A 226,488-nucleotide genomic window follows, 5' to 3' on the forward strand; every position below is an offset into this window, starting at 1 on the left:
GTGAATTGCCAAAGGCAGAGATTTGTGTCAAAATTTGTTTTATTTAAAGAGTTGCTCAGAAAACATCCAAAACAAAGTATTAAAATCAGGGGGCTTTTTTTTTTTATTTAAAAGTTGCCTCTCCATCCTGTTTTCTCTGTGGGACTGTGACTACTTCTAAACCCAGTCCAATGGGCTCTGAGCCCTGGCTACCATCCCAGAGAGGCCTTTAAAAATAGAAAGATGTGGATGGCACTGTACAGAGCAGGGGAGGCTGAGGCAGGGAATGAGAAAAACCAGGCTGCAAAGGAGGCTTGAGCAGCACCAAGTCCCAAGCTCCTTCTCCCAAATGCCCTGGGACAACATGGCAAGAGCTTCAGCCTTCCCAATGTATCAGCAAGTGAGGGATTGAAGGTGGCAAACCTCTGGGGGAAGAGGCAGCAAATGGGTACACAAAGCAGGAGTCAAACTGAGAGGCAAGGAGAGAGCAAGAAAGGAAACAAATTCACAGAAAAAGGAGAAAGAAGTGGGGGCAGAACTAGCAAGGGAAAGAGCGGCCCCAAAGGGGGTGAGGAGCAGAAGAGGGTGAAGTCCCAGAAAGTCCTGTGGAAACAGCCCTCTGGAAAGAGGGGGCAGGGTAGATGTCCCTTCCTGGAAGATGCCCGCAGAAGGATGGACCTTCTACCCTTGCACATCTTGTGGGGCTCCACTTGAGAAGACAGGAAAGCCTGTTGTGGATGGGCAGTGGGAATGGAGAGCTGGAAGTGGGGTGGGACTGCCAAGGCAGTTCCCAGATGCTTATTTAGCATCCCAAGCCCCATTGTAAAATAGCTTCTGAATCACCCACATCCAAGCGCCACCTTCCTGTGAGGAGGGCTGAGCAGCCCCAGGTCCACAACCTCTCTAAAGGAGTCTCCATGGCAACATTTTTACACCGCAGTGGTTGTAACCCCCAGACACAAGCATTCTACTCCTGTGAAGGAACCTCAGTTGGCAGTGTACGAGCTGAGAGGAAAGCAGAGGGGAAACCGAGGACCTGGAGAGCAACAGGGTCCTCAGAAGTATCCAACCCCATCAGCTTTTCCAGGCCACATACATGCCACGGGGAAGGAAATCAGTTGGATATACATTTTAGCCCGGCAGCATCTGTGAAGCAGCATCCAAAGTCTCTCCCTCAGGGGAGGATTTTGCTCTGTGGTTCAGTGAGTCATTTGCACTTGTATGCCTCCTACATGTTTCAGCAACTTGTCAAATCTTGCCAGGGGAGCCATATGTTTCCCCAAGTGGATCAGTGAAGCATGAGGTTACCCATGCTCTTCACCCTGGCACTCAGCTGTGGCAGCTCCTGGGAGGGAAGGGACACCGTGGGGAGAGTGGTGGCTGCTGCTGCCACAGCTACAGTTACAGCTGGTGCGTCTCCTCCCGGCAACACTGAGCGCACGGAGCGCCTGAACTCCTCGTTCTTCCAGGTATAAAGCAGTGGGTTGAATGCTGACAGTGAGCAGAGCAGCAGCCAGCTGGTCGCTTGCAGTGCCCGGGGCATGGGCTGCAGGAAGAAGTCCAGCAGGCTCACCCACACCAGGGGCTGGGTGTCCAGGAGGAAGACACAGCAGAGGAGCAGCACAGAGATGCTGCTGAGGCGTCGCTGTGCCCGGCGTGGCGGCTGTGGGGCAGCAGGGAAGGGCAGCTGGTGCAGAAGGTGGAAGTTGAGAACACTGACCCGTTTGACACTGCCCCGTACACGCCTCACAATGCCAAGGTAGCAGTGGAGCAGCAGTGCCGTCTGGCTGAGCATGGCCAGAGGTACCAGCAGAGCAGTATAGTGCACACTGCTGCTAGTGTCCCCCTGGGGTGACTGCTGTGAAGGCCACTGTGTCCAAAGCCTGGGCAGCAGCAAGACCAAGAGCAAGGCAAGGCCCCAGGACAGTCCAATCATCCACCCTACATGTCTCCGCTGGTAGATTGCTTGGTAAGTACTAGGTGCTTTAGTGATGAGTACATACCTGTTGAGAGCTACCAGAAGGTGGGAGACCAGGGAGACAGTGAGGCCAAGGCCCAGGAGCGCCCCCCGGAGCAGCCTGTATCCTGTTGAGTGGGCAGAAGGGGAGTTTGGTGGTAGCAGCCACAGCACCGCCTCCTGTGGCATCCAGAGGGCACAGACGCTCAGGTCAGCGGCACAGCCATTCACAATGAAAGCATTGCTGGTGGTCTGTAGCTTCTTGAAGGAGAAGACTAAATAAATGACCATCACATTGGATAAGGTCCCTGATATGGCTAACAAGGAGTACAGAAGAGACAAAGAGATCCTGGTCCCTGAGGACTCTTCACACAGCAGCAGCAGAGAGGAGCTGGCACTCCAGGAAGAGTTGGGCATCTTCTTGAATGCAACTCAGTCTTGGCACCTCCATGCAAATCTCATGCTTACCTGGGAAAGGAGGCTTTGAAGCAGAGACACAGACAGAGAGGAGCCAGAATAAGGCTCTAAGGCAGGTTACAGGTATAGTGCAGAGCATGCAAAGTCCAGTAGTATCCAACACAGGCAATCAATAGGACAGTCCAGAGAATAAAGCTAGCAGGAGCGGGGTTGCATAGTGAAGCTAGTAGCATCCAGAGCAGGGAGCTGTCAGGGACAATCCAGGTCAGGCAGCTAACAGCATCCAGGGAGGCAGCAGCAAGGATGTTCCAGCTGTGAAAATGCCAAGAAAAGCAGCACCTGCAATCAGCAACAAGAGCAGCAGCAGCTGATATGAAGTCTTGCGGTTTCCTTCTGTGCTACCGTACATACCACATACATCATCCCAGGAAAATTCAGCCTTTCTCCTCCTCATGAATTATTCAGCAGATTTCCAACTTGTAAAAGCAGGAGGAAAATCCCAGCTGGCTCTGAAAATACTGCAGCTACACAGTGTGATTTTTCTCCCTCCCTCACCAACTCCATGGTTTGAATGCTGCCTCGCATGTACACAGCCCCTTTTATCTTCAGCAAGCTTTTGACTAATAAAGGACTTTGTTCACCTGTCTCTGAAAGGCAGAGTATCTGGGGCAGAAACTCCCCTAGCAGCTATTCATTTGAACTGATTTCTTCCGATTCTCCTTATTAGGTAGCACCACTCAGTGCTTCTGTAAAACCTATTTTTTAAACCTAATTTTAGATCCAGTCTCTAATAGCAATGTGCTTTCTGAATTAAAAAAAACACATTGTCTCTTACATATAGCTCCTTGGCAACAGAGCACTTTTCATGTAAGGGTGCTAACCCCTGTGTATGTATATTTTGGGTTATTCAGGGGATAGGCGGAAATGGAGACAACACAGGTGACTGAAATCTATTATACACTCCTCTACATTGAATTGGTCACTGCTTTTCCTTGATGAATAGATTACTTTATAGTCTCACTCTGCAGCCCTAACTGCCATGAGTAACGATAATAATAATAATACTGAACGCACAGGGTGAGGTTTTCTGGAACGTGATATAAAAATGTGCCAGTTCCACACTCAGGATCCCAAGCTGCTGTGGGTCCCACAAGACCCTTTTGAAGTTATATCTGAGGGTTATTGGAAACACTGTGGCTGCAAGAAAATGAAACCAAAGTTCTTCTGTCTGTCTGGCCAATATTACAGGAGAAAGTGTGTCAGCTTGCAACTAATTGGATTGTGCTGAATAGAGCCTGCTACTAGGACTAATGGTATTGCAACCCTCTTATTAGAGCATAAAGGCTTTGAAAGTCCTTTGGGGCACACAGTCCTTTAAAGTAAGTGATTCTAATGGAGAAGCACAGGAGTTGTCACTGCAAACACGCTCCCTTTCCCTTTGATGCTGAGACACTTCTGCCGCCCCCATGCTGCAGTGAAGCCATGAGCCCAGTTTAAAATGACGTGTCTGTATGGCACAGCTTCTCTTGTCACCCTGAGCTCCTTGTGTCTTGCGTACTGCTCAAGCAAAGTTATAGTTATTGTTGGTTATTATCTTACAAAGTACATAGAATAAAATCCCAAATACTATAGGGCCAAACAAAACAGCCTGTCTTCTCTTCTTTGTATTTTTTTCTCCAAATTAGCTGCTTCACCTTTGGTTGTGAAACAGGATCCCCCACCTTGTAAATGAAAAGATTATATTTACCTCTGTCTATCTGGAGTCCCAGTGTAAGATTGTTTCAGCTCTAAGCTACAAATTCAAAACAGCTATTAAAAGTAAGGTTTGTACTAGTGGTAGACATGTCTTGCCCAGCCAGATCTTTCTTTGATCAGGGACTTAAGAAGTCTGATCCAAAGCTCACAGGTGGTGGGTAGGTGTAAGTGGGTTGTGAGTTAGGCACTTCGAGTAAAGCTTGCATTGTGTCGTGTGTCTTTCCATGCACAAAAAGCAAAACATCAGTGTTCAGCCTACATGGACTTTTATTTTAAAGAATTGACTAATGGAAAACTCTGGTATCTTAATGGCAGAAAAATCAGACCCTTCTTTCCTTGCAAAACTCCCATCACAGTCAACCACTTACATTTAGAAGTCTTGTGTGGAGGACATAAAATCCTTGCTACCAAGTCCCTTGTGAGTTCTGTACAAGAACCCTAATATTGACTCCTGCATGTACAGCAGGGATATCAAATTCACTCGGCCCTGGGCCGGGTTTGGAGGTGAAGATTCTTGTGGCCAGATCTGGTCTGTAGGGAACCTCATGGGCCGGATACAGATGTGGCAGCAGCGTACATGATTACAGCAACCATGAGGGTTAACACGGCTACCACTTACCACCTGCTGCCAACACATCTCCCATGAAGCTCCCCCACTCACCTAGGCCCCAAATTCCCAGCCCTTGTAGGAGCCCTGCCAGCTGAACAATGAAGTCCCACAGGCCATCTCCAGCCTGCAGGCCATGTGTGACACCCTTGATGTGCAAAGTTAGGCAGATTCTCTTCACCACAATGGGGTTTCAGAGGAGTGAAGACTGACTATGTTCTATACCTGGGAGTTTCCTTGGTATGGGTGTTACCTAGCATATGCAGTCAACACAATGCTTTATATTGTGCCTGGATAGGGGCTAGAGGGAGCTGAGGTAAAGGTTCCTAGCAACCAACTGGTATGACAATATGGATTCACATGCTTGCAATATGCGGATAGCACATCTACTTCTCCATCACCGCATGTGACCATAGGCTGCCACTGACATGGCCCAGTGCATGGATGCCATTAACTCACAAATGAAGAGCAGGTGGTTAAAGCTGAACTAAACAAGACAGTAGCCAAAGTCATGGTAGGTTCCTTTGGTTGAATGTACACTCCCTCAAGCGGTCAGTTCAGACCATACTTTAGGCTGCTCTTGGATCCCTCACTCAGCTAAGCTCTCTCAGCAATATTTTTTTTAATCATATCTGATTGGATGAGAGATTTCATTAAATTCTGTCAGATAACAACTTGCCCCCATTATACCTTAATCATGTTGTGTCTTGACTACAGCTGTGTAATAAATCTGAGCATGAAATCTTCATCACTTAGGAAACTCCACCTGTAGAACACTACAGTGAATCTCTTCAAGATGGCACAGAGACCTTTTCTCTGTTGTCTACAATGGATTGCTACAGAATTTCAAATCAAGTTTGGGGTCTTGGTCTTTATTTTCAAGGCACTCATGGTCTGGGCTCACCATTACCAGAAAATAGACCTAAAGTTCTAGTATAAAGACTGTGGTCAATTAAATTTGCCCTCTGACACAGTAGAACTCTTCAATAATGGTAAGGCTCACCTTTGTAGGAAACAAAACTTACAGGCAAGTCCAACTCAGTAGAACAAACTCTCAGAGGATCTAAGGATCATCATAGACCTTACTGCCTTTGTTTTGAAGAGCAGGTTGCCTTCCTCAAATTTGCCTTCTTTAACATAAGTACACAACAGCACATATATAAAAAACTCCTGCCCTTCCTCTGACAAAACCCTACAAAAAGAATGAGTAGTAAAAAGTGGTAAGCTAATGTAGATTAGCTTCCATTTTCCACAGATAAGGGTGTGCACATAAGCAATTAACAGAGTTGCTGACAACCTTGTAAGTCTCTGTCCTCATTTACATCATGGTAACTTGCTCAAGTGACTATGTCCTGAATTGAATCAAGGTATTACACAAGCTTGACTACAGAGAATGCTATATACCAAAAATGGAATCACTGGAAAATGATGACACTGCAATTCAAGTTTTCCTATTTCACAAGTAGAAGTCTGACAGTAGATAGTACTGGTTTAACTACCACAACACACATTATCTGGAACTATAGTTATAGCCTGAGATATTCCTGAAAAATGCAAGTTATTTTATGAAAAAAAAGAGAAATTACCTACCTGTTGCTTAACTGGAGTTTTTCAGGATGCATCTTTGAAATATGTATTTGCTCAGGGGAAGCCACCAGCAGGAAAAGATATAAATCATAGGAAAATAGCCTGAAGGGACCTCAAGAAATCAATCAAGTCCATCTTCCTATTCTGAGGCAGGATAAATCCATCTATGGATCACTAAGGCTAGGTACAGGCATTACACTTAATGTGCGTTAAGCACACAGAAAGTTCTTTAAAGCCATAACAAAAAAGATGGACATGGTGCTTAAAGAACTTTAAAAATGGTGGATCCTGTTCTAAGTTAACCCTCGATGGATGTGGTAATAGACTAAAGCGCTTTACGTCAGAACACTTTATTGAATGCCTGTACTACATCCACCTTGAGTAGAGTAGGTTACATTCCCTCAACATCCCAGGGGCCTCTCCCTTGGGGGCTTGCTAGCCTCCACTGAGCAGAGGAGCACCGCCCCAAGCCTGCCCCCCAGCTGTCACAGAGAGGAGACAGAAAAGGCTCTGTCTACTCCCGGTGTGGCCAATGGAGCACCCATGCCATGAAGACTCCCCAACAGCTTGCTGGCTCAGGTGGGGCCAGGCCAGGTACATGTGACAGGGAGGAGCTCCATTCTCTCCCCCAGCTGCAGGTCCTGGCATAGCTAAAAACTGCTCCCAGGGTTCTGTTCAGCACCATGCCAGCCTCCTGGCAACTGCAGCCAGAAGCTGGAGCACAGGGTAGGCAAGCTGCAGCTGCACCTGGGGTGGGGGGTGCCCCCCTACCACAGAGACCCAGCTTGGCCCCCCCCGGCCTCCAAGCCAGCAACTTGTTGGGGGTGGCAGGGTCATTTCTAGCCACAGTTCCCAGCGCAGCTAAAAGCCGGACAGGCAGCCCCATGCTGCAGATTCTGGCTGCAGTTGCCAGGAGGCTGGGGTGAAGTGGGTGAATGAATCCCCGTTGTGTGGACCTGGCTCGGCCCCCATCACTAAACCCCAAGCCAGCAAACTTTGGGGAGTGGCCTTGCCTCAGGGTGGGTTCTGTTCCCCTCCTGCCCCAACCTCCTGAGAGCTGCAGTCAGAAGCTGCAGCACAGGGCAGCCTATCTGGCTTTTAACTGCACCAGGAATTGCAGCCAGGGGGAAAAGGGAGGCACCTTTGCCATGTGGACCTGGATCCCCACTCTTGCCCTGAGCCAGCAAGCTGTGGGGGGGCCCTTGCAGCAAGGGGTGTTTCATTCACCCACCCACCACCCCAGCCACTGCTGAAAGCTGCCCGCTGATCAGGGGGCAAGGCTGGGGAGAGGGGCTGCTCCAGCAGCCTCCTGGGAGGTGTACTGAAGTGCCACATACCTGCTAACCTTAGCTAGTGCAGGCCACTTCTATGCCCCCCATGGGCTAATGTCTATTATGTTTAATCCTGCACTTATCTAGAGCGCTTTGAGTAAAGCATGATACTTAGAGTGCTTTCACCTCAGCCTTTTTGAACACCTGTATTTAGCCTAAGTTCTTGAGGCCCCACTTCTGATCTGCTGAGAAGTGTCTGTTTGGATTGTTTGCTCAGGCATTCAGAAGACTCAGTAAACTCAGTTCCATGATCCAACTGCCTTTTGACATGGTTGTCCATTACGACAGTCCTTGACTTAAGACATTTCGAGTTACAACGAACGGCACTTACAACATTTATAAATTGGCAGTTTCAACTTTCTGATGTCAGTTTCAACTTTACCATGCTTGATCCGATGCCATGACATGCCAGCAAGCAAGTTCACCGAGTCACCCATCTCCCTGGAGAACATCTGTCCAAACTTCCTTGGACACTTTCTTTAAGAAAGCAGACAAGACTCCTGAAAAGACTCCAGCCAAGAACCCTTCAAAAAGTCCAGCAAACCCACTTCAAAGAAGTCCTTCCAAATCAATATGATTGCTATTTACAACATAAATACATCAATGTAGCTATATTACTCATCTATAATTGATTGAGTACAAAACTCTGGGTCATTTTTGGTGAAAATAGGGTATTGGGCCTTGGTTCAGGAACCAATCCCCCACTTATAACATTGTTCCTATGGGAAAATCAGTTCTGAGTTAGATCCGTCGACTTAAGACCAGGGTTTCAGGAACCAATTGTGTCGTAAGTCTGAGGACTGCCTGTATAATGTATTGATGTGTTCTGAAGAAATGGAAGAGCAAAGCACAGACCTGCTATACTATTTGGAGTTCCAGTATAAGCACTGGAAACGTTATGTATGAGCCCTGGCTCAGATTTCTGAAATGAGTCAGTATGACATCTACCTTGTTTCCTTTTAAATCGCAGAGTATCTAGTCCAGAAGAGAAAACAGTAGGCCAGGAATTAAGACAGCAAATGAAAACCTTCATTAGCCTTGAAACTAAACAATTCTGGACCTTCACAGATAGCTCTTTGATTCTCCTGAAAAATGGAAGTACTATAGACCTAGGACATTCTCTTTGTTAAAACTGAACTGGCCACAGAACAGGATGCTGGATCAAGCTGTTTAAAATTGCATCTTTGCCATTAACAGTCCTTCAAACTTTAAATTCCTCCCTATGTCCCTATGCTCTGGAGGTAGTTATCACTGAAATTTTAGTAGTGTAATTGTAATAATCAAAATGAGCCAACAGTGTTTGCTAATTAGATGTTCTGAAGTCACAGTAGAGTTCCTTTTTATGACCGAGTCAATCAAGTTGCTTCGGTTCCTCTTTAGGCTGTTCTTACCTGTAGCTGCTACCAACGACAGGCGTCTACTTTAAAACCCTGGCAGGGTCCATTCACTGAAAAGAATGCCTGTATTTCCTCACATGCCAACCACCGCCTAAACCCAAAAAGACATACACCTTGTTTTTGGAAGGCAGAATTTAGAAAAAAAAAAAATTCCTGGGGCATGGCCAACAGCACATAGCGGCTCACTTACTGTCACCCAACTTAATGGCCACTTTTACACAAGCTAGAGTGTTAACTCTCTCACAGCCACTAAGGAATTGGTAGAAGCTTTTCAGCAGCTTTTCAGTCAAAAGCTACTGCCAAATCGTTAGTGTCCCCAAGTTTCAAAGGGTTGATTTTAAGGGAAAAGGTGTGTGTGGAATGTGAGTAAATACAGTATCATACAGCCTGGAATAGCAGTAGGAAGAGCATCTACCAATTTATGAGAGTGCTGTTGGATTTCTGCCAATGGAATTTGAGGGAAGTCCACAATGCCTAAGACGCTCGTATTCCTTAATGCAGGCAGAATGAGATGTGGCAGGTGGAACAACAATCTTATCCAATGATGAGGATGACAATACTGCCATTGAAACAGTAAAATCATCGAGTCATTGAGACACAAGTGGTCCACATTTTACTTATTCCAATTTCTGAAAAGGAGCAGGCACTTGACCAGATTAAACTGAGTAAAGTAGAAGTGAGGCAGCTCATTTATATAGATATTTTTATTGTTGATTAGCTGTGTATATCTAAACTTCAAAATAGAACAAAATACATATTTTATGAAGATAAACTATTCATAACAAAATACATATCAAACAAAATTCTTTATAGGAGGTAGAATTACCTTACCATTAACCTATAATTCATATACAGTATATTATATTATATACGCACACACATATGCTACTTAGGGTGTGTATGTCACATATACACAAAGTTATGAACATTTACAGTATTGCATGTAAATTTTACTCTGATTTATATAGCTGCACTCAACTTTGTTTTTGTAATTATTATGATTTTCAATGTGAATTCCCATTCCAAATGGTATCTATGATTTTTTTCATAAAAATACACCAGATGATCATGATGTAATTTGAGACACACTTATAGAACTTTCCTGGACTTTGTTTTGTACAAAAACCTTTCACAAATGAGGACTGAAGGGTTAGTCAAATATTTTTCTTCAGCTGTCTAAAAGTACAGTACTTTTAACTGACAATTCCATTTATTTAATTTTTGCCTCCTGGATTACACTAACCATTTGTTTCAAAATCAAACTAGTGCTTTTTAAAGTAGAGTCAGGTTTGTGTTGTAGCCAGGAAATGTATGAGGGGCAAGGCTTTTGTGTGTTATCTTCTATTGGACCAACTACAAATAGCTGGCCCAATAAAAAGATGAGTCACAAAACCCTTCCATTTTTTAAAGTACTTTTAGGGGAATTCAGCCACATAACTTGTTCTGATAAATACAGGAGAAATAGTTCTGAAGGGTTATAGTAAAATATGATGCAACTTCCCCACTAACACCGTATGAAATACTTTCAGTAAATTTGGTCCCCAATTAATTTTGAGTAGAACTACAAGCCTAAGGTCATATTTGCCAATGGCAGAACTTGTGTTATAATAATTTATAGCATGATTGGACATCGGTTAAGGCAACTACAAGCTAAAATTGAGAATAAATGTCTGGGAAGGTATTGTTTTCCTGCCACATTTAATTAGAATAACTTATTGCTTCTACATCTGAATCTAGGATGTTTTTGCCATGAAAATCATTTACACCAGTTGCCAAATTCAGTGGACTTCCACCTGCTTATGAAATTGGCCTTCCTTTTTATGTACGGAGTACATTGCATAAAAGAGTTTTTAAATTTACAAGCTGCTTCAGAACAAACTGAATTACCAAATGGTACAAACATTTAACAAAACTGAAAGAAAAACTAGGAGTAAAATAAAACACATTTTTGTAAACAAATTCTTAAAAGGGAAAAAACTAAAATAAAACAGAATTGTCAGCTAGATTGCTTTCTCTTCCTAAAGGAGGTTATATATCAGAAGTAGAAATGTCATATTACATTTGAATCAAAAATATACATTCTCTGCTTCTTTAAACTGACCATATGAAAGATTAGCAGCTGAAAGGGAGAAGCCAATTATAAACCAAGTTGTACCAGTTGATAGTATATTTACAAATTTCTCATTAGTTGACTCCAACTACTTTACTTAAGGAAAATTAAACACCAAAAATAACTGAATTCAGTTTTAAACAAAAACAGTGGCCCCATAAAAATAAAACCCAAAGGGTTTTGTTCATAAAAACTTTTCACACCCTGTAGATAAAGACATAAAACATTTAAAATACATATTTTTCGTAGCAAAGAAGTGAAGAAACCTAAATCAAAATATAGTCTAATCTTTACATAATTATATATATTTTTATCTTATCAAAATAGTCTCTTAATACATACATATTGTAACACTGTATACACAAATGTAATTATAAATGTGTTATTGAAATCTATTAAAAATACCCCAAGTCAGTCACAACATTAAAATCTTCAACCTGTATATAACATCACTGTAAATTTTCATAAATTTAACTTCTCAGTGCATCTGCAGTAGTCATTAAAAACCAGAGATTCCTGGTTAAGTCTTTCCTTGGTGTCTTAGTTAAATGTTTTAAGTTATCTAGGAATGAAGAGCTCTCCTCTTAGTGAGCCGTTTCTTTCCCTCAACATCCTCCTCCATGAAGGGTTGGGAATTTAAGAGCTGACCAGGTTTCACCGAAGCAGCAAGGCTTTAGTACTGAACATATTCAGACTGAAGGGACTGTGCAGAGGAGAAACAGAAACTGGTATTAAAATTCATATTAAGAGGGACCCTTTTAAATACCACATTCAATTTATATCCTCAAATAAAGACATTTTTATGGGGAAAAAAAAGATCATAACTAGAAAACAGAAAAATTCCAGGGTAGACTAAACATAAATGCATTCTGGACTATCACACAGGAAATGCATCAAAAATGGCAAATGCTTTATCAAAGTCACATTAAATATAAATAGACACAGTTAATTTAATAGTTCAGTTTACACTATAATGTTAAGGAGCACATAGCTTCTTGTTGTTATGTTATCAACTGGTAATTATTGTTTGTGAATCAGATATAAAAAAGTATTTAAAGACAAAAATATAAGTTACAATTATTATATGAGCCATTATATTTGGATTCAATTACTTCTAATCCAGAGAATTCTAGGGGTTTATTCTTTTTAATGAAAACTTTAAGAAATCCTTTAAGACAATGTAATACTCTGTTAAACTAACCAACAGAGAAAACGTGATTGCAGTTATTGTGATTTAAATTGATTTAATTAAGTCCCAAACGAGGATAAGAATACTAAAATATACAATGCACTCTGCAGATTTTGATTCAGATAACAACAGAAGAAACACATAAGGTGTGGAGTAATTACTGAAAAAACAAGGAAGCAGCCCACAATTAGGTACAGAAGAACATTCTAGAGCTATTTAGCAAGAGAAAGAACAAAAAGAAAAGACATTTGAGTGAACAAGTAGTCTGAAGCAGCATATAGAAAATAAGCAGTTAAGAAGAAGGCCTGAAGACCCTCTTTTGCCCGAGTTACAAGCATTTTTGGTTACGCAAGACATTTAACAAGCATTCTGGCTTGCTATTGGTCTTGTATCAATTAAAAGCTCATCTGAGTTTTAAGTGTAAAAAAGGTTTGTAAGAAAATTGAGACTAATAAGATCTGTCTGTACAATTTCTTCCCAGATGTGTGTTAAGTCACCATCCTATGAGAGCAGCAATATGAACCTGAGGGAAGCTGGATGTTTTGGGAGCTCTATCAAAGCCTGACAAAACGATTAAAACCCACTCACATGCATCACTAATTCATCCTGAGAGTAGCTAACTGTCTACAATAGAGTCAAGTACTGTTTCTTTTAAAAAATATATTTTAAAATGATTTAAAACTTTAAAAAAATTGGTAAACTCTGTCACTGGCCAGAAACATGTTTTAATTAATGAGATCCATAAAACAAATATAATTCTGAGTAAGTTAAGAAAAATATCTGGCACATTTTTAATGTGTGACAGTGCCATTTTTTCTTATGTCTAAATGATTCTCTCTAAAGACACTATTTCAGTTAAAAACTGGTCAGGTGCTGTTTAATAATGAATATATTCAGACGTAAGGGATGGCAAGTTTAAAAATTAAAGGACACTTGTACAATTTATTACAAAAGGAAGAAAGGCCAAAAGCTAGTATTTAAAACTGCAAACAACTCTCCTGCCAGCTTCAGGACCACAGTAGAACTGATGACCGGCTGTACGTTATTTAATTGTGCCAGATTAGCACAGCTGACAGTTTTCAAGCAGTTCATTTTACTGAATAGAAAGGATGTAGAAAGGATATGTATTTCTATCCACTACTGAACATTTAATATTTCTGCTAGTCCTAAGTACAGCCAAAGCTCTCTGAGTCTAACCTAATTTAAGACCGTTTTATAAACCGAACCAAACCAAGCCCAACCCTTTTGTTGACGGAAATGTAGTTCCTGTTGGAGTGGTAAAAATTTTGCAATGAACTTTTAAAAATGAAATTTAAAAAGTAAAGGTGACTAACAAGTACTGTCCAAAAGCAGGAGAACTTCAAGAATTCCATTATTCCAAATTCTTTAAATTCCATACGGACACGTTTGTAACAAAAGAGGGTATTTTAGCCTTGGACAGGTACACAATGAGCAGATAGAGCATTAAACACCTGTGGCTTTACTTTCAGGTTCTTGAGATTAGGAATGACTCAAAAAGACCTGAGACTGTCATATTATTCCCTAAGTCAGCTGAAAGTCATGATTCTGGATCACAGACTAAGCAGTGTTCTAAAACCGGAATTCAAGCTGCAGTTTCCTGGGGTTTTTTTGTTGTTTTTTCTTTAGAAGCTCCTCCTTTCACAAAGCATGGAACATGTGGATATGAAAGATAAGAATACACAGTAACATATGGAAGAGAAGATCAAATATGAATGTAGCACAAATGCAGAATGATTCAAACCATCAAATGCTTGCAGATATTTTTTGGTTTAGTCTACACAAGACATTTACTGCATAATAAACTAATTAGCTGCACAGTAAATGTCTCAGTTGTCTATACACCTGCCCCTTTTAGGCTGAAGTAAACGAATTTACTCTGCAACAGCGCATGTGTAGATGCTGTTCCAGCTGGCTGGGGCACAAGGGTGCCCACCAGCTAGCTTTCTGCTGACACATCCTTGTGCCCCAGCCAGTCCTTCTGCAGCACATTGACATGGGGAAGACAACCCTGGGTTGGCAGGCTGACCCCCTAGGTCCCCTGCCAGCTGGGGGTGCTCCAGCCTGGCTCAACATGTGCTCCCAGAAGCAAGTGCAAACAGCAGTAAACAGTTTATTGCTCCAGAGTTTACTGCTCCCAGGCGCATGTTCAAATGGCACACCCAGGAGCAATAAACTCCAGAGCAATAAATTCCAGTTTATTGCTTCGCATTAATTGCACATGTAGACCCACCCACAGAGAGGTAGTTACTCTGTTTTTTCGGATGCTAGGTGCTGTTTTCCACACCTGCCACATGTTTACTCCAGAGCAATAAATAAGCATCTTCTTCCAACTGTTCTAAATCCCTTTCAGAGTAGAGTGAAAAACTAAACTGAATTTAAGAAAAGGGGGTCATTTCCTTTCACATACCATATCATATGGCCATTATACTGAGGTGATACCTTTTATTGAACCAAAATGCATGGTTGGGATAGACATAGGCAAGCTTTTGAGTATCACAGTACTAGCCCTCAGGCCTCTGATAGAAGTTATCACACACAAGAACTCTTGCACTATATTTGACACACACTTTAGGTTTTTTGAGTATTAAACCTCACTGTCCTGATTCTGAAGGAGTTTCCTAACCAATAGCTTTGGACCAATGGTGTAATGGTTTTTAGGGGTACACCGATAAAGATTCTTTGGGCTAAAACTGGTGGCTGATTATTGACCAGCCATATTGGCAGATACCAATCTAATTGCCGATATGCAGTCTGGCAACTTGGAGAACAGCGTCCGGCTGGTGAGTCTATTGTGCGGAAGGGGCGTAGTGCGGGGAAGGGGCATGGGGAGTGGGGGTAGATTAAGGCCCCTGTGGTGAGGGAGGGAGTGGGGCTGAGCCTGAGGCTGGGCCAAGTGCTGCACAGCTGGGGTGGGGCGATGTGCAGGATGGAGCCACAGGTAGCTGATCCGGGGAGTGCTGGGAAGTGGGGGTTGGCTCCCACCACTACACGCACCCCTAGGAGAGGTGTGGGGGGCATGTGTCCCCCAGATCTGTGCACAGGGCAGGATGCCACTGAGGGCTCAGTGCCAGTGGCAGCGCCAGCCTCCGCATTGCAAGGGGCTGGGCCAGGGCTGCACTCACACCAGGCAGGGCGGGCAGCAGCAGTGCTGGGAGGGGAGATTCGGGGGGAAGCTACAACCATCCCAAAATTCATCAGCCAAAAAAAGCTGCCTGCCAATAATATCAATTTTCCTTTTATCAGTGCCAACACAATATGGACCAATGTATCAGTGCACCTCTAATGGTTTTGTTTACTTCAATTTATTTATATTTTTATTTCTATTTATGTGAACATCTATTTTGTGACTGTGGTTATAGATGCAGCATTTGGTTTGCATTTCCTTTTCCTACTTCAAGGGTAGGAAAAAAGGCTTTCAAGGAGGCATGGGTCAGGTTACTTGACCCCTTCCCACTGCCAGCCTCCCCACCACTGCTCTCCCCACTGTAGCAGTAGGGAGGAAAAGGTGGAGGGGAACAAATTTCAAATGACCACCCAATATTTAGATTCTGTACATGGAAAATTTATAAATTTGTTGTAATTTTCCATGTACAGAATTTAATTGGGGGGGGGGGTGTCATTTTAAATTCAGGTTTGTCTTGGATTTGGGTAAATAAGGTATATGCAGGAAATGTAAAGGAAATCCATCTTCACGGATTTGAGTGCAGGAATGAGGTCCTCTTAGAAAATTTAAAAGCTGACCACCTTACATTACTTAGTACCCTGTAATGAGAGTGTTGGTTTCAATACAGAATTAAAAAAAAAAAAAAAAAAAAAAAAATCAAGATGTGCTTTCTCTGGCTTGTGTATGATATTGCAACATATAACAAATGGAAAAACAAGAAATAGCAATAACAAAATTATGAAATGCAGACAATCGATAGAGCAATTTAAGACATAAGGAAAAGATTCATGACTAAGGAAAAAAGGAGGCTTTTAAGCACTTTAGGAACAAAAGAAATTCTAGTAATGACATACATCCATACCTAGATGAAAAATTTAAAGGTGTTAATTATGATACAGAAAAGACAAAAGTGATACATGTAGTGTACAGACAAAGGAGTGAAGAGTTTGAGTAGGGAGGCGATTTACCTAAACATGTAACATTTTTGAGCAATACGAGAATACTGTACTGAGTTCTAAAGTCCACATTTAAAAAAAGGATGTTGAAAAAAAATTGAGGAGGTCCAGAAAGAACCACAAAAATAAACGGAAGGCCAGAAGAAATACCATACACTGAGAGATGGAGCTCAGTTTGACTTATCAAAAGAAGATGGAGAGAAAACCTATAAGTACCTTCATGGGGACAAAATACCAGGTATTAAAAGATTAATCAAATGAAGAAAGGTAAAACAATACAAAACCTATGATTGGAAAGTGAAGCTGGACAAATTCAAATTAGGAATAACGTACAAACAGTTAACAGTGAGGACAATTAATTACTGGGACAAACTATCAAAGCAAATGAAGGATTCTCAATCTCTTGAATCTCTTTAACCAAATGCAAATTATGCTTCAGTCAAACAAGTTCCTGGGCTCAATACATAGGTAACAGGTACATGCAGGTAATCAAATTATATGGTCCCTTTGGTTTTGAACTCTATGAATTACAACAGTATAGATTCTGCAACTGGAACTCAGGTAATTCAGGTGATTATGCATAAACTAGGAGAAAATTCAGTACACTCTGTGATGTCTGCGAGGCAGAAACCCATGCACTAAGAAAATTATTCTAATCTGTAAATCAACCACATGTGACTATGAGAAAGCATAAGAACAGATCTTTTGTGTAGGTAGGTGACATTTTATCAAATCACCTTTTTTAACACTATAACCACACTAAGCTATCAGACCATCATACTCGAATCAAACAGATTTAAAATTCATAGTTATTGATGTTTTGTTAAAATCCAGAAGCCGTATGAGTCTTCCTAATTTGCTTTCCTTCATTGCTTCCCAATTTGCAAGTAGAGTTTTTCATATTGTAAGTAGCTAAACCTTACGTGGAAGATCAAGCACACACCATATTTGGTTGTTTACAGCTTTTGTTCCTAACCAATGAATGAGATTCAGAAAATGAATTACAGGAAGAATACACCATTGTAGATGCAAGGAAACTACTCAGTAATTTCAGTCAGAGCTGTCCAACTGGCAGCCCATGGGGTTATATGGCAGCTAGGCTCCAGCCATGCCACCATCCCTTCCCCCACCCCCGCCCCCAATCACTTGGCTGCAGCAGCAACTCAGGGCTCCCCTACTTCCTATCACTTCCAATGCATGCCCCTGCTCCAGGGGCAGGGCAGGGTGGCACAGCTTGCAGTACTGGGGGAACTGGTATCCTGGAGTGCCCATTCAGCACAGTGCAGAAGGGGAATCAGGGTGGCTGCCAATGTTCGGTGCTCTGGGAGCGGTGCCTGCCCACCTGCATGCAAGCACAGTGCAGCTGGGGGGGAGGAGGGAAGGGAGAGGAGCTACCAGCAGACGTGGCATGCTCCTTGGGAGGCTGTGGCCTCCACTGGAGCAGCCCCCATGGTGGGCAGCCCTTGCTGGTGCAGACTGAGAGGCAAGCACATAGAAAATGGCCAGCTCTGACTTAAGGTTTCCGATGCAAAAAAAACATGTAAGTGGCATTTAAAGATTGGAAAACTAAGGCCACGTCTTTCCTACCTTTCGGCTGAGCCTAGGACTACTAATAAAAAACAAGCCCTGCCTGCTTTCTCCACCTCCATGTGCACCCAAACCCAGCAATTAGATGTAAGAGGACTTGACAGGTCCTGAGCATACACCCTTCTCTCTCACAACCGATGTTAACTGATTGGCTAATCCCACCCCTAGCATGCCTAAACCCTCTAAACACTTCTCCTTTCTCAGTTTTAGTGATCCGTATCTGTGTTTTCCTTCTGAGGGAACCATGTCCTCCTGTTAAACCCATTCTTTGGCAGTAACACTTCTAAACTTGCACTAACAACAGTACTATGATTAATCAGAGCGAGCCAAGAAATTGAATTATGGCTGACACTCCCGTATGGTGTTTCCACATGGTAAACAGAATTTCAGGGGAACAGTATTTAGGATACAGCATATTTGTCCTTAACCTATGATAAAATCTAAAATTTAATAAATGATGTATGTATTAAGGTATTTATTGATGGAACAAGCCAACCAGCCTTCCAATTGTGTTTGTGGCAGAGTTGCTATGTAATGCTACATTGTGTAATGCTACAGAGAAGTTGTACCTTTCTAAAGGAATTGTTAATTGTAGCTTTTATAAATGTCACATTTTTACTATAGTTTTAAGATCTAGATCTTTTGAGGATTCCTGGTGGGAGTTCCTTTCAACAGATTCATTGTTTTTCTAGTGGTTTATTTGGCTGTATTTGGCTTTACAGTTCTTGAAGTTTTATTCATTGTATTGTGAACATCCTCACAAGAGAATTTCAAAATTGAAAATAAAGTAACAAAAAAGCCACTGAATCATACATTTTGGAGTTTTATAAAACCTAATATCCACAGGACTCTGTGTGCATGTCTATGTGTATATCTGTGTACACATATGCCCAAAGTAAATATTATAAAGAAAAAATACAGTAAATGTAGCCAAATAATAGGCTCAATAACCCACCTTGTATACAAAACCACTGTTACCTTCTTATCAAACACAAGTGGAAAGGAAACAACACTAAGCCTCACTGAAGAAGAAACATCAGAAGACTACTCTAGCTAACATCCAGGAAAGAATAGCTCAGAGCAGCATACTAATGATAGAAAAGGCCTTTATAATGTTTCTTTTCAGGACTACGTTGTGGGATAGTCAGCCACTCCAACCCCAACTGCAGGCTGTCTTTTGGATGGACCCATATTTGAAATTTAAACACCAGCACATTTATTAACTGGTGAATGTGTTTGTCACAGAACTAAGAACCATCATCTTTTACAACCAGAGTTCCTGCAATGGTCAGTGTGGTCATGCTCTGTGGAAATTCAATCTGTGCACAGTTTTCACAGGAAACCCCAAACTAAGTGCATTTTACTAGCTAGCATAGCTTAGAAGTTTCAAAGACATGGACCACTGCAGTGCAGTATGTCCAAAAAAACGGCTGCAATTGCAAAATGGTTTGGCAATTAAAAAAAAGAGCAAAATTAAAAAAGAAATGTTGACCACTAGTGAAAACTAACTTTCTATATTCAAAACCCCCCAAAATGACACCAAATTTGCTAATCATATCAACCTGCCTAGCAGCATGCTTTGTAAATTGACCAGGTTATCACCAAAATAAACAAAACCCTTCTAATATTTTCCCATTCCACCTGCAATAATTCAGTCTTATCTGTGTTGAGTTTTAAACAGTGATTTTGCATCTTTGATACAATGGGATTTCATTAATATGTTGAAGACCCTTGGGAATGTTAAGTAATGCTCCAAAGAAGCAAGTGAAAACTAACAGTAATCACTACTTTCATTTTTTTCCCCAAATGGGAACATGTATTCATTATATTTGCTTGTATAATTTACTTAAAAGTTAATAATGGACAAAACTTAATGGACTGCAGCCCATAGTTAAACTGTTAAAAAAAATTCACAAGTACTTCAGGCAAAAGTCTGGGTAGCAGTACTTTACACTTTACCTTAAGCTCTTAGAAGTCAACATGAAAACAAGAGTGTTGTGGGCTCTCTATTGAACACGCCAGCATTCCAGTTGTAAGACTTCTAAATCTTACAACTGTTGATGAGAATGCCAAAGTTGACCTTAACAACAACTGCGTATACAGAGAGATGCTGGTTAGAACCTAAGCTGTATAAGGCTATGAAATTCAATATTAACACTTTGAAAAAAAGCAAGAAATAAATAGAGAGTATTCATATATACCCATTTGTCTTCCCAGAAAAAGAAGTTTAAGAGTGGGCAATAACTAGATAGTTTTGTTAGGAAAAGATTTCATTTTGAAAAATTTGAAAATAATTTCACCCTTTTCATTGATGAGAAAGCACTGATAATTTAACTTTTCAAACCGCATGTTCTTTCACTGGTGGGTTTTCAGAAATGCACAAAAATGAACCTTCAGGAAATGGGTTTGAGCTTCTAAAGAACTACCTACAATTCTTGGTCATAGCATACAATGTTAATCTAAAATAAATGATGCATTGATGCCTCAAGGTTTTCTGCAGTTGAAAGTGTGTGTCAAAGAAAAAACAAATATTCATGGCAGCCAAATGACAGAAACTGTCACTGTTAACTGTTCTGGTAAAACAATGAATGGAGTCAATGAAATTTTCTGTCCTTCAAGCTCTGATTCTCAACCTGCCCTCCTATCTTCTCTTACCTTCCAATGTCATGCTAGATTTATTTTTTAATATATTCTAGTTGAAATATACTGCTATTACTTTTCTTAAGGCCTTGCTTCTTTAAGGAAGCTCACATGATAATTGAAAAGCAGCAAGAATGATTATAGAATCACTAAAAATAATAAACATTTTTGATTTAGAAAGATGTTAACAAGTTATGAAGAGATGCAACCTTAAGACAAGCAGTAATTTCTACAGAAGTTGACACTTAAACATGAGATTAATGTATAATTGAAAACTACTGAAACCATGCTTTTTGTATTTTGAACATCACATACTGGCAAGATTCTGGGAAATTTTCATACTTATTTTTACCTCTTGGTGCAAACAATATTTAATATAACTAAAAAATGAGAAAAAGTCTCTATTTTCAGTTTCTTTACTTTGTACTTGTACCAAGAATTTCTGTATAGCCAGTTTCACTATTATATAATTTTGTCAGTGTACCTTTATTCCGGTGGCTCTCAACCTTTTTAGACTCAATACATGCCGCCAACTCTTAGTTTTGACTCTTTTTTGATTACAGAAAAATAAAAGAGTGATTCTTCTGTTGCAAAGAACTCAGACCACAACAGAGCAGAATATTTTTAACACGATGAATTTCTATTTGAAAACTCTGGGTTTTATCTTGTGAATCATGTTGGTATACCTAACAGTGCTAACATTACATGGCACCCCCAGGCACCCTTGAAATAATTGCAAGGTACTGCTTGGTGTTGAATCACCTTGGTTAAGAATCACTGTTCTATGTAGATTTTTCACACAGCAAATAAAAATAGATTTAAAAATACAAAAAAAACAGGATTGTAAAATCATGGAAATTAAAACAGTGACTTTGAGGCACACTGTCCAAATTCTCCTTAACTCCTTTTTCTGAAAATGACTGTATTGTCTGTTATTGGTGCTCCTCTAAAAATGGTGTTAGCTCATTAAGAATGATACTTATTTTCAACTTAGTGAACACAAAGATTCTCTAAAAAAAGAATGCATACAGACACCTATTAGCACTTGTCACAGCAGGGTCCTGCAGGAGGGCCGTGATCTCCTTGAGGCCCCCTCTCCGTGTCAAGTCGGCCCAAGGGCAACCTCCACTCTCGCCCGCCACGTCTTTGCTCTTAAGTTAAGTTGGGAGGCTGCCTTATACCCTCTTGGACACGTAGACTCCTGGCCCCCCACCCCTCGTGGATCTTGTCCAGACTCCTGGACCCCTCGTGGATCTTGTCCAGCACAAATGGGTGCTTCGGGGCACCCTAGCCTTATGGGCTATGCGTGGCTCCAACCTCCCCTGATACCACGCCCCAAGCCTCGCAGATGGGATAGACGTTGGTTTGTCTTTCTCTGTACACTGATGCCCCCTCCTGGGGCTCTCCTTGCCCACTCCAGGCTTTCGCTGCGCCGTCACCCTCTCTCGGGGCCTTCTCTGCACTGTTGCCCCCTGTCTGGGCCTTTTCAATAGTGCCCCCTTCTGGGGCCTGCTATGACCTTACTGGGGCTTCTCGATAATGCCCCCCCTTTCTGGGGCTCTCTCTGCACCCCCACTCGGGCTTCTAAAATGCCGCTCCCTTCCTTGGGGCTTTCCACGCCCACACCTGGGCTTCTAAAGTATTGCCCCCTTTCTGGGGCTCGTCACGCCCACACTGGGCTTCTCCATGCTGTCACCCTCTCTCGGGGTCTTCTCAATAGTGCCCCCTCTCTGGGGTTCGTCGTACCCACACTTGGGCTTCTAAAATATTGCCCCCTTCCTGGGGCCGTCACGCCCGCATTGGGACCTCTCAATTGTTGCCCTGCTCTGGGGGCTTGCTACGCCTACACGGGGCTTCTTAAAAAAGGCTGCCCCTTCCTGGGGCTCGTTATGCCCAACTTGGGCTTCTCAAAGTTGCCCCTCTCTAGGGCTTGCTACGCCCGCACTGGGGCTTCTCCAAAGTGCCCCTCTCTAGGGCTCTTCAACGCCCGCACTCGGGCTTCTTAAAAAGGCTGCCCCTTCCTGGGGCTTGTTGTGCCCAACTTGGGCTTCTCGAACACCCCCTCCTGGGGCTGGGGTCTAAGCACCCCGTAAGCTATGCCCTCACTGGTGCCAGGGTCCACCCGCCGCTGTGGGTTCCCCCTGAGTACGCTGCGCCCACTCTGGCACTAGGGCCTCCACACCACTGTGGATCCCTACGAGTATGCTGCGCCCACTCGGGCGCTGGGGTCCTCACCCTCTGTTGTGAGTCCCCAATGAGGCCTCCAACCCCTATAGCCTCACCCAAACCACCAGTCTAATAAATAACAACGCCAAAGCAAAACCACAAGCCCCTAGGCTGTAACACAAATTGAAGCCGCCTGGCTATAACTTAACTCCACGGCTCAAGCCTCCCGAGCTGCCTTCTGTAACTCTGCTCAAGCAGTACTCGCGGCTCTCACTGCTTTGTGTCATGGCTGAGAGAGCTCCTGCCTCTCTAGCCGCTGGCAGGGAACTGCCAGCCTAGCTTCAGCCCTGGGCTTTATAAGGGCCAGGCCCTGCCAACCACTAGGCTCCTATGCCTGCCAGAGCTTTTCCTCTGGCAGTTTTCCTCTCAAGGACAGCAATCCTAGTCTAATCAGTCTAAAATATTATATTGTAAGTTTTATTATATGATTATAATTTGAATTGGAAGAAAGGTTGTAAAGGTCTGTAAGCTGTATGAAAGGTATTAAAATTAAGTTTTTTTTCCCTACATGATCTTCTTTCACGAGACCTTTCTATAAACCAAATTCTCTGAAGAGGCAGAAAATAAACAGGTGAAACAATATTTACTAAAAAGGAAGGAGTAAAGAGACAAAGGTGCTATAGGCTTGAAGAACTATTCAAAGATAAGAAGGGATCAGATTGTTGCTCTGGATTGTTAAAAGTTTTGCTGTGATAGCTTTGAATGAAGAAGGAAGATAGAAAAGCTTCTGTCAGGTCGCTGAGAGGGCAAGCTTGACTGTGAACTTACAGGAATTGAACGACTCAGGTATCGTGCTGGAGAAGCTGTAAGCCCCGTAAAGGAGGGTTGGTAGATGTTGTACTCATCTGTCACGGTGCTGGGAGAAGTGGGATGGCTGTTGAGGTTGGTGCCACTATTGCTGCTTCTGTTGTACAGGTTGTTGTTCAGCTCATGGTAATTTCTGGCAGGCAGCTGCAAGCTGCCAGTCAAATGATTGGAGATATGGTTTACAGGAAAACCTGTCCTAGAAGATGATGAAGTCATTTTGATCTCTTTATCATCTGAAGCAGCACACAGGTTCCCTAGAGAACTGGCTAGTCTGGAGTTTATGGAAACGCTGAATGGAAAACACATGTGGGAAGAAAATACACAGAATGTATATATATGTGAAGATTTCACACACAAGACATTTAAAGACATTAGGGGAAAATGACAAAGGACTGTTATGATGTATGTAAGCAATGACGGCACACAGATTCATTTTCTCTCCCTAACAACATAAATCAATTCTATGCACCAAAAAGACAAGATATATTACCTAAAAAGTTGTGTAATAAACATCCTGTGTAAGAAAGTATAGTGTCTTTAGTACCCTAGAGCACTTTGACTAACATAAAAATGTGTCTTGTTTTATCCAAAATTATCCCAAGTTCCATTTAACAGTGTCATAGGAATAGCTAAATTTCCCCTTAATGGCAACAAATCAAGGGGTCAGAAGGGCATACTGTTTACAACTTAACATTTTTGAGCTGAACAGAACCTAATAAAATATGAAAGCATAGGGACTGTTCCTACAATTGTATACATAAGCTCAGACATAAGTGACAGCTGAATGAAATGCATATTAGGTTTCAAAATGTATCAGGTGACTTTAAGAGAAGGCAACGGCCCTCCCTTACATGTCATGTCAGGACAAGGAAACTTACCTTTTTAAATTAGAACCTGAGGATGTTGGGCTTCTATTTATTCTCTTTGCAGAGGGTGAAATTGCTGCTGTCACTCTGGAGGACTTCAAAGGAGACATGGATCCTTCTGTACCACCTGAAGTATTCAATCTAAAAAAGTAAAAAATTTTAATGAAAAGTAAGGACATAACACCCAGGTCTAAACTTCAGAAACAGTAAGCTGGTTTTAAACACCTGATCCAGAACTTTCAGAACTGGGTGCTAAATATTCAGGCATCCTTCCAAGGGGAAAAAAATCATACAGATTTACGGTAGTAGCCCATCCATTTTGAATTGAACACCTATAGCTGATCAAGCATTTTTGTTCTTAAATTCTGCTATGTATTCAGGACACAGATCGTAGTTGTTGCTGCATGTACTCATCTCTGAATGACAAGATATTAATCTAACAGCAGGGGTAAAGTCTTTTCTAGGAGTGGAGCATTAGGGACACATCCAAAAAAGAATGTAGGCAGAATGTAAGCACCTAATACCAAGAAAGCATTCCACAAAAATTCCATTTAACTGCTTAAGCAGATAAAAGTCCAGACAACTATGCATTCATTAATAAGTCACTAAGATGCCTAGAGTTCTGCTACTGTACATTACGCTGCTATTGATACCATTATGTCCAAGTTGAGCATTTATGTCCTTCTCTTGTGCTAAGTGTTTTTGTGATTCACAAATTAAATTAAATCTCCCCATTCCTAAGCCCCTTCAAGAACCTGATATCAACAGGCATGATCTGGCCATGCCTGCTACTGACTAACCACCTTCAGTTCAGCACTTACAGCATTTTCACTCAAAAACACAGATGGATGTGATACACGTGGTGGACACCCTTCACCTACATTTTCTACTTCCCAGGAGATGGGGCTAACACCACCAGCTTTCTTGGGGAATTAAAGTAGTCTCTGTTCTCAAAAATCTCCAACTAAAAACATGGCAGTTTTGGTGATGGGTAGGAGCTGCTTTAAAATCAGGCCAAGGGATCTCCAAGAGAAATAAATAAAAGAAAGAGGAAATGGAAATCCCAGAGGTTAGTCCTCTCCCTATGACTCTCAAAATCACAAATGCAATAATTGTAAACAATACTTCAGTTTTCTTAGATAGTATTAAAAGTAATACTTAATATCACCAGAATATCTAGAATAGGCACTCTGGAAATAACTACAGGCTGGAGATAATGATTAGAATTTATCATTTTTAAGTACTATTATTGCCATTGTGGTCTTCATATTAAATGCCATTTTCCTTGCTAAATGTATTATTTGAAGGGACAATACAAAGGATTTACAAATGATCCAAAACATAACTGAAATATATTTCATAGCTTTCTTCTAGTCTTTAGCAAATCCTTATCAATTTCATAAAGTTACTATACTTTTTACCACAACTGGCAGTCTTTGGCCAGGTACAGAGACATTCCATTTGTGCCAGGAGAAAAGCCTTTCTCCAGCACAGACTGAGCTGTACAGATATTCAAGAGATGTCTTGTAGAAGAGAAGCTGCTCTTCCACAAGAAGTTAGATTGGGTATCTATGAGGAAGATTTTTCTCCTCTGAATCTAAATTGAAAGCCTGTACACTTCTCTTGGATGAGGAGGACACCCAATATTCCACAGTCCTCTTCTTTCCCTCCCTCTTTCCCTCCAAGGGAGAGGGAGGAAGAGCACTGACTCAGCTGCCCAGGAGCTAGCCATCAGGGAGCCCTGTGGGGACCCTGCCCTGAAAATGTACCCTCCCACACACACCAATCAGCTAATTGGCAGGTGAGGTGGGAAATTCTCCTGCAGAGGAACCCTCCCAGATCAGGTCTCTACCCTTCTCCAGCCCTGGACTGGGTTCCTGTTGCGGCAAAATGTCTCTGCCTTGTTCCACACTACTCTGGGCTAGGCTGGCCTGGAGCAGTGCAGGGCAAGGCAGGCTGCCTTGCTGCTATGGCAAAATGCCTCCACCTCCCCAGGGTTAGCTCAGAGCAGTGTGGGGAGGGCAGGCTGCCATGCCCCAGTAGAGCCTTGTTATGGTGTTGGTGCACTACTCCCTCTCCCCACACACCTCCGGGTCAACCTGGAGCAGTGCAATGAGTGGAAATTGTGGCCGAGCTCCTGGAACTCTCGCCCGGCCTGACCGCCTTCTCCGGCCCTTTTCCGGTTTTCCTACCAGGAGGGTTCCCACCGCAGGAGAATAGTTCCCTTCCCCTTCCCCCAATTCTGCAGCTAGTAAAGTGAGCAAAACGCTAGCTTGCATTCATAGATGCCTCTCAGGCAAATCCCAGGATGTCATCCTCCTGTTGTACTCGGCCTTGGTGAGGCCATAGCTGGAATACTGCATCCAGTTTTGGACTCCACAATTCAAAAAGTATGTGGAGAAGCTTGAGAGAGTCCAGAGGAGAGCTATGCACATGATAAGAGGTCAGGAAAACAGACCTTATGATGAGAGGCTGAGAGCCATGGGACTCTTTAGCCTGGAAAAGCGCAGGCTCAGGGGTGATCTGGTGGCCACCTATAAGTTTATCAGGGGTGCTCACCAGGATCTGAGGGAAGATCTGTTCTCCAGAGCACCCCAAGGGATGACAAGGTCGAACAGTCACAAACTCCTCCATGACTGTTTCAGACTAGACATAAGGAAGAACTTCTTTACTGTCCGAGCCCCCAAGGTTTACAATAGACTGCCGCTGGAGGTGGTTCAAACACCTACTTTGAACACCTTCAAGAGACATTTGGATGTTTATCTTGCTGGGATCCTATGATCCCTGCTGACTTCCTGCCCCTAGGGCAGGGGGCTGGACTCGATGATCTTCTGAGGTCCCTTCCAGCCCTGATGTCTACAAATCTATGAATCTACGAATCCTGCCAATTAGATGATTGGCAGAAATTGGGTGGGGGAACATTCTCCCAGGGCTGAAATTCTCTCAAGGCTGTCTGTGGCAGTTGATCTTTGCAGCACCACCTGACAGGATGTTAATTAATGGGCTCCCCTAAAGGGCAGAAGTAATCTAGGGTGCAGCTCTCTAGCACCCCTGGCTAGAGAGCCCACCTATGTATGTTCCAGCTCCCAGGCTATTTTTTACTGCTAAGAACTTCTTACTGGAAGAAATGAACATCTGTAAATGGCCTTTTTTGAGAAGGACTCCCAAGCAGACTGCACGAGGTAACTTAAATTCACTGGCACAACTGTTGGAAAGTTTACCACATACATACTAGGGCTGTGCGAAATGGCTATGTTTCGTTTCAGTTTTGGCCATTTCAGAGGACAGTGATTTGTTTCACTGTTTTGGATCACTGTTCCGTTTCTATTCGGCCAAATCTGTTTCAGAGTTTCAACACTGCTTTGGAGATTTGGATCAGCCGGGGAGAGGCAGGCACAGCTGGGTGGCTGCAGGTTCTCCCGCGGCTCCTCCAGCTGTGCCTGCCTCTGCCCTGGTTGGGGGAGCCACAGAAGAAACCCGCGTGACTGCCCTGCCCATCCCCATCCCCCGCCTGGCCCCAACCTCCTGGCACTTTAAAAGGAGGGCTGCAGAGCTGTGCTAGACTCTTCCTGGGGGATGTGGGCCCCCGGATTTGCGCAAAGGATGACAGCAGGCTGCCATCCCTTCCCCAGAGCATTGAGATCGGAAGGGACCTCAGGGACAGATTGCAGACATTGGCCAACTATGGATGTCAATATCAGAGCAGTCGTTTCCCCCCTCCGTCTTCTTAGTTTCTGATTCCCCGCAAGCCCACCTCCAAAACATCTGAAATGGTTCCAAAACGTTTCAGATCGTTTTGTTTAGTTTCAGAGATGTTTTGGAGCCTTCCGCTTCGCTTCGGATTCAGTGTTTTGGGTGCCAAAACGGGCCAAAACACCTCCGAAATGAAATGGCTGGCGAAATTTCGCATAGCCCTAATGCATACCTACATTACCCTTCATGATAGCTAGTATGCACAGTATATACAGAACAAAGTTTACAAAGTTCAACAAAACCCAACTGATGTAATTTTTTTCTGTTTCTACAAAAGGCAAACAATAGTTATGAATTAATTGTACATAACAGCACTGTTATAATTAGAAAATATGACTGGAAAAAAATCACACTAACTTATAATCATGACTTAGGAGTCTCCAAAATACAGCTGTAATTTCTCTGTTAATTAATCAATTCTATATGTATCTTTCTTGAATGGCTGTTGAAAACAGGCTCCCCTAGTTATTAGCTCAAAGTCTGACAAAATGTTATGACAACATTTGATATGATGAGTAAAAACAAACCACTACAAGACTAGAATAGCAGACATTTTAAAAATCTAATAAAAACACGAGTTTAGCTAACTAAATACCTGAAAGGCTGTGATATTGATCTGGTGTGTAACTTCATATCTTCCAACCTAGAGAAATCAAAACAGTTGTTCACACAGAAATCAAATCATGAGAAAATGACTGCATTTTTTTGTATAAGTATTTAAACAAATTACAGTGACACAGTGTTACTATGCAAGAGCCATTTACGTCTCCACTAGTAGAGGGAGCTTGAAAGCTAGCATGTGAGTGTTGGTGGGATGTTCTTTTCTGTGGAAAATTAACTGGGGAGAAGATAAGTTAAATATGAGTATTATGTTTGATTCTGGGCACATATACATGTCGCCCTATGGCAACATAGCAACCTGCTATATCACCATACAGTACGCTACAGCGACATAGTGGTTGGGTGGGTCTACACATGATCACCAGCTATGTCACCATAGCACTGCACTCCCCTGGTATATTGAGCTGCTACGGCAAGGTAGCGGTAAAATCTACCTGTGTCCCGTGCGCATGGCGCAGTAACTGCCCATACTACACCATGCTTTAGTACTTCCAAAAGGAAGTACTAAAGCACAGAGTTGTAGCAATGTCACTGTACAGTGATGTGTAGACACGCCCTCTGAGTGCTGTAAGTGCTATTCATGTCTTCAGTTTGTCAATAGCATTTTAACTGGAACTATATATCATGGTTATATGAGTTATACCTCACAAGATTTTGCTTTGGAAGGTATTTATGGTTATCTAGCAATATTAACTTATTTTGTATTTTTTGTATCTTTTGTATTCCAAAAGAAATGCAAAGCATGGACAAGGACTCGAACATGAAGCAAACATTCTAGTTACGTGCAGTTACCACACAATATAAATCATGCAGTGTTGCATTGCTTTTTAATACAAATGTTACATTTCAACTTCCATTTTCTTGAGCCATTTTCCTTGAAAGATATCACTTATTTTTACTTTCAAGATAGATGAAGCTTATTCTGGGAAACTGATAAAGAATTTCAAATGGGAATCAAATACATATCTTGTTGAAATATGACCTTTTAAAAGCTGAATAAATGCATTTTTTAAATACAAAGCTAAACTTTTAGGTATGAGATCCATTATTCAAATTCCCCTTTAGCCCCTGGTGCCACAGGATTATTTTTGTGACAAATAGGAAAGAAGTCATAAAAAACCCAACTGAATATAATGTGGACAGCTATATTCCTTCTGTGTTAGCACAACTAACAATGTTCCATATGTAGTAAAAACCTTTTTATTGCTGCAACTGCAGAAAGAGTGATTAATTTACAAAGCAACTTTTAATTATTCTTATTTAATAATACTACCCTCTCAAGAGGCTCCCCAGCTGCGTATCCCTCATAGCCTTCAGGACTCTCATTCCATTAACTATTCACAGATCAGGTAGGGGTTATTTGTAGAGATGGAATTTAGGTTTACAAATTACCTAAGAGCCCCAGTTGTGGCAGAACGTGGCTGTCTCCGACTTTTTAAGGCACGGAGTTTGTCTCCCTGTGTCATACCATTCTTGGACTCCAAATCTGCTTTGTCTTCAAATTCATTCTAGGAAACATGAGGAAAGATGCAGTCTTACAAAATCCTTAAAACAGTAAACTTGATTCAGGGCATGAGGGACAAGATATTGCTATACAAACTAACCACAACTTAAGAGTCTGACAGTTATTTCTGTAATAGCCTTTTTAATTGCTATGGATCTCAGAGACCTTTATTCAGGCCTCTACCAAGATAATAAAAGAGTCTCATTACTATACACATCTGCTTAAAATCAGGCAGTAGAGCCTTTAGATAAAAATCACATAAAAGAAAAGGGCAAGTTTGCTGGTAAATTATTGTATCCTACATTAGGAAACAAAAAAATATTAACTCCTCTTGTGCAATGTGTGGGAGAAGTAAACAAAAGCTTTTAAAAGAGTTCTTAAGAACAACAGGGCAGAAATATGAAAGAATAATATTTTAAATTTAAGGAATATATTCAAATGTTTATCAATATTAGAAAACCTTCAAAACTCCACATTCTTTAGAAAAGAATATTAAGTGTATTTGTCCCAGGGACAACGGGACTAGAGGCAGTCCCCGGCCCAGGGCCGGGGGGAACACTTACATATGCTCCGCAGGAGAGGGGAGCAGCGGCGGCGTGCAGGCTGGGGAACCACCCGCGCGGCTTGTTAGCCGCGCTTTCATACGGCTGAGGCGGAGCGACGTCAGCGAGAGGCGCTGCTCCGCAGAAATAAAAGGCGGCCCCGAGGAGAGAAGGGGCACGCGGTGGGAGGACGCGGAGCCCGGGAGGAAGCCCGGGAGTGGAACCGGGCCCCCGCAAGGGGCTTTGACCGTGGGCCGAACAGGCTGCAGCCGTGCCGGGAGCAATGGAGGCGGGGAGAGCCGCGCCGCCGGAGAAGAGCGGCGAAACTGACGCGGGAGCCGGCAGAAGCCCCGAGGAGGAGCCTAGAGAGAGGGCCAGCTGGATTCACCGGTGAGGTAACGAGGGATGAGCTGGCAGAGGCTCCGGGGAGCCGGCGGGAGACTCCGGTGAAGGAACCGGATTGGAGCCAGCGGGAGCTCCGGTGAAGGAACCGGGTTGGAGCTGGCGGGAGCTCCGGTGAAGGAACCGGGATAGAGCCGGAGGGAACCCGGCGAGGGAACCAGGGAAGACCAGGCAGAGGTCCCGGCGGGGTGTCGGGGAAGAGAGCCGCAAAGGGTGGAGAGGGCCCTCGACGCTCAGTCTTCGCTCGGGGACGAGGGACGGAAGGTCCACGACCCAAGGTGGCGTTGGCCGGGGTGTAGGGGAGGTCAGAGCCCCGTGTGAGCCCGCCCAGGGGTGCTGCGGCGGAGGCCGCAGCAAGGGGTCACCCGTGCAGCAGGCCCAGCCGCGACCGCGGTCGGCGAGTTCCAGGGACTCCCCAGCGAGAGCAGGGCAGGCCCGGTCAGCCGCCCATGCAAGAGTTGCCCAGGAGCACCTCCTGGAACAGAGGCGGGCACAACGTGGTGGCAGCGGTGGGATCATGGAGAACCCCGACCTGGAGACTTACGCCGACATGCAGGCCCCGGCTATAGGCCCCGTTGATATGCTCGGGCAGAACTTGCAACTGCTGACCCAGATTCTAGGCTCACAGCAACAGATGTTGGACCAGCAACAAGAATGGCGCCAGCACAGCTTGGCATCCTTTAAGATGCCCAAGATGACCAAAGAGGATGACCCGGAGGCGTATACTGAGGCCTTTGAACGGCATGCCCTCGTGATAGGGTTGGATAAAAGATACTGGGCCAGCCAGCTGGGGGCCTTAGTAGTGGGCAAGGCCCAAGCCGCGTATCGGGCCCTGTCAAGGGAGGATGCCCTGGACTACGAGTCTGTGAAGGAGGCCATCTTGTATCGCTTAGAGATCAACCCCAAGCACTACCAGCGACGATTCCGAGCTAAGAAGGGCCACAAAATAAGACAGCCAAGAGTGTTATTACAACAGTTGCACGACTTGCTGGATAAGTGGGTGAGCCCAGCGGGACAGGACCGGGAGGCCCTCGCCGACCAGATCATCCTGGAACAGTTCTAGAATGACTTAGAGAAGCGGACGCAACGATGGGTCCGGCAGCACACCCCACGGAATTGTGAGGAAGCTCTGAGGTTGGCCGAAGCTTTCTCTGCCTCGGAGGCATATTACCTCAGGGAGAGAAGGAGCCAGGGACCCTCGGTGGCGGCCCCACGAGAACCGGAACGCAGACGTCCACCCGACCGAGGGATTCCCAGGGATATGGTGTGCTTCCGGTGTGGGCAGAAGGGCCATTTTTCCAGAGAGTGCCCGCGGCAGGCCACGGAACGATGGGCCCCGGATAACCGAACAAAAGCCCCAGCGGAGTGGTGGCGAGGCCAAAACCTCGGCGAGCCTATGGACTGCAGTTATGTGGTCGGCGGAGGGAACGCGGCTTGGAAGCGCCCTGTTGTCACGGCGTGGGTGGAAGGCCGCCCCGTGCAAGCTACCTTGGATTCGGGATGTGCCCAATCCCTCATCAGGGAGGATTTGATGCCACCGCACAGTCGGAGGACAGCGGCCCCCGTGAGAATTGCCTGCCTCCATGGGGATGAGAAGCAGACCGAGCGCCAATGGGTCTGCCTACAGGTAATGGAACATCAGGGAGAACTCCTGGTGGGCGCGGTGCCCCGGTTAGCCTGTGAAATGCTCCTGAGGCGCGACTGGGTACCGATATATGACGTCCTGGACAGGGTAAGGGACGCAGAAGCGGCCCGGAAAAGGATCCAGAGCCAAGAGGGCTGGTTGGGCGAGCTGGAAGAAGACGAGGGGCCAACTGATGAGGCGAATATGTTGGACCTCGACAACCTCACAAGTAGTCTCCTGTTCCGCGACGCCCAGGAAAAGGATCCAGAGATTGGGGCGCTCCGAGAGCAGGCCCAGGGTACCCAAAGGGCCCCTACGTCAGCACTGGAAGGACAGGCCCACTTTGAGGTAAGGGATCGACTTCTGTACCGCCTACAGGGGGACAGGGGGGAGGAGGTCGAGGGCCCGCAGCTAGTGGTGCCCGCCCAATTCCGCCAGGCTATTTGGCAGTTGGCGCATGCGAGCCCAGTAGGGGGACATCTGGGCCGAGACAAAACCCTCGCGAAGGTGAGCAGATGGTTCTTTTGGCCCGGGATGAGGGAGGAAGTAGCCCGCCAGTGTGCGGCCTGCCCCATTTGTCAAAAGACAAGAACCGAACGCCCTCCTCGGGCCCCCCTCCAGTCCATGCCTATTATTACCACCCCGTTCATGAGAATCGTGTTAGACGTCATGGGCCCTGTGCCCCGCAGTAGCTCGGGACACCGATATATTCTAGTTATCGTGGATTATGCCACCCGATACCCGGAGGCGATTCCCCTGCGAACAGTGACGGTACCGTGTATCGCGGAGGAGCTAATAAATTGGATAACCCGAGTGGGGATCCCACAAGAAATCCTGACAGACCAGGGAAAGAATTTCATGTCGGGGGTTTTAACATCGGTATGCCGGACCCTTCAGATAAAGCAGCTCCGCACCTCGGTCTACCATCCCCAGACCAACAGGCTGGTGGAACGCCTTAACGGAACCATAAAGCGGGCATTGCGCCGGTGCATACAGGGGGATCCCCGGAAATGGAACCTCCTCCTCCCCCTAATACTATTCACTCTCAGGGACACCCCCCAAGAATCCACTAAGTTTTCACCGTTCGAGCTGGTATTGGGGCATCGCCCGCGGAGCCTATTACAGGTCCTAAGAGAAGGATGGGAGCGAGGAGAAGGACACTCCCAGGAGCCAAGGACCTACCAGCAGACGTTCCAACAGAGGATTAGATTGGCCCAGGACCTGGCCCACGAGAACCTTAGGGAAGCCCAAGCCCGCCAAAAGGGTCAGTACGATCGCCGGGCCAAGGAGCGAGAATTCGAACCGGGGCAGAGGGTCCTGGTATTGCTCCCTACATCCACCAGTAAGCTCCTAACACAGTGGCAAGGGCCGTTCGAGATCCTCCGCCGGGTGGGGCCCGTAGATTATGAGGTTCACCGACCCGGACACCTCCAGGAGAAACAGATCTACCATGTGAACCTCCTGCGGGAATGGCGGGATCCCGAGGGATGGGCAGCCTTTTCCGAGGCTGAGGACAAAGAACTAGGCCCCCCAAGGGCCACAGAGAGGGATGGAGCCTGCTCCAGAAGATACCCCAGTCAGGCTGGGGGAGGAATTAACTCTGGCACAACAGCGAGAGGCCCGAACCCTGATAGACGAATTCAGAGGGGTCTTTCGTGAAGAGCCCGGCTGGGTTCGGGATGCGTGCCACACCATAAAAACACCCCCCGGGGCAATAGTGAGGGAGAGATGGCGACCCATTCCCCACCATCTCCTGGAAACGATCCGCAAAGAGGTTGAGTCCATGTTGCAGCTAGGAGTTATCCGGCCTTCCAGAAGTCCCTGGAGAAGCCCCTTGGTACCTGTGCGTAAGCCGGACGGATCATTAAGACTGTGCGTGGACTACCGGCGCTTGAACGCCATGGCGGTCTTTGATGCATTCCCCATGCCCCACGTGGCAGAGCTGGTGGAAAAGATAGGAGACGCACAGTATATATTGACCCTTGACATGGCCAAGGGATATTGGCAGATTCCAGTAGCCAAGAGAGACCGGCAGAAAACGGCGTTCGGCACCCCGTGGGGGCTGTACGAATTTGTTAGGATGCCTTTTGGATTGCACAGCGCCGCCGCAACGTTCCAACGGTTGATGGATCAAATCCTGGCGCCCCACACCGAATATGCGGCCGCGTATATAGATGACATCATCATATACACCCGGACGTGGGAACAACACATGGAAGCCCTTCGGGCCGTCCTCACAGAGTTGAGACGCGAATCCTCGGAAGTGCGCTTTTGCGCAGAAACAAAATATTTAGGGTTCTTGGTCGGCAGGGGCACAATTAAACCGTTGGCCGACAAAGTAGAAATTATCCGAAACTTCACAGCCCCACAAGATTGTCGCCAGTTATGGTCCTTCCTGGGACTAACCAATTATTATAGGCGGTTCGTACCCCATTTCGCAGAGTTAGCAGCACCCCTGTCGGGGGCCCTCAAAGGGCAGAAAACGGGAGTAGTCAGGTGGTCGGAGGAGATGAGACAAAGTTTTGAAAAGTTGAAGAGGGCATTATGAGAAGACGTCATAATCCATACCCGACGTTCAAAAACCCTTTATCTTGCAGACAGACGCCTCGGAGACAGCGGTGGGCGCAGTCCTCACCCAAGAAGAGGGAGGGGGCGAAAGACCTGTGGCATATGCGAGCCGCAAGCTACTGCCGGCAGAAAAAAGGTATGCTACTATTGAGCGCGAGTGCCTGGCAATTCGGTGGGCGGTAAATTACTTCAGGTACTACCTGATGGGCCGAGAATTCACACTAGTGACGGACCACGCTCCAGTGAAGTGGCTAAGTACGGCCAAGTCCGATAATGTGCGGATCACCCAGTGGGCGTTAGCGCTCCAACCGTATAAGTTCCGCGTCACATACCGACCCGGGAAAACCAACACCGTGGCGGACTTCTTATCTAGGTGTGGAAATGAAGACCAGGCCGGGGACCGAGGGGATCCAGGGAAAGGGTGGACCGACCCTACAGGTATGACCCGCAGGGGAAACAAAGCAGCGCCCCAAGGCATCTTAAGGGTGGGGTTATGTCCCAGGGACAACGGGACTAGAGGGAGTCCCCGGCCCAGGGCCGGGGGGAACACTTACGTATGCTCCGCAGGAGAGGGGAGCAGCGGCAGCGTGCAGGCTGGGGAACCACCCGCGCGGCTCGTTAGCCGCGCTTTCATATGGCTGAGGCGGAGCGACGTCAGCGAGAGGCGCCGCTCCATGGAAATAGAAGGTGGCCCCGAGGAGAGAAGGGGTGCACGGTGGGAGGACACGGAGCCCGGGAGGAAGCCCGGGAGTGGAACCGGGCCCCCGCAAGGGGCTTTGACCGTGGGCTGAACAGGCTGCAGCCGCGCCGGGAGCAACGGAGGCGGGGAGAGCCGCACCGCCGGAGAAGAGCGGCGAAACTGACGCGGGAGCCGGCAGAAGCCCCGAGGAGCCTAGAGAGAGGGCCAGCTGGATTCACCGGTGAGGTAATGGGGGACGAGCTAGCAGAGGCTCCGGGGAGCCGGCAGGAGACTCTGGTGAAGGAACCGGATTGGAGCCGGCAGAAGCTCCGGTGAAGGAACCGGGTTGGAGCCAGTGGGAGCTCTGGTGAGGGAACCGGGATAGAGCCGGAGGGAACCCGGCGAGGGAACCAGGGAAGACCGGGCAGAGGTCCCGGCGGGGTGTCGGGGAAGAGAGCCGCAAAGGGCGGAGAGGGCCCTCGACGCTCAGTCTTCGCTCGGGGACGAGGGACGGAAGGTCCACGACCCAAGGTGGCGTTGGCCAGGGTGTAGGGGAGGTTGGACCCCCGTGTGAGCCCGCCCAGGGGCGCTGCGGCGCTGGAGGCCGCAGCGAGGGGGACACCCCTGCGGCAGGCCCAGCCGCGACCGCGGTCAGCGAGTTCCAGGGACTCCCCAGCGAGAGCAGGGCAGGCCCGGTCAGCTGCCTGCACAAGAGTTGCCCGGGAGCACCTCCTGGAACAGAGGCGGGCACAGTATTTTATAGAAATGCCTATTTATCATTTTTGACCAGTCTGTTTTTTTTAAAACTTCATTATGAAACTGAACATTTTTAATGCCTCAGTAAGGGATAACTCACTAAAGAAAGATTATGATTGTACTTTGAGCAATATGATTCTCCCTACTGAAGTCAACATAAGCTTTGCCACTGACTTCAGTAGAAAAGGATCAGAACCATACTGATGAATCTTAAGAGCTACATTCTAAAGACTTTTCAAATAAAAAGGTATATGTTAGCACATTTCAGACCCAAGATCCTCTAAACTGTTCCAATTATGCATTTTCCAAAAAAGAGAGCACAACTCAAAAAAAGTTTTGATAAACAGCACATTCAAGAATCAATGTGGAAAATGACTGAAATACCACCAGTTACAATTTCGGCAGTAGAGAAATATGGAAGTAGTACTTCATGGTTGTGAGAAGGCAAACTAGACAAACTTGGGATGGTTACCAAGATACTAAAGGTTGTTATTTGCCAAAATTGTGGCAGCTACAAAGAGTAATTGTTCTTTTTTAAGAGCCTGGAAAAAGCAATCCACCAAATAGCTTGTCTTTAGCCCCACTACAGTAATGCTCCTTCTTACTCTGTTGTCCTGTGCAAGCACCAAATATAGCCATAGATCAGTACAGTAATACTACTAACAGCTCCCCTGGGATATTCCGTTCAAACTGGAGTGACTACATTAGGCTGAAGGGCTCTTTAGACACAGTTTCTATTTTTGGTAGCCAGTCTTTGGCCACATAAATTAAAATCACTTCAAAAGCCACATACTTAATGTAGTAAAAATTCTTAGAAATATTTATATAAAATGTATCTATATTACCCAATTTTAAAACTTCACAAGCTAGTTTCTTAAAATACAGTAAAAAAAGGATTTCATTATACACCGCCAAGACCATGTTTTTATAAATTCTAAACCAAGTTACATTGTATAAATAAAACAACTGTCTGTTCCCAAAATAACTTTTATCTTTATTATTTTAAGCGAGCCTTACAATTTGAAAATATCCAAACAGGTTCTTTTTTCCAAATATAATTCAAAAGTTAAAAAAATAAGTCCTTCCTTCCCCTATGACCAAACTAAGGCTACAGTGTTGCCATGCTTCAATTCAGATTTGTTTTTATACTAATGAAATTACGAAATCTCTAAAAAGGGCTGTTAAGACTAGATCACTGTAAAAAAAGAGTCCTGCTACATGCAAAGAAATCTGTACAATACTTCATATATACTTACTCCAATAAATAAATGTTTTAAAGATAGAAAGGAATAAAGAACTAGTCTACAACTCTCCTGCCTTTTCCTTTTGCCACTGACCAACTGCAGGGGATGTGAGATTTATTTCTGCCCATTGATATTAGATAGCCATTCCTACTCCATTTGCAGTCCCACTATGTCTCACTCTTATTTGATATGCAGATTTCCTATGATGCAGGTGCTATGTTGATTGCCAAGTTAATTCTTAGTGCACATTCTTCCTCATGACAAAAATAGCAAGTGGCTGCATGGATTTTTTCCACCTTCCCTCTGCCATCCTAAACATACAGTTTGATAGTCTGCAGTATACCTGTTGCAACTTTGAAAGCGTGGTTTGTGGGAGATCAAAGGGTTGGAGGTGAGGTCCCTGTAACTAAGTGGGCTGCTTGATCACAGACCCCAAGTAAGACACTGGATAATGAGAATATTTCCATGTCTAACACTGTACGGGATTTATATGACCTCTCCTACCTCCAATGTGGGTGGCAAGAATGGGTTCATATGTTTTTTCTGGCAGGGTCAGTGGGCAGGCCTGACTAGAGAGTATTGCCTTCATGCCCATCTTTAGGTTTGGGCAACTGGGGCCACTACTGTCCATACAAGTTCTGCACAGGAATAGCCCTGCCTAGGGGTGGTTCCCAGTTAATTCAGTAGATGAAATTGCACCTCCATATTTAACCACATCTGATATCTCTTAAAGCTTCCAGTCTGCATTGATAACTGAGATCTAGGGGTGGAAACCCAAAGAAAAGGAGACAACAGTCAGAAGAAACTGCTGAATTGATTTGGTGCTTCTGAAATATGTCAACTTGAAAGCCCTGGAGTATATTAATCTTTTAGGCAACAAAACAGCTGCTGTGAAAATTACTGGACATCACCTGTAGATATCTAAATCCTGCCACAACAGCTATCAGGAAATTCTGAGTTAAGGATGCCACAGTGTTCTTAATTCTGATCATTTGTTTGTGACTGTAGGATATTTTAGATATGGCTTCCACCATAGACTACTATACCAATAAGCAAAGGTACAGGTATGTAACGCTGGAGCAGGGTTACAAATTTAGAAGATTCACAGTGGTCACCAACTGGTCGATCACGATCAATCCACTCCAAGTGGATCCCAGAGTCTCTTGAAGTTGATCCTGGGCTGAGGGGGAGCTGAGCGTGCGCATACATGCATGCATACCCACCCCGCACAACCCAGCAGGTCAGCTGGTGGGGGAGGGAAGGGATGGAAGGCCGGGGAGCATTTGCAGTAGGGCTCGGGGTGCAAAGCCCAGCCCACAGCAGCAGCCACCTCTGCCATGCACAGAATAGAGGGGGGGGGCGGGGGCGGGCACATGCCCCCCATGAACACAGGGCAGTGCTGGAGGCTGCAGGTAGGGAGTGGGAGCAGGCCCCGCACAATCGGGGTGGGGCAGGGATGGAGCCACAAGCAGCTTGTTCAGGGGTGCAGGGAGGGGGAGGTTGCACCCCAGGAGGGCACGGGGGGGGGGTATGCCCCCGGATCTGCACGCGGGGCAGGCTGGGGTAGTGCTAGGCTCTTACTGGTTGGGATGTGCTCAGGCTTGGCGGCTGCAGTGGTGGCGCTGGGAGCGGGGCCATGGGGGGGGGTGCATAGCCCCCCCAACCCTCGCTCCCAGTGCTGCCGCCGAGCACAATGCAGGCCAGGCCCAGTGGGAACAGCCTGGTGCATCCTTCCCCTCCCCCTCCCCCTGAGGATATAAGGGCCGGGGGCTGGCAGGCACAGGGGAGGGCGGGCTGCAGCTGTGGGCTGAAAGGCCATGCTGGGCTGTTCCTGCCAGGCCGGGCCCGCACTGTGCTTGGTGCGGATGGCGGTGGCGCTGGGAGTGGAGACACCCTGCCCCCATGGTCCTGTTCCCAGCGCTGCTGCTGCAGCTGCCCAGCCTAAGCACAGCCTGGCCAGGAAGAGCTCAGCACAGCCCCAGCCACAGCCTGCCCCACATACAGATCCAGGGGCATGCACCCCCTCCATGCCCTTCCAGGCTGCACAACCCCACCCTTTCCATGCCCCCTTTATGAGCTGCTCACAGCTGTCCCCCACCCTGCCCCAGCTGTACAGGGTTTGCCCCTCCCTCACTGCCATTTGGGGGGGGGGGGTGATCAAGGCCCCAGTGGTAAGGGAAGGAGTGGGGATAGGGCTGGGGCCTCAATCTTCCCCACTCTCGCCACGGCCTTTTCCCCTCCCCACAGACTTACCTGCTGGGCAGGGAGTACATCTTCGGTTTATCTTAAATTGCAAAAGTGATCTCCAACCTGAAAAGGTTGGAGACCACTATTCTACATTTTGCATATGCCTGTGGCAACTAGACTACAAATTCATACAATGTACTTTTCACAGCATTACTGACAGTAACAATGGAAAACTGAAATCAGGCATTAAAGTTCCTGAAAAGTATTAGCTGCATAGCAAGATATATATTGAAGATTATATACCTGAAGATTAAATATATTTATTTCTTTGCATTATGGTAATTCCTAGGTATCCCAGATGACATCAGAGACTCATTGCTCTAGACATCACAAAGAATCAAAGAGTTTCTGCTTTTAGGAGCTAAAACAAAACTAAAGGTTGACAGGAAGGAGGTAAAGCATAGAAACAGAGAGAATAATAACAATACACTGTAATGACATGATCTCTAATTTTTGGATAGGTTTTGTTGGGAGAATATTAAAAATATAGTTGGCTGCTGGTACACCAATATCATGCTAGCCAAATGTCTCATTGTTTCCTGGAACTCCCCCATCAATCTGTCTGTGCCCATCTGTTCATTCTCTTATGTTAAGACTGATTTCTGGGAAAGGGAACACTTTTTTATTCTGGGTCTACAGAGCATTAACACAATGAGTCTTTGGGTCCATGACTAATGTCCCTAGGTGCTTTTGTCACTAATATCTGCAAATAGTACGTTAAATAGTAATAAGAATTTTCTATTTCTAGGCCTGTTTCCTTTAACAAGATGAGGTCACAACTAAGGAAGCATAAGGGTCTGGAGGTCAGCAAAGAGGAAAACTTGTGGTGGGAAAACAGCTTATAAATTCCCTCATTCTAATGTTAGATCTATTTCTTAGGCATCTGAGCACTGTAACTAGAATAAAAACTAAAACAAAGCCCCCATACATAAACAGTTTAAGCCTGAGACAGTTTAATTTAAAATGTAAACTTGCTAAAATGGCTGATCAAAGTCTGCCGCACATAAAGAGTACCCTGAAATTATGTCTTAAAGTACAAAAAAATTAGCTCTAATGAACTGATAAAAAGGATGAATTCCACAGGGAGGTCCTTCTGCCTCCAATGTGTTCCATGTAACAGAACAGCACTTTCTATGGATAGGTCTACATTGCAGACTGCAATGCAATGCACAGATACTCAGCTAGCTGTGAATGAATTAGCTTGAGTACTGGAAGCTCTCTGGCCCTGGTAAAAGAGTTTTGTGGGGGATAGTTTATCTTGCCAAAAAACAAAATCAGATACCTCTCTATACTTGCACTTACAATCTGCAGATGCACTCTCAGTAAACTAGACAATTCAATCTTTTAGGGCCTTTGTACATGCCATAAAATTGGCCTTTAAAGAGGCTTAAATACCCTTTTACACCGCTTTAATGGCATTGCTGTTTGCACGTTCAAGGGCATATTCTGCTTTAATGGTGTTCCTGTTTGCACGCTTGGTGGCGTATTCCGCTTTAAATGACTTTGGTACATAGCAAGATAAAACACCGCCGAGGTGTTTTAGTTTGCTACCTAACAGAGTGCAATAGTGCACAGGACATTGGAAGCTGATGTGCTCGGGGCTTGGCGAGCCCTGCACAGCTCAGGGGCTGAGAGACCCAGGGGCAGCCCATGCAGGCAGGTTCCACTGAAGGAAAAAAAAAAAAAGTGGCAAGGCTGATTTTTTTTCCCTCCCTGGAGCCTGCCTGCCTGCCTGCCTGAGCTGTGGAGGGGTCTGGTGCTTCCCTCCATGGCTGTGGGGACCCCCAGGTCAGATCCCAGTGGGCAGGTGCCACCTGAAGGGCCCCCACGCAGCTCAGGGACCACTCAGCCCGCTGGCAGTTTGCCCCCTTTCTTCCCCACCTCCTCCCCTGCCGAAGAGGCAGGTAAGGATCGGACCAAATTGAAGCAGTGTTTTTAAAAACCCACCGTTTCAATTTAGGGAGAATTAAACCTAATTAAACCCTCATGGAGTGTACAAGCAGCCTTAGAACCCAAGCAACAAACCGACCAGTAACAGGAGACAAGCATTTACTAGTATAAAAAGAATATAACATTGTGATTCATCTTGATTTGGAAGACATTTTTAAATAAAGTGTATTTCTCTAAGGTGACACGTAGAATGCTGACTTGCAGTTTGTTGACCTATCATCTACTGCAAGAGGCACTACAAGCTGAGTGCCCTATTGAATCAGATGGATTCTGTCAGCAGAGCTCTTCAGTTAATAAAAAGCTAAGAATGGATTAATTTGAATGCATTCTGAATAGTTCAGCCGAACTAGTCTTTATGGATACTGTAAAAAAGATTTAGTACTTTGCCTTCACTACAACATAAGAATTAAAAAAACCCCATTAAGACTCTACCCTGCAATTCACCCAGTTCAAATTAAACTTATGCCACTATTTCTAACACACACTGATTCTTCAATCATCTGCCTTCTGTAATTCATGATAACTCACAAAGAACAGATGAAAGGATGATGTATCTATGCACCAGTCTCTTGATGGGCTGACAGTTTGGTATAATGAGTTGTGGTCAGAAAACAGATTTTTTTTTTTCAACCTGAATTGGGCCAAAGCCCAAACGAGAAAGTCATTTTGTTTGCATAAATGTGAAGTACTGCATTTTTATTTCAAACCTTTTTTAAAGAAAAGATAAAGAATTGAAACAAAAAGCAGGTTAGAAACAACCAAAAAAACCCAACACTTTCAAAAATTGCTTTTAGAATTAAATGAAGGTTTCTCAATTTTTTTAAAGCTTACCTTGGTCCTACTTCACATGCTTGAACGTAGAGACATAATTCTACACAAAAGCTGTGATTACATCCGACTGTACTCTTCTCCTTGCACTCCTTTAGTGCAGGATGTTTTATTAGAGATTGTTTTGCATCATCTTGACACATAAATGACTTGGTGGATTTGATGGTCTGGGCTATCCCAGAAGCCAAACTATTTGATCATAATGGTCTTTCTGACCCCCAAAAATCTACAGATTCAAGATATGAGACACTGATTTCAGGAAATAATTCATATTTTGACATCATTTCTCCATGTGTCAAAGCATTTTCCATCAAAATTTTGTTGACATTTTCTGACCACCCTTATTATATTTCATTCAGCACATCAGTGCTGATGAAATCCAGTGGGTATACAGTATCTGAACCAGACCTATCAGATTCCAAAGTATGTTCATTAAAATAGTTCCATCCCAACTGGAACAAAGATAAGTCTTAAATTCTATTTGAAACAGGTAATGATCAACTATGATGTAAGGTCAAGATCAGATCAAAAAGGCTGATTTCATCAGCAGAATCTGAAATTTCCTGAAATAGGTCAGCATTATCATTCAGGATAGTGGCAACAATACATTCATGCTTGAAGGATGGTGATGACTGGGCAATGGGTCTTCTATTTTTCTATCCATTCCACCTTACTAGGAGACAGTTGATCAGTAATCTTCTCAGACCATGCTATTTTATCTCAGTCTTGTATCAGGGACAGCAGTAAAATACTCCACAGAATTTTTTCTACTCTGTTTTTTCACTCCATTCCATCCTCTTTATCAGAATCAGAGATCTGTTTGAGGGATTTGGTTCACTAGAGGCAGCTGCCCAAAAAAGGACAGAGGAAACAGTACTACACATTATCTTTGCATACAATGCCTTTTAATAATTGCTATCACAGAACAGATTCACCTATGCTTCTGGTGAAATAACCTAAAAAACTGTCCAGTAAGAGATGGACTGTAGCCCCCCTAGGAATCAATGGAAACAATGAAGTGATACTTTGTAGCAAAAAGCATTATGGCTGCTTACAGACATAAAAGGGTCATTTTAAACTTAGCGTGCTCCAACACAAAGTCCAGATCATGCCCAGAAGAGGTATTGTTAGTTAGACCCAGCTCACCTAACATCTGTATACATCAAGTGCTTTAGTGGGGCTTTTTTGGTGATTCTCTCTAACAGCTGATTGAATCAGCTATTAGATAAAAGTGCCAAAAAGCCCCACTGAAGCAACCAACCTATACAGACGCTGCAGAACTAGGTCAAACTAATGCACTGCTTTTTCCAGTAAAGTGCATTTTTGGTTTGTTTGTTTTTTTAACATCTGTAAGCAGCCTATGAAACCAAACTAGGTCAGGGGTTAGCAATCTATAACCTGTGAAGAGGTCCAATCTAGCCTGAGGGATCAACAGCATTGAGCTCTGCCATTCTGTCCACCCCTTTGCCATGCTTCTCTCTGCTTGGAACCTGCTGCTCTGCTGCATCCACACTTCCCTTGCTGCAGAGGGGTCAGGTTAGTGCAGGCAGCAGTGTTAGTGCAATGGGGTGAAGGGGAGGGGAGTGAAGACTTCTAGGTCACAGCCAGTTAGGCTGCAAGCTCCAGTCTTTACTGAAAAAGGTGATTGGACAGACGTTGCCTCTTTTATTTCAGTCTTCAGTATGTTCTTATCTTTCTAAATGAAATTACCTATTCTTGCATTTATAATAGATTATTTTAACATGCCTCAGAAATCATGGAAAAATATGTAAACATTTCATATAGTTAGTTATTAAACATGAGCTCTCTCTCTGCCAATGTGCAATACTTCCAATGAATCCGTACCTCTCCATATCTGTCCAGATTTTGTAGTTTATTAAAACTCCCACTGATTGAAACATCATCCAAGCCACAGAGAACTCTATTCATGCTTCCATCCTCAAACGATCGTTGTTTCTGTTTGGATCGGAAGACGTCTCCCTGTAACCACAGCATTGCTTGTTTCCTGTTAAATATTAAACCAGAAGTATAATTAGTTTCAACAATTTTTTTTGCAGACCAAACTAATGAGAAAACATGCAAGCAATCTTTAACTGAGAGTATTTTGGTCTTTTAAATATCTTCATAATCAAAACAGAAAATTATGTTATGTAACAAAAGAATACAACTTCCCTCCTATGGTAAATAAAGCTAGATTAGATAAAAATCTCTGTATGAGATTATGTGTATCATAAACCTAGAATCTGTCATTCTTCCAGCTATCCCTCACTCTTCAGAATTTTGTTTAAGTGTATCCTAATCATGGCGAAACAAAAAAAAAATCAGCAATACGCTATAGAAGACAATATGATTTTTTAAAGTATTTTAAAGCTATTTGTAATGTTTTTCGTTTAAAGGCACAAACCAAAAACATGGTATTATTCATCTTTTATATATATACACAATTAATGTATGGTGATGTGGTGTTGTGTTGTGTATGGTATTATTAGCATGAGTGGTTTAATAAGAAGCAGTCATGCAATAACTGAGATATGCAGAGAAGGGGTGCAAAATCAAATTAAGGTAAACAGAACAGTGATATCAACTGTATAAGAGAATGATTTTTTGACGTGTTGGAGAAAAAAATGACAGCATTTAGCCACTGTCAGCATGTGTGGGCAGGGCAGGGGAGGTTTGTGGGCTGGAACAAGTTAAACTGCCTTAAATTCTTTAGGAAGGGGGCTGTTTTTCTCTTGTGTGAGCTCACAATGCTTAGCAAAATGGAGCCCCCATGGAAACTACAGAAGCGACCAAAAGACAATTATTAATAATACTGGGAAGCAGAAAGCAGACCATTATCAGCTAAGATATATCTGTTAACAGCTTCTCTCTTCATTTATAACCAATGAGTAATGCCTTCTAATGGAATTTGGAAAAGGTCCAATATTGTAGTTAGATGACTAAGCATCACTCTTCAACCAAAGTTACCAGAAGAGTTCTTTCAAACCTGCTGAAACCCTCGATCAGCTGACTGTTAGCATTATAATGATGATTTTAAATTACATAAACACAAAGTTTAAGGAAATCATATTAGACGCTTCCTTAAGAGAAAACTTTCCATTGGTTACAAACAGGGTTCCAGTAATTTCCCAAACTACAAAGTTGGGTTGAGTGGGGAGAGAGCTGCTGAAAGAATGAGAATGATCAGATATGAAAATTGTCACATTTCTGCATAGTTTTTCTCCTTATTTATAATAAATAGGAAGTGGCATGTGACGATTCATAGACGAGCATGTGTAAAAGTTCAGCAGAGCTTTAATTATTATTACAGCAGAATAGAGGGGAAAAATCCTCTCACAATCCAGCTGCATTTTCCTAGCAGAGGATGATGTTGCAGAAGAATGGAACCTCCTTTGAGAGTTTTCCCTGGATAAGGCTCACATATTTTTTTCCCCACAACACCACAGGGGACCTGATAGATGGAGCCAAGATTCATTCTATAAATAGTATCTGAGAGGTCCATTATGGCAAATACTGCAAAGTTTTACAGTTTTGCTTACAGGAACTTCTTGGACAGACCTGTGGCCAAAGACTTTTAGACAGAATGAAACGAAGTAGACACAGTTATTTTTTTCTGCTCACACCAGATATGAAGTCCAATGGGATAAATGCCATTGCCTTGGAAGGCTCATTTTGGATACCAAAGTGAGATTAACAGAGAATACAGGAACTACACTTCTCTTTGGATAGCCGTCTAGACACGGTCCAGTCTGGGTGGTGAAGGGTCTCTCCACTTCAAGAAGTCTGATCCTTTCTGCAACTCAGCAACAATGCTTTGGCTGTCTATCAAGTTCTGGTCTTGCTGTATCATTGACCAGAGGATACTACTCTTCTCTTCATCCACTATATCTTGCATGTAAAGGTGAGGTTCCTATCATTTAGTATTGCCCATTAACTTTAATATTTGAAAGTCAACTTGAATTCCCAAGTAAGATGATGGAACAGGTCCTCCATGAGTCCACTCCTTCACCCAATATATTATGTATGCTGCACAGTTATCGTAATTAGTTTTCACAAAATTATTATCAAGTTGATTTTCTTGACAGTTTGCTGTTCAGAAAAGCAACTGTGAAATTAAGTAATGTTTTTCCTTCTATCCGCATCATTTTTTACTAAGAAACTAAATAGCTTTTTACTTTAAACAGGGAACCATCATCAAATCCCCAAAGGTCAATAATCATCATGAAAGCATGTACAGAATTGAGCTGAAAACACCTTTCCTTTCTTATCAGACAAATCTGCTTCAGTTAATCATAAAGATCAATAACGTTCAATAGTAAGTCTGGTGGTAAAGGAAGGTCTAACAATGCAATTTAAAATAATTTCAATCTATGGAATAATAATCTGGTTTCACATGATTTTGGAAGAACAGCAAGAAAGTTTGGCTGACATGTTTTGTATGAGTAATTTGTACCTCTTGACAGAAGCATGGAATACTTGTCAAATATTTGCCAGTTTGTCAGCATGTGTGAAAAATAATAATCTGGAGTGATATCTGGCCTGAGTCTTGTGGTTTCAAATAAATACTCATAAGTAGGAACACAATCTAAGAAATTTAATTCTTTACTTTTCTCAATTAGCCTCCCTTACTCACAGAGGAGCAAGGTATAGGAGAAAGAGTGACACTTTTGGCAATAACCCAAAAGTGTCTGGGTTATCTGCATATATTCTGAGAGAGAACAGCTCTTATTGGGTGGTTGGCTAATACGTAAACACACCTGAAAGAATGTGTTCCTGAATAAAGTGAGGGAAGAAAATATCTAGTATAACTAAAGAATGACCTGAAATTGCATTGTTGTTGATATCAGCCAAGTTAACTCTGGGGAGAAACTTATGAGATTTTTTTTAAAAGGCACCGATTCATTCTGTGAATAGTACGCAAAAGATGGAGATGTCATGCACTCAACAAGAAGATGGAGCTGTAGTGCACTCTATACTCAGGGAGTAAAACCACTGCTTTGCCTTGACAATGTCTACAATGACATTTCCTGCTGCCAAGACAAAAAAATATCTTACACCATAAAACCCCTAAAAATGAATGGAAGGAGCACAATTTAACTTAATACAATGAATACTGTACTAATTGAATTACTTATGCTTACAGGTATATTAACACCTACCATTTCAAAATTTCCCTATATTTACTCTACTTTCAATGTACCACAATGAAATATTGCAGGAACAAGGCCCCATGTCACAGAACTGAGGACTAACTTGAGTTCACATGTGAATAAAAACATGCCAGGCCATCATTTCCTTTGGGATGGAAAGAGAGAGGAATACCCATCCCCTGCCAGCTAAATTTGGGTACAGATGTGATGCACTGAGGGGAGAGAAGAGGAAGTGTTGATTCTCAGCAAACCAGGAGGGAGTGAAATCTTTCACTGAGCTCCTGAGGCAGACCTCTGATCTGTTACAGTATAAGTCATTTAAAAGATACCCATAGGTAAGGTGGATAGCCACTGAAATTGTGCAACCTGTACTTACCATTGGTCAGTTCCCGCTGATTTCAATATTAAAGACAATGCTTAAGCTGCTTGAAGTATGACAGTTAGGCCGCCCCTTCTATATGTTACAGGTATCACATAATTAACTGGTTAATTGCACAATTAACTTGAGACCAGCCACACGTGCAAAGTAGCTATCACTCAATAAAAAACTCCAAACAGCTATAAAGTCACACCTCCTTCTCCCCCACACCCCATGCTAGATAAGGCCAGTGGAGGATCTGAGAACTGCCCATCCAGCCCAATGGGGGAAAAGGTTGGGCACCACTGAGCTAGAAGGATCAAGTACTCACTTCACAGATTGGGCAATTTTAAGCCTGTCAAATGGTCCCACTGTGTGTAGCTTAAATTGTGCTAGGAGGTCACAGGTCCCTGGGAATCAGGAAGACACCAACATATTTTGGCACCTCCACTGGGCTTATCCTAGACTCATTTTATGTACAATAATTCAACCTTTATTTACATAAAATGTCTTCTGTTAAAATCACACAAAAATCAACACATGCACCACAAATGCAGATGCTATTGTAAAAATGGAGGCAAATAATTACAAACAACATGTTTCTCTGACAAAAACCTCAGCTTTCCCCAGCTCTTGGAGGCTGTAGCTGAATAGATCAGAGATGCCTCAGGTGTTGCTAAGCAATGTCACACGCAAGACTTAAAATAAATGAAACAAAGACACTAGACAATAATTATATTCTTGATGACAAAATAAAAAGATATACACTCTGGCCATCACTGGTTTGTTATCTTCAAAAGCCTCCTTAAATATGTTGAAGTAAACTAAGTACACAATTTAAAAGTTTCATATTCAGATTCTGAATCAGCCTTAATAAAGCTAATTTTCTCTCAAACAATATATTGTAGAAGTTGTTTTATTTATTTATTTATAAATCTTTTCAGAAAAACCTCCTTTGTTTCTTCCTGCATTGTGTTGAACTCACTGGACACGAGACAAAATAAACTGTACCAGTTAAATCCTTTTCCTTACGTACTAGAACTCACGAGAGAGAGTGAAGGGGGGTTGGAAACCCATGAAGATAATTTATGTTTTCTGCTGCAGTTGAAGAATTTTTATCCTGTATGTTACCTGTACCAAAACACTTTATAGACGAGTACAATAGTCACAGTAAGTACAGAAGTTATTGCTAATAATATATAATAGTTTTTAAGCAGGTCTGTACTGTATACAATATTTACTCAAATAGAAAATGATCTTGATTATAAATCAACCCCCCAATAATAAGATTCCATATATGGAAAATTTATAAATTTATTATAATTTTCCAAGTACAGATTCTAATCATTGGAGGTTTGTCTTGAATTTGTCCCCCTACCACTGTTACAGCAGGGAAAATAAGTCTGGGGTGTCAGGTGGCCCTTTGCTTTCTGGTTCCCCATAACTTTTTCCTGGGGCAGCCCCTTCCCCCTCTCCTTACTGTCAGACCCTGCTCTCCCTGAGCATATGGAAGTGTGGAGCAAATTTAAAAACAATAAGCCTGACATTAAACAAGGCTGTAGCAATGTGCATATTACCACCAAGGAGGAGTTCTCAGCACTTATCCATACCTGCAGGGAGCGGATCAGTAAAGCCAAGGGTGCAACCGAGCTCCATCTGGCTTCACATATCAAAGATAACAAAAAGTCCTTTTTCAGACATATAGGGAGTCAGAAAAAAGCAGGGGTAATGCTGGACCCCTGCTGAACCAAGTGGGACAGCTCATAACCGACACCCAGGAAAAGGCCAACCTGCTTAATAGGTACTTCGGGTCGGTCTTTCATCAGTCCAATGGGACTGCCTTGCCTAGCAAGACACGGGACGGCCAGGGTGTGGGTATATTTATACCCAACATCAGTGTTAATCTAGTAAAGGATCACCTTGAGAGGCTGGGCACCTTCAAGTCAGCTGGTCTTGACAGATTACACCTAGGGTACTCAAGGAGCTGGCAGGTGTCATAGCCCAACCACTGGCAAAAATATTCAAAAACTTGTGGCGCTCATGTGAAGTACCTGAAGACTGGAAGAAGGCCAATGTGGTACCCATCTTCAAGAAAGGGCAGAAAATAGATCCCAGGAATTACAGGCCAATCATCTTGACCTCAATCCCCGGTATGATTCTGGAGAAAATTATCAAGGAGACCCTTCTGCATAAACTGGCTGAGGGCAGCATCCTGAGGGATAGCCAGCACAGGTTTGTCGCAGGTAGGTCTTGCCTGACCAATCTCATCTCCTTCTATGACCAGGTGACGTTTCACCTGGACAAGGGAGAAGAGATTGACATCATATATCTGGACTTTAAAAAAGCCTTTGATCTGGCATCCCACGACCTCCTCATGGAAAAATTGGCCAACTGTGGCCTCGGCTACACCACAGTCCGATGGCTGGGAAACTGGCTCTGAGGTTGGACCCAGAGAGTAGTGGTTGATGGTAGTGAATCATTATGGCGCGCCGTGACCAGTGGCGTCTCCCAAGGCTCTGTCCATGGACCAGTTTTCTTTAATGCCTTTATCAACTATGTGGACATTGGTGTCAGAAGGGCACTGGCTATGTTTGCTGATGACACTAAACTTTGAGGCATAGCATCCACACCTGCACACAGGTTAGTGATGCAGGCTGACTTGGATAAACTTAGTAAGTGGGCGGATACTAATCTGATGATGTTCAATACTGATAAATGTAAGGTATTACACCTTGGGGAAAAAACCCTGCAGCATGCGTATGGGCTTAGGGCAAGTACTACGCTTGCTAGCACCACTGCTGAAAAAGACTTGGAGGTCATGATTGACCACAAGATGAACAGGAGCCACCAATGCAATGTTGCAGCTGGCAAAGCAAACCAAACTCTGGCTTGCATCCATAGATGCTTCTCAAATAAATCTCAGGATGTCATCCTCCTGCTGTACTCAGCCTTGGGGAGGCCGCAGCTGGAGTACTGCATCCAATTGTGGGCTCCGCAATTCAAGAAGGATGTCGAGAAGCTTGAGAGAGTCCAGAGGAGAGCCACGCGCATGATCAGAGGGCAAGAGAACAGGCCTTATGAAGACAGGCTGAGAGCTATGGGACTCTTCAGTCGGGAAAAATGCAGGCTCAGGGGGGACCTGGTGGCTGCTTGTAAGTACATAAGGGGTGTACATCACAATCTGGGAAAACATCTGTTCACCAGAGCGCCCCAAGGAAAAACAAGGACCAACGGTCATAAATTCACACAAGACAGTTTTAGGCTGGACATAAAAAAAAAATTATTTACAGTTCGAGCTCCCAAGACCTGGAATAGACTCTCTCCAGAAGTGATGCAGACACCTACTCTGGACTTATTCAAGAAACGCTTGGATGCTTATCTTGCTGGAGTCCTTTGACCCTAGCTGACTTCCTGCCCCTGGGGCAGGAGGCCAGACCTGATGATCTTCAAGGTCCCTTCCAGCCCTAACGTCTATGAATATACTACCTATGCACCTAGTTTATCCAGAATTGATGCATGGTACCATTTTTTTTTTTAAATGATGCAAGTTTTAGCACACTTTTAAGTAGCACTTTAGCACCTACTTAGAGATAATACAAACTATGCATGATATTATTCCAAAGCCAAAAGCCTTATGATTAACTGTATAATTCATTAGGCTGGGCCCCACCGTAGTCAACAGCATTTCAAGCCATGGTGACTGCCCAGCTGAGCACTACTCAGTATGTGTGTGTACTCCAGATACCCCCAACAAAGGATCCATGTGCTAATTAGCGCCCCCCCCCATAACTGGAATTGGGTGTTCTTGTCACAAGTCCTGGGATGCTCCAAAAATGTATATGCAGATTTGGTGCAGGGCAACCTGGTCTAACCTTAATGGACTCTCGACATTGACTTTAGTGAACAAGCTATAAAGCTATCTGCCAGGGGACCTAGACATATGCTATTTTCACTGCACAACAGGTACTGAAGAATGCTGCTGCCCAATTAAAATATTCCTGGCTTGATTCATAGATTCATAGATGTTAGGGTCGGAAGGGACCTCAATAGATCATCGAGTCCGACCCCCTGCATAAGCAGGAAAGAGTGACCCCAGCTAGATACTCATCTAACCTCCTCTTGAAGACCCCCGGGGTAGGGGAGAGCACCACCTCCAAGGGGTTCAAGGGGCAACTGTCCACAGGGGATAAAAGCAGTGCAGGAGTTTGCCATGCCAGTACTTGCCAGTTAGGGGAGCTTGAGAGCTATTGCTGGGAGTGGATCCTCTTCTGCTGTGCAATAAATACCCTGTCCCACCAACTGATGTATTGATGGACCAAGCAAGGTGGGGAGGGAAGGCATTCCCCCGCTTTTGTTTGACCCACCCTGTTCCCTATGCCTCTGTATTCCTCACAGAAGATGCAACTTTGTATTTTTATATGGTCTATTTTTTTATATGTTGTTTAAAATTGATCCTTCATGCAAAATATATTTGTTGCTACATCAATAAAATACTATTTGACATTCATCCTGTTTTGATAACCACAGGCTTACGTTCCCCAAAAATGATGTGCCTTTTGATCCCAAAAGTAAGAAGCGCCAGAGACTCCATAAAGTCCTTTAAAGACTCCACAATTGGTACTGATTTTACATGTAAGATGCTCTGATATTATAGTGATGGGGCAGCATGATAACATCCTAAAAGATTAGATCAAAAGTGCTCAACCCTTAGGCTGCAGGCCAGATCCAGCCTGTGGAGCTGCTTCTTCTGACCCACTGATGTCCCCAAAGGAAATCTGAATGCAGGGGAGCAGTTGCAGCATTAACTGCCACTCCCCTGTTGCCATATTTCCAGACCTGTTGGGAGCCCTGCAAACTAAAAATATGGCCCTGCACAATAGATTAGGTTGGCATGTGGGCAGATCTAGGTGCACACGGTTAGGCTAACACGTTGGATTGTGCCCACAGACTGACCCCACATGGGATCAGGCCCACGGATTGACCCCATACTACTCATCTGGCCCCTGAGCCCAGAAGATTGGCTGCCACTGGATTAGATAGAATAGATAGATCAGGAAAGAAATGGACAAAAATGGTTAGGAGCAGTAGGTCCTCTTCAATAACAAAAGATGCTGTACTTACTCTTCCAGAAAGTGTTGTTGGGGTCCTATAATAGAGCCTGGCCGACATATTCTTATCCAAGCAATGGCTTCAGCATGTGTGAACCTATAGTGTTTCATTATGTAACAGGCTATTAACGTTCCTGTTCTCCCCAAACCAGCTGCAAGAGGCAAAAGCATTGAAATAAATATTGATATACAAGCATACACATGCAATTCAACATTCTGAAATAGAAAATGCTTTCCCCCCTGGCATCACATCTCTGTAATTATATCACTTTATTAAAATTGTGATAAACTGTTAAACTAAAGTGCAGGAGAAAGTGGATAAAAGCGAATACTATTTTAATTTCCATCATTCCAGTTCAAATGTTTTAAAAAGAAAATAATTATAAACAAGATTTATAAAACATGAAAAGTTTAGCTAACACCCTATAATAAACTAGTAACTACAAGCAAAAAAATGTTTCTAAAAATGTTTTTAGAATCATAGAATCATAGGGCTGGAAGGGACCCCAAAGGATCATTGGGTCCAGCCCCCTGCATGAGCAGGAAAACATCTGGGGTCAGGTGACCCCAGCCAGGTGACCATCCAGTCTTCTCTTGAAGACCTGTACGGTAGATGATTGCACCACCTCTGGGGGGGGCTTGTTCCGCCGTCTGGACACCCCAGTTGCAAAGTTTTTCCTAATAGTCATCCTGAAACAATCTTCCAGGAGTCTGTGGCCGTTGTTTCTAGTTTTCCCCCAGGGCACCCTGGTGAATAGTTGTTCACCGAGCCCCTGATGCACGTCTGTGATATAGCGGGAAGCCGCAATCAGGTCCCCTCTCAGCCTTCTTTTCTCTAGGCTGAAAAGTCCGAAATCCCTCAGCCTCTCCTCATATGGCTTGCCATGCAAGTCTCTGATCATGTGGATGGACCTTCTCTGGACCCTCTCGAGCTTTAGCATGTCCTTGTTGAAGTGCGGCCCCCAGAACTGGACGCAATACTTCAGCTGCGGCCGCACCAATGTTGAGTAAAGCAGGAGAATCACTTCTTTGGTTTTACTGGAAATGCATCGATTGATGCATGCCAGAGTTTTATTGGCCCTAGCGGCTACTGCGTCACACTGACGGCTCATATTCATGCTGGGGTCTATTGTTACCCCCAGATCCCTTTCATTTGTAGTGCTGGTCAGGTTAGCGTTGCCCAGCCTGTAGGTCTGTTGGGGGTTCTTCATTCCCAGATGCAGCACTTTGCATTTCTCTGCGTTGAACCTCATCTGGTTCTGTTCTGCCCAACATGCCAGCCTGTCTAGGTCTGCTTGTATCTGCAGTCTATCTGCAGGTGTGTCCATGCAACCCCATATCTTGGTACTGTCCGCGAACTTTGCCAGTGGGCTTTCCACCCCCTCATCCAGGTCATTGATGAAGATGTTGAACAGCACTGGGCCAAGTACTGACCGCTGGGGTCTGCCGCTGCCCAGATCTCACCAGGACGATACTGATCCATTCATTTGGACTCTTTGCATCCTACCCCACAACCAGTTTCGCACCCACTTGACAGTTTAGATGAGGGTCAGTGTGCCTCCATTGCAAATTACCACCTATGTTCAGCAAACATTTAAACCTGGAAGTAACCATTCATGTGCTTAAATACTTGTAGGATTGGGTCCTGCATAAACTTTTCAGAATCATCATATATTAATATCCATGCAGTTTCTTATTAATATAATGTTAGCTAATGTGTATGGCTAGTAACAAATACAAGCTGACATATCTCTTCCCATCTCTGTAACTTAAAGCACTTTACAAACCTGTATAAACATAACATTCAGCCTGATTTTACAGAGGGGGAATATGGAGGCACAGAGAAGTTAAGTGTCTTGACCATGATAAAAGCAGGTTAGCAGTAGAGTAGGGATTTGCCCTATTCCTAACCTTGCACTCTATCCTAGCGTGTAATGTCTCACTTACAAAAAAGTCTGCTTCTCCAACAAAATACTTACAATAGTTTACAATGCAGAGCCATCCAGTAGCTATTGTTCCTGCATCAACCATAGTATTGTCAAAATTCATGAACTTTCACTTAACTAACAACTTTCAAATTTAATACAGAACAACAACCCATTTACATTAATCAAGGAACAGCATTCTTGCCATCCAACTTCTTGGAAAGTTAAGTAACCCCAAGCAAAGGGATAAAGGTTGGATCTCAAGAACAAAATAATGTAATTTTTGTTTTATTATTTTCCTTGATTTGTGGAATTATTTAAACTGAAAGACAGAGTAGTGAAACCACTTATTTTACATGTGACCAGGGGAAAAGTCCAGTGATCTAATTTTATTAGACCAACTTTCCACCTCCCTTGCCTAAAAGTTTCCGTTTGTGGATACATAAACTATATTAGATGATCAAAAATAAATAGTTCAGTAAGTCATCAATGCAAGCTAAAAGAACAATGCTAGATAGCTGATGAAGACTGAACATGGTGTGGTCAAGATTAGGTACTCAATATATACCATTTTTCCCAGGCTAAAGTGGTACGTGAAAAATTGTATTTAACATTTTAGAAAGTCATATTCCACTGTCAAAATTCAAAAGTAGTACCCAGTCCTCGCCAGCTACTAGCCAACTGACATAAACATCAATGAGAATTTTTCACCAAACATAAGTAATAACAGTACTACAGTATAACCTCATAAATCTGGACATCAAAAATCCAGAATTCTTGAAAATCTGGCACATCAGAGACTAGTGGTGGCCGGTCCCAGAGCAGTGGAGGAGGAAGCTTGCACACGGCAGCTGCCACCGCCACTTTGCATGTGGCTGCTGCTCCAGTACTGGTCACCACTACCCTCCCTCCCACGCCCCGGTCCATGACCAGCCGCCACTCTAGCTTCAAAAATCCAGAATTTTCAAATTTCTGGCAGGTGCTCAGTTCCGAGCATGCTAGATTTACGAAGTTATACTATACTAAGCAATATTTAAAAAATGCATAGCACAGACTGGCAAATAATGAAAAACGTAGTACAGTGTAGAAAAATTTAATGTGGATTTTCAACTGATAAAAATAACCTGTACAGTGTCAAAAACTCAAGGAAAATAATTTTCTAATTTGCAGTCCTCATTATTAGTGAAATGTATTCTTATTTTGTACTGCAAGCTTAGAAATATCTTGCTATATAATATGTTCACACACCTTTACAGTGCACAGCTAGAGCTCCTTCAGCATTCTCACAGATGTTCAAGAAACGCTGCACTATGCTGTCACTTGGTGTGCTTCCATCTATGAAGAACAGATCATAGTGCTCAAAACCAGCATCTGTAAAACGCTTTGCCTCATATATTTTTTTGTTTAACCTTATGATGGATGTGACATTGTGCTTCCTGAAATAGGGAAAGTAGGCTTCAGGTGCATGAAGAGGATAACCTAGAAAAAGCAAAACAAGAATATTTAAATGTTAATAAAAATCACTGAAAACTACCTTAATGACACCAAACTGAAACAAAAAAACCTGCTAAACTCACTCATTTTTAGAATGAAAAGTTGATTATGCTTAACCTCTTTTACTGAACATAACAAAATAAATACTTCTAGATGCCAAAATATGTTGCACTATATAGAAATTGTTCAGACACCACTTTATTATGGTATTTATAAGCTTTCATGTGTCTATAAAAAACAGAATACACTGAAGCACATCACATCTTAGGTGTTGTTCGATGTTCTATGTTAAGTCATTTTAGCTTTACATCAATAGCCAACATCTCTACAGAATTGCTATAAAGAAAGATTATAAGTATTAAAGCAAAGCTTTTGTATGAACAAAGAATGCATCTAAGGAAGCAGATGTTTATCTGTAGCCAAGCCACAGGTCAAGAGTCAAAGAACAATTAAGCAAGCAAAAAGCGAGTTATAACTGAAAGAACATCATACCTAAGAACCTACCTTAATTGCGGTGGAAGTCCACAGCAAAGTGGCACCTTCAAGCTTGCTCTTTCATGCTGGCCACTGAGGGCCTCCCCTCCACTGGCCGCTGAGTGGAGGAGAGACATTTAATGGTGCATTTTTTGAATCTCAGCCACTCAGTGTCAGGTGGGCACAGCAAAAAGAGTGAGCTTAAAGGTGCTGCTGTTTCATGAACTTCCACCACAATTTAGGTAGGCCCCTAATCATACTGTCTAGACCGTCTTGCTTTTATTCCAAAATATCTTTGAACAAGTTTTCTTTGTTTGAATAAGCAAACCATTTTAAAATAAAACTAAAGCTGTAGCACTGCTGAATTCCTTTACATCAGTGCTTCTCAAATATTTTAGATTCATGACACCCATTGGAAAATGCCACCTCTTAGCTTTAATTCTTTTTTTTTTTCATTCAGTTTTACACTGCAGAAAAGACAGTGTATTTACTCATATCCAAGACAAAATTTTTCCCCCCCATTCAATGTGAGGAGAAAAGTCCCTCATCTTGGATTTGAGTACATAATTTGAGCTGCATAATTAGTGCCACAGTAAACATCTCAGTGTCTACATGTATGGCTCTATTAGGCCACAGTAAACTAATAAACTCTGCAGCAGGTTGGTATTTGTAAATACAAGTACTATCCTGCTGAAGAGTTCTTTTAGTGTGAAGCAACATACATATAGATGCTGACTTGGCTGGCTGAGGCACCAGGGTGTTTCAGTATGGGGGCTACCTGCTTACTAGCCTTGAACTGAAATGCCCTCATGCCTCAGCCAACCCCTCTGCAGCATGTTGAACCAGGCAAGAGCAGCCTCAGGCTGGCAGGTCAACCCCTGGGACACCCTGCCAGCCAGGGCTGTTCCACCTTCTCTCAACATGGCGCAGTCTCAGGTGCACATTCAAACAGCATTCCTGGGAGCAATAAACTCCAGTATGATATGCACTGGAGTTTATTCCTTTATATTAATTGCACATGTAGATGCACCCACCATGAAGAGAAGGACACGTGGGCTTTAGCGTATCTTCACATCTAATGGACATGCCCAGGATCCCCAGGAGAATTTATTCTCCATTTGCTAGGATGTGTTAAAACCCCTGCTACTGTATAGGGGTGCACCAATAAAGATTTTCTTGGGCAATACCGAAGGCCAATTATTAAGCAGCCATATCAGCCAATACTGATCTGGTAGCCAATTGATAGGAATGCAGCCCAGCAGGTTGGCGCAATGTTTGTCCAGTAAGTCTGTGGGGGAGAAGAGGTGTGGGGACAGAAAGAGGCGTGGTCAGGGCAGATCAAGGTCCCCATGGTGAGAGAGGAAGTAAGGCAGGGGTAGGGGCAGGCACTGCCCAACCAGGGCGGTGAATATGACCCCAGGAGAGGAACAGAGCTGCGGGGTGCTCATCCGAGAGGTACGGTAGGTGGGAGCTGGCTCCCTGTTGTTGTGCACATCCCCAGGGGAGGCATGCATGGAGGCATGTGCCCCCCCCCCGAAATTGTGTGTGAGGCAAAAGCAGGCTGCTCACTGCAGACTTGAAGCCAGGGACTGAGTCAGGGCTGTGCTTGGGGCAGGTTGGGGTGGAGCATGCAGAGGCAACACTGGGAGGGGTGGCTACAGGGAATTTTGGGATGGCTATAGCCCACCCCGTAGCCACCCCTCCCAGAACTGCCAATGCCTGCCCTACCCCCACTCACCCCAAGCACAGCCCTGGCCCAGCCACCCCGTTGGGAAGAGGCTGGCACAGCCCCTGGCCCCAAGGCCACAGCCCGTCCTCGCCACACACACAAAACTGGGGAGGCATATGCCCCGCATGCCTCCCCTACAGATGCATGCAGTGGCAGGGAGCCATTGATCCCACTCCACCGTCTCAGGATCCCCGGACAAGCTGCCCACAGCTCCATCTCACACCCAGGATCAAATTCACTGCCCTGGCTGGGCAGCACCTGCCCCTGCCCGGGCAGCACCTGCCCCTGCCCACCTCCCTCATCATGGGGGCCTCTATCTGCTCCCTCATCATGGGGGCCTCTATCTGCCTCCCCATGCCCCTCCCCCCCACAGAGTTACTGGCTGGACACTGCTCTCCAAGCTGCTGGGCTGCATTCCTGGCCACGTGCATGCTGTAGCCATGCACATGTACACAGCATTTATCAGTGACATTATCAGCTACACCAGTCAAAAAAAACGGATTGCCAATAATGTTAATTTTCCTTTTATCGGTGCCAATCCGACATGCCACTGATATATTGGTACACCGAGCACTACCAGGAATGACCAAAAATAACGGTCACAAGCTGGAAGAGGGTAGATTCAGACTAGACATCAGCAGGCACTACTTCACAGTCAGGACGGCTAGGATCTGTAACCAGCTTCCAAGAGAAGTGGTGCTGGCTCCTACCCTGGGGGTCTTTAAGAGGAGGCTAGATGAACACCTTGCTGGGGTCAGTTGACCCCAGTGCTCTTTCCTGCCATGGCAGGGGGTCAGACTTGATGATCTGTCAAGGTCCCTTCCGACCCTACAAACTATGAAACTACTACAGTATCTTCAATACTATTCTGACCCATGCTAGGTAGATTAAACTAGGACAGGGTATCCTCAGATCTTTACTTTGCTACGTAGACACACCCTTATATGAACTGTAAGTCACAGGAGGCTTTTTCTTTTAACAAGAAGAAATTCATCCTGAGATGAATCTTCCACCAAAAGACATTAAGGATGGTCATATCTGGAATCTAAAGACATTTATACACACGCTCTGGGAGTGGGGGAGGGCACTTTAATTAGATCGGCTTCCAGAGCTGCTCTAATTAAAGCGCCCGGAGTGTCTCGTGTATCAGTGATTCTGCGCTTCAAAATGGCAGCGGGGTCACTTTATCTAAAGCTTGTCAAACAAGTTTTAGATAAAGCACCCATGCCACCAGTTTGAAGTGCAGGGATGCTGTTACACAAGGCATGGGAGGCTGCTGGAACACAGTAATTGCCACACATCAGCAGACTTGATTAATCAAGTTTGCTCCCACAAACTGGAATTACAACACGTCAGAGCAGCCTCCCTGCTTGCGTACAGCCACACTAAGAGTTAAACTTTTTTTATTATTATTCTTTCCAAGAGGAAACTGGAGTGGAAACCATGATTAGACAGAACCATAATTATTATCGCTCTAAGAGAAAGACTTTTAACACAGACTGTAAACTTGCTCACATCACAGAAGCTTTTCACATGGCCTTCAAGGACACTTTTACAAGACTATAAGACAGCCTTTATTGAGAAGTCAGAAATGGTACTGCCCACATACAGAGATTTTTGAGCCTTTCTGCAAGGGAAAGGTGTGGTCCTGATGGGCCTGAAGTACAAATGCATACTTATGGAATGTACCAGCCTGTACAGTTCAGTGGACACTCCTCAGACCACTTCTTAGTGGTTCTCTGCATATTTGCACTCACGAAACGGTTTGCCAAGCAGTTCCTCATGAACAGATGTCATGATTTCATCATACTTCACTGGGGATTGACATACATGCTGTCCTAACAAACTGTGTGCCTGAACCAGACCTTGTATCTGAGGAATATTTTGCAAAGGCATTTACAATTCTTCATGCCACAGCCTTACAGATTTCAAGAAACTGGAACACTTCTTGGAAGTGTTAGAGAAATAGCTTTTACTCAAAGTATAGTTTAACTGCAATAAGATAAGGAATATGTATCTCTCCTCTATACACAATCTAATTCATCTAGATAGTGGCTGTGACAAGGCATCAGGACCCTTTATAGTTGTCTGCATGTAAAAGAGAGGGAGTTGCAAATTCCTTAGTCCTATTAAGGTAAGATAAAGTACTTTCAGTATCCAAACAAGGATCTTTGACTTCCCTATGTCAGTTTGAGGTCTACAAAAGGAAAATGACTAAATTTTGATCAATGTAGAATTGAAAATCTTGAATATGAACAAAGCACAATCCATCTTTGTGCAAGTCAGTGAATGGTTGGTCTTCCATGAGAGAAAAATGTTCTATTTGTTATGAAAACCACTAAAACAGTTGGGTAGAACAGAATAAATTTGCTGTAGGCTCAAGCAGAGGCTTCATAAGTCACTATATCAAAACCTGTTACACTTCTAATAGCCTATACAGTTAGATGCAGTGATAGAGGAGCTAAACTGGGGTTGACTGGGGTCAACCTCCAGCTCACGGGCCAAAAGGAGCCAAATGGCCAAAAGGCTTGTAGACCAATAGCATCTGGCCTGTGAGACTCCCCATTGGCTGCCTTCCCCTTGCCAAATTCCCAAGCCCCATGCAGCCAGTCAGTTGGGTCATACCCCACCCAGAACCACAGGACCAAGTTATACTCCCTCCCCCACATGCGGCCAGGCCATGCCATGCCCCCTTTTTCTGCTGGCCTGTGCTGGGGCCAGGCTGCCCCCTGCCCCCTTCTGCATGGCTGGATGGTGCTCACTGCATCTGCCTGGGGTGCTGAATCAGGATGACTAGCTAGATCCAGCCTGCAGATGGACTGCACACTATCCATCCAGCCTGCCGGGGAAAAGGTTGAGGACTACTGCTTTAGATGATAATTTTTTCTATCCTGTCAATAAATCTGGCAACAAAAAAATAATCTGTATATTCCCTGGGAGAGATGGAAGTGATTTAAGTACTACCATGTCTTGACCAGACTGGGGCAACTAAAATAATCCTGGCTCTAGCCACTCTTCTGTTTTTCTCACTCTCCAGGAGAGATAAGTACAGAGCAGATCTGTACACAAATTCAAAAGAAAAACATCCAACATAAAACTTTCTCTCTCTGGCTTTTAAGAGAATAGTTCACATTCTTTCCAATAGAAAAAAGATCCAAGTCCAAATGCCCTTCTTATAATTTGGAAATGATGATTTTTAATGAATTCTTTAGAAAACGTTTGTTTAAGCTCTCTGCTGACACGATGCTGATATGAAATTGTTATCCTTGCCTGGTAGGTGCACTATAACTAGGAAGATGTTATACTGGAAACATCAAACCTATAACTCAGTTGCATCCCTGCACAACTGAAAGAATGAGTTCTTTCTTGTTTGCCCAGGTAATAATATGCATTGTTGTGTTGTCTGTGTTGACCTATACTACCATGTTCTAGATATAGGCTAGAAAGGTTGCTTTCAATTACAGCATTTACTCAAGAGAATCCCAGTGATTTTGGTTTGTTTGTCTTTTTGGATGGGGTCCCCCTACCCACTGTTGGGGCCACTAGAGGCAATTGTCAATAACGGTTTCAATGATGTCCCTTTCAAAGCATTTACCTGCTGCATCAACCACAAAGAGCAGAATTTCTTTCGTTAACATTTTGGGTATACTGTCTATAATTCAGCATCAGCCAAAACTGTGGCATCTGCCTTCTGAGTCTAATACAGGGCTTGAGGTGTGTACCTGAAATCATGTAATGCATTAAACATAGAGAAAGTATTTGAGAAAAAAATAATTAAAATTACTTTTTGGAGAACTGACAATTCAGAAGTCTGTCTTCTAGCAAAGATGCTTGGCCCTCATATAAAGTAAAAGCTGCAGATACATAGAAAGTTCTCTGTGCAGGCAGTACATGGGATTTGTTCATGTTTAAGAAAAGTTCTAATCTTTTAAAAAGAGAACACATACAATATATGTTCTTGACAAGAACCTCTTTTATTGAGGCTTTGATAAGCTTAGTTGCCCAAACAGGTTAAACGAATATGCTGTCACAGTAAATAAACTGCTACTGCAGACAGAGACTTAATAGCAGGAAAAGTAAAGGTCAAAGCATAGTACTTTGTTCTGGAAATATTCTTGTCCCAATATGATGCAGACACGGTCATGGTGATTTGTACCAACTGAGATACAAAAGTAAGCATCTCTGGATTGAAAGCTGCCAATAAATCTAGTTTGGAAAAGGACCGATTAATGAAGTGCTAAAGTCAACCTGCAAAAACTCAATTTTCCTAGAGGTACTTGAGCTTCCTCAGGGTCAAAGTCACGTGAAGCCAACTTTCCTCAGTATCAGAATATGTTTTGAAATAAAGCATAAATTCCCAAATTCTTTTGGACTCCCTCTAGTACTCCTACTTTCAAACTTATCTGGCCTTGTGCTACCAAGTAAGCACTTTTTAGGAGTCTTATGCTTGAAGTTACCAAGTAAATTCAGTATGTCCAACATTTTTTGTTGGACATGCTGGATTTAATGTTCAACAATTTTACATGCTGTAAACTGAAAGCTAATAAGGTGCTGCAATTGCTCTACTCTCCTTGTTATTTTTATTCTTTGTCAAAATCCTTTCCCGTTTCTACACTTTATTTTTTTTATTTTATTATTTAAATCTATGCCAGCAACCAAAAGATCCTGCACTGTCATTCCTTTCTTATTTTACTTTAATTAAACAGATTAAAAACTAATCCCACAGGTTACCTGCATATACTGTATCTTGTGTGAAATATGCACCACCATGATCAGTAACGTATTGACTTACAAAACTTCTAGAGCTCCTGGTTCTCTTTTTTCATTTGTTATGGAATTCTTTTTTTTTTTTTTTTAAGTTTAATTACAACCAGTCCTTAACAAGGTTTTTCACAAAAAAAGTGAATTGATTACTCATTTATTGCCAAAATAGCACCCTTTACATTTCTGTAAACTGGCCCTGCCATCAACTGTGTTGAACACCCCCTGTACTTAATATCATCTGTAACCATCAGATTCCAACCTCTATATGATTACCATCTGTAAATGATTAATAGATGGATGGTAAGCAGCTTGATTAAAACCGGTGACTCGACTCTTAACTGGTTCCAATTATTGACTGTAGCTAGTAGCCTGTATTCATATAGGAGCACATAGATGGGAGTTGCATTGTAACAATAGATGTGCTGTTCAGATCTGTGAACCATCACTTTTTCCCCTTTTAAAGTGGAGGAAAATTGTATCTGTTCATACCTAAAGGTACTATTCAATAGTCCAGCTATTTTTAACACACAGATCAGAAATTTCTGGCCCTCTGAACAAGAACCCAGTGTGCCAAAGTCTAGATGACAAGTTTCCAAAGGGACTGCTGAAGAATGACCATGACCACAAATCTGTTTACAAGACCAGTGAACTTCGAAGTATCTTTTGAAGAAGCAGCTGCAGCAACTCCAAGGTTTCGATCCTGGAGGATTCAACCTCCAATTCTGGTCTTAAATTGCAGCTATTCTATTTATGCCACAAGCTTCCCTTCTTCAGCTCATAAGATATTGGGCACAATGGCGGGAAAATGCTCACTGAAGGGAGATGGGGTATAGATTGATATAACAATTATAGGAATATCAAAAAACTTGCCAATATAAGTTATGATGTAACTTACATCTGAGTGTTTCTGTAGTGATACAAGCATAACAAAACACCATTTTATTCAAGGTTACATTAACAGTGATTAAGCTAATTTGTAACACTACAGAAACCTGCAGATGTAACAGTTCTATTGTGAGAGCTGACGTGTATGCTCAAGCAGCAGCTTCCCATCCCCTTAAAAGGGTTAAAAGAGACATTTGTCCATAGCCTGTGACCAGAAGCCTGAATCCAAAGTACAAGTTTTTTTCCTGAGAAATATTATGACTGTATGGTATCTAAATAGTGCAGTGATTCTCAACCAGCGTGCTGCAACTCCCTGGCATGCCACCAGATTCTTTGAAGGGTGCCACAATATGCCAGGGGATAACCAAGGAGGAGATAAGCAGAGCAAATAAGCATAAAGTCAGGCTTGTCCCCACCTGGCCCATTCCCTGACGCCCAATGCCTGGACCTTCTGTAAGGAAGTAAGAACTATGACACATAAATTAGTTTTTGAAATAGTGTGCCACTCAATTCACAGAAGTTAAGGAGGGATGCCTCGAGTCCAATGAGGTTGAGAATCACAGATCTAGAGCCTAGGCAGTAGCTAAAAGAGATGATCCAGACAAAGCTAGAAGAACCTTGTAGTCATGTCAGTACCCAAGATCAGGTGGGTGGGCCGTACCTAGCTGTTATTCTCTCAAGAGTGAAATACTAAAGGGGTATCTGATCCCTCCTCAAATTGCAAACTAGGTAAAAAACTACTTGTGAAACTGGCACAGAAAGAATGGGAAACAGATCAAACAAATGTATTATGAAGCCAGATGTCATCTTAAGAAAGAGAAGGAAAATGTTTGGGAAAAACTGAAACGTCCAGTTCTTTAGGTGGAGAGGTCTGAAAAAAATGATTTCTCTTTTTCTAGGCATTTCTCAAGTTCAATTTTCCAAAACTAGGAAACAATCTAGCTGCAGATCTATGTTGTATATGTGAATCATGACTATGCTAGAAAAAGCTGAGTTAACTGGTCATGAAGTTAACTAAGTTTTGGAGCCTTCTGCTGAAGAAAGTTCTATAAATCCTCTTATAAAAGCCCTCAATAATATAAAGAGATCTGGACATATATGCATGTGAGTGCTTTGACAATGCTGTGAGAAGGTTCTGTTCTCTGAGCTACACCAGATGGTACATCCCATGAGTGAGGGGACATTTAAAAAACAGTATATTTAAACAAGACAGTGAAGAATGCTAACACTGAGAGATTTTCTATATATTAGCATGATTTATTATGCTAAAAATAAAAAATGTATTTAAAGTAATTGAACTGCATTATTATATATGCACATACACCACTGCATAATTGTAGTATTTTCAGTTTATCATTTTTGTATGTTAATTCCCATAAACATTGAAGGTCTTTTTAATTCATCCTTAAGAGTGGTATGTCAAAACATCTTAAATTGAACTTCTGGCATTAGTTTGGCTTAGTTTAAGCTACTGATTAATGAAAGCTTGTGTTGAAAATGATTTATAGTCTGTTATAGTATTTTTCTCTTTATACAAAAATTAATGGATTGCAGTGCCATTGAAAGTTGCCACATTAACAACACTAAAAAGTGCAGTCATTGATTTACTGGCTAGACAACATGAGCTGTTATCAAACTACCCCACTACTGCTCCTTGGCTCTGATCTTTAAGGGCTGACACTAAATATCAAGAGTATAGTTATTTTTCCAGGACTGTTTACTTTTTTCACACTCAACAGAGAGGGCAGCAACGCTGCCAAGTAGTGCTAGCTATGAGGCTGCTGTTATTCAAACAGATTATAGGAACTACACCAAAACCACCGGTTCATTTCACAGAAGTCACCTTACAGCTCTCAAATTAGTTAGTTGGTACCTTTTTATCCCTATATTGATTTTAGGTCAGATCTGAATCTGAAATTTGGCACCAAGAAATTTCCACATAGGCACTACCATCATATTCTTATAGAAAGTAACAACGTTTTGTCTCTACCATTTCTGTATCTATCAGCTTCTCTTTTAAATAATTTTTTATGGGTCCCTCCTTCTCAAAATGAAACTTCTCTAACTTGCAGCATATGTATAAATTACATGCAACAGTATATTGTGCTTGTATCAACTGCCTCTTCCAAACAGCAGAACTCAGGCAAAAAAATCAGTCCAGAAAAGCAGAAACTAGATCTTTGTGTATCTATTTTAAGCAGAAAAACTAGAAACCCCCACGGAAACCAAAACTCTTGTTCTCTACTCATCACTGAACAGCCTCAAAGAAGAGACTGGAAAATTAGATGCTGAAACATCGGTATCTATGCAATCCACAACCTTTTCCAAGTAAAGCAATGCAGAAAGCCCTAAGAGAGAGTAAATTAAAGACTCCTCCCCCTCAATATGTTTGTATTTACAAACCTCAACCACTAATGTAATATTTCTTCTCTATAGAATCTCTTTTGATCTTTTTCTTTTTCATTTCTTTGTAAGATTGGATTTGCAACAGACACCTATTGCTTCTTATTGTTGCTAATACAGAATTAGAATATGGCAAAATGCTTTACATAAAAAACAAACACCCACCTACTTTCCCAAAACTATATTTAAAATTGTAAAATGAATGTAAACACTGACTTCAGAAAAGTAATTATGCTCTATGGCCTATTTACTACAGTATTTATGTTTTGTGAACTACATTGGACAGTCACTCCCTTGCAGTTCACAACCATATCCCAGAAATCTTTTTTGTGTAAGGAATGTTAAATCTCATCTTCCCCTTTTCATTAGAGAAATTACTGTATAATACAAATATGGACTGGAAACTTTATCAGCCTTTAACTGAGGAATCAGGGTGCAGAGTACTTAAGGGCATGCCTTTACTACCAAATTCAGTTTTTACTTGCACGTTGCCCCCATATCCTACCAAGACCCTCTCATCTGAGTCTCATGGTGCTTTCTATAGATATATCTATATCTATCTACCTATATGTATAGCTAGATATATACAGACAGATAGATAGATATAGCTATATAACCACAGCTAGCTAACCAAGCTGGCAAACCTAGGGCACATTTAAACTGCTCTTTCAGTGCTCTCTAGATTGTTAATGAAAACACCCCACACAGCTGCTCCCATTTCACATACTCCAAACCTGGAACAGAAAATGGTGAGGATGCTCCAGGTAGGCTCACTGCCATCATTCTTGCAATCTGTCTCTGGTGTGATTGAGAACATTGGCAGAGGGCTTTCCCAGAATGTCCTCATCACCTCAAGGATAGGTCTGGAGTGGGTAATCAGGGCTTAGTTTGGAGCAGCAGCCTAAAAAAAATCACTGGAGGCAGCACTGACATGCCCTTGAGTTTCATTTTCCTCTCCAGGTTATGTCGTCTGGTGCCTTCCATAATTCTGGTTTGCCCAGGACAGACAGACAAGTTCTCCTACAACTTATACGAAAAACCTACAAAAACCTTGGGTTATTTCAGCACAAGGAGTCATAGAATATGCTCCTAGAGGGCACAACGGTACAGCCTGGTGAGTGCAACACTAGCAACTACTCAGTTACAACAATATGATTGCTCATTGCATTCAGATCAGATGCTGATCAATCAAGTTAATTGTGTAACTAAGACATACCCTACACGCTATCTTGTCAAAGTGTTTTGTTAAATGATCTGGGTCCTATTTACCTAAGGGATTGTCTTCTCCCTTGAGACCCAACGTGATCCCCAAAGTCAACTGAGAGCAACTTCCTGCAAGTACCATCAATATGCCAAGTCAATGTGGCAAAAATGTATGGAAGATCATTCCTCACAGTTGCTCCACAGCTCTGGAATTCCCTCCCTCAAGGCTTATCTGAGCCTGGACATCTTTCAGAAGTACTGGAAGACCCTCCTCATTTAGCAAACAAAGCTAGGCTGAGATATTGCTGTGGTGTGGGGAGATCTCTGTTTTATGTGGATATTCTAATTCTCTTAAGTTATTTTGTTTCCTTGTCAGACTCCTATTTTATACAGGTATTCTTCTCTCTTATTGTAAGCTATCCTGAGCCTTTGTTGGGAAGGGTGTCATATAAATTGAATACATAAAGACAGTGAATTAGAACCTAAAGATTAGAATTTTTTTTTCAGTTTCTATATTTCATGTTTGATGGGGCTTTACAATTATGGTTTCTTTGGCTATCTAAGCAAAGTTCCATGCATAAGCATATGGGGGTGGTGGGAAGGGAATCTGTAAAGAATTAAAGAATGTGGCAGAGCCACACTTAAGGTCACAGAAATGCAGGGCAGGAACAGTGCCTCAAAATGGTTGAGAAGTACTTTTAAACTAACTAGTTTTTCTAGATGATTTTTCCCTTTGTGTCATCTGAATCTCTTCCACTTGCATTCAGATTTCATGTTCTTGCACTCTGTTTAAAAAATACATACTGCTTCTCTCATTAGTTATGAAATATCCTATAAATGATATCTGTTTTAAAAAAGTTGTTTAAACCCTTTAAAAGGGGCCTTCATTAAAGATATAGAAGTCAGCTTTCACCCTTTTTTAATTTTCTCCTTTGTAAAACACCTTTAATTCTATGCAGAAATAGTATCAGTTGCCAGGTTCAGGAAAACAATTAGAAAGGCACCTCAAGTTTCTCGGGGACTTACTGAGTTACTTTTCTAAATGTCATTGAGTGAGAGATCTGTGGCACTAAACCCAATAATAGGCACTGAAAACCCTCCGACAAATTCTTTCTGCAGTGGCAAATCTACCTTTATATAAACTTTTCTAATTCTACTGCAGAAATTAGCTATTGTCTTCACAAATATGCGAAAACTCATTAAGGAGTAGAAGTGGTGGAAGAAACTAGAAAAGAACAAATTTATAAAATATTTCAACAGTAAAACATAAAAAAAACCATACCATTTTCAATTTTGCTTTTTGGATGTGGTCCACTAAATGCTAAAAATTTTCCTGGAACAATCCAGTTGAAGTCACCATTTTCTACCCGCTAGTGAGAATATCAGGAGAGAAGAAAGGGAAAGCATTTTAAATATTTGCACACAAGTTTTAAAAATCCATAGTTGTTTTTGGTTTTTTTTTACTCTGCCCCCCACTATAGCAAGATAAGCAAAGCATCTCAACTCTAACTAATCAACTCAAATATATAGAAGAAACTCAATGTGTGTATAGCTGTTCTTCAGAAATGTATGCAGCAGTGAAGAGAAGCTGTGCAAACTTTTCAGGTAAGGTCAGATGAATCGTTTTGAACCCAAAACATTTCTGCTTAAAAATGTCTAACATCTCTACTTATGAACTATATATAGTACTATATTGTTAAATGCAACTTCAAATATCAAAAGCTGGCTAAAAAAGAAATCCTTAAGAACAAATTAAGACTAATTTATATTTTCTTTGTAAAAGCTGCAATCCACCTACTGCAATAGCTCTGATAAATTAGTGAATACAGAAGCCAATTGTAAAAGTTATTCACTTTAAAAGAAACTGCACAGTTGCAAATTCTTTTTGTGTTGGTTCTGTTAACCCAAACTTCCAAACTATTCTGCAAAAATGGAAATCTTTCTTCATCCATTCAATTTGCCAAATCTAAAAACATCTCTTGGAACACAAGACAAGATCAAAATCTTAAAACTTGTGTCGTCCCGTGTTCCCCCCTCCCCCCCCCGACCCAAACAAAGAAAAAACCAAAAACATACACATTGGTTATGAACCTACTTTGATAAAGAATGATGTATTTGTTCTAGCTGGCCTCTATGCCATGCCATGCTTGCATTATGAAGTTGTGCGCTGTTCATGAGAAGAACCTATATTGAACAGCCACCAAATCCTACTGAGTTCAAGGTTCTAATTACGCCAACCATTTGCCTGGCTATACCCACCATTAGGCCTGATACCATGGTACTCACAGAGACATAACCCCTACTTGTAGTGTTATCTGAATAAAGACTGATGAATAGACTCCTTTGTTGGCATGTGGGAGAAATAACACAGTTTATGCCAATAACTGTACTTGGTGGATTGAACAGAATTTTGTGTACCAATTGGCTTTCCACTTGATAATTTAGAAATATTTGTATATTTTTAATTTAATTGTATTGTGGAGTTAAAATTCTTTATCTTAAAATGACATCATTAGTTACTTGGTTTTTAACCTCCCTGAACATGTATACCTGATCGTATCTAAGGCATTTCTACTTAAAGGCTCAAGTCCTCCAACAAATTTCTCAGTAGAAAATATGGTAGGGGTTGGCCAAACTTCAACTTTCGTTTATGTATTATCAAATAGTGTGGAAAGCTGCCATCCCTAGTGAAACAAAGGTGCAATAGATGTTTGCAGCACTGTACATAAGCAGCTATAAAACTGCTATAAATTCAACATTTTATATCCTGACCAATAAGTGAAGAAATCTGTAAGACTAGATCAGCTTAAAACAATGAAAGCAAATTAATTTGTATTAATTATTTTAGCATATCTGTCCATTTAAAAATAATTTCCATGCACATTATAAGCCATCACATTTGTTATCGTGCCAAAAAATTACTGAAGTTTTAACATTTTAAATCAACGTCTTGGGAGTATCTGAACTGAATTAATACACAAAAAGAGGTCAACTGGTATTGGAATTTGGGTTAACTGGAGAAAGAATAGATAAAAAAACTGAAGAGGATTCCAGGTAAAAATTAATCCAAGACAACAGACAATGTTCCCTTAAATCCCATTTTCTTGATTCTTATATTCCGTGAATGAGTTATCACAAATGTAAAATGTTTAATAAATAATGAATTTGCTTTGTACATAGTTTTACCTAACTGCTTACACAACTTTCTAAGAGAACTTGACTGGACATGCACTAAATACATATTCCCAATCAGTTATCTTTTGTTTTTTGAATAAACATTTTACCATAGTTCACAGGAAAAATGGAATGAATCAAGTCCATCTAGATTAGTTGCTCAATATAAAATATGGGCATTAAAGCAAATCCTAAAGTAATGCAACAAAGGCTGCTGTTGTAAAGAATATTGATTTCTAAACAGTGTGGAACACTATCACATCTAGAAATATGTCTTCCCAACATTGTTTTTACTTTTTTTCCCCTTTGAAACAGGCAGACTACAGTAGAACACCACAATCATTTGTCTGTCCTCTCCACACTTAACCACAGCTAACTTCTTCAGAGCCATACCTCCTAGATAGGTGTGCTGGAGAAGCATTTCCTACAGTTTCATGCATTTCAAAGGGAATTTTGTCTAGGCATTTTTAAGATCTGATCAAAACCAAATAAAATAGCTCTTTATTAATGTTACAGAGGCATGTTTACAAGGGTCTGAAAGTCTCTGGACATTTTATTTTTATTACGTTCAACTGCAGCAGTACACTTAAAAAGGACACCTCTGAAGCACCAGTCTGTGCTAGCCAACTGCACAATTTTCCAAGCTTTTACATTTTCTACACCTACAGTAGAAAACTACAGTACTAGGTAAATTCAAGTAGCACTGCCTTTAAAAAAAAAGGTCCAGGAAAGATTTTGGTATTATTAAAATTTAACGTATATAAAATCTGGTCTATTTATACTTACTCTATGTTTATTATTATTATTACTATTATTATTTGTAACTTTATCATAAATGTAACACAGAACTGATAAGGCAAGAATCCATCTTACAATAACTATGGTTCTTTGACATGTGCAAGTCAGTCTGAGCCCTATCATGCCTCAAACAAGTAGAAAACAGTGACAATACCATGGTGAAGTGGCCCCTCTGGAGAAAAGAGCCAATTTTCCACCACACAACTAATAGCTAGTGGAAATACCCATATATAGCCCACTTCCAATATTCTTGAGAACAAGGAGATTTTTTCACAGCTGTCTGCTCATTATGTCTCTAACCCCTGAAATGTGACAGTGCTCCAAAGATCTCTCAAAGGCTTTTGTGTTGGGCCATATGGGAGTCTTGGTGTCTGAAGCAGTTTCTTTTCATCTTGACTTTCACGCTGGAACAGACATTGGTTTCATTCTTGTGGTGATGCTCATACATGCACTGGCACCAGACTTTCCTTTGGTACCAGCTTCTCCATAGTGAGAAGCTGACTCCACTCTTATTTTCTAGCATACAATACAGCCCCAAATAAAATAGGCACCTTGTTTTTGAAAGGTAGAATGAAAAAAAAATCTTTCCTTGAAAACACTGGTAAGTAGCAGTAAGTCACTGAGTAGCAGCTTCTATAATAGAAGCCTCTGCCAGGAGGAAAGAGAAAGTGTCCCCAGATAGCATCTTACGAGCTCCATGTACAGCATTATTTTTTGCTTCCCTCCCCACCACCTTCCACTCCCGGCACAGCAGAGGCAAAAACTGGTATTACTATATTTCCTTGCTTATAACTTATTTCCCAATTTCCAGCAGCTGAATTTTGGAAAAAAAGGCATATATTGTACGTGGGAAAATATGGTAAGTGATCCTGACAAACAATGCTATCCAAGAAAAATCTTGTTTCATGTGCAGTGCACATCTGTACAATGGAATCCACAGAAATATATTTGAAAAAGTTATACATCTATGCAAACATTTCAGTTCTTGCTGTGTGCCACTGTATATACCACCCAGCTTTCTTTAAGCCAAGCTTAAGAGTTAGATGTTGAGATATACAAACCTCATAGTGTTCATATTCCTCCACATCAAATGTCTTAAAATCAAAAAATCCATGCTGCAAAGCCTAAAAAGGAACACAACTTTTCAGTTTATAAATAAAAGATTTATCATAATACTACATTGTCAAATCCTGAAGCAGAACCCCAATTTGTTGAACTGGAATCAAAATAAAAGTCACTGACATGTTAACGTTTAAAATTAAATTTTAACTAAGAGAATACAACGTACATAGTTACAAGTCCTAATGGTTATGTACAAATACTATATAAAGAGTTACAGTAGCATATGTTAACTTGCATTCTAATGTTTCCTAACTTTGAGTGCTTAACTACATACATTCATTTAGCATTTTTCCAAAATGCTTTTTGGCAGATTTTATAGTATGTAAAGCGTTTGAAGATCCTTCCAACAATTTTTCAATTAAATTTTACATGAATTCTATAAGGCCTTTTGAATGAAGGAAGCCATATGAATGTTTGTCTCTAGGGAGTAAATGGAGTAGATTTCTGAGCGTGCTATCGTAAGCATTTGTCCCAATGTATCAGATGTGTCACACTGTTCTGAAAAAATGACTATGTAAAATGTGTTTTGGAATTCTAAGGAAAAAAAAAATCTTACAAGAGCAACAGATCTAGGTGAAAAAAAAATCTATTCTGTTATTCTGCTATGTATACCCTGGATTCTTTTAAAGGCAAAGCAAAACTGCTTCGTTGCTTCTTCCAAACAAATAAAGCAGGACAAGTAATCAGCTCAAAATGCTTTTAGCTTTGCAGGTCAGTCAAATATTACAGGCTGACCCTTGTAATGGAGCAAAGAAAAAAAACGTGATCCTTATAATCCTTGTTGACAAAATACACATTCATTTCAGACGTACTGCTGTGACTTCATGCAACATCTGTTTTTAGTCAGCATTTGGAGCTCTTACTAAAATTCCTCAAGAATTAGTGCCCAGTTAACTGGCAGGACTTTTCAAATCAATGTAAAGAACTAGAAGAGTCATCATTTAAGTTGCAAATGTACATGCATGTGTGTATATAATGAATTGTTTTAAATGCAGTTTTTTATTGAGATATACATTACAGATTGCTTTCTATATCCCTATTATCTATCTATTTTTCTCTATATAAATTACAAAAAAACAACCTTATGGTTTGGGTGGAAAGGATAACTTTAAAAAAAAACTTGGAGTCAGTGATACTGTTGTGTTTTCTAGAACTTATCTATTGCTTCAGATCCCCTATAATGAAGTACAACTTATTATATCAACTGCTGTTTGAAACAATGTTAAACAAACAAAAGGAAATCTTAGAAAGCAATTCCATTTTTTTGGCAAAATGGCAGTGGAGATAGGGATAACATTAAAACATTACTTTCTAAAGCAGAATTTACTTTGTCCTCAGGAAAAACTACTTAACTAAATATAAAATTCAACTTTTTAAAGCTAGTTTATAATTATGTCTAACATTGTAAAATTAGAATGAAGAAAGAGATGACTAGTTACATTGTTAAAAGTGATGCCATTGAAAAAGTCAACTGGAACTTAAAATCACTGTTTTTTCTTAAGAGCTTTGGGAAGACTGTGGTATCCAAAAAAAAAGCCCATTGTTACAAGAATGTAATGAAGTAATTTAATGCTAGCACTTACAATAAAACTGGATTAAAATCTAGAACAGAAAACACGGCTTGTTTTCTCATTGTCATAGATACTTGGTTAAGCAACATTTTTTAAATCATATTTAGACTAGTATCATTTAATTAAATGTTAGCCTCTTTTCTTAAGGTGAGAGATTAACAATTTAAAATTGTTTACTTATTCATAGAACCAATAAATTGCTGCTACTGGAAATGTTTCGGGAATTAATTTAGCAAATTCACCTGAATAAATCTCGTTCACATAAAAGTTCCTATAAAAAAACCAGCCTTCAGAAGGTATAGAGAGTGACTGACTAGTATGGGAGAAGTTTAGCAGCTTCTCCTATCCTCAGACTTCAAAGTAATCTATTGCCCTGAGTTAGTGGTAGGGTATAACTTGTCTTCCAAGAACACGGTGAAATTTGATAGGTTGGAATCTTTTTCAGTACCTTTTAAAAGAAGAATTATTGCATTTAGTTCACCATAAGGAGGTGTGATATTACCTTTTTTATTCCCTGTAAACAATCCAGGATTGTAAGATTGTACGTACAGTTCCCAAATGAGGCATCCCTACAAAATTAATACAAATAAATGTTAAAATATACCCAAAGAAGACAAGAACAAGCAGAACACAGAAGCATTATATGTTTATTTCAATGATTAAATGCTCCATTTAAAAGCTCAGAATGTAAGTCAACAGAACACAACGCTTTACAAATGTACTTTACCTTTTTCTCTCCCTGAACTACTGAATTTGCTCATGTATAAGATGCATCATCCTCTGCCACCCCTCTTCCCCCCAGCAAAAAAGAGCTCTTAAAAGTAAGAAGAGTGTTATACACCCAGGCTGCAGAAGGAAAAATTCCTTTTAACTGAAATTAACAGGTAACATGAAGACTAACTCAGAGATGTCAGTGAGAGTCTCCAGGCCTAGGTAGGGAAAAAGGAAGAAGGGGCATGCATGGCAGAACCCTCCTCACTAAGGGGGGGGGGTCCCTTATCGTACATTAGAAAATATGGTAACTCAGTTTCCAGTAACAAAACATGTTTGAATTATCTTTAAAAAATCTGTTCTTCCATCACAGCAGTTCAAAGCATTGGCAACGCGTAGAGGGTGCATGTGTACCCCCTGAGATTGGCTGTGCACCCTCTGGAAGCACCATCCCCAAAACTGATTTCGCTGCTGACTCAGCAATTGACTGCTGGGCCAGCCCCCCATCAGCAATCAGCCACTGGGGGACCCCTCCCCACTGGTCAGCATTTTGCCGCTGGGGGACAACCTCACCGCGCCCCCCCCCGGTTGGCAATCTGGTGCCCTCCCAGACTCCGGAGGCACCAGTCGCCCATGGTTCAAAGTAATCCATTTTCAGACAGCAGACCACCACTTTAAAAACAGAGTATTTCTGTTCTTTTTACTTACAGAACTGTTTATCATTTGAAAAAAAATATCATTAATAAAATGTGTGCAGAAACTGTGACATGGCAAACCACAAAACAATAAGTTACTAAATAACCAACTGAGGAAAGTCTTAATCATTTGTATTATTAAAAGACCCAGATTGCCGAGGCATGGTTAAAGAAAGTTAAAACTAAGGTTGATGGGCAGAACAAAATATGCTGTTGCCAGCAGGGTGCAATTTGCTTGGTACTATTGCCCATGTACCAGTGAATTAACTTATCAAGTTCTGTAAGTTGGAGCTTCCACAGTATTCAGCATGGAGAAAAAATACACACTCACATGTACCTATGCAAGACCTGGTTTTCTCACTGATGAGCATACAAATTCACACTTAACATGTATATGCAAATACTACAACTACTGGCAAAAATGGTCACTCGAATGTTACAATGTTAAACGGTAAAACTATTTGCTTCATATTAACCCCACTGAATCAACATAAATAAAGACATAAGTATGGTCAATAAGACAATGAACTACATAGTCAAACCCTGACAGCATCACCTGTGTGGGACTGACAAAAGCCTGTGATATTAACCAACTGACCACAACCACAGGGGTTGAACACCAAGTGATGGCACTTGATGAAGAAGCTGTTCAAAAGCTGATGGAAAATTATAATAAGCATTTTCAATTTGAATGCATACTTTGTTCAGGGTTTCCACAAAACTTACTCATGTTCTGATTGCTTTACAAAGGGTGGCACCATGGCTCCAAATTTGGTGGTTAAGTACTTATATTCTACATAAGCTCACAAAAATAAACAAGTAATGTCTGTCTCTAACACAAGACATGAAATAAACATAAAATTAATGTATAATGATAAAAATATACATTAATTGAAGGGAGGGGAGACTATTTTACCATACAAAAAGGATCTGAGTGCAAAAGTGCACAGCACTTACTTTTACTCCCAGTTGTCTCACTGCAACTAGTATATAAATACTAGCTTTATTAATATGTATGCAATACATATTCTTTCACCACATAACACATCTGATACTGCTTCAGAGATACTGAACCAATGTGTTACATCTAAAATTTAACACTGTATCTCTGATATATAAATAAGAAGTGCTATACTGACACCAGTTTCACCTAACTCAAGAAATGTATTTTGCCTAAATTCCATTTTTGTCTGACTGCCAAATACTTATGCAAATAATTGTATCCCCCAATTAATTATTTTGGTTCAAATAAGTAAGTACATTCAAATCTACTTATCCATGTGAAAATGAAATGTAAGGAGTAAAGAAATGTGATATCCCTGGGTAATTTAAAAAATTTTACCAGTTTTCAAGAAAAGTTATTTTTCATCTTCATTTCATAAAACCTACTATTGTGTAAAAAACACAAGGTAAAACAAATTTTCTAAGACCAGCTGGCAGTTTGGTTTTAGATATAAATAAAGCTGCATATATAATAATGAAATGTTTATCTACTCAGCATTTTCTTCAGCCAAACAATAAAGTGGAGAATAAGAAATTGAGGGGAAATAAAAAGCGGGGGAGAGGAGAGAGGGAGACTCGGGGGGGAAAACAATCTTCAAAGCCACAAATGAAAGATCTAACCTGGTGATAGTCACTATCACTTTTAGTATCAATTCCAAGAGAGGACACCAAGCAATCCAGTTAGAATATAAAATTGAACATTTCCTGTCTTTCAGCCTGAAATTAATTCATTAAGAATTAATGTGGGAAAGTCTGGATTTGAAGTGTAGTTCTACTGTAAAAAGCAGCTAGAAATGTAATGATGAGATTCAAAATATGGCCCCTCCACAAGTTCTGGCCCAAATGTGTGTGTTACAAGCAAACACTTTTTTAAATAGATGTCAGCCCTGAAAATTCTTAGTTTTGAAAGTCAAGCTGTTTTCTCATTTGTGCATGTAACTAATATTAATGAACATGATGTTAGAACATATTTAACAATTCATCTCAAAGTATATGTGCCAGAAGAGAATCAAAGTACAAGTTTCTCAGATATCTCTTTGTTCTTTTACTGCTTGCAAACCAATCAATACACAAAAGGTAAAATCTGTTTGACTATTTTCTTAAGCAGAATTATAAAACAGTGTTCTGGATTCCTGATAACTGCTCCCTTCTAAAGACTTGGCACAAAATTTACTGCATCCACCCAGCTGAACTCTTCACATCCCTCCTGGTAGCATACAAACACCCATGCCATTGTTATTAGTAGGTTCCCAGTTCAAATATAAGGATATCTCCTCATGTCATTTTCAAAACCAGCTATTGTTGATAATATAATATTAATCATATCACTGTTCAATTTTTCATTTGGTAGATAAGAAAAATGCACCTGTTTAATATGTGGCATTTCTTACTTTTTGTAAAGTTAATATTAACCCAAAAGCTCATTTTACAGCAGCAACAGTAAATAAAAAGAAATAAATATGTAAATAAATCAATCAGGCCTAGCTATCCCAGGCTGACTACGTAAAGGATCTTTAAAAAGCCCTTTTCCCTGTATGCAAATGGCTTTGTAGGGTTTGGCAAATAAACCATTTTTTTGTTTCAAACTTGATTTTTTTTTGTTATTGCACAAAAGGGAGCAATATTTCAGGCTTCTTTAGAAAAAATATGCTTTGCTTCTAAAACTGTGAACTGTAAAAGTTAGCTTTACAAACTCAAACGACAATTATTATTCAAGGCACCCTTTAGTCAACTATTGTAAATAGATGGTTTACTATTAGAGTTATGTTCACAATCATTCATCTGATTATACAAGAAGGAATGTATTATAGATTTCAAGTGTCCTAGTAAACCAAAATTCTTATGGCTTTCAAATTTACTATTAACTAAAATATAACACTACCATGTATTCTTTTCATAGCAACAAAGGGCCATAAAAATCACTCCTGAGACTCACTAAAAGGCCTAGTGTTCACTATAAAGTTTTACTAGTAAAATCTGTCCTGTGAACACAGCCCTGTGTGCGGAATTTCCCAGGCGTCTATTCTGAATGTGGCGCAGTTCAATATTTTGACTACTGACTCGGAGGGTGGAAATGAGTGCATAATTAGCAAATCTGCACTGGATACCAAATTAAAGGGAGTTGCAGAAACATTTGGAGATCTAGAAAAACATGTTTGAAATTAATTGAATAAAATTCAATAAGGATATGTCTTGCACTTAAGACAGAACAATCAAATGCAAGAATACAAAGTGGAGAATGACTGGCTAGACTGAGATACTACACAAAAAGACCTGGAGCTGTACTGGATGCAAGATGAATAAGTCAACAGTGTGCTCTTTTTAAAAAAAAAGCCAAGGTGAATCTGAGCTGTATTAGCAGGAGTGCTGCCTGCAAGTCAAAAGAAGCATTTTTTTCACTTTATTCAGCACTGGTGAGGCCTCACCTAGAGTACTGTGTCCAGTTTAGGGTACCACCATTCAAGACAGTGAAACTGGAAAGAGAAATTCTTCTCTTGCGGAAATTCTGATTCATTTTGGCTTATACATCTCTGTTTGCCTGTCTGCCTTACTGCCATTTTACTGACATTTTGAGTTCAATACTATAATCACCATTACCCACACATTTTAGAAAGAATTGCCTCATTTCTCCCACCACAGTATGCCAACTTTAGTTGAACAACTCTGCAAAGAGCTTGTGAAACCATTGCTACAAAAGATGCCAGCAGAGTTAGACTCCTCAAGATTTCTGTTTCTCTGTACCCTCATGAGTAATATATATACCAGCTTAATCATCCCACCACCTAACACTTTTCACAGGACTCTATCTGACACCATTTGGGCAGCTTGTGATAAATATCCATCACCTGTATCATCCACTCCTCCGCCATTTTCTGATTATCACTGATGTACACCCAACCCCTGTGACAGTTATGCCAAGAGCAAAGAATCTGTCACCCATTTCTAAATCAAATGTAAGCTCTCTGTTGATCTGTTTAGCAGCCATGATTCTGACAGCAAGACAGCAGAAAGACTGAAAACTAACACGAGAAATGGAGATTATGAAATGAATAGAAGGGGTTGTGGGAGTTTGGGATTGGATTCCCATAAATCTAAACATAATGATGATGTTCCAAACTACAACAAAATATCTCCAAGATGGCTTGCACAAGACCATGTATAGTGCTGCACTCCTTTTGCCAATATGATTTGTTACTGTGCAGCCACACAAGAATACACTTTCATGACACAATAACACTGGCAGCTGTATCCTGACAATGTTTCCAGTATTTTTTTCTTAACAAACTTAGCCCAACCGTGATCAGATGGTCCAACAAAAGGTATGAGCCTTTTTAAAGGTTTGCTATGATGTCAAAGTACAGAGTGGCATGTGTTCTAATAGCAGCATGAATAGCCTCTGTGCGTGGCACAGGGCAGAGAGGACAGGGAGCATAAAGTAGAGCAATAGATCAGGTAGGGAGTAAAAAGCAAGCAGCAGAAAGCAGAGAAGCAGATTGAGCAAGAGAAAAAGACTGGAGTGGAACTCATGAAATGTGCAGCTTACTTTGTGGAATGCCTGCCAAAATGTTTAGTCCCTGCTGTTATAGCAGATCTTTCCACTTCTTTAAATCAGTATTTGTGTAACAAAAAAAGAAAAAAAATGTAACAAAATGATCGTTCCAGTGCGATTATTAGAAAAAAATCTCACTCCTAGATGTATTTCCCCCATTTTCTTTTACTTGGTCAATAAACCCAACATGGTCATTTTATTTAAAGACTCCCCTTCTAACTTTATTAATTTCTTTTGCACTTCATTAATCAAGTGCCTGTTTAGCTAAAACAAGCATATTCTAGTAACACTCAATGAAAAACAAATTTCAACATATAGGTAATTTAAAGTACAGAATAAATAATGTCTGAAGTTAACTACATTTATGCTTTCAGCTAAAAAAATTCAGAGGTCCTTTTCTAAGCGTTTACCATCTCCAACCTCAGAATTTTAAAGCTAAAAATTAGTATGTGGAAACAGTAGTTAACAGTGAAAATATATGAATATATATTGGTATGCATTTTGTATTTATAAATTATCATCTGCATCCTGAGAGCTCTTCAAAGATTATCTCAAGTACTGCACATTGCAATCATTTAAAACTTTACTGTCAATATGTAATCTGGTAGTGTAATCTCAAAATCTGAATTCTGTTAAAATCAAATCATTCACTACTGGTATCTTTAGAGTGTTGTATGAATGGGAATAGTGAGACAATAGCTCACTGAGCTCAAGTTACCTGTTTTGAGAGTACCTAAGATCTCCAAAGAAATATTACCAACATATCTTTTGGCTTTTTAAAGTAAAATCACCTCTCACAGTGAACACATAAGATACCATACACAAACACTACCCAATGTTGCCGCAACAAAGTGACCACTGAGGGGGTGTCTTATCTATGACTACAAAAGCTTCTCATAGGCTATAGACAACATGTATTCATCCATAACAGAATGCCAACTAAAATGCTACTTTCCTACTTCTGATTTTTGGTGCTGGCATACAACAGTTCAGTCTCTTCTAAACACTCTTCCTATCAAACCACGAACGAGACAGAATCACAGAAAATCCCACAGTTCCTACACCATCCCAATATAATTGCAAAGGAAACCATTAGTGTTCTTCAAATTAGACAAACAGCATTTGCTCAGAGAGAAGGCCTCTTGCTCTACACCAGTCTGGCTGCCAATTACTTTTAGGAAGGTCTTAAATCCTTCCATAAACAGAGGCCTAAAGTTCATCTCTCTTGAATTTCATGAAACTTAAATATAAAACAAAGGTCACCAAGGTGAGTTGCAACCAAATCAGTATTTCCATTAAGAAAAAAAAACCCTGAAATACTTAAAAGTAAAATTCAAGTCAAATAGCTGTTCTTCATTTTAACCTTTATACACACAGACACACCCACATGTTCAGATTTCCCCGCAGTTCCACATCCAATCTGTTCCCTTGAGCTAACTGGCTCCAAGTTCTTCCATCCCTTCCACCAATTCCTAGTCCCACTTTTTTCATCTACCCAATTCCACTCCCTCCCCACCCCCCAAATCAAATCCTAGTCCTCTGGCTAGACAATCTCACTCTCTATTCCTCTCTGCCAATATGTTTCACTGCATCTTTCTCCCTCAGTCTGACTTGTCTCCTTTACTTTTATTTGAGACCGCTTCCTCTTCCAGTGCTGTTTTGGGTGCTGGCAAAGGGATCCCTGGGTAAAAGGGAGAAACTGGCACTCTGCTCTCAGTTCCAATGACCAGCTCAGAACAGGGAGCAGCAATTACATGGGAAGTCCAGCTTTGCCCCTGTAGCCTGGAGCAAGAGCTGCTCTGTGGGGACAGTATGCATGTAATTCATAGCTGTGAGATGTTCAAGCATGCTCAAAATCTTCAGACATCAGCGCTAAAAATCAAAATAAGACAGTTGCCCACATGCAAACTAAGATTTTTCAAGGGTATATCACTTACCAATGCCAAAACATGGTCATGCTGGAGCTTTTCAAATGTTTCTGAAAAGCTTGCCAAAGTTTTACACTGACAAAAATTCTCACCTAACCTTATTCTCAACTGTTTTGGTTGAAACAATTCAGGAGGCAGCAGGTACGTGGCATGAACAAAGTTCAGCTCCAAAGGGTGAATTTGGTAAAGTTATATGCAACTGAAAAGGGGATTTTAAAAAGAAGAGTGTCAGGCAGTCACAGTGATAGAGAACACTTCTGGTCCTGGCCAAAATTTGGACCAGAGGATCCTAGGAAAGCAGGGTGGGAAGGGACCTCATGAGCTCACATCTAGCCCAGCCCCCTGCTCAAGGCAGGATCATGCTTGACTAAACCATCCCAGCCAAATGTCTGCCTCGCCTACTTTTGAATTTACCTGTGTAGCTTGTTCCAATGCTTGATAGGGTGGCCATCATAGAGGGCAGTCCGGCAGTCCTCTGTCCTCTATTGATATGAAACTGGACCTTTATGACAGAGACCTCTCTCAAAGAGAAAAATGGAGGACCACAAAGGCGTCGGGTTTTGTATCAATAGAGGACAAAGGACAGAGTAGCAGAAAACTGGAATGTCCTCTACGATGGCCACCCTAATGCTCGAGTACCCTCATAGTCAGAAAGTTCCTCCTAAATCTCCAACCTAAATTTCCACTGCAGAAGCTTGAGGCCACTGACTCCTATTTCTGTCCCCTACATTTACAGAGAAAAATCTCATCTCCTTCCTCTCTGTAATTGCCCTTCAGGTATTTGAACTGCTAAATTGCTATTTGACACAGATTTATATTTGGTTTCAAAACATGAAAAATGTAAATCTCTACACATATGAGGTATTAAATATGGCATGAACTATAGTTGCTGGAATCTATGTGAGATATGCAAGCATGATCATACAAACATTAAGCCTCAAAAGGTATTTCTTTCTCTTATGTCTTTATTTTCTTGGAACACTCAGTTCAATGAATGTCATAGGCCACAGACCCCCTATATAGGGTCTTCCCATTTAACCACTTCTAGGGAAAAAATTCCATTTCAGTTTTCCTCAATGTTTGACAAAGAAAAAAATATGAATATGAATAAAATTCCACCTCTAAATTTAATCTCAGATTTTCAGATGCAAATTTATAAGTATTAAAATCTATATTTTTTAGTATAAAGACAATGTGTCCATGTTTCCATATTAGGTAACTTTGCAAAAACCTTTTCCTTGATGCTGAAATAAAAAAAAAAAAAAAAGTAAAACGTCAAAGTTACAATAGGAAGCAGGATGTTTATGAAGGATATGATGCTGTTTTTTTCAAAAGGAAGAGCCTACATACTGCAGCAGAAAACCAGAGTTTGGCTACAATGAAAATGAGTCAGCCAAAAATAAGACAAGTCTCAACATATAACAGTAATTTCTAGTAGTTTTTACTAGTTTACGTAATTTTAAATTTCTCTAAGCTCCTTCCTTGTCTCAAAGTTTGCAGCTATTAAAATGCTTTCATAACTCATCAGAAAGATATATTCTGATATCTTTTCCACAATATGTTGCTGCAGCAGTGTTTAAATGACCTGACAGCTGAAGTTCTAATCTGATTAACACTGTTTGAGCTCACCAAGCTAAATGAAACTGGATCAGTTGAGTAAAACACTAAATGAAAAACACATTTAGGTGTCCTCAATAGAAATCTGTCAATTCTGCAATCTTCTAGTATTTAATTAAAAGAAGAATCTGTTTCATACAAGAGAGATGCTCTAAAATATCTGTCATATGAAAACTCTTCCCTAACAAACTATCTATTATTATTGAACAGTGATGCCTTGGATTATTACACTGAGAAATTATGACCTCCAAAAATCAGATAATCTCTATCATGAAACTATCGTTATGCCTAAATCTACTTTAATAGTGTAGGATTTGAGCCAGGAAGTTCTGAATATCAATGATAATTCATACAAAATTCATTTCCTTCCCTGGTCTGATTCCTCCTGTCCAAAACAGCTCTCTTCATTCACATATTATTATCGACAGTTCAGATTTGTCCATGCAACTAAGCAGCTTAGTTTGGGAGGAGAGAAAACAAAACAAAATATCCACACATTTGAAGTGGAAGACATGAAACCTATTATTTCCTTTCTGGAAGTGATTCCTAATACCACTACCAGGCAAGCTTTCTGGCTCTGTAATAAGTCTACCCAGCCACTTCAGAATCTGCATTTTTAAATTCATAATATAGCAAAAAAACCCACCCCAGAACCCTGTGTTAAAAGAAGATTCTAGATCCTCAATGCTCCCACACCACTCTACAAGCTTATTGTCCAGTCTCAGCGTCCCCTCTTCCTGTTCAGCTTCTTGTCAAGTCTTTTTGTCTAGATACTCCTCTTTCTCCACTATATCCTTTTCACATGCCTCCCCACCAGCCCTCCAGTTATTTCCAGTTTCCCTGGACAATAATTCAAAGGCTCAATACAGTAGCTCTCTGTCCTTCTTCAACAGCTTCTAGACAGATTCCCTCAATAAAACTCCCTATTAGTCTACTCCTGGCCCCCATGTAACTTCACAGGTCAGACTTTTGTCTTTGCATTTGCTTTAGACAGCTTTCTTCTCCAACACTGCAATGGAAAAGGGGCAAGCTCTCTGTTCTTGGTTCTAGTGCCAGACCTCAACATAATCCATGCCAGAAATTTAAAAAATCCCATTCTGTTCTTGGCTGCAGTACGCTCAGAGAACAGAAATCTCCAGAATATTAAGTTGCAAAGCTCTGATGTGCCTTCATCAAACTTGTGCAAGCAGTGTATTTTTCCCCCAAAAGGTTCGTATAGCTTTTGCTAAACCTGGTAGATTTTCCTAGAAAGGCATGCTCACACAAAGGTTGAATTCCTCTTGCAAAACATGGGTTAGCACAGGGGTGGGCAAATATGGTGCACGGGCTGTCTCTGACCAGCTAATTGATTCTATCCAGCCTGTGGGCAGGCAGCAACTCCGGCTCCAGCCTCTGCTGGTGCCACAGGAGACACTGGGCAGAAATAGCTCTGCCTAACGGCCCACTCGGCAGGCCCTGGGCAAGCAGGCCCTAACACCCCCTCTAGGGCTGGGTCAGTGGCATCCCTCATGCCTGTAGCTCAGAGGTGGTAGGAGCCACCCTGGGTGCTAGGACCGCACAGTGGGTGCCCAGAGGCAGTGAAGTTTCCCCAGGGCCTCCCAGCAGATGAAGCCCCAGTCCCAATCCCAGCCCTGCTTCCTGCCTTGCCCCAAGCAGTGTCACAAGCTAGCCCAGCCACCTGCCATCTCCCAGCCGCAGCCAGTGCAGCTCCTGTCCCATCCCATCTGCCCACGTGAGACTGTCTCCTGAGGCTGGGATGCCTCCTGGAGGAAAGGTGAACCCCAGGTTGCAGGTGAGTGCAGACTGCATGGCCCTGGCATGGAACTAGGGCAGGCTGGAGGGGGCTGCTGGGTTTCCCCAGATTTTGTGGGGGTATGTGTGCATGGGAAGGGGTGAGAAGCAGGTGGGTATGGGGGGCAGGCTCTTGAAGGGTGGGTCAGGATGCAGGCTGAGGCAGCAGTTCCCTTGTGATCTGGGAAGTGGCTGGGTGGTAGCAGGGCTCTGCTGGGGGAGGGAACATCCTCCCTTGGCTATGTCCTCCTGGTTGGTGTTGATCCCTTAAGAGAAAGATTTTGAGCTATTATACAATTGCCTGTATATACATTACTCAAAACAATATAAATTAGGACAAAAATTAAATTTTATTTTGATATTTGATTTTTAGCATATGATTTGTTTTTTATCTACAATTTGTTAAAATGATATCTTCACAATTAATTTTATGTTTGTTGCCCTCAACAGCTCACCAAAACTTGTTAAGTGGCCCTACAGCCAAAATTATTGCTCACCGCAACCCTAGGTTAGTAGACAAGGTTCCTTGGGTGAATTTGATATCTTTTATTAGATCAACCCAAATGGTTGGAGAATTGTTATTAAGCAAGCTTTCGAGTTCAAAAACCCTTCGTCAGGCTAAGGAAGTTTCAGCAGTTGGTGTGTGCTCTTCCTGGATGGAATGAAAAGTAAAGAAGCCAGGGGCTGGGCAGTCAGTTGCCAGGCAGATTATAATGTATCAAAAATCCAATGTCTATGTTTAGTCTGTGATCTCTAGTATCCAGGAGGTTGATGAAATGGAGTTCATAGGCTCGTCTCTGGGAAGTGTTGTGTAAGTTTCCCTTGAGGATCAGGACTGAGAGATTGGAGAGAGAGTGGTTTTCTTGTGAGAAATGTGCCCCCACCGGTAATTGGGTATTTCTGTCTTTGATAGATTTCTGGTGTGCATTCATTCTGGTGCGCAGTTGTTGTCTGGTCTCTCCTACATATCTTCCATCAGGGCATTTGGTGCATTGGATGAGGTATATTACATTTCTGGAGGTGCAGCTGTAAGATCCTAGGATGCTGATGGCTCTGTTGTGGGGTGTAGTAATAGTGGGGGTGGTGGAGATGTGTTGGCAGGTTTTGCATTTCTTGTCATGGCACAGTCTGGATCCTTTTGGTGTGTTCTGGGCTTGAGGAAGTTTGCTTCTGGTGATGAGGTTGGCGACGTTTGGTGCTTGTTTGAAGGCTAGAATGGGTGGCTCTGGGAAGATCTTCTTAAGAATAGGGTCTCTTTTTAGTATGGGTTGCAGTTGTTTGAGGATTTTTCATACGGGTTCGAGGGAGGGGTGATATGTCATAACCAGCGGTGTGCAATTTGTGGGGGGTTTTTTTCTGTACTGCAGCAGTTCTTCACGTGGTATCCGGGTGGCTCTTTCAAACGTGCAATCTACCTCTCTGGAGGAGTGTCCTTGCTGGGTGAAAGCCTTTTTAAGATTGGTGAGGTGGCAATCCCGGGTGTTCTCTTCAGTACAAATGCGGTGGTATCTGAGGGCTTGGCTGTATATCACAGCTTTTTTGGTGTGTTTAGGGTGATTGCTGGTTCTGTGCAGATATATATGTTGGTCTGTGGGTTTCTTGTATAACGTGGTCTGTATTTTATCATTTTGGATACTAATTATAGGTAGTAGAAGCTTTTTGCTTCTTTTTTTTTTTTTTTTTTTTTTTTTTTTTTAAAAGGTGGGCCCCCATCCTGTCTTATTCTCAGAAATGTTTGAATCATTCTGACTGGAGCTTAATAAAAAAGAAATACACTCAATTCAGGCTGAGGCTGACACTCACCTGAAACATTTCAGCCTGCATGGTTGAAGTCTGTCAGAACTACGGTCAACACTTGCCCACACATACACATACCTTAGTCAGAGAATCATAGAATTATAGAAAATTAGGGTTGGAAGGGACCTCAGGAGGGACTTCCAGAGCAAGACAGTGTGCGGCTGTGACTGCTTCCCCAACACAACTGGGGAACAGATATGAAGCCCTGGTAGCACTGAAGGATGATGCAGCAGAGGAAATTGCAGGGGAAGACACATCTGCATTAACCACGCAGGCTGAGCGACAACTGAGCAGCCTGAAGATGAGACGCCGGGTCATCACGGTGGGTGACTCCCTCCTGAAACACATGGAGGGGCCTATTTGTCGACTGGATCCCATGGCGCGGGAGGTTTGCTGCCTGCCCAGTGCCAGGATCCAAGACATCACTGCGAGGATTCCCGACCTCATCCAGTCTTCCACTTACTATCCCATGGTCCTTGTCCACGTGGGCACGAATGATGCAGCCAGGAGTAGTCCGGAATGCATCATGAGTGACTACAAAGCTCTGGGGCCAGGCTTAGGAAGTTGGGGGCACACGTGGTCTTCTCATCGATCCTCCTGTTCAGCAGTTGCCCTCAACACCAAGACGCCTGCATTAGAGAAGTCAACCTGCGGCTCTGAAGTTGGTGCCATTGTGCAGGTTTTGGCTTCTACAACCAAGATCCACACTTCCATGAGAGAGGTATCCTGGGATGAAATGGTCTTCATCTTTCTTCTAAAGGTAAGAGTCTGTTCTCTTACAGGTTGGCTGATCTCCTCCAAATGGCTTTAAACTAGGTTCATCAGGGGATGGGGATGCAGTGGACAACAAGAACCTATGTTCAGAGAACCATGAGCCATGCGATGAATCAGCCCAGTTAAGCACTAAGGGGCCTGACAAACATCAGGACAAGGGGGTACCAAGGGCACCTGTTGGGGGGCTTAAATGTCTCTACACTATTGCTGGAGCATGGAGAACAAGCAGGAGGAACTTGCACTCCTGCTTGCAAACAGCAACTTCGACCTGGTTCGGGTAACTGAAACCTGGTGGGACCCTACTCATGATTGGGCAGTAGGCATTGAAGGTTATAGATTGCACAGATGGGATAGAGTGGGGAAAAAAGGGGAGGGGCATGTTCCTCAGTATGTTAAGGAGCAATATACATCTTCTATAATCAAGATGGGACCAGAGGAGGGCCAAACTGAGGTACTGTGGGTTAGGATACAAGGGGGGCAAGGGGAAAGGGACTTGGTGGTGGGGGTCTACTATAGACCGCCACACCAGAAGGATGAGCTAGACCTAGAACTCTCTGGGCAGCTCTCAGAGGCTGTACAGTCAAGAGATATGGTTGTCATGAGTGACCTAAACTACCCTGACATCTGCTGGGAGGATCAGTCAGCCAGAACTAATCGCTCATGTAGGTTCTTAACCTGCATACAGGACCCCCACCTAACGCAGGAGGTATATGATCCCACTAGGGAGAACACCTTGCTAGACTTGGTGCTGGCTATGGGGGACGATCTGGCTGGGGATCTGGAGGTACAAGGCAACCTAGGGGATACTGACCATCAATTGATTTAATTCACTATTCGGCGAAGAGTAGGAAAAGTAACCAGCAGGGCAGAAGTGCTAGACTTCAGAAAGACTGCCTTCAGGGTGCTTAGGAATTTAGTTAGTGGGGCATTAAAGTTCAAGAGCATTGACAAAATGGGGGTCCAGGAAGGGTGGTCGTTCCTCAGGGAAGCAATCCTTTGGGCACAGAAGGAGGCAATCTCACTGCATAATAAAGGGGGCAAAGGGGCTAAGAAACCCTCCTGGCTAAGCAGGGAAATCCAGGAAAGCCTAACGGCAAAAAAAGGGGCATACAGGCTTTGGAGGCAGGGGGTAGCTACCAAGGAGTAGTATACCTCCTTGGCTCGCACTTGCAGGGTATCAGTGAGGAAGGCCAAAGCAGCATTAGAACTCAGGCTAGCGACAAAAATTAAAGGACAACAAAAAGTCCTTCTTCAGGTATATAGGGAGCAAAAAGAAGGAGCATGGCAGCACAGGACCCCTACAGGATAAACAAGGTAATTGGTGACAGATAGGAGGGACAAAGCATAGCTCTTCAATGAGTTTTTTGCCTCTGTATTCTTGAACTCGGATCTAGATACATCTCCCAAATGCATTACTGACAGAAGCAGGGAAAACACCAGCCCAACAACTGTCAGTGCCAACCTAGTAAAGAGTCACTTGGAGGGGCTGGATGTTTTTAAATCAGCAGGACCAGATGAGCTCTACCCAAGGGTGCTGAAAGAATTAGCCAGTATCATAGCAGAGCCACTGGCATGACTGTTTGAGCACTCATGGTGCTCAGGTGAGACCCCTGAGGACTGGAAAAGGGGCAATGGGGTTTCTATTTTCAAGAAGGGGAGGAAAGAAGATCCAAGTAACTATAGACCATTTAGTTTCACCTCTATCCTTGGGAAAACCCTTGAAAAAATTATCAAGGATCACATTTGTAGGAGTCCAGTGAGTAATTTAATACTGATGGGCAACCAGCATGGGTTCATAGCAGGTAGATTCTGCCAAACTAACCTTGTTTCTTTCTATGACCAGGTCACTAAAAGCTTAGATGCAAGTGTCGAGGTAGATGTTGTCTGCTTGAACTTTAAGAAGGCCTTTGACACAGTATCCCATCCTAGTCTCATAAACAAATTGAACGGCTGTGCCATAGACAATTACACAATCAGGTGGGTGGCAAATCTGCTTAAGAGTCATACCCAGAGAGTGGTGATGGACAGGTCAATATTCACCTTGAAAGATGTGGGCAGTGAGGTCCCCCAAGGCTCAGTCCTTGGGCCGGTGATGTTCAATATCTTCATCAGCGACCTGGATGAGGGTGTGGAAAGTACTCTGTTCAAGTTCGCAGATGATACCAAACTATGGGGCGAAGCAAACACACTGATGGGAAGAAACCAAATCCAGGCAGACCTGGACAGGTTAGAGAAGTGGGCAGAGAACAATAGGATGCAGTTCAACAAGGACAAGTGCAAGGTGCTGCACCTAGGGAGAGGGAATCACCAGTACACCTATAGGCTGGGGGATGACCTTCTCAGCAGCACAGCAGCACAAAGAGATCTCAGAGTTGTTGTCAACTCCAAGATTAATATGAGTCGTTAATGTGACCAAGTACCTGTAAGTACATAAGGGGTGTTCATCAGGATCTGGGAGAGAGTCTGTTCACCAGAGCGCCCCAAGGAAAAACAAGGACCAATGGTCATAAACTCCTACAAGACCATTTTAGGCTGGACATAAGAAAAAACTTCTTTACTGTCCGAGCCCCAAGACCTGGAATAGACTCTCTCCAGATGTGGTGCAGGCACCTACTCTGGACTTATTCAAGAAACGCTTGGATGCTTATTTTGCTGGGGTCCTTTGACCCTAGCTGACTTCCTGCCCCTGGGCAGGGGGCTGGACTTGATAATCTTCAAAGTCCCTTCCAGCCCTAACGTCTATGAAATCTATGAAGCAATTAGCAGAGCTAACCGCACTTTGTCATGCATTTGTAGATGCATCACAAACAGGTCCAGAAAGGTGATGCTCCCCCTCAATGAGGCACTGGCCAGGCTGCAGCTAGAGTACTGCGTCCAATTCTGGGCACCACAATTCAGGAAGAATGTAGACAACCTTGAGAGGGTCCAGAGAAGGGCCACTCATATGATTAGAGCAGGGAAGGCCTTATGAGGAAAGGCTGAGGGATCTGAGAAGGCTGAGGGGGGTTCTTGTGGCAGTATATAAATTCACCAGGAGGGGCAGAAGGGAATAGGAGATGCTCTGTTTACCACAGCACTCCTTGGAATAACCAGAAACAACAGCCACAAGCTGATGGAGAGTAGGTTTAGGTTGGACATCAGAAAGAACTTCTTCACGGTTAGGGTTGCCAGAATCTGGAATGGGCTTCCAAGGGAGGTGGTGCTCTCCACTACCTTGGGGATCTTTAAGAGGACACTGGACGAGCACCTGGCTGGGGTCACACAACCCCAGCACTTTTTCCTGCCACTGGCAGGGACTCGATTATCCTTTGAGGACCCTTCCAACCCTAGCATCTATGAATCTATGACGTCATCTAGTCCACCCCCCTGCTCAAAGCAGGACCATCCTCAACTATACCATACGAGCCAAGGCTTTGTCTACCTAGGTCTTAAAAACCTCCAAAGATAGAGATTCCACAGCCTCTCCAGATAGCCTGTGCCAGTGCCACTGGATTTGCTGCCTTGGTTATTATTGTCAGCCTCAACAAATCCATGGGTCCATTGGCTCTAAATACATGTTAAGGACTTAAATTTTATTTTTAATTATTAGATTAGAGTGGCCCTAGGGCTATGGGTCAACAGAATCTTTGGTGCAAATGTATGGATTCAATGAGTTTGTGCTGACAGACTGCCATGTTCCCAGCAAGACTATCACTACATTAACCTTGAACTGTGACATGATCCAGACTCTGGAACACTCCAGACCACAGTTCCTGACAAGTCAGGTCCTGGTTAGGAATGTCCTCCTACTCAGTAATAACCTCACAGAAGTACAAAAAGGGATGTCAATTTTTTTTTAGCTTTGGATAAAAGATATTTTTACTTGAATTCAACCTTCTTATCCTCTTTCTCTAGCTGAAGCTCAGTAGTAGCTACCACCTTGCATGTTTGCTGCTGAAGTCAAAGCAGTGAAATGGTGCATGCTATAGTCCAGAAAGTATGCGAGAGGCTTCTTCACATAATTTTCAGAGTAGCTTTTGCTATTTTGTACATGCATTTTTCAAGCAGTCTTACCTAGGAGTCATTGTAATGCCACCATAATCTAGTTTATCCATAAAATAGAACTGAAAACAAGTTAAACTCTCTGAGCTTTAGTTCTCTCTTTCTAATATGCATTTGGAAATACGTATCTTGATGAAAGTAAGTTACCTCCAACCTAATTAGCAGCTTCTTCTGCTTGCAAACTAAGTACATCACATGGAAAATTAATTCACACGTTGCACTTTGACAACAACATTATCATTAAAAAGACAGTAGCTGATTACCAATGATTTTCTGAGACTGAAACATGCATTAAGCAAACCTCCCAAACTAGACAGAATTCTCATGCTATCCTGAAGCAAAACTTTCATCAAAAGTCATTTTTTAAGAATCATTCTGGAACCAAAATATTTTTGCATCACTGCGTTATCACTCCTTTTTTTAATTTAGCAAGTTCCAAAGTAATAAAAAATAAGTAAGACTTCACATACCTAAACGGGAGATATGGTGGATTAGACCCAGATAAAAGTGATCTGTAGGTTTCTTCTGGTGTCTTCTTTAAATAAATTACCTAGAAAAAAAACACAATTAGTCTCTAGAAGAAAAATGAGCCATAAAACCCCAAACCTCAAAATAAAGTTGTTATTTATTTTTAATGCCACACACATCTGCATTTTCACAATATATTCCTTCTGACAAGATGATATAATAATCTGTCATCCAAATCAGCTACAATTTAGTAGTATCCAGTGTGGTGCATTTATGTAAGCAATAGACTCAAAGTCAAATAGACAGATAATATAGGATGGTTTTCAATAGGGATTATCCTGCCTCAGGCAGAGAGTTAAACTAGATGACCTCTGGAGATCTCTTCCAGCTCTGCTTCTCTATGATTTTATAATTGTTTAGACTGCTGCAATCTATAGATGCACAAAGGAAGATTTGTAATGGAATGCAAGGATAAATTGGAGTGAATAATTTACTTTGTGAATTTAATCTCTTACTAAGAACATACTCATGAGCACATCCCATTCCATAATAAACCTACTTCTTTCCCACGTGTTCACCAGCAAGAAGGACACAGTTCCCAAGTACAGATCACAGAACAGATTACTCCCAAAACCAATAGTACCTCAGCAGGCCACACAGGCCAAAACTCAAGAGAAAAGACTTCGCCCTTTGTTCCCTTAAAGTAATTTCCTGTTCCTATATAAGCGGCCTAGAAACTGACTTGGAATTATTTTAAAATGAGTGAAATAAGTAATTTCCTCATTAACATGCACTTAAACCACTGAATAATGATAACTCCCGTTTGGCTCTCCATTCCTTGTAACAAGAATTTTTTTGCCACCTGCACAGCGACATACGACTTTAAAAGAGAGAAAAAAATCTTTGATGATGTAGCCTAAGACTTCCTCCACCACTATCTTTTCTCTGTCTGCTTTGGCTGTCACAAGCCATCCCTAAATGAAGGTGATGTGTGAAATCAAATCTTGAAAAAAGAATCTTGTAAGGTCTGTGATAAAGACTAGTCTTTCTTGAAGCAAAGTGGAAGTGTTCAGGTTCAATTACTTTCAAAGGGGATACCCACAAAAAAACCCCAAAGGTTGGCAAAGGACATGGATCCTGAGGTTCAAATCAAAGCAGCAAAAGGCTGTTCCACGGCACAGGTATAACATTGCAATCCACCACCTTCAATACCAAATCAGATGATATACCATTAATATGTCCAACTAAACTGAATCACCCACTCTCTAAAACTATAGATCAGGGTGGGCAAAATACAACCCCCAGGCTGCATCTGGCCCACCAGGCCATTAAATCCAGGCAGCGGTGCCCCTAAAAAATTTAGAAAATATTTATCTGCTCCTGGTTGCCTGTCAAAGATGAGAAGAGCCAGGGGCAGCAGGACCCAAGGAGAGCTGGCAGGATGCAACAGACGAGTCCCGCCCTACCCCCAGCCATTCCTCTGCCTTCCTGTCCCTGCAGTGCTCTGGCACCACATGGCTCCTGGCTGCATTGCCAGATTGCGGGGCCAGCATCGATAACTGGGGGGGGGGGGCATAGAGAGGGACTGAGTGTGCGTTTGCAGGGTGAGTCCCACACACACCCCCCATCATACACATGCACCCACACCCCCCTCGCACTGCCATACATGCAGACCCTCACACACCCCAGCCACCATCCCCCCTATACATGGCCCCCACAAACCTCATACCCACCCACATGCCACATATCCACACACCCACATGCTCCCTCCCCCTACACCCTCACACCTATCCACCCCCACAGGCACACCCTCCCCCACACCCCACATACCCACACACTCACAGCCCCCCATAAACGTATACGCCCCACAATATATAAAAATAAGATTTCATTTTAAGCTATTATATACAATCACCTCTGCGTACACTACACAAGCACATGTAAACTAGGACAAAAATATTTTTGAAATCATATTAATGAATGGTATAGGTGTTCACTTTTTAGAATATAATTTGGTATTTTTCTGGTTCTGAGATGGCAAAACCCCTTGCTGAAAGGAGTACTTCCAGGGGCAATGGGGGGGGGGGGACTTCTGGTGGCAAAGGTCAGGGGGTGGGACTTCCAGTCACAAGATAGGGGTTAGGGGGCGGGGCACCTGTCAAGGGGCGGGGCTACCCATGCAGCTGTCAACAGCTTGCCAAAACTCAGTAAGCAGCCCTCCACTCAAAATAATTCCCCACCCCTGCTATAGATATTATAAAATCCTGAGTTATATCACAAGACATGTTATACACATGATCCAATTCTGAAGTGGAAAAAATTCTGCATTATAGGCTGAATGTAAACAGCATGACTTCATAGTTTCCTGTTGATTTATCTACAGTTCATGATGTACCCAATACACTGTCAGAAACAACTTTTCCAAAAAAACCCCAAAACAACCCCCCCCCCAGTATTTTTTTATACCAAGTCTTTGTGATATATTTGCAGGCCTTATATTTTACCAACTCTAATTGTTTTAAGCACATGGCCCTACTGACTTGCTCTAATATTAACTAAAGGCTGTTGGAAGAATGACAAATGAAAAAAAATGCAACCAGAAAATAATTTAGTGGTATATTCTAGGGGTGCACCAATAAAGATTTTCTTGGCCAATACCGATAGTAGATGCTGATCTGATAACCGATATTTAGTAACAGCACAAGGCATTTTAAACTACTGACATAAGTAAACCTTTTTTTGTTTGTTTTGCATTTATAACGCACACGCCTCCTACCTACTCTGGCCCTCGATAAGGAAGGCTGTAACCACCTTATTGCCACAAGTCGCCTCTCACCCACAGCTCCTAATCTGCACCCCACTCCCTGAGCAGCCCATGCTACTGTCCTGGCCAGGCAGGGCGAACCCTTCCATGGACAGTGGCACCAGGTGCGTTTGAAGCCTCAGAGCATGCTGCTGCCTTAGCACCAGCAGGCCCCACGCAGCTGAGCTGAGCTCACATGCCCACTGGGGAGAAGCAACTTTTGCAAAGGCACCTGGCGCCCAGTGGAGCAGAATATCCCTCATGCAGCACCATACCCTGCTTGTGTACAGCCCAACATCTCTGTAGCATTCTGGGTGCTCAGGCCCCTGCTGCATGTGCAACATTGTGATGGCAGCAGCAGCAGCAGTAGCACCCCCTCCCCCTCTTGCTGCTCACTGGGACCTGTAGAATGTCTGGCCAGCGGCGGGGTGTGGGATTGGCACAGGGTGATCTGGGCACATGGTCATTACTACTGGCTACAACAACCAAAAAAAGCTGATAGCTGATAATGTAATTTCTTCTTTTAACAGTGCCAATCTGATAGCCAACTGATATATTGATGCACCCCTAGTATATTCCAGAGTCTGCAGTTTTCATTTAGATATCTTTACAACCAGATCTCTTGTATGAAATGACAAAATTGCATAATAGAATTCCTTATTTATCACTACTTAAAAGAACAAGAGAATAGAAAGTTTGGCCACAATGATGTAAAGACCCTGGCTCCTTAACTGAAGGAGACTTTTGAGGCAAAGGTAAGAGGGATGAAGCATCACCTTAGTTTTCTACCTCCACTGAATTCAGTGCTCTGGAGAAAAGTCAGTTTAAAATTATAACCTCACAGCTATGAAATCACAGCATATATATAAAATCACTCCTTGATGCAGAATTATTTGAGAATCTAAACTTTCTTATTTTTGGTATCTCTATGCCTTACAGTTAGAGATTAAATATGAACTGTGCTATAACTGAACAGCAGGAGAGAAAGATACAAACCACCTAGGTATGTGAACTCTGAATCTTGAAGATGACAATATTAACACTGCTAATTTTTTCACTATTGAGAATTTTAGCAGAAATATACAAGTGACAAATGCTGCATTCCAAATCTCCTACACATCCCTATATGACATGCCCTAAAATCCTAAATTTCCTCTATTATGTTTCCAAAACCTGCTCATTCTCCCCAACTAGTGAGACAGCCAATAAATGTTACCATCTTACCTCACAAAGCTTCCTCCTGGCATATGCTGTAGACCATCATGGCTATACCACCACCATGATTCCGCTCAGCCACACCAAAGCCCCTGGGAACACCTAATTCCATCCTGGAAGTTATCAACAATCTACTATCATACAGGTATGCAGACTGGGTAACATAAATAGAAAATTACTAAGCGACTGAAATGCTATTTTTAGTTTAATAAAATTCCTTAAGGTATCTGAAACTGCTTAAGAATTTTCCCAAGAATTCCAAAGAACAGGGGTACTCAAACCTTTGCTCATGGGATCAATTTGAGCCCAAGTATTATGTCACCTGACCCATGGGGTTTCTCTGTAGCCCTGAGAACTAGATCAGGCTCATGGATGCAATGCAGGTCTCGAACCTGGCATACAGGAGCCAGCTGAGGCCATGCAGGGCCTGGATTGATCCAGTCATGAGGACCTGACCTTGGTGCACAGGGTCCAATCCAGCCTGTGGACCAGCTTCACATCACTCATTTGACCCTGTGGGGCCAAAAAATTGAGCACCACTGCCATAGAATCTAGGACTTTGCATCTTAATTGGGATTCATACTGCTGCAGGATATATAATAACTTATTTGTGAACGTGTACATATCTGCAATCCAAGAAATGGAAAACCACTACTCTTCTTAAATGAAAAGCACCACCTATTAGCACCTCTGCCAAGTTGTTACAACTTCCCTCTTCCTCTGCAGCAATGAAAAGTTACTTTGTGCCTTTTACCTTTCTACTGCTGCCCCCAGCTGATCTGGGCTTGAGGGTGGAGGGGCTTGGAGCTGCTGTAACTGTGGGCTACAACTGCAGTGTGCACATTCTTCCCTCCAGCACCTGTTCCCTGCTCACCTCCTTCCCCTGCCACCTACAAGTATCTATCCCCCCCACTGATCAGGAACAGGAGTGGAAGCAGGGACCTGAACCCCGCCAACTGTCCCTAGATGATGCAGACATGAAGTGGCTCCAGAGCCACTCCACAGCTGAAGGCTGCAGGGAGTGGGCTACAGGGGGAGTCAGGTTCTGCCAGGGATGGCAGCGGTAGTGCATAGATTCCTCCTTCTAGTGCCTGTTCCCAGTCACGCGGGGGGGGAGGGGGGGGGAGGAAAGGGTGTAGGAAGCAGAGACCAGGGGCTGGGAGGAGAAAACTGAGTATCACTGCTGCTGTTCCCAGGTGAGCCCAGCACTCCATACAGCTGCTCCTCATAGCTCCTGGCCAAGTCAGCTGGGGCCAGTAGCAGCAGGGGGCAGGTCCTCCCTCCATGTCCCTCACCAGCAAGAGACTCCAACCACACCTCACCCCATGCCCCCACAGTCTGAGGGGCAGTGTACCACACCCCCATTTAGGGAATCCTGGATCTGCCCATAGTAAAAAGTGTTTCTTTATTACCCACCTCTGAGAATTATGCATTCAGAAAAAAGGGGGCTGCCTAGGACAGACTCTTACCACTAAATGTTTTCTTCTGTGCAGAAGTTATAGCTATATCTTGCTATTTCACAGGAGTACAATAGCAACATTTGAAGATAGTTTAAGCTTCTGCTTTCTCACAATCAGCACACATATTAACAGGGCAGTTTTTGGACCAACACTGTCAAAATATTTTCTACGAACAACTAGAACTCAGTGGAGCAAGAACTGATAAAAAAAAGTACTGAGGTTTTTGAAAAGGAAGAAGACAAAATGTGTGTGTGTGGGGGGGGGAGATGACATTAAAAACAAAAAAAAAATGTTCAGAAAGTGAAAAGGATGAGCAGTAGAGGAAGTCATGCACCATGATCTGCAACAGGAAAGAGGAAAAGTGAAACAAAATGACCAAAGATAGAAGTTTTGATTTAAAAAAAAGTATAATAAGAGGAGACACAAGTAACAGCAACTCAAAAAAACAAAGTTTGCTTTTAATATTCCAAAAGTATAGCAAACAAAACCAGTCTGTTTGGTTCCTTTAAAATCTAGGCAATGTAACACCAAGGGAACTGAGGCTTTTAGGAACAGTTATTTTCCCAGAAGATAATAGTTTGTTTTGGATATATTTTTCTAATAGTTAGTTCCTAAGAATCAACCAAGAGAGTAAAGCTGTAGATGCACTGTACTTAACCTGGACTCTAACTGAAGTTGGGTTCTTTCATGGCTAATAAAGATTTAGCAAGTAGAAGTTAACTTCATCATCCAGAAAAATAAAAATTGAAGCGCTAATTCCATAATGTAAGGGTAACTAGCAGCAACCCCCCCGCCCCCCAAAAAAACAACAACAGAGCCTGAACCCTGCATTCAGAACAGCAGAATTACTGAGTAAGAGTGCTGTTTATAAAGAGCACCACATAATATTTTAAAGAAGACATGTTTTTTCTTCCTTGGCCACACCAGAAAAATATAGTGCATGACACTGCTGCTTTACAGAGGTTTGAATTCACTCAGCTGCATCTGCCACTTTAAGATTGCGAAACAATTGTAGGGTGACATTTGGTTTCACTACCTTGACTTCCTGAGAAGTTATTTGATTGAGAAAGAAAGCTTTCTGTGCTTGACATGTTATAGTATGTCTATATATTATCCAATATTATATAATATCCAATTATCCACACTGGCCACATATCAACAAAAGAAATTTGCAGCTGCACATTACAGCAAGTTTTCAGACAAGAAAGGGAAGTCAGTGTTGCAAGCCTGTCCTACTATCTCTTCAAATTACAACCAGACAGACAGTCTCACTCCTCTGCTTCCCTTTTCCTTCTATTATTTAACAACCACTGAACACATCTTTGTGCTTGCTGGTGAATAGCTTGAGAATAGCTCAAAGCAGCTTGAGAAGAGGCTTGGCTTGAAGCAGAACGTGCCCAAGGCTACAGGTTCAAGTGCTTGTTGTCCCTCCTGGGAAGCGAATAGCATGAAAGGATGTTGCTCTGTTTGCTAAAACTCCTAGAGAGCATAATCCGTCAAGGTGACAAGTAGGGCTAAAAAACCTAGGTGTGCTTATGATTTTGCATTAGGGATGGGATTGGGCAGATGCCCAAACATACTCAATACTTAATCATTACCAAATCACTTCATAATTAGGAAGATGGAGGATTCCCCCTCCCCCCCCCCGATTTAATTAAAGGATAATTTGAGGCACAATTTTAAAATGCAGCATAAAAAAGAAGTGTTCAGAATAATGTCACTTTATATGTCTGAAGTACTTTGACATTCTTTAACATGCCTAGAAGATAGGCATTTTACAGGTAGGGAAACTGAGGCAGGAACAGAAGTGACTTGCCCCAAGGACATGAAGTATCTTTCGTCAGATTAAGAGTTAGATTAATAGATTAAGAGTTAGATTAATAGGCATTCTTGTAGACTGCATCTCAAAGTTTTGAACTTAAGTTTCTCATGTTAAATTTGAATTTCCCCTAATAAAGTATTACTAGTAATTCTTAGGCTATTTTCGGACAACAAATGCAAAATGTTGAGGGGTTTTTTTTTGTTTCTGTTTTTTAAACAAGTCAGGGTGCACGATTACCAGTGGAATCCTATTCCTAGAACTTGATCCAATGTTTGTCAGGTTTCATTTTACACTTAATATTTTAGCATCAGAACAAAGAGGGGAAAAAACCTTGAGCTTCTCAACTAACACCGTTCAGAACATTGATAAACTTGTGTGATTTAACATGTGACCAAAAGCAATGAAACTATTTTGTAATCTGATTTGAAAACATGCAGCTGTTTCCTCTGTAGGATGATGAGCCCAAACAGGACAGAAATTAATCTTAGGCACTCTAGATTCCTACAAGCAATGCTGATACTAGTAACTATACTCCATTCTCTTACTGCAACAAATAATTAGTTTCCTGCAAACCAGGAATCTAAACAATAAGTAAACTACACGGATAAACAAACAGCAATTGTTCTAAACAAAAGGATAGAAGCTGAATTGTAAATGAGGGAGTAGTTAACTGGTTTCTTTGAGGCTGACTACTACCAAACCCAAATAAAAAAATAAAATAAAAATGTTTTTGTTTGTCATTGCAGACAATCCTGTTAGTTAAAAATAAGATACCAAAAGTTTTGGTATTCCACTGCTTTGTGGAAATTTCCAGTTTTGGCATTCCAGTTTTGTGGAATTCCACCGCTTCAATTTAGGGCCCCCGTTTTGTCTATACATCTCCATAGATATCATCTATGCAAATAAAAAATGACACAAAAATATTGCTTCCCCCCCACCAAAAAAAATGTCACGTTGTGGGTTCAGTTCACTAAGGCAGGAGTTACTTTTACAAAAAGGTTTCTTTTACTTCTGCTAACAGCCCACAGACAGCCATCAGAGTCTCTGTCCAGGTCTGTCTACCTCCACTTTTCTTAAAGATATACTATCCTCACATCTCCCCTTTCCAAGCAGAAAACACAACCCATTTCACCCAATAACCACATACATAAATTCAATTTTTAAAATAAACTATTAATTTTCCATATGTCTTTGCAGTGTCCTTCACAGTCTTGTAGATCTGCAAGGCATCACTGTCTCTGGATTGTCTTGCTTGGTCCACGTTGTAGCTTTCTCCATGTCTTTCTCCGGTTCGGACACTGTTTGCTCCATCTCCTGTCCTTCTTGGATACAGGTGCTTTCTATTCATCGTGTAGATGTTTCCTTCATTTGTCTCCACTTCATAAGATCTAGGACAGGCTTGTTCAACATACGGTCCGTGGGCCGCCATGCGGCCCGCCAAGCCATTTTATCTGGCCTGAGGCGGTGGCGGTGCTGGCGTAGAGCCTCTGCAGCAGCAGAGCATGGAGCCGTGGTGGCGGCAGGGTCATGGCGAGGCAGGCAGGACCAGCCCGTGGGCCCCAGCCAGCAGCAAGGGGAGGGGAGCTGCTTACCCCCGTGGGAGTGGCCCCACGCCGGAGGCCAAGCAGTGGCCACTGGCACTGCCGGCCCGTGCCTGCCTCCTTACCCGCCCGCTTCAAGCCAGCCCCGCTGCCCTGCCCTGCCCCACAGCAAGGTGGCGCCTGCTCCCCCAGCCAGTCTCCCCCTGGGCACTGCGGCTCTCTGGGCTGGCCACCCATGCGCGAGGCCCCAAGGGTGCCGCTTTTCATGTGCTGCTGGGGACAGGAGGAGCCTGGCCAGGTCTGCACCAGCCAGCAGAAGCAGCAGCGGAGCTGTGTGCCACTCAGGACGGGACAAGCTGAGGAGTTCACACTGCATATTTGAAGTGTGGGGAACATTTTTTCATTTGTGGTGTGCCTCCTGTGGCATCTCAAACTGCTTTGAGATGCCAAAACAGGCATGTGATCGCTCATGGACAGGGCCCAAGTATTCTTTTTTTTTTTTTTTTTTTTTTTTGCACTAATACTAAAGAATGAACCCAGTATGTCTGTTCCTCTACTTTCTCAATAACATCCTGAGCAACCAGTTTTTCTAGTTCTGCTTTCAGGCTTTGTCTTGAAGCTACAGAATTTTTTTCTGGGAGCATGTATTATACGCCTACAGAGCATAGACAGCTCAATCTTATATTCTTTATTCAGCTTCCCAAGCCCTTCAAATACATCCTGAAACTTATCTTCAACTTTACTGTGTCCTTCTATGGTATATATCCTCTGAATAAGACCTAGTGCCTGACAGGTCTTTAGCCCTAAAATAAGTATATGTTTCCCCTGAACAACCACAAACTGAATATTTTCATTACCAGTTGTTACCTTTATCTCCAGCTCCCAGGGGGCAACAGTAGGAATCAACTCTCCACTGTCACCTCAGAGCCTTATCTGCCTGGTGTGACTACTTGCTTTCCTTTTCAAAACCTTTACAACATAGTCTGATATGACACTGGCTTGTGCACCAGTGTCCAGTTTAAAAGACACAGGAGTTCCATTTGTGTCTAGCCCGATACACAATATTAGAAGACTGGTGTATTTTGTACTATTTCTACATACAGCTCCTTGTCATTGCTGCTTACAATGTTGCAATTTGCAGTGTTCCCACAGACTGCCCCTTTCTGTGCCTGCAGTCCTCTCCTCTGCATACTCTAGGAAAATGGTTGTCCTTTGCATTTGTTCCAGCACTGTCCAAAAAGCAGGACGCTGCTGTAGCCCGTTTGTTAACACAGTGTATACAGGCAGTCCTTGACTTACAATTTTGATTTACAACGAACAGCACTTATGACCTTTATAAATTGACACGATGTTTCGAGGTTCCCACACGGGTTTCAACTTTACTATGCTTGATGCAGCTGCATCTAGCTGGTAAGTTTGGAAGGGGAGGAGGGATGAAGTGGGGAGGGGGAGCACAGATTAACACCCCTGCAGTGGAGGAATTGGGGCTAGGATAGGGGTTGGGGCAAGCACTGCCCAACTGGGGCAGAGGAGGCATAGGATGAAGGCACAGTGTGTCTGAGGGGCTCCGGGCGGGGGGGCAGCTCCTGCCATTGCGCACCACTGGTCCAGGAGCTGCTCATCTGGCGACTCCTGCTGCTGCTCCTCCCACTTGTCTGGGAGGGCATGGGGCGGGTGGCAGGGGGCACTGCAGGTGCCCCTAGATCTTCACGGAGCAAGTGGGGCCAGGGCTGCACCATGCTATGCTCTGGGTGGGCACGGCAGAGCACAGAGTGACTTGCCCAGTCTGGGTGGGGTGGGTGCAGGACAGAGCTGCTGCGTTGCCTCCGGACAAGTGGTGCATGGCAGCGGGAACTGCACCTCCTCCCTGCGCCCCCTGGACAACCTGCGCCTTCGTCCCGTGGCCCCCCCCCCCCGTCTGGGCAGCAGTTCCTCCAGCCCCAGCCCCAATCCCTTCTTCGCTGCAGGGGCATTGATCTGCCCACCCCTCAAATGCCCCTTCCCTCTCCATGCCCTTCCATACTTACCAGCTGGACGCAGCTGTATTGAGCATCATAAAGGAACCAATCACCCATTGGTAACATTATTCCTATGGGAAAATTTGTTCCGAGTTACGATGTTTCAACTTAAAACATGGTGGTCAGGAACCAATTGTGTTGTAAGTCTGAGGACTGCCTGTATAGCTCTTTATCTTTTTCTTAAGTTCTTCCTGTTGCATTTTTCAGCCCCTCTCTTTGCAAGCTCTGTTTTCTTTCAGTTCTTTTCTGGGAGGGTTTATTATTCTGTTAACAAATTTCAGCATCTAGCTTTCCTTCCAAAGACTTAAATCTAATCTGGGTGATCTCTGCTGCACTGCACATGCCGACTGCTTTTTCTAGCTTAAGAATCCTCAAGATCCTCCAGCAGTCTCTTCCTAACCTGCATGTCTCTGATCCATATTATTATCTGATCCCTAATCACGATGGTGTCCAAGTTCTCCAAAACTGCAAGACTGACTCCGCATTTCTGAGATCCTTTTCCAATTCCCCAAAGAGGTCTCCTCCTTTTTGCAACCTCATGTGAAACTGATATCTTTCAAAAGACTTCCAAATGTAGTACTCCTCAAACTTTTGAGCACCCTCATAAATCAGACTGTTCTGCTTGGCTCAGTTACAGACTGTTAAATACATTCAGAGCCTCAGCACCTGCTATATTAATAAAAGTAGCTACCTTTGGTCACTTGGCTTCGTAGTAGCTCTACCCACCCTGAAGTACAGGTTGTACTGTTGCACAAGCCTCTTCCAGTTCTCCGCCCAGAGCCCATGGTTGCTCTGTTTTTTACTCTCTCAAAGATCATTCCACGCAATACAGTCACTTGTTCCTGACCACTTCTTGTACCATGTGGTGCTGTGGGCTGAGTTCACTAAAACAAGAGTCATTTTTTTACAAAAAGGTTTCTTTTATTTCTGCTAACAGCAGACAGCGAGCCAAACTCCCTTTCTAGCTCTTCCCCAACTCCAATTCTCTCAACGATATACAATTTTTATACTGAGTGCTTCAAGGATTAAAGCGCTGTTACAGAAACTCATTTCCCAAGAAGCATCACATTTAAATTATTTTTTTCAGCTCAAAAGCAGATGTCAGTTTCAAATCAGTTCAACTAACAACCATAAACATTAATTCTGGAATGAAATAATGAAAAAACTGGGTAAATATAATACTTCCAACATTCCTTAATATTAAGTTTGTTTTTCAAAGTGAAAGTTGTTAGATCAATGTATAAGCACAACCAAAATGTTTGGAAGCTATAAATGTTATTCTTAAATTAGTAGACTGATTGATGGGCATGCAAAGAAAGATATATTAAAAAAGTTAACTTAATTTTTTGGTCTATAATCACTTGCAGTGGACAAGCTGTCAGAGTACTCTGTACATTAACAGAGACCTAGAGACTCTATCTTGGAAAATGGGTTAACACTTATTTGACTGGTATAGTTCCAACACTTGCATACTAGTAATTAGAAAATGCTGGCTAGATCTGCTAAGCTGGATAGTTTAAGACAGGTTCTCATTTGAGCAGAAACTGACATGTGTACCAAACTGCAAGGAAAAATTACCAGGGTTGGAACTTGGTCATCCCTCCTCCATCCTCCTTAATGAAAGTACTTGTGGCACAAGCCCTATGTTTAACTCTGCATCATCCCTGATTGACTCCTTTGGCAACAAAGGCATTTTGTACTGGGTTTACACACTGTTTGGGCCTTTTGGGCCTCACCAGTACTAAATAATTCTTTCTAAAAAAGTCCACCCCCAGAGGCAAGCTGCTCAGTGGAGGCCAGCTAGGTAGATTCAAGACCTCCTCCCCCAGAAAATGATAGCTTTTATTCACTTTTTCTCTATGGAAAATATATTTGAGCAATCATTATGTTGCAAAGAACCCATCAGGTCAGACTGTTCTTAACACTACATACTCCAATTTGAAACCTCTGGGTATATCTGAAGAATTTTATGTAGGTGTTTGCATACTTAAACAGAGCTAATATTGCTCCTGGATTTACAGCAGGGCAGAGCAAGAAAGTTTACAGAAAGTTGTTGCTTGCAAGAGCACATGCATGTGTTTGATTGGCTCCTGAGGCAGAAGAGGGGAGGGAACTCAGCCAGGCTCAGAAAAGGGAAGGGACCAGAGACCACAGAGCTTGGGGAGAAACCGCGCTGTAGCCTGCCTGTGAGGTGAACCTGCCTGTAGTGACACAGGGAAGATAACCTGATATCCTTTTTTCCCCTCTGTGGGGCAGAGGGTCCTGTGTGAAGGAAAAAGGGTGATAAAGTAGACTTGCCTAGGAGGGCAGGGTGTTGATCTGGGAAGGCTCTGGGGAGAGTTAATTGAGAACCAGCCTGGGGCCAAGTGGGTGATAAACCCAGGGTTGTTTCAGTTATCAGCACAAGGGGTGGGGTCTGGGAATTGGAGAAAGGTGCTTTTGGGGAGGGGGGGAAAAAAGAGTGTGCGTTTCTTTGCAGACAGCTGGAACACAGAACTTCTCTTTCCCATGCAGGCTCTAGCAGAGCAGGACTTTGAAGCACAGCACTAGCTGTGTGGATGTTGTGCTGCCAATGTGAAGGAGAGCTGATGTGTGTTAACCCTGTGTGCTCCTGCTCACTGGAGTCTCAAGGTTTTAGCTGGGGAGTTGTACTGGCTGTCTTTGATTCAGTTTGTACAGAGTGTTATAGTTCATCAATACCTGCCTTTTGACAATTCAGTGATTGATATCTTGTTCTGCTGTTAACCTCATTCATATGTTGACCGTTTTGTAAATAATAAACTGTAAATAGTTAAATTTTACGAACTCCATTGTGTGGGGAAATCACAAGAAAGCACTCCACAGAGGTGGCCCCAGCCGTAGGGGCTGGGAGGTTGACTGAGGCTATTTGACACCCCAGGACACTGAATCCAGCCATGGCTGCAGGTAGCACCGTGGTTACACATATAATTTGTAGCATCCAGTATGTGATGAGTCTGAAAGTGTCAAAATTCTTCCCTATGGACCACACTGTCAAACACTTCGTTCCTTAAATGGGAAGCCATTTAAAAAGATCCACAAAAACAAAAGGTCATAGGCTTGGAAGGACCACTGAGGCCAAGTCCAAACCAATGTCAAGAGTATTGAGCCCCATATGAAGAATAATAAAATTCCTTGCTCTCACTACTCTGAAGCTGCCAGGGACTCTCTTACCAGCCCCAGCCTTGGATTTCATAGATGTTAGGGTCGGAAGGAACCTCAATAGATCATCGAGTCCGACACCCTACATAGGCAGGAAAGAGTGCTGGGTTTAGATGACCCCAGCCAGATGCCCATCTAAACTCCTCTTGAAGACCCCCAGGGTAAGGGAGAGCACCACCTCCCTTGGGAGCCCATTCCAGACCTTGGCCACTTGAACTGTGAAGAAGTTCTTCCTAATGTCCAGTCTAATCTAACTGGACATTTATAATGCTAATTTATATTTATAATGCTAATTTATATGCTCCTAGGCCCTACCTACCTCAGGTCAGCCTGCAGGGGCCTGCTAATTGCTCCATTAACCTGTTGTCCTGGTGACCTGCAGCTGCTGCACCCTGCCTAGCCTGCAGTGCTCTCTGGATGAAAAGGTCTCACATCCTCTCTCAGCCTTAATTGTGCTACGCTCATTTAACAAAGATACATTGGTCAAAAAAACCCCAAAACCCCACAAAGTTCCAACAGAAAAAATGCCAATAATATTCCTTTTAATTTATCAGACGCTTTGAATTAGAAGATTCTTCTTGTACACAAAGGCTTAGTGGGGGGGGGGGGGGGGGGGGGGAGGGGAGTGTTAAAAGGAAAGAGAGAAACCAGACACAAGCATTTGCCACTCCCACCTGGTCCCAAACAATATCATGGAAGCAGAAATGCAGAAGGTGCATTTATTACTCTTATTTTCCAAAGCAGAGTGAAATATTTGCACGTACAGTTTCTGTAAATATCATGGACTAAGGTAGGGGCGGGCAATTATTTTCGGCAGAGGGCCACTTACCTAGTTCTGGCAAGCTGTTGAGGGCCGCATGGGTAGCCCCACCCCTTGACATGCCCTGCCCCCTGGTCACCATCTTGGGACCAATGTCCCAGGGCCAGCACCAGTGGGACTCAAAGCAGAGCACAGGCTGGCAGGGGTCTGTGGAGCAGGGCTGGGCTGCACTAGCAGCTCTAGGGAGCTGCTCCTGCTGCAGCACAGCCCCGACAGGTGTGCCTGGAGCTGGCACGGGGCTCAGGCTGGCAGGAGGGGCAGATTACAAGCTGGTGCTGAGCACAGGGAAAAGCGGCCCCTTGCCTGCCCTGTAGCCGGCACCCTGTGCTACAGCCGCTCACAGCCCCCATATGGCTGCCTGTACCTGCTCAGGACAGCCCTGTGCGGGCTGCAAGTGGCTGCAGCAGGGAGCACCAGCCACAGGGTGGGGGAAGGGCCACTTTTCCCCAGGCTCCTTCCCTGCTTCTGGCTGGGGGGCAGAGCCAGATGGGCCCTGCTGTTGAAGGAACCTGCCAGGGCTTCCCCTGGGTCCTGCTGTCCCTGGCTCCTGTCGTTTTTGACAGGAACCAAGGGCAGATAGATATTAATTTTCTAAAATTTTAGGAGCCCGGCGGGCTGGATAGAATGGCCTTGCTTCAGCCCACAGCCCATATTTTGTCCACCCCTGTTCTAGAGAGCTTGAACTCTCAACCTTGAGAAAGTCATGACCTACTTGTAAGGTCTGGGCATGCGCAGTGTTTAATAGTAACGCAACTGTTTATCAATGTTCATGTTAATTATGATAATGTTGCTTCCCTTGAGTTGAAACAGTTTGAATTGATTGGTCCTTTTAAGTATTGCCCAGGTTTGAATTTGATTGGGTACTGTAAAAATGGTGATGATTGGACCATTGGGTGAGTGACAGGCAGCATGATTAGAAGGCTTTAACTCCTGTCCAGAGCAGCCAGCAGGAGCTCTGGGGCTCAGGCTTGGGCTCAGCCTTGGTCTCACTCTGGCTGGACAGTTCTGACTCCAGGCTCTTGGGGTGCGGGAGTTCGAGTGCAGGTTCCTTGCTGTGACTTGGTCACTGGGAAGCTACAGTTGGGTAAAGTATCACCCTTTCCCTATCCGAGGTGCTGAGTACCTAAGGAGGGAAAAGCTAGAAATCCTCAGGGACTGTCAGAAGGTTTCTCCTGCTGACTAGCCCCAAGGTATTCTTGCTGTCATCTGTGGTTTCTGGGTTGTCTGTAAAGTTGCATAGCAGTTAACTGTGTAGCAAGCTCAAGGTAACATATAGTTGATTGGCTGTGTGACCGGGGACATTGGGTTTGGGATGTTTGTTGAGTTACTGTCCCGTCCAATGCATTTTGTTGTGTTGTCGCTGGGCTGTTACGGGAATATTGCATCGGCTTCTTGTTGCACGGGTCTTGTTGTGTAATACAGCTTACGTTGCTCAACTTACCTCTGTTATAGTGTGTAGCTACTCTTCCTAACTCTGAATGGGGTCAGGCAGTAGATCAATGCTCAGGGAAATTAACTTACTTTAATGCCCCAAACCCGACTACCTGTGGGTCATAGAGGATTAGTGACCCTCTGAATTAATTAGTTAATTGACATCCCCACAGGGAGTCCTTCATGGCTTTGTCCCTGACCCACCCTCCCCGACTGGGCAGCACTTGCCCCAGCCCCTGCTTCCCTTCCTTATGGCAGGGCCTTGATCTGCCCGACACATGCCTTCCCTTACCCCTACCCCTTCGCCTACCACACCAGACTTATCTGCTGCAGGCAGTGTATCGGATCGATATCAGCTGATAGGCCTCCTTAAATATCAGCTATTGGTATCGGTCTTAAAAACCCCTATCAGTGCATCCCTACTGCAAAGTATTCCGATTTACAGCAGGGAGCTGCACTTCTGTCTATATCTTTTGAAGGGCTGGGGGGAGGGGAGGGGGGAGAGCGCGTGGCAGCAGGAAGAGTGGAAAACCTCTAGCTGGGTGGCCTTCGTCTAAATAAACACCTTTATTGAAGCAGAGTCTGTCTGTCTGTCTGTCTCTTTGCTGCTTGGAACCTCAGAACCTTGCATCTCTTTCCAAGAAGAGGTGCAGTCCCTCTCTCAGGTGCACAACTGGAACATAGTTCCTTCAGGTGGCCATGGAAAGCCAGGAAGGGTCAGAGTTAGGAGCCAGGCTCCCCCTCCTCAACTCTAGAAGCCAAGTTTGGTCTGGCTTCAGGGAATACCAAGAGTAACCAAACAGAGCCAGAGAAGTCCTGTGCAACCACTCCGTGACACTAACCATACAGAACATTTGTTTATAGCAGTAATAGGCTCTTTGACAAAAAAGGACCAAGCAGTTTATCTTGAGAACAGAACCCAATAGCCAGTATTTACCACCAAGCTTGAGGCAGTAATTGTGATCAGAGTGTAACGTGTTCAGTTAAGGCAGACAACAGGCATCACAGCTTGTAACATAAAAGTCATCTCAGTCTATCTGACAATTAATGTGGTTCTAGACTGGCCTCTTCAGCTAGTACTGCTCTTGGCAGACCAGTCTTCTCTTTCTCTCTTCCTCCATACCAGTACCACACCCCTCCTCCCCAGCAGATGCTACAATCCTAGGCCCTGTGAACAGCCTGAAATATGGTTTTGATGCATGTTGCATTGAAGGAAATGGAACTGGGGAGAGTTAAGAGATCTTATATATGGAGTGTGCACATATTTTCAAGGTGCCTTTCCCTGTAATGCCATAGAAGACTCGTCTGTACAACACATCATGATTAGTCTCTTCATACCCTTGCTAAATCCAATCTTACTTCCCAATCTCAGTGAGGATGCAATGATATACAAGGTGTACTCTCCTGTAAGTGTAAGGATGAGGGAGATTCAAAGGAGTTTAATCACCCAAGACTCCTGTGGGATTACTGTGAAAAACTGGACTCCCCTTACACCTGGGCCAGATTTAAATTTTCAAAGCTAGGTTACATAGAGCCTGAATGACAAACTAGCTAATTCACTAAACACTATATACTTAGCCTCAATTTTACATGGTAGTAAAGGCAGGAAAGAATAGAGATATACATACAAAAAGGTGATACTTACAGCATATGAACCTATTAAAAATGCTGCATTTGCTCTTTTTCGTTGGTCAAAACTGGTGTAGTGAACTATTTTCTTTCTTGAAAGACTGAAAGACTGTTTAAAAAGAAACAAAAAAAGACATATCAGCTAGTTTAGTTGCAATAAGACACAGTACTTATGAGAAGCCAGTATTTAGAGAAATTAGTTTGCCCTCACTAAATAGAAACCTGAAAAAAATTAAAATGTTCTTTAAACATCAAAAGAAAAAACCGGTTAGAAGTATCAACCTGCATAGTATATATTTACACCTTTTTACGTTAAACAGCTTGATTACTTTAACATAAAGTTATCATATGAAACACAACTATTTAGCATAAAAACGTTTCTAGTGATTAACCACTTAATTCTACAATTAAACATTTTTATAAAAGCTAAAAACTTAATTTTTTAAAAAATGAATAGTAGAAGTATTAGGAACCATACTTAATTTTTTTTAACGAAATCTTAGATAAATCCACAAATAAGAGAGTTAGGGGCTGGGGCAGGGAGTGGGTAGAGTTTTGAAAGTGTAAAGGAGTAATGCATATGCTCAGTCATAGTTTCATAGCAGCTGAATAGGAGGGGCCTGAACAGATCATCTAGCCTGAACCCTGCCACAGGCAGGAATGAATGCTGGGTTCACAAGACCCCAGTCTCCTCAGAAGATCAATTAATTCCTGTACATTTAATTTTAAAGTGAAGCTCTCTTCCTTCTAACCTCAAAGCACAGGGGTCACAGTCATGACTCATAGGTAATAAGACAATTTATAAGGATTCTCTCTCTAAAATGACAGCTAATATAAGCATGACCAATTTTCATCAAGTCTCAGCAGAAATGGAAAGGAATGGAAGTTCAGAACTTCAGCATTAGCATAAATGATACAATGACCTACATTGTCTAATTTACTCAGTGAATTAGTACTCAAATTCACTGTGCTCAAATTCAGGGAGGAAAGGCAGCAAAAGAGCACAGCAGCCCCTTGGGCCCTGCAGGGAACTACTGGACCTTCTGCATCTGAAAAGAAAGACCCACAAAGGATGAAGGACTGGATCCACCTCCAAGGAAGAATATTCTGCACTGGTCCAGACCCGCAGAGAGCGAACCAGGAAAGCCAAGGCTGTGACTGAACTCCAACTAGCTACAAGTATCAAGAACAATAAAAAGTCCTTTTTTTAGATATGTGGGGAACTGCAGGAAAAGCAAGGGCAGCATCAGACCCCTGCTAAACCAGATGGGACCACTGACAACCGATATCCAGGAAAAAGCCAACTTGCTAAATGGGTATTTGCATTGGTTTTTCACCAGTCCCAAGGGGCACCCCTGCCCATTACAGGACAGGAACGCTGGGGTGAAGGCAATTCCTTACCCTCCATCAATGCTGACCTTGTGAAGGAACACCTTGAGAGGGTGAAGGAACACCTTGAGAGGCTGAACACCTTCAAGTCAGCCAGCCCTGACAGTTTACACCCCAGGGTACTCAAGGAGCTGGCAAGCATCATAGCTCAGCCCCTGACATGGATCTTTGAGAGCTCCTGGCACTCCGATGAAATGCCCAAAGATTATCAAAGAGGCCATCTTAACAGATGACAACATCCTGAGGGATAGCCAGCATGGGTTTGTTGTGGGTAGGTCTTTCTTGACCAATCTTATTTCCTTTTACGACCAGGTGACCTATCACCTGGACAAGGGAGAAGAGATTGATGTTGTATATCTTGACTTTAAAAAAAGCCTTCGATCTGGTATCCCACGATCACCTCTTGGCAAAACTGGCTAAACTGCAGCCTCGGCTTCACCATGATCCGCTGGCTGAAAAATTGGCTCTGTGGTCGGACCCAGAAGGTGGTGATTGACAGAATTCAATCGCCGTGGTGCCCTGTGACCAGTGGGGTCCCTCAAGGCTCTGTCCTTGGACCCATATTATTCAACATCTTCATTAACGATGTGGACATTGGAGTCAGAAGCAGATTGGCCAAGTTTGCCAACAAGACCAAACTTTGGGGTAAAGCATCCACACCTGAGGGCAGGAGGGTGATCCAGACTGACCTTGACAGGCTCAGGAAATGGGTGGACAAGAACCTGATGGTGTTTAACACTGAAAAATGCAAGGTTCTCTACCCTGAGAAGAAAAACCCGCAGCATGCTTATAGGATTGGCAGTGGTATGCTGGCTAGCACTATGGACAAAAAGGATTTGGGGGTCATGACTGACCACAAGATGAACATAAGCCTACAATGCAATGCTGCGGCTAGTAAAGCGAGCAAAATGCTGGCTTGCATCCATAGACGCTTCTCAAACAAATTGCAGGGTGTCATTCTCCCATTGCATTTGGCCTTGGTGAGGCCACAGCTGGAGTACTGCATCCAGTTTTGGGCTCCACAATTCAAAAAAGGATGTGGAGAAGCTTGAGAGAGTGCAGAGGAGAGCCACGCGCATGATCAGAGGTCAGGAAAACAGACCTTATGATGAGAGGCTAAGAGCTATGGGACTCTTCAGCCTGGAAAAGTGCAGGCTCGGGGGTGATCTGGTGTCCACCTTTAAGTTTATTAGGGGTTCTCAACAGGATCTGGGGGAATGCCTGTTCACCAGAGCGCCCCAAGGGATGACAAGGTCAAATGGTCACAAACTCCTTCAGGACCATTGCAGGCTGGACATAAGGAAGAACTTCTTTACAGTCCGAGCCCCCAGGGTCTAGAATAGACTGCCGCCGGAGGTGGTTCAAGCACCTACTTTGAACACCTTCAAGAGAAATGTGGATGTTTATCTTGCTGGGATCCTATGACCCCTGCTGACTTCCTGCCCCTGGGGCAGGGGAAAGGACTCGATGATCTTCCAAGGTCCCTTCCAGCCCTAATGTCTATGAAATCAATTGATGAGTATTGCCACATTGATACTTATGAATGACAATTTAATTAATTTGTGGTATGCCTTCTCCAAACATGTAAATTTCTACAGTATTTCTGCAACTGTTTCAAGTGATGTTTATGAACAAACATTGTGTTCAGAGGAAGCAAATTTCATTACAATTCAATAGGTTTCTAAAGATTTAAGACTAAAATGAAAGTTGGACAGCCCTGTTCTAATCTAAGTGGCTGAGAGTTGCATGTTTTGAACTGCTGCAGCGAGGGCCATATGCCCCACAGGCCACAACAACACAAGCCATGGGACCCCCAAGCTGCATGCCACATGGGCACCCCCCACACTCAGCCCTCCCCTCCTCTACTGTGAAAGTGCTTAGGCCCCAACCCTCAACTTCCTGGCTGTAGCCCCCACCCTCCCTCCAACCCCCAGCCACGAGCTAACCCTGGCAGCACAGGCTGCACCATGCTGCCTTGCCCCCTGGAGCAGGGGCAGGAAGTGGAAGCCCAACAGGGGAGAGGGAGCCTGGAGACCGTGGCAATAGCAGCTGGGTGAAATCTCAGGGGCTGCAAATTAACCCAAGGGTCACATGTAGCCCCTGGAATACAATTAGATATTTTACTCCTTCAAGTAACCATCACACCACTGATCCAATTTATTCAAATTCCAGACAGGATGACAAGAATTGCCTTCCTCAGTCTCAGCATCAAAGACTCCTGCAAAATAGTGGTAACTACCCCAGATGCTTTTGCATTACTGCACATTATCAAATTAACTAATGCTAGCCATATTTGTATATGTAGTGAAAACAAAAAAAAAAACACTGTTAAAAGCTACCTTGAAATATAAGGCTTTCATATAAATTTGATAATTTCTGTAGTTTAAGAATTTATTAAAAAAAAATCTGACAAATTTAAGAAAAATTATGTTTGCATTACAAAAAGCCTCTTATGTCTATCCCTATAGGAATAGCTCCTAAGAGTGGATCTGTCTGTACATTATGATAAGCTGGCCTTATTCTCCCCTGCTTCCACAGGTGGATAAACTGTGATTTAAATTAATGCGACTGCAGCACATCTAAATGGGACTATAATCCTCAGAGTGGGGGAGGCATATTTTGATTAGAGGACTCCCTTTAAAGATGAACTGCAACTTCCTTTATATTTAGTCACATGTATGAAAACTCTTTCTACAGTATGCAAACATCTGACAAGTCATACAAGAAGCTCAAGAGTAGATAAGCTTAGTTTTTCCTTTAAAAGTGACATTCAGTGTTATGTAATTGTGACTAAGCCTATTACATCTAAACCAGACAAAGTTATAGTTGTACTGTTAGACAAACTACTGCAATTATATTTTAAAGATCAAGTGTTAGCAACAGTTTGTATTTAATCTGAATTACAGCTTTTTCTGTATTCATTCTATTTTAAAATTATTTTAAGAGAATTCCAACTATTAGTCACATAAGAGCTTCTACTACTTAGAGGCATGCCACTCAAATTTTTCAGCCTTTTGGAGTAGGGATGATGATGAACTCAGCAGTTTGATACTGAGAACAGTACTGTTGTACCAAAGGGTGTCACAGGGAGACAAATGACCCCCACAATTCTAATAAAGATTTGACACTTAAACTTCTATGTTGCTGTAGTTTTAACTGCTCTTATGCTGTTTAAAAAATTAACCAATAAAACCCACAAGAGCTACATTTTAATCTCCATGACCCCAGACCAGTATAATGTATATTTAAATAATTTTTTTTTTTTTTTTTTTTTTTTTTTTTTTTTTTAACATCCAGGCTTAAAGCTTTAAGATCAGAGACTGAAAATTTGGTATGAAGCCAGAATAAACATCTTATAACTTGCAACAAAGCTAAAGATGAGGGAATTTAGGCATTTGAAATTATACAATCCAGTAGATTCAAAAGTCTAAAATTTAAACAAACCATTATGACCATGTCTGCCTTTGTACCAATACACTTAAAATTTATTAATTTAGGAACAACTTGACAATTAGTATTAGCCGAAGAGATACTGTTATAAGACAGTATTACCCTAGGCATCTGGATGTAACAGTACTTTAATTAAAACTTCTAAATTCAGTTAGATTCCAGTTTGACCACTACTGTGACAGACATGCAGATTAGCATTAAAAATGCAACAGATCACATCTTTCTATTCTATTAATAAATTAAGCCACTTAGGGCATGTCTATACCACTTCTTTGCTGTGCCCAGGAGTGCAACTTTGAAGTATTCCCACCCATTTGCTCCCACTGTGAGCAAACGAAATCCAGGTAATGAGTCTATGTGGCTGCCTTAGAGAATCCCTGAGCACACACCAACAAGCAGGTCTGTAAGAGATCAGTGCTCAGCATGTGGTTTAAAACTGCTCTAAGGCAGTTTCATTGCCTCATCTGCAAAAGCTAGAGAATGCTGAGAGGGACCAAGTGGCTAGGACACGCTTCACGGCAGTGTCCAAAGTGTGGTGTAGGTCTACACTGTAGTCTGCCTTTGATCTGAATCCTGGGGGCTGGTTCATGGAACAAAAATTTAAATTAAGCAAAGCCCTCACATCTATATAGCTCTATAAAGAGAGGCAGAGTTTCACCTGCAGGGATCATCTTCTACTACTATGGTTTTAGTTATCCTAAATTAAAACAGGTTGATGATTTGGAAAGAAGAGCTGCAGTTAAACTTTCAGATTTTTTTTTTTTTTTTTTACTTACAGAAGTAAAGAACTGAACACTAATTAGTGTCATGCACCAGTTCTTTTTAAAAATGTTAAAAAAAATTGTACAGAGTAAGAATGCTTTCTCTTGGTGGCCTGGCTGAAACTTAATGAAGCTTACATGTAGCAAAAACAAAAACTTAAAGCCAGGGATAGTAAAAATAAATATACTAAGAAACACTTGGTTAAGCTTTCCATATCAAGCTCTTCAACTGAACACACGTATGTTTATTTGACAAAAAGAAAAAGATCTTAAGTATGTCAGGTTCACTCAGCACAAAATGACTAAGGTGCCATACATTCTCAGAGAAACCTGTGCTCAGATTACTTTGAAGTTAGACAAGTATTGAATAGAATAGTACATCAAGAGAAAGGGAAGCATGCCAATTCTTGTTCTACAAGATTAAACTGAACCCTTACTTTACACAAGAGAATCCCAGATTTCAAGACAAGTTAGTCCTTATTTTAAGACTATGCAAGTATTTCTTATTTATAATATTTTGAGGGGGGGGAAAAATTTCAACACAAAGTTTTGGGAAGTTTCAGCGTAGCGGTCAAAGTGAATCAGTGTTGTTAATAGAATACACAAAAATATTATTCAATACACTAGCAATGCTCATCACAAAGACACAGTAAAGCTTTTAAACAAAAAGGAATAAAACTGTACACAGAACATGCTTATAAAATATGCAAAGGTTACTAATAGCACTTCATGTATGAATAAATTAAAGCTGAAATCTAGTTTAAACAGTCTCTTCCTAAAGCTCTGAGCCACGCTTAGAGTTTACAAGTAACTTATTAAAAACATTTTTCTGAAGCTAGAAGTATTTAGCAGAATAAAAAGTGCCATGTTATTCCACTTGATCTATACTTGTTAGAAGGATATTGGTTCCTGTGCACTTCCCTGAAAAGTCAAGCTCAAAGATAGCACAAAGCTAATGTGCATTAAGCATTTCACCCAAATTGTATGAAAAAAAAGCAACTAATAGGATATTGTGATCAAACATTCTTGTCTTGCTGTTGACTACCTAATCAAGATAGTAGCAGATCATCTCCACAGGAAATCACTAATCAAACATTATAGCAAGGTTCATAGGCTTTTCTGTCATCAAGTAAAACCCCACAGTGATTTACCTCCAACTCTCTCTGCAAAGGAATCTTTGAATACGTTGAATGAAATAAATATATTAAAACAAAACAAAAAAATTACTGATGATCTGGCAACTGGTTAAAACAAAATCACTCCTGCCCCTCACTTCCAATGACTTACGTAGCCAATTCTCTCTCAAAAGACCATAGCCAAGCATAACTTCTCATAAGTCATTTTAAAAGTGAAAGTCATAGCTTATTGCCAATACATGCTTTAAACAAAACAGACATGATCTCAGCTGCTTTCCATTACCGTGTAACAAGGAATTAAAAGCCTCTAAGAAAGAGGGACATGAATGAAATGTTAAAGGAAAAAATGCTAAGAAATAATCCTATCACAATTTATATTTCAACTGGGAGAAATAGTAGTTTGTTAAAACAGGCAGAAAGGCACCACTACTTCTCAACCTACCAATACTTCTCGATATATTAAACACTGTTCCAAAATTCAACTGGAAGCAATTTTAAAAAAGGTGATGCTTCTCTAATCTGCCTGCACTCCTGGCTGGATATGGAGACACAGGCATTATTTCAATTTTCTAACAGGGCACTGAACATACTTGATAAAGGTCCCAGTCTAAAGACTGGAAATAAGATCGTCATAGACCTGTTCCTCAAGGCACCTACCTTAGGGAAAATGAGAGCCCAATTCAGGACTTCTCCTATACTCCACAGATGGAGAAAAAGATAGGGGTAACTTTGTGGGGAGAGATAAACAATCAAGGCTTCAGGCTGCCCATAGGTAGTTACTACAGAACTACCCAGAAAGCAGTCAAGGCTTTTCCTGAGTGGTTCCTAACCAGCTACTAGAAACTGCCTTTGGCACTAACAGTTCTCTGTCCAACTTGTTCCCTCTGCACATAGCAGCTACTCATCAGTGACCTGGGGAGCTGAATCAGTTACTCCCTCTTTTGCAACAGTAAACCATAAAAACAAGATGCATTATATTTATTGTTCCATGCAGGAGGTACAAACCAGCGGTCACATTTCTGCCTCCTATTCAACCTTTGCTCATCTCTGGAGCTCAAAGCTAATATCTTGCTGAAAATGGTTGGTTGAGGCTACCTCCCTTCTCCTTACACTATGACAACACATGTATGAGGGAAAAAAAGACACAAGAAAAAAACCTGGGCAGCATGAATTGCAGCAGAATGTTGTGCAAGCAGAGTGGCTCGTACTGAAGCTGTGTACACATTACAGTTAAATAGATGAAGAAAACCTTCCAGCATCCTTGTAGGGAACTACCACCAGGCTGTCATTAAAAATCAGGTTTAAAACAGACTACTAAAGGCATTTTGTTATATAAAACATTAATGCCATTTAAATTATGTCATATTATAAGACCCCACAAGCTGTTAATCTTTTTGGTCAGAACTTCTTTCCCCCTACTGACTAGCTCTCCAGACTCTTATGTAAAAGGGAAAAAAAAGTCAGTGCTGCAGGCAATCTTCTCTGCGAGAAAGATCCTGCCTAAGAAAGGATTTATATATACCCCATATAAAATGGATTTTGATTTAATATACTGCTCTTTAATCAACTATTATAACCTCATGCTACATGCAAAACATCCTATACTATATATACACTCACATACCACATGCACCTTTTTTTTTTTCTGGGAAGACTCCCAATAATTAGTTGCATTTCTTAAGTGGGGAAGCTGATTTTATGCCCCCTCCCCGCAAAAAAAATCCCCATTTTGATTCCTGCTCGCAGCAGTAGTGGCATGCTTATTCAAGTAGCTGAGGGAGTCAATTGACTTGAATGTTCACTGTTCTTCACTCCATAGGTGTTACCAATTGTCTCTCCTTTTTAGTCTTGATGTTCCATTAATCAAGCTAAATCTTTAATTTGGCAACTTTGCAGTCTTTTACCTATTCCTGGTCTTTCTCCTCCTGTTCAGAGCCTTTTCACATATTTTAGCACTTTTCAGTATTGGAGATCCGCTCATGGAGAAAGTCTTCAGCAGCAGATGGGATTTCAGCTTTTGATTAAATAGGAACAGGATGGTAAAATGAAGATTAGGCTCTCTCCATTCTTTATGCAGCCGTAACTGGATTTTTTTTTCTTTTTGGTCATTCTGCCTTCCCAAAAACAAGGTTCATTTTTCATTTTGGGGGGGGGGGGGGGGGGGGGGGGAAGAAGAACGGGACAACAGGAACTTGAGGTATATGAGCAAATATAGTAACACCGACAAATGAAGCTATCTTTCATCCAACAACTAGCATACTGCTTTGTTCAAGTCAAAACAAAAACATCCATTACAACCGTGAAGCTAAGCAGGATTGGTTTGTTATTATTTAAAATTTTTTTTCCCATTTTAGTCCTATGAGTACCACTGCCACCACTAGGTATGTCATCTGATATTTCTTAATCAGAAACCTAAGCCACAAACTGTATGAAATTTTCCCACTTTTTGAAGTGCTACTCCTGCCCACATAATAGTTGCAGCATTACATGCACTCAAGTTTATTGCTTACTGATTTTACACAGCTTGTAACTAAAATTAAAAAGTTAAGGATGCAAACATGTACTTGGATGCAACATTTAAAAATAAAAAGATTCACAGAAAATATCACTGTATTAGATTCCTCTTATCACTCACATAAGAAAGACCTTATTATTTCAAAGCCTTCTGCCAAGATCTATTTTACAAAATAATGTAAAACATGAGATCTAGGCAATGCAAATCAAAATTTAAGTCACAGTAGGAAGCTTTGCATTTGTCTTTTAGGCCTCATCTTGATAGGAAATAAGGGTGCATTTTCCAGTTGCTTTGCTAACTTAAGTTAACTGGAAGCAAATGAAAACCCTGATCAAGATGCCGATTAACACAGGCTAAGACATAGCTTAAGCAGCTGCAAGTGTATTAACCTGGATCTTAATGAAACTTTTCATGCCCTATGTTCATTCACCTGAGCTACCGTGCTGCATTAAAAAAAAAAGCATGTCTTTTAAAAAAGAAGATAGGACCATGCAGGTAATATATTACGTAAACAAGAAATCTTCTTTGTTCTTCCATTAAAGTGTAGTAATATAGTTTCAGGGTTGTTTCCTCCCTCTCTGAACTACCATCATGTAAAGTCAGACAAAGTAAAACAAATTTGTTAAGACTTGAGTAACATGATATAGGCATCATTACAATTTTTAAATTAATCTTTTGTAACAAATGTATAGTTTTTCTATGTATAGAATCTAATTATTGGAGGTATCATCTGAAATTCAAGTTTATCGTGGATTCAGGTAAATACAGTAACTTCCATCAAGTAATTTTGACAATTAATTGAGCTAAGATGCTCACACTTAGCAGTCGAGTTTCAGAGTGCATGAGTTGCCTCCCCTGCCACCTCCCTCCCCAAAATAGAATTAGAGAGAGATAAAAGCCACCTTAAAAAATTATTAGAAGTGGTTTGGGTAGACCATAGGGTCAGTACCCCAAAGTTCTGCTCCATATAATAAAATGGATTCAGCCTCAGATCTATAGAGCTTTAGTGCTGCCAGAACCGTTCTTCTGCTTGTCTTGCTGTAAAAGGATAAGACTCCACTCAAGGCTCACTTTACTCTAGTGTTCAGATTTTCAATGAGCTTATTACAGCTCAGATTTTTGCTAAAATAGACTCTAAGCTATTTACAAGACATGGCCTCTAGTTTCTTTTCCTGTAAAAACCAACTCATTTCCTCCTTCCATCCCTGAAAACCAACACTTTGGATTTGGCTTGGAAATCAGCCTCGCTGTTTGAGGAACAATGCTACCAGAAAGTAGCAAATAACCTTTGGAGGCCTATTTGGGTTTGCAACACTGTTATCTGCATAAAGCAAGACAGGGATAGGGTCATTCAATACCATGGTAATTACTCTCTAGTTAGCACTTGTTTTAGATCACTCTAAAATTAATTTAAAAAAAGAATGAAGCAAGCAAACATCCTTGTTGTACCACAGTCTGAGGGTGGGTAACTATTGTATGGGGCACTACCAGTCCCATAGTGCACCCTAAATGTGTTATTAGCTGGGTACCATATGGGTGATCACAAGAGAAGAAATCAAAGAGGTAATCAATACTCCTGAGCAGGATACAAATCGTGTAGTAAGTAAAACATTAGGTTATAGGCTGAGCAATAAGAATAAAAAAAATTGAATATATTCTTAGTGAGTGACACCCTTTTACCCTGTGACTAAGTGACATGTGGAGTAAGAAAAAATTGGTGTTATCAAATACAGATTATATAATGCCACTGTATAAAAAGACAAAAATTAAAAGGTAGATTCTCTGGCCATTTTGAGTTCTCAATTTCAAAACAACATTAAGGCTCCAGGTTTTGCAGCTGTTATAACACAGAAAGCAATAATTTTTACTAGACTTTATTTTTGCAAAAGGTGTAAAAATGCAGCTGTTTTCTTTTCAGAGCTTCCTTTCAGGGATTTGAGTATGTTTAACTTCACAGCTTGTTATTTACAACTTTATGCCTGGCATTGAAAAGACATACTTTTTACTTTACATGTCCAAGTTCCTGCAAGTTGTCTGTTCTAGAGTTCTGCAGCAGATCAATTTCTAAAGACTGTATGAGAGAAGCTCCCCTTCTGGCATTGCTGAAAAGCGCCACTGTGGAAGCTACCTTATCTGCAAAAAGTCCCAGATCATTGGGATCATAGATCCTGCTTTTCCAAAGCTGTGACTTCCAATGACTGAACATCTTTTTTCACTAGAAAGCCTGCAGTTCATAATCACAAATGTTATTTACCATTTAATTGTTCATTAAATGCAGGCAACATTTCTGTGTCACTTTATACTGCAGGAATAGAAAATTTTGAACAGTATTGTTAAAAACAACATTAGAAATCTTGTCTATACCTGAGTGAATAAAATTAAAGGACCTTTTGATAAGGCCCCTTTATAAAAAAAATTGAAAGATTACTACTGGACAGGAGGTGTCAAAACTTAACACTTCCAAAAAAAATTAACTCTTTTAATTTAGGAAAGAATACACTCTCAGGTTCAAAGGAGTGAGTGGTTTAGATTTCCTTTTACTGAAAACCTGTCTCAGTTCTTAATGAGGGGACATAGATCTCATCAGCTAGGAGAGGGGGGAAAAAGGGAACAAAAAAATACTGTTGCAGGATGCCTTTGAAAAGAAACATCCTTGGGTATTTATACACATGCTGAACATCGTATGCATCAGCAACACCATGCTGGAAAATGGTGGCGTGGCACTAACTAAAGCCCGTTTGAACACATGACGCTGGAGTCTACTGGAGTACAGAAATTACCACGCTCCAGCAGATTTGATTGAGTCTTCTCCAATGCGTTGTAGTTACAGCATATTGGAGAAGCCTCAATGTACATGTATAGGCACCCCTTGAAACTAAGCAGCTTCCGGAGGACTTTGGTGGCTGATTAAACACTTTAAGAAACTTCCATTGCACACCTTTCACTTTAAGGAAAGTAAGTGCAAGAATTAACCTCTCTATTAGATACTGAGGGTGCCACAGACTATTATTCCTTCTACCACTCAACAACAGAGCAGTCAGGCATCCTCTAAATTTGGCTTCCATCTCCAACACTAACACTTTCTAATTGGGCTGCATCTTCTTAATAGTTCAGTTGTGTTGAAGAATGTTAGGACATCAATAGCTGCATCTTGTCTACATTAAAAGTTGGTTTGTTACCAGGAATGTTGAAAAGGTGTCTAGTTCATTTTGCAGAGAACTGCTTTTGTTACTTAGAAAATGTTTTTCTCCATCCTGAAGTGAAGAAACTAAAATGGAACTAGAATTATATCATCTTGTTCTGAAAATGAACATGGAGGTAAAAATTCTGTCTGAAACATTAAAAAACACTCCATTTAATTAGTTGGAAATAATTTATTTCCTGTTATGCTAATACTTTCTATTACTCAACTGGTTATTAATCACATTTACATTGTATTTGGAATTTAAAGAATCGAGGGAATAACAAAGCTCAGTAAAGTGAAAAAAATCTCGTTGATTAAAAATAGAAAAACACCCTTAAAACATTTTCAATCAGAATCCGTTTGCTTTGTTTCTTATAAAGTCAGTTCATCTCAATAGTTTTCTGTATTTATCGTAAATCCTAGATATCTTTTTTCCTTGACATTTGGAGGTAAAAGCCGAATTGAGACCTACACGGATCATGGGATTACTGGTGCTTACAATATGCCAGCATTGCTATATATGAAGATGTTTCCAAAACTAACAGCAAAATGGCTGCCTATCCTGTATGTTTATGACAAAGTGGGAAACTACACAGCAGCAGGGAGCACCAATGGCAGCACAGTCATAAACAATGGGTACATTCAACAATATGGAGAAGTGATGTGGTCCAGTAAATGATCATTGCACAGAAGATGGTTTTATTTAGAAATTGCCATTAGTCTTCAAAACATCCTAGTATAAAAAGGGCATTTGATGGCTTAACTCTGCATCATATTTTAAATGCCCTGTTTAGGATTAAGAACACATAAAGGTCATCACAGAAGTTCAGGCTTTTCTATTCACAAAAATTCAATTCATTATGCATTTTGTTTCTGCTTGTAAGAACCAATTCACGCTGTTTTTGATCCCTTGACTTTTTTAGTAGTGGATACATTAACATGACTGTAGTAGTTTGCAGGCAGTTCTACTAGCAATAAAAAAAAAAAACCCTCAAGAGACATCAACACAACTGATAAGAATTCTGGCTCATGTCTTTGCTCACTACCCCTAACTTCCTATTCCAGGCCAGATAAAGAATAGGTGCATCCTCTGTGGTTGCCTTACTCAACAGAAAGGCTCAATTTTCAGTTCCTCACTGGAGTCTATTCATGGTAAGAAAAACAAATCCAGTGTCTAAAGCTCAAGGTTAACTATCTAAATGATGCTTGCATAATAACTGCTTTAACAAACAGAGCTGTATAGCACTGTGTTTATATTCCTGTACCAAAATATTTGAAAAGAGAAAATTACTTACCTTTAATTTCTTATTTAGTTTGCAGCAGTATCTGTATAACATCGCCAAGTTTAAAGGTCCAAAATCTCCATAGAAACTTGGGGAAAGGAGGAGAGGAAAAATCACATTACTTAGGGGAAGAGCTAAGCAAATGTAAATTAACATTTATTTACAATTGTAGTTGCAAGTCAATGAATTCACAATGTTCTGGCTGGACTCCAGTGTAACCAGGGCAAGAGTTTTCAATGTATACTTACTAAAACATCTGTTAATTCATTTAACAGAGAGGTGGTACTAGATTTCTATTACCTAGCCCTGTTATAAAACAGTCTTGGAATTTTGAGAAACACCAACACCTAACATGCAATACAAGCTCTCAAGAGAGAAAACAGACTTTCCGGCTGGGCCCACACATTTTGGGGGGAGGCGGGGTGGCATGCCCACAAATAGTAGCAGCACAAATTCATGCCTTTACTTTGTGACACAATGTACGCTCCTGTCCATGTGCTTTGCAGCAGGACACAATGTCCTGCTGTTCCACATGCTACGGGTAGGGGCTGGCAGGGTCACAGTATGCTCAAGCAGGGGCTAGCCATCTTCTGGGCTAAGGCACCCTGTGCTGGGGCAGCCAGGGAGCAGCACATGGAGACGAGGGAGCAGGCAGCCCAAGGCTACGTGCTCCCCCACCTCTGTAGGCAGCCCAAGCCTAGTGCATGTCCAGAAAAAGCATCACTTTTCTTAGACCCGATTCACCCAATATCTGTATAGATCAGGTGCTTTAGCAGGACTTTTATCTAACAGCTGATTCAATAACCTCTGCTGAAGCGCTCAATCTATACAAATGCTGCAGAGCCAGGTCAAACTACCGTGCTGCTTCTTCTGATAAAGTGAGGCTTTTTAATTATTTATTTATTTTTAACACCTATAAGCAGTGTATCAGAGTTGTGACACTGAAGTCACATTAACATTACTGAGGTTGCAAATTACAGTACGTTAAAGTTAGGAAATCCAAAACTAAGAATTACATAACCTTCACTTGGGTCCCTTGTGCTTAAGCAATGTAGATAGTCTTTATTTACCTAAGTTAGCAAAAGTTGAGAATGACTAGTACTTCCCCATAATCTTTATGGATTGTTTACTTTTGTAAAATACAGACAACTTTCTATTCACTAAGATTTTATCCTGAATTAAAAGGACTCTCTCTTCTTTCCCTACAGAAGAGAAGGCCAAAAAAGAGTGAATTTTCTGTGGGGTTTGGGGGTGGGGGGGGGGGGTGGTTGTGTTTTTTTAAAGTAAAATCTGACATCTATTTTTGGACAAAGGTTAAAAAATATACCCCCAAAGGCAACATTTGAGACACTAAACAAGAAGTTACAAAAGACCCATTAAGCAACACTTGAAGGGTTTATGCTGCTCCCAGAAAGTCATCTATTGTAGTTTCTCCACCACTTATTCACAGGATAATGCCATTCTCCCACATCCACCATCTCAGCTTAGTCTTCTGCTGCCATACGTGGTGAGGGGAGAAAAGAGTGAATAGCTTGTCCATTGGAGGGGATGGGGATGAAGAAGAGAAGAAAGGACTAATACAGAGACTGGCAACCTACAACCTGTGGCCAAGATTCAGCCTACAAAAGGAACTGGAGGTGGCCCACAAAGGTCTGGTCCAGACTGCACTTTATTAAGGGTGTGCCAGTTCCCCAGCCATTTGATCCAGTTTGCATATTGCTCATGGGGCGACAATCCCCTAGGAGGGACGAGGGGGGTGAGGGAAGACTACAGCCAACTGCTAGAATATCCCTCTGCATGGGCTCTTCCTTGCTGCACCCTCTGCCCACTCTCACTGGAGCTGCCAGAGAGGAATGATCAGGGGTGGATCCAAGGGTGGAGTGGCAGCGATGCAGTCACATGCCTCTTTGATTTCTGGTCCACCCAAAGTTTAAAACCAACTGCCTGGCAGTGGCAGCAGCATTTCTATTCAGGCAGAGGTGAGGGAATCAATTGACTTCATAGTTCGTTATAATCTATATGATTCTTTCTAAACTATTTTTCATGAGCGTTTATGACTTTCTCCTTTTTAATGGTATTGCTATTCTGTTAATCAAGTCATCCTTCCTTCTACAGTTCTGCTGTCTGTTGGCTGCTGGCAATGCAGCTCTTATTTTTACAGCCCTGCGTACTTTTTAACTCTAGCTAAAAATATTAACTCCAGTATAGAAATATTAACTCAGATGAACATTAACTCAGGTGAAGAAGTGTTCAGTAAACCACGGGCTACACCGTCAAGATTTTTAAGGAGGGTAGATTTCGTTTTACAAATCTCAAAAATGTACTTCTAATTCTACAGAACTCACAAAACAACATTTTAATTTTTTTTGGCTAGAGTGTTCCATTTTATGCATATGATATAGCAAGTTAAATGCTCAATAGTTATATTTGTTTTTATTTTGATCTTAATCTCTAGGCTCCCAGCATACTACTGAAGGTTATAGTTGTTTTTTTATTGGAGAGAAGAGTGCTGAGTCATATGTAATGATGCACCACACTATCTGCACCCCCTTTGCAAAATTCTAGATCTGCCCATGGGAATCGCAGCCCATGGTGCTGACCAGATTGTAATCTGCCAGCCCACATTTACAACAGATACTAGATCAGGGTTTGGCAACTTATGTGCCCTATTGAAAAAAAAAAGACATGGGAAAGGGTACAGAAACGTCAATCCATGAGTGGGATTTCCTCTCCAACCCACACACCTAGTTTGGTCATCACTGAAAAAAGCTTTTCTTCTAGAACACTAATAATTCAATAAGTCATTATGTTAATAACAATGAAATACATCTATTTTAGTTTATGCATTACTTAAATTATACTTTTTTTTTTTTAATTGGAGACTTAAATACGTTATCAGAAGTATTACTACTATTAAATCTGTCCTTGTAGTGTTATCATCACCATAATGATCCAAGAAGGAGGACCTATTTGGTAATAACTTTTATCAGGCCAACTACATAGTTGGCAAAAATGTTGCTACACAAGTTTTGGGGCAAAAAATGCCCTTTTTCAGGACATAACTCTGTCCTGGACAGTTCATAATATTATTATATTTTGTATTCAATAGGGGTGCACCGATAAAGATTTTCTTGGCTCATACCAATAGCCGATTATTAACCAGCAATATCAGCCAATACCATTTCAATAGCCATTCCACAGGAACGTAGCCCGGCAGCTTATAGAGCAGCGTTCTGCTGGTAAATCTGTTGGGGGTGGGGAGAGGGGGAAAGGGGTGTGCAGGAGGGAAGGGGGGGGAGGTGTGGGGGGGTGGAAATCAAGGCCCCCATGGTGGGGGGAGGTGAGGGGGTGGAAAAAAGGACAGGGGCTGCCCAGTCAGGACAGGGAATACAACTCCAGGGGTTCAGGACAGAGCTGTAGGCGGCTCATCCAGGGCGTGCAGAAAGGGGAGGGCGGCTCCCCACCACTGCATGCACCCCCAGGGCAGGAATGGAGGACATGTGCCCCCTTGAATTTCTGCATGGGGCAAGGGCAGGCTGCCCACTGTGGGCTTGGGGCAGGCTCAACTGCAGGGGGCAGGCAGTCAGCGGCAGCACTGGGAGGCTACAGGGAATTGTGGGGTGGCTACAGCCACCCAAGCCCCTCCGTACTGCTGCCCCTGCTCAGAGCAGTCTGCTCAGCTGCCTTTCCCTTGGGAGTGCCCAGAGCAGAGGTAGCACTAGGGGGGCTATAGCCATCCCAAAACTTCCCGTAATCCCCTGCCTTGCTGCTGCCCACCGTGCGCAACTGAGCCTGCCCTGCCCCCAACCGCCCAAGTAGAACCCCAGCCCAGCCCCCTCACCGGGAAAAGGCTGGTGCAGCCTCTGGCCCTGAGCCTGCAGCAGGAAGCCCGCCCTTGCTCCACACACAAATGCACGTCCCCCATGCCTCCCCTAGGGGTGCACACAGCAACGGGGAGATGCCACGCCCTCCCAGACAAGCCGCCCACAGCTCCGTCCCATGCCCCACCCCAGGGTTGCATTCCCCACCCTGGCTGGGCAGCACCTGCCCCTGCCCTAGCCCCACTCCCTCCCTCACCATGGGGGCCTCAATCTGCCTCCCCACCCCCCCATCTCTCTTCCCTCATCCACACCCCTTCTCCCCCCACCTCCCCCAGACTTCCCAGCAGGATGCCCCTCTGCAAGCTGTCCAGCTGCATTCTTGGCCTTGTGCATGCTGCAGCTGCGCACATGCACACAGCGTTTAATTGGCGACATTAATCAGCTATACTGGCCAAAAAGTGCCAATGGCCAATAATGTTAATTTTCCTTTCATCGGTGCCTATCTGATATGTAACCAATATATCGGTCCACTTCTAGTATTCAAAAGTCTGAATTCTAGCAGTTTGAGAAGAGTTTGCCTTTCCTGACAAAACTCACAATTTCGGTGACAGAGGAGAGGGAGATGGGTATTTCATAGCTATTTCTTAGATCACAGATAAGTGATAGGGAAAAAGTTAATCAGTATTACTCATGTTTCAAGAATAATGGTAATTCCTCATTTGGTTATACAACACCCTCTGTGCAGTGTAAGCTAACCCACTGTACTACTGATAAGTGAATGTGACAGTGTGAAAGAGAGGAAAGAAAAGGCTGTACACTACTTGATGTCACATGTTCTTACATATGCGATTCTGATTACTTTCTTTATTTACTACAGCCTAACACTAATAAGAAGTCTGAGAGCCAAGTGACAGACAAGTATTTTGAAACCCCTTCTACTGTGAAGTTGTGTGTGTAAAGTAGAAATAGAAAACTCTGTATTTTCTTAGGTCAGTGAACACTGACTATAAAAGCCAGGTCCTTAAGTCTGTTTATATTTTCTAAACAAGCCATAACTGAAGTTTCATTTCCTCCTGTTCCACCACACATTATTTAAAGCATGTCTCAATAAAATTGTGGCATCAGTTGACAATGTTGCTTCTAAACTTAGTGTTAAAAAGAATTTCCTTTTGCTAATGTATTGAAGTTTCTTTATTCTTAAAATAGGATTATAGGTAAGAGAAACAGCTCTCACCCTTGGCACAGATACTAGTCTAGTGAAGTTTGTAACCTATACAGATAGTTTAAAGAATTGATCCTACAAGACAATGGTTTCCAAATTCTGTTCTCTATAATACTTGCTATAACCCTTAGAAAGCTAGACAGCATTTGCTCTTCTTCTCAATTGCTTCTACATGTGTCCAATTTCTTATTACAAAGAGGTACTTAAAGGCCCATAAAAACAGGCGATACAAGGCAAAAAAGGATCTTAGCCACTTCTGAACTGGAAAGGAAAGCAGCCACTCATGAGGAAAGCTGACCACTTATTGGGAAAAAAGGCAATAGGAAATTAGATGAGCAAAGGCAGAAAAAGGACTGCAACAAGGGGTTGAAGAACGTAACATTCTTAGGGTCAGATTCTGTTCCACCTATTAAGTACAATCCCATTTCACCCTGATCAAGCCTCTGAAAAACTATTAATGCAATAGGTGGATGGGTCCTCCTCCTCATTGCTATTTTGGAACTCAAGGGACACATGGTATATCTACTTTGGTAATGAAATATGGATTTTCAGGGACCAAAACTACGCATAGGTGCCTAAAGACCACTGAAAGTGCCCCATACATGGAATAGGATCTGGCTTTTAACATACAACTACTCAGTCTCCGACTACTTATCCATTTTTTTTACAAAGATGTTTGAAATAAAAATATAAAAAATAAATATTGTAGCTGAAAGCTAAGCTGTTTCACTTCAGAAATACCAACATGTGCCTCAAAAGAACTGTACTCCTACTCTTCTCGTAGACTGGGTTCCTATTCTTTGAGAAGCAGTGATGGACACCATAGGAGCCATTCACTATATAGCATCATAGCAATACGTACAGGATCTTCCCAAATGAGCCAGAGCAGGGTGTCAAATGGGGCCTACCAGCCAGACCCAACCCATCAGAAGTTGGGTGCAAACCTAAGGCCATGGCTTGCTACAGAGTTCAAGGCCCCTAGGCCTTGATGGACATGGCTAGTGGCAGCAAAAATACAAGCGGGGGGGTGGCAGGCATACTGGCCCTACAGACCTGGCCCAGGATGAGTTTGACATCCTTGAATAAGAAAGCAGGATTGGATGCAAATGAACTTCAAGTCCTGTGAGAAGCAAACGTGACAACTGAACAGAAGTTTCAGCATTTGGCCAGGGCTTTTCCTCCTCAATAAAAGTTATATTTTGTTAAAAGCCCCAATTATCTAATTGAAAAGTCAGTTAATTGGAAGTCACCATTCACTAATATTTTGTCACACAATTAACCAATGTATTTTCCATTGTGAGATTACCCAATCAGAAGTGCAAGAGAGCAGTCCAATACAGCCTGAATTAAGAGAAGGTAGGGGTTACAGAAAGCCATTTGAACACACCAAAACTAGGTGTAAGGTAGTGAAATGAAGAGCCTCTCCATATCTAAACCATTTGAAATTTGATTTCTGTTGGCAGAGGGAACATACACAGTCTCCATTTTAAAGAACATAAAACAACCTCACTCCTAGTCCTGGTACCCTTGGATTGTTAATCCAAAAGTCAGGCCAAGAAAGGATTTCAAGATGAGGTTTAGGGTGGATATCAGGAAGAACCTTCTAACTGTGAGGATGATTAAGCTTGGGCTTCTTCAGGCAGTCCATTCCTTCCAAATTGGAACTGTGCATATTTGGGGTTCCATTTATAAGTTTTGGTTAATATATCAAATAGCTGGAGTTACTACTATTATTAATCTGGCTCATTTTATTCTATTTTTAAACATGGCATTAGTCAAAGAATCATTGCCAAGATACAATTTATTAAGCAAGTCTTAGTCCTCATTTCAAGTTATCTAAGAATTAATTTCTGAAACACTCAGACTTTGCGCTTCAGGACTCTGTCTAACAAACCTATGCAGATAGAAGAATGCAGTAAGTTTTTATACCCTGGTGAATATACTATTTGTATACGTTTTGCATTGCCATTCCACAGCAAGAACTCATTAATCAAATGACTATTAACTGCAACTCATAGCAGGAAGGAGGGAAACGTACTTATTTTGCAGACTAGTCAAAGACTAATGGCAAGTCAGTAGATTCAGAAATATTGCTGCCATACCAGATGTATGGCAAGTAAGTCTACTACAAATCAGGCACCTCTAATTTCAAAACGACTAAAAACAGTTTTCTGTACTAGAGCACATGGCAAGAATCTATTCCTAACTCAATCCTAACAATGCCACCATCTTCAAGAGCTGCAGAAAACTACTGCACATTCTGATATCGTTTCAAGTTTGTAGGGACCAGCAATCGGCTAGGGCAGAAGTTACCACTTCCTTATTATCTTCTATATTACACGCACTAGAATTAGGAGGTGATTTTATTATCTCCTAAAAAGGACTTACTATCCTGATGATTGTGGCATTTCCACATTCAAGTGGTACAAAAGGCCAAGCACAGGGGTGGATCCAGACAGGGTGCATTGGTGTAGTTGCACTAGGGATGTAAAAGGTTAAACAGTTAAAAATTAATGATAGTTATACTGTTTAACATCTACCATTTACCTCGAAGCTCCATGCTGCCCACTGTTGGGAGAGTGGCTCCAGCAGGGGATGCCCAGGAGGCTATGTGGATCTGGGCTGCAACATTATGCAGATGCTGTGGCAGGGAGGTAACTAGCTGTTATCTGGAGGAGCAGAGTTGGGCAAAGCTGCGTGGTAGAGCCAAAACGGATTAAATAGGAGTGAGCGTAGCAGCAGGGCTGCCATCAGGTGCCATAGGAGAGGGCTGCATAGAGCCAGGCACACCCTGCCTCCTCCACAGCACCCCAGAGGGGATCCCACCTGAAGGGCATATAATTACAGGAGGTTAAGCAGGTAATTTTTTAAAATGCTATTTACATCCCTAAATTGTACCCCATCCCTTTCACCCTTGGGAGTTCTGGTCTTGGATGCACAGCAAACTCACTGGCCAGACAGTGAGCTCACCACCACCATGTCCTGTTCCTCTATGCCCCCTCTCCTCCCAACTTTCCTTTCAGCATTCTGGATCCACTACTGGCCAAGCATCTAGTTCAATTCATACCTTATCTTAAATTATATGCAAAATCAATAAGAAGAATCCCTTTTTCCACTTCCTAATAGCTAGAAAACTCTGTCCCTTCTTCTTAGAAGAATCTGGCCACAGCAATCACAGCGTTTGCCATCTCCAGTAATCTCTGGATTACTACAATTTCCTATACACTGAAACTGTATGTGGGTGTGATGCAGAGACTCCAGTTTATGCAAATAAGAATAGGCTGCCACAAGCCCTGGACCTCAATTCCTCTGTAAATTCCCAATCCTCTTCAAGACTCTGGTTCTTATCTTCAAATCTGTAAGTGATTAGTGACTCAGCTACACTTCTATTCATGACCTGCCAAAAGATATAGTCCTGGGATAATGCATCTGTGTTGGAAATAAAGCTTTCAGTAAAACGGGTTCGGCTACAGAACAACCTCATAATATTTCATCATAAAACAAAAAATCCACAACAACCAACTTCAAAACATGTGAAAGATGCCTCTCTTTCATAGAAAGCCGCTACACAATTTTACATAAGAACCTAAGAACAGCTATTTACTGGATCAGACCATAGGTCCATCATGCCCAGTCTCCTGTGTCTCACAGAGACAGAGAGTAGATGCTGAAAGAAAGAGTGAACAGGGAATGACCAAGGTTCTTTTTCCTCTCACTGATCCTATAAATGGTCCAAAGGTTCAATACAGCTATTAGATGCAGGAGGAAGAGAACTGGAGGGCTAGGGAGTGAGTGGCTAGCATCCAACAGGCATCAAAAAGATTCTGACTGTACTTCTTCCAAGCAGCACATAAGACATACCGAAAAAGACTGAATTTGAAAATTAAAGATTGTACTCTCTGAACTAAATATAAACCAAAACAGATCTCTTGTAGTTCACACAGAAGTGAGGAAAGGAAAATAAACATAACATACCATTTTTAATCTGGTCACTGGATTAAACTAGTATTTGAAGAGAGTTTTGAATTTAATAGTCCCATGTTTTATCATAATTTGGTAAAATTCCTTTTTTTTTTTTTTTTTTTTACCTATAATAGCTACTGGCTGTCTAAAAAGGGAATACCTTTTAAAAAATTATTTTAGAAGGTTTAAAGGGATTTTTTTGTATTCTGCTGCATGGCGAAACTGGTCAACTGATATTCAAACACCATCAGATGCTGCTGAAATAAACAAAGAATTCCCTGTTCTGTGTATGAAGTGGAGCTGCTTTGCGAGACAAAATTAGTGTTAAATTCTCCTTAATTCATAGCCATTACAAATTCCTGCATAACTATTACTACTGAGTCTCTACACTTAACTATGGTTTCATTTCATCATGTGAAATAAGCAAGTTTACCACTGCCATTTTTTTCCAGGAGGTAAACTACTTGTTTGAAAGCTTGTTTGAAATATCCCCTTTACTACTTGCAAACAGAGCTCTAGGCAGCACTAATTAAACCTTATTACAGGCTAAACATTCACTACTTCCCAATCTCAAAAACACAGGTTGTAAGTTATTTGTATTGAGGTTACTAAACTGATGTGTTGGATGGAAGTAAATTAACCTGGAGCCAACCATAAACAGCTCTAACTTCATATGTTCCAGCATCACACACAAATCATTTCCAAAGCTATTCAGAGTCTCTTGGCACTTTATTTGGCATTGTCAGTCCACACATTTATACTAGGATAAATGGCTGATTAAAGTATAACAACTTATGAAGTGTATCCATGCGCCTCATTACTTAAGCATTAAACTTTTTCAAGAAAGCTACCTCAAACTACAAATTGAATACAGATACCAACAAGCATCTGGTCAAACAAGTAAAAATCCTTGTGTGTGTTAACCAGTCAAGGAAGGGCAGGATGCCCAACCCATATCTGTTTGTTAAAAACTGAAGAACAAAAGCCACTATTCTTTTTGAAGAGAAAGCGATTTCTCAGTGCCAAACTCATTAATCAAGGTCTATCCAAGACAGGCCTTGTCTATCTGCCAAATGACAATCTTCCACAAGTTAGGGTATTTTTCACTTGCTCCATTATCTTAAAGGTGGAAACGACAGTATGCCTTTATCGGGTTAAGTACCTCTCGAGTACACATTTAAGTCAATTTATGGACAGAAAGACACACTTGTAACCTTCACTAGGCCAAAATCAGAGGTTTTGGTTTGGTTTGGTTTTTTTGGCTTTTACCTAATGCAATCACAGTTGGATAATTCCATTCACTTCTCCCCTCTTCTTTTGACAATGATGTTGGCAAGAGAACAAAGGCCAAATTTCATACAAGCTCTCATTCTTACTCCCTGGCATGATACATTCTGAGGTTAAATTATAATGCATTTAGGTAGAACACTGGCAGTTACTGTAATGAGATTTGGGACAGCTAGTATCTGAGACAGATTTAGGAAGATGTTAGAGAGTGTTTTGTTTTATGGAGGCAAGCGTTAAATAGAAGCAAGCGTTTGGTTCAGATATCCAATACAGAGTATGTAGTACCCAGTTCTCACACAGAGGCATCACTTGCCCAAATACAGCATGTTCAATGGTGAGATGCCATGTATAAAAACCCAAGTAAACCAAAATCTAGGCCAAGGAGTTTTGGGGCAGAAACCCACCTCTAACCGTAGATGGAGCATAGTATTCATGTACACTCTATCAGCTTCTAAAAAGCAGTGCTTTGAAGAAAAGAACCAAGGGAGAGAATGGATCCTAAATAATGATTAGAGAATATGATCTTGATAATTATGAAACTGACAATTCTCTGTCCAAATATCCTGGATTTATTAACTGAAATACAAATAGTGCATTCATTGGAGTGGCAAGGTCATTAAGAACTCAGAAAACCCTGTTAAACTTGACTTAAAAGATGTATAACTCTGTAAAAACCCCAAAGTCAGGCTATATCCATATACAAGAATGTATGAGCCAGTCAGTGGGATGATGCATTTATAACTTTAAGAGTAAAAATTCACAGTCTTACTAACATGATCAGTTTCATAACCCCAGCTGCTGAGGACATGACACCTATATCATTATGGGTGCCATAATGTTTACCTTATGGGTAAACATTATGGGTCAGAGATGGACACCCCAAGGAATCTTCTGTATCTAACAACCACCACTGTAATCAAGCTGAGGTATTCAAAACCACTTATCTGGCTTAAATGAGCACAGCTGGGTGTTCTGAATTAGTCAGTTCCAGAAGGCAATTCCTCAGCCCCACAGTGATATAGAGTTCGTTTTGAGATCTTTAAACTGCACCAAATAACATATGAATTTTCCTATATGTTTCTGGGGAGGACAAGGGAGACTTATTGAGAAAAAAGAAACAAAAGAGGGTGCAAGGGGGTTTGGTAGTCCCTAGAGATCTGAACAAAGAGCAGGACTTACATTTTGCTACACAATACAAACATGTATTAAGAAAGATATTCCCTTCCCCAAAAAGCTTACAATCTAAATAGAAAAAGCTTTATTAGAAGCAGCACCTAATCAAGACTCAGGAGAGTTGCATACTATTCTTGGCTTAACCACCAGCCTACATGATTTAGAAGGACACATGAATAAAACATGTATGGTGACCTAGCAACTGCTTTCTTCACTTCCCTACAGAAAACCCAAATTTTAGGGGGTTAAGGGTGGGAAATTGTTGTTAAGCTTTCTCTAATCTCTTCTACAGTATAAATTGTAACTGCACACTAACAAACTTCAAGGCAAACCTTTTAGCGTTAGCTAGTAGGAAGCAAGTCAGCTACAAGCAATTGCTACACGCGCTGTACACTTTAAAAATGTATATGCTACCATCACTTTGTTTTTAAATAGCTACTGACTTTACATCACTATTTTGTGTTAAATAAAAGCTACTATTTTTGCACCATTCTTTTAAGAAATATCATCTCTGGGCTCTCCATAGCGACTGAATTGCTAGATCTGCATTAAAATGGTCAGTGGATATCGGTAGACAAAGAATTGCTCATTACTAATGCAAAGTCTTTCGTTAGAAAGGCTAGCTAATTGATCCATTTGGCCAGATAAATTTGTTTCTATTTTAAAAATAACCTCTGAACTCCATAGGAAGATTAGCCCATTATAGAAGAAGTGATTCAAGCCGAGTTAGCAGATCATCAGCAATGCAGAGCCAAACTTGGAAAGGCTAAAGTAAGGTTTGGCACTGTTAAAACCTTAGTGCTTTAACTGAGGGGAGAAAGGACAGAATGCGAGAAAGGAAAAACAAACGAGAAAAACCTTCCAAGCAGTGCACGCAGTTTTGTAGCCCAAAATATTAGGGGCGTTGTACTTTTTCTTCAAAATAAGGAAGGGAAGAGAATCTGAGCATTGTGATAGTTCAGTCTCATAACAATGGATGAACCAAAGGACATGCTATTTAAGCTTCCTAGTTTTTTCTAATTCATTTTAGATTAATATTCTATTTGAATTTCTAAGTGTGTCCTGAATATAATGAAATAATGGGGTCTGTCTAATAGAGAAGTGGCACACAGATAAACCTTCCATATGATAATTTAATTGGAGAAATATCCTCTCTTTTTTTTTTTTTTCTTTTTTTAGGTAGCAGGTTAAAATCTTGTATGCATTTTCTTTGGAAGGCAGTATAAGAATGGATTTGTATATACATGGATCATGCGGTGTTAAAGTTATTTTTTTTTTAAAGATAGGATCAAATACTGCTGTGAATTAATAAGCAGGCTGTCATCCACCTAAACATTTGGCTAGAAAGCTTCCTGACCGTCAGAACCTCACTTGTAATAAATAATAATAGAAAGGTTGGCAGTTAAAATTCAAGATGTAAAAAAGCTCTACAGGATAGAAGGGAGGGAGATGCATACAAAATCTTAAGTTGCAGGCAGAAATTGAACTTGAAACCAATGAAGACCATCTGCACTCTCTAAAACAAGTTACCAAAGCCAAGCCTACACTAGAAGAGGTCTTTCTGTCAAGAAATCCTTCACTTTAAGAGGAAAGTGCTCTTTTTATTTAGACTATTTATTTTCAATTTAGACTGCTTAAAAGAAGCAAAAATAATTATATCAGCATAACCCCTCTATGCATCTGTGTTTAGTGTTTTTTGCTGTGACTTCTATCTAACGTTGCAAATGCAATACAATAAACAGCCTTAAGCATAAGTATGACTAAGCAGCCTGGCCAGCACATGCGGTACTATATGCATGCACTGGACTACTGAAATCAAGATTTTGTGGATTTCTCAGAAATTGTGATTGCTGGCATTACCTGCAAAAAACAGGCAATGTCTGTAAAATCCACAAAATCTACAAAAACGCATACTGAAAATAAAATGCTCGTTCCTCAAAAGGGAGCCAGCAGCCTTCACAGCATTATGGCCTGGCTGCACAACCCACCGGGAGGGGGGTGGGCCAAGGAGGAAGGATTGCCTACCCAAAGGGCAGCCCAAGATGGCTGCCACCCATTCCCCTCACCACCAATTAGTTGAGAGGGCTGCCTCTCTCATGTGGCCCCATCCCTCTTCACCAATTGGTGGCAAGGGGCAGAACCACACAATGGACAGCCTTGCAGCCAATTGGTGGCGAGGGGCCCCTTAGCCAGAGTTATGGGGGAGGGGGGCATGGTCCTGCCACAAATCGGCCCATAAATATGGCAGCCAGCCCCACAATCTCCCCGTGAAATTGGCAAGCTGCCTCCTCAACTTAGGTAGACCCCTAACTATATCTGATGTCCAAGTAGGCTGCTCAACCAAATTATGTTGCAGTGACTCCGTATGCTTCATTGGTCTTTGCTCATGGTCCACAGCTATAAAATTAAAAAAGACTTTTCAAAGCTATTTTAATATGTTGTCAAGAGTGCTTTAGGTGTTATTTTACCAAATATTCTTAGCTAGGGATCCACAGATCTCTCTCACATCCTTCTAATATCCTCTACTGGGGATACCCTGCAGAAATGATGAATTAGTACATTTTTCCTTGTCCCTATTGAAGACTGTGTACTTTGTCCTAATCCAAATATAAACAGTGATACATGTTATAAAAAGATCTCTATATTATTAGCACGAGAGCTCACAACACTACTTGTCCAGCAAAACTACAGTTTTTAAAACAGTAAGAGAACTTAAGCGAGATCACTCAAACATAGCACCAAGCAGAACACAACCACACACATGCAATGTCATGATTTTCAGGCACATCGTTATTCAGGCAGCAATATCAAAGGCATCTGAAAGAACTAAGATAATTAGCATGTACACCTAATCCATGCAAGCAACAAATGCAACAAGCAGTACAGTCTCTGCATCATATTGAGGCCTACACCAAGATCAGACCAACACAAGAAGAAATCCATAGATCCCATGTACTGCGGGCACTGGTCAAGCAGGTTTCTCAAGCCCCTAGACAGAATAACAATTGGCAAGATTAATTCCAGGAGAAGATCTGTCAAGCCAGGGCCTTAAAAAAAAAAAAAAAAAAAAAGCTTCTTCAACTTTGCCAGTACCTTACCCCTACTTCATGAGGACATTAAATCCAGAGCTCTTACGTTTAGTTTAGTTGTTTATCTAATGGCATGTCTATACTAGGTTCTCAGCATTCTTCTGGGGAGAACCTCTCTCAAGCACATGCTACCCACACACTCTCACATGCCAAACCCCAAAATACAGCAACAGGGAAGCAACTCCGGGGGGCACACCAGAGGCAGAGAGCTATCAATAGGCCCAAAGCCCCAGGTCTTGAGACATTAACTGACATCTGGCATGTGAAAGCAGGAGCAAGTAGGCAGGGTTTGCTTGAAAGGGAGCCATCTAGGAAACCTTACCTCCCCACCACACTGCCCCACGAGCAACTGGATGCAATGTAGACATACACAACTCTCTGTAGCCTGAAGTTCCTCAAGAACCTTCAAAACCTCAGCCAACCTGAATCTGGCTGAGTGCAAGATGTCCAGTGGACCCTTCCTGACATGCAGTTACATCTGCAGCCAGAAAGGTAAAAACCTCTTCACAAGCAAGAATTATTTTTATCTGAGCCGACAATGCAGATTTACCAGGCTGTCAGCCGCCAAAAGCAGTTTTATCGATTGTGAACATAAGCTAAGCAGCAAGCTAGGTAAGTACAACCACCCAATTATGTAAACAAGCCCTTCACCAATCCCCCAGCAGAGCTTTATAATATGCATTTCATCTTTAACTGGCCATGCTGAACTAAACGGTTTATACAAAAGCAATTTGGGGTCAGAATTAGTTATGAGTCAGGCACAATATTTTATTTGAGCATTTAGGGGACTTACATATTTAATGCTCCAAACAACCAAGTTAAGCAGCAGCGAGTACATGAAGTTTAAGATTATCCTCTAAATTTCAGATCCCTTTTCTTTTTGCCTCTACCCTTGGCCCCTATATGCTGCCCAAGCATATCTATAGCAGGGACTGAGTGATCCATTCTATGATTCCTAATCTACCGGTGAAGCATGGAGAATATAGCCTGCCTCTAAGTATTTAATACGGTTTTATTCCCTTTAGTCATAGTGGTACAGCCTCACATTGTCACAAGCAGTTAAATCCCTTTTCTCCGAGTTCAGATCACACAAAATAGATTAACAGGGTAACAACACAGGGCTCTTGATTTACTAAAAATAATGAAGACTGCAATAAATTTAGAAGAGAAAATGCATACTCCCATCTAAAAGCATTTTGTTACCAACAGAAGCAACAAATATGAACCCGTTCCTTTAAACTCTCAGAGCGATTGCTGTATTTATCAGTTTATTTACTTTGTGTCCTTGACACCACTTTGTGTACAGTCCCTTTCAACTGCTGACCCTAAGCGTCTTATCAGTTTCCTTAGAGCGTGCACTGATCTACAGAATCTTAGAAAATTAAGAGTTGGAAGGGACCTCAGGAGGTCATTTAGTAAAGTCTAAGCACCTGCTCAAAGCAGGGCCATCCCCAAATATATGATCCCAACCAAGTCTTTGCCTGCTGGGTCTTCAAAAACACTAAGGACGGACATTACACAGCCTCTGTGAGTAGCCTGTCCCAAAGAAAAGGCTGCTGGAAAGCTCCAAAGAAAACTAGCAGGAAATGACTTTTAATCGTTCCTTCAACTGCAAGATGAAAACTATGGCTGCCCCTGCAAAAGCTACATTGAAGCTTTACTCTCATTATCAAAAAAGTAGCAAAAAAGTTATCACCACTCAGTACTTTCGTACCTACAAGAGGAGACTGGCAGGGGCGAGAATAAACACAAAGAAAGCTGAAAAGAAAGAAAAAAAGTGAAGGTCCCTCTTTTAAGACCTGAATTAATACAACTATCATGCATTCATAAAACAACTCAGGTGCATCCCTTCACCCCAACTCCACTACAGTTCAAATACTGTGAGGGGAAGGCAAACATCACAGCTCCTAGGGGGTTTTATTACGCTCCACAGTGAAGGGCTTCAAACCCCAAGATAAAAACAAGAGCGAAGCAGGAGTTGGCAGGAGCCAAGGAGGGTGGATGAACACTTACTTCTCGTAGACCAGCTCCTCATCTGTAGAGAAATAGTGTGTGTTGACGGTGCTTTTGGGTTTATTGCGTAGAGTAGCAAAATATAAGCGATCTGCAAGAGAGAGGCAGGCAGCAGCGTCAGAGCCAGGCATCGGAGCCTGGGAGACCCGCTCCCCAGCATCCCCTTCCCAGCCCCTCCCCTCCGTGCCGCCAGCCACCCACTTCCTCAGCCCAGGACAGAGCAGCAACAGGTGCGGGCCGATCCCCACGGACCCGGCAGAGCCCCAGCCCCAGCCCCCTCGCACCCTTGAGGAACTCGGCGGCTCCGAGGAGGAGCTCGGCAGCGCCCGGCCCCGGCTCCATCTTAAAGAGGGCGCGCAGCGGCGAGGCGCGGGGCGGCCCCGCGCTCATGGGGCCCCGCGGCGGCGGCTCCGGCGAGGCCGGGGCGGGCCGGGCTCGGGAAGCAGAGGCGCCCCGGGACCTGGCGCCAGGAGCCGGCCGCCTGCATGAGACTCGGCGGCAGCAGGGACGGAATGGGACGGGACGGAATGGGACGGGACGGGACGGAGCAGCGAGCGAGAAGCGGCCGCGCGGCTCCGGGACTGGGCGAGTCCACGCTGCCCCCGCCCCCGGCCAGGAAACGCCCCCGCGCGCTACAAGAGGCCGCGGCCGGTTCCCTGGCGCCTGCAGCGCGGTAGCAACCGTGTTACCACGGCTTTGTTACACCGGCCCCGCCCCGCCTGCGCCACAGCCCCGGGGCAGCCCGGCCGCGCGCCCCCTGGCGGCACCTCCCGGGCCCTGGAGCCGGCCAGACCTCCACCGCCGGGAGGGAGCGGGGGCGCCACCGACCCCAGGCAGGGACCTTCCCCTCACTGGGTACTGGGCGTCCCGCCAGCGCCTGCGGGGGCAGGCTGCCCTTTGGCTAACGGATAGCCCGCTCCACCAATCGGAAGCTGCGATCCCGCGCTCGTAGCCAACAGGCGCTGTCCCATGCCCCGCGGGGCGGGGGGCAGCGAGGCCTGCGGAACTCTTGCTACTGCGGGGCGGGGCGGGGCGGGGCGCAGCGCTCGCGGGCCTGTGTGACCTCCCCGGCTGCGGGCTAGTCCTGGCGTCTGTTCTCAGTGTAGCTTCCTCCGGCCCCGCGCTCCCCTGTCGGAGCCTGCCCAGTGCGGTGCCGGAGTCGCGCGGCCTCGCTGAGGTCCTGTCAAGAGTCCGGTTGGGACTTGAGGCGTGAGACAGCTGGGAAAGTTGCAAGCCTTCATGAGCTGGAAAGCACGGAACTCAGGCCTTTGCTGTGGTTGACGAGCGTTGCGTACCTTTAGGCCCCCACCGGCCTCGGACTTGGGTTGTTGTGTTTTTCCTTCCAGTTCAAACGGAGTTCACTACTGCCCGACCTAGGCTCAGCAAAAGAGGGGTCTCCCTGGCAGCTCTTCAGCCCTATAGCAAATAGTGAAGACATTAGATTTGCCCGTGTTTTTCCTCCACCTGCCAGAAGCAAGAAGAGCTGCAGAGAGCAGTCTTCCCTGCCCAGCACTGACCCATCCTGATTTCCAAGCAAAAAGGCAGGATGGTGTTGTCAGAGATGGCACAGGGGCAGGGGTGCACTTGCAGCCCCCTTTGATTCCTGCTCCACCCAAAATTTAAAACCACACCTGGCAGCAGCAGCAGCATTTCCTAGCAGGGTGTGGGGCCCAGGGGAAATCAGCCGTGGGGGAGGGGGGTTGTGGTGAGCCACCAGAGGCAAAGCTGGCCCAGCTCCACAGGGCCCCCTAAAGTACAGAGCCCAGGGCAGTTGCTCCAATTCATGTGGTGGTGTCCGTCATCCCCCCCCCCCCCCCCTTGGTCAGGCAGTGCTGAGGGAGTGGATTGAATTTGTAGCTCATTAGAATCATCCCCATCCCTTCTAAACTCTCCATTCCACAGGTGTTAATGAGCTTCTCTCCTTTCTAATGGTCTGGGTCTTCCACCAATCAGGTTGCCTTTTCTTCTTCAATTCTGCTGTCTGTAGGCTGCACAGGAAGCTCCTGTTTCACAGTCCTGCAGATTGAAGCAAAAAACACTTACTGGAATTGGTTAAAAACAATCTCAAACTGAATAATATAGCCCTAGGTCCCTAGCATATTAGGAAAGGTACTAGTATCTTTTAAAACTGAAGACAAATTCCTTATTCTTCAGCAATTCCTCACAGTCAAGGATGACTGTCTTCCATAATTATCTTACCTATGTGTCTGAAGATAACTGATGAGGCCTATCCAGGATTGAAAGATTCTACTGCAGCTCAGATATGTGTTTAGTTGGTCCCCAACATGCTGTTTCTGCCGCTCCTGCGTTTCCATTTCCTTTTGTTGTGAGGTTTCAAAGTACTGAGATCCCTGCAGCAGACTTTCTCCATTTGGGGTGGTCCTGGGTGATAGTCTCCTGTGAGTTGACATCAACATTGAATTTTTTAAGTTGGCCTTGAGGACATCCCTGAAGCACTTTCTCTACATGCCTCCCCCCCCCCCCCCCTTCCCCACACCCCCCAGCTTGAGTATACACCATGGCTGAGCTGGGAGAAAAAAACTTGATTCGGGAGTTTGGAGTCAGACATCTGGATGACATGGCCAGCCCAATGTTGTTGATGCCAGATGATCATTGTCTTGGTACTCATGTTTGTTTGCAGGAGGATGCTAACTCTCTTCCCACTGTATTTGGAGGATCTTGCACAGGCAGCATTGACAGTACGTGTCCAACAACTTTAGATGTCTCCTGTACATTGTCCATGTCTCAGCTCCATACAGCAAGGTGGGGATTACAACTGCTCATGAGCTTGGTTTCGGATCTGATCAAACACCTATTTATTCAGGCGTCCAAAGGCTGCACTTGCACATTTGTGGCAATGTTGGATTTCTTTGTCAATGTCAGCCTTCTATGTGAAATGACTTCTGAAGTACAGGAAATACTCAGTGTTCTCCAGAGTCTCATCATGGATCGAGTGTCAGTCCCATTTTCTTGTATACCTTGGTAAAGACACTGACTATTGCCTAAAGGTCTGTTTCCAAATGAGCACACACTACAAATCATAAGCATACTGGAGCTCAGTGTTTGTGGTCAGGGTAGTCTTGGTTTTGGCTTGGAGTCAGCTGAGGTTAAACAGCTTACCATCCATTAAGTAGTTTAGCTCCACTCTGACTGGAAATTTGTTGGTGGCCAGATGTAACCACAGCAAGGAATATTGAGAAGACTGTTGGAGTGATGACACAGCCTTGCTTAACTCCCATTTTAACCTCAAAGGGGTCTGTGATAGATCCATTACTGAGAATCACCACTCACATACCACCATGGAGCAGGCAGAGAATGGCGACAAATTTCGGTGGCCATCCATAGGAGAAAATTATATGCGTTAGAATCATAGAAAATTAGGATTGGAAGTGACCTAAGGAGGTAATCTAGTTCAACTCCCTGCTCAAAGCAAGACCATCCCCAACAAGATCATCCCAGCCAAAGCTTTGTCTAGCCAGGTCTTAAAAAAACTCCAACAATGGAGAGTCTACCAGCTCCCTGGGTAACCTGTTCCAGTGTTTTACTACCCTTCTAGTGAGAAAATTCTTCCTAATTTCTAACCTAAACTTCCCTTGCTGCAGCTTAAGACCACTGTCCCTTATTCTGTCATCTGCCAGCATTGAGAACAGTCTAGCTCCATCCTCATTTGAACCCTACTTCAGGTAGTTAAAGGCTGCTCTTAAATCCCCTCTCAGTCTTCTCAACTAAATGAGCTCAGTCCCCCAGCCTTTCCTCATAAGTCATGTGCCACAGGCCCCTCACCATTTTTGTTGCCCTCCACTCTGCTCTCTCCAATTTGTCCACATTCTTTCTGTAATAAGGGCCCAAAACACAATATTCCAGATGTGCCCTCACCAGTGCTGAATAGAGGGGAATAATCAGTTACCTTGACCTGCTGGCAACACACCTACCAATGCAGCCCAGTATGCCATTAGCCTTCATGGTAACAAGGGCATACTGTTGACTCATATTCAGCTTATTGTTCACTCTAATCCCCAGGGCCTTTTCTGCACAGCTGCTGCCCAGCCAGTCAGCCCCCTTCCTGTACCGGTGCATGGGATTATTCTGTCCTAAGTGCAGGGCTTTGCACTTTTCCTTTTTAAACCTCATGAGATTCCTTTTGGTCCAATCATTCAATTTGTCTGGGTCACTCTGAACCCTAGCCCTGCCCTGCAGCATATCTACTACTCCCCACAGCATGGTGTCACCTGCAAACTTGCTGAGGGTGTGCTCTATGCCATCTTCTAGGTTGTTGATAAAGACACTGAACAATACCAGCCCAAGGACTGACTCCTGGGGCACTCCATTTGATACTGCCTGCCAACTAGACGTTGAGCCATTGATTACTACTCTCTGAGCCTGATGCTTCAGACAGTTTTCTATCCACCTTACAGTCCATTCATCCAGCCTGTACTTCCTTAGCTTCCCTGCAAGAATGTTGTGGGAGACCGTATCAAAAGACTTGCTAAAATCAAGATATGCCACATTCACTGGTCTCCCTTCGTCCACAGATGTGTTGTGTTATATGTGATGAGGCACTTTACCACATGCATCCCCACCCCTCCTTTTTCTCAGAATTCTAGATCTGCCCACATACAGGAGGAGAGCAGGTTGGTGGAACTATGAAAAGAAAATAGGAGGGCTGTCTCCTTCTCCCTGACAAAACAAAAAAATGGGGGATATATTAAAAGCAGCACAGCATTATCTCCTACCTGTGAGCTCCTCTCTACTCTACTATAGTCTTAGCTTCTTATCTGACAGTATTGCTGACTCCTACCACCACCACTTCATAGATTCAATCAGTTCTCCCAGACAACACAACTATAGGCAAACCCTCTGGTGTGTCATCATGTATACTACCTCACCTCATTTTCTTCCACCCATACTTCTGTGTTAATTGTTCACCACACGACTGGAGCTCCAGAATAAAATCTCCATTTCCCAGGTCTGGTTTTGTAAAATGCAAGTTACGTTACAATCAACATGCACAAGTTTCCTTAAATTAAGCATTACAGTCTTCCTGGCTCTTGATTTTAGCAGGTCTCTACAGTGTTTCTATTACTGCTTTAAATCAGGGGTGTTCAACCCATGACCCGTGGACCAGATCTGGCCCTTGGTGCCATGTCATCCAGTACATGGGGCTCCCGATGGGTCTGTGGGGAACCCCACAGGCCATGCCCTTCTGCACTAGATCAGGCATGCAGGGTAGGTCCAGACCTGATGCCAACATGTGGTAAGGGACCTCAAAGCCCAATCTGGCTGTGCAGTGGAGGCTTGGGCTGCCTTCAGTTCATTCAGTTTTGCTTCCCAGCCCAAGGCTCAGCCCAAGTATGTAATTGCGGCCCTTCCTGTCTCTTATGTGTTATGGCCTAAGGATATCAGCCACCCCCAAATTAAAAAACAATCCTCCAAACTGGATTTGGGCCTGATCTAGCTACCCATCATCAGAGATACTCCTAGGACTCAGACTGAAGCTGAATGGAGGGGGAGGGGTACAATTGGCTCAATCCCCATAAACATGTCTGGCTAGCTGCTGGACAGTGGCAGAACCTGTACTCTCCCCAGCAGAGCTAGTGTAACTGTCAGGAGAAGGGGGGTGGGGGAGAATCTGGTTCTGCAGAGGTTGTGGATGAACTGGTTCTGCAGAAAAATTTGATAGGGTTGGGTATGCTTTGTTTGTCCAAGGGCATTCAGAGATAACTGACTCCAGATACAAATGTGGGAAAGTGCTGCGGGACTGGCAAACATAGAATATACTGTAAACATAAAGTAGAAGTATATGTAAAGTAGAACAGCAGAAAGTAGAATAGCAGAAATTTCCTATGCTTGAAGAAGGGTGATTGCACCCATAAGCTTGTTAAGAACTTTTTTCTAACTACTCAGTTGTTCTAATAAAAAATATCACATCTACTCAAAGAACCTTGCCTGCCTAAAGTAGAAGTATGCATTCATTGCCACTAGCAAATTCAACAAAAATAAACTTTAGATTCGAATGTGCACATTCAACACATTCACATATCTCACAGATTAGGCCATAGGAGTCAATGATCCATGAGATTAATTGCACTCAAGGGGCATGTCCACACATGAAGGCATGCGCACTTGCAGCAGCTCAAATAGAAGCACTGCAAATTTGAGCCAGGGCTTTTTGCCTCAGCACATGTGCCGGGACATGCACTTTGTTGTGGAGCAAATTGTGCCACGTTGGGCAAAATAACCCTGCCTGGCTTCTCCTGGATCTGCAGCCAGAGGGAGCTAGATCCTGGGGCCAGCAGCAGTATAAAAAGCTGCCCTAGCAAGCAGCTCAGGACTACTGTCTCTCGGGAGCTTCTGGGGCCTGGCCAATTGGTATCTGGGGACACTACCCCTTGTGCCAGCTGGACTGCTGCAGCAGCATCCCAAATCCATTTTTTTAAATACCCCAAAATCCATGTTCTTCCACAATTAGAACAAAAGACCATTCTATCCACACACACACGTATAGAGAGAGAGAGAGGCAGACAGAGAGGGATTGATCAGTTGGGCAAATGCTTTATTGGTATATAGCGAAAGCTTTGTTATCTGGCACCCATGGGGAATGGGGGGTGCCAGATAAAATATGCCAGTTAATTGGCAAGGTGGGTGGGTGTGTGGGTAGGTATGGAGAGATGTGGGTTGGTGTGTGGGTGGGTGTGGAGTGACTGTGGGGGGACTTTGGGTGTGGGGGACCCTCTGGGGGGCTCTGTTCAGGAGAGGTGGGGCCTGGCCCCCACAGGGTGCAACCCCTCCACACAGCACATCGACTGCCCCCCCCCCCCCCCGCAGGGCCACAGCCCCCCCACACAGGATCCATAACTTACTTCCTGCAGGAGGGACTGTGCGCCTGCAGGGACCGCGCCAGCAGGGTCCGGCAGGGACCGCACACTGAGCTGTGCCAGGTCCTGCCAGCACTGGGGCCCTCATGCAGCGTGAGTGGCCCCAGTGCCGACAGGACCCAGTGCAGATTGACACATGGTCCCTGCATGCTGTGCCAGGTCTGGCTTCTGGCAGCAGCACTGCCTGCCCCGCTGTGCAGGTGGGGAGATGACGCGCGGCAGGACCTGGCCCAGCGCCGCATGACTCGCTAGTCTGACTTTGCACTGGAGTGGATTGCGTGGCTCCTTTGCAAAGGCACAGTAGCTGTGTGGCCGGGGCTGAATCGGGCTGGTGGGGTGCATTTTCCAATGAGCCCTGCTGACCCGATCCAGCCCAGGCCATGCACATAGTGTACCTTTGCACAGGAGACGCAAAACCCGCTCTGGTGCAAAGCTGAACTAGTGAGTCATGCAGTGCTGGGCTGGGCTGGGTCCCACCACTCGCTGCCAGCTTCGGCCACTTGCCCCCCAGGACCGCCTTGCCACCCCATACAGCCCTGCCATACGCCTGCCCCCCTAGCGCCGGCAGCAGCAGGCAGCCTGGCTGTGGCCCTGCTGCAGGCAGAGGTGGGCAATGACGTGGCACTGTGTGACCTGGACTCCTACATGCTGAATGGACTTGGCCCAGCCCATCCAAGGCCATGCACTAGCGGGCCAGGCCAGGTCCATTCATCATGTAGGAGCCTGGGTCACACAGCACTGTGACACTGCCTGCTGCGCCAGCATCAGAGCCACAGCCATGCTGCCTGCTGCAACCGGTGCCATGGGGAACAGGTCGGGGGGGGGGCATGTGTGTGGCAGCCCCTGCTTGAGCCCCTCCATGTCCCCCACTGGCATATGCCCCATCCCACTGCTCCCTATCCCCTTTCTCATTCCCCATAGCTTCCAAGAACCCCATCCACTCCCAACACCCCCCAACATCCCCCTGCCACCCCTCACACAAACTCACACCCACCTATACCCATAAACCTCCCCACCTCCATTCCCTAACTTACCTTGGACAGTACTGAGGGGCAGCAGGAGCACCACACAGACACTCTGGACAAAACTGACTCCTGTGTTTGCTCCAGGCACGGTCTGGGACCATGTCTTGCCCTGCTGTTCTGCGGAGAGGTTTTTTTTTACCCCACCTGGGGTCTAATTTTGTCCCCGTGCTGCAAGTTTGCAGAGCAGGGAACAGTTTTTCATTTCTGCACATGCCTCTTGCTGCGTCTCAAAGGGGTTTGTGACATGGCAAGAGACATATGCACGCTTGTCTGGATGCCCCCTAGGAGTTTTGACAATCCCACACACATTATTTTAGTTGCATATCATGCCCCTTTAGTGGCTAAATTGATTGATTCCCTCAAAGACTCCAGCTTTCTCAAACAGTAAAGGTCCTTTCTTTACCCATACAAATAATCTGTAAACTATTCAACTGCACTTGCACTACTGTGTTTGTTGATCTGTATGAGTAATCTCATGGAGTTGATGTTGTGGAACCCTAGCTTTCAAAATTAATACAATTCCTCTTGGCAAAAACATCCACTATAAGTCTATGATAGCAAATTCTAACAGTAATATTTTAGTGCATTTGATTGTGTCTTATTACCTTGGTAACAGTGACATCTTGTGGCCATATTCTGTAAATAAGCATTTTTCATCAAAGTTTTGCAGGATATTTATATCCTTACTTATGTAAATTTTAAACACATTTACCAAATTGAATGGCAGATTATCTCCCATTAAAACTCATAGGTTTGCTTGAAGATTCAATAAAAAACATAACTCACTAAAAACCCTTGTTTTCAGATTCCCCCCCCCTCCCCCCCCCCCAGAATACTCTACTTTTGTGACTGCTAAATTTTGTAGGGCAGGGCTGCCCAGTTGGGTGGCCATGGATCCTGGAGGCCACCTCTCCCACTGTGGTGTGGTAGAGAAGGGCCCAGGGGGTATGTAACAGTACCACAAACTGTGCAGCAGAGGGCAGGGAGCCCACGTACTGCCATGGCACACGTGCTGTGGGTGGGGGCTTGTGGGTGTAGCCTATGCAGTGGAATTGATCTCAGGGGGCCACCCCCAAAGTGCATAGCCTATGCAGTATGGGGTCCCCAGCTCTGACAAATGTGGACATCCCTGCTGTAGGGCATGTCTGTGTGGGGGCTGTCATGTTTCAAAACAATTCCAATGTGAAGTTTAGAAAATACCACTAGAAAACATGCATTGACATATTATTTTGTTAAATAGAAACTATTAAAATTCATAGAAGCACCTTCTATCAAGATGGCAATTTTCAACATGTTAATTAATAGTTTTTCATATGACCCCAAGGAAAGAGATCAATATTTTCTTTGTGGAAATGGGGAAATTGAAACAGTATCATGTCAAGATTGGCAACTGGATGCTTATAGTTAGGTGCCTATATCCTAATAAACAGGGTTTCAAATTAAGGTTTTTAAATAGGGATTTAGGCACATTATACTGCACATCCATGTTTAAAACCTGGACTAACAACTTTGAGGAGTCACAGACGGGTAACAGAAAAACTGAGACCAAACCCAAAAAACTTGCTGACAACCCACCTTCTCTCTGATTACATGTCCTATTTTCTATGCCAATGAACACAGTAATGAATGGCTGTTGCTACCATATATACAAACCTTTGGCTTCTCCATGCATGCAAGCTGCACATTGTGAGACATTCTCGTGAAAGACTATGAAAATATTTCCCCATTGTTGTAACAAGCCTTGTCAAGTTCTGGAGTCAATATACTTCCTACTGAATCCAAGAGGAATGTACTGTATAATTTAACAATTCAGGTATTATGTAAGTGAATGCAAAAAGCATTTATTTCATCATTTGAGTTAGTCTCTCATGCAGTCGTAGTTCAAATATTCTAGGGTAATGTCCAGTTACATTACTAGCATGGACATACTGGTATGCAAAGAAATCAAAATTATTTGGCTCTGATTTGCTTCTACAGCTTTGACTTTGAGGGTGTAGGTGGTGCATCTGTTTCATGTTAGTCTCTTAGGCTGAAATCAGGTTCACTTTTACCTGACTTAAAATAGATTACTTGCAAGCGTAGGTAACAATTCAAGTTAAAGTTGCAAAGGTGGTTTACTTCCCCACAAGATTTATACCTGAGGAGCAAGTTACAGTAAAAATTTAAATGGCAAGAGCTTATCTAAAATTAACTGCTTCCCCATAGTCTACTGCCCTTAATTCTCAGGATTTGTTCATCTACCAATTCAGTCCTAAAGCAAGAACCTCGAAACATCCTTGAAGTTGGAATAGAATCTATCCAATAGATGGACTTCATGTGGCTTAGCTTTTCTTTTTTAAAATTAAAAAAAAAAAATTCCTTTGGTGAATTATAAGTTTGAACTTCTTGCCATCATCATCAGTCCAAAAAGGGCCGTTTCTCCATTGAATATTATAATTTCCTTAGAAGAGGTAGGTAAGTGGTCTGTGTGTGACAAATGTCAGAAAATATATTTAATGCTAAAACAAACATTAAACTGCTTCTTATGTTTAAGACATATAGCTAGGGCCTGGTTTAAATCCCAGTTTCACATTTTTCATAAACATCACAAAATTAAGTGATTTTCATGAAAAATGCAAGTTACAACAAAGTGCCACAATATGGCTGCTTGCTGGGGAGTACCCCAGCAAGTCACTAACTACATTGTGGCATTCCTTGCAATGAAAGTATTTCCCAGACAGCAGCAAAAGCATAGCAGCCCAGGGGAGGAGAGAGCTTGGGGATAGGTAGGGGAAGGGCTGTTTGGTCCTCTGGGCAGGAAAACTAAAATATGGGCTGGTTAGGGGCACCTGGGGGCTGCCTTGACAAACAGCCCTGGCACTGGGTAGGAAAGGGGCTGTTTATTCATCTGGGTGGGAAAACTGGGGGATGGGGGCAGGGCAGAGAATACACATGTGGAAGAGCAAAGAGCCCCTCCTCTACCCAGTGCCAGTGCTTTCTAAGGCAGCCAGCAGCTTCCAAGCCCAGGAAAAAGCCTCTCACCTTCAATGGATAGTAGCAGCCTGACCATGTGGAGAAACTGAGTGCAGGAAGCCAGCACACACACTTGGCTATAAGAGCAGCCAATCAGGGAAACAGGAGGCTTTTGGCCTGATTATTCAAGCAGTGACATCATTGCCTGCCTGCTTCCCTGCTCCAATCATGCTGCTCCCAGCCTTCAGTAAGGACATCAAGGCAAGAACATAGCCCAGGACAGGTAAAGCAGTACCCTCCAGGATCCCTCTGTGCTGACTGGCCAACGCTGAGCGGAGCAGCATTTTTGAAAAGAGAATTTAATCTTTGCCAGAAACAATGGGGGCAGAGGACCGCCACTGCTGTTCCTGCCTCTTCCAATGAGGTGAGGGTGGCAGGGCATGGGCTTTTCAGCAGTCATCAGAGGCACTGGGAGCAAAGCCGCTGCTGCTACTATTAAACCTGGCCCTAAACCTGCCCGCTTAGCCAATCAGGAGGATTGGGAGAAGGGGTACCATGATCTAGGTGTGAAAATGGTAGCCCCTGCCATGATCAGGACACAATATTAGAAGTTGGTCCCACAATTTAAACCAGGCCCTATTTATAACATGTGAATGGTCAAATACTGCCTTATATCCATGTCAAACTCCAGTGTATAGTACTAGAAGCTACTGCCCATTCAGAGTGATGGCAAATATACCAGTATGTGAAAATCACCAACTTGTTAAAAGACTTTCAGTTCCTAGGTACAGAAGGATAACTAGGGCTTGAATTGAATCTTAACAATTAATTTCCTTTGACATGTATGCTTAAGTAGGTTTAGCCATGGTGGTCCAGGAAATATGTGAGGCATCTGTTATTGGACCAACAGAGAGATGTTAGACAAGTTCAGGCCCAGAGTAATCTTTTTCAGATTTAAACTGGAAAAAGCTGCCCAGACCTAAAGAATGGTACTTTATGCCCCAAAGCTTGTCCAACATCTCTCTCAACCATAGAGTTGATCCAATAAAAGATAGCACAAAAAACCTTGCCTCCCTTGAAAGGCAAATGTTTGTCCAATTCACAAACCATTAGTGTAATTTATGTAATAGACAATGTCTTGAGTATATAGTACACAAAATTACCCCAACTTCCAGCAAACAGGCAAGAATTGTTAGTGCATTGGTTCTGAACACAAATTTTGAGGGCACAGACTTGAAACTTCTGTCAATAGTTTCAAAACATACATAAACATATTAACAATGCTACAAATCAATTAACCACTATGATAAAAGGTTTATTTTATTAATTCATGAACCAATACAGAGTAAACAAAACAAAGAAAAAAATCCACTAAGATTTGGCAGAGTAAATAATATGTTTTACATTTTATAAGTGAAATAAACACCATCTGTGAGTCTTGGTAGTTCCAGCTGATACTGCACAGAGTAGAAATTACAGAAGCACTGTTAAGTTAAATACTGCACAATGAATTACTGTAAGAAGGTTTGCATCATTGGAAATACACAGTTAGAAAGACCACAGATATTTATCTGTATACTGGTTATCACTACAGGTGTCATCATTAAAAGCTACTTTTATCACTACAACAAAAGCAGTAAGCAGACTTTAAGTCTCCACATTAAGACACACTTTGCCACCTACACTTTATAAAAGCCCTAAAGTTAGGAAGATTGCGTTGTACCTAAAACAAGTCCTTATAATACAAACGACAAAACAAGCATAAAAAGAATGCCCAGAATCAGCCTGTGATGTTATTTAAGCATCATTTTTATTCAACTAACATATTACTAGAAGGATGGAATCACATCTGCAGAAGGAAAGTGATTCCTCCTAACCGACAGTGGTTGTCTGCCACAGCTCTCTCTCTGTAGTGGTTCAGGGGGATCTAAGTGTTAGTGTAGATGAGACTAAACATTTTTTTAATTATGAGTCTTGGATCCCCCATGGTCCACAGTGATCCAATTGTATCAGTGCTTAAAGCCATAGTGCCTTTATACCCACTCATGTCCTTCACAGCTGGAGAACATGCTCTGTAGCTATGTTAAAATGGTTTTTGTCCTGTCTTCGTTACCATTTAAAAGAGCACTTTGCAACATTTTTAGGTTGTGGGCTGGAATGACCCAGCTTAGGTCACACACAGATGATCGGGCACTGGGACCCAGCAGCCATCACTATTTCTTCTTGTAGTCCCAGGAAAAAGCTCCCATCTCTGAAGCCCCAAATTTGCAGGCTGGGTAAAATGCCTCTGTGGACTGTACGTTACCAACCCACTCCTGATTACAGTAAAGTAGCTGCAATACCTGTTAAGGAATCCAAAGCTGACAAACACACTCAGAAACTGACTTGTTACTTAGGGCATGTGTGGCCACAGAGTTCACAGGTTGAAAAGACCCAACTCTGGTCAGTGCAAGATTGTACTCTGAAGCATACCTCCTAATGTTTATCCATTAGATGCATGACATTTTATCTTCTACTGTCACAGAAGTTGTTTAGCTTTGCCATTTGAAAGGGGAGATAAATGGAACAAACATCTTTAATTAAAATATTTTAAAATAATGTTTGACCTGTAAACTTATAAAATGTACATTCTGAATCAGATGCAAAACAATTGGGTAGACACAAAATATATCTGTACTGAAAACATTCTTAAAAACATGAGTAGCTTTCTCAGGCAAATTTTTCTACCATAATGCATGTGCAAAATACTGAAATAGAAGTAAAGTCTACAGACTGTATTAAGTAGTAAATATGGCACAAGTCTGTTTTGGATGTCTACTGTACATGGTAATTATCTTACATTTATTATCTACATTTCCTTTGATTCATACATTAAGCATTCAATGTTCTTCTCTGAATTAGCCATCAACAATATTTGCTTTCAGCTACTGATCGGTGTCCCAGTAACTGTGGGCCAAGGAATAATAGTGAAAAAGGTTGCATCAGCAACATAACATTCCACTAACTCAGCACTGGCAGGTGTTGTAGAAAATGCCTCCACATGTGTTTAATATTGAGACTCTCCTTTTTCTATAACTTTAAAAACATTAATAAGAGAGTCTAACACAACAGCTTGCTGGAGCCCTTTACATTTTTCACCAGAATTGTTGAGAAGTCTCAACATATAAAACAAGCATATGTCAAAACATTATTTAACTAGGTATTTACATTAAAAAGAAACCAAAAAAAAAAAATCTCCAAAAAGCATACGTTCATGCCTACCCGCACCTTTGAAGATTTGGCTGTAATTTGAATGGTAAGAGTTTTTTAAACAACAGAGGAAGAATATTGTGTTATCAAAATTAATTATTAAATATATAGAGTTATTTTGCTTTTGTAACAACTTACTCTGGAAAAATTAAACGAAAGAAAGGTTATGGGCAAAAGTATTATGGGCAAAATTCAGAGGCTGTCTGTGTGGGAGGCCAAGCTGAAGTAATGTATAGCTTCTTCAGGCCTTTCAGCCAAAACACTAATTTACACTAACTTAAACTCACAAATTGATGTTTAACTCATACTCTCTTAACATTTCATCCTTACATTTTATTTTTGTGATTGGCATAGTTAGGGAAACCAAACTGAGAAACCATAATGTTAGAATATTTTAAGGGCATGCCATCATAAATATTAACCAACTTGTTTAGACAGTAAGACCTTTGTAATAAGTGCTCTGCACGGTGCCACATTCCAGAATAACCACTGTTGGTTTCTTTTTCTAAATTCCTTATGTCAACAGGCTTCACAAATACTCCTGAAGACTTTCCAATGTGCTTTGCCACTAGGAAATTCATGGCAATATCATCACAGTTTTGTGTTTCATCTATTAAAGCGTGGACAGCTTCCAGATCCTTTTGAAAGTGTTCTAGGTATCCACTGTGGAAGAATGCTGCACCTATCAAAATCATTGAGTATTGATCCCCATTTCCAAATCCAGGTGTCTGCAATTCAAAGCTGCCGTAACTGTATATACCTGAAGGAGTGGAAATGTGCTTTCTAGGAACAAAGCCCACTATCTGATCTGGAAATTGCTAGAAGGAAATAAAAAAAAAAAACAGTATGGAGTTTAATTTTGCTACAGTTAAATTGTGGATCAATATAGCTTTAAAAAAACCCTTTTGATATGAAACTCTCTTATGAGGTTATCAATTACAGAAATTTATTTTTGGGGGGAGATTCAAATAATACAAAATATTATCACCTATACAATCCTCTTGTCTATACAACATGGAGCTAGTTGTAAGTTAATAAACATGATCTACATCTGACCCAATATCCTTCACATCATACAGAGCAAAGTAGCATCTGGCTGAAGTTAATACCCATTTGAAAGCTTGGGATCAAAAATAAATATACAAAAAAAATCACTGTATAGTGAAAAGAATAAATACTTCTGATTCACAATGTGTAGCCTCCAAAATCAAATAACACTTTATTTTCTGCATGAAACCTACCATATTTACTGCTATGCATGATTTGTTAATTCATATTTCAAACATATTTGAAAACTTAAGAAAACGGTAAAAATTGGTTAGATATGCAGTCTATAATTTTTTATAATTAAAAGACTATTATTCAGTGTCTCCCCATTTAGAATGCAACTGCTCATCTATATAATAGATATTACTATCTGGAAGAGCAACGACTAATTGAATTAATATTTCCCTTTCATAAAATGTATATATATCCCACTGATCATATGCAAGCTGCAAAAGACGAACATTACCTGCCAAACAGAGAAGGCAAAGGCTAGGTCATGAGCACTAACTAGTGTGTCGTCATCCATCATTAAAACAGCTGAAGGGGGGAAAAGGAAAAGATATTTTATTTTTTAATGAGCATAAAGAGGAAAATATAAATCATGAAAAAGCAAATATGTGAGCATTTACTGGTGCTATAGAATGCACGGCAATTTTCCATGCAGCTCCTTTAAACATTAGGATGAAATGCACAACTAAATCATTATGCACTTTAAAGACTACTTACTTATATGTTAAAGTTACAGTGAAAAGGATCTGTAGCCTTGACACAAATAAACAGTTTCGAACACAGTTGCCACTGTGCATCAAAAACACCACTGCAGCCTTAAAAGTTCTGTACCATGGCTGAACAGCAGTGCAATGGAAAATCTCCAATTTTTTGGCAAGAGAATATAACAAATCTGCACTAATTGCCAACCAGTCTGCAGTCCTAACAGATTTTTAATACTGTGTAAAGGATAACTCTACAATGAAGGAAAAATCAAATACCATTCTGTGCAGTCTGTTTAATTATAATAATTTTCCAGATAACTATTTTTAGCATCAATTCATAAGTATTTATACACCACTCCCTTGAGACCAAAGAAGACTAAATTATAATATTCCATAGATAAAATTCACTATTACTAACTATAGGATAAAGCCCTCTGGCTTTAAATTCTAAAAGCTGCAAGTGGACTTTATGCAGGGGAGAAAGCAAGATGTGTAATTCAGTTCTTCAGGGAGGAAACAAACTTCCTTTATAGTAGCTTGCTGAAGACAAGCTCATAGATCAGTACAACTCTTGTCAAGCAGGAAAGCAGCCTGGGAACTGTAGTTTACAAAGACTTCTTGAGAAGTTTAGGTTGAGTGGCAATGCATGCTGGCAAAAGACACCGTGAAATAAAAGTGTTCCCTTTTCAAATAAGACTGATGAGGGTGCCCATAGAAGCGATAATTTTCACCTGATCTGGCCACAGAAAGCAGTTTATAGCCATGACCAAACACATGAACACGGCATGCCCCTGGAGGCTGAGGGGCATGGTGACCACCTGCAGATGGTGGCAGAGGTGTGGCGGCAGAGAGTGGGGAGTACCTGCAGGTGGCCATGGTGGTGTCAGAAGTAGCAGGGGATGGCAAGTGCCAACCAGCTGTCGGTGACCACCTGCAGACGCCGCCAGCAGCGTCGGTGGTGGCCAACGGTGGTGATTGGGGACCACCAACAGACACTGCTGGAGGTGTCGGCAGCAAGGGGGGGGGGGGTGGCGAGTGACAACCGTCCACAGGCACCATTGGCAGTGTCAGCGGTGCTTTTTTCAGGGGGTGCACCACCAATCTCAGGGGGTGCACGTGCACCCACATTCACCCCCTACGCATCACCAATGACCAAACACAAGTGAACGGCTGCAAACAGCTTAAAAAATGGCTGACTGAGTGAAAATCTGACCCCTCATTGCATGAGGTACCAGATAAAGATGTTACAAAATGTAGCATCTTTTGTAACTTCAGTGTGCCAAGCTCCCAGACTGTCCCTGTTTTCAGAATAGGAGGGGGAAAAGGGAGCAGAGGGAGTCTAGTCTGGGGGGTTTTCAACCTCCCCCCCCCCCAGATGGGGTGGGTGTAATGTAGCTCCCCCTGAGGTCGGGGGGGGGGGGGCTCCAATTCACCCACCCCACTCTTCAGCACCAGCTGGGAGCCCCAAAAATGAGCTCCCTCTGCTGCCTTTCTCCCTTCCATTCTGAAAACAGTGAGCATTGGCAGAAAGCCTGGACATTGCTTTGGGAGCCTGGCTGCAGGCTCTCAGCCTACAGCTAGATCCCTCTTTGCCCTGGAACCAACAGTGAACTTCTGTTTGGTCTGGGGTAACATTGTAACTGAGAACATTTAGCAAAAATATTTTGAGTTACAGCTGGGAGATGGACTTCTGTTTGCACCCCATAAGACTGGGTAAGAGCTGTGACCTATTATGGATTGTTATCTCTGAAGGAAATAGGACGGTGTTGTTGGGTCTTATTATGCAAAGACCTCAGAAAGTCTTTAGTTAGATGGTCAATAGGCAGGATAAATATACTGAAAGACACTAGCATAGACTGGAATATAGGCCAGACAAAGGTAGAAGTCTTGGAGGGAGCTTGTGGGTTTCTACCAAAAAAAAACCCCAAACAACCCTGTGGTAAGAGGTTACTAGTGAATTGCAGCAAAATTATTTGGATTTTTTTTAAATACCAGATTTTTAGTCATCTTTAAAAGGGAGGAATACTGGATTAGGGTGAAAGATTAAATTGCATTCATCTTTCCTTGAAAGAAGCAACAGAGCAACCCATTACCACTGGACCAGAAAACAATTATTTATAAAACCACCTTCCTATATTCTGTACTTCTTACACAACCTCTGGATTGCCACTGCTTCTGGGAAAGTGCCAAACCTGCAGCCAATTGGATTTCCACACTCCCTGCTGCACTGTGCAAGCTCTTTACATCCTCCCTGTACTCTTCAGTGGAATTGCTTAACATCTGCTGGTTTCCGGACACGCTCAATCCACGGGATTTATTTTGTAATGATAAAATACACAGTTGGTTTGAGTAATAAAAAAAATGACAGATGTGATAAAAAGTGGAAATAATATTGTTAGCCTAGCAACAATGGTAGCTACAGAAGTGAGACACTCATTACCTTTTGTTTCCAGTTCAGGGAAAATCTGGAGTCTGTTCCTCATGCGATTCACAGTTTGCACTTTGAAGACCACAGGGACAGGATGGGGTCCTAAAGAATTCCACGTTTCCTCTGGTATCTTCTCCCCAACATTGTTCCATACAACAATCACTTTGTGCAGGTGGGGGATGGCTTGATAATGATTTAAAAGCTTGAGCAATAAGTCAGTTCTATTGTATGTCTGCATAATAAGAGTAAATGAATCCAAGGCAGACTGGCTCTGGGATTTTGGCTCCCTTCGCAAATTGGGCATTTTGTCATCTTTAATATTTGGAAGTAAAGCCGTTAAGGCACCTGCCACAAGGAGTAAGACAAGGATCACCACAGAAGAGAAATGAAGTAGTCGGATTCCCATAACTCTTCCTGGAAGTTTACAGATGGGATAACACCTTTATTAACAAAAATTGCAATGGAAAAGGAAAAGTCATTAGTTTTGCACCTATGTGGTAAGTCAGCTCAGTGTAAAATTAACAAAGATAAGATCCTGAAGACTTCATCAATGAAAAATTCCCATAAAAGACAATTGGGCTATTGCCTTAGTAAGTGAATGAGTAAATAAATAAGGAGGATTTCATAGTTTGGTACAATTATTTTCAACTATTAAAACATGCTTTAAGCTATAATGTCAAGGCAATACTTATATAATTTGTTTTTTACTTTCACTATTACCTTCTGTTAACTCTTTGCAGCAATGAGAGTGAATCTAAATGAAATAGTCTCAGACTTGATCATACTAGTTCCTTTCAGTTTCTCACTCTCATATACTAGTCTACACTGCTAACAACTACGTTTCTGATGCTGCAGGCAAACGTGGAAATATCTCAGCAACCTCTTTGTCACTGGAGTTGGAAAGCAAACTGTGCAGAAGATCAAACCTAGTCCTCAGGTTCCCTGTTAAAACTGCAGGGACTCTGCCTTTGGCAAGGAAACAAACTCAGTCTTGGCAGGGAAATGAGATGGAATAGCAAGAAGCACCATCTCCTCCAGTACAACCTGAGTGTCCTGGACCTCGTTTCTTCCACCTGTCAAGTGCTGCATGCAAAAGGATAGATCTTTTCCAATTGACAGACTTGGATGTTTTATTGGTGGACCTGGAATCTGCTGAACTGTGATGACCACAAACATGAAACTATGACCATGGCCATGGCAATGCTGAAAGACGCCAAGCAGCACAACCCCCTCCTATCACATCTGGATTAGCCAAGTCATGTTTGCACACTGTGACCTATTGGTTACAGTTGTCTGAACTGCTTATTTCACTGTTTAGATTGCAATCAACATACTTTGGATACAGCAATTTGATGAACTGTATTGAAGGTATAATGGAGGAAAAGCAAATGTTTTTAAAGAAATTATTCCTAGAAGTGCATTATCCAGTTCCACATGGCAACCAACCTTAATACCAGTTACGGAAGCAGTGAGGAAAAAGTTACTGTTGACACCCATTACTAAACAAAACTAAAATCCATAGGGCAGGTATAGTAAAACCTAAATTTAGTATTATTTCTTAGATTTATCCTGAGCCCAACATTATCTAGTGGCTGGGACCTCCTCTCTTCACAACGTACAGCCTATCCTACAATTCATATGTATATTTACACTATTTGCACAAAGTATAAAGGCCAAACTCAAATAGAATTCCCTGTTTTTAATTTTTAATTTTACTATTTGATATTGCTTTATTTATCATCATATATTATGTTTGTTTTTACTTTTGTTTAAATTAGTAGAGTGTAATTTTATTGTATGTATTTACCAATAAGCACAAAACATGTAATGTTATTATTATACAATATATATATTTATTCTTAATCCTACAATATCTGTTTAGCAAAAGCTGTAAATAAACTATTACCACAAGTGGCTAGGACACAGACTGACATGCATGAGAGCAGTGTTCTGTTCTTGATCTTTCCACTTACTTGTAGTATAACCTTGGATAAATCATTTGCCCTCTCTGTGCTTCCTTATTTTCTTCTCACCCTTTAAGCATCTTTCCTGTTTAGTTGGCAAGTTTTTGGGGGTATGAACTGTTCATATTTGTACAGTGTCTACCTCAATGGACCCGCAATCTGGTTTGGGAACTCCAGGTGCTACTGCAGTACAAGTAACTAATAAACATCCCTGTCAGCAAAAGTTTGCCAGCAAAGTTTAAGGAGCTCATTAAAATGTTATTTTAATCATCATGTAAAGCAAAAAAACATTTTCTCATCTTCTCTAAAATGTTCCAGAAATGCATTCTTGCTGGGATTATGGCGAATTAATCCACAAGCCACCCACTGAAAAACAACACATGGTGTAATATGGATTAAAAAAGGGCCGTTTTCCAAAGTATGAGGTACCCTGATGACCTAATTGAAAGATCTAAAGCTGGTACAAATGCCTAAGAATCAACCACTGTGGTAGCAAGTAGCTGTCCTAAGGTCCAAATATAGCTACTTTGACCCTCATGCCAGGTAATTTTGATGAGACAGGTGTTTACAGATAGTGAGGGAAAACAGAGTTAAGAACTATCACTGCAGGGCATCCAGCCCACAACTCCCCTGTTCTCACCACGTCCTCTTTGCATCACTTACTACATATGTTTTGGTAATTGCTAGAGACCAATCCAGTTGGGGTCCGTTTTGCTAGATTCCTTACAAGTGTACAGTAAATGGTAGTGCTTAACCTGAACAGCTGTTGTCTACACCTGTTTATATAGTTTGTTTTTTTAAGAAGCTCATGCTCATGAAAAGTGCTGGATTAACTGCTCCAGAGACCTCTGCTCATTAATGCAGTAGTTACAGCATTGCTCTAGACAAGCTTAATTAAACTGCTCCAAACTGAGATGAAAGGATGTTATCACTATTTCTGTGCCTCTTAAAGGGTTGACCTTTCTGTTCAACATTAGCTGCTACCTCTGGCCCTACGTTAATTGTACTATCCCTTCATTGGGCTTGCAAAGCCTTTACAAAGATGCCAGTTTTGGTAGGAGGAGAATGACAAGAGAAATTCCACATTAGAAACTCTGCCATCCAAGACAGTTTGAGTTTGTTTTTTTCCCCCAATGATAGCAAAAGTTAATTTCCATTCCACACCTTCCTGACCATTTGAGATGCAGAGCCTCTTGTCCTTGTGGTACACTGAGCCAAGAATGTGCAAGGACACGGCTATGAAGCTGGCCAAGAAAGTTCTCTACCATGGACAGATTGAGAACATTTTCAAGAATGCTTATGAGAAGGAAGCTATAAACTTGACAGGAACTGCATTATCTTTTGATACCAGAGTCAGTCTGAGAGATGGTAAAGTGGCAAAGCATGAGGATGACTGTCCAACACATTTGGACTACATACAAGCAAGTGTGTTATAACTTTTGAATTGGAAGAAAGATATAGGAGATGCTCAAATAGCTCTTTTCCATCTCTGTATTCTATTATTCTATTTAGCAGGCTATTTAAATGTTTAATTAGATTTAAACAACAACACCCATGGTTCAGTGTTCTTCCATTTATTTTATACTGCATGGAAAAGTCAGTTTATTGTACAATCCAGTGCTGCTGCACCAAAACAAAGAGAGAACTTTAATTCAAAACCTAGATCCAGCATATAGTAATGGGTTCCTGCCTAAATGTATTTAATATGTCAATCTGACTGCTGTAATCGAGGGGAATCCCAACTGCTATTCTAAATTGTTTTAAAACAATATTCTGTCTAAGAATGATTCATGGCACTTAGTTGGCTTTCTGGACATTCTAAACTGAATACGCAGAAGCAGATACTGGCCAAAAGTAGCCAAAGAAAGTTTTATGCCTTATTAAATCTGACCCATCTTGGTATACCTGAGATTTGGTTTTGTTTTGTTTACTGAAATATGTAGTATTCCAGTGTGCCTTTGTAGCTTGTCTTTTTTAATTTTTCTTTTCTGATTACTGCATAGTTTTAATGATCTGCCTTGAATAGACAATTGAAAATCATCTTAAAGCACAATTTTGTAATTAGTACGTTCTTCAAACAAAATAATGTGTACAGAAGTAAGAAACCCCAAAGATATTAGCTATCATTGTTGTATATCAGTATATACACTGATCAGCCCTAAACCAGGATTATCTGATATGTAAAATGACTTTGCTGATACAACTTTAGTTTCAACATTGAAAAGTATGATGTGGCTATAAGATCTTGGCAAAATTTTCTGCACATTAATTTAGGATAAGTGTTTTGATCAATCATATCCTAATCTGTTTTAGAAGCAATCACTATTAACTCCTTAACATTATCTTAGATGCATCTCCCTCATAAAGCAAGTACACAGAGACCATTCTTTCCCACACAGGTATCCTAGGTAAATTTAAAAAAAATGATGTGTCACGTTCATTTACTCTACTTCTTTTATTGTCAAGATAGCTACACTCGAGTCAACATATGCAATCACTTAGTTCCCCAATATATAGAACAGTTTTAAAAATCTCAGTGTGACACCATTTGAATAAAGGCATTCTTTTACTCTAAAAACAACATACTTACCTCATTGATGCCAGTTTGGATTGGATTTTTGGTTTGTCTAATAGGAAGAGCCTGCTTAAAATACCAGTATATTAGCTGTGTGAGGTCTCTGGATCTGTTGAAAATGAAGGGGATTATGTAACTGACGATCATGCATTTACCCACAGAGCAACCAAGATCCTGTTAAAATTATATATAGATAAATAAAGCAAACATTCCTCTCAGTAGCTGACTAATGTATATTTTTGGCAACTGTCCAGTCTTTTTTCCTTTGTCCAGCTATAAAATTTTCCTTGGCTTTCATCAAGACTACAAAATGTTGCTATGCCAGTATGTCAGAAAGAAAAATATTTATCTTAAACAAATTTCTCAGGCTGTTACAGTATTAATTTGTATTATGGCCCGAGGTCCAATTATACTTGGTAGCATACTACACAAGACAAACCATACCCAAAGGGTTTACAATCTGGATAGGTAAAACAGGGAATGGGAGAAAAGGGAAACAGAGAGTGCAGGTGAAATGATGTATCCAAGAATCATACAAGTCAATTAGAAAGCTATAAACAGAACCCATGTCTTCCAAATCCAGTAGTACACCATCCACTAGACTACATTGCAAAACTCCTAAACCACAATCACAGTTGATCCAGGCCATCATAATGTTGCACTCTTTTTCTATTCTTTTTCTAGCATGGTTATTGTCTGTTTTACAAGCTGAAGTAAAGCATTTATGGTGGCCCATTGACTTTAAGATTTTTCCTATCTTGTCTGAAGGCAAGGCAGGGATGGGGATGTAAGTAAGAGTGCAGTAATGCAAAGAAAAGATGATGTTGTGATCAAAGCACTACACTGCAACCCAAGAAATCCAGATTATTTTCTGAATTCTATCACAGACTCCCAGGCTGGCAATAGACAAAAGATTTCTGTCAATAAAGGATTGGGGGGTGGGGGGAAGGAAAGAGCTCTCTGCCCAGAGATTGTAGCAAGATTGGGGTCTTAATCCCACTATGATTAGGTTACAAGAAGTCTTCAGGACAGAGTTTTCTGTCCTGTGTGTCTGCTGGGACTTCTGATACCACAAATAATAATAATAGGGGGAACATTTTGTTGCAGAGCTGTGAATTGCAGGGATGGGTTTTTCTAGCACAGCAGCATACAATGTATTTGTATGGAAAATTAAATTAGTAGGAACAGGCTTTTGTTAAATTTGTCAGTGTGAGGAACACAGGTATCTCTTTCCATGGTTGAGTAACAAACGTACAGAATTTTAGAAGAGGATGAGCCTGCATCAAGTTATTGAACCATTGTTCCAATCTTAGTAAAATACCTCATGTTAGGTTGCATCAATTTTACTAACATATATCCCAGATTACTGATCAGACATTGTAGAAGGCGGATCCTGCTCAGTTTAGTTTCTGGTTTCCGCTACTGACTTCCTTGACCTTGGCGCAGTCACTTAGGCTATTTAAAAAAATATATATTCCTGGCTTTGGTTCCCCCTATTTTGTGGGTGTCCAGCTTGACAGACCAGTGTATTTGACTTTTGGAGCTACAACTTGAAATTAAATCAGTAAAAGTTGCAACTGCTTAGCATTTATTTGACCCAAGGTGTCTCACCCATCAATTGGTCACCTATAAACCAATGCAACCAATATCTAGCCGCTCTCTTAAAAAGATGGACCACAATTTCCCCATCTGCAGACTCTTAGTGGTGATGCTTTCAAGACTGTTGTGGAGAGTAATTAGTTCATATTTCAAACCACATTGAAAATGCAAACAGTGCTGCTATTGTGGTAATAAAACTCTTGACCTCTCATACATTGTTGTCTTTCAGTTGTATGGAATGAGCTGAGTGATTAGGAAGGCTAATATTAGGCTGAGTGATTAGGAAGGCTACTTAAAAGCTTAAAGATCATTTTAGTACTTATGTATGATTATGTTAAAGAATTTTGTAATATCAGATTTAAAATTCCAGCACAGTTGAGCTTCTTCAACAATTTGAGTCTCAAAATATTCTTTATGGAAGACATTTACTTCTTTAAAATAGAACTAAAGAAAATAAAGCTGAAGAGAGCCAAGCTACAGCATTTTAATCCTCCTTCCAAAAAAAGGAGTTTTCCTGAAAGGGCTGTCCCCTCGTAAACAGTATACCTCATCTCTATCTATTCATTAGCAGACACTTCATGAAAGCAAACAGTTCTGCTTTAAAAAATAATATTCACTTAGCAGCCCCTGCACAACATGCAGACTATCATCTACATTTAACATATCTTCCGTATTATTGCATTCTTACCTGGACTGCAGGAGACTGAGCCAGTTATTTTTCTAAGCCTCTATTAACATGAACAGGAGCTGAAATTTTGTAACTGGGGATCATGAGACTGCACATTTTGGTAAACTCAAGCAGCTTGCATCGGTTGGATTTTTAATTCAGCGACACAACCTAAAAGGTCCAGCAGTCTTGGCAGCTACAAGCCTGAACTCCCTTCCCCTTCTCTTACATAGTACTTCCTGTGGGATGCAAATGCTCCTCCTCCCAGCAGGCTCAGATTCATGCTTTCAGACCCACCGAAACAAAGCTTATGCAACCCCACTCTAAAGCAGCTTGGACTGTTACTTGTGTTATTTGCATGCCTAATGCTTTTGACAAGGGCTGCTTTGAACCCCAGCAATTAAAATGTCAATATTTTAAAAGCAATAAATGACAGAACAGAGGGAATATTGCACATCAGAAAAGAACAGATGTTAAAACGATTAACCATTTTTTCTTCTCATACTGCTTCTGTCAGGTCTTTAATGCACATTTGGGATGCAATCAAAACCCTTTGCCAGCTGCAAACTTACTGTTTGGTTTTCAACATCCTGTATTAAAAAGGGATGTGTGGGGGTGTATATTAATATGCCCTTTCCAGCAATTGTACACCACTTGCTAAAGCATTGCCTAAGTATGTCTTGCCACCTTACAGCTGTACCAATGTGGTTACCATGTGAAGGATTGTTTTCTTTTTTCTGCATTGCCTCAGGTTAAAACATTTTTACACCCTTTCCCCTGGGCTAACAGACTGCAGGACTAGGTGCGTAATCTAGATTGCACCAACATATACCAACTATGGACAAGTAGCTGCTATGCACTTGGGTCTCTTCAATCTCTACGAGCCCATGAAAATAACTACGATTTATAACATATGTGAGAGGCACGGATTTCTTAGACTGGTATCTTTTATTGGACCAAATATATTGCTGGGGTAAAGTTAGTCAAGCTTTTGAATGTGAGGTCCCTGAGGAAGCATGCCTTACATTTGAAAGCTTGTCTAACTTCATCCTAACAACATAGTTGGTCTGAAAAAAAGATCACCCTAACAAATACTTGCCCCTCATAATTTCTGGATTATGGCTACTACATCACTCCTACATTATTTATATACAAGTTATACACGCATGTATCATTATGTATGCATATGCATGGGATATAAAACTATGGTCTACTATGGGCAATTTCCATTCTTCTGGGCTTTGCCGGCTGTCCCCACCAACCTGCCCCTGTCCTTCTGCTACAGATGTCCCTGTTTGTTCACCTTACTCAGAGGCACTGAGTGTTGGCAAAGGCTGGGGACCTTTGACTGGTCTGCGCCAATGCTCCTGCTGGAACAACAGCCAGTTTTTTGGCTAAAGGGTCCTGCCCCTCCACAGAGTCAGACCTATCACAATATTTCAAATCAGGAAAGAATTTTGCCCCAATGGTCAGCTGGTGCACGCTGGGTGGCTTGCCTTCCTCTACTGCAGGGGTTGGCCTCTTCCCTGATCTCTTGGGTATATATTTGGACAAGATTTCATAGAAGCAGGACCTTGGCTGCCTGGTCCTCCTGCCACTGGTAAAGCCGGACAGGGTGTTAGGTCTGTGTTGTATCAGGGTTGACCTTAATCTTATGCAGAGTTTAGATTATGTTTCTGTCCAGGATGGCTTGGATACGGCTGGTCCTGCCTCAGGCAGGGGTTGGACTAGATGTGACCTGTGCGGGTCCCTCCAGCCCCGCTGCTCTGTGCGTCTCTGTACAGCAGAGCTGTCTGCGACAGCAGCGAAGTCCCCGGAGACGGGTCAGAGCCTCTCCCCGGCCCCGCACCCCACCCCGGGCAGCTGGTAGAGAAGACCGAGGGCTGAACCAGGGACCCGGCTGCAACCAGGGGAGGGGAAAGGGACGGCCGAGAAGAACAGTCACAGCAACCTCCACCCCGCCCCTTCCGGATAGACCGCATGAGGCCCCGCCCCTCCGCGCAGGCGTGCTGCGGCCGTGCCGGAAGTGCGGGCTCGGGGGAGCGCCGCTTCCCCCGCCCCCGCCCGCGGCCGGAGCCGGAGCCGGAGCCGGAGCCGGGAAGATGCTGCCGCTCTCCATCAAGGACGACGAATACAAGCCGCCCAAGCACAACCCGCTGCGGAAGTTGTCGGGCTGGTTCAGGTGAGCGGCGGCGGCGGGGCCGCGCTGCGGGGCCGGATGGGTGGCGGCGGCAGCGAGTGACGAGCTGTGTCCGTGCTTAGGTCAATCCTGTCGGACAAGACGTCGCGGAACCTCTTCTTCTTCCTCTGCCTCAACCTGTCCTTCGCCTTCGTGGAGCTGCTCTACGGCATCTGGAGCAACAGGTACCGGCCTGGCGGGCGGGCGGTGCCGCCAGTGCCACGTCTGCCTCCGGCCCCGCGCTCCTGCCGGTCGGGGGCGCTCGCGGGGGGGCCGGGGCGGCTGCCCGGGGCAGGCCCCGCGGCTCTGGCCGGCGCAGCCCCTTGGTGCCTGGGGCTTTGCCTCTTCTGCGCCGCCCCGAGGGGCGGGAGAAGCCCTTTACGTTTTCTGTGGTTGTGGAGGAAGGAGCAGGACTCGCTGAGCAGGAAGTGGGGCCTGGGAAGAGGCTGTGGGAGCAGGGGAAAGATGCTGGAGCTCAGGACCTTCAGACTGAGACCAATTTGCTGCCCAGACCTGGGACTGGGAGCATTTGCTCCCCTTCCCTGCTTTCCCATGGGCCTCTCACCTTGGCAAGTGTAGAGTAACTGCTGGTCATATGGTAGAGGCAATTGTGTCAAACACCTTTGTGTATCCGTGACCAGGTTAGAAACATCCTGGAGTAAGTAAACAACACGTGCCAGCAGTAGGTGTGCTCAGCCAGGTGGACAGGGCATGGACAGGGCCGGTCTGAAAAGCAGAATGCAGAAGACTTCACTAGGAAAATCTGACAGTAAAATGACTTTGGTTCTGGTTTGAAATGTAAGGTGTAGCAGGGGCCTGAGATATACCGATCAACTGTTATGCCATACACTGGTGAGTCATGCAGTACATTTAGATGAGCCACAAGCGCAAAATAAATTATCATGCGATTAACTGGTGATTGGTGCCATAAATTTTGACTGGCCAACACAGGCAAATTAATTATCACGTGATAAAAATGACTCTCTAGCTATAAAAAGAGCAAGTCGGCTATAAAGCTAATACTTGGAAATATGCAACAAGTCTATAGCTGTTTTTTTTAATCTAGTTTTAATTTGAACTACAACAGGACTGTCAGAGTAGTGTGCAGACTATAGCAGGGCCATGGGCACCAGCAGTGTAGCTCTCTGTTGGTTAATGTGCTGTCATTATAATAAGGTGGTATATCAGTCTCCAGATTTCTCATTTGCTAAAAATACCTGTAGAGTTCAAGCAAAGTGTCATTTGTAGATCCCTGACCACTGAACTTGGATTATGGTCTGGTTTCACATAAATTGTAGAAGAACCACACACCATTTCTCTATTGAGAGGCTTACATGAAGCAGTAATTTAGATGTAAAAAGCTTTCTTGTTGCTCTTAATTTGTTTTGAATACCATTCAAAAGAACAGTGACAATGCCATTTTATTTCTTCAAAATGCCTGCTTTTGCCTTTGCAACTCATTTTGAAAGTTGTGCATAAGTTGCATGCACACCCTAAATAGTTGGCTATAGGAAAAAATGTTTCCAAGTGGTTCAGGTGTAGTGGCCCTATTGGTATTTTGGTCTCTGATTCTCTCTCCTATGGTTACCAGTTTTGTGGTATACTTGGAGGTATGAATTTAATGCACAGAATATGAATATGAAATTGAGGAGTTTTGTTTTAGGTGATACTGACTTGTCAAGTCTCTATAGAATAGGCAGGCAGTATGGGACTGTCTCTTTCATAGAGCCACAATATGCATGAAAATTCTGCACTTTCTCCTGTCAAGTTCAAGGCCAGAAGGGACTTTTAGGCCTTCTAGTCTGGCTACCTGCACACCAGCCATTAACTTTCACCTGCCTTCCCTGTGGCCAATAGGTAGTGCTTCAGTGTCTTGGGGGTGGAGGGGAATCCTTCCTTATTTCTGTAGACAATAGACTAAAACCTGAAGCATGAGATTTGAGTGTAGAGAGCTGCTAGTGTTATATTTGGGACATCCGTAGTAGGGGTGTGCAAAATGGGCCGTATTCGATTTGGATTCAGCCTGAATTGCCGACTGTGATTAGATTTGTTGTTTTGGATCACAATCCCGATTCGATTCAGCCAAATCTGAATCTGAAGATTCGATGCCGATTTAGCGAATCAGTGATTCAGCCATAGACACAGCTTTAAATGTTTTTTCTAGATACCTTGAGATACCAGGCATGGCTTGTGAACACTGAGATAGTGGGGCAGATGGAGCATCCCGCAGGAGAACAGGGTGGCCCCCCATGTACTTGGCGGCAGATCCAGAAGTGCTTCTGGTCTACTTCTGAGTCTGCCACCGAGCGTGCAGGAGACCACCCCCCCCCCCCCCCCACACACACACACACTCACACTCCTGTGGGACACTCTATCCACCCCAGCGTCTCGGCATTCACAAGCCACATGGTACCTTGACTTATGTAGAAAAAACATTTAAAGCTGTGTCTATGTCAGAATCATTGAATCTCTCCAAATCGAGTTGGAGGGTTCCAATTTGATTCAGAGAGATTAATGGGTCTCATTATTTTATTTGGATTCAGAGATTCAGCTGCCAAATCGGGCCAAATTTCTTCTGAATCAAGCACTTGTGGATCACTTAAAATGGAGGTACATAAAATCCACAGCAAGTCCAAAAGGTACAGAGCAGCTATGGGCAGGTTGTGGGGGTTGGGTGCAACTGCATTCTGCCTTGGCTGTGCAATGAATACCCTGTGAGCTCTGAGCTCTCTGGCTTGTCAGCATGGCTGCTGAAAACTGCCTTGGTGTGGTGCCAGGATCCAGGGGGTGAAGACCACTACTGCTCACTCTCTCTTTTCTTCTGCTGCCAAATTAGGTGCTGGGCAAGTGAGTGGAAAGGGCAAGTGGCAGCTGTGTTCACCCCTTGGGTTCCAGAGCTGTGCCAAGGCAGTCTCCAGCAGCCCTGATGATGAGCTTGGAGATCTCACTACATGCCTTGGCAGTGTGACACATGTATTACTGCACCCCACTCTCCTTAGATCTGTCCATGAGAGCAAAGAGCTGTGTACAGAGGCAACATCACTTCCACATCTCACCAATACTCTCTTTTTTTCATTTATTTAAGCTTTCTCCTAGTCCTGTCACTTATCAGCCTTATGGCTAAGATGAAGCATACTGGGCACATCTGAATTTTTGGGACTTTTGGTCTGGGAGTTGCACATATGCTGTCCCAGTAGAAAAAGAGTAAGACCTGGGAATTGAGGGATGTGGAGATTGAGTACAGACAGAATTGGATATGGATTTGGGTTGGTCATTGTTTAATTTGGACATGATACTCGGTTTAACATATGCATCTAAATAAAAAATAAAAAAAATTAGTCCCCGTTTTGATAGTACTACACTGTGGCATCTGACTTTTCTGAGCTGCTGTATTCTCTAAAAATGTCTCCTACCCTATAACTACATCTGTCATTGTTTGTCACTGCTTCGTCTCCCTCTTAACTACATTTTGAGGTCTTACAGAAGAGAGTGAGTTTTTAAATTCACCCAAGGCCATGCTAATTCCAGATAATGAAAGCTTTTAACCAAAAATTGGAGAAGTCCAAATATACTGTATCAGCAGTTGCTTTTGTCAACGAAGCTAGAGTTGTTAAACTCAAATTTGTTGTCAGGCAATGTTCTCTGCCTTGCAGGTGCCTATGGACCCCACATATCATTCTTCTCCAAAACTCATTTATTCCCTCAGCTTAGTTTACATTGTGACACACCAATTTATGAATGTACAAAAACAAACAACACCCCCTACAAACAGGCCTCCAAAAGGTATGAAAAAAAGATTTATTTTCAAAAACTGTTTGCTATAGCATTTGCCAGGATGAATAAAGATAAAGATGAATTCAACATTAAGAATAAACAAAGCCAAAAAATCCTTTTTTTTTTCCCCATGCTGATATTTCACAGGCTGCTAGCATCGCTCCTGGACACTTTTACAGCCAACTTTCTGATGTCTGCTGCCAAGGGCTGTACCAAAGCCACTTTTAGGATGATGTTCAAGTGCTTGTTGTGGAGTCCTGAGCATAGTTTTGACTTGATGTTAGTCACTGAGACCATCTAGTCTCACAGGCATATGCGCTTATGTATGTGGATTAACATTCTTGATGCAAAGCATTATATTGCTGGACAGATTTCTCCCAGCTATTGGTAAAAATCCATGAATTGTAACTGTTGAGAACTTATCCTTTAGTGTGGTGTTATACTGAAGTTTACAGAGTTCCATATACAGCTCCTGAAGGGGACTATGTTCCACAGGGCAGAGAACAAGGTCCTGAAAAATCTCAACTCCTTATGGAGCCAAAAAGTCAAAGAACCTGTCATGGAATTTAAGAGAGATCAGCAATCTTGACCATATGCTCTTCCAGTCCCTCACGATCTTCAATCCCAGTGGCATTGCACAAGCGACTTCAAGGTGGGAAGATGTGTTATGTTGCACTGAGCTGGTTTTCCCAAAGAGATGGCTTCCTTTCAAAGACACAGTGTCATGAAATTCAGTCACAACTGTTCTGACCCAGCATTCCCATGGTCAGGGTATTGATTTGCCCCATTATGTCAAACAAAAAACAAGGTCCTGCAACCTTTTCATCTTGCAGGTCAGCTGTGGGTTTCTTTCATTAATAAATACTTGTTTAATTTCACACCACAGTTCAAAGAAGTACTTTAAGTGCCTTGCAACTCAGCTGGTGTCCAGTTGCCTTCCTCCAAGAGCTAGTTGAACTGCTTGATAGTTGAGGGCCTGGGTAGGATGAAAGTCACTTTTTGTTTGTTTGTTTTTTTAACCACAACATTCATCACCTGCTTCATTTCTAGAGTTTTGGCACAGAGGGCTTCCTGATGTAGAATGCAATGAAAAACACAAAGCTCGTGGCCTGGATTGACACTGCCCTTTGATCTTGAATTTTGCCATAAATCCTGCCTGCCTTCCCACCATGGAACGAGCCCCCTTTGTTGTAACACTCATTGTTCTTTTCCAGTCTGCATTTAATTTGTCCAAAACTGTGGTCATGCTGTTGAAAATGTCCTGTCCTTTCATCAGCCCTGTCACATTTCATATCTTGATCGACACTCTGAGGAAACCCAGGTAGCTGTCCAACCTCACTTCCATCTACGCTTTTATCAGTTGCCATTGAAAAAGCAGCAAGTGCCATGGTCTTGTTCTGGAGCCCATTCTGTAAATAATCTCCGGTCAGATTCTGTTGGCTGCTGGGTTTCTTGAGGTGCTGATATTGGCAAGAGGTTGCCATTTCTCTAGCCATACAATGTCTGCAGCCTTCATCATATATTTCTTTGTGAACTCTCTCAAAGGGTTCAGAAGAAGCAACTGTTTCTTGAGAAAGGACATGACTAACCCTTAGTTTTATATCGAGGTACTAGCAAATTGCTTGTCAAGAATGACTGGGGGGGGTCAGAGATGGAGCCCCACTGCACCCCTCCACCCCTGCTGCTCTGGATCTGGCATTGCTCAGCTGCTACCCCCTCCCCACCCGCTCTCCAGGTCCAGCCCTGCTCCCCCCCACCACCACTCCAGGTCTGGTCCTGCTCTACCCCACTCCCAGCCACTCCTGGTCTGGCCCCGCTGTAACCATTCCCCCCCTGTACTCTGAAAGTACATAATATGGTAACTTGATAATATTTTTTACAAGAAGAACTAACTAGAGAACAGAATCTCCCACTGGAAACTGAAATTGCACATTTCATTTTGTCCTGAGTTATTAAGAAATGGGTAAGTCTGAATCTTCTGCAAAATGAAACATTCTGCAGTTAATTATTCCAGTATGTTTTGTGGATATATAATTGAAACAAAGATTGAAATGGGTATTTTGGGTCCAGTGGAAATAAATGTTTTGATGAGAACCCGTTTAAATTTTGACAGTAAGTATTAGGCCTGTGTGAAGTGGCTAGTGTTCGCTTCAGATTCGGATTTGGCTGATTTGGGGGACAGCGATTCAATTCAGTGATTCGAATTGCTGTCCTGATTTGATTTGGCCGAATCTGATTTGGTGATTTGGTAGCAGGTGAATGTCCCAATCTCTGAATCAGCCAGGCCAGGCCCATCCCCCGCTCCTCTCCCAGCCAGCCATGGCCGCCCCGCCTGTCCCACCTCCCAGCACTTGGGGGGAAAAAAATCCTCTGCTCAGCAGGTGCTGGCAGGCGGGGGGCAATCCCTGCTGCCCCCCACTGTCCCACGCTGCATGGGGGTTCTGCACAAGCTCCCAACCCCCCCTTCCCCAGCCCCCTCACGGGTGCCAGCTCCAGCCCTTTAAGAAAAAAAAAAAAATCCTGAAGAAACCCCAGGACTCGCTGCTCCTGCAAGGGGGGGGGGGGGGAATCCCTGCTGCCCCCAGCCAGGTGGGGGCTCTGTGCAAGCCCCTGAACCCCCAGGAGCGGTGAGTCCTGGGGCTTTTCTCTGCTTTTTTTTCCTTAAAGGGCCAGAGCCCCGGCAGGTGGGGCAGCTGTGGGGGGGCCGGGGGAGCAGGGAGGGGTCGAGGGGGCTCGTGCAGAGCCCCACATGCAACATGGGGCAGTGAGAATCACACCCCCCCCCGGCCCGGCAGCACCTGGTGAGCACTGGGGCTTTTCTTTTAAAGTATGGAGCTGCGGTGGGTGGGGGCTGGAGAGTGGGCGGTGGTCAGGGGGGCTGGCAGGGGTCCCCTCATGGTCCCCTCCCCCGGTCCCCCTTCCCCCACCCCTAGTACTTACCAGCTTGGACTGGCTGCAGCTCCCTGCTGCAGCTGCTGGGGACTGTCCGAATCATCAAAGCTCTCCGAATCTTTGCCAAAGATTCGGAGAGCTTTGAATCGATTCAGACCTTTAAATTGGTCCCTTGATTCGATTCGCATTTGGAGATTCGGCCACTGAATCGGGCTGAATTGCCTCTGAATCGAATCACCACCCAAAGCTTCTTACAGGCCTAGTAAGTATTGACATGTCCCTGCAAAATGGCTTGATTTTGTTGATTTAAGCATTTTCTAACTTCAGTGTCAGAATTTTTTTTACTAGCTCTATTGATCCTTTCCCTTAAGAGGATATGTATCATCTCCTTGAACAGAAATTAAGCAGACAAAAGCATGTTTCTCTTGTATACCTGGATCCACACGAGTGTTATCAGCGTAATGATGTCCATTAGGGAGTATGATTTCTCTTCACAATCCTAATTGATATATTATGGTAGCAGAACTATGTAATGTGTACCTAGCCAAAGGGACAGGAATGAGCAGTTGTAACATGAGGGAGTGCAGCTGAAAGCTCCTTAAAATTCAGACTTAATATAGGCTTTGTGTGAACCTAACTGAATTTCTCTGTTCCTTTCCAGTTTAGGTCTAATATCAGATTCTTTTCATATGTTCTTTGATTGTACTGCTCTGTTGGCTGGGTTAGCAGCTTCAGTTATTTCAAAATGGAGATCAAATGATGCTTTCTCTTATGGGTAAGTAATTTAGACATAACAAGCCAAATGTTATATGCTACAGAAGTGGTATTTAAAAATAGTGTTGTGTTTCTGGAAGGCAAGTTCATTACTTTTCTAAAATGTTTTCATTATTGTTAACAGACAAAAATCATGTAATGAAACAATGTATTCTGCATGGGCTTGCTTACTGTAGCAGTTAGGTCAAGTTAGTTCATTCATGTTATTCCACTGAAGGTAGCCTAGTTTAACTCAGATGAGAAAATTGCACTGTAAACTTGGGATATAAAAAGTAATTTGATTAGCAGATATTGGAGTAAATGCTTATTAGAAGCTACAGTTTTAACTGCCCTACGCATTACTTTTTTGAGAGTATGCAGCATTCAACCTTCAAGCACCAATGTTTGCTGTGGGCCTTCTGCTTTGTGTGTAAAATACCATAAAATTGAAGCTGGAGGCATTTGCATGTGGATGGGAGTTAAAGTTACAGACAAAATGTGAGTTATTCTTTGAACTAACAATGCAGAGAATAGATTGCAGGAACAGTGTATTACTATTTTGTTTGGTAGCATTCATTCTTGTTGGCTGACAGTCAAAATGAAACCACTTTTCCATTCTTAATCAGTGTTTTTCATAAACTAGACTACATATACTTAACATACATGTCATATACTCAATCAATCTGGTTTTGTTTTTCTGTTTTAAAACGTTAGGAATCCTACTGATACTTTCAAAATGCCAAGCGTTCCAGTGACTGAGTGAAAGTTAATCTGGTTCTTTTTCTTTCTTCCCCCTTGTGAAAGCAATAATCCATATAAAACTTAATATTTTGAAAAGTGTTGCTTTGCCAGATCTAGATCTACCTGCATCATAATTGGGGTCTTCATAGGTCTACATTGGTCACTGCAGACTCTGTCAAAGGCTGACTTTTGTAGGTCAAACTCAAATCTCAACTTCTGTTATCAGAGGGATTTTTTTTAATTCATGCCCTAAGAACATGTTTCCTACAACCAGGAATAGTACAACAGATGTGCTCCCCAACTTTACCAGTAATGGAACAAGTACTATAGTTTTTTGTTTTTGAACTGCAGTGAATTTGCCACAGGTTACCTAAAGATATATATATTGTTATGACTATTTGGTTAACACCTAGCTACTTATGTGGCTTCTAGCTATCCATAACTGACTGTCATTGATTTAGACTGGGGCAGGCAATTATTTGGGCCCATGGGCCACATGGGTAGTTCTGGGGAGCTGCCGCTGGCCGGTCAGCACTTTCGTCACCCCACAGTAGCCTGGAGCCTGTGCACCCTGCAACTTCTCGCAGCCACCGCCAACAGTGCATAGCCCCAACCTCGGCTCGTGGCAGGTCCCTTGGTGCCTGGACCAGACAGAACCATCCCATCCTGCTTCCCCCTGGGCATGCAGTGGGGCTGGGGTGGCTCCATAGCTGGATTGCCTTTTCTAGGCAGTCCAGGTGGTGGTGGTGGCTCTGGCCCCAGCCCCGTGGTACTGGCAGGGACCTGTGTGCTCAGCCCCACCCTGTGCCTGCTTCGGACTCAGCCCAGTGGAGTGGACCAGTTCCAGACCAGTCAGAACCCACATGCACAGCCCCAACCCAGTCTGCCCTGCGCCTGCTCCAGGCTTGCCTGCCCACGCTAAGCAATGGTAGCAGTGGCAACAGCCAAGCAGAAGCGGCTGCTGGGTGCGAGGAGAAAAGAACTCATCCCTTCGCCGCTGCGGGGCCCTTCTTGCTGTATCTGCCCAGACCCTACTCCTAGGCTGCCCTGCCACTCCTTTCCGCCGCTGTCACTGCCACCTCCAGGCTGCCCAAAGGGGCAGCGATGGTTCCTCTGCACTGCCACAAGGCAGCCCAGGCATGGGCTCTGGGTGGCTGCAGCAAGAAGATCTCAGCAGCAGTGAGGGTGGGGGCTGGTTTTCCCCCACGCCGAGCAGCCACTTCTGCCTGGCTGCTGCTGCTCAGCGTGGGTAGGTGAGTCTGGAGAAGGCACAGGGTGGGCTGGGGTTGGAGCTGTGCATGTGGGTCCCCACCAGTGCCATGGGGCTGGGACCAGTGGCAGTGGCAGCCAGAAGGAGCTGCTGCCTGGGCTGCTTAGAAAGGCAGTCCAGCTGTGGAGTTGCCCCAGCCCCACTGCGTGCCCAAGGGGCAGCAGCACGCACCATGGGTCAGACAGTGCCTGAGCCAGGCAGGACCAAGGGACCTGCTGTGGGCTGGATAAAGTCCCTCCATGGGCTGGATTCAGCCTGCAGGCCATATTTTTCCTGCCACTGATTTGGACTACTAGGCAAAAAAATGTGTGTCTTATAGGTCCAATATATGAAGCCAAGAAAAAGCAAGGTAAGCTGACATACAAATGAGTCTATTCACCTAGTATTTTCTTGTGTAGAAATTCTTTTACTTTTCATATGTATAGCAGCAGCAATGAGAAAACTAAGTCAGAGTTTGGCAATATTTACCTCAATTATGTTGACACTAGATAAGTAATTCTGTGTTTTCAGCATATAAATAGGAGTAGTGTAATATCTAATACTGCTTGTTTGGTTCTTCCTAGATATGTTCGAGCAGAAGTACTGGCTGGTTTTGTAAATGGTCTGTTCCTGATTTTCACAGCATTCTTCATTTTCTCTGAAGGGGTTGAGGTATGTTAGGTCATCAATTGCAGTAAGTCGGTCTATTCTGAGAAATGAAGGTTGTTTCATAGACTTACTACTTTCTTATAGTACAGCACATTTAAGAGAATAGGGTTAGTTTAAGTTATTGTAATGGATTGTGAATTTGTTCATGTTCATAGCCAGTTAAGCACGAGAGAAGTGAAAACTATGTAAAGTCAGCATTGGATGTAAAGCAGCATTTTTTTTTTCAGAGTATCTATATGACATTGAGCAGACAGTATAAAGAAGTGTGTATTCGTTTCAGACCTAACTCATCACGACAGAAGAAATATACATAATGTTTTATTGTTCTTCCCTATACTTCTTACCTTTTGTGACTGAGACTTTTTAAAAGCTTTCGGAGTTCATTTGTAAGCCAGAACTTACTGATTTACTAATTTATCTCTTGGAAGATTGTTTTTGTGTCACAATACTTCTGCATCTAGTCGGTTAGAAAATGGACAGTATATTGCCTCCTTTTAATAGTGTGATAAGAGTATAAATGATGCTCTAAACTTGCTTCTTTTTTAGAGAGCATTGGAGCCTCCTGATGTTCATCATGAAAGACTTCTCCCTGTGTCTATACTTGGATTCATTGTAAATCTCATAGGAATATTTGTTTTTCATCATGGAGGTCATGGGCATTCACATGACTCTGGTATGATGCTTGTAATTCTCTCTCTCTCTCTCTTTGTTTTTCCCTTTCTTGGTAGTTTATGTTCAGGTCCCTTTCTGGCCTCCAGCCAGAGCTTGGTTGTTTAATGCTTTGTGTTTTTTGGGCCAAGTCTGTACTGTTCCCTTTTAACCCAGGAGCTGTTGCTGACAAAATAAGCCTTCCCCATTCCACCTGGTGCATAGCAGAGACTGGCAGACGAGACAGCTTGGAAGCAGTCTTGAATATTCACCTCAGGGCTGTACTCAGGCTATGCCTTGGTAAAGCCTGAGAATAGCACTGAAAGGGGCACTTGGGTGTATTCCCAAGCCACCTACTGTGCACACACCAGAGACCAGTAGTTAGATTGGGATGGGCAAAATACAGCCCATGGGCCAGATCCAGCCCACCAACTGATTGCATCCAGCCTACAGGCAACGAGTGGGGAGGGAGTCCTGCCAGTTGATTGGATCCAGCCTGTGGCTGCCCCTGTAGTTCTCTGTATAGGTCCGAGCTCCACCCGGGGCACCACGTGCTGTGCTCCATTGCACATAGCTTACCAGTGGGGCTGCTGCTTGGCTCCCCTTGCCTTTAGTGGTGGCTCCTCCTTCTGCTTCTACTGTGCTGCTCTGGGCCGGGAGGAAGCTTCAGCTGGGTGGCTCTGGCTCCAGCTCCTGGCAGCTTTCTACCCACTCTGCCCACCCGGTGCGGGCAGTCGAGTGGGTGGAAGGCAGCTGGGAGCTTCAACTGGGTAAATCCTGTCCCAGCATGCAGGGCTCTGGCTCCAGCTCCTAGCTGCCTTCTGCCCACTCAGCCGCCATGCCAGGAGGGTGGAGTAGGTGGAAGGCAGCCAGGATTGGAGTCAGGGCTCCGTGTGCTGGGGCAGGAGCCACCGAGCTGAAGCTTCCTTCCAATCCAGTGGTGCAGCAGGACATAGCCTGCGGAATGGGGTGGGCCACCCAGGCCATGGCCCGACCAACTTTTAGCACGTTAATTTAGCTAACTATGCAGTTAAAAAAATTGTTATACAGTTTTAACTGGAATGACAGTTGCACATTTGTGGGTTATATAAATTAATGTGCTAAAAGTTGGTTGGGCCATGGCCCCGGTGGCCCACCCATTCCATGATCTATGCAGCAGGAGCAAGAGGAGAAGCTGCTGCTTGAGGTCAGGGGAGCTGAACGGCAGGGGCATTGGGATCAGTCAAAGCAGTAAGCTGTATGTGCTGGCTGGGGCTGGACGGGGGGGAACATGCTTACATGGCTTGTGACAATTCATCAAAACCCCTGTGTGGCCTCTGGTCCCAAATAATTGCCCACCCCTGAGTTAGATGATCTGGAGCAAATGGACAGGGCTTGTTTTTTTTTGTTTTTCTCCTGGTGTTGAGAAGGAAGCTGTGTAGACTTGCCCTTGGTATCAAGCTTAAATTGTGTACATGCATATATGTGTATGTACGTGTGTAGTTTTGAGAAGTTTTTACTGTTAGTTGTCAGTCTCTTCCTTTGATTCCCAATAACTGGGAATTGTAAAATGATTAATCTGCTTTCTGAAACCTGTACTTTTCTGCACTTGGAAAAGGTTTTTAAAAATTTTCATTTAGATAAAAGGTTTCTCTTTTTAAATAAGAAACATGATCTAACATAGAGTACTTGCAAGGAAACAGCTGAATAAAATAAAATTGAATAAAATTTCAGTGTAGGATGGAAATTATGTTTCTTAGTATTTTGCAATTATTTTATATTCATTTTCAGAGGAAATGTAAGATAAGTATATACAAATATGTATATGGTCAATATCCTGAGTTTTTTATTAGATTAAGATGCCACACAGTTTTCCAACATAAACTATAAACCCTAATTCAGTCTGACAACCATTTAAGCTTAAGTTTTTAAAAACATATGGTACAACTCAAATGAATATTAATCCTATTCTCACTCTCCACAGTTGGAAGGGGTGTGTGTGTGTGTGTGTGTGTGTGTGTGTGTGTGTGTGAGAGAGAGAGAGAGAGAGTTTTACTTTCTAAAACTTTATTATACAAATATTAAAAACAAATGGTGAAAGTGCAGAGGTATATGACCCTCTCTGGGGCTAAGTATGAAACAGTTGTTAGCAACAAAAAAAACATGTCACCAGAGATTGAAATCCCCTCCCCAACGCTCCTCTTGGGGTTACATATAGGACCGTCTGTCTGTCTTCCACCTTGTAGAGTGCCCCCTCGATGTCCCAGTGTGATGGGGTTAGAGATAAAACGTATGTTATTACAGTGATATTAAATGTTCAGCCTGGCTTGATTTGAAAAGATAGCAGTGTATCTATCTAATGAAGTGTTATGATGCGTTTCCAAGCTAGGTAAGTATTTTATGCAGCAGTATAGTTCAGATAAATTTAGAACATAAATTTTTGGTATTCACATTGTTCTACTTGAACCACATATAAGTAAACTGAGATTGTTTTGGAGGATGTGCGTGAATCTTAAGTAGTTTAGAAATTAATGGAAGCACACAACTTTCTCACTATGATACTTGTTTTATAGGGCATGAGCACAGCCATTCTCTGTTTAATGGTGGTCTCAGCCATGGACACAGTCATGGAGGTCATGGTCATAGCCATGAGTCCAAACATGGCCATGGCCATGGACACTCTCATGATCACGGGCACTCTCGCAGTCAAGATTATTGTCATGGTAAGTATCTATGATTACAAATAAAGATCCATGCACTTGTTTTGCTTCAACCAGGTCTTTGTAAATAACAGAGAAGATGTTGGCAACTTGCCCCAGCAGTTAATACAGCTTTTCCTTGATTTATGCGGGTTTGATTTATGTGAATTCGCTCTTATACCTGAAATACGTTATATGCAAGGTAAATTTGCTGTTATGCAATTGACATAGGCGTGCTCCCCCAAGCAGGTGAGTCTGTGAGTTTGTGAAGGGAGGGGAAAGGGCCTTGGGGCCAGGGCCCCACTCACCACAGCCCCTGCTGCAGCTGCTCTGGGAATGGCCGATGCCGCTGGGCTGCGCCGTGCCCCAAAGCCCACAGGGCTCTGCTTGCCCTTGGGCGCCATGCCCCGAACCACACAGCGTGGTGTAGTCCAGCAGCTGTAAGCAGGCGGCGTCCACCACTCCCAGGGTTGTAGCAGAGGCGGGCAGCAGCCTGCAGTGGGACAAGAGCAAGCTGGGGCCGGTGGTAGCACCAGGCTCTTCCTGGCACTCGAGCTGGGCTGCGGCAATGGGAGGGCGGCTGCTGCCCCCCCAAAACCTGCCCTCTCGGCACCGCTGCCGAGTGTCAGGAAGAGCCTGGTGCCACCGCCAGCCCCGGCCTGCTCTTATCGCTCTGCAGGCAGCTGCCCACCCCTGCTGCAGCCCTAGGAGCGACAGATGCCACCTGCTTGCAGCTGCTGGGCTGCACCACACCAGGGGGTTTCGGGCATGGTGCAGCCCAGCGGCTGCAGGCAGTTGGTGTCAGCCACTCCCAGGCTGGCTGCAGCAGGGGCTGCAGAAAGTGGGGAGAAGCAGGGTAAGTGGGGCTGCCACCCACCCCAAGCACTGCAAAGAGCCTGGTGCTGCCTCTGCTGCAGCCCCAGGAGTGGCAGATGCCTGCTTGCAGCCACTGGGCTGTGCCACCCCCTCTCCCCACCCCTTCCCTAGCCCCAGCCTCACTCTATCCCTCACTCACCCTATCTGATTAATTGTAAACTGGGTTCACTTTATGCGAATTCGATTTATGCGGTAGTCCCTGGGAACGCATCTACCACATAAATTGAGGGAAACCTATATAGAAGTAATGTTTTCAGATGTTAGTGTCCTAATGTATCTTATGATCCACTTGGATCAATATTGCTTCCTTTTAAGGCAGACTTTGGATGCTCCTTTATGAGCATTACTGTAAAAACAGCACTGCAATAGTGAATGTAGTTTAATATTTGTGATAGGCATAGTAAGTAGTAAAGATGCAACTTAGAAAGCAGAGGAGAATATGCATGGGAAGAAGAGAAACATTTAACAAAGGACATTTCTAAATTGTCAGATTTATGTTCCTGTTAACACTGTGTTGAAATGTGCCATGCTGCTCTGTGGAAGTAGTGTAGCCTCCTTCACGGAATATTGTGGGCTAGTTAGTTCCACTCTTCTGATTGGCTCAATTAATTAGTTAAAAGCATGGTAGTATACTTGTTAAGCTGTTTAATTTATACCAGGGAAGAATAAAACTTTCATAGTGCTCCCTTTTTTCAGTACTTTGATGCGAGGGGAGAAAAGATTGGGAAAGAATAAATTCTCAGGTAAAATAAAATCCACAAAAACTGATCTGATGTTTTACTTGATGACAATAAATTCTATCTAAGAATACTCACCGTAAGAAGGAAAAAACAAATTGATGAAAACAGAAAGTTCAGCAATGTTTTTCTGCTTTCAAAGAAGAGAATTAAAAGGATTTACTAGTACAGGAAAAGAAACTTTCAACAGTAAAAGTGACATGGGAAATTTAATGTTAAGATTAATATGTTTTATATAGCTTTTGGGTTATTCTAGAGATATGTCTTTGGAATATTAATATTCTTGGGCTGTTACTTTATTCAATAACTTTTAGTTGGAAATGGAGTACTTGCATTTTCAGTGCTCTGCTGAAGCTTGCCTCGTTGCATTTTTTTTTTTCTTTAGGACTACAATTTTTGATGGCATTTATATAGTCCAAATAACTATGAGCCGAAGGCTGTGTGTTTTGTACAGCTTTGACTGTGCTTTGAGTATTCAGCAAAAGTAAGCTTTTCAGATAGATTAAATAGTGCATAATCTTGCTTAGTGTCCATTCTCCGTTTGGTTATGAAAAATAACCTTTGGAAAGAGCATTCCAAAGATATGTTACTACATGAGAAGACTTAGTGTTTTACCCCATCCAATCTTGACACCATTCAGTTCACATTAGATACAGATTTTTCTATGGCTATGTTTCTGTATAGGAAATACAGTAATCTTCACTCTTCCTATGATGAGGTTAATCTTCAGATTAAAAAATGTACCTCTTAAGAATAACGACTAGCTTAATTTTGTGTCCAGTGCAAAAGAAGTACATTGCTCTTCTTAACATGTTTATTACAGCAGCATTATGCAAGCCAGTACATTCTGAATGCTTATACCCTATTGTAACTTCATGCTGTTATCCAAAAAGTACTTTACTTTCCAGCCAGAGTTTTGACTAATGATTGTGAGCAACTTTGTGGTCTACTCAAACAAGCTTGAGAACAGAAAACAAAACAGAATTGATCCGTTTGAGGATAACTTTTATATAGCTTAATTTGTCAATCATTTTCTTTACAGACAGTCACTCTTTTGAAGCAGCTGCAGGATCCAGCAAACAGATTTTACAAGGTATGAAATAAATAAGTATAGTAGTTTATTAGTTTAGATCCTAGCACTGCCTAGGTTTTGACTTGAATATTGGTGATGTTGTTTAGATATTAATAACAAACAGGTTTTGGTGGCTTTGAATTTTTGTAGAAGATAAACCATTGTAAAAGACTAAATACAAGAGATACCTAATTTCTATTTTTTTTTAAAACCTAGCTATTATGGCAACACACGCTATGGAAAAAGCGTAGTTATGGTGGACTATAAAATCAGAAAGCCCTAATCAGTGTGACAGATTTTAAAAGGTTCCAAGGTTAGGGGGCAGGGCAGGGTGTGGGACAGAGCTGCAGGGGCGGGGGTGGCTCTTGCAGCTGCAGGCACCATGGGAGGGTACAGGGGAGGTGTCTGTGTAGGCTGGGGCTGGGGCTGTGCTGGCCTCTTCCCGGCGGGTGCGGGCTACACTGAGCTGTGCTCAGGGTGGGCAGCAGCACTGGGAGGGGACTATGGGGGGGCTGCAGCCACCCCAAAATTTACAGTAGCCCCCACAACCCCCCCTCAGCGCTGCCGTCTGCCCTGAAGGCAGCCCAGCCCAACCCTTGCCAGGAAGACCACAGCACAGCCCCAGCCCACAGTGGCAGCCTGCCCTGCCCCATGCAGATCCAGAGGCACACGCCCCCTGTGCCCTTCTGGGGTGCGTGCAGCAGCAGGAGCCACGCCCACTGGACGAGCTGTGGCTTCATCCCATGCCTTGCCCCAGCTGGACGGCACCTGCCCCAGCCCCACTCCCTCCCTCACCACGGGGGCCTTAATTTTGTGCGGACCGGGAGCAGTCCGCGACCCGTTTTGTGCACGCGGGCTGTGGCCAGCAGCCCGGGCACGCGGGGTCGGAGAAAACTGTGGGGCGAGCTAGAATTAGTCACGGATGCGTAGTGGTTGATTCAAGATTGTTTACTTACACCAAAGATGGTCGTGGTGTAGGCTGGACAGTTTTCCAGGCACAGCTCCGCTTAAATCCACGTTTGAGGATTATGACAAGCTCGATCTCCTATGGAGTTGTTGAAACTCTGTGGGTCCGTCTCTTTTTGCGCCCAGGGAGGGATACGTCTAGGAATCTATCGGCGACGGGGAGAGCCCAGAGGCTGATCAGGCCCCTGTTGCCTTTTAAAAAATGCGTTGGGTCCATAAGGATCCGCAGCGCTTAGAGACCTTCACGCAAGGCGAAGGTTTTTCTCTCTCTCTCTCAAACTCCGACTTGGGCGGAAACCACCCAAGCTCTTTATACGGCTAGCAAGCCAAATGCTAGCCGCCACGTATGCATAATTTAATGTGAACCAATAATGTGGCTCGAATTTCAATACAAATGGCGGGAACTCTTTGCACTGAGCATTTCTTAGATGCAAAAAGAAATGCACCCTGCAAAGAAAGCTACAAGTTGGCGGGAATTCTCCTTTGCCACCGGGGTTCTCCTCTGCAGCAGAAAACTCCACCGTGCAAAGAAACTGTAATTTAGCGGGAAAATAATTTAGCAGTGCCGAAGCGCGCACAAAACACAAAATCACAAATTTGGGTTGTGACATCCCCCCTTGCTGAAGTCATAGCTAAATTATGCTATACACTTACTATTCTAGTGATCTAGAGCTTTGTCGTGAGTCGTCAAACGAACAGATAAGCAAACAAACAAATAAACATAAAATTCGCTGTCCTGGGATTGGGTTACAGATAATCAACAAACAATAATCAACACAAACACATAATCAGATTCATAACAAAACTACACGATCAGGGCTTCAGCGGGCGTTATGGCGAAGTCGTACGTCAGGCCCTCACTTCTTCCGATGATGTTATCCCTCTCAGGGCTTCTTTTCGCCATGCAGTCTGAATTCCGGATCTGTAAACAAAACTCTCAAAAAAAAATACATTAACGCATCTTCAACAAATTTACAAAATTTTCATGGAACTTTACTAGTTCTCTAAACCATCTTCTCTTTATATTCTCAATTGGATGAAATCGTTGAGGAGCCATCATCTGGTTCCTCTAAATAATGGAAACCTAACTCATAGGCCAATTGCCATTGGCCTGCGTCCTCTAAAATCCGAAGCTGCCGCTTATTGAGTCCAGAACGCTGTAGGAGAAATCCAAACATGTATCGCTCTTCTGGGGTTCTCGGTGGCAGTGATGGAAGATAGGATTCACCATGTCTGGTGCCTTGTAGTTCAGTTGGGTGTCTACGGTCCCGATCAAGAGATAATCTTGGCTCCATCAGGATACGCAGTCATGACAACTGACGAAGGAGATTGCTTACAGGTTGGTTCACCATTGGGTTGAGCAGAATCCGGAGGACGACGATGTTTTTTTGCCCATAAATCTTGAGGCAACTGTTTAAGCTGTGAACGGTTACTGGAACGGTTCCAGGATCTCGTAGATGACGGTGAGCCCATGGTCTTATTCGCTGGAGTGATGTCAGTCCCAGCGCACATGCTCTGGGGTTCCAGGCACAGTACGAGACTCCGATGATTGCTAGCATGAGATGCTCTGCACCGGTATGTTCTGGCCGTTCTTCATGCCATACGTGGGCTTTTTGACTAATCAGTCCTGCAACAAGCACTGGCCAGTGAACGTTGACCTCTATCATGTTGATGTCAGTGACATGTCCTCTACTCCACAAAGCTTGTCTAACTAGGAAGCTTGCTTCTTCCTGGTTCAGCAGGTCGGATCCAAGTTCCATGACCAAACGTCCCAACCATACAGCTAGAGTCTCTTCAGGCTGGATTCTTGATGCTCTACATAAATCTTGTAACTCAGTTCTGGTGCGAGCATAGTAAGCAGTGGTAACTCGACCAGTCGTTGTAGGGAAAGCTGCTCTTTCGGGAGTTGATGTTGTTACAGGCTGAACTGCTGCCGCGGGAGTTACTGCTGCTGTTGCTGCTTCAGGCAGGAGGTGCGGATGCACTCCTCCGCTTGACTCTCTCCTTCGTCGGCAGGAAGGCGTGGTCGGTAGAGGCGTCGCCGCGTTGCTAGGCGGGGTTGCCGGAGACGACGCTGTGTCGATGGGCGGAGTCGCTGACTGAACTCTTGCGGGTTCCTCCGAAGCTCCACCCTTCTTTTCCGGTTCTTCCACGCGGTCTCCCTCCCGCTCAGTGCCATCTTGGGCTGGCGTTTCAGGCTCCCTTCTCTCAGCCGCTTCTTTGACCGCTTGAATAGCCATCTGCAGCTGGGCTTTTAAACTTTAATGCACCAGAATTTAATTAGTGATCGTACGAAAAGTTGCACTTAACTCTCCCCCCTTGTCGTACCGTGGGGCCACCCTCTCATCTGCGGCACGTTCCTCTGTCTCCAGATCTTCACGGAGCTCGGATGGAAGCTCACAACCCCATAATCTAGACACCACCATGAAAGGGGAGAACCGGCCGATTGGCACCGGTTCTTCACTCTCCCGAGCATATCGTAGGCATCGGGCACACTCCCGGGTGAGGGTCGGATTCACTTTGCCCGCCGGGTTGACTCTGGCGAGGGACACAGTATCGAGGGGCCTGAACAGGACCCGCTCGTCCCTCATTATACACCCGAACGCCGCGGGGAGCAAATACACTTCCCTCTCTCTCGGGGCTCCGTCTTCGGAGACTCCCTCTTCTCCCTTCAGCAACAGGCGTCCGCTGACAAATCTCTTGCCCGTTCCGCCCGCCTGGTGGTAAGCGATATGCGCCTCCAGTTCTTCAAAGCTTTTCACTTGGCGTTGGTTATCGCGCCAAGGGCAGTTCTTAACCAATTCTAGCTCTAATGTGTCTTCTCCTGATCCCATCCTCGTCGCCATGTGCGGGCTGGGAGCAATCCGCGGCCCATTTTGTGCACGCGGGCTGTGACCAGCAGCCCGGACACGCGGGGTCAGAGAAAACTGTGGGGCGAGCTAGAATTAGTCATGGATGCATAGTGGTTGATTCAAGATTGTTTACTTACACCAAAGATGGTCGTGGTGTAGGCTGGACAGTTTTCCAGGCACAGCTCTGCTTAAATCCTCGTTTGAGGATTACGACAAGCTCAATCTCCTACGGAGTTGTCGAAACTCCGTGGGTCCGTCTCTTTTTGCACGCAGGGAGGGATACGTCTAGGAATCTATTGGCGACGGGGAGAGCCCAGAGGCTGATCAGGCCCCTGTTGCCTTTTAAGAAATGCATTGGGTCCGTAAGGATCCGCAGTGCTTAGAGACCTTCATGCAAGGTGAAGGTTTTTCTCTCTCTCTCTCGAACTCCGACTTGGGCGGAAACCACCCAAGCTCTTTATACGGCTAGCAAGCCAATCGCTAGCCGCCACGTATGCATAATTTAATGTGAACCAATAATGTGGCTCGAATTTCAATACAAATGGCGGGAACTCTTTGCACCGAGCATTTCTTAGATGCAAAAAGAAATGCACCCTGCAAAGAAAGCTAGAAGTTGGCGGGAGTTCTCCTTTGCCACCGGGGTTCTCCTCTGCAGCAGAAAACTCCACCGTGCAAAGAAACTGTAATTTAGCGGGAAAATAATTTAGCAGTGCCGAAGCGCACACAAAACGCAAAATCACAACTTTGGGTTGTGACAAATTTGCCCTCTGCAGGGCCATTCCCTCCCTCCTCCAGACTTACCAATTTCACACAGCTCTCCAAGCTGCTGGGCTGTGCTCCTCAGCGCCTACGTGTTGCACTGCAGCTGCGTGCATGCATAGGGCATTTATTGGCTACATCAGGCAAAAAAAGCTCATTTCCATTGCAGTCATTTTTCTTTATATCAGTGCCAATCCAATATCGGACCAATGTATCAGTGCACCTCTAATAGTTACTTGACATAACAAAGCAGTATGTACACCTCTGGCATCTCTTCTTTGTGTGGTTCCCCATTTTTCTGGAATAATGGTCTACAGTCAGACCTTCAAATTTCCTATAGACTACCTTGCCCCCTCATCTCATGTAATTGAATGAGTGTATTGCATTTTAATCTGTTTACTTCTACTTCAGGATCCATCATTTAAGAGGCTACTTTTTTTGGCTTGGCAATTACCAGTGGTTGTCAGCTATTTTCAAAACAATTCTTGTCCTGTCCATCCCACTGTATGAATTGCTCTCTATTGGATGTATGTATGCAGGACTTTAATAAGTTTGCAGGTGCCTACTTTTTAAGAATAAATGTACAGCAGGACTTTAAAAATTGTAAAGGAAATTATGGCCGTGTTGTCATCTTGTAAAAAATGAACTAGATAAATGTGAGTTTAACATTATTGATCTTCATTATGTTTATATAGTTTATCGTTTATATGTAGTTGTATAGTGTGTGAGCACGTGTGTATACACTGTATATACACACACTGCACTATAGTGTGGTGCCTGTGGCTCCGTGAAAAATGGGATCCCACTGGCCTTAGATGATCCAAGCCCTTATGAGCCTACAATTCAAGTCGCTGAGGCAGACCCCAGGGTGGAGAAAAGGGTTGGTTATAAAATGTAAGAATGAACAGTAAAATGGCAGGAAATGTCATGTTAATTCCATAATTTATTTGGGGTGAGTTCATTTAGGAGAAGATAAACTAAATAGAAAGCAAAGTGAAAGGAGGAGGAAGGTAAGAAAGGCATGGGGGGTGGGAGGGTAGTGTGAAGTAGAGGCAAAGAGACTGTGAGAGGGAAGAGAGGGTTGAAGCAAACAGCTAGTCAGCACAGGACAGAGAAAAAGTCTGTTCAGAATTGTAGAAATTCTCTTAAAGGCTGTTCAGCTGCTTCCACAGGTTAAAGTCTCTGACTGGTTCTTCTCTCCATGCTTCCCCAATGTCATATAGCAAGCGAGGGGATTCCATTCCACATCCTCCATTGCTCCTAGATGAAGGGGGTCTCTAGGTTCAGTGGGATGTTGGAGGAAAGGGTGGTCCTGGGAAGGCTCCCTCCTCTGTGCAGCAGTAACTGCTTTAAAATTAATACGGAACTATTTAAGTTTTGTTATTTCTGCCAAGTTCTAGTGAAAAATCCTAAGGTGATTTAGGACCATTATTTACAACATTGGAAACTACCTTCTCGTTTGTTGTGCAAATAATAGAGTGAAATGAAGATAGTGTAATTTCTGTTTGGCAGGCACATTTCAATTGAAACTCGCCAGAAAAAGATAATTAAGTCATTGTATCTTTGTAATTTATTGCTAAGAAGTTACTTAAAATCTTGTTTAAAATGAGTCTGTTTAAAATATTTTTAAATATTAATTTAAATATGTATTTATCTGACCAGTGATATTTGGTTTTGCAGGTGAAATATTTCCAGTTGTAAAAGCTTATACATTGTAAAAGCTGTTGTTGAGTAGGAAAAATACCCAGTCATGGGAAAGTTTATGAAAAATGTAACTAGTTAAAGTTAAAAGTTAGCAACCTTTAAAATTAACTTGAGTTAAGTTAAAAGTTAAGTATTATCATTTTCAACTAGTTAAAAGGTAAGTTAAAAAGAGCATAACTAATTAAAAGTTAAGTTGATTCATGAGAAATGCGTGAAACACAGTGAATTACCTCTTAGCATCATTTTTCATTTTTAAATGCAATGAGTGGGTTTCTTTTCCATAAGCCCACAGAAGCACACTAATTTACTCAGAACTCACCTTGCTTTACCTGAAAACAATGTTATACTTGTCATACGGTTTTCAGAATAATCATTTACCAATACCTATGTAATGTTAGATCCTTCTCACCCTCTCCATGTGAAGTACTTTGTAAAAGTTAATGCATCATATAGGTATACCAGAATAACAAAAAGGAGATATTCATAGCCAGGTGACAAATGAAAGCTGTTTCCACAGAAAACCTCTGTTGTTACAATTTTTATTGCTCAAAAGGTAACAAAAGGGTATGAAACACATCTGAATTGGAAATAATGAAGGTGTCTGAAAATCAAAATTAGACTGAAATGAGAAAATCAGTTTAAGTGGGAAAAAGAATGTTCATTTGCATAGCAGAAACTGTTTAAATATGCTTGTTGAAGTTCAGCAAAAGCTGCATTTCAAAATTAACATCTGACAATTTTCCTCTTCTGTCTTGCAAAATTAAGTCCCCACTACTGAACAGTCACTCTATATGGGCAGATGAGGGAATGCTTATTCCCTCTCCTGCGGCCAACTGGCTGCCCTGTTGACTTCTGCAAATGCACAGAAAATGCCAGCATGAACTAAGGAACCCTGGGACTTGTAGTTCTTAAGAGACCATATCTCATAGGAAGGCACACTACTCTCTGTCTCTTATACAAGAAGTCCTAGAGTTTCAGTAAAGAAATACCATTCCATGCAAGTTGTAGGGAGTGGCTGTGTCAGGAAAAACTCTGGGAAAACTGGATTTCATATTTTTTTAACTTTTAACTTATACTTAAAAAAAAAGTTAACCTTTTTTTTTAATTAGTTAAAGTTAAAAGTTGACAGCTGAAAAATTTAACTAGTTAAAGTTAAAAGTTAGCCATTTCTTTAACTTTTTAACTAGTTAATTAACTAGTTAATTCCAATGACTGGCAAATACCAATAATGACCAGCAGAGAGCTCCAGAGGTTTATCTTCTGCAGACTACACAATAGATTAAAACAGTCAAGAGTGCTAACAAACAGTCATGCAGATAAGATGTGTTGTTATTAGTATTTTGACAGAATAGTCCATCTTATATTATACTGTCAAATAATGATACGCTAGCAATATCTACAACTTTTATAACTCATGCGTTGCAATGCTTTACAGAGATTTTGCTTTCTCTGGTAGACTTTTAGCCTATGGGCCACAGGAAGTAAAAATTTGTCTCAGCTGTTGTTATAGCCAACCAGTTGGTCAAGAACTTTTAAATTGGTTACAAGTAGAGGTGCACTGATACATCAGTCCCATATCAGATTGGTACCGATACAAGGAAAATTGACAGTATCTGCAAATGGCTTTTTTTGGCTCATGTGGCCAATAATGTTGCAGATATGCCCTGTGTATGTGCAGCTGCAGCATGCAGGCTGCCAGGTGCACAGCTGGGTCTGACTGGTAAGTCTGTTGTGGGAGAAGAGGCATGGGGGGCAGATTGAGGCCTCTGCAGTGAGGGAGGGAGTGAAGCTAGGGCTAGGGCAGGTGTTGTACAGGTGGGGTGGAGTGCAGGACAGAGCCATGAGTGGCTCATTTGGGGTGGGGTGGCAGCTCCTGCCGCTGTACACACCCCAGGAGGGCATGGGGGGCATGTGCCCCCGGATTTGTGTGCAGGGTGAGGGCAGGCTGCCTCTGCAGGCTGGAACCAGGGAGACGCTTGGCTTCCAGGGTACGTGCAGCAGCGGAAGCTGCCCCCCCGTGTTCACCAGGCGAGCCATTTGTGGCTCCATTTTGCTGTCCCCCTAATTATGCAGTGCCTGCCCCACTCCCTCCCTTAGTACTGGGGGTCTTGATCTGCCCCCTGCTACACCCCTTCCCTCCCCCCCCGCCTCTGCCCCCCAACAGACTTACTAGCCAGACAGTGCTCTCCAAGCTGCCCAGCTGCATATCGGCAATCGGATCGGTATCGGCCGATATGGCTCATTAAACATCGGTATCGGTCCAAAAAATCTCTGTTGGTGCACCCCTAATTAAAACTACTCTGGCAATTAGCTGATGGCAATAAACAAGCATATTCAGTATTTCACAGAAAGTCTTTTGCAAAAAATAGTCTGTAAATGTCTAAATGCTCTTTTTTTTTAAAGTTATAGTTCCAAATGCTATGATGTACTACATTAAATCTGTTATATGAACTTTTTGTAATCTATTACTTAAAAATAATTATTTTCAAAATGTGTCAATTCAAAGAGCTTCAAGTTTTAAATGCATTGATTTTTAATTTCTGTCCTTTTAGGTGTACTTTTACACATAATTGCAGACACGCTTGGAAGTGTTGGTGTAATTATATCTGCGCTATTGATGCAGAATTATGGTCTAATGATAGCAGATCCTATCTGTTCGATGCTTATAGCTCTGCTTATAGGCATCAGGTAAGTGATTGATCCCAGTAAAACATTCAGTGGCATTTTTCAATACTAGTTATGATAGTTTTAATTGCAAGTCAAAACGGAGTATCTCAAAAAATAGTGGTAATTCCTGGCAATGTTATCTTTGTCTAAAAATAAACAGTTGCCTTTTTCTGTCTCTTCTTTCTATTACATGCTCCTATCTGTAATATTTTATTGCTCTAGTCATCTTGGGCACTTATGCACATGCCTGACACCTGCTATGTGTCTAATTAGCACGCTCCAGCAGCCTTGGTGTCATGTGTATTCAGCATCCCCACGATTCAAAATGGCTGGGGGGGGTGCTTTAACTAAAGCTCGTTGAATGAAATTTAGTTAAAGTGTCCCTGCCACCATTTTGAAGTGTGTGGGACTGAATGCACAAGATGCTGTGGGCACTTTAATTAGAGTGGCCCCAAAGAGCTGGTCTAATTGAAGCACCACCCTCACCCCAGAGCATGTGTAAAGATGTGTCATCTTTGTTAGCAATCTGCATATTTTAGCATTGTTGGATTAGTGCTACAAACACCCCTCAGTTTTTCATCTTGTAGACCTATTTTTGCCTTGTGTGCAGTCTGTTTCTGCTTATGTAAACTGATGTTCTGTACTACTAAATAGAGCAGAATGGCCTCAGTGGAGTGGAGATGAGCAATCTGGCACTAGATGTAGGTTAGCCCTATCCTAATTAAGGCTGCTATGCTCTTCAGAGGATATTGCTTGAACTTTTATATTTGTCTTGAGAATTTCTGGGTTGTTTTAAAATATAAGAGCGAGGGTTACTTAATAAAGCATTATTTCTCCCATGATTACATTTTACCAAGATCATTGCAAATTGAATGTTCTGTTTTCATAACCTGTTTATCCATTTTACCTTATTTGTTCAGAGATGCCAGAGTTGAGAAGCACTTTTCCAGTAACCATTTGGTAGGGGGCAGAGTATCACAACTTCTGATGTACACTAAAACTAAACATATCATTTTCCTGTTAAAAAATAGTAAGGTGAACATTTGTTTGTGACTGCATTATGTTTTACCATATATAGGAATGTGGCAGCATTTAGAGGGTAGCCTTTGGTGTGACTCTACATACTTATCTTGTCAAACAAGTATGGTTTCAGCACTGAATGTTCAGGAATATCTAAGTAAATCAAGTTCAGTTAGTTAATTTTTATAAAGTAGAGGTGCACCGATATATCGGTCACATGGTGGATCAGTACCAATAGAAGGAAAATTAATATTATCAGCAATTGGCTTTTTTTGGCTGGAGTAGCTAATAATGTCACCAGTAAATGCCACGTGCATGTGCACAGCCGCAGCATGCACGCAGCCAGGAATGCAGCCAGGCAACTCAGAGAGCAGCCTCCTGGGAGCAGGACAGAGCCGTGGGTGGCTTGTCTAGGGAGTGCTGGGGTGGGGGGGGCACCCCCTGCCACTGCACCCAACCCTACTGGGGGAGGCATGAGGGTCATGTGCCCCTCTGGATTTGTGCGCTGCGCAAGGACAGGCAGCTTGCTGTGGACTCAGGGCTAGGAGTGATGCCAGCCTTTTCCCGGCAGGGGGGCTGGGCTGGGGCTGTGCTTGGGGCGGCAGGGGTGGGGTAGGCAGCAGTGCTGGGAGCGGTGTCTATGGGGTGGGCTATAGCTGCCCCAAAATTCCCCATAGCTATCCCTCCCAGCACTGCTGCCACTTGTCCCCACTCACCCTAAGCGCAGCCCTGGCCTGGTCTGGGAAGAGACTGGCACAGCTCCTGGTCCCGAGCCCATAGTGGGCAGCCTGCTCTTGTACTGTGCACAAATCCAGGGGGGTACATGCCCCTCATGGCTCCCCCAGGGATGTGCACAGCAGTGGGGAGCTGCCCCTGCTCCCCACCCTGACACTCCTCGGATGAGCTGCCGGTGGATCTGTCCCACTCCTGTGGTTGCATTCACTGCCCTGGCTGGGCAGTGCCTGCCCCTGCCCCACTCCCTCCCTCTCCATGGGGGCCTTGATCTTGCCCCCCCGCACCCCTTCCCTCTTTCCCCACCCTTTCCATCCCCCCCCCCCCCCCCCCGACTTACCAGCAGGAGGCTGCTTTCCACACTGCCTATCTGTATTCCTGTAAATCAGCTATTGGATCAGTATTGGCTGATATGGCTGGCCAGTAATCGGCCATCAGTATCAGCCAAGAAAATCTTTATTGGTGCACCCCTATTATAAATAATTTTTAACTTCATATATTTATATGCAATGCAAGATATAAGTGTAGAAACATACTTAATATTTTACCATTTTTAAACTCTAAAATAGCCCATATTTTAAGCAGTTGTATAAATGAAAAACCTTATAAATAAAAGTAAATCTAAGAACAATAGTTGGAAAAAGAAACTGCTGCTAAGTTAGCTTCGTGGAGTGCTGTTTACTGTAGACTAGAATTTTGCACTTCTTTTAGGGCCCAGTTCTACAGAGATTCCTGCACATATGTGAAAATGCTTTCTGAGTGGAGGTAGGAGAAAGGGCCAAACAAATGGCATCCTCCATAGAGGCTGGAAGAAGGTTGCATCTTCCCTAGCCTGTTACATTTAGATAGAGTTTTCCTGGATTTTGAGGCACTTGGGACTTGAGGACTAGTTTGTGATAATGTGGACCTGAAATGCTAGATTTAGAGCATTTAGAGCTGAAAAATGAAGAAGACATCTAAGGTGCAAACTTCTTCATCCCTAATGTACCTCTTCTGTGATCTAAGAGGCTACTTTTGTATGGGTGAGATTAGTTTAAATATGCCCATTCAAAACTAGGTTTCTCAGTTTGAGATGGCCAGCTTATGCAGTCATTTGGAGTCTTTTCCCCATTTGGGGGAAAGCTATACTTCATCCTGTTTCAGGTAGACTACAGAAAAATCATTTTATGGTGCTGTCACCTGCTAGAGAACTGGTTGGGAGTTGAACAGTGAGCTGTAGATCAGCACTGTATCCCATTGCTCATCTTCCTAAGACCTCCAGCCTTACTCTCAAAAAACAAATATATAAAATTGTTAAAATCATTTTCCATGTTGTAATTAGCTGGTACGACCTGAGCTCTGTTCATATATTTGCACTGGAAATGATGGTATTACAAATACTATGTGAAGTAGAACAGGGGATCTTACTACCTTAACTATTACTATATTTACTTGAGTACAAGATGAGGTTCCCCCCCAGTCAACATGGAAGAAAAAAACCCTCATCTTACATTCATATACAAAGAAATCACATAAAATGCATTGCCTGTCTTTGAACTGCTGCTAAAAGCTGCATGTCCTCAGTAATGGAAACCAACTATCAAGTTGATTAAATGTAGTCAACACCCAGCATAACTATACAGTACATGGCCCATATGGGAACATACCACAAGGAAAGGTTAGGGCAACCTATCGGAATAAGGCATATGATAGTGTTCCCCATTGAGCGCAGTCCCCCTCAGTGCAGACTCTGTTACAAGTCACAGTGAGCCACTACACTGCATATATTTTGACTTCCTCTTTATTCCCACAGCTGAGATGCACCTTTCTGTCCCTTTTCCAAAATTCCTGTTTCTTCACTAGCCTTAAATGTCTGGCAGACGTCAGCAAATGTGGCCCCTAGTACTTTACCCAGAATCCCTGTCCACCCCTCTCTTAACCTGTTGCATATTAGTGTCACCCCACCCTCCATGAGGTAAAACCCGACCAGATTGCCTTATGACTCATCAACATACAGGCACTCCTCACTTAACGACCGAGTTCCGTTCCTGCGACTAGGTCGTTAAGCGAATTGGTCGATAAGCGAGGAGCCACCCCTTGATACTGCGTGCCTTGGCTTGAGACGCCGCGCTGTCGTTTCCACAATACGTTTCGTACAATACCGACTGCTCGGAGAGCTGGTCGTAAGTCCACGCAGTCGTTAAACAGGTAGGTCGTTAAGTGAGGAGTACCTGTATACATTTTTGGAGGATCCCAGGACTCATGACAAGAACACCTGGTTCCAGTCAGGGGGTGGGGGTGCTAATTAGCACATATGGAGCCTTTGTGGTGGGTACTGGAGTACACACACATACAGAGCAGTGCTGAGCTACAGGGTCATTATGGCTTGAAATGCTGCTGATTGGTGGGGACCAGCCCAATGAACTACATGATAAGTCATGAGCCTTTTGGCTTTGAGCTAAGTGTGTGTTCATGGTGCTGTTATTGTAACAAGAATGAGAACGGCACAACTATAAAGGTATGGTTTGGACTGTTGAGTGAACCATATTGGTCACAAGACTGATCTGTAGAGGTATAGATTTTGTGTGTGAGTGTGTGTGTGTGTGTGTGTAAATCTGTTTTTGCAAAGAAAAAAAAGTTTGTACTTTTTCTAAGTAGATGCTGAAGTGCTACTGTGTGTTTATGGGAGTACCTGTGCAAAAACTTGCAGTGATTTCAGAAAAGATGAAATGCATCAATTCTGGGTGAACTTAGTCTACAGGTACTACTATATGCAAATTCCTACAGCTATGGGGGGTGGGAAAGGCTGAAGGGGAAAAAAGTTGGGGGTGGGACCTGAGGGCAAAGTAGTTACCTAACTCCCCCAGATTTCTTTTCTATGCTGTAGCAGTGGGAGGTTGACAAATTCAAGACAAACTTCCAATAATTAGTTCTATACCTGGAAAATTAAATCAATTTTATATATCTTCCATATATAGAATCTCATTATTGGGGAGGTCATCTTATAATCAAGGTCATTTTCTATTTGAGTAAATATGGTAATATTGTCATTGGATGTTACGGACAAAACAAAACTTGGAATTTAGGTTAGTCTGATATGTTTAGAATTTCTCTCTGTTCTTCCAGTGTGAGCACCATGCAAATGTTTGTTAGAGCAGAAAGATATATGAGACTACTTTAGTCTCTATGACTTATTCTGTGTCACTTTTGGTTCACTTTAGAGACTTAATTTGTCTTTCAGAGGTGACAGCCAGAGCCATTCCCAGGGGGTGTGCAGGGCCCAGGGCATATCAGCCTGTATGGGGGTCGGGGGGGAGGGAGGAGGGGAGCAGCCGGAACATGCACTGGGCAGTGGATAGGTGGGTAGTAGTAATATGCTGTGACACCAATTTTTATGTGGTCAAAGTATTTACTCAAGATGGATATTTAAAAAAGGGAAATGAGAAATGCCTTGTACTTGAAATCACAGATGAATTCTGTATATACAGGTGTTCGTGTAAGTTACCCATTATTGTTCTCATCCCCTGCTTTATTGGAATAAGCACTCGTATGCTGGTATGCCAGCAAAGCCTGATAAATTCTAAATTGTCCCTATGAACTGCCAGGTTTCTTCATTAGCTGATAGAAAATGTGTTTGAGATTTAATTTCAACAAAATCTCATGAAGGATTACTTTATTTTGTCACAGAAAATGAGTATTGAATTTTATATCAGTTAATTATTAAACAATTCAATATCAGCATTCTCCATGGACACACAGATTAGGTGTGTATTAAAAAAAACAGAACACTTTTCCTATAACAGGTATTAAATCTTAGTGTAATAAATTATATACATATAAGCATATAGTCAAACTAAACATGTATGTGTACAGTAGACCACTTTAAAGTGTACTGTTTGAGTCTGAGGCAACTGCTACAGTTTTTAATATTTATTTCCATGCTAAAAAAAGCACTGTTTTAGCTGCTTTATGAGAGTGAGCTCAAATCAAAATGTTTGCAGAGGAGAACCTGTTGCACAATCTAGATGTATCAGAAAAAAAGGTGTGAATCACTAATGCGTATAATTTGCCTATCTGGTGCCCTTTCACTGTGAAAGCAGTGCTTTCTATTTCCTTCCTTTAAGCAGGAACTTGGGCTGCCTGGTTGAGGTGAGAAGTTGAAAGAGCTGTAGCAGTAACATTTTGAGATGTATATTAGAAATAGAGTGTGGGTTTTTAAGTAATGGAATTTATTTAAAAAATGCTTTAAGTTTGCTTCTTAGCAGGGATATATTTAAGAGCAAAAGTGAAAAGTCAGATGTGAAAAAACAGAAATTCAGATCTTTTGATAAAGAAATATTACCACATAACAAATGATGGTCGTATTTAATATTTTTCTCCATTCTAGTGAATGTGCTTATTTTTTATATCCATATCCTAGTAGTGTATGAATAAAATACATACATACAGTTAAAATGAAGCTCCTAGGACAGGGCGGGCAATTATTTTCGGTGGAGGGCCGCTTACTGAGTTTTGGCAAGCCATTGAGGGCCACATGACAAGCAGCCAGGGGCAGATAACTATTAATTTTCTAAATTTTTTAGGGGCTCTGCAGGCCGGATAGAATGGCCTGGCAGGCCATATCTGGCCCGCGGACCGCATTTTGCCCACCCCGTCTTAGGAGATTGTTTTAGAAGTTTTATCCATTCCCTGACTTCTTGGTAGTCTTCTTTGTTGTTTCTTAAAGCCATATTTCTTGGTGTAGCTGTCTTCCTCCAAAGACTGCAGAGTAGACTTCGCACATACGGGTGTTGGATGTAGCTATGTTGGTCTAAGGACATAGGCAGACAAGGTTCTTTGGGTAGATGCCCAACTAAATCAGGGGTGGGCAAAATCCAGCCTGCAGGCTGAATCCAGCCCTCCAGGTATTTTCATCCAGCCCATGGGCACCCGCCAAAGAATTGTACCCCACCGAGCCCTTCTACCCACAAGGGTGGGAATGAGGCACCCACATATACACATACCCCTCAATATACCTGATTGCATCTCGCTCCCAGCAGGAGCTTCTGGGCAAGGCTGTTGCCACTGCTACTGCAGTCACCCCAGGGGGATCTGCTTGGCTTCCCTGGTGTCCCATTCACTCCAGGCAGCAGATAGGAAAGTGGTAGGGGTGGGATGGGAGGAGCTGCAGCTGGGTGGGGGCAGGGAGTGTGGGACTGGGGCTGGCACAGCACAAAGCCTGAGCCCAGGTGGGTGGCAGGAGTGCAGAGCTCAGCTGGGCAGAATGTGGGTGTGAGGGAAGGTGTGGGAGTATGTGGGGACCATCAGCACACTCCTCTACATGGTGTGCAGCCCCCACTGCTGACAACAGCAGGCTGGGGTGCTTTGGGTGCTTGTACCCTGTGCAAGTGCTGGCACCCAGCAGCACGCAGCTCTGGCCAGCATTGCACTTGGGGGCTAGGACTGCATCCTGCCCAGCCAACTCTATTGTGGGGGCTCTGCGTGGCATGCCTGCAGTTACCACACTCACACTGCACCATGGGAAACCCCGCACGTGAGCCAGCTGTGGTCCCCGCCTTCTGCCCCACAGGTCCCAGGCCTCAGCGGGAAAGCAGGGGGCGGGGCTCCCTCCACTCCCGGTGGAGTCCTGAGACCTGCGAGGCTGCAGCTTGGGGCTTCCCCCAGTGCAGTAGGTGTGTGGGAGCTGCAGGTGCACCACACACAGCCTGTGTGATGGAGGCAGGCCAGGCAGGTTGCGTTCCGTGCTCCCACATGCAAAAACCCGTCTTCTGGTATAGGGAGAGTCTCTCTCTAGAAGGGTGTTTGTGCTTGAAAGCTTACAAAGAACAATTTTTCCAACTATTTAGTTGGTCTAAAAAAAAGATATCACGGGTACCCAAAGGATCTTGTCTGCCTATGCAGTTGTGTTAGTAATGCAGACGGCTCTCGCTTTTTTAGCGTTTTAAATGATCCTCTGTTCCTCTTCCATTAATGTCCCACAATAGGAATGAAACTAAGGACTTTTCTTCCCTGCACACTATTATTACTCAGGTTTTGCCCTTAACTGGATTCCTGTCCACACCTCTGTTCAAGTGAGTTGTGCTTTTAATTTGCTTTGGCTGAACTCCTAGAGATTATAGGCTAGAGCTCAAAACCTGCCAGCTGCAAACCCAGTCATTTTTTGCTGCTAACAAGCACTCTGCAGCTTGAGTAGGGGTTATCTGTCCACCAGTGTTCCCTCTAAGCTGTGTGGCATGCGCAGCTGTATTCATGCCACACTGCTAGGTGTGCCTGCGTGGCTATGCACGCCGCACAGCTTAGGGGACGCTGCTGTCCACTTTCACTTGAGTTAAGTTAACAACTCAAAAGAGGTGTTAAATCAGACCTGGATAACTAACTCTTCAGTGAAGATATAGTTTAGAATTATTTTAAGATAGTCTTTATTGCCCAAAGAGTGCATTAGTTACCTCTGTAAAATCCTTATAGCAACATGGCACAGGTCATACTTCTTGTCATGATGCAGCTAGGTAAACTCAGTTGTCTCTCAGTGAAAACGGGAGTCATAGCTCCATTAGGATTGTTCATGAAGATTGCTAATGCACAAGCAGATCCCTGGCCAACATTATTTTCATCAAGCAACAGGTAATTTGTTCAGTGGAAATGTTGAGCTATGTGCCCTGCTTCACATTTACAGGGCAAGCTATCCAGTATGGGGTGGGGAAAACACCCTGGGAATTTGCTGTCATCCCTCCACCTTCTGCTTTGCTGCTAATATGAAGTGTTCTCTGAACTCACCAGTTTGTCAGGTGGGCTCCCCCTGGGTGAAATTGCTGCTCCCTGATCCTCCTGCAGAACAGAGGAGACCTCAGGGCTGGATCTCTTGGTGAAATCTAGTTCATGGTACTCCACACTGGGATATGTTTAGTTTGCATAATAAATAGGGGAGGGGTTTGTTAATCAGATGGCACTAACAGTTAAAAAGATACGTTCCTTGCAATGCAGGAAAGATAGGCACCAAAACTTTGCTGCTCATCTTGTTTAAAACTTGATTATTTAAGCTGTGTCTTGTAAATAATTACACAAGTTTGACACCCCTGATTTTAAAGGAAAACCACGATTTAATTTTTCTGTTATCTCTTGCAAGTTTTCCTTTCATCCAACTAAATAGAACATGTTTACACTGAAATAATTTGCTCTTAAATATATTTCAGGCACTTTTACAACTTTTTCTGGCCTTGAACATTCTACTATGTCTTCTACAACCATAATTTAATTGCTGAGCTTGTTTGCAGGTTGGATCAGGACCACATACTGGAGCCAGCACACAGGGGTAGTCCAACAGGGTGCCATATGCAACATATATCCCATGTCAGTGCCTTGTGCGACATGCAGAGTGAGCCTCAGAGCAGGGCTGGTACATACTGCACACAACACACAGGGCTGCACCAGCTGCACATGTTGGCTCTGCTGTGGCCTCACCTAGATCAGCCGTGGAGACAATACTCTGGGCCAGCATATGCCTCAGACTGACTCCCTATGCTGTGTGCAGCATCTGAGGTGCTAGGTTCAGCCCACACACCAGACTGGGTCTGGAAACCACCTGTGGTGCCCAGATTTGGTCTAAAATCAAGGGGCCAGATCCAGCCTGAGGATGTTTGACACCCCTAATTTTAAAGGAAAGTCAAAATTTAATTTTTCTGTTATCTCTTGGAAGTTTCCCTTTCATTCAACAAAATAGAATATATTTACACTGAAATAACTTGTTCTGAAATATATTGCAGGCACTTTTTTGAGATCTTTCTCTGGGCTTGAACATTCTACTATGGCTTCTACAAGCATAATTTAATTGTGATATCAGAACCTAAAAAATACTTCACCTGCTGTTAAAATTCAAGTAAAAAATTACCAAACTCCATATTTATAAGGCCAATATATTTTTGGTATGTAATTTTAAGCAGGTGGCCCTAAATTGTGCTTACAAATCTTGCCTTCATTAGCATTGAAAAAGAAGAATTGGAAGTAAATGTGTCCATAGTCAGCATGTTTGCAATACCCTTTGTTCTCAACTGCTATTTTAAAATTGCATTCATTGCTTTGCTAAATGCTGTGGCTTACCACTTAGATGATATTTTATTGCAATAGTACCTGGAGGCATCAAATAAGAATCAGGACCCTGCTGTGCTAGGTACACGCACTGAAAAATTAATCCTTTCTCCAAAGGCTGTATCCTCACTAGGACGTATGGAAGGCTTTGACTTATTTAACAAAAACAAAGTAATGGAGTAGGGTTAGAGTATTGTTGCAGCCATGGTGGTCCAGGAAATATACAAGAAACATGGTTTATTTTCAGGGATTATCATTTTTTAGCCCAACTGTATAGTTGGGAGAGGTGTTAGATATCCTTTTGGACCTGTCCTCAAGTTTAGGGAAGAAGCAGTTTCACCCTAAGCTAAATACCAGAGAAAACAATGGCTTTTATTTAATTCTGTGCGTAAAGGAAAACAGTCATTTAAAACATTGGAGGGGGCCTGAAAACCAGAAGCAAAGATTATCAGAAGTAGCTTCAAAGCAAGAGAAGTGCAATTGACTTAGATAACTTAGTTATGTAGAAGAACACAACTATTCCAAGGGAAAAGAATCCTTATTACCTGTGGAGTACAGAGAAGTTTGCAGAGATACCAGTTAGACAATGGTTTTATGACTCATTACAATCTATGTTTAGTCTTCACTAGGATTTTATCTCTTGCTAGCTTAATGCATTTTTCCCCAAATGGAGATGAAAAAGCATCAGTAGCCTGAAGTCAGCCCTCAGTGGTCAGCCAGGAAATACAGTAGCTACAAGGTGAATTATTCTGATTGCATAGAAAGCAACCTGGGGTTTGCAATGTTTGGGGTCAGTGTGCTTGTTTCAGTTATGGGTAGGAGCAAGGATCTGTGATCAGATGGTTTGCTCCTGTTAGTACTTAGGGTCAACTCTGACACAGCTTCAAAATGGGGAAGTTTGGACTTTATCCGGCCTTTGAAGCCACCCAGTTTTTCACTACAAAGACTAAACCTGGCCCACAAAAGGTATTCAGTATGACTGATAGTAAGAGCACTGTATGTTAAAGGGGACAAATGCAAGCTTTTGCTGTTTCCAATGTAACTTGCTTAATTGTAACCCTTGGTTTTATAAGTAATATTTGTGTTACTCCATTAGTTATCAGCCCTTTGTTTAAAATGTTAAAAATAAAGAATTACAAGAAACATGTTTGTACAGTTGCAAGTTTGCTTTTCAAATTTAAAGGTAGCCACAGGGCAGAAATCATTTTGAAATTTGAATTTAGAGCTGAAGTCCAAAGGTTATGAAGAAGGGGTGCAGCTGGTTTCTGCATCTCAGCAAGAATTGCTGAGATGCAGAATCTATCACAAACATTTTTACTATTAAATTGCTGACATCTTTGAATTTAACTTCCTGTCTGTGGTATAACTCCAGTGAGTATACAGAATTTTCGCCCGTGTGTTACTTTATTCTTGCGGTCCAAGTCGCTACCCTGAAAAATCCTGCTTTTTTCCAACAATGACATAGCTGCATTGGCACGAGCAATAACACAAACATTGAATGTAAACTGAATCCTGGCATTTCATGAAACTGCAAATGACTACATCAGTATCTGATGTGATGATAGAATTGTAGCTTGCAATTGAATCTGTAGAATTTTTGGCTTATTTGAGTTTTTGATAAAACCTTAGGTCTTAGCTAAAAGCTCTGGCTTTGATCTCATAAATGCAGTCTTGTATGGGTTTTATTTGTTTTCTCTTTTAACACCTTTGACTTCCTCTGTATAACTGGGTATATGAAAGCATAGTGTGCTTTATGACTGCATGTTGTATCTGAGCTAGCTACTCGTATGTGGGCATGACGTTGGTTTTGCAGGCAGCAGATTTGGACCTTGTCTCTTGCTGTGGTTAGTGCCTCTGTCTAGTAATTTGACATGGTAGATTGAGCCTTCCTTATTTCCAGACATCAGGGTCACTATAAAGACTGTATCTTCTGGCGTGCCACACATCCCCAAATAACACATCTTGTTTTAGGAAGATACAGTGGGGAAGAAAGTTCTTCTGGAGTGATGGTTGAGAGACAGAGTCTTCTCTCAAGTATTGTTCACGCTCTCCTTGCAGCTAAAGCTTTAACCCCGTCATGGCTGCTACCAAATTCTGTGAACAATTCAACAGCTCCCATGACAGGGTTAAGGTTTTAGCTGTAAAGAAAGAGTGAGTGGTGAGTGGCATCCACTTCTTCTGCGTGCTAATCACAGCTAGCCCCTGGCAGCCATTACAGCAGCCTCATGCTTCCATTCTGGCATGGAAATCACTGCCTTCATTTAAAATGCACAACCCCAATTTGGGAGGGCTAATTTTATGGAGGAAAGGTGCCTGTAGCATTTGAGTAAATGTGGTAGTACCTTTTATGTGGGTGTGTCTATACATGTTATTAATACAAAGCAATAAACTCTGGTGCTTATTGCACTGAAGTTTATTGCTCCTGGACATGCCATTTGAATATGTGCCCAGGACTGCAGCATGTTGAGCCATGTCAGATCAGTGCTGGCTGGCCTGAGGCCTGGGGGTCAGCCTGCCAGCCTGGGGCTCCTCTGACCCAGCTCAACTTGTTACGGTGGGGGCTGGCTGCAGCATAGAGGTGCTCCAGTGTGGAGCTAGCCAACAGACAGCCCCCACACTGAAGCACCTTCGTGTCCTAGTCAGCCAGGGCAGCATCTACACCTGCGCTGCTGTGGAGTAAAAAAATCTGGAGCAAGATAATTCTTCCATTTACAAGTACTATCCTGTTGCGGAGTTAATTATTTTATTCCTGCCTAATAGCACTGCACGTATAGACATGAGATGTTTTCTGAAGAGCTAATTTGGCAACTCCACAACATCTCATGTAGGTGCACCCTGTTAGTTGCAAAGGTTAAAGTCTGCTTAAGCAAGAAAAGGCAGCCCCTCCAGGATGTTTTCCATAATATTTTTATACTGTTTGCTTTCCTTCTCAGCCTATTGCAAGTAAGAGTTAATAATAGCAAAAGGAAGGGCCAGGACGCGAGCTGTCTCATAAGACAAAGCCCAAGAGTTTGTGCTATCATGACTAATCAAAAAAATGTGAAAAGCAATCAAAATATTAACAGTGGTTGGCCCAACTCTCCATCTTTTTTATCCTATTAGTATTAGCTATTCTCTTTCCTGATGAGTATGGTTCCAGGAATATTTGTAGTCACATAAGTATGTTGTCAATGCATTTTCAATATCTTCTAGTGATTTGAGCTGCATTTGTTTGCAAAATAAGTTCCCTTTTTTATTGAAGTGACAAAAGTATTCTATTCTGAAAGGTTAAATTTTTAGTATGTTGTGTAAAGCATTGGAAAATCTGGAGAGGGGGTATAGTATGACAGACCACTTTGGATTCTTGTAGCTTTTACTGGCAATTTTGGAAAAACATTAAAGCTTGATCTTTCATGAAAGAGAGGCTGTTCCTTTCTTCTGCTAAGATGCCTTTCACAAAGAGCCTGGGCAGTATGGACACAACTTGGGTCTGCTGACCCCTTGACAGTGTAGTTTTTCTCTGTCCATTGCAATGTGATTCCCATTTGAATGTTTTCTGGGCTAAGTTTGTAACCTGAGTGACCAAGTTAAGTGACCCACAGAGCAAAGCATCATCTTGGTTACAGAACATATTTAAAGTTCTAGCTATGTTTCGGGTTCAAACAGCACAATAACCAGATTTCCTGACCTACTTGCAGTTGGATTCTTTGCATGTTCCTAAGCTAATGAAAAAAGTCTGACTGAAAAAGCAGCAGGCAAATGTGTGTACATGTATGGCAGGATGTGTGATTTAGGGCATAACATTCCCCTGATCCCAACTGTGCAGCTGGTGGACCAGCGAACCCAAGCTGGTGACAAACCCCGATGCGCCCCACCACTATGTCAGGACCCTGACAGGCGGCGGCGGACCCCTGACCATCGATCGACCCCCGGAGGCATAGAGACTCTCAGAGGCCGGAACCCTGGCTGACGAGAGCCGCTTCCCGGTGGAGGACCCCGGAGCCTGAGGATGCCCCCCGGATGATGGCGGAGCGCCCCAAGCGACAGTGGACCCCTCCGGATCCTCACGGCAGCCCGGTGACGATGACGGGCCCCGAACGACGACGACTCCCAGACCCCGGCGGTCCCGAGGACGCCCCCCCCAAGGGTCTCCCCATGCTGGTGGAGGAGCCCCGGATCCCCCCACAGACGACCCAGGGGAAGGAGTAGACATGACAGCGCTCACATTCCTCCCCTTCCGGACAAGTTGTTCTGCCCGACCTGCCACCCGCCAAGACAGTACAGGTCACACGGCAATATGAACAAGCACCTATGGCGCTTCCACCAGCTGCGCCTAGCCTTCTACTGCTCCCTCTGCGGCACCGAATACGAGGCCACAAAGCTCCTCAAAAACCACCAGAAGGTATGCCAAGGCCACGGAGCCAAGAGGAGACCCGGCACGTTGGTAAGATCCGCCGCCCCGGCCCAGCGCACCCAGGCCGCGGTGCGAAGACCCGCCAGACTGGCCACCCCACCGGACCAGACCTCCGGGGACCACCCGACGGAGAGACCTGCCCCGATGATGCCACCGTGCAGGCCTCCACCCAGGGACCCCCAACCAGACACGATGCCCCGACCAGACAGCCCTCCTCTGGGGCCACCCGAGGCCCCTGACCTGCCGAGGATTCTGGAGCCGCCGGGAGGAACCAAGCCGCCAGGGGCCCTCTGGCCCCCGAACGTGCCGGGATCTCCCGGTGTGGAGCCCTCCCCACAGCAGAGAATGCCCACCCTGTGGCAGACCCTCTGGCTGGAGGAGCTCTACCGGGCCACCACCTTCAAGGCTTTTGAGGCCTCAATGGCCCGGCTCACAGAGGAGCTCTCGGTGGCCGCCCGGCCCGGCCAACCCCGAGGAAACAACAGTAGACCGGCAACACAACAGGACCACAGGCCGCAGCTGCAGAAGTGACCCAGGCGCCAGCGCTACGACCCGGTGGCAGCCTCCCGGATCCAGAAGTTGTACCGGGCCAGCCGTCCCAAGGTGGTGAGAGAGATCCTGGAGGGACCCTTGGCCTTCTGCCAGGTCCCCCGGGAGGCTCTTTTAAATTATTTCAGCAGGGTCTTCAACCCCCCAGCAGAAGCCTCCGCCCCACGCCCTGTGACCGTCAGAGCGCTGACCCCCATGCCTCCGGCGGAGGGGTTCGAGGAAGCCTTCACGCCGCAGGAAGTGGAAGCCCGCCTGAAGAGGACCAGGGACACCGCCCCCGGCAGGGACAGGATCAGGTCTCCTTAAAAAACGTGACCTGGGCTGCCTCATTCTTTCTGTTCTCTTCAACAGGTACAGAGAGTTCTGGCACACGCCCGCCGCCTGGAAGGGGGCCATGACGGTCCTCATCCTCAAGAAGGGAGACCCAACCGACCTGGGCAACTGGAGACCCATCGCCCTATGCTCCACCGTTGCCAAACTCTACGCCAGCTGCCTGGCGGGCCGCATCACTGACTGGGCGGTGACCGGCGGAGCCGTCAGCCGGAGCCAGAAGGGGTTCATGTTGACGCGGGGCTGCTACGAACACAATTTCACCCTCCAGATGGCCCTGGACAACACCCAGAGGACCAAGAAGCAATGCGCAGTGGCGTGGCTGGACATTTCCAGTGCCTTCGGTTCTGTGCCCCACTGCCACATCTTCGGCACCCTCCGCAAGCTAGGCCTGCCGGACGGCGTCATCGACCTGGTGCGCGAGCTCTACCGCGGCTGCACCACGACCGTCCGCACCACTGACAGGAAGACCACGGAGATCCCCATCCGGTTGGGAGTGAGGCAGGGATGCCCCCTCAGCCCCGTCATATTCAATCTGGCCATGGAACCGCTCCGTCAAGCTGTGGCAGGCGGCCCCGGCGGGCTCAACCTCTACGGCCAGAAGTTGAGCGTCCTGGCCTACGCCAACGACCTCGTGCTCCTCGCCCCTGACGCCACCCAGCTGCAGCAAATGCTGGATGTGACGTCCGAGGCGGCCAGGTGGATGGGCCTGTGTTTCAACGTCACCAAGTGCGCCTCCCTGCACATCAACAGGAAGCAGAACAGCTGCGTCCTGGACTCCACCCTCACGATCCAGGGCCAGGCGATGCGGCACCTGCGCGACGGTGAGGCCTACTGCCACCTGGGGACGCCCACCGGCCACCGGGCCGGGCAGACGCTGGAGGAGACCATCAACGGGATCGTGTAGGACGCCCACAAGCTGGACTCATCCCTGCTGGCCCCCTGGCAGAAGATGGACACGGTGAACACTTTCCTCATCCCCCACGTCGCGTTCGTCCTGAGAGGCTCTGCGGTCCCCAAGACCCCCCTCAAGAAGGCGGACACCGAGATCCGGCGGCTGCTCAAGAAGTGGCTGCACCTGCCACTGAGGGCCAGCAACAAGGTCCTGCACATCCCCTACCGGCAGGGGGGTGCCAATGTGCCCCGCATGGGAGACCTTGGTGACATCGCGGTGGTCACCCACGCCTTCCACCTCCTGACCTGCCCGGACGCGACGGTAAGTATCATCGCTGCCAGCGCCCTGGAGGAGACCACCCGCAAGAGGATCGGCAGGCAACCCACCAGACGTGACCTGGCCACCTTCCTCAGCAGCTCGCTGGAGGGCGAGTTCAGCCAAGACGGCGGGGACTTTGCCTCGCTGTGGAGCCAAGCCCACAATGCCACGCGTCACCTCAGGAAGCGCATCGGCTGCGCCTGGACCTGGACCGAGGAGCGCCGGGAGCTGGGAGTCTCTTTGCAACCAGCCCCGCACGCTGACCCCGTGACCGTGACGCCCCGCACGAGGACCTTCCTGGAGAGGTTCATGAAGGACGCCGTCTGCAACAAGTACGCTGGCGACCTGAGGGCCAGACCCGACCAGGGCAAGGTCTTCGACGTCACCTCGAAGTGGGACGCCAGCAACCACTTCATGCCCAGCGGGAGCTTCACGCACTTCGCAGACTGGCGCTTCCTCCACCGCACCTGCCTCAACTGCCTGCCTCTCAACGGGGCCGTCCACTTCAGCCACCGGGACAAGAGGTGCCAACAGTGCGGCTACGCGGCCGAGACCCTCCCCCACATGCTGTGCAGCTGCAAGCCGCACGCCAGGGCCTGGCAGCTCCGCCACAACGCTGTCCAGGACCGGCTGGTCAGGGCCATCCCGGCCGCAGCAGGGCAGGTCTCCGTCAACCGCACCGTCCCGGGCTGCAAGAGCCAGACGCGCCCCGACATCGTGATCACCGACGTGGAGGCCAAGAAGATCGTCGTTGTGGACATCACCATCCCGTTCGAGAACTGGCGCCAAGCCTTCACCGACACCCGGGCTCGCAAGCGGGAGAAGTACGCCCCGTTGGCCAGCACCCTGAGGGGCTGCGGCTATGACGTGACGGTCGACGCGCTCATCGTGGGAAAGCTCGGAGCCTGGGACCCCAGCAATGAGAGCGTCCTGCGTGCCTGCTGCGTCTCCCGCCACTATGGCAAGCTGATGCGCTGCCTCATGGTGTCCGACACCATCTGGTGGTCCTGCAACATCTACATTGAGCACATCATGGGCCACTGCCAGTACACGGACCCCACCAGAAGAACAGCCGCTGGACCGGACCCAGAGGGGACCGCCTGAACCACCCGTTCTGCACCAGTCGGACCTTCGCTTCAAGAGGATTCTTCAGCAGCAGACGACCCTGCTCCACCCGAAGAGGACCCCCGCGATGAGACTGTATATGTACTGAGACACTTTTTCTTCGGACCACTTCTTCCACCATTGCGGACCATTGTAACGGGTTTGTGTGTTTCTATCCTCTTTTTCTCTCAGCGTCGTGAACCCCCTGCCCCCAGGCTTAGTTGGCTAACTTTGTATCGCCTGTAACCTAGTTGCGTTCCCCACCTCACCCCCACCTTCTATTGTTAGTCCCTTGCCCGGGCACTCTGTATTTCCCTATTGGCTTTGTCAGGGTTTTTTTTTTTGATTTATAATCCTAAACATCTACTAATAAAAGTCAATCTGTTTGAAAAGGGGTGGGGAAGTCATCTTCTAGGCAATGACAGGTCTGTTAGTCTGACTACATTATTTATGGAAGGTCTTAGAGCAGATATTGAAGGAAAGAACAATCAGTGGTATGGAAATAAACACAAAATGGCAGAAAATGCCACAAAGTTTTTATGTAAGGAAGATCACGTCATGCCAATCTAGTATCTTTTATGATAGGATAACCCTTTACATAAGAGCAATGCAGTGGATCTAATCTGTCTAGATTTAAGCAAAGCTGTGCCTTGTAAGAATGTATTTCCTAACCTGGAGGAGGTAGGGATCAGTGCTCTAATTGTAAGGTAGATAAGCAGTTGGCTAAGGGGGGGAAATGGTTTGTGCTGAAAGGTATGTTGTTAGATTGCAGAGCAGTTACTAGTGGTGTGCGTCAGGAATTGATCCTCTTTCCAGTCTTCATTTGGAGATGGTTTGCTTTCCTTTGAACTACTGGATCATAGACACAGTTAAGGGTAGAGGGATTTGTTTGGGAGATGCTGCCAGTCCTGCTACTTAGAAACTTCTCAGTCCTCTAGTTTAGAGGGTCTTGTTCTTCTGCTCCCATTTGCTAGATTTATGGTCAGGTAGGAATTTTTCCTCTGGGTGAGACTGGCAAGGAGGTTTTGCCTTCCCCTGTAGTATAAGGAAACATTTTTTTCCTGGGATCACCTGAACACCCAAACTTGTCTTTGCCTTTGCAGTAACAAGACACTGACAGTTCCCATATCTGCTCTGTTTTTTATTTGCGGCATGCTGAAGTATATTTTTCGTCTTGTAATGCATTTTGTGTTTGGGGTGGGGTGAGGAGGTAAAGTGGACAATATTTAGGACTCTGGATAACAGGTTGCCTGTGCGTGAAGGGGACTTAATTGGATGGCCCAGGAGACCTCTTCTTGTCTTCTTTTCCTATGTTTTAACTTGTAGATTGATATCCAGTTAGTAATGGTATTTAGTAGCAGTTTGTGACATGAGTAATATGGAAGTACATTCACAAGAAAAAGCTTCTTTCTGCACTTCTGTAAGCTTGTAAGATACTTCAGTTTAAGTTTACCTTAGACTAACAGAAATCAGAGATGGAAATGATCATGAGGTCATTGTCCACAGCCTGTGCCAATCCAGAATTGCTCTCCACAGTGCATTCCCTAGTACTTCATGTGGCTTCCTCAATGCCCTTTGAAAAACTGACTTCACTCTGAGATCCCCCTACCCCCAATTCATTCTACATTTTCTTTTGATTAGTTTTGTTCTGTTACTTCCCTGCTATTTGGTCAAGATCAAACAAAACTGGAATAAATGTAATGTTATGGTATTTAACATCAGAATCTGGTTTATGGTTTCTGACCTCATCATTCCTGCTGTCAGAGGTCATATCAGGTGATTTTTAAAATGCTGGCTTGTTGGAAATGTATGTACAGTTCACTTTATGTAGTACATAACTTGGAATACTTTTCATTTTCTGAAGTTTCATGATGCTTTACTGAACCAGACTTACAGTATTCTTAAGGTGCTGTGTAGGGTCCCTATTTGTGGTTTATTCAGCAGCATGCTGTGTTTGTTAAAGAGCATGTGAACTTGCAGCACTTGCTCCTGTGGACTGAACTTGCATCTCCCTATTGTAAAGTCTGTTCAGCATCTAAAACCCTTCTATCGTGGATGACGCAAAGCATTCTCTTCTTTGCTGGTTAAACTAGACAGCTAGGAGGGAACCTCAAATTACTTCCAAATGTTCACTGTTTGAGCTTGGATGAGCCCCCCCCCCCAACTTAGTTAACTTAAATATGCTAAGCTGGCTGTTTTTTGACAAATAACTTCATTATGGCTAGACTGGCCCATAATAATTTTGTTTTATGATCTTCCCCTTATTATCTTGGTTTATAAGAAAAATATGTCTCAAGCCAGACACAAAAGCAAGAATGTTTTCAATATTCCTGCATTTTTTTATGGCTCATTGAAATAACTTTTAAAATGGAGTTTTGTTCTAAACTACACTTTTTTGCTCTATGATTTACTCACTGTTTTCTTCTGTATAAATTTTAGAACATCTTTTTAGATTCCATCCCAAAACCCACAAGTTAAACTCTTATTCTTGTATGAAAATGTTTGTAGGCTGAGTAATGGATACATTTTTTTTATAGAACTCTGGTACTGTAGTTACATCAGTTTTTTTACTTCTGTAACTGTTTTCACAAGCTTGTGGCTGTATCCTTACTTGGACAGATTTTAGTTAGGGGAGAAAGTGGTAATATTGCTGTTGCCTTTTGCATCCTTTAACAGTGTAATGTTGATCAGTTTTCTTCCTTTTTAGTGTTGTCCCGCTTTTAAGAGAGTCCATTGGAATCTTGATGCAACGAACTCCTCCTCCTCTGGAAAATGCTCTGCCTCAGTGCTATCAGAGGGTGAGCCCTGGCATTTTGGGACAATGAATAAGCAGCAAATATTTGTATATTTGTATGTGGGAAGTTTTTTACATGTGTTGTCTAAACCTGTCTTTGCTTCCTTAACATCTATCCTAAATTTATACCCAAAAATGGTCTTAAATCCCTAATTCTAAATATTCTGTACTCCCAGGTAGTAACTGTATGTGTGTGAGAGATTTTTTTTCTCAGGGTATACATTTTTGGCTTGGAACAAACTATTTCTAAGCCCTTCTCAAGTAGTAAAGCAAACCTGCATAATATAGACCTGTATAATGGAAAACCAAGCCAAGCATTACATATAGAACTTGCATGTTGTTCAGTTCAGAGCTGGAGATGTTGAACTATTGGTGAATTTTTTTTTTCTCTGTCAAGAGAATACTCTCTCACTCCTCAGTAACTATTTTAGTCTTTGTAAAAGTGAAGAATATTATTTGTATTGGGACTAAATGTAAACGAATCATATTTGGGATTTGAGATCTTAATGTATTTCTCTTTGCCCAAACAGTACCAAATGTACTACATATGGTTGGTGTCTCCTGTGCAATCTTAGGAGGATGCATAAAGGAATAAAAGTTACTGGTTTTTCCACGATAGTTCAGGAGATTGTGTTGTCGCACTCAATGTTTATACAAAAGCTGGATGGAAACAGTTTATACTCAGAATCTGATATGTTTTAAGTGTGTTTGGAAGTTCAGAGAGGGAGACTCTTACCTCAGAATAGCCCATAGCCCAGTAATTAGCACTCATCCAAAATGTGGGAGAAAAAAATTCCATCTTTATTAAGAGGCAGACAAGGCATGTGTACATCCCTGCAGGAAATTTTAATTAATTGAGGGGTTTTTTTAAACAAAAAGACCACATGTTGCTACAGTATTCCCAACTAGCTCTGGTGTTTTACAAAACTTCTTGACTAAGTTGAAAATAAGCGGATGCGCAATGCCTTTTACTCAGTGCAATAACTACAAGTGCCTTTTTCCATGCCTCAGGTGATACTGTTTTTACAAATGAGTGATGCCAAGTTTCAACAGAGGATATGTGTAATAAAGAACATCACTAAATCCTTTAATGGACCAGTGAAGGTTGAAAGGGATGTCCCCGCATTTCTGTAAATGTTTCTGTAAAAGCATCTTGTATTTGTTAATGTGCATTGTTTCTAAATTCATTTTGAAGCATGCATTCCTGTATTTTAGGTCCAGCAGTTGCAAGGAGTTTACAGTCTACATGATCCACACTTCTGGACTCTTTGTACTGATGTTTACATAGGGACTTTGAAATTATTTGTAGCTCCTGATGCTGATGCAAAGTGGATTTTAAGCCAGACTCACAATATTTTTACTCAGGTATGTCTGCTTTACTTGTTAACAGAAAGTTGAAAACTAAATAGCAGTTAGATGTCTGAAAACCATGACAGTTTGGTAGAGAAAATGTGGATGTCCCTTTGACAGATGGTGTAAAACACAGAACAATAATTTTTTGCTGTTCTGTCTTCATCACTAGTCCAAGTGCCAATAAGTGTTTAGCTTCTGATTATTAGCGCCAGCTACCAGAAACAGAAAGGAAGGGGAAAAGTCCTGTTTGATATGGGAAAAATGGCCTATTTATCATTCAGTTTTGGGAATCTCTTATTGGAGACATGACATCCAAAGCTGTAATCTTTCAGGTATATAACAAAGCCAACTTGAAGCCCCGTACTGACATACAAGAGACCAAGAAAATAAATGAGGCTTCTGACCACAGAGGCTAAACTTACTTCTGCCTTTACTGTGATGCTCCTTTTGGGGTTCTTCCCTCCCACCTTTGAGAAGCTACATTCTTTGCATTATGGTGCCTTTTGCAACATCCATGCAGTGGTAACCATTAAATCAACCTTTACCAGTAGTTGCCACATGGTGATATGAGATCACTATATTTCCCTTTATCTACAGCTAAGAAGTAACTTCAGCATCTTAATAGCATGGTTTAGTAAAAGCATTTCCAGATGAGACTGGGCTACTGAAATCAACGCTGCCCACAAACATACTTTTTAGGAAATTCTGTTAAACCAAAGCAGCTTTTCTGTCATTTACTGGGTGCATCTACACAGTGCAGTTAATGTGACTGAATATACTCTGGGTCAGTTTGAGCCAGAGTAAACTAATCCTGACATCACCATCAACACATGTGTTTAAGTGCATAATTTACTGTGCTGCTGGATACTACTTGTATCTGATGGGACTATCTGGCAGTGCAGTAAATTAGTCTACTGTGTCATAATTGTTCTGCACATGTAGGCAGTGACACTTTACTGCATACTGTTTAGATATGCCCACTGACACCTTAAAGGAAAAAATATGAATGGGATTCAGTTGACTGTTTACTAGGGGTGCACCAATAGAGATTTTAGGGGCCAATACCAATAGCTGATTTTTAAGGAGGCATATCAGCTGATACTGATCTGATTTCTGATACAGCTGTGTGCAGCTGGTAAGTCTGTTGTGGTAAAAGGGGAGGGGGGAGGAAAGAGGCGTGGGGAGGGGCAGATCAATGCCCATCACAGTGAGGGAGGGAGTGGGGCTGATGTAGGTGCTGTATGGCCAGGGTGTGTGCGGGAAAGGAGCCACAGGGAGTGGGGAATGGGGAGTGGCTCCTGCTGCAGCCCCTGCTGCTCGTCCGTGGGAGGGGGTGTGCCCCTGGATCTGTGCTGGCCGGGCCGGGCAGGCTGCAGCGCTGCACTCGGAGTGGGCAGTGGCAACACTGGAAGGGGGCCTGTGGAAGGGGGGGGCTGCAGTCACCCCAGATTTTGCTGTAGCCCTCCCCCACCTTCCACCACCACCCACCTTGGGCACAGCACAGCCCTTTGCCTCAGCCTGCAGCTGCAGCCCACCCCACTCCACGCAGATCCAGGAGCACAACCCGCCCCCACTCCTCCAGACCCTCCTGGACAAGCAGCCGGAGCCACTGGACAAGCGGCATGCAGTGGCAGGAGCTGCCCTGCACCCCCTGGACAACCCATGGCTCTGTCCCATACCTGCCCCAGCTGGCCAGTGCCTACCCCAACCCCACTTCCCCCTTCACCATGGGGGGCATTGATCTGCACGCCCCCCACGCCCCTTCCTTTCTCCCTCCCCTTTCAACACAACAGATTTACCAGCTGCACGCAACTCTCCACACTGCTGGGCCATGCTCCTCACTGCCTGTGTTCTGCGCTGCAGATTATCGGCCACATCAGGCCAATTTACAATATAGTCAATTTTCTTTATATCAGCGCTGATCCGATATCGGACCGATGTATCAGTGCACCTCTACTGTTTAACCGTGGGAAGGCATCATTGATAATGAATTTTTCTGTAGGTGGATCTAAAGTACAGTATCAAATGATAGTAGAGTGGTCTCCAGTAAAAATAACTGCTATTATCTGTTGCATTAACTCTACCACATCACCTTGTTTTAGCTAAGCTGATGGTTCAAAACATCTTAACACCAGCCAGGAGCTGATTCCCAAGTATCACAAGATGCAGCATAGTGCTCGTTTCTGAAAAGCATGAATCATCTGCACTATTCAACTAACACAAATAGTTAATCTGTCAGATAAAAGGGTTCCTTCCCCAGTGCACAAAGATTTTTTGGCTTCTCTAATTGAACTGAAAAGTTCTCTCCAGAAGAAGACATTCCTTTGTTGCTTGATGAGTAAAATCCAAGGTACATAACTGTCTGTTCTGTAACTTCAGTGTCCTGTCATTTCACCTGTGAACCAAACATATATGTAGAGATATTATTTCTGGACGGATATCCCTTGTGCTACTGTCAGTCTAAGGCACATCCTGCGTTTGGCCTCTTGGGAGGATGACTTCTTTCACGTAGCTGTCTCTCACCATCGCAGGAAATTTTGACTGTAGGACTGCAAATCCAGTAGCATTAATTGAACTCTTTATGTGGTCCATGTGTCCTTATTTCCCAGAGTCAGTCTTCAGTTTTAATGGAATCGTCTGAAAAGTTCAGCTGGAAAGATACATGTACTCACATCCCTTTGAGTTTACAGTGTTTTTTAATTAAATGGGAATTTAGCTCTTAGAACTGAATCAAGACAGGTTCAATTAATGCTGATGGAAGTTTGAAGAACCATGGGGTTAGAAAAATCATGTCTTTAATGTGATTAGAAGATTGTGGCCCATCCTGTTAGATACAGGTCTGGGCATGTTTCATTTATTTGTGACATCTAAGTTGGAATGTTGTAACTTCTAACAATTGGTAGCAAATGCAGCAGTCCTTTTGTTTAGCAGCGTGAGTCATTGTGAATACATCACCTTGAGGCTTTGATCCCTTGACTTTTCCCATATAAAGAGTCCTCCAGTTCAAAGTCTTTCTCCTGGTCATTAAAGCTTCTCTGGGGAATTTGCTCTGAGGTCTCTTCTCATTCTAAACCCATGTTGTCTCATAATGACTGTGTGTTGTTGAAACAACAGCATTCCCTAATAGAGGGAAGCTTGAGATATGATTTTCACAGGAATTGGACCTACATTATAGAATTTATTTCTGTGGGAAATGACCACTGGACTCTGCACTTGCAATACAAGATGCACAACTTTTTGGCTTGTCTTTTCCACAAGATACCTTGATTTCTTGGAGGAAATGCATGCACATTTGACAAGAGTTAGCAAATAACATTAATATATTTTGATGACAGGAATGTGAAGGGATTGTTGCTATAATTTCTGTTCTTAAATTCTTGAGAAGCAGTCAAGTACCAGGAGTGTGTGAGGATCATCATTATTTATGTAACTGACTTTGAGGCTAATAGTTTTTGAATGATTTCACTCATAGTTATTTATATAGAATGGTATTAGAGTTAAGGGAATTCCTTACATTTAAACTCGTTAGGGCTTTTGAAAGAAGTGGTTTATAATCTGTATGCCCAAAAGGTGTTTTGGCCTTTCTCATACACACCATTACAATACTGGCCTTTTCTGAAATTCCTGCTTTTATGCTGTAGGGCAGCTTCATATTTCAAACCTACATGTCATATTGTTATGCTGTACTGCACTTGAGCTGGCACCGTTTCAAGGGTTTGTTTACTTTTGTTTTGAGATGGTGAGATCAGTGCTAAAGGTTTATTATGGGAATGAGGACAATAGAAATTATCTGGGAATAGTTTCATTCATGGCACAGCAGTTACGAAAGGCTTAATTAAAGAGGGCAGTGTAAGAAGAGGACTTGAGATATTAGGCTGATGTTATTTAAAAGCTTGCATATATTAGACTGTAGTACTTGTGAATTTTTAGACTGTATGTGAAGGATTTATGCTTTCAGATGCACATTTTTAACCTTGTAGCATCCCTACAAATCTTTGACTCTTGGGCTCATGTAGTTCCACTTCTGATGGATGCTTGGTTAAGAATGGTGGAAGCATTACAAGAAAAGTATGTAAGTATTTAGCAGATGCATTAGGTAGTTCTCCAGGTACATTTTTAGGAAGTAACTAGGGTACAGTTGAGTGGGACATGCTTGCCCAGTTCACTAATTTTCTATTTTTCTGTTGTTTACAGGCGGGAGTAAGACAGCTTTATGTACAGATTGACTTTGCTGCCATGTAGAGAACATCATAAATGTGTTCTTTGGACCAAAGTTTTCTGGTACTGTAACAGTATAAACTCTACTTTTTGAGGAAGAGCCTTCTCTCCCATAGTTCAGTAAGATTGAATGAACTACCATCTCTGGGCTACTTTTATGGGATTCATCTCTGAGGAGTAAATATCAAAAGAATCTGTTATGGACTTTGGGTCTTGTGTTTTGTGGCCCCCAAACTTTTTATTTTTTGTGGGGGGGGTTTTGTTTTTGTTGTTTTTACTTTTTACATTTGTTTCAATAAGAATGTGGTACTGCGAGCCCTGGGTCAGATCTTCAAAGCTGCTGCTGAAACCACTGTTCCTTCCCATAAAAGCAGTGTTACCAAGAATTGGAAATGTTTTGTACATAATGTCACAATGGTTGACATTCTTCAGTATAATCATATGTTTGTAAAATTGTTTGTACTTTGCAAACTTAATGAACCAAACCATATTGGGTTTTCAAAGTGCCTTTTATATCAGCAAAAGTATTTGCCAGCATAGATGCAGAATATCAAGGGTTTTTATTATTTTTATGCCTGTAATTTGTACACAGTCTGACTTTTGCTTGTGATATATGTGATTTTTTTTTTGTGTACTTCCATAATTGTAGCTGTTAAACCCCATTTATTGTTGCATCTTACCAAATGAGCAGGAGTTAATTTTGCTTAAAATTTGACATTATCATTGTGGGAAACTTGCTTTCAAAACAGACTGGATATTTTGATAAATATCTCTTGTGCAAAGGGTTCTTTTAACCAAATTAATTGGTTAGACCTTGATTTAACACACTAAGTGGAATAGCCTTTCAATCTTGTTGCAGTAATTAGAGATGATCTGATGATCTATGTCCACATTCATATGTCATCATATAAACAGGAGAGGTAGTTGTAGGGAAGTGGTGGTGATGAAAGTGCTGCCTTGGTCTGTATCTTTGAAACAGTGACTTTTTCCTGAATAAGTTTGGTTGTGAAACTTAATCTCTTAGATTGTAATAGATTATGATGGATTTTTGAAGACTATGAAAGGGATTGCAGAGGAAGTCATTGCCCCTGACAGCACTGAAAACTGGGATGAGGAGCTTTCCCTGGCAATTGGACCAGAAGTGAGAAATGAAGACTAGCATATGTGCTGTTTCAGGTTACATTCTAGGTTGACAGGTTTTGATTTTGCTTTCAGCATTTCTCTCTGTAATGCTTTGTGTGTTCCATAAATAATAATAACTTTTTCAGTCTTGAACAGCTTTTCCAGAAACACCCAGTTGGACCATATTTTTCTAGTGTCAATATTACTTTCCATGTTGAATCCAAAATAGGTTTCTAAGACAATCCTACTTCACCTGTTACTATAGTTTTAGTGCTTCTACTAAATTGTAGCACTTCCTATATTTTCTCTTTCTATTGTTTGAATTCAGAAACTGAATATGTGTCTTTGGCTTCCAGTTTTGAAGTTGTTCATCATTCTGAACAAGGAAGGCTCAGTTTTATTAACTAGAAACAAATATGCCATTTTTCATATGAAACTTTGTTTTTGAAAAAGAAATGGGTATTTTATTTACCGTGCCTTGTAGAGTAAACTAAGGCAAGGATGCTTTTTGGAAAAATCATAGCTGCTGGGGACTGGTATGAATTCTAGGTATATTACTAAAGTATGCAGCTTCCACATCAGAGATGATAAGGAAGTTCTTCGAGTCTGTTTTATTCTACTCCAGTCCTAGCCCATATTTTCACATTTATTAATTTATCAACCAACAATGACTTATCTGTTTCTTGACATGAGTAATCCAGAAATGAGATGAAAATGCAAATACTGAATTCATATTTCATATAAAGCTGTGATTCAAATCCGTACCAAGTAAGATGCTGTGATTCAAATCCCTAACAAGCTGCAGCCTATATTTTTTGTAGTTTCTTGCACATAAATGGATTGTTGGTGTCTTTTGTTTCTGATTTTTGTGGTCTGGTTTCTCTATTCCTTCCCTTTTGTTCAGATTATTTCAGCAATGCTGAACATGATGTTCTGTCATTTTAAACCATCATTTTAAAAGCAAGAGCCAACTTCCATCATCTAAATTGCATAAACAGTGAATCTCGAGCTGACGTTTGGTGCAAATTAGTCTTTGTAGAGACTTGGGGCAAGATCCAAAAGATATTTAGGCACATATCCTCCTGTTGAAATCCCTGAAATCCCATTTAAGCCAATGGGCTTGTTAGGTATGTGAATATTTTGAATATAGAACTCAGAGCCTCGACTTTGTTTAAAGTCTAATAAGCAAGAACTCTTAATCCTGGTCTTTAAACAGGAGTGTACCACGGACCGAAAGGTTAGGCTTTGGCCACTTGTGAATGTTTTAACTTTGTTTTAGTTAAATGGTTTTTCAGTTGTTGTGATGTGCTCTACATCTTTCTGTAAGGGAGCAACTGTCTGGATGTTGCTTGCTTTTTTTTCTTGAACACGTCAAACAGTATGGCTAATCTGTCTTGCCAAAAGACAGCTCTTGACTGAGAATATAATCAATTTTCTGCACAGAGAAGTTTACTGAAAAGTGCTTTTAAACATTTTTGGCAACTTTTTTTGTATTGCCTCGCCAGATCTTTAATTTAAAACTCTTAGAAACACAAACGCAGGGCTAGGTTATTTCCTAACCAGAAATGTGTATATGGTTTTTAATCAAGATCATACAATCTTAATCATACTGGGGATAATTTGAGGTTTTATAGCAAGACACAGATGAATTCCACATTTGTTGTTGAAAATCGTAATTTAAGGCTAAGGATAATGTATTGAAGCCAGTTGCTTGCAGTCAGCAGTATGATGATACTGTTGTTTTGAATTACACTATTTTTGCTGAATAGACTTATTTTAAAAGGAGAAACACCAATAAATTGGTCAAAAAAACATGGATGACATGGTATTTCTTGTTTGTGTAAACCTACCTTGGTTACATTCAGTCCAATGGCACGATAGCAATTACCTGGAGGGGGGGGAGGGGGGGGGTTACCTACTAAGGAAATGATTCAGCTTGGGGTTAGGGATGCTACAGTTTTTGGAGGCTAAAAGTCACATAGGTCATTTAAAACTCCAGAACCTTGAACATCAAGACCAACTTCCTAGTGTCTCTTTTGCTTAATGATAACATGAAAGATTCCTTTTCTAGTACACCAATGGGACATACCAATTGGCAAAACTGTCAGAAGACCAAAGATGGATGCAGCTGTAAAGAAGATGACCCATCTGAGTGATGATGTTTTTGATTCTGATCTAGTTAGTTCTTTCCCAAGTACATTTTGTGCATTTCAGACCAGTACTACTGTATCTATTTCTCGTGACTGAAAACTGGAATAATTCTAGGCAAGTTCACAGAACTTTCAACTTTCATAAAACTTTGACTTGCACATAAATGAATGGCATAATAACTACAGAAACTCTGGTGTGGCATCTTTTTACATTTTACTAATTAGCAAACCTAGTAATTGTCAAACTTAGTAGTCCCATTCAACTCTTGGTGAAAATGTAACAGCAAGTACTTTAATTAATCTTATTCCTGAAACTTGATGGAGGAAAAAGTGCCCTCGATATTGCTTGACACACACCCTGGAGGAGAACTACCCTCTGTCTTCACGAGTGTGTAATCTTGGATTCTGATCCTGTAAACCTCTAAGAGTAAAGTTAATCTCTGTTTATGATTGGAGCCTAAGTAGATCTCATATTTAATCCCACAGCAATATCTTGTATTAAATTAGTATAAAAATAATTTCATCAAAATAAATGAACCAAGTATTTTTTTTGTAATTCACTCTTTTACTAAACTACAGCCAATCTTCCAGTTAGCAGTGAGAGCTGGCAAAAGGTATCCATATATACTTGTGATATCTTTAAAATCTAAAACATTTTAGGCAGGCTGCGGTTTGCATGAAGAATTAAAATATGACTTCCTATAAGTGGAAACTCAATGCTACTGAACAAGAGTAACCATATTTGGAGATGTTTGATGGTTTGTTTTTCTAATATTTTTTAAGAATTAAAGAGCTGGTAGAAGCAGGGAGGAAGGAAATAACATCTGTACTTAACTTGAGTAACTGGGGATGCAAACGAGATGGCAGAAGGGAGGGAGTAGTGGCTGTTGAAGAGCATTGTTCCTCAACACTACCCTTATCTCATTCTAGGCTATGGTGCTTAATTGAATTTACAAGGAAAATTATTCAGTGCCCCTTCACACCAGCTGACTTAGAGCTACAGTGATCTTGAGATTCATATGAAATAGAAAGTGGTTGTTAGAGATACTGAATTTTTACAAGAATCCTAATACAGATTTCCATCCAGTTAAATGTGGGAGAAACAGGTCTGACAAGCAGCTGATTCACTAAGCCTTGTCCTGTTTTTTTCAGTAATTGTTCAGTTGTTGTCAAATGAATTTCATTTCCTTTTTAAACTTCATGTGATTTTATCCTGCACTGGAATAAAAAGTACATAGGAGCTTTCTCCCACCCAGATCCTACAACCGTAATGCAGTTTTTCAAAAACAAAATAGGTAGTAGTTTTTGCCCATGCTCTTAAGAACTCTGTATTGTATTCAGTGGCATTGCCCACTCCATAGTTACTTCCTCCTTCCCCTTTCTCTGGCACAAATCCATGATCTGCAAATTTCCCGGGCTCCTTTCTGGGTTTTATGCCCTTTTTAGTCCTTGTGCTAGTGCCCCTGCTCAGCCTTTACCTAGAGGTTGCAATAATGTCCTGTGACAAGGTGCTGTGCATGCTCCCACTGTTTTCTGGTAACAGAGCTTTTAATTCTTTGTGTATCAGTATGTGCACACACAGAATAACCTACCTGTTGGTTTTTGGAAGCCTTACTTCATACACCAGTTCCTGCCTCTGTGGTATTTTTTTCTGCATAGTGTTTTGCAGAAATCGTGTTGTGTAAAGAGGTTTGCATATTTCACTTCCCACATATACCAAAAACCTCGAGAACATGACAGCACATGTAGTGGCGGCGGGATGTGTGTGTGCGCGCGCACATGTGCCAGAACCTGGTTTAAGAGTGTAGCTGCACACAGCAAGTCGGCTTGCTTACACATGAAACAGTATGAATGAAAAACTTGCCAAAATCATTAGCAACACGCAATACATTGGTTTGCCTTATCTGTTAATTTTCAAATACATGAAAAGTACTCTTTATAGTGGGCTTAATTTTTAAGAGGTGTTACCAGAGCACCTGTAAACATGTCTTAAGACAGTTGACTACATACTCAAATTTGGTGTGGTAACACTAGCCAAGACTTGCCCTAAGTGCAATATTAGAAATTTTTAATTTACTGTTTTCTACTTGAATACAGTCTATGTAACATGTTAAATATTTTATGTATTTGAAAATGAGATTGTTTGGGATCAGATTTTCTTCTAATAAAATGCTGGTTTAAGAAAAGAGAAAAAATAAACACATGCTTCCTTTTCCTACTGTTTTATGATATGCCCAAAGGGCAATAGTTCAAGATCTTGGAAAATCATCTACTAGCAGCAGGTTCCAAAAACTGCCTTCAAAAGTAGCTTTCTCTGCCTTCCATGCAGAACAGATGGGTCACACTTCCTAAGCATATGACAGACATCAGCAAAGCCACCAAATGATCTAAAGCTTCCGATTCCAAAGGCTGAAACTTGTTGATATGAGCGATGCCAGGTGGCTTTTCTCCATTCCCTTCCTTTCAGATAAACTTCCTACTTCAGTTTCCCCAGGCTGCAAAGTTCTCTTCTGTGCTTTATCCTCCAAGGAAGTGGCAGGATTTATGGACAAGGCTGGCAGATCCCTATATAATCCCCATTTGTATTTCAGGACTGTGATTCACAAATGACCAGTAAGTTTGCATGCAAAAATTCAACTTCTGACATACATACTCACTACATATAATACCCCAAAGGCCCTACTACTCATTGAGAGCTATTATAACAGCCCAAAGACAAAGGGATCTTTTAAATAGCTATTTGGATTGCTCTGGTGAAAGGTGTTCCTGACAAGGAGGCATAGCAGGAAAGGGGCTGAGAGTATACCGGTGTTTTCAGGTGTACTGGCCTGCTCCCCACTTTGCTTCAGATCAGTCTGTACGCATCATGATAATATCAAAGTACAGGTGCTTTTTGCAGCTCTAGCCTTTGCCCACTTTTTTACATTGTTCATCCTGCTCTTTAAACCGTGGGCTGCTTGAGAACAAATGTGGTTCAAAGCCTTTTAGAGATGAGCCCTTCCCCTGGAACAGGGGATCAATCAAAATGAGCTCAGCAGGAACTTTTCTTGCAATTTTGGCATCTTCCCATGTAAAGCATGGATTCATGT

At 43.0% G+C, this 226,488-nt stretch overlaps 4 protein-coding genes across 6 annotated transcripts; 1 reads left to right on the forward strand and 3 right to left on the reverse strand.

Annotated features, from left to right (window-relative positions):
* Nucleotides 1-719: 719 nt before the first annotated feature.
* GPR88 (G protein-coupled receptor 88) lies at nt 720-2,422 on the reverse strand. Its single transcript, XM_006273728.2, has one exon. It carries the CDS (start codon nt 2,351-2,353, stop codon nt 1,268-1,270), a length of 1,086 nt encoding a protein of 361 aa, XP_006273790.1. The 5' UTR covers nt 2,354-2,422; the 3' UTR covers nt 720-1,267.
* Nucleotides 2,423-9,716: 7,294 nt separating this feature from the next.
* On the reverse strand, nt 9,717-142,763 carry CDC14A (cell division cycle 14A). Of its 2 annotated transcripts, XM_006273727.4 has the most exons (16): nt 142,335-142,759; nt 142,051-142,141; nt 125,495-125,570; nt 111,781-111,873; nt 93,848-93,927; nt 75,974-76,040; nt 73,840-73,902; nt 70,089-70,176; nt 57,103-57,333; nt 53,943-54,081; nt 45,159-45,318; nt 30,362-30,477; nt 28,944-28,991; nt 24,608-24,736; nt 23,691-24,018; nt 9,717-11,843 (listed from the first exon to the last, which is right to left on the reverse strand). In XM_006273727.4, exons 1-16 carry the CDS (start codon nt 142,438-142,440, stop codon nt 11,814-11,816), a joined length of 1,845 nt encoding a protein of 614 aa, XP_006273789.3. In that variant the 5' UTR covers nt 142,441-142,759; the 3' UTR covers nt 9,717-11,813. The 2 variants fall into 2 exon arrangements, with proteins under 2 accessions (XP_006273789.3, XP_014455256.2); XM_014599770.3 differs by lacking the exon at nt 23,691-24,018 and having other exon boundaries at nt 142,335-142,763.
* Nucleotides 142,764-154,196: 11,433 nt separating this feature from the next.
* Nucleotides 154,197-167,378, reverse strand: EXTL2 (exostosin like glycosyltransferase 2). Its single transcript, XM_006273724.4, has 5 exons — nt 167,166-167,378; nt 164,894-164,987; nt 160,352-160,779; nt 157,665-157,735; nt 154,197-156,969 (listed from the first exon to the last, which is right to left on the reverse strand). The coding sequence occupies exons 2-5, from the start codon at nt 164,896-164,898 to the stop codon at nt 156,478-156,480; spliced, it is 996 nt and encodes a 331-aa protein (XP_006273786.1). The 5' UTR covers nt 164,899-164,987; nt 167,166-167,378; the 3' UTR covers nt 154,197-156,477.
* A 1,774-nt stretch (nt 167,379-169,152) lies between these two features.
* On the forward strand, nt 169,153-223,065 carry SLC30A7 (solute carrier family 30 member 7). Of its 2 annotated transcripts, none has more exons than XM_006273723.4 (11): nt 169,153-169,326; nt 169,407-169,508; nt 176,651-176,764; nt 179,317-179,404; nt 179,948-180,074; nt 182,602-182,751; nt 185,383-185,433; nt 194,246-194,381; nt 214,470-214,560; nt 215,772-215,921; nt 220,104-223,065. In XM_006273723.4, the coding sequence occupies exons 1-11, from the start codon at nt 169,247-169,249 to the stop codon at nt 220,149-220,151; spliced, it is 1,137 nt and encodes a 378-aa protein (XP_006273785.1). In that variant the 5' UTR covers nt 169,153-169,246; the 3' UTR covers nt 220,152-223,065. The 2 variants fall into 2 exon arrangements, with proteins under 2 accessions (XP_006273785.1, XP_019334642.1); XM_019479097.2 differs by lacking the exon at nt 169,153-169,326 and adding an exon at nt 173,593-173,749 and having other exon boundaries at nt 169,428-169,508.
* The last annotated feature ends 3,423 nt before the right edge of the window (nt 223,066-226,488 follow it).

Source organism: Alligator mississippiensis, chromosome 5 (assembly GCF_030867095.1).
Source record: "Alligator mississippiensis isolate rAllMis1 chromosome 5, rAllMis1, whole genome shotgun sequence".
Taxonomy (NCBI): Eukaryota; Metazoa; Chordata; order Crocodylia; family Alligatoridae; genus Alligator; species Alligator mississippiensis.

Bases quoted from the DNA above. Each gene is read 5' to 3' on its own strand.
- GPR88 (XM_006273728.2), bottom strand. From the start codon at position 2,353: ATGCCCAACTCTTCCTGGAGTGCCAGCTCCTCTCTGCTGCTGCTGTGT.
- CDC14A (XM_006273727.4), bottom strand. From the start codon at position 142,440: ATGAGCGCGGGGCCGCCCCGCGCCTCGCCGCTGCGCGCCCTCTTTAAG. The intron at 125,571-142,050 runs GTAAGTGTTCAT...CCTTTCCCCAAG, and splicing joins GAGGAGCTGGTCTACGAGAA to TTTCTATGGAGATTTTGGAC. The intron at 93,928-111,780 runs GTAAGTATCACC...TTTTTTTTCTAG, and splicing joins TTTTAATAGGTTCATATGCT to GTAATTTATTTAAAGAAGAC.
- EXTL2 (XM_006273724.4), bottom strand. The intron at 157,736-160,351 runs GTAATGAGTGTC...TCCCCCCTTCAG, and splicing joins CCCTGAACTGGAAACAAAAG to CTGTTTTAATGATGGATGAC. The intron at 156,970-157,664 runs GTAATGTTCGTC...ATTTCCTTCTAG, and splicing joins TTGCCTTCTCTGTTTGGCAG to CAATTTCCAGATCAGATAGT.
- SLC30A7 (XM_006273723.4), top strand. From the start codon at position 169,247: ATGCTGCCGCTCTCCATCAAGGACGACGAATACAAGCCGCCCAAGCAC. The intron at 169,509-176,650 runs GTACCGGCCTGG...GTTCCTTTCCAG, and splicing joins TACGGCATCTGGAGCAACAG to TTTAGGTCTAATATCAGATT. The intron at 180,075-182,601 runs GTATGATGCTTG...CTTGTTTTATAG, and splicing joins TGGGCATTCACATGACTCTG to GGCATGAGCACAGCCATTCT.